This window comes from Scomber japonicus, chromosome 22, assembly GCF_027409825.1.
Source record: "Scomber japonicus isolate fScoJap1 chromosome 22, fScoJap1.pri, whole genome shotgun sequence".
Taxonomy (NCBI): Eukaryota; Metazoa; Chordata; class Actinopteri; order Scombriformes; family Scombridae; genus Scomber; species Scomber japonicus.
The window spans coordinates 14,969,483-15,230,122 of record NC_070599.1 but is presented as its reverse complement, the minus strand read 5'-3'; the positions used below and the strand labels follow the sequence as shown (position 1 = coordinate 15,230,122).

Here is a 260,640-nt window from a genome sequence, read left to right as displayed (position 1 = left end):
TGCGGTGAGGAATGTAAATTAATGTGACAGAACAGATATTAACAGACGTCCACTAATAACGTCAACTGATATTATCAGGCAGAGCACAGTATTCAAAAACTCTTTTCCATTCCAGATGCCTCACTTGTCTCCCCCTGAATTACAGCTATTCTCTCCATCCACTGTCTTCCCTCCATTGCCCCTTCCCTGTGGCTTCTCTATATGCTGTCACACATGGCCTCCTCCAGGCCATTACACTTTGTTTTGTGTCATGCCCGTGGATGCCGGGGCGAGTGGTGTACGGATGATTTCAATCCATCTCAGGAACCCCATTCCTCCTCTATCCTTCCCTCTGTCTCTCTGTCAGACAGACACATCTTCTGTTTATCTCTATCTCCCCCTCAGTGCTCCATTCTCCACCTGCGCAGTGTACCAGTGCTGATAGATGTAAAGTGAAATTGCTAACTTACTTTCCTCCACCTCTTTTTTTGCACAGAGCTCGACTAAAACATGCGATATGTATCTGTAGCTTGTCTTGAGAATGAAAAACATGTTAATGAAAGGTGTAAACGCAAGCAGAGCACTGCATCTAGGGGTGGCATTGGATCCTTGCCACGGCCACATTTACACCTGGTATTAAAATGTGATCTGAATCCAGACAGCACCTGATCAACAGGTCTTTGCACCTGGTATTAATAAGCATTTTAAATATTATCATTATCTCAATCCTGCCTGCATCGTGCAATGCAATGGAACCACCTCCAATGTGGTCTAGCTGATGCATTTGCATCCCGATCAATCTGTGTGCATTTACACCTTGCATTAACATGTGTTTTTCTCCATCCAGTTAGGGTATCCACATAGTGATTACATGTTAATGTGAGAAAATAAATGAGATAAATAAGCCGATAGATGGTAAACAAACTGCATCTATTCCTGCTATTTCAAGAGAGGCTGTTAAAAAGCTGACGAACACTTCTTTGGCAAAGAAAATATATGTTGAGCCAACACAGCAGCACCTATTCCTTTGACCTGGGGTGAAAAGTTTGCAAGTTCCCTCACAAAATGGGAAGATTTTACAGTTTATCATAATAGGGCAAAAGTCTGCCATCGGATGTCACTATCCAGTTTAACACCTCTTGTCAATTCAGGTCTAAATGGAGTCTAAAAGATTCAGAGTCTTGTTCGTGTAGCTGATATTTCTCATGGCAAAAGGTCATGACGTTAGGGTGTGACGCGTACAGATAAAGGAGCCTTGAATAGGAACTTGCTCACCTGCCGTCGCTGGGTAATGTTGTTAAATAATGAACAAGCTTGTGACTAATGAATGACTCATGAATCTTCTCTTTGGAGGAACCTCATGACCATTTGTCAGCACAATTCCACATTTTCTCTGTATCTTTCTCCTGCTTCTGTCATTGCACCCTGGCTGCTTTCAGCTGCATGTGTTAGCCATCTCCCGAGGGCTTTAACTTTACTCCTCTCCTCTTCTCTCAGCACCCTGCCTACTCCCCTTTCTGCCTCTCCCCTGTCTCAGGAATCAGACACAGGTTTGCCACTGCTGAGGAAGCAACCGTGGTAATCCTCGGGCTCAACTTCAAAAAGAGCCTCTAAAGACTACACTCTCTATGGTTCTGGCAACTCAGCCTGCTACCTCTGCTCGGGGAGGGTGAGGAGGGGGGGGGGGGGAGCACGCCTCCCCTCTCACCTGCCTGTTTCTCTTCTTCCCACATACTTTACTTCACTCAAGTTGCTTCTTTATCAGCACTAAATGTTCCTCAGCTCAACTCCTCAACTCCCTCGCAACAAATGCTCTCTTTCTCCCCTCCCTGCCCTTAACATATCTCTGCAAGGCAGGGAAGAGCAGGAGAGAAATGAAAACTGAAAGCAGGAATGAAATAATAGGATGGAGGGTGGAGTGGAGGACAATGTAAAGGAGAGGGATAGTGGAGAAAAAGACAGCTGGTGAATGGAGGAAAGAAAGAGAAAGAAGATGGAGAGTTCCCCGTTCTCCACTCTGTCTCAGAGGGGTAGCTGGCACATTGTCAGCAGATCTTTACAGCAGCTCTGCTATGCAGAAACAGCAGTAGAGCAAAGGAGAAGATGGAGCTGCTTACCGCTGAAGTGGCTGTAAGCCATGGGCATAACCATACATTCTCAATAGTGAAAAACCACCAATCCTTCCCCACCTAATACACAGTAGGAAAAATATGTCACTTGTTATTGCCTATTTATTTACAATTTAATTTAATTTGTTAAGGAAAAGATAAGTGCATGACCTCCCTCCCAGTAGTATATTTGGTCCCCATGGTTAGCTCAAAACGATTTAGCATGTTGTTGCTATAATGTTCACTTGAAGGTGAACAAATGGAAGACGTAATGTTGCCTACAAATTGGAGAAAGCAGGACCGCCAGGCAGACATAAAAGGTATTGTTCACACAGTAACTAATTATATACGTAAACTGGTGATGTTATCTTAGTAGATAAGGCAACAGCTAATATTACTACTGTATACTGATTCAGTGTATCAAGTAACAAAGTCATCAAGGTGAGTTATTGTTCCTGTGGTAATTTTGTTTTATTCAACCTTTAATTAACTAGGTATTTAGCTCATTGAGATCGAGGAGGGCAGCAGTACACACCATAATATAAATCACAATTTAAAAACAGCATACAAAACATGTAAAAGAAGAAAGCAGCAATGAGAAGTAGACAATAAATTCCATCAGACAACAAAGAACAAATCGACTTTAAGAAAAAACCTAGGGGACGGCTTTCATTTGGACCCCCTTAATGTCTCTACCATGGTTACACGCTTGCAGCAAGCATTCAATCCTTCCTGATTACAGATTAAGCTTCCACCTTTTGGGTGGTGTGTGCGTGCTTGCAGGCGACTGTGTGAGTGCATAAAGAATTAGGAATTAGCAGTGCAATTTAAAATGAACGTCATAAAACAACATGAGGACATAGTTAGTCACAAAATCCACTATTAATTAAATTCACTGAACTTCCATATATTGGCCTCAGCCTTTGTGGCAACTTTCTGACTTGTGACACCTTAAAATATAGTCCACTTGTGACAACTTTACTTGAGTGCAAAGTAGCAAGTGGAAGCGGAAAGATGTAAATTCATTCAGGGCAGCATGAATTGAGGTGAAAACATGTCCGTACAAGACGAAAATGATGAGTCAAAGATGTGTGCTTATCCCAAGTCTGCCACTGCAGAGGGGGAAAAAGATAAGTGGCGGGGGGGGGAATAGAGAAATTGGAGTCCCAGTAGAGTTCTGAGACCAGCCAGAGTCTAAGCGGGCACATAAACACAGCTACTCCACGAACACATAGTTGGCGCTTACGTTGCCAACTGGCTACAGCTAAATCTGTACAGTTGGTATATTGGCTGTATGGGAAGAATAAACACGGACTGTAGAAATACTCCAGCTCTCAAAAGTCTTCTTGTTTGTGAATATAACAGGATTAAGCACGCAGATGAAAGTTGGACTCTTAAGGTACCTTAAATCTAATGAACCCTTCTTTGGAGTAAACAGAACTTTGATTTGTTTAGAGGAAAACTACACAAGGTACTTTTAACAAATAATCTAATACTGTAGATAGTCAAAAATAGACTTACAGATAGGTAACAGGAAAGTAGTCAGGGCAGGCAATGGGGCATGAGAGGTAGATCAGTGGTTCCACACCGCAGCACTGTACTGAAGGAATGAAATTTCAAACCCCTGTATACTGAGTACTGTATAGGGAAAGAATAAATATAAAATTCTCCCTTGCAAACACAAGTAGCCTACTATATTTCAAACTAAAACAGGTAGAAGGATGCTGGAATGAGGGAATGTGGCTTAAACGTGATGGTAACTCTGGTAACATTTAACATCTGGCAGAGGATTGGTGTCAGTGGGCAGGTATGAATACTTGGTGGTTGATTAGGGGGAAATAAGTCAGGTGTGTTGTGTGTTGAGTGTGGCAATTGGGTAACTGGAAAGGCAGGAAAGTCCATCTGGTGGACAGGTGGAGAATAGCAGGGAGAGAAAAGTTTCATAGTAATGCAGGGGAGTGTGGGTAATGGGGGTAAAGCACAGAGAGTGAGAGAGAATACCCTTGTGGTACCCTTGAATTTAGAGACTATATTTGGTAAGACCATCCAGTACACACAAACACATCAGAACAATGTCATCATCTTGCAACACACTGGGAAAAAAAGGTTCCACCCCAGCACATCCACTCACCTGGTCAATTGCTGTGTGAAGTCAGTGTGTAGGAAAGAAATTGACATAGCATCCTTAATCCCCAGGCATGGAAATATGTGGGCAAGGTGTTTCAGATGCTGTTCAACCATCCAGCAAGCACCTTAGTGAAGCATACTGAGACCTGCTGAGAGACATACTGAGAATATTGCACCACCTGCCATATTCAGCTGGTGTCTCTTTTAATTCTTATGTTCATAATGGAAAAAAAATCTGCGGTATTCCCAAATAGTGTGATCACAAAAATGTCTGTCCATAGAGAGTACAATAATAAACACTGTAAATCATGAACTGAATAAAAAGGTGTCTGCTAAGTTCATCACCCACTGCACATATTCACTGTTCATTTCTGAGAAGCTACAAAAGCCCCCTGATCTCTGACATGTGATAGGTAATTTACTCTAAATCCTTCTATACTGCACAGGCATCTTGTTACTTCTTGTTATTTTATGCTGTTTTCTCATTCTATGTGCTAATTGTTTTGGATTTTACCCAGAGGTGCTGTTCTGCTTCGCCCGACTGCCATAAGTGCAACCCCACCCTTTCCCCCATTTCACAATCACCCATTGCCTACATGTCATTAACTAAATCTGTCCCCATAGATGGCATGCTCCAACAATATAAGATATGAATTATTTATATCACTACACTCATCTTGCTTGCCTCTCTAAATAAAAAAGCCATGAATTAAGTTGTTTCATTTTCCTGATGCCACAAAGCAGAGAGAGAGCCCCCTCTGAGTAGTCAGGTAGGTGTTTCTGCTCTCATTGTGAGACGGCAGCAACTTTAGAGGCGGAAGGACTAAGACAGGCGCTACTTAAACATTTAAAATGGAGGAGGCCCACTTCAAAGGAATGGCCTCGCACAATCAGTGTAGCCCTTTCCTTTTCAATTAGCACACAGTCTGCCAGGCTGGCACGCTCACCTAAGGGCTGGGCTAAGGCCGTGAAATATTGATGGCCCCTTCTCGGGAGTGAGTGGAACGCTTTGTGCTTCATTCCCCTGGGTAAATTTATGTGTTTAAGATTTTTGACGGCAGACAGCCGAGTGGGTGAAATGTTTGTGTAATCCGAGTGGGCGTGCAGTAACGCACTAGTTGTGGATTGCACGGAATTCAATCAAAAAACGCCTTAGCAAATACTAGTCTATTCTAACTCAGCAGCACATTAATCTTTTACGACCACAAACACAACAAATAGTTCTTTGTTCAAATGAACCCCATGTCTTTCTATCGTTCTTCCTGGGCCTGAGAGTGATGCTTACTTATTATCTTCAGTGCTTTACAAATCCATCTCCAGCATTTCACCTTTGGCTGCAGTAGTAAACTCCAAGAGGGCAACTTTTGCAGGAATCAAAGTCTTTTGCGTGTAACTCGTAAACAAGACCTCATTATTTTCAACTGTGTGATCCTGCATCATCAGAGATGTAGAGCAGACATCTGCATTTGTAATTACACCAGTTCATGTGTTCAATAAATTAATACCACTTATAGTCTGAAAGCGATAAACCTTAGCACTTCCATAAAACTTAAAAACCTTGCAACCTTTATCTTGATTTTAGTAAGGAGACAAAGTGTATTAGTTTGGGGTTATGTTTTCAGGCTTTGTAATTCATTTTCCAAGATGATGTGCTCTGTGGTTTATTCTGTTATTCATTAACAAATGAGTAAAGCTGGGTGTTTATTCATCTAGATGACAACCGTGGAGCTTTTTCAAAGTTTGGAGGCTTAAAGGAGAAGTAGGATGTAAATTAATTACCCAGAAAGAATCTCATGTATTTTAAACTACTAGAAATGAAAAATATTTTGGCAAAACTATTTCTAACTTGCATCATGTCTCAAACTTCTCTCAATCCATTAGACTAAAAACAGATATCTTAACACATCCAGACCAAGGATGTCCCAAATAGACAAGGTGTGAACTTTGACATGCAGGACAGAACGTAAAGACATTGTCTCCTGGTGTACCAATGTGGGAAGCTGAAGAGAGAGAGAGAGCGAGAGGAGCAGATTGGATTTAATATTAGCAAGGGCTCAGGTGAGTAGAAGGGTTATATACTTAGTCATACGATGACATGGGCCCTAATGGGGCAGAGAAGTGATGCACTGATATCCTTAATTGATGGATTAGAAGCATATAATTCCCTGCAGAGAGGGGATGATCAAGACAACGGAGGAGAGGATGAGAGAGCTCGAGTAAGCAGAAGGAGTGAGAGCTTGAACATGACCTGAGTGGTTAATTGAAAAGGGAAATTCCCAGAATATTTTATTTAAATTAGGTTGGAGGAACAAATGAAGAGGAGAACAGGAGAGAGGGGGGGGGTAGAGGATAACAGTTTGGAACATAGATATATTGAGGAGAACTGGATTCCTCTTGTTGCCCCCTTTATTCCTATGAAAGTTACTCACTGAGTGCATGCATAGAAAAGGGCTTTGGCTTCCTTGCACTTCCAGATTTTTGTGGCTTTTTGTGTGTCTAAAAAATGTGGTTTGTGTTTAACAGCCACTATTATTCCAGTAGTTCTACACCACAACAAAATTGCCTTACAGCCTGAGTTTAGAAAGACAAACAAGCACCTAACAAGAAACTGTCAACAAACAGTGATGAAATTAAAGTTAATAGCACTGTTAATGACTTTAAAGCAAATCAGTAGCTCAAGAGAGGTGGTTTGTCGTGAATGAATGGCCATGTTGATGGATGATGGATGGGGTAAAGCAATAAAGAGAGGGCCTGGGAGCGGATAAACACCAGCACACCATTTATACATCAAGAGTGAAAGGTAGATCCACAGCAGAGACGTGGATGGATGGGTGGAGGAGAGAGGAGAGACCTCTAGAGGAAAGCAGCAGATCCCTGTCTAAAACTCCCCTTTCATCTGGCCCACACAGTGCCAGATCAATCCAAACGCCCGCCCATCATTAAGCATCAAAGGCTGGTAGGAGGAGGATCCTGTCTGCACACAACTAATCCCCTTTAAATGTGCCTTCTCAAGGAACAAAGCCACCATTACATCCACAATGCATTTCTGGATGATCTACACTTTTCAGATGATGCTCAATGATCATCAAAGCAAGCGACATGGCAGAAAAGTTACAAAGGAAGACTTTGATATTCAGACATTATTTCCATGGCGACCACCTGGTAACTGAGGATAAGTGGTGGCTTCTTTCAACACATTTGTTTCCTCTAAAAGCCCACAACTGGGCAGTGGTAGTGGTGGACTAAAAGTTAGAGAAGCAAGCTTGTCACCAGATAGTTGTTGGATCAGTGCTAGAATGAGCAAGATCATTTTGAGTGGGGAAAGTGAAAAAGAAGAATTGTACCTCTCTCATTAACACCACTGAGGCGCCCTTGAGCAACTACTCCAGTGGAGGTGTTCAATAGCCGACAAATCAGACTGTGGTTGTACTGGGCAGCTTCCAGGAGTGAATATGTGTAACTGTGTAAATGTGATCAGGGTATTCTTTCAAAAGAGGGAATTCCTCTTCCCTGAAACGTCCCTGAATAAATAAAGATTTTTAAAAAGTAAGCATCTCCCAAGAGACAAGTGCCTTTGTATGTGTGTCTTCATTTTCAGCCCAGAACTCGTGGTTCACATTGATAAATGTTCTGACTTCAACCTAGGGGACATGTAAAACAAAGGTCAGCTGCATTCACTGCAAGTAAAATCATTTCCATCGCAGCAGATGACAAATGGAGTAGGTTTCTTACTTTATTGTCAAGAGATTCTGCTCTTCCCTTCAGTCCTTTCACTCTTTTTTTCTGAACTGTGTGTGTGTCTCTTACTGTTCTTCCCTGAAATCCATGAATAAATAATTCAAGCCACAGATTTTTCATTTTACGACTGAATATGATATTTATCCCTTACCCAATCTTGCCACCCACCCACCTCTCTTGGAGGAGCACATAAAACTGTCTCTCCACCTGAGTCTCAAACAAGACTTTGTAAAAGCCCTCAACACTTTTTTCTTCTCTCACCGCTCCAGGATGATCTCCTCAGCCCCAAATTGTTACCTCAGTGTCACTTGACTTGCTTTGTTTTCTTTAAGTATCCATCCTCTATTCCCCTCCTTCTCATCCCACCCTCTCATTCCTCCATTGCCCTTCTCTTTGCATCGTGCTGTGAATCTGAGACAGTGACAAACTCCGACAAGAAAGCGAGTGATCTTGATACCTCTCTGCATCTCAATAATGGAGCAACTTGATATGAAAGCCTTGTTATCAGGGCCCTCTTGGCTCACTGCATGTTGCATCCCATCCGTCAACAGGGAAACAGAGGGAAAGAAGTGGGGAGACACAGGGGGGTGCAGGAGGAGGGGAGGGGGCAATGGTTTGGTTATCCCAGCAATGGGATTAATGGATATGTGGGGTTTAAATTGGTTCCCGATGACAGCAGAGGCCTCATCGTGTTTCTATTAGTTATCGGCAGGTATCCCCCCATTACTCAGTCTCTTTCTCTCTGTCTCTCCCATCCTTTACTTTCTCTCCCTCTCCCTGTAGCTGCAATTTATTCCTCAACCTCTTACCATTTCTGTCTGAACCCCCCACACATCAATCTTCTCCCCCTCTTCTTCACTCTTTGAATCCAATACTCCAGACAGCATGATGTCCAAATTAAAGAATGTGATGGAATCCAATGAAAGTGCACAGCCTGGTGCAGTAAGTCAACTGTATAAATGGACTAAATGTGCATTTTCAATGTTTGATAACTGAATGGGCTATGCTTTTGAAGAGTCAGGGAAAATATAATAGGGCAGTGGTTCCCAACCTATTTCGTCTGACATAACCCACATTCCTATCGGATGAGAGCAGGAACTTCTTCATTGACACTACCCTTCACATTCCAAATTTGTTAGTTTCAATTGATTTTAAAGTAAATTCAGTAACAGAAAAGTGGATATTGATACAATTGTTTAGGCATTTGAACTTTCAATATTTAGGTTGGATGAATCAACTCAGCATTATAGGCTACTACAACCACTTGGAGTAAAGCTGAACGTTTCAACAATGTCTCCATTAGCTATTTCAACTGTTTATATATTCATTTTAGCTAACTAATCTCTTTATCAGTTATATTTAGCTGATTCAACACATACTTTTCAGCTAACTATTTGCCTATCCTACTTTAGCTAATTAGCCTACTTACTTTTTAGCTAACAACTAGCTAGCTAAAATATTTAAACTCTTCATCAGTTATTTTACCTATTTCAGTTCTTTATCATTATTACTTTTAGCTATCTACCAATTTCAACTTTTTATTCACACCTTTTAGTTGAACATTTTTGCTGCTTTTAGCCAAGTAATTAGCTCATTTATCTGCTCACTTGCTAATACCTTTTCCATGTGCTCTTGGCAACTGTCCTTCTGGTTGCAATTCACAATTGTTTATATATTCATGTTAGCTAACTAATCTCTTCATCAGTTATATTTAGCTGTTTCAACAAATAATTTTTAGCTAACTACTTGCCTATCCATTACTTTAGCTAATTACTTACTTTTTAGCTAACAACTCTTTATTGGTTACCTATAGCTAAATATTTAAACTCTTCATCAGTTATTTTACCTATTTCAATTCTTTATCATTATTACTTTTAGCTAACTATCAATTTCAACTTTTTATTCACACCTTTTAGTTGAACATTTGTGCTGCTTTTAGCCAAGTAATTAGCTCACTTATCTGCTCACTTGCTAATACTTTTTCCATGTGCTCTTGGCAACTGTACTCCTGGTTGGAAATCACAGTAGTCTACTAGGGTATAGCCTAAAGTAAATGGCTTCCACAACAACTGTATAGACACACACTATCAGGTGCAGCACAATGTTATTCAATTTAATTTTTTTTACTAAAGCTAGTCTAACAGTTCTAAGAGTTTTTGCTTTATCTTTTAGCAAAAGGGACTTTGTTAGAGATGTTTATTCACTCTGGTTTAAAAGGCTTATTCATCTGAAAGGCTTGTGGCAGCAGATGGGCACGGAAGGAAGAAACACCATTTTCAAAAAACTCCCCGCAACAGCCTAATTACTTCTCACTCTTGTCACTGTCAGTGTTTTACATTGAGAGAAATGGAGGAAGAGGCTTTCACATGGTAAAACCAAACTCCATTTAAGGGGAAAATAAAGGCCGAAATACAGCCATTTTGCTGTAGAGACTTGGCTCTCAGTCACAGAGACAGCAAACTATAAGGCATCCTTAGTCTTCATGGTGGGCCTGTGCGGATGAGCTCACTCCTGCTTTTGTGTGTGCTTTTCTTTATGTCCCACATCCTCTCCATTGCAAAAGTCCCCTGTAGGTCTCTTATCCCTTGCGAATCCTATCAGTTCCAAAACACACACGGGGTATTGCGATGAATTTGGAAGTGGTTGATTCAATTTGCTGGTTTTGAGGCAAATAATGTAGAGTACGGCATTCAGGCATCCATGTGGATTGACAAACATCTGCTGCTGATGAAAAAGATACCCAAAAGCTTGAGGAAATATGGAGAAAAAGTTACCTGTTGTGAGTAATTTACCACTGTCGGTTACAATGTTGACTTCCAAGACAAATAGCTTCATTTTGAGGAATAAAAATCATACATTTATATAAATTATAGAGATATTTATGAAAGTCATTTACGGTAAAATGATACTTTAACTTCCCTTAGGATATTCTGCTCGAGTAAAAACTAAATCAGACTCACAGGGTTCCTATCTGACAACAGTGAATTCCTAGAAACAATGTGTGTCATATCTTCATTGAAGAGTGTTTGCAGGCTTTCAGGACTGCGCCACAGTTTGACATGTAATAGAGCTGAGTGTATGGCAGTGGAAGCCAATGTTTGCTCTTTGTGATGTGTGTCTTGTTGTGGGAATGGGGTGAGCTGCATCTTTACACATGGCTTCCCCTCAGTGAAGGCGAAATGAAGGGGAGCCCTCGGGGCAAACACAAAGACAGGAGGATGTGGAAGAGTGTTAGATGAGCATAAACACACACACACACATACACACACACACACACACACACACACACACACACACACACACACACAAACAATGAGAATTTGAGGAACTGACAAATTCTCATACACACCCAGATGCAAAATTATGAACTCCCTCAGCCCCAGTGAATGGGTAGCTAACCTGGTTGTGTCAGCACCATGGACAGCAACCTCCCCTTGATATACTGTATGTGTGTATTTTTTTAAACCTGAATTAATCTTTCAGTATCAGAGTGTACTTTGGGGGGGAACTCATTCATCTTACCAACAACTATTATGCAAATTACAACCAGGAATATGAGACATGTAACAGGAATCAGGACATCTTCTACAATCATTTTTTTTAATGCAGAGTTGCAGAGTATACTGTAATTTAGATAATTTCATTGTATGTTTAGGTGTGCATTTTCGATCAAAAATTAAAATATATATACATTATAATTAGCCATGTATTAGAATTACAGTATTAAATACACAACTGCTCTGCATTTGGATGCCCAATCACAAAAAGCAATTAACAACTTTAAGTTTATGATACTAACGCAGTTGCAAAGGCCAATGACTTTAACGCATCATTAAATCTCCAAATTAAAAAATAAAGAAAAAAGATTTTACTATTAAAGTAACAGATGGAATGACACTCATATACAGTGTATACATAAAAGTGGCCTGACATAAGCATTTAAGCGACTTTGGGCCATTTCTCCATTTGTGTAACCTGCCATTTTAGAGAAAGAACACAGACTATATCAGACATAGATCCCTTCCTTTGTTATCTATTATCAGCAGAAAGTTGCCAGTAAATTATCCAAACTTTCTCCCACAGCAAACAGCATAAAATGTATTTTATCATCTCCATCATTATTTTTGTTTGTGGATTTATTTCTCTCTGTCACCCCTTCATCCCCCTCTGCTGATGATTTGCTGCGATTTCAAGAGACAAAACATGGAAATTGCACCGAGGGGATCAGGAATTTACTTCTTGATAACATCTGTTACTAACTATTCCGCTCAGCATGCAGAATCGGTTGCCCCTGTAGACCCGTTTTCCCCCTTTATCTTATTTATTTAGAGAAAGGCTTATATTGTCTCATACACCACAAGGTGCACCTAGGAACCTCTGTGCATGGCTAAACGGGAACTTTTATAGCCGTCCCTACCCAGAATGGCAATTAGCTGCGGTAGACTGGGGAAAAACACAGAGCAGAGTTGGTATGCAGAGAGCTCTGCAAAGTTAATGGACTTTTAAATCGACACTGTGCGCCAAATTCCCTCATTAATGCCATCTCTGGTCCCTGCCTACGCGACTGTTTGATTTCAAAGGTCAACTCTCAAATATCAACATAGGAACGGTAAATAGAGTACAATTTTATGATGCATGCTCTGTGTGTTGAAAGTATGTGATTTAAAAGAGTGGCAAAGTGGAGAGGCACCTATTGATATGTTTTTATTTTCTATTTAATTTATCTTACTTTCTGCAGGGCATGCACACGAGTCACCAGCACTGTAATGTTCACATGTGAAGGGTCCACACACACACTTTCAATTTATTTGACTACTACAAAAGTAAGAAGCCAAGTGCCTTGCATAAAGGCATGTCTATGGTATGTGATGTCATCACTTTTTCACATCCCCTCGCCAGATTCTTCTACTGTAGCTGATTTAAGGAACTACATTGAGTTGTCCCAACCCCTAACCTTTAATAACTAGCAAGACTCAAACTACAACATATAGACTCATACAAAAGTAATCCCCCTCAGTCATCACTAATGACCCACTAGAAGTGTGTGGCAGTGAATTTATCTGCAGAGACTCTGCCCTCTACCTGTATATTCTTACTCTCTTATTATTTTGCTGTATTCAGGACATATTTGGGCATCAACTTTTGGTCAGTGGGTGAGTAGACTCCAGCCAATAACTGCACGCAGTGTGTGACGTCAAGATAAGTAGTTAGCGACCAGGTTATGTCTCTCTCTTAGTCTCTCTCCTCTGCTCCACATCTTTGTGTCATGGAGATGGGTTAGTGACCAATATTAAATGGGATTTAAAATCTTGTTAGTTTACATCATCATTCAATTTTTGATTAAGTCATGTACTGACCATGCCCGATAGTTCCTTTACAATCTAAATGTGTCATATACTGGGGTTAACATTGGTTCTGAAAGTTAGACCTTGCAGTTACTGGGAGTAAAATTGAGTAGCAATTTACCTCTATATAAGAACTAGTTTGTATGGTCCATTTTCATTCCATAAAGGGTAAATCTCCACTTATTAATATTCAAATTATAACTACATTAAGATTTAACTAAATGTCTTCTTCAATGCAAAATGATGTTCATTTTGTAAATCATGGCCGATAGATGATAAAGCAGGGTACACTTTAGAGTGTGGCTAACTTGAAATCCAAAAGTTGCTACCACAGCATATAGGTGTTTTTTCGGTTCATGAAAGTTAACTGTAACATTTTGGTCACCTAAAAACGTCTTGCTCAGTGTTTGATCGTATTAAAGAACCCACTATGGAGTCAGAAGTTCTGTATTTTCGGTAAGTACCTTTGTTTTAATGTTATTTTGTTTTCGAAGCCTGTTTTTCACTAGCAAAAATTAGCATTGGCATTATCACAGTAACCATAAACTGTACATGCGCTGAGCTAACCAAGCTAGCAGCTAGCATTAGGGTCAGCCCCACCCTCTCGTCCAAATACGGTAAATCTGGCTCCAAAAATCGGTAAATCTGGCTCCAAAAATCCAAGATGGCGCAAGTGCAAACTCAAGGCTTCAATACAGGAGACCACAAACCAGTATATGACATCACAGCTATGTTTATTATTTTTTTTACAGTCAATGTTCTGACCACAGTAACTTAGAATTTAAAAGTTAAGATTGAGACTTAATTGTGACTTGCACATGTGTGACTTACTCCCATCTCTGGGACTTGTATACTGCTCAAGGTCTGTTCTACTGATGCTATAGTAAAAATCTTTATGTTCCACCTGATGTAAAGGGCTGTGAGTTTTGACCCCATAACGTTGATGGACCAGGGAGCAAATAATGCCAGTGGCCATAGTAGCTAGACAAAGACATGTTTAGTATAATAGAAACACCCCATAATTTTGGTGAGTGCACATAAAAAATCCACACAGACACAGATCCATTAATCTGTCAGAGTGAAGATATGCTATGAAAACATACCTCGGCATTGATTGCACTGATGTAGCTGGAGGTGCAGAGGGACACAAGAACAGAGTTAACAGAGCAAAAAGAATAAGAAATGGAGGAAGAGAGGGAGAAAAAAGACAGAAATTAAACATGGCCTCCAGCAAGCAGACTGTATCTGTCTATTTTAATTTGCTTTCCTAATTATCTGATTACTGCCTGTGCCCGTGGATTCATTCCCTTCTCTAAATATAGGCCAAAATTGTGCCAAAGCTCTGCTCACAAATTCTCTTTGATTGTTTGGTTGTGACAACCTTCTACACAGCAAAGAGCCCCCCCCCTCCTCAATAAAAAATGGGTTTCTCCAAGATGTTTTTTTAAAGCGTTTGTTAATATGCCTGGAAGGCTGAAGAGTTTTTATCTCCTGTCCCACTTGAAAAAAGCCCTCATCAGACTTTCCAGATGTTTCCCTCTGCCCTTCCATTCATTTGCTTTGTTGTCAACAAAACAGCAAAAGTTTTGTCTCATTAATTATTGTTTACTCTCCGCCTTTGTGGTGATGTGTCTCAAATGCCATGTTTGGTGTCCATAATAGGGGTTGTGTTGTGCATTCATCTCGGATGCGGGGACGTTAACATGGAGAGAAAGTTAAGTAAAAGAATGGAGATGGAGGGAGGAGGGTGAAGTGTCAGGGTGTGGTGAGAGAAGGAAATAAGGAGAGACATAAAAAGAAAAAAGGGGGATATTAGGGATGCAACCTGCTGGTTATCGGGTTTAGGGTGACAGGGTGAGTGTGTAAGTGGCAGCTGTGAATACTTGTCAAAGGAAATTTGGGTCAACACACAGCCATCTCCCTGAGACATCACTGTGTCCATGAAAGGGAAATCCACACAGCTTAGATTATACGTTATGTGTCACATTCCTCTAAATGTTTGCCCTCGCTTATTGATTTCCTGCTCCTCACGCTTGATTGATAAGCGGCGCACATTCATCTATTAGTTTTGCTCCTCCGAAGCAACTACTCAAGATGAAAGGGACAGAACGCTTTTTTGCGCCGAGAGTCTGCATGTGTGTGCGTGTGTATGTGTGTGTGTGTCTGTCTGTGTGCTCGGAGGCAGCTGTCTGTCTACCATTGTCTAGACAGAATCATGTGCCTGCATACTGAGAGAGGAGGTGACATGCTGAAAGCTGCCTGTGTTGATAATTCTCACCGACACTCATTTGCTGCGACAGAGACCTAAAAGTTAGTTGCAGCAGAACTTTAAAAAAAAGAAGGAAAAAAAAAAGAAAGTGGTTCAGGGATTTAAAGTGAAGATCAGCTTTTCAGCATAAAACATTCAACAAACATAACAGCAACGAGTTAAGGGGATTATGATTATAAGGCTCGCAAGTATTCAATACAATACTATCAACTGTATGCATACCCTACTGTGTCTTCTTTGGATGTTTTCCACCATGCAAGGCAGAACTGAAGTCATAAACTGCTCATTATTGACTGTATATAAAAACCAGATACAGTAGAAAAACACTTTCAATGTTTCTACATAAAAAGTCTGGCACACTTTTTTCTGCTGCAACTTCTCAATCCTCCACATCTGCTCTTCCATCTTTAATGGAATCACCACACACATCATCCCCAATCAGCCCCCATAATGCCTTGCTGTCTGTGTGCCCTCTGGTTATGGCTGTGCCACGCTATAATGGTTCCCCCCCTTATCTGACACACAGTTATGCAAATATTAGGTTCCACCCGAATATCTGGTGACAGGAGTTTCTCTCGCTCTCTCCCTTTTCCCCTGATTATGCAGCGATATGCAGGCTCGCTAGGCCTGGAATAGACTACTCGCGTATAATCATGATTAGTCATATCTCGTGTTCACAGCGATGTAAAACCCATAACTGCCTGGTCTTTATTGTCGACATGCGTGTTTCCATTTGTGTGTGAGATATACTGATGGACAGTCGCAGACAGACAGAAAAACTCTTTCATGCCACATGGTTCAGACATTGAACAAAACATGTTTTGTAAAGATGACTGATTGTAAAGAAAAAGCTCAACAGGCAGTCAAACATTTCTTCATTCACCAGCTGATGAACCTCTCACCCAGAGAGCTTAGATCACATTCAGGTAAAGTGATGAAAATTAAAGACACTGAACCAGAGCAGCACACTCAAACCCACACAGTCAGACCTGCAAATATAGATTGCTATGGTGAGGGAAAACTAATTATCAGTCTTAACCTGTGGCTCAGTAGACTTAACACAGCAAGCACAGTGTTTCAGCACAGTGACATGTCATAAAGACTGACAGAAATCCACATGAAAATTGAAGACATTGCCCCCAAAAAGAAAAATCACCTGCAGCCAGCCTGACAGAAGTGACATCAATTATGACTAGATATAGCAACTGTAAATTACCATGATATAAGTGCATACTCCAATATATGTATACAGTTTCACAATGCATAGACATTACTGTTCACGTCAAGGGAATGCCAGTAATGACCTGCTTTGGCTTCTATTATGAACAAAGAACATGCCGAACACCTCCATCACCCAGTCTTGAACTATAATTGAATGACACTTATTAATAATGAACAAGAAAATGTGAGCAAAAAGGAGTAATGATAGCTGGTCAGCTAACGAGCACTGTAGTGTTAAACACAAGCTGCTTTAGCTCTGAGTGTAGCAGGAAGAGTGAAATACAAGTAAAACCCATAGACTGTATAAAAGAAATGGACGGAACATCCGTGACGTCACCCATTGGTTTGTGGACTGCTGCTCAATAGTTTCGAATCTGGGCAGCGCCATCTTGAACATTTCAGGTGCATGCTGGGAAAAATAAAAACACGGATTCTACTTATAAGGGCATGAGGTAGGGCAATGGGCAGAGCGAGAAGGTTGCGATAGGTTGCGAGGGCTGGATATCGAGCACATAGGGCAATCAACCTGTCAATCATGACATAGCCACGCCCCAATGCATACCCTGCTTTATCGTCAAATATAAAATCAGGGAGGCCAAAATTTCATAAATGAACATCATACTGCATTGAAGAAGGCTTTAAACTAGCGATTGAGACCATAAACACATTTTGAAAACGTTTACTGAGGTTAGAAATCAAGTGAGAAGTTGGTGAATTCTCCATTGACTTGTATAGGGACAGAAGTCCTTTTGACACCAAAACGGTCGCCCCCTGGTGGCCTTTTGATAGAATGCAGCTCTAAGTTACTTCCGCGTTGGCCTCATTTCAGAGGACCAGAACTCCCAGCCTGGTAAAAACATATAAAGGTGACTTTTGCTAAACGTACTATATGATTAAGGTTAATAAAAAACTCATCTTGTGAAAATAGAATTTCAGAATTTATAACGTGATCCAATTTCAAGTATTCGAGGTGGTACAATGCTTCTGCTTAGTAGATGACTCTAATAATGGGCAACACTTAAAGCAAGCATCAGTTTTGATGTGGTTGTCATCATGAGAATACATTGATGAATGTGCCAGAAAACAGTGAGCTAAAATATGCAGTTAGTTGATTATTCTTTGTGGTTTCATCACTACAGGCAACCCCTTACACATTGCTGTCAGTTACTTAATGCAGATTTCTGCCAGGTGTGTCTGGGGGCATGTATAATCTCAATTTTCTTTAAGATGCAAAGGATAGTGTAATTATATTGTAACCAAGCCTCCCAATTTAAACATTGCTATTTGTTCTAAAACACCATACAAAACAAAAATCTCTCTCTTGCTCCCTCTCCCCTCCCAAAAAAAGAGATGAATCTCACTCAATTGAGCCTCCCTCTCTTACAGTCAAGATGGGGCCAAACAAAATCTCATATCAGGCATGGAATTAATCTGCAGATGCTCCAATCAAGATGAGACCAAACATTCCAATGGATGTCTTATGTTTATATATAATAATAATATGTTTTTGAGCCACAGCGAAGGCCAAAATGTGTCCTGCAGCAGCCTTAACCTCGCCAGAAATATCTTCTTCTCCAGTTGTTGATCATTTGCTGCCTCTACTAGTCAGTTAAGAGAAGTAAGGAGACAGCATTCAACAGAGTTATAAAAAATTGTTTTTTTGCCAATTGTGAATCACTGCATAAGAACACCTTGAGCATCTTCTGAGAAGCAATAAATAAAAGTGGTTCGGTGAAGTCATCTGAGTTTGACAGAAATATACAGTTTCAGCCACTTAGATTGGAACATTAGGAGGCAGGCACAAGAGCTTAATGCTGAGATCAACAAGGAAACAGCACTTAGGTGATCAAGATTGTTCTCGTTCTTTTTAACCTTTTAAAATAAGCAATATGTGTTTAGTTGCTGCCTTCCTGTAACTGGATTTAAATGGTCTGGTAATGTGCTCATGTGACTTTAGTTGGTTAGGTAAAGTGCTGATATGGCTTGATATGGGAAGGTAATGGTGCCATGCGGGGCTGACGACAGCTAGACTAGAGTAGGTAGGGGAGGAGTACGTGAGAAGTAAAATAACAAGCTTCCTTTCTCTCTCTTACACACACACACACACACACACACTGGCCCTGCTCTCTCTCTTTCTCTCTCTCTCTCACACACACACGGAATCCATCTCCCCGAGGGGTAGTGATCTGTGACTCCTCAATGTTCTGCGCACATCTGAAATGACAGTACACACAACACGGCAAGCGCTCCAGTCTGGGTTCCACATGATCACCCACAGCAGTACTGTACAGCAAACAAGATACAACTGCGCTGTGTACAGACAAGGAAACAGGCCAGGACTTCCACTGAATCCAGCCGTGTCAGACTGGGCCACACACAGTATGCACAAATACATTTAGGAGGTTTGTCATAGCCTGCTTTGGATAAACATGCATAAACTTTCGCCTCAAAGAGCAATAAAATGCTCGTTACAAAGATTATTCATATATTAGTTTACTTCTTTTCAAACCACGTTCACGGCTCCACCTGAACTCTGCAGGATCCTTTTGACCGATATATGACCCTGTTACTATGAATAAATTGGAAAAACAGACTTAGTTAAGTAAGTAGAGAATTGGGACAGCTACAGACATACACGCTGGTAGGTATACTGCAAGTATCTAATGATCAAGGGGATTCATTTAAAAGAAAAGAATTGTATATCATATTATTTTGGAGAATGCAATAAATATATCAGTAGTATTTGGATGTCGGATGAAACAGTAATTTATGTCAGGCATTTTATTTATCAGAGAAAATCAGTGTTATCCAAGGATTCTGACGTTAAGATCAATTTTTCATGGATCACATCTTTGGCTTGGATTTGATGGTAAGCATAAATTTGTGTCAGAATGTTTTTATAAATGAGTCCCCGTGATACTCATTACAATGTAAGAGAAACAGTGTGATGTGAGAATGCTAAAAAAAGGGTGCACATTTTACTCTCCATTCTTGCTGATTATACAGGAAGCTGTGTGGGGGGGGGGATATTATTCTCCACAGATACGATCAAGTGTTTTATGAAACATGTGTTCTGTCTGCGGTTTCCAATGTGTGTCCCAGATGTAAATGTGTACATTTATATCTCTATCATTCAAAACCTGAGACATTTTCTTTACCCCCCCCACCCCCTCCCGCTTATTATCAGCACAGGAAGGAGCCGACTGGATTCAATTTGAGGAGAGGTAGTGGATCATGAAGGCATTTCACCATTCTGGAACAAATTTGATATCCGTCTGGAAGTCAGGACCCAGAACGGTGTTGTCAGAAAAAGTAAAATGTTGCTTTATTTGCCATTCCAACTTCAATTTCATATTTCATATCATTGCTCAAACTTTTTCTCTGATTCTCATTTTTTCTTATATTTTTTTGGCTTCATAAAGGTCTTACCTCCATTTCGCCACTTACCACTAAATCCTCATGGATCTACTAAAATTCCATCTTATGAAACTCACAGCAATTACAGTTACAGAGGATCTTACAGCAGATTTACAGTGAAAGAAAAGAGCAAACGCAATACTTCTCTGTTGATATTTCATTGTTTTTTTTTTTCACTGCAGCTTCACTGGGTATCATTGCTTCTGTGAGCTGAACAGCACATGGATGAAACTGAATAATATTGACAGGGGTCTGTTTCATCTCGGTCATCAATAACGGAATTGTGTTAGTCGATGTCCGGCTTGCATGCTGATAATAATTGCTGCCATTGCATGTGCTGCTGCAATAAAGACAATATTGAATTTCCCCCACACGTTTTTCCGAATTGATTTTTTCCCCCCATATCCAGAAGTGAAGGAAATTAAATAAAAAACCCAATTTTTTTCACCAGAAGTTGGCTCATTTCTTTGTTTAATCCATTTACCCAGCTTTAGCTGCAAAGATGACTTTCCTTTTTCTTATCCAGACTTTTCCCTCTTCACTTTTTTCTCCATTTTTACGAGGAAGCAACTATAACATGGCAGCATTATAATTTATAGTCTCTCTCAGTTGTGCAGTTTTGCCAAAGCTCTTTTGTTAAAAAGCCAAAAAAATGAAAACATAAGAAGCTACCTTTGACCTGTGGGTTGTCTAAACAATGTGAGGTGCTTACTGGGCACATTATTCAACAATTGCAATGGTGTGATTACAGGCTACAACTTGGAATGAAAAGAAAAAAAGTAAAAAAAAGAAAGGCCTAACCCTTTCTCTACAGGACATGCCTTTGTTCTTTTATTCCACTGATATTTTCCTCCAAGACTTTTTTTTTTTTGCTCTGCCATTTACCTCCTTCTGTAGACCTCTAAGTTAACTGTATGTTCTCTTGTGCAGCTTTTCCTTCCTACTCCATGACAATCATATCACATATTAAAGGGCCAAATTGATGTTTTGGGAAATACATGGACACACCATTTCTGTCTGGTTGAGTGTTAGCTGAGAAGATCAATAGCTACCACAATGATGTCTGTTAAATAAAAGCCTACCATAAAGGCTGGAAACTGAACTGGCTGTGTCCAAAGGCAACAAACTCTGGCTACCAGCACATGTAAAGCTTGTTTAATCTGTACAAAACAGTACAAAAGAAAAGGTGTAAAAAAAATATGTGTGACTGCTGCTTCAAAAACCACTGTGTAAAAACAGATGAAGTGACTTCCTGGAGTCACTGTGCTCAGCCAAGAATCAGCATGTTATCCCCTTAAAATACACTCATTGTGGTTTTTGAATTTCTTTTTCAATTAGTAAGCTTTAGAGGTGCTGGTAGATGGATTTTTTTTAGCTTTGAGCAGAGGCCAACTAGCTGTTTCACCATGTGTTGAGTCTTTACATTAAGCTAAATTAACTAGCTAGTAGTTTTAGCTTCATGGATAGCATATATAGAGTGGTTTACTGCTTTGCAAAACAAGGTGAAACCACTCTATATACGCTATCCATGAAGCTAAAGCTAGTAACTAGTTAATTTAGCTTAATGGAAAGACTCAACACATGGAGAAACAGCTAGTTGGGCTCTGCTCAAAGCTAACAAAATCCATCTACCAATTTCCCAACATGTCAAAAATATTCCTTTAAAAACTTGATTTGCTTTTATGGTCGAACTGTGTGGCTATTTTTTTTTTTCTGTTTGTATCCAATATCTTCCTTTTTAAATCACCCCTTTTACGTGCCTGCCTGCATTCTTTCTGTCAAAGTTTGTGGAAGGAATGGGTGGCAGGAGTTGAAGTGAAGCATCAGGTTGGCACAATGCCTGGGAAACAGCAAGAGGGAAACAGAGTAGCACAAAAAAAATGGAGTGAGAAGAGAGGACGACGAGTGAAAAATGTGGTAGCGGTGAAGGTGCCGGGGGAGTCCTCTCATGCAAAATGAAAGCATAACAACAGGACAGAAAGAGAGGAAAGAAAGAAAGAGCGAGTGAGTGAGATGTGTTAAACTGCAGGAGTTTGTGTGGGAGTGATGGGAGACCCCGCGGGGGCCCGAGGTAATCTGCAGGTTTTGCGCGCTAGCTCTCCAGGACCTCGCAGGTGTGCTGCTGCGGAGATGTCACAATTGTTGTTTTTTTTATCACACACACACTCTCGGATGAGCTCACAAAGATGTACAGACACACAGAGTAGAAGCACTTGGGAAGAAAGTTTCACACCAGACTGTGGCCCTGCGGTCAGCTCCTCATGCTGTCATATTAAAATTTACCTATTTCAATAAAGAGGAGCAACAAAAGCCTTTTTTTATTCATTTTCCTCCGTTCCCTACTCTGCTCCTCACGTCCATTTTTTGTCTCTGGCTGTGTTGGCTCGCAATATTAATGAAATATCATTGTAGCTATGTGGTAAGCAGAGACCTGTAAACACCATCTCTCATTAAGATAAAGAATACAGTACAGGCAGAATGCAGCAGCCAAATGTCCTTGGCTGGCTGTCTTCATGCAGGTTAGACTATTTCATCAGACACTGCTGTGTGAACTGTCTGTCTGTCTGTGTTTTTGTTTATCCCCATAGTCACACACATTTCACTTGCAATGCCTGACAAACTTAGACAGAAAAGACTAAAATTTTTATATAGATTCCTGCACCATGATGGCTCCCTCTTCCACTCTTTCTCTTGTCTCTTTCCATTGCTCTGAGAGGGATGAAAAAACAATGAGATTTAATCATCCCATTCTCCTTTTGCAAACAATTAGATTATGGCTTTGTTTTCTTTCAATTTGATAAGGGAATCTGACACCATTCTTCCCCGCAATCCGCAGTCATACATTATGGAGACGACGGAGCGTGCTTCTGTTAATAGGAATTGACAGGAGCTACTGCAGAAATAACAAGAGCAGACTTCTCCGGAGTCTCAGGCCCCACCCAAAACACTGCACTTACACAGACACAGACATACACATACATACACACCACCATCAACGCACAACAGCACTGGGACATCCACAAGACATCCTCATCAATTATGAAGGAGCTCTGAGTACCATCCATTACACCCAATCAGCTGGAGAAATCACTGTTTTACCACCATTAGCTTTCCTCTATTCATTAGGAAATTGCATGCACATGCACACACAGACACAAATCTGCACACACATGCAGACAATGCGCCCGATAAGCCAGGATGAATATGGAGGAACTAAACAGTTCTCAGAATGCAAAAGAAACCAGTTCCGGTCCCTAGTTTATTCATGACCTGAATAGCATGCCTGCACAAACAAGCCCCGACTAATGTTAATTAAGCAGAAAAGAGGCTCGTTAGAGAGGGAGAGAAAGAGAATGGATTAATCCAAGGACAGCTAGAAGGAAACGTTCGATTGGAGTTAGACACTGGCACATGCGTCAAAGAAAAGGCAAAGCTTGAAGAAACAAAGAGCTGAAATCGGACAACAGGAGGATTTTGTTTTAATAAACCATGATGAGGGCAGCCAGATGAAACACACTAGTTTCACTACTGTAAATTTACTGTAACCCAAAGCTCCACAAGCTAGGTCTCTGGAGGGCTAAAAGGTGTCACAAGACAAATCTGAAAGGATGGGCTAGAAGCATTTACATAAAAAACATGTCTTCCACTATAGGTACCATTTTAGGGCTCTAAAAATAATTTCAACAAAACAATTTTAACTGGTTAACCTGCTCGAGACATGTTGATATAGCATTGTTTCAAAGAGAGACTATGTAACATTAGGTGAATTATAACCCCTGTGGCTAAGGTACATGGAATTGGCCCTCATTTATGCTTTTTAGTTAACGTTAGCTATCACTACAGGACCAAATATGTTTATAACAGCCCTGAGTGTACTGAATTGAATCATGTTGCATTTCTTTAGTTATGATTCAAGTATTCAGTTGTAAAAGGAAGATTGTGTGACTTTTTCTTTCAAAAGTTATTATTAGTGATTATAGTCTTGCTTTAAGAAATAAGAAGTGAAATGGGAACCACCACAATAAAGCTAACACGACAGCAAGAGGAGATCAGTTTGGTGGTCTGAAGACATGAGCTCTGGCTATTACCATTTTCCACTATCTAATCCAATTCCCTCCGAGACATCCTCATCAGATACTCGCTTGTAACTTGGTTAGGAAAATGGACGATCAATTAAAGAGGTGAGATCGACCTGAAGGTACAGCATCAATGAGGGAACAAAGATGAAAAGATAGTCGACAGAGTTCATTCTGCCGCTGTTCTCAGAGCAAAATTGAAGGTCCGTCCACAGGTGTGCATCAACTCCTCTGGCGAGCTGTCGAGCTGCATTTTTGATGCGGCTGCATTGTGCTTCATTATGCATGCCATATTGAACCAAACCAATAGGTAATCAAGGTGAATCAAATATTCATTGGGACACATTTCGCTGGAGGGCATAGACCAACCCCAGTCAGAGCAACAGGGACACATGAAAACCAACAAATCTTGTCAGTGTATGGAAAACCTGAAGATTTAGTTTAGGCTGGAGAACATGTTCTAAGAGGGCAATAGGCTCAGCAGGTATAGAAACCCACAATACACCACAGTGCAAATTCAAGTGATTTTAAGAATTTATAACTGTGCTCAAAAGTCAAAAGAAAAAGAATCATTTTCTATAACTACCTTTTCATCTGAGATACTGTTGTGCTCATACCCATTTTTTCTTTTTACCAACTCTATGCATCTCCTAGCAACAGTGAATATAACATTTTGAGTTGCTCTGTGTTATGCTAGTTTCTGACAATGGGGCTGCTGTGAAGTCAGGTGTGCTTTCTTTTTCCAAAGAAAGATCTGTAATACAGATGTCTACCGGTCAGAAGGAAAATGTCTTTCTGCTTAATGAGTCTGTGGTGGGTTGGAAAAAAAACCCCCAAAACACACAGCTGATGTCTATGAGCTGGAACAACTCTATCATCACTGCCTTTCTTTTCACCCGTCCCTTTTGTCTGTTTTCCTCTCAAAACTATGTCTCACTAGAGCACTTGCCCCTTACCCTTGGTCTATCTCGATCTCTTTTATATCCTGTAGTGGGAAATCAACTGCATGCACGTAAACACGAGCCACACACTCACAGACACAGGTGCATGCACGAAAACACACTATTTTGCAGCACCAATGGGGCTGAAAGAAACTTCTATCAGCGCTGCTTTGTCTTTCAGGTGATAATTAGCACTCATTGTTGTTGTTCTGCTAATCAGAAATCTCACACACCAATGAGGGTCATTATCTCGACATCAGGAAAAAAAAGGCCAGCCCGGCGCAGAGAAGATGCAGAGAGATGTGTGTATCTGTGTGTGTGTATGTGTGTGTGTGTGTGTGTGTGTTATGATATGCATTATGATAGAGTTCTCAGCCTTATCAAATAAAATGGGGAGATTGGATCTTTTTCAATCATTTGCATATAGACAGGCTTAATATCAATTATGAGATTGGATTCTGTGATTGTTTCATTCTCTGGCTAATTGCACCTTCAGACTTATTTCAGACACATTACTCGGAAATAGCTTTGAGCCTAGCTACAGTTTGAAGGCAAAAAAACAAAAAGAAAATGTTCTGAAAATGGTGTAGTTCAAAGGTTTAATCAAGGTTTAATACACTCAGAAATGCATTTAAAAGTGGAAAAGAAATTCAGATCCTTCCATCAGCCAAAATGAATAAGCTTATTTTAAGTAATAAACTGCAGTTTCAAATCATTTATTTTTTTAGAATTGAAATAAGAGGCTGGTTTTATAGCTTTTCTGCATTACAGTGTCTAAAAGCAACGACCCCAACTACATTATAAAATACATTTTGCTGAGTTGTGTACTTACATTATCCCAAATGATTCCACTATTTTAATCAAGGTAAAGGTGTATTTCATTTGGTCTCCTGTCAATAGTGTCATATAGCTACTGTTTATATGTGTTGTGGTCATAAATTCACTTTTTATCCAGTTTTAATCCACAATTTTACAATACACTATATCTTATACACATAATCATATACAAATTCTACACAGTGGATAAAATTACTATATAAAGTGGCAGGAATCTACAGGTTCACTCTGCACTTTAGAATGTTACAACATTTTTCAACTATTTTGTTTTTTCAGCCCACATGAGTTCATCATTTCCTCACCACTCTCATCAATCTAAATTTAGATGTGGTAGACGAAAAACATGAAACCTAGCTGATGGACATAATGGAGCACTAAGCAATGAGAGTTAGATATTTTGGAGTTGGTGAAGATGAGACCAGACCCAAAAGGGGATGAATATGGACATATATTTATCCATTTGCTAGAAGCACAACTCCAAATTTGGTACTCCATGTCTGCTTAGTACTGTCACCAATTATCCAAAAATCAATACTTACTGCTTCAATCCTGCATTACTAGATTTTTTGAAACTACTTCAGTGCAGCAGAACAAGCTGTAAACACCACACAAACATGGCGAGGGGGAATATCCAGGTCTTTAGCTGCTAACTATGCTATGTTCACCATGCTACTTATTGCTAGCTTTGTCATGCTGGTACTGGACAGGTAGAGAGGATGAGTTAGATCAGGGGTGTCAAACATGAGGCCCGTGGGCCAGAACCGGCCCGCCGAGGAGTCCAATCCGGCCCACTTTCCTTCCTGTGTTCTTTTCCTTCCTTCTTTCCTTCTCTCCATCCATCTTTCCTTCCATCTTTCCTTCCTCCCTTTCTTCCCTCTGACTTCCTTCTGTCCTTCCTCCCTTTCTTCCATCCTGCCTTCATTCTGTCCGTCCTTCCTTCCTTCCCGTCTTCCCTCCTCCATTTCTTCCTTCCTTCCTTCCTTCCTTCATTCATTCTGTCCGTCATTCCTTCCTTCCATCTTTCCTTCCTGTCTTCTTTTCATTCCTTCCTTCCATCTTTTTAATGATCCGGCCCACATGAAATCAAATTGCGTTGTATGTGGCCCTTGATTGAAAAGGAGTTTGACACCTCTGAGTTAGATGATATTTTTAGTCATGTCACAACTTTCACATTACATAAGTAATAAAAAAATAAAAAAATATCTTTATTGTTGTTTACCACTGATAAGTGTAAGCATTCTCATTTAAAATCCAAAATATAGCTTACAGGCATCTATCTGTTCTGCGCTGGTCTTCATGTGGACTCACTGATACCACCTAATTACTTCACTGAAATAATAATGAGATATCAGAACTCTGTGATTGGTGGCTTAGTGTGTATATAGACAGTATGTCAAACATTAAAAACACCAAACATCAGCCAAGGACACCTAAACTTCAGAGGACGACTGCTCTGCCACTCTGCAGAGACTCTATGTATCTTTAACAAGCAAATGTTTAAACCATTTCCTGTTTGCAACTTCTGTACCCCCCTCTGTTGATCGCCTAATTTAGACCAAACAATCTTGAGATGAAGGTTACTGTGGATGGAATGGCATTCTAGATTAGAAGAGGATAAATAAATAATGGACTCAGAATGAGGCAACAAATTATGCTAGTCTTCCCAATTCAAATCAATGGTGTCCAATCTATATCTGCGTCCTTGGGATAGTGTGGTTTGAAGAGCTTGGGGGCATGATGGTGCACAACAAATTGCTGACTGTCTTGTGTGTGGTGTGCTGCTGGTCACTCCTGGGAGCTGGCCGCCTGATTTAATAGGGTGGTCAAGGTCCCACACATGAACAGAAAGCCAATACAAGGAATCTGGACACGGGGGTTAGGAGATCATCGGGCATTATCCCTTTTCGTTCTAATGCACTTTCTTTTCTGGTAAAAAAAAAAAAAAAAAAAAAGAAGCTTGCTGTGTCCATTAGTCACATTTTTCTCACTCATTTCCTTCTACCTTTTTCTCCTGCTTACATCTTCCCATTCCTGTGCTTGCTCCCTCGGTAGTGAGATACGGTAGCCTGTTAGACGGCAGTATGCAGGGGTCGACTGGGCCTCGCTTCTCATTCCACCTCTGGAGTACATTACTAAATGGAAATGACCGCGTGGTTCGCAGGTCCACCCTGATCAGCTCACAGCTCTTTCGCTCTCTCTTTCTCTCTCTGGCTGTCTCAAACCGTCTGTTTTTCTTGAGGTGCTGAACCCTCACCGAGTCCCAAAGAACCTCATACACAGCTTGTCAGCCTCTGGTTGTTTGAATCCACCAGCTGTGGTTGTATCAATATTAGAATCATTCTCCTGTACTGCAGTGCACAATGTTCACAGCGGAGACACTCTAGACAGCTCTATGTGTGTGTGATGAGATTTGGTGTTGGACTTCTTTAAAGTTCTCTTTGCAAGAGAAAGATTTCTCTTTTTTTTTTAATGGTTAAAAGTAATATAGCAGAGGCAAAGATATCCTAACTTTTGGAATCAGATTGATGTATTGTTAAGTCAGCTGCTCCAACCGCTACCTGCTCCTTTGTCAAATAAAAATTTCATAGATGGTATTGGATACTTGTTGATTGGTTCGGATAACGATCTCCAAAAAAAAAATCTAATAATATAAGATATAGCTAGACATTTTCCACTTTATTGCTATAAAATAAGAACTTTGATACCGCTGTCATGCCAGCACAGTTAACATGAAGATACTGCCAGCAACAGGTTAGCTTAGCTCAGAACAAAAGCTAGAAACTGGGGGACACAGCTAGCCGGAATCTATCCTAAGGTAACAAATCTGCCTACCAGCTCCTCTAAAACTCATTAATTCGCACCTTATATTTAAACCACATAAAAAACAAAAGTAGTATGGAGAGTTATTATTATAGAGTGTTTTTTGGCTGTGCACAATAACATCCTGGAGTCTTGTTACCTGTAAGGTTGCCAGGCAACCAGAGACAGGCATGAGAGTAGCATCAATCTTCTCATCAAACTTTTGGCAAGAAAGCAGATTTTCCAAAATGTCACAAAAATTTAACACCGTGATTACTAGGCTTTGAAATAAGTACCCCTTTTGATATCTTTTTTTTTAGTGCTGCAGCTTTCTGAAAAGATTTATGCCTTGCTTCTTTATATTCTCACTCTGTAAGACTGCAGCCACAAGTGATGTGTTATCACTTTATTTCCATGAGCAGGAACAGTGTGGGGACTGTGTGTGTTCATGTGTGTGTTTGGTGCACTGAATTAGTCAGCACTATGCCTACAGTCATATGCTAAACAGTTGTCAATGTGAATATGCTTCAGTTACAGAACACTTAAGTGACCACCTAAACAAATAGTGTTATCACTGTGGTGACATCCTCCATCCTCCAACATTCCTACATTTCCAATCATGGAAAAAAAGCAAGATCTACAGCTTTATTCTTTCACATGTTTAATTGGAATGTTTAACATTCCCTTCTTTATTAGCTCTGCAGTCACTTCCTCCCTCCCTCAACCAGGGGGGAAAAACTGATTGAGGTTTTTAAAGACTCAATCCCAGTTGAATTGCAATTGCAGAGGCTTTTAATTAGATAAAGCTTGGCTGGTTTGAACATATACTTTACAGTCGTGTCAGGCTAAAAGGGTCCATGTGTCGTAAATATCACCCGAGACATTAATAGAATTGAGATTAGAGGGTAGAATGTGTGGATCAGCGCAAAAAGGCAGCCAGCAGTGGGACGACTTCATGCAGAGAGCTATTTATAGCTGCTAAAATGGACGGCTCCATTAATATAAGGCTTACCCTTTCTGGAAATGTAAATCATGAGGGCCATGGCTCGATGTGCATGTTATACAGCTGCAGTATGTCAGAGTTAACAGTACTGCTTCTCTGATTTACAGTGGCCTGGGATAAAGCGAAGGAGATTGCTTCATTTTTTTTGCACCATCTTCATGGACAGCTGGTGTGTTTTAAGTTAATATGATATCTTTAGTTTTCCTTCCTACCACTAAAAAATAGCAAGCGTCGAAGATTTTAATTGAAAGTCTGTTTCCGAAAGGCGGTGTGAGGACGAGTTACGGCTTCTCGGCAGACTAGAATGTAGATGTCTAAAGTGGTATTAGAGCCATGTTGAGACCTGTCACTCATCTTGCTCCCTTTCATTTCTGCCCTTGATGTTTGTATTATTCACAGACAAGAGACAAAGTGAACAAACATGAGAAACGGAGGAGAGTGAGGGAGATGGGTGAGATCAGATCACAGCCTCAGTGGACACATCCACAAGGCCAAGAGCTGATCAATAACCTCCACATTTCAAAACTGCATCGGATTAAGCCCAATATGCCTTGTTTTTAAAAACCACAGGCTTCAGGTTTAATTGGGAGGCATCTCACGTTGAATCAGAAGGCTCATGTCTGTTCTTTTGAAATAACTTGTCATTTTCTCTCTCTTTCTCAAGCATATCATCTAGCTCCTTTTCTCTCTAATCCCCCCTCTGCTCCCTCTCTCTCGCTGTCATCACTGACTGTGCGAAATCTGCAGGTACTCTGCTGTACACCTCTGCATGCATGTACTGTAGGACTGGGAGCACACAGCTAAACCAGCGGTGGATGAAACATTTTGACATGTTATTTACCATGAGGAAAAAAAACCAAAAACAATCTTTCAATAGTAAAACTCTCCTAGTGTATATAAAGGGTCATACCCATTTTTCAAACTCCTTAACTTAATGTATTCATCCAGATGTGTGTTGTAAAGTTTTAGAGTTTAACTTCAAGGTAGCTCACTGGTTTCTATTTATTTCTGTGCAGTACATCAATTTGCTGCTCCTTGAAAACTTTGAGCTTAAGTTATTCGTTCCATCACAGTGAACATCAAGTCCGGGGCTGCAATGTTTAATTAATGGGCTGAAAATTAATCTTGTGTTTTTTGAACTTTCCTGAATGAAGATTAATTGTTTTTGTTTTTTTTATTTTGAGAAAAAAAAAGTTCAAAATTCTCTGATTTCACCTTCTTGGATGATTTAGACCTCTGTTGGTTGGGACAAAGCAAGACAGTTTTTGGATGTCACCTCACCTTTGACTTTGGGATACAGTGACCAAAATTTTCGATATTTCACAGACTTACCAACTTTTTGAGTAAAAAAAAAAAGATAGACTTATCAATAATGAAAATAATCATTAGCTGCAGCCCTAATCAAGTCTGCATTAAATGTGGTCAAAGTTAAATTATTGCTGCCTAGTGCATCATTTAAGTGTAGTTTGATTCAAAAAGTCTAGTGGAGTGCCTCTTGATTATAATGTAACATTAATGAGTACCTTGATTGTAATGTGTCAGATTCCACAACACAAGCAACTTTCAAGAGTGCTACTTCAGTTTCATATTATACAGAAATTGTACGGAAGCCAGCAGATGTCTGGATAGGGATAGTATGGCTGCGTTTGCTTCCACCATGAAAAAAAAATCAATTAATTATTAAAAAAAAAAAAAAAATCATTTCATCAAGACAAACTTTTCTTGTTTATGTAAGATGTTAAGTTGGTATTGGTTGGTACAATTTGATTTCCCCTACCAGTTGCGTCCTTCGGTCAACCAACAGTTGCGGTCGTGTGTGAGGTGAGAGGGCCTGACTGAAAGTGCAGACAAACATTTCAAACCTCCTGGGTGTGCAGGTGAATGTGGTCCACTTCCTGTTCCTGTTCCTGATTATTTTGGTATTTTGGCTCTGGGGTCGCCCTCTGCAGGTTTGGAGGGATAGGGTTCTTTTTCTTCTCAGTTGACACAACAGTATGACAGGAAACTTACATATTCCGTTAAAGCAAGAAAAAGATCCACAACTTTTGCAATATAACAATGTAAAGAGGTATGTCAATTCAGTATCTATAGCAATCACAAGAAAAGTTGATCTTTATAACATGAAACTCTCTTATGATGTGTGAAAAGGATTTTGTGATAACAATGAGAATATTTCATTTGGAGAAATAATGTTATGCCATATAACAACATAAAGTGATATGTATATATTCAGGTTATTTGTAAAAATTAAATAATTTGTTATTTAGTAACAAGAAAATATCTCAAAATGCAGAATAAAAATATCTTCTTATAATGAGAAAAAAATGTATCGTATGCATAAATAGAAATATCTTCTGGTAATAATGGCAGCAATAAACCTCCATAGAACAGTATAATAAATGCATACAAGTTTCTAAAACATAGTAGCATAGTTTACAAAAATGCTTAATTGAGATGTGAAGTTTAAGTGATTTGTAGATGATGTATGAAAACATGAAAAAGCTAGAAAAGTACTAGAAGTACTCATTATTTCAAAGAGCTGCATTATTAACACATGTGCAATAAAATAAGTGAAATGTAGAAGAGCAGAAATAGATAATATACAATAGTTGGTAGGGTGACAGGGTCAACGTTGAACTTAATGTTCATGACTTTGCAGGGATTTTACTCTTACACCATATGGTGACCTTGGTCCACTATAGGCCTCAGAGGGATGGCAGAAAATGCTGTGGGTTATTTAGACCTTGAGGACAACAGAGGTGAATATACATACAGTACAGATGGTATGCCAACAGTGCTGGTAAATCAAAGAAATGTAAAAAAAGTAGTTTTGTGCAGTGTTTCAAAGAAATGTTATCATCACTACTCTCAAGTGAGTAATGATGCTATTCTAAAATGAAATATATGTTTAATGCTGAACAAATGATTCTTGATTCAAAAGCATATATATATTATCACACATAAGAACCAATAGGCTATTGCAGACTGTATGTTTGCTGCCAATGAAAGCAAGGCTCCTTGGACTGAAATTGACTCTCAATAGACCAATTATGTAGGAGTGTATTCATTTCTACTATTGCAATGAACACAGTATTATAATTAATACAGGCGAGAGAGGAAAACACATATTTGCACAGTGCAAACAAAGCCCTCATAAGCAATGCTCAGACCATGAATGCACAAATATGGCAGCTCTATGATTAGAATAAAAGGACGTGAAACAAAGGACAAGCAGCTGGTGTATGCGGCCTAATGAAAATACAGTGTTAATATGAATTTTTCATGGAGGAACCTGTGTGACAATTGCCTACGTGTGCATTTTTCCGACTGCTATACATTATTCAACAAGAGAGCAAGACTTCAGTCGATGAGTTTATTCTTACATTTTACACAAGAAAAGAAGCAGAGTTTGATGAAATCTATGAATAAAATGATGATATAATTATATATAAATAAGTTAAAGATGGAAGATGGAGTCTGTTTCACATTGAAATGGAGAACAGAGATTAAGTTGATCTTTTCAATCCTGCAGATTCGTTTATATAGCACAACAGAGTGTAGAGATGGAACTCAGTCCAATGGAATATAAAATCCCCCAAATACTGAACAAATTTACCAGGTAAGAAAAGCCTGTAAAAAACTGTATTACTGTATGTAAGAGAGCAGATGTTTAAATAGACATAAAATACAAATAAAGATCCTCTAGTCTTGTAGAAATCCAATCATGATGCATAATAAACTTGAATGCAATGACTGTAATTATCATTAAACAACATCACATGTACTTTTCTCCCATATTATTTTAATACCTATATTTCAGGTGTAATTATCTTTAGTTGTTTTGTATTTTGTTATAAAAATATTTAAAAAAAAACAAACAAAAACAATTTCCCTAAAAAAAAATTTTCTTTATGTGCATCTCCCTTTCTGCTACACACACACACACACACACACACACTAACACCTGCCATCTCCATTGTTCCCACCAACTGCCTTTCTGTGTGAAACACAGGAAAGGTAATTTTTAGCCAGAGTTATTGGCAGGGATAGAAATGTTCAATTTGCACTGCACAAGAGATAAAGGGCAAAGCAGTACACCGTTTTTCTCCTAAATGTATCAGGTTTTCAGTGCAATTCAGTAATACATTCTGCATCAACTATGTTATGCTAGCTTGGTTAGAAGGGAGTTAAAGCTACATTTTTTGGAAGAGAACAACTGGCATGGCCATTTTTCATAGGCACCCCTTGACCTCTCAAATCAAGATATCTGACAAAAGACATGCAGTTTTTTTATCATACAGTATAAATGATGATTTTTTTATTCTAAAAATGGTGTCTGGAAATATTTCTGCATACTGGGGTCACTAAAATCTTGGAACTGCATAAATTAGATAACTAATGAGCCCAATTGTATTCATATGTGATGTTAGTCCCCCATACTAGCCATTTCATGAGATTTCAAAGACCCTTTTGTCCCCCCACAGAAATGGTTCTATGGTAAGGCCTGCTTCAAAATGAGCAGGACTGAAGTGTCTGAACTGGATATTTGATGGCGTTTCTACAGCAGACATTCTATTCGTCTTGCTGATATATTTCATCTAATATCAAACATCTTGTTATACATAGTTTGTGCTGAACAAGATTCAGATTGGGTATGAGACAGCAGAAGAATGATATGTTTGGTGAAAAGTTGTTTTTTTGTAATAACCTTGAAAATAATCTATTTCAGAGGATCTGATGACACCTGGGGTAACTTTACAACCACATCAAGTCCTTTATAAAAAAACACAATTGTATCTAATGTCAATAGATACTGTATCTATAGAAACATAAACAGCATACATACTAGCTGTACACAGTATATATATATATATATATATATATATATATATATATATATATATATTCTATACTCATATTTACAGGTCTTGCTGTTAGTATACAGGAAAGCAACATACTTTACCATTTTATACTTACAAGAAATGATGTAATACTTGCACCGTTCAACATCAATCAAACTGAGAACACCACTACTAACAATTTTTGTTTTCTGAGGTATCCTGGAGCTGTTTCACCACCAACCACAATTACTTTGAATTTTTTGCAGCTGTGAGCAGATCATCCATTTCCTTTGTGTGTTGTGGGAGAATAGCGCTCGTCAACAGCAAATATTACAGCTTTTTTTTTTGTATGTGTGCTGACTGTTTTGAGTGTGCTTTATTGTGTTATTTTCTAGTATGAGCACAATACAGAGTGAAAGCTTGATTAGATTTGTAGTCTTGATTTAGGGCATAGCTTAAAATAAAACATTTGAATCCAAACCTTTGGGGAGTCTTATGTGGTTCATTTGTGTTCATTTTCAATGTTAAACACACAAATAATTTTTCTCAAAAATACTGAATGTGAAACTGCAACATGCACCATATGCCACTTTTAAGATGGGTTGAATTGTGTTTAATGTATTCATACAAACAATAAAAAATAAAACATTCAATGGCAGCCAGTGCAAAATTGAAAGTGATGTGCCACAGAACGCTTAAAAATAACCCTGCTAGTAGCTCTACAGGTAAAAGGTTACAATTTTAACAGCTATACTAATATAACATAATAATTACAAATAAATAAATTACATGAGATTGTCCACCTCTGCCAGCTGATATGGTATCTTTATTGTATGTTTATGAGAACAGGAGAGTCATATGAGCCATTATTAAACCAGACTTTTGAATTTGAGATACATTTTCTTTGTATTCTTGCCTGTCTAAAATGTTATAATTAAAAGAGTGTTGAACATAGCTCCCTTTAACTTTCTTTTCAAAGTGACTGGAAATATAAAAGCATAAAGCAAGCAAGTTTGGAGTATTTCTTGATGCTTCTGAAGCTTGACAGCCAAACATATTTTTATAATGTTCTAGGGGTTTTAGAAGAGCGGTATATAAATCATTTTTGTAGTGCTTGGGTCAGCGCCATGTCCAGCTGAGGCCTGCATGACCTCCGATGTCTCCTGCACCTGTTCTCCACATTCCCCTTGTGCATCGGTATCTCTTTATATATGCAAGTTCAAAGGCAGTCTTCGGACTATGATCCCTCCTCATGAAAGCATTGCACATAGACTCCATCTTTTTATCTCAGTCTCCACATCTTTTCAACATTGTAATGTCTTTGTCATCGTTCAGACAGACAGTTGTATGTCTCTTTCTCCTTTATTCTCCTCCTGTCAGTCATTGTTCTTGGTGATGCGGCCAGTTTTATTCAGCACTGTGTTTAGTTCATTCAACAGATTAGAAGGCATCAGACTCTCCCCGCCCACAATGGGTCTCCTGCCTGTGGGCTTGATGCCACTTTGAGGAGGAACAGGCAAAGGCATGGGCTGTAAGTGTCTGGATGGGGTGGATGGGGACGGAGATGGGAGGAGTTGAGGCTGGCCAGTATCCATAGAAGGTTTTCTGAGTGGGACTTCGGGGGCCTTGACCATGTCGTTGTGCCTCGGGCAGTTGGCTGCGTTGTTTGTCTTTTGGTGAAGACCGGCATCCTTCACGGTCCTTGGGTTGACATCTCCGTGAGAAGTTCTTCTGTCTGTCAGCTGTGGGGAGAAATGGTAGATGAAGATGAATTGTAGTAGATTTTCAACACTACACTACAAACCAAAGGGGTCAACTGCATTTTTCATATAAGGAGAATTGACTCATATGTGCATACCTTACTACTATTCAGTACACACACAGCAGAAAAACTCCCCACTTAAAGAATGTCAATGCAAATCAGATTTTATGCTAACACAATAATAACATGCGTACAATCACAATGCTAACATGCTGATATTTAGCAGATAAGGTTTACCGTGTTAGCCAACATCTGCTAATTAGCAAAGTACAGTTGCAATTGATGGGCATGTCATTAGCCTTGCAGTTTCTGATCATAATCCAAAGTTTTCAGTAAATAAATCTTGACCTGATGATGTTGCTGAATGAAGTTAACGATAACCAAAATTATTACTATTAATCCTGAGGGAGAATGCCAGTATACAATTTTATGGCAGCCCCATCCAATTGTTGTTGAGATGTTTCAGTCTGGATGAAAATGGTGGATTGGCCAATTGACCGACATCGCTGTCTCTAGAGCCAAGCTGCTAGTGACGCTAAACATTGTTCACATCAATCTCAACTTGGTGATAATAAGTGATTTATTACATTTAAATAGATTTCAATTCATTTACAATCGTCTTATTCCTGTTTTAGAGATGCTAGTGCAATGTGAACGTAAGTCAAAGGATCAATGATGGCAGTTACTAAGATGACGGCCATGTGGAAAATAGACAGCATTATTTTTGAACTGAATACAATGCCTGCTCCTGCCTTTGCATATTTATGACAAAACACACACATTTTAAAAACGGACAGGTGGAAAATACTGTAAGAAGTATTAAAAAAAGTACATGATTCTCACCTGTTTGCTAGAATTGTGATTTTGCGTTGGAAGTGCCCCACCTTCGCTCACAGCTCTGTGAGCAGCTTCTTTTGGCTTTACACTCTTTGAACAGAGGTCAGAACCATACTGAAGACACACAGCCAACAACAGAAATTAGAAGTAAGATACAGTAATGAAAAAATACTATCTGTGACTGTTGGGTTAGGGGTTAGGGGTTAGGGGTTAGGGTTAGGTCTATTCACATCACACACATCCATATGGACATGCATACAGATACACACAACATGAATTATACATTTTGTTTTGAATCTTCTAGTATCTGTGACTGTTGGGTTAGGGTTAGGGGTTAGGGTTAGGGTTAGGGGTTAGGGCTATTCAATGTGGACAACAAAGCTTGATTGCGTTTATTTTGTAGTAGTACAGATTTTGGGTAATACACATAAACACACATCTGTATACTCATATGGACATGCATATAGATACACACAACATGAATTATACATTTTTTTTTCGAATCTTGTGTTTTCTCCTTTTTTTCTTTATCATGAAGTTTTATTTATCATGAAAATACTGGAGTTGGTATCACCGTACAGAATATATATGTTGGCTAATTGCTGTTTTTGGCCAGAATAACACAGTCAGGGAGAGTCAGAAGGTGACGATGGTACACTCCATCACAGAACCCCAACTGTGTTCTGATCTCCGGCTAAACTTTCTCTTTAACAATGTCTCCTTTCATATCACTGTGACCCCCAGACATACAGAACTGTCTTCTCTTTAACAATTCCTTATTTCATCACTGCTAGGACCCATCCTTGAACCTTTACACCCTCCTCAAACCCCTCCAACGCTCACCACCACCATCCTTTCCACCTTCCTTCAAAATGAGGTCCTCCATTACTAGTTGCTATGGAAACTATTGGAGCACAATGCTCGCTAACATGTAATAGAAAGGGAATCAAGAACACTGAAGGGCTCTCTGTCTACTTTCTCATCTACACTTTCTCTCTGCCCTTCCCACAAGTCCTGTGTCCTTCCCACAAGCCCCTGTGTTGGAAGCTGACAATCCTGATATTTAACGGATTTGGGAGGAGAATCCTAATATTTTTAGCCGGCTCCAGTCTGCTATAGATTTAGTCGTTGCAGAGCTAAGAGCTTCTCCAAAGAGCAGGGAAAAGTCACTGAGCCCACTGAAATAAACACCTTGAAACACTTAGAAACAACAGACAAAAATTGGATTCCCCTTTAGATCAATCTCTCCCTGACAGTGTTGCCCTTTTTACTTGCTAACCCAAACTAAAGCACTAAAAGGCTTTTACAGTAAGCACCTGTGATAAACAACACTTTGCTGCAGACCGGTTCCCATAAAGGAAGCTGAGCAGAGGGCTAATACTAATGAAATGTGCTGAGCATACAATACAGAGCTGTGAAAACTCAAAGCCCTGGTTAGATCTTTAGGTTAAGGATGATTGTGATGTTACATGTTATGAGTCATGTACTCAGAAAAGAGGAGAAAAGAGATGTATGTTCTCAGTCTAATGACACACACGAGGACAGCAGCAGCAATGAATATGAGGGTAACAAAAAAACACAAAAATATGACACATCCGTAGCTGTTCTCTTCGTGTGTCCCCCCTCTTGCATTATTTATGTCATATGTGCTGTGTCAGCGACTGACAGCGACAACACTTAGCTGTATCTGGGGGCTAAGTACCACAATGTGATTGTTACAGTCGCCTTGACCTTATTCTCACAGCTTTTCCACATAAAATGATTTATGTTATTGCTGAGTGACCTCGAAAACTTCACAGTTCCTCCCCTGTTTATGTTTTTCATCTGACTAACAGCACAATGGAAACAGATGATTGGTGTAAATATGATTCATCATATCTCCATGTTCAAAGAACGTGAATTGTAAAAGATGATTTATTGCGGCTGTAATCGAATGTATGTGTCATCCAAATAAACATTTGCAATGTGTTTGCTACATTTGGTATTTTTTGGTTATTGGATATTTTTGGTTTGCAACACAGTAAAGGGATAAGAACACTTTTTCCTGTCCTCTCAAAGTCACTGCATGTTTGAGCTTCTATTTATGAAACTCCTTCATTAAGCTTTTGCATGAGTGAGCTCCTCATTCCTTCTAACATCTCTGTTGCACGTCACATTACCTTCATCCTGATGATGTCCGTCACCCAGCTGACCTGCGCCTCCCTCCTCTCGCAGCTGAAATGCCTGAGGAGGGAAAGCACATCATTGTAACACCAGTCACTGATTTCCAGCTCGTTATTTTCACACTCATTTTAACCAGGTGACTGGATTCTGCGATCCACAGTCTTTGGACACATTTTCATCTGAGGGCACAGTTCAAGCTAATGTGCATTGATCGCTGTAAATAGACTTGATGATAGGCGGGCCAGCTGCTCTGATTATACAAAGCTGCATGGTTGAAGCATCACTTTACAGCAGTGATTAGTGTTCTAAGTAACAATCTAGCATGACGGTTTTAATAATACCTTTCACCTCTTCAGGTTTGTACAGTACACTGTTTGGTTTTGAGTTATTTCTGGCGTCTGCTAAAGTGATGACATATTGTACTGTACTACATGTAGTATAGTGTAGCACTGAAACACTATGAACACTAAAAATTTTATTTTTCAATTTTAACATTGAAAAACGTCCCTGTTAACCTGAACGTAAGCGCCAGAGACCACCCAAGTTATTACGGTTCACCGCAAGGAGAAGGTGAATATCTGGAGCAACTTAATAGCAATGTGTCCAAAAGTATTTAAGATACTTCACTCTGACTTGGTAATCTAAAGTTGATGGTTTAACTGCATTCTAAAAGCTGTCATGATAATACATCCAATATTGAATATAGTTGAGTCAAAAAACAGAGGGCACCCGCATCCTCTTGTGCCTCGAAATTTAGCTGAATGATGTCCAAATTGAAATATTTCCATTCTTTTTTTATGAATATCTGATTTAGCTTACAGTTATATCAGACCGGATAAGATTAGTGGCCATTTTGTTAAACTGGAAGGCCGCTCTTTATTTATGACAGCAGATAATGGGTGAGCAGGAAGCTACAAATGCATAAGCCAGACAAAAACACTGTGTATTATTAAACTTCCAAAACACTTGACCAGACAGCAGCCTCTCACCATGTGACTGCACTGATGCTCCTACTACTATTCATTATGAAGTGCTTTAAGTTTTTTAACTTGCTGCCACTTGATTCTTTTATTTAGAGATATTTTAAATGGGAAGAGTAAAAGTCACAATCATCAATTATTGAATTGGGAGAACTTCTACAGTACGTAGCACTCACCATTGTTGTTTATCAGTGTAGATCGTGAAGCCCCAGCTGTTCAAACGAAAAAGACACGGGTCAGATTTGCCCCACCCATCCAACATCATTTGAAGACAGAGGTTATAAACATGTTTTTGTCAAAGCACACGTGGAATTTTAAAGTACGCAACTCTGGAACTTGGTGAGACCGTATTGTTAAAGATAGCAGCAGGTCAAAGCCCTTTTCATTAAAATGCAAAGAGGAGGAGAAAAAAAAAGTTCACTACAACTGCTAAGGTGCTAAACAGTGGAATTAATTATGTTAATCAGTGCAGTTGCGGCCCACATGTTTATGCATGGGCAGACCTCAATATGCTCTGGGCCAAAGTGTACAATAAAGCGAGCACATGCTGCTCACCTATAAGCCTTAAAGTACATTTTGTTGAAAGAGATGCAAGAGATACTGAATCTGTAAAAATGTAGTCTGGGAAGTGGAGAGAATTTATGAACAGAGCCTGCTATATGTAAATGATCCCATGTGAATCTGGCTAATTGTATGATACTACAATATAAATACAGGTAGCCTCTTCCCACACTCCAAGACATGTATACATACTTATTGTATATATGCATGTGTGTGTGTGTGTGTGTGTGTGTGTGTGTGGTTGTGTAAATGAACCCACGCAGAGACAGTATAAGGTGAAAAGACCACCTTCCTGGAGAATACACCTTACGTGAAACCCCACACAGTTGTGGCTAAGCTGGAGCAGAGAAGTGGGGGAAGAACAAAGCGAAAGAGGGGGCAGAGATAGAGAACTTGCAGCCTGGAGCACCACTCCTGTGAGTTGAGGCAGTCGATCCAACCCCGCAGTAGGCCGCTCACAGATAGACCTCTGCCTAATGAGGTACTGGAGCGCTGCCTCTCCTAACCCTCTGACTATGACTCTCTCCATTCTCCTCAGCACTCTCTCTCTCTTTATTTCTTTTATTTACCATATCACCTCTTCCCAAAGCCCACTCAATAGTATATCTATGATAGCACGCTACATCCTTCTTTCCTTCTGTCCTTCTGTCCCTCTTTCCTCTCTCTCTCTCTCTTCATCTCCTACTCTCCCTTTTCTCTTATCCAATTTTTCTCACCTGAAGGACTGCGTTATGCAGACAATCGCTTGCTGGACTCATTTTTCACGCTTCCCCAGACTCGAATTCTGACATGAGGAAAATTATGAGGAATTATAATTGGGTAATTTGAAATATAGGGTTTGGCTTCTAAAAAATTTCCTCTTTGTTTGACCAGCAATAGCTGCCTCCGCTTTGGCATGTGTCATAAATTATAATAATAGAAGATCATTAAAATAAAACAGTGGCAGCAATGTTTCCTATGCGAGCAAGCGGAGTTTGATAATTTGTATTTGTTAAAATGCAATTACATTTAATCAATTTCATTACAGTGAAAAATAAGATGGGGTCAGCAGTGGCTTTTGGTATCCCTGTGGTGTTGCAAAACTTTGAGAGAAGAGGAAGGGCAATATATCTTTAGGGACAATATACATAAACTGTTGCGCATATGCACACAATTAAGGGAAAGTACATTCAAAAAGACAGTGGCAATGCTAAATAATCACTAGTTCATCTTAATAACGGAGAGAGGTTGAGTTCTCCTAAGAATGTGCAGTAGCTGATTTGGTACTAATGAATCACATTGTGTTTGACCGCTGGAAAAATTACAGGAAAAAAAAAAATGGCTTTGCTTAATGCAATATTTAATGTGCCACAAAATAGGCTAGGAGGGAGAGGGAAATTTACACAAATGATCAGTGAAAGTGACATCATCGTTATGGACTGACTGAGGCCACTGCTCCGGTGATTTAACGTCTTGGGGGAGAGGCAGGTGTGAAATTTGTGGCGCTGTTGTTTTATTGGCGGCACGTAGAGGGAGAGAGATACCTGACAAGTTTGGAGCTTCCTGTCGTAAATATTTCAGTAATATGACAATGAAAGCCACTTTAGTGATGGAAACAAAGTATATGGCAGGGAATTAATGACAGCACTTTGCAGGAACTCAAAACAAATAATAAAAAAAAAATATCATATAAGAAAAAAATCATATAAATCAAAAAAATCATATACTTTCATATTCTTTTATAGTTTAGAGCTGAAAAGAGACTCAAATATGTATTTTACCTTTTTTTTGAATATTATGATTTTACTAGGGGTGTGACGATCAGCTCACGAGACGAGATGAGACACGATATTGGGGTCACGAGATCAAGACGAAACAAGACTTTAACTCTATTTTTAAAACTTCAATGAGGAAATAAATGAAAAGATTAAATTGAAATGTTTGAACTAATCATCTTGTAATGTATCACTTTAGTTCTACTTTCTAAATATATAATTATCATATGCAGTATGCAGCACTGTAAAAGGTTTCCCCATATAGATATTTTATAGATTTTGGTATTTATGGAAATAACAACTATAAATACAAAAGTTAGATACAATCACAAATACTAAAAAGTAAATTATAAAGAGTAGAAAGAATTCTAATATATAAATATAAATTAAATAAAGTATCCAATTATCAAATTATATCATATTGCTGATAAAAAAAAACACAGAAATAAAAGTAAATTGCACAATTCCTGTAAGTAGAACAACATATAAACTGTGTTATAATTTGGTAGTGTGACTCATTTTACTTTTGGCATCATTAGGCTTCCATAGCTGACCGATCGTCTTTTTTTTTTTTTTTTGGTGCGCCCCTTTAATTATAGCTTCGCGAGACAAAATTCACTTGGACGAGAAATATCGTCACGTTTCCGTCTCGCGAGATCTCGTCACACCCCTAGATTTGACTGATTCTATGTATTTTATTCATAATAAGTAAAGAACAAACATAAATCTCCCTGACTGATTTTGATGATTCATATATATTCTACATTGCATGTGAGTGCAGTTTACCCGAGTGGAGGTTTGAGCTTTTTCTTCAGACCAAAGTAACATTTTGCAGACTTGAGTTGGATCACTTTCTCTGCTTTAGCGCTCTGCAAAACACAACAACAACAACAACAACAAGATTTATATTTAACAGCAATAAATGAATGAAGGAATGAATGAAAAAAAGAAAAAAGAAGTAAGAATCGCATTAAATGAAACTGAACTAAAACAAAAATAAATTGCCAACAAACTCTCTCTGTGCCATTTCCCAGCATCGCAACCCGACAATCAATTTGAAATCATTACAAGAAAATCTCTTCTTCCAAGCAACAAAGAACAAAGAACAAGAGAAGAACAAAGCAAATAAAAATCAAAGTTAGAAGCTTTGCCTCTGACACCTACACATCACCACCACCACCACCACCACCACCACCACCCATTCCCCTGTTTCATCAAACATAATTTACGCTAAATACAGACCTGGCAATAATTGTACAGGCCAAAGAACATCAATTAAATTTCACTAACACTTCCAATTTCCGTTTGCATTTATAGTAATTAGCCATATTCTTGTGCAACCTGGTATTAAGGCAACCGTACAGTGAAAGCATCACCCCCCCCCCACCCTCCTCCTCCTCCTCCTACCCCTCTCCAGACACACATACACAGACACACAAGCATCCCTCACTGTTTTCTCTCAACCCCCCCCCCCCCCCCCCCGCCCCCCACCCTCCCAGTGCCAGAATTACTGCACCTCCATCAATTATTAACACTTCTTCACACTCCTTTATGAATCCCATGTTTCAACTGCAGAAATGTGCTGAGAAGAAAAAACCCCTCCAGGGAACTCGGGCCTGCTGGTCCTCTCTCTGAAGCACACACAATGTTTTCTTCCTTTTTTTCTTTTTTCCTTTTCTCACAAGATAGTGGGAAGTCCGCTGCCGTGACCGTGTTTTATTTTTCTTCCTTAATTCGAAGATTTGGAACCGTGAGACGGACATGTCGCCGGGGAAATGAAGCCGAGTGAGTTTGGGCGGAGTTCAGTTGCAGCTTTTCCTTTTCACAATGTTTTTTTTTTTTTTTTTTTGTGTTTTCTTAAACAGTTGGACCCTACCCCTTTCTAACCTTTTCAATTCTCTAGGCGACACTTTCTGTTTCAATGCAACAACTCACGATGGCTCAAAGATGTGTTTACTGTACAATAGATGTGGTAGAAGATAAATCTGGAAAATAAAAGTGTACTTACTTTGATATCTCTGTAGAGCAGCAGCTTCTCCGCACGCAGCACAACATATTTGTCCTGGAATTTGTGCCCTGACAGCAGTTTGCTGGATCCATCGCTGAACTTCAGATACTCGCCTTTTATAAACTGCTTTTGGTCTGTTGTGAGACAGAGCGAAATTGATTAAATACTGTAGAAGCATTCTCTTTCAGCCCAATGGAAAAAAGTCTATGAAAAAGTGCTGCAAAGGATTAACATTTTCATACTTTATCAATAGAGTTATTTATCAGGCAAAACCGTACACCAAAACATTCACTGATTTCAGCTTCAACATGAGGATTTGCTGCTTTTATCTGAGTTAAATCATCGCAAATTCAAACATCACATCAGTGTCTTTTCAGGTTTTATCTCTTCAACTACAAATGATGTATAACTAATAATTTTCCTGACTATTTTTGACTGCCTGCTATACAGCTTTTAGATTTGTGGATGTGCTTTTCCTGCAGCTACAGGCACTTTTTAGTTTCCGTTCACATCTGTGCAGTCTGAACATAAAATAGCACACTCTGGCTTGAGTTGCGTAATCCATCACAGAAAGCATCAAATCTGCACTTATTTATATCAGAGTTATATTATCACTGTGTGTGATGTTGTTAAAGGGGATTTACGTAACTTGAGGCTAAGTTGGTTTGAAGTGGGAAAAGGAAAAAAAACTGAGGTTGTGGAGTGACTGTAGCCTGTGCCACCCCTCTGCTAGAGGCTTGTGTTTAGAGACTACATTAGCTGCTACTAGCATAACCATACCTGAACTCTCAAGCAGTTGAGTTGCATTGCTGCTAATGTACTGTAGATGCCAGGTTTTTTGGCTAAACCAAAAATCCATGGAATAAAAAAAGACTTCATCTCTAGTTCTGCTGCATTGATTTTGTTACTTTAAAATAAAAACTGAGCCATTGTGAGTCTGACAATGTTACAGAAGTTCAGTGCCAAATCAATGAGTATTCTTTTAAAGCACATATTGATACGAATAAGTCAACCAGTAATGTTGCTCAGACACAAAATCATTTTGACCTGTAATGGATTACACAACTAAAAGCAAGTTTAGAGAGTCTACTAGTTGGTTTTTATGCTCTACAGTGAAGAAAATCAATGGATGCCTGGTACAAAAAAGTACTTGAAGTTTCTAAAATTGAACGGCGTAGCTTGCAAAATCTGTAGCTGGAATATATGATCCACTGGTGTGACCCTTAAATATTTTGGGTTTTGGACAATTGGTTGCACAAAACTACTCATTTTAACCCTCCTGTTGTCCTTGAGTCAAGAAAGGAAGGAAGGGAGAGAGGAAAGAAGGAAAGGAGGGAGGAAGGGAAGAAAGGAAAGGAAAGGAAAGGGAAGGAAAGGAAAGAAGGAAGGAAAGGAGGAAGGAAGGAAAAAGGAAGGAAGGAGAGAGGGAGGAAGGAAGGAAGGAAGGAAGGGACGAAAGGAGGGAGGAAGGTGGGAAAGGAAAGAAGGTAGGAGGGAAGGAGGGAGGAAGGGAAGAAAGGAAAGAAGGAAGGAAAGGAGGAAGGAAGGAGGGAGGAGGAAGGAAGGAAGGAAGGGAAGAAAGGAGGGAGGAAGGTGGGAAAGGAAAGAAGGTAGGAGGGAAGGAAAGAAGAGGGAGGAAATGAAATGAAGGGAGGAAGATGGAAGGAAAGGAGGGAGGAAGGAAGGGAGGAAAGGAAAGGAAAGAAGGAAGGAAGGAAAGGAGAGAGAAAGGAAATAAGGAAGGAAGGAAGGAAGGAAGGAAGGAAGGGAGGAAAGGAGGTAGGAAGGTGGGAAAGGAAAGAAGGTAGGAGGGAAGGAGGGAGGAAGGGAAGAAAGGAAAGAAGGAAGGAAAGGAGGAAGGGAGGAGGAAGGAAGGAAGGAAGGAAGGAAGGAAGGGAGGAAAGGAGGGAGGAAGGTGGGAAAGGAAAGAAGGTAGGAGGGAAGGAAAGAAGAGGGAGGAAATGAAATGAAGGGAGGAATGATGGAAGGAAAGGAGGGAGGAAGGAAGGGAGGAAAGGAAAGGGAAGAAGGAAGGGAGGAAGGAAGGAAAGGAGAGAGAAAGGAAAGGAGGAAGGAAGGAAAGGAGAGAGAAAGGAAAGAAGGAAGGAAGGAAGGACGGAGGAAAGAAGGAGGGAGGGAGAAAGGAAGGAAGGAAGGAAGGAAAGGACGGAGGAAGGAGGGAAGGAAAGAAGGAGGGAAGAAAGGGGGATGGAGGAAGTACAGAGGGAAGGAATGAAGGGAGGAAAGAAGAATAAGACGGGAGGACGACACAAGGGTTAAGAAGTTACCTCGGCTCTGGGAAGGGGCTTCTTTCTTTTCTTTTATTTTTACTGTGTTCTGATATTTCATTGACTAAACAGATAAATCGATCATGGAAATAATTATGAGATGCAACTGTTCTATCAGTAATGAAAGATTTTACAGTAACAGTACATTGGTAAAAAAAAACAAAACAGAAAAGAGAACATATTAATGGGCTTGTGCCACCGTTTGCGTACTGCACCTCTCCCATCAGCCTCTCTTCCTGCCCCTTTAAACTTCTTTAAGACAAGAAAAGCAGCGCGAGGACAGTCCAGCTCACTCCACTCCAGCACCTGCTCAAGTATCTTCTCACTGTGGTGCAACGGTCGCTCTGTTAAAAAAAGAAAAACCGAATCATCACAGGGTACATCTGAGGGCAACGGTTAAACAGAAACTTCCAGTCTTACATGAACTCTAAATGCTTAAAACACAATCATTATGGTGTTTTTTCTCCCAGTTTTTCAAATTATCTAAAGCATATCAGGACATGATTATAAAAACACACTCATGTGCAAAATAGACCTATTATCTCTCCCTAATTGGTGAACAGGGTACATGCTATCAGCCAAAAAAAAAAAAAAAAAAAAGATAATTTGTGTACCACCGCCCCTGCTCTGATGCCTCCATCTTTACACTCCTCAGTTTTTCATAACCGAAGGAGGTAAAAAGAGCCACAATGGCATAACTTATTCATAACAGTGGGCTTATCTTCTCTCTGGAATCTCTGCAGACCCAGGCCATGGAATTAGTTCCTCATTTCCCCAAAAATATTAGCTCCCCTTTTCTGCCTATTGTCCTCGATAACAGTGTTTATCTGTAGCTATCCTCCAAAATGGCTAATTAACACACTTTATGGTTTTATGAGCAAAACCTGTCACGCTGCCGCCTTCAAAATAGCTTGACTGTTTACTCTTCCACAGACATATTGTCTTGGCATGGAAAATATGCTGAACCGTCAGCAAATATATTCAGTATTCAACACACCTTCATTTTTAGAAGAGGACGGCGTGTCCTCTGTAACTTTGTGAGGAGGAAAACAAACATAAGAGTGCAGTGTAAACTCTCAGTGAACTGATGAAAAAGTGCACAGGGACCGCCAGCTAAGCAACTTGGCGATAAAGCTCAACTTTGACTTCCTCTTGACCGACGCTTCCGCTCGTGATCAAATGAGGCTGTGCGAGGCATGAGGTGCCATCAATGCATATTAATGGAGGACGAGGTGGGTCAGCTCCCTAGGTCGAGCATGCGAGGAAGATGAAGGTAATTTGTGACATATGATGGTAAAAATGATTAATTAATGTGCATATCATCAAACCCGATGATGCTTGGCTAATTTCTCAGTGTGGCATCCATGTTCACAGACACTGGTTCATTAGAGAGATAGCATACTCTTCTAATCATGAGGTCCTTAGATGAGAGGAAGTGTGATCTTTGAATATGCCCTGAATCAGAACAGTGATGTGACGCATCAATCACTAATTGGATATACTGTGCATGAGAAAAGTTTAGAGCGAAGACTTTGACTGCAATGACATGTTTGATTTGACAGTAGTGTTTGCTTTGATTCTGACAAATGAAACAGTAGTTGGTCCAAAGCCTGATCCGATAAGGTGATATCACATTTTGCTCCGGAATCCTTTAAACTGATTTAAAGATAACAGACTGATCAGACAACAGGTGTCTATCAAGCCATCAGCTAATGGGAAGAAAAAGAAAAATCTCCATTTCCAATCTGTGCAGGATTGCAGTTAATAGTTGTCAGTAATTCAGGTAAAGAGTGGAGTGAGACTTCTATACTATTAAAGAGAACATTGATTTGATTGCGGGCAAAACATATTGATATTATGACAAAGCTGCAATTAAAAATGGAAAAAGCAATCATTTTCATGAAAGCCAGTAAACAGAAACTTCATCATGTTTATCAGGCCTTTGTGAATCTAGCTCTAGAATCCATCTACCTAACCCTTTAAATGAAAGAATAAATGACTACTTAAAGAAAAAGCTGGACTGAAGGTTGCTGTTGAAGCTCTTTAGCTGGCTTCCACAAAGGGGTAATAAGTAAATAGGCTTTTTGTGTCAGCTTGAACTATCTGAGGTTAAGACTAACATGTTACCTTGCACAAATAATCCAGATATTGATTCAATGGCATCACATCACAGGGAAGCTCAGTGGGTTTAAGTATGAGGAGCCACCTGTTCACTATGTAAGGTATGAATATACTGCTCTAACTAAAGAAAGACTTAACCGAAGTGTAATTATGCTTTAGCTGTAATAAGAAGATATTGGAATGAAACAAAAGGACAAAAAGGGTAAAATCATTTAGGATGAGCATTTTGTTCAATGGAATGTTTCCAAAGGATCATTTTGTAGATTAGTGTGTTGATGTCGAATGGAGTCATGGTGAACTTATTCTTGAAAAGCTTGGCAACAGCTATGAATCAATCTATTTTTGGGTGTGACCCTTTAAAATGAAGTAATTTATTCTTGTATATATGACTATAATTTGCAAGCAGTAAAACCAAAGACTGATGTTCCCATCTTTGATTGTTAATTCAAATGGTTTTCAGAGAGGCATGATGAGGTAAAGCTAATTATCTAGTATTGGAGAAATGCCAGCAAAAATAAACAGAATTCGCTTAGAAGAAATATCTTCTTTTTCATCTTTTTGATCTTGTTAATCCTCTTGGTACCTCGAAGAATTATCTTGCAAGCTCTTGAGCGGTCACGACCTCTTAAGTTGGGTCTTTAGGCCAACTTGCACTACAAATGAAAATAAGCTCAGCTCTTCATCACGTTGACTGTGACTGGTAGAGATAATCGTACCTCACTGTTTAAAATGCAAGTGTTTTCAGAATGCTTAGGGCACTGAATGAGAGCCATGAGGTGACTGGAAAATCTGACATACCTAGTTCTCCATTCTCGATGACTTCAAAGGCAGTCCACAAGTCCTCAGTGTTAAAGGTGATGTTCTTCATACTCAGCGCACTTTCTGCTAGCTCCATAGACCGCATGCTGGGAGAGATCTACCACAAACACAGCAAACAGTCAAACAAAGTGAGCTCATCCTGCATATATAAAAAGCTCTCTGGATCAATAACAATATGCCTTCAACCGTTTCTCCCTTTTGAAAATCCATTCAATATGTAACATGTAACATTTATTGTACTGAGATCTGACTGGCAGCCATGTACACTGATTAAATGCTTCTTCATGGAGTTATTAGCTGTACCTGAACATGATCGAATAAAGCAAACGTGGCTACCTGGCTCCACAGAGAGAAAGTGGAGTATTAGAGTCAAACTGTGCTGCTGAGCGCTCCTCTTTAACCCCATCCCTATTCTACCACTGCTGACAACCTGTGAAAGGAGTCTGTAACCTACAGTGGCCTGCATGCCTTGTAAAATGCAATTACTCACACAATTAAATCAGACGTTTCTTTGATTAGTTCACTTTTGATTTATTTCAGTAGCAGTAATCCCATCAGGTTAAACCACGAATGTCTCGGCCCTATTCTATCAACCTCCCCACCTCTCATTCTACACACTACCATCCCTCATTCTTTCTCTTGCTTCACCTGACTCCCCCCCCTCCCATGCACTCTCTCTCTCCTTCTTCCCTCTTATTTCACCTCACCACCTAAGGATATATGAGAAAGCAGGCCACATGCAAACTGAAAGTACATATTACACACCCACACACACACACACACAGGCGCACGCTTAAACCTTGATTAAACAGCAGTTCTCGGGCTCTTTCTTTTCCAGGTACACCTCGAAGATCAAGTCCCCAGCTGGAGAGAACTACGGAGGGAGAGAGAAACGAAGAAGAAAAAAAAATAGAGTGAGAGAGAGAGAGAGAGAGATCAGTTGAATTACAAAAACAATACAGCTGGATTAATTGGCTTTTCTTCTAAATTCCTGCTCCACTGTGGCATGAATCTAAATGGAGAAAAGTGAAAGAAACGGTTAGAGGATTTGTGGAAACCAAAGGTCGTTTTTGGAGCTGGAGGCAAACTAAACCCAGTAGTATTAATGGAATGCAAAAAAAAACCTGGCTAAATAAAAAGAACATGCGTGAGACAAACGCATTGCAAAGGTGGAGGCGCCAGGGTGCATGCTTCACCTACACTAAAACGGAAATGATCTCTTCAGGTGTTAACTTAAAGTGTGCTGTCAGTTTAAAAATGTTTTGAAGATGCACCTAGAAAAATGTTCAGGGGTTATTATGGAAATGGAAAAATACTTAAAGCAGCGTGCCAGAATGAACCCAACAGAGATGCCAAGAGACATGAGAGATATGGGTTCACTGTAACAGTCTTCTCTCAATCTTCTATTAATAAAAAGCATGCCACACTGTAGCAAAGGAAATATCTTTTTTTCTTTATTTTTCACTAAAACCTTGAGAAACTGTTCCTTTTCTATAAGTCAAATGTTGGATTTTTCAGCTTTTTTTCCGCCTTGGTTTGTACATTCTTTTCAGAAAGGTACATAAGGCTAATTAATGTACACAAACATAACCATGTTTATTTTGGTTTAATGCTACAAGAGTTCCTTAAGGAAGAAAAATGACAAAAACCCCCTACTGTGTCAGCATTCCTCTGTGACGTACAAATGGAAATGTACAATATCTATATTTCAAAGCTATCAAGAAACCAATGCTCAGGTTTGAGTGAATATGAGGACAGGCGTTGATTAATGGCAGTAAAAATAAAAAAAATAATAAAAAGTTTGCCATTTGGGATTTTTCACCTGGTAGGAGAGAGATGGGGGAAGGATATAATTTGAGTGAAATTAAAAAGAAGACTTTATTTAGACTTTGTGGCTGACATTCAAGAGGTCAAATTCCAAGATATATTGGTCTTGTCAGTATAAATCATGACACCTTCCTCCAACCGCTGGTGTTAATCCTCACTGCATCCAATTAAAAACGGATTCTATTAGTGTGAAAATCCAGAGAAGTTAGGAGAATCTGTGACAATGCGTCTTTTTTCTAAAGAGACAGGGTCATAGTAAAGGCACCAAATCCAGATTTCTGGCAGTCTGAGTGGAGTGGTAATCCATTTCTAGAAAAAGTGAGCACGAAAAGGTTTCTTTTCCTTTGGCTATCTGGAAATTATAGTTACTTTCCCCTTGTCATTTTAATGTGCGGGTGCCTGAGGTCCATTATTGACTTGAGCTGAGAGAACTATCGCATGGTAAGAAGAAGGAAGCCACTTCTGACTCCCTTGGCCCTAAAATGACATACTGTAGAAATTACAGTCATTGAAAGCAATGGAGTGAAAGCTGTAATTGTGAAAATGTCACACACGGATATGGGGCCATGTTGGTTTGCTCAGTACACTTTTCCTCCATACTTTTCATTGTTATGTGATGGGAGGACGACTGCAGGCATACTTTACAAACAGCATGTGTTGAGTGAAAAAGAAAGACAGGAAATAAAGATGTTGACCACTTGCAGTAGAAAAGCAACAAGGAAGTCTTAGGGCAAGGCACAGGTAGCCGTGTATCTGGAAAAATGGATACATTTTCATGCGTTTGTGCCTTTCATCCACACGAAAACTCAGTTTTAGGTCACTGAAAACGATTATTTCTGAAAACTCCAGCCAAAGTGGAGATTTTGCACGTTTACAGGGGAAAACAGTTTGTAGCGACTACTTTTCTGTAAGGCCGCTGAGAGACTTAGTAGGCTCTTATCTGTGACACGTCCACAAAATCATATTGAAGTGACGTTTTTAGTGCAGTTTATTTGAATGAAAAAATCAAAAAGGACTGACAAGCAGCTGTTCCACAAACATATAAAAACCCTGATGTGATCCGACTGTAAGAATAAAGTGATGAAAGACGATGGTGATGATGATGACGATGACGATGGTGACGGTCAACAGAAAATATCGGAGCTCTACTAACTCCCTTTGTCCGCCGCCACCCAGGTGAACAGGTAAAATAAGGAGAAACCACATCCATGTGTCAATCAATGCATGTGACGCAATACGTGCAGTTGAAGCACATATAAACATAATCAAAACATATTTTGGCTCCTACACAGTTCATCACAGTTTGTGACAGAAAATGCATTGATGTCAGGTATGCGACCTTTGTTTAGGCTTTATGCAGGTTTGTGTAGATGAAAACTTTACTGAAAACAATCTGGTGTGTACGATGTTATTAATGAAAACGGAAGGGAAATATTTGTTTTTATAAATACCCGGCTACGTGTGTACATGCCCTTAGGCACACCAAACACAACATTTTTTTTTTTTTTTGCTAGGCAACCACAGATTCATCTGTCCAAGCCTAAGCATTAAACTCACTCCATGCCTGCTGTTTTCTGATCCGGTCATGGAAACTGTTAAGGGTAAAGTCATATAGCTCTAGCCAGGTATCCAGCAACGGCCACTGCTGGCTAAATTTGTCTCACACCTGTCTGGTTATCTCCACTTGTTGTCATCACCACCACAGACAGGCTGTCTCTCATTCCATCCAAATGGACAACATGAAAAAAAATGCAAATAATGCCAGGTGCTCTTTGGCTCTGAGTTGATTTTTTTTCAATCTCACTGAAAACAATTACAAAAAGCCGCCCCTAGCTGCTAAAAAGTGCTTTGTTTGATTGAGGTTGATGGGGAGATTTTTCAGCAATGAGTAAAAAAAACAGTAAGGTTTTATTTGAAATGAAGACATTTTTAATCTTCACCAAAGTCATACTCTGCTCATACTTGCTCTGGCTGTAAATGGAAGTATTGATTTTAAAGTGCCACTTCTAACTTACAAGGCATAACATCGCCTTGCACCTACCGATTTACTCAGTCCCTGAGTCTAAATGGTAAATTGACTGAATTTATATGGTGTCTTTCTAGTCTTACGACCACTCAAAGCATTTTACAATACATACCAACATTCACCCATACACACACCTTAATACACTGATGGCACCCACAGCCATGCAAGGTGCCGACCGGGAGTTTTTTTCTTATGCTCATTCACACACACTCTCACACACACCAATGGCACAGCCTTCAGAGTTTAGTATCTTGCCCACGGACACTTCGACAGGCAGACTGAAGGAGCCGGGAATCAAACCGCCGATCTTCCGACTAGTGGACAACCCACTTCACCTCAGAGCCACAGTCTCCCCAATCAATGCTATCAACTTGCAGGATGCAGGCCTGCTGCTTATCATTCTGTGTCTTTAAAAGGAAACAGATCAGATCAAAATCTTCACCTGCAATGTCAAAAACACACATCTTTTCTTAGTATTCAAGTGTGCGCACAAGAGTTTTTATTCAGCAAAGCCCACATCCTATACCCCTTTAACTTTCCTCTTTGTTTGGTAAGGTTTATACCAGGGGTGTCAAACATGCGGCCCGTGGGCCAGAACCGGCCCGCCGAGGAGTGCCATCCGGCCCACTTTCCTTTCTGTGTTCTTTTCTTTCCTTCCTTCTGTCCTTCCTCCCTACCTTCCTTTTTTCCTTTATTCGTTCCTTTGCTCCTTCTGTCCTTCCTTCCTCCCTACCTTCCTTTTTTTCATTCCTTCCATCTGTCCTTCGTTCCTTTCTTCGTTCCTTTCTTCCTTCCATCTGTCCTCCCTCCCTTTCTTCCTTCTGTTCTTCCTTCCTTCCTTTCCTTTCTTCCTTCCTCTGTTTCTTCCATCTATCCTTACTTCCTTCTGTCTATCCTTCCTACCTTTCTTCCCTCTTTCCTTTTGTCTGTCTTTCCTTCCTTCCCTTTTTATTTCCTTCCTTCCTTCCCTCCATCTCTTTAATGATCCGGCCCACATGAGATCAAATTGGTCTGTATGTGACCCTTGAATGAAAATGAGTTTGACTCCCCTGGTTTATACTGTAGGGTGAATAGTTATCTTCAACTTTTTGTTTTTAACCAAACCAGTAGCATTTGTTAGTAAGTTGTTTGTGTTTAGTGCTAATTAGAAAATGTTAGCAGGCCAAAGCAGACAGAAGTTTAACTAATTTTGCCCAGTGACAGAAGTGACACTACTGCCAAGAGAAATAGCTTCAACATTCCTGAGTTTGAGGAGTAATTCATTTCTATGAGACAAAATGTGATGTGCCTCTTTTCCCTTCACCTGGATGTTTGGGCCACACTGTGCAGAATGATGTATGTGCAGAGTTTGACACTAGGAGGCTGTTTTCACATTCATCTCCTGAAGGGGGTAAAGTATCTCTGCACTGAAAATCAGAGTTTAAGCTGTTCACCTAAGAGTATGATATATGATGCAGAAACTTGAAACCTCCAGTACTCATACACTAAGAAATTGATTTTTGAGTTAAGTATAGGAGACGTCTTGTGTCTAGCAACTAATCTTTTGTAATTGGGAGTAAATGTCATTTGAAGAATTTTAATATAAAAACATGCTAGACAAATTATGGCATTTTATATTATACTTTATATAGTATAGAGGAATAAAAGGTTAATGATATACTGTAGCTTTTTACATGACAGCTTAATATAAACCTGAGCCATATACACTATGAATAAACTGTGCTTCTACAGTACAGTACAGTACATAACCATCTACTTTACAATCTGTGTAGACACATTTCTTCAGGTTGAGAGCTGTAACAAAGCAGCTGCATGAAAATAAATATATAAGAAATGTTTCAGGTTTTAACTTTTAACGTTTGACTTCCATTTCCAAATAAGTGATATAAAAGACTGGGTTCATTGTTCTGTAGCTCATGGTCTCCACAATGGAGCATTGAGTAAAATGTTAAACTATGAAAAAAAAAAGTAAGTTCCAAGTAAAAAAGAGATGATTAATGCAGCATTTAAATGTCTTTACGCATTTAAAAAACACTGCATAACTTTTCTAAATTTTAAATCATCCCTGAAATAAGCTTACCCATTATCTCAATGCAGAAATCTTATACATGCTGGCTTGTAATTACACTAAATTGACTGTCCTTAATGAAAAAAATAATAACTTTCATGTTTTTCTGACATATTTTTTCTGAGGTAACACCCTACAATTCAAGTCGATAACCAAAATGTTATCCCAATTTTCACCTCCGACAGCTTTATAATAGCACTAGCTTTCCACTGAGTAACCCACATGCCCCACAGTAGCGGACGTGTTCTGAAAACCTACGGAGAAGGTGGAAGGAAGGGGGGGAAAGAGCACAGAGAAGTGGGCATAAACAACTTATTTCAGATTTCAACAACAACAGCAGCATGCGATTACATTTTTTTTTCTTTTTTCACAGTTATCTGAACCAAATGTTTTTCTCTCGGCTGAGGTATCCAGGCATAAAGTACCTGCCGTAAAGGTTAACAGGAACAAAGCCCTTTTCCTCACCCGCCTGCTCCTGCCTCCTCCGCTTTCCCCTTATCCCCTTCCCCACCCTTATTTTCAGCTAGAAAAACAGGAAACCTGCTCAAATGAATCCCTGATTTGAGAGACCCTGACGCATGCGGGTAAAATCAATACACACACACGCAGACAAAGAAACATAACACCCGTTGGGGATTTCCATTTGGGTTCTGCAGCTTGACTTACTGTGGTGTCCTTTTTGTCGTTCCAGCGTGTGATGAAACTATTCTCTCTCTCCATCTGTTGCACCTGGTCTTCATTGACCTGTTGGAAATACACACACACACACACACACACACACACACAAACACACAAACACACCTCGGTTCATACTCACTTGTAGAGAAACTTTTCAACTGCACTACTTTGTGAAAAAAAACATGAGGTTGCTTCATTGAACCATTTTGAATAGATATTAATTTCAGCACTTAAATATAAATCATGGCTGACTAGATAAACCCCCCTCCCAAAAAAAAAGGTCATACGCAAAGTGTAGAACTGGGTCGTTCTGCTAACACTTCTAAAACTAATTTCCAAGAAGGAAGTTGGCTGTGAATGTTTGACACAGCTCAGCACCAAGTGAATACTCCTTTTCTTTCACAAAAGCTCTGGGTGGGAAATTACATTTTTTATTCCAACTTTTTTTTTTTTTTCCTTTTTTTTTTTTAAACAGCATTATCATTTTCAGAGAACAATTTGCTTTGTTAGAGTTATACGAATGGCAGAGAAGATTGCGGGGGGAAAAAGAAAAACTCACAAACGCACGCTCATCGTGTGTGTGTTTAGGCCTGATAATGGGCCCCGTCAACGCCATCCAGCACAGAACTGCCGCTTTAATTAGTGAGACGCCTCACTCGTTTTATGTCACAGCGTGTGTATTCACTGCTATTGGGCTCATGATTGGTTGAGCTTAATGGCTATTTGTCATGCGAATGATGGCGTCCCTAACCGATTTGGAGTTAATGCTCCTCCTTTAACGTCAGAACAAGAGGGATCCAGGCGTTCCGCTGGGAATTAAGCAGTCGCTCGGTGCTGCGTATCCCATAAGCCAGGCTGCTCTCCAAGGGTAACACTGATCCCACACCCCTGCTCATCCGCACATCAGCAAAGTCAAGCCTATTGTGGAGATTTGGCAACAACAGTTCTGCTTCACAGATGGCTGAAGTAACAGAGTGTGAATGAAGTCATGCCTGCAGCTTGGTTTAGATGTGGAATATGTGGATGTTTTTTTTTTTTAACGATCATTGATTATTGGTGAGAGTGATTCTTAATCCAGTACAGCTACAGTACATGAGCCACACCTGAGCTGTAGTTGCTATCTAACTAGGATACATGATAAACACATCTGACAGTGACAAAGTGGAGCAGAGTCACAGAGCTGTAAAATTAGTGGTGGTAAACACAGCTGGGAAAGAGTTTATAGAACAATATGTATATTTATCAATTATGGATGGTCATGGTGCAATATACATAATGTATACAATGCATAATTTATTAAGAAGCACACCATCGGTCACTTGTTTTCACTTTATTTAGTAATAAAATTTTGTTCAGCAAACCTTTACCAGTAAAATTCATTTGCAATTCAAAAAGTAAATCTTTTAAAAGTGCACCCGAGCAATTTTATACATACATCATTAAGAGTATTATTCAGCCTGCGAAAAAGTTGTTTGTCTTCTATTACTGCTCGGTCATTGGGGAAAAATATGATTTTTTTATTTTTTTTCATTGACGTTATATTTTTATGCCATCAAAATGGCTCCTCATATATGGGACAAAGTCATTAACCTGGCTTGTTTTTGGCTGAAGCGAAAGATGTCCATTGTTATTTTTTTGTTCTAGATGACCTGTTTTTAAATCTCTGGGTTTTCTAAGGATGTGTGCACAGTCCACATTTTTCTGGTTTGTCATGAGTGGTAAACATGTAGGATTTAATGTAGGCAGGTTGAATAAATGTCTATTCTATAGTCATATTTCTACTAATTATGTAAAGTGTCCATGTAATAAAAACCTAATGGAAGACCCTCATCATGTAACCATGTTGGGTTCAGCCCTTTGTGAACCTCCTCACTGTCTCTCAATGACATCCTCTCCATTATCAACGGATTCAAAAGTAAAAATAAATAAGCAAAAAAGAAAAAGAACATGTTTGACTCACACTGAATAGCGTAATGTAGTTGTTGATGAGGTCATGGACCACGCTAATTTCCTGTGGAGTTTGTCCTCCAGTCTGGAACAGGCAGGAGGAGAATACGGAGGCCAGTTTTTCACTCGGCATCTGGTTGAGGTGGGAACACTGCTGAATCCTGAATCATAGGGAGAAACATATTTAGAAATGTGCCTGCACACACTCACAGGCTCACACACACAACAGTTCTTACCATATAGTACATTAACACAAAATGATAATGTTTCATGTAAATTAACTTCTCTTACACATTCGGATCACAATGTACTTGATGGCTAGACACAGGCTGTCTGCAGAAATCAGAACAGCTCTTGAATGCTCACTCCCTCCTACATTCTGTGATTAATGGCTGCTGATGCCTGCTTGGCCTTTCCTTTGTTTTAGATTAGATTAGATTCAGCTTAATTGTCACACCTTCCAGCGGGTAGCCCTGTTGTAATGGAGATGCAAATCCCTGCCATGATGAAGAAAACGATTACATTTAAGCTCCAATAACAGATTTTCAAACCAATTAATAGCTATTAATCTCTTACATTCAAATACATCATCAATATGTCGAAGATAATCAGCTGACTTGTCAAACTCATTCACATCATAGCCCAAAAGAACACAGTTAAAACAGAGTGAGTGGTTAGAAGCTTCAATAGACTGATTTCTCTGACTTCCTGTATATTCTTTGAAGGGTCTTTACTGAAGCTTTCCGTCACTTCCTCCTCCTGCTGCCGCCTGATGCCGTTCACCTTCCAGGCTCAACTCAGCTCATCTCAAACAAACTTTTGTAATGGCTCCATGAACCAGAAAGAGTAGCGACCTCATGAGTGTCTACATTGAAACAGTTTAACCAGCACATATTTGGGATCATTTTGGCTCAAAAGTTTGAATTTCATCCATTTAATAATGACCTAAGCTTAAAATGCTAAGGTAAGCATTACTTGGCAGCAACAATCAGTTCTGCCACATAATGCATGCACCATTTAACTCTCAGTAATGACACTTCAAATCAAAGTTTGATAGGACATACTTTACTTGATCCACTTAGAGTGAATTTGACACCCCTGATTCATTTTTCAGCACTTAAAAACCTCATTTTAATATAACTGAAAATCCTATGTTTAAAAACACATTGACAAAGAACACTGAAGAGTCCCCTCTAAGAAATATTGAAAATTGAGGATTATTGTTATTGATTTCCTTAAACTGTGTGGTAGATAATTCTAAACTGTTTTGGTAGAGAGATAGAGACTGCCCCTGTACTGCTCACATGTGCCACCTGGTGGTTGTTGGTGCATACTGCAGCCACTCCTGGATAAATCACTGCGGTATTACCCGTAATCACGCCAATTGAAACGAGTGACATCTGTATCTCACTTCTCTCTCAGTCTCGAATGCCAACACATACTTTACACGCAGACACAAAAACACACACATACACTCACACACAGAAATGTTGGGCCTCAGTCCAAAATTCAGCAAAGGGCCAATTAAGTCTTCTCCAAACAATCTACATCATTAACATAATGCAGCTAAATCACAACTATCCACTACAGGTTTCTGAGGGAATGTTGTGTAATGTGAGCATCAGTGAATGAGACATCCAGACAGCAAAGTGTATCTTAATGCAACTAGAGTGGGGAGAACAAACAGGTTTGCAGTGTGAGGTAGCTGCAGGGCAGGAACCACGCTGTGAAGCTAGCTTAGTCTCTTTGGCTCTGCACCTTGGTTATACAACGTGTACATGTGTATGTGTGTGTGTGTATTCCCACATCATGTAGAACAGTGTGTTAGTGTTTCATTTACTATCAGGCAAGTGTTCACAAAACATCCTAAGGCTAAAAAGCTTCTAACTGGTCAACTCCTAAATACAAGGGCCCTACTATAACTTAAGGACTCCCACATTTCTGATCTAAGTGTAATTCAAAAATTCAAAATGCTTAGTGCTCAAAGCAGCTCCTAAGTCTAAGAGAAGTCAATCCAGAGTACTCCTAAGACACCCAGACCAGCTCATGATCTGTCAGATTCTGCAGGTAATGAGCCTCTTTGCATCAGTATGATGATATGAATAATACAACAATGATGAACATTTAAAAGCACATTTTGATGGCAGGTGAGTTAATAAGCTCACCAACAACAACACAAATGACAGCTTGAACAACTCTCCAATACATGGGACACTGGACTAGAAAAAATACACTTTGCAGTACCCATGACCTTGAAATATCTCTGCTTTTTGTGATAATTAATACTGAAAGGAAAACTGTGCTCTTCTATAACTATACCTATACCAGAATCATCAATCATGAAAGTGCTTGTGTTTAATATCAGTTTTAATTTTATTTAGTATTTTCTTTCATTTATAATTCAATTGAATATATTTTATTAATTAAAAAGAAAAAGATTTTGCTGAATATTATTTTATCAAATTAAATCCAGTCTAGTTCCTTTTCACGCTTTTATGCATTGATGAATATTTTATTTCACATTCACTACCACAGGCTGGTCTACTGTCAGCCAATAGCTGGAGACATTCAGACAAATGATGTCATGCATAGCAATGGCGTCAATCCCACTTCCTCTCTTAACACAGGACTTCTCTCAGTCCCCTCAGTAAGAAGTTGAGCTCAGCTGCTTTGTGATGAGCTCTTAAGACAGCTTGTGCCTTGTAATGAACACATTTATGAAGCATAAAAAATAGCAGCACAGAAACATGTGTTGTGGACATCAGCTGTGTGTGCGCTAATTGCCAGTTAGTTTTAATAATGAGCTACTCGGTCTGTCTTACTTGGAAAATGCCAACAAACAGGTACAACCAGCATGAGATTGATTCACCATTTTCAGCCCAAGGACACTGTTCCTTAAGTGGCCACGACAGCCTTTTACTCCCAGCTTGTAATCTGAAAGATCCACTCCACAGTATGTCTAACTAAATCTGAAATAGGATGTCCGACATTCCACATTTAACAATGAGTGCTGTTTTGTTATCATCATTGTCCTGTTTTGATACTTTTTAGTGGTTTTGACCAATTTTTCATTTGGGATAATAAAGTTTACCTCGACATTGACCTTGACTAGTACAAGCTGTATGTGCTCTAAGTGCACAAGTGTGTTTGTGTGTGTGTGTGTGTGTGTGTGTGTGTACCTGTAAAGATGCTGGAGCAAAGCATCGAGGGTTGATCGGTTTATCCTGGGCAAACTCTCGATGAAAGCAGAATACTTTTTCACTCTCTGCTTCTCTTCCCTCTCATCTACAAAACCGCACAGATGAGAGAAATGCTTTCAAATAATTATAATAATAAAGATAAAAAGTATAAATTAGAGCAATAGCATGACACATAAATGAGATAAAGGTAATGCTATACTTTCTTGTAATAGTTCTTCTAATATATATCCCACTGTTCAACTTCAGCATATTTTTGTTCATCATGCCACTCCAACAGACTTCCCCATCTCCACCCTCCAGACCCCTCACGTACCCAGAGCTGACACCCAGTACGGATAGAGCTCCTTGGTCAGCAGTGCATCTTCTGCTTGGGATAAAAAGCTCTTCAGGGTGCCTGTGACATCCTCCAAATGGTGCTCCTTCTCTCTCAGCTTGACGTTACGAGCATCGCGAGTGAACTCCTCCAGAAGGAGAGCCACTCGGCCAGAGTCTCCCACCCTCTGGTAGACCCCCTCTTGGCACAAGCCTGGGTGCAAAGACAGAAGGAAGGAATGATAGAGAGATGAATAAATAAAGGGAAAAGACTTTTACCAAGATTGAAGACATTGAAATAGTTCAGTTCATTATTTTTTTTCCTTTTGTTGAATAGTCACGGTCTGATGATGAATAGCCTCTGAGGCGCAGTGTCTGCAACTGCAAATTGCAGAAAATAGATTTCTATATAACTCGATACAATTATAGGGCAATAACTAACCTCGTGGACACTTTTAGTTGTGGGATTTAACAACATTATATAAGCACATTTGAATCTAAATTGCAGGTAGAACAAATTTGTCGGTGCAAGGTATATTAACCTTCTATACACTTTACAGTTCCAGTCAGAGTTAACTTTCATGCCAGTCCCTCATTACATTGCATACTAATAATAATGATACTGGAGAAGTTCCCATTTACATTTCTGAGGCAAAAGGCCTTTTTTAATATAGATTTTGAGTGTGTGTGTGTTTGAGTGTGTATGTTTTACAAATAACTTTGGACAGAGGAATCCCGCAGTGCAGAGAAAAATTGGACAGCATTTGTTACAGCTCTAAAAATATGGTGAAAACAGAGATATTATAATGTCACAGCATCATGCTCAACAACATTAGAACACATGAAATTCTGATCACGGCTCAGCATGCCGCATGAATCAGCTCCTCAAGGGGAAATCATAATAATAGTCATGCAGAACTTTTGTTTTTTTTTAAACTTTTCTCTCCCATAAATGCAATGCGACTCACCGTACTGAGTGACAAAAGCGATGCAGCTGTCGACTATGATAGGCACACCGTTTTTCGTCAGCTGCTGGTTGCCGAGCGCCCTTCCGTCTGTGCCTGCGGCCAGCGTGATGGCGGAGTGCCACAGCGCAAAGTCCATCTTGTTGAAGCCGTGGATGTAAACTGTTCTATTAAGAAGAGGAAAAAAAAGGTAATTATTAACGAAGCACGCTTTGATATAATCTCCAGTAACGATATTCATATATTTCAAGACCCGAAGTTGTTCACAGTATTTGGAAAAGCACGGCTAAGTCATTAAATAAACAACCAACAAGATTAAAAGGAATCCAAAAGCGCTTCTACAGAACATACATCTATAAACAACCACCGTTTTCCCGCGAGGTTTGATCAAAAACACACAAACGAAGAGCAATTAACGTAGTAAGCACAAAGTCTTGTTGCATTACTCTAAAAGGAAGCTTGAAACTGTGGGCTTTTGTGAGGTGCCATCTCGTCTCTCCTCTCTAACACAAGCAGGCAGTCTAGCGAGGCCTTAATTATCTCGGATGGTTATGGAAGGTAAAGTGCACTTGGACAAACAAGACAAAAAAGGAGAACCAAAGCTAACAATGCTGCATAATGCATAGTGTTGCTGTATCGCAAATAAGCTAACCAATTAGCAAACCTTTCTCACAAAGACTGACATACCTTCCACCCTCCACCATCAGAAGAACTTGGATCTTCTCCTCGCCCTCAGTATGTGTGGAGACAGCTGGAGGGGGGAAAAAAGGGCAATAAGTTATATAAAATGCAGCCTTCCAAACTGTTTACATTCAAAGAGCAATACGTTTAGCGCTAATGCAATATAATATGTTGGGAACGGTTTATATTTGGCATTTGCAGTTGTTCAATCGCTGTCAAAAAGCACGAGCACTTAGAAGCTTTTGCCATGAAGTGTGGATGTCTGTGCATTCATTACCTGTCACTGAAAGGTCTCAGTTCTTCTTAAGTATTCATTTTCTATACAGGGCGATCACGGCAAATAATACATTTTTACAATACGTCTAGACATATCTGAGTAGTCTTTTCAAAATGTACAGACATACAATAGGAAGAAAAAGTGAGGCCACCGTGCAACAACAGTAAAATGCCAAATGCTTCCCATCGGAGTTAACAGCATTTTCTTGTTCAAATGAGAAACATGGATTCAGTTTTTGTGTCACTGGCTTACAAAGGAGAGAGAAGTGGGGCGTAAACACAGGTATCAATGGTCATCAAGGTTTACACACGGCTGGTTTAAATGCAACCAAAATAAAAGTGAGTTTGTATTTCACACATGGTGCTGGTAGTCTTCATCTTATACAATCAGACTTTTTGAAATAGAAGTGCAAAGATTCAGAGAAACTGGGCTAAGGAAAAAAAAAGCTCTGCAGTAATCTCTTCTGTGGGTTCAAATGACCAAATTGGATCGTGACATCACAGAAAACAGAAAAAAGTATGAAAAAAAATGTAAAAAGACCCTGCAGCTGCAAATATCACAGCAACATCTGGCACTTTTATTGTCATCAAGTTTCTTTTGGTTGTGCTTAAATAATGGATATATACTGTAGAAGAAGGAAAACAGAGAAGAAGCGTGACTTCATTTACACAAACAGCTGATTTTAGGAGCGAGCTAACTAGCTACCCCTCACTACTACAGTACCGCTCATTTAACTCTCAGAAGAGAACAAATCAGCAGAATTCTCAAAACTATGGAACTCAGATCATTTGAGTAATGCAGAGGTGTCAAACTCATTTTCATTCAAAGGCCACATACAGCGCAATTTGATCTGATGTGGGCTGGACCACTAAAAAGATGGAAGAAAGGAGGGAAGAAAAAAAAGGAAGGAAGGAAGGAACGAACGAAAAGGAGACAGGAAAGAAAGATGGAAGGAAGGAGGGAAGAAAAAAAGGAAGGAAGGAATGAAAAGGAGACAGGAAAGAAAGATGGAAGGAAGGAGGGAAGGAAGAAAGATATGATGGATGGACAGAATGAAGGAAGGAAGGGTTAGAAATGGATGGCAGGAAGGATAAAAGGTACAAAAAGAAGACAGGAAGAAAAGAAAGGGAGGAAGGAAATATCGAAGGAAGGACAGATGAAAGGACAGAGGGAAGGAAGGAGGGATGAAAGGAAGGAAGGAAGGAAGAAAGGAAAAAAGGAAGGAAGGAAGGAGGGATGAAAGAAAGGAAGGAAGGAAGGAAGGAAGGAAAGTGGGCCAGATTGGACCCCTCGGCAGGCCGGTTCTGGCCCACGGGCCGCATGTTCGACATCCCTGGAGTAATGTTAAGAAATAGTGTCTGTGGAAGATATTTTCTATTTACTGAATTGATATGTCGTAATCATCACAAAAGAACAACTCTTTCCTCTTGCAAATACCACAATCTCTGTATCTGCTTCATGTAATTAAAATTGATTTTGTGTGTGGAAGAAGCCTGGTAAAACTATCGAAATATTACACGTTCTTTTTTAGTCCAACAAAATCTCCTTTGTTCGACTCCTAACAGGAGATTGTCTCCTTTGTATGAGCTTTTGTATGTTGAGCTAAACAGCTAAAACAATTAATCCCCCAAAAGTCTCTCTTAACAACATAATCTTTTTTTTTTTTTCCTTTCTTAAGCTTTTGATTTTCTTTGGCAGATTTTCAAGGGCGCAATATTTCATTCTGATCCAAACTACAAGAAAAGAAAGAAAGAAGGAGAACTTTAGAGATTGATATTGACTTGAGAGAGGTTTGTTAACAGTGTTATCAGGTAAAATGCAAAAGCACTTATCATCACAGCAATCCTCTTTTATCCTTCTCGCAGCTCAGTAGGAAATTTTTTATTACTTAATATGTTTGTGTGATAAGGAACTAAGTCTGCGGCCTTGTTTCCTCTATAATTTGTACTGGGCATCCTGTACAAAGAGATTTCCGTGCTGTTTCTTCCTTTGAAAATCATTGCCAGTGCATATTTTCAGTGGGGAACATTAAGGGGGATTATTACAAAAGGATTTGCAGCCATTTTTAGGTGCTAAACAGACAAATTGTTTTTTTTCTTCTTACTGTATTGCTGGTGTAAATGAATGTTGCATCACTGAAGATTGTGTGTTTTGTCTTCAGCAGTGTGCATTTTAATGCGGTTCTTTAGAGGTCTAACATATGGCCGCCACACCTGATTACCACATACGCACACTGGCCACTACAGCAGAGTTAACTGTGTCTGAAACTTAACATCTGGGAATAAAAATGAGTGAAGGAGCTTGTTAAGTAGGCCCTGGTATTTTCTGTTTACCGCAATGTCTTTTCACATAAGGCCAACTCTAGCTGGAGTCCAACTGTCAAATAAAGATAAAAATACCCCAACAATACCCCCCAGTTTGTAACATTCAGACTAGTACTGCAACACTTGATTGGTTTTATTAACTTAAAGGTACTTGAAATGTTTACTGTGTGGCTGTAGACTTTTGCAGTACTGAAGGAAGGATAATCTTTGTACCATATTTTCCGTGCTATAAGGCGCACCTAAAAGCCTTCAATTTTCTCAAAAACTGACAGTGCGCCTTACAATCCGGTGCGCATTGCATATGGTTATTACGGTAATACGGCTTCTCTACCCTCTCCGCTGCCCTCTCCTCTGGCTTCTCTGCCCTCTCCGCCGGCCTCTCTGCCTCCTCCGCTGGCCTCTCTGTCTTTTCTTTGCTCAGTATTAACCAACGTTTCATTTTGAACAATCAGCAAAAAATCATCAATGAGCTAGTTCAGAGAAAATCTACTGGTCCGCTTTGTGATGTTAATAGCTAATAGCTTCTATTCTGTGCGCCTTATAATGCGGTGCGCCCTATATATTAAAAAAATTATAAAATAGGCCATTCGTTGAAGGTGCGCCTTATAATTCAGTGCGCCTTATAGTGCGGAAAATACGGTATATACTTTTTGAGAAACAGGTGTGGTTACTTAGTTTACTTTAAGTAACTTCCAGATGAAAATGAATCATCAGCTTGCTATGATTGCAGTATTGTAAAAAAAAAAAAAATGAACAGAAAAAAAATCTCATTCTGCCTTTAAATGAACCTCAGTGTAGACACTGAAGTTTGACTTCATTTGACTACTAAATATGCTGGACTGCAGTCTTGTGCTGATGCCTATCTTAATTTTTAGATGATTGAGCAGAGCAATGGGATTAACATTTTTTCTCTATTTATCTACTGCCTTAAGAGAAATCTGCTGAGAAAATTGCAGTGAATGAGTTCATAGTTAATGTGCTTATCTTGTTTGAAAACCTTTCATTTCAGAAAGTTCTGGGTGGGAAGGCTGATTTGTGAAATGTGACAGGTTAATGATTATCCAACTGTATCTGACATTTTCCCCTCATTTTACTTGGGCGCTAGTTATTTGTGAGGCAGACGTCTTGACACAAGACATCACAAAAAGATCAATCCTCTCTCAACTACACAGCTGAGCCCCCAGGAAGCCATTTTGAAAGGGAGTGCACTCCCGTTCTTCAGGGGTATGAGTTTTTCCTCTTTATTATATTTATTTATTTATATAGCACTTTATAATAAAAAAAAACAAAGTTACAAAGTGCCAGGAGAAATGAATACGGAAAAATGATAAAAATCAAAAAAAAAAAAAGTTTGAACACTAAGCTTAAGACAGTAAAACATAATCCAAATATAGAACAAATAACAGGAAAAGCAAAAGATAAGCCTTCATCTTACAATAAGAAAACCTTTCAGTAAGTTTTGAGAAGTGATTTAGAAAATAACTCGGCCAGCTTGAGGTTAAAAAAAAAAAAAAAAAAAAAAAAGTAACAAACTGCTTGCAATGTGCTCCTGATGCAGTTTGAAGTGCAGCATATTTGAAGCATGTAGCAAATTTTAATTGAAAAGTGTATTTATTTAATCCCTCGCTGCTACACAGGGGCACCTTTCATGTGGCGGTGTCACTGTAGAGAAAATAACAGTTAATCCCATGTCACAGACTGTGATTCCTAAAGGGATCCATTCACTGCTCCAGAACCTACCATCCCCCCCGACAAAACACAGTCCCTTCTGGCGCTGACGGCTCCCCAGCTGTGACAAATATGGTTGGAGAAAGCCGGGGAATAAAAAATGAACACCAGCCGCTGTTCTTTATCCCGCCCCAGGTGAGAAGATGGGGCGGCACTTTGCGCGATTTGATCCACGTCGGGCTGTAAATGGATTAAAAAGATCCATTGATTTTACCCTCCTTCTGTTCGCACATCACACTGGCGCAATCGATTGAAATATTCCAAATTCTTTATCATCTGCCGAGTGTGTGTGTGAACTTCTGAGCCTTCAGCCTGTACTGCCAGCTTCCCTGCACAGACTGTCCTATAAAAATAACTGCTTCATGTTAGTGGGCAGTGGATATATACTGTAGTATCATCATACTGTGAATACTTCAGATTTTTGTAATGATGAAAGCAAACAACTGTCACATGATAATTTCAATTTCATACTGGATTTTGTGTTGAATTTGAGCCATATTTTAATTGATGTTTCCTTGAAGATGAGTAACAATGATCTTTATTGACCTCATATTAGTAGAACATCTTCTCGCATTCTGGCTTGTGGCGCCTTGTCACGCTCCTGCAGGCTTGTCAAAGCGTGGTCTAATGAACGAGAAAGCTACAGTAGCCAATTAGAGCGGAGAGCCAACAGGGGTGTGTAATGGTGTGAAAAGCTGAAAATGTCTTCTGACACTGGCCACTGTGTAGTTATAAAAAAAAATCTGATTTATTGCCTATTCAAAACTCCACTTAAGCTATTTAGCAAGAGACTGATAGCTGAAAAAAAAGTTGAGTCTGAGAAAGCTATGCTGATGATGTTGTCTGGGTATAACTGACATTTTTTTTACAAACTTGGGAACAAGGAGTTTGGAAGATTTATGCAAGGCAGAGAGGGTCATATTAAACAAAATTACTAATTGCATGATGGGAAATGTAGTGTTTCTAGAGCATACACCACTAACAATCTTACTCCCTGCACTAAAAGTCACAGATGGAGTTTATAACCTGTTATCAAGATTAGGAGGAGATAATATGTAACCAAGCTTCCGGAAACATCTATTTAAAACTTTGCTGTCCCATTCTTGGTCTTACTAGGCACTTTTAAATAGCCATAAATAAATAAATACATAATACATATAAGCAGCAAGCTTACTGAGCTCATGCAGTTGTTTGAGTTGAAGAACTTCCTCTTCTCCTGCCTCTTCTCCTGGGCTGAAGTGTAGAGCAGAGCCTTCCAGAGCGAACCAGCCCAGTCTCCAGTGGTACAGGTCGTGGCCTTCTTTGTAGTGGAGTCTGCCAATCAGCTCGCTGTCTCTCTGCACCAATCCCTCCACTTTAGATGGGACGAAGCACTGTGAGTCAGGCACATAAACAAAAAAACAAAAAAACAAAAAAAAAAAGAGTTAAGATTAAAACTTTCGCAACTAACTGTGAAACTTTTTACCGTGGATCGTCACCTCAAAACCAACTAAAAACACAGAACAGGTACTGATTTCTTCTTGAAAGGAGAAACCTTTGCTCAATTTCTGGTCTCTGGCTGAATTATTTTCCAAGTACATTTCCCTCCCTCCTGCTCTGCTCTGGCTGGCCATTGATCTGTGATTCAAATTGAAATACGGAGGTGTGAAAAGCCTATGGTACAGATGGAGAGACATATGGGCTAATGCGGCTATACCTCCCACTATCTCTGACTGGGTCGACTGGGATTAAAGAGATAAAAAAAGGGAATAGGCGACATATTTATGTAAGGTGTTATTACAAGATCCTGTCAGCATGTGGAGGAAGAGATAGCAAGACCACTTGTCTTACTGAAAGAAGCACAGGCTGCACAGGTCTCACTGAGAACAATGTGAGCCACTGTGTGTGTGTCTGTGTGTGTGTGTGTGTGTGTGTTTTGCAAAGTAGCATAACGAATGAAAAAGTACAATATAGATCTGCTGCAGTTCCAAGGCACGCATTCACACAAGTTCCTTCTTTGTAACTTTAAGTGAAAGACAAACTTATAAAAAAGGGAGGCAATGGAAATAAATGTGTGTTTTTGTGTGTGTGCACTGTATGCAAAGTGTGTCACCTTTGTTAGAGCATGGATCCAGTCGTGCTGCGTTTCCTGCGTTTCAGCTCCGACAATCAGTACTCGCTCTGTCTGCAGGTAGAGCTCCACTGTAAACACAGCCCTGCCAGAGACACACAGCTTACTGTTAAATATCTGGTATGTTGTTGGGGGGGGGGGCTCCTCACAGGCATACACACACATAAAGAAAACTGGCAAAATGATGTACAAACTATGTATACATTCAATTAAAAACATACTCTCGGGTTGAGCATAGCTCAGCGGGTAGCGCACCCACCCCATGTATTGAGGCTACAGTCCTCGCTGTAGGTGACCCCGGTTCGAACCCCGCACCGAGTCTTATCCTGCATGTCATTCCCCTCTCTCTGCCTCCTGTTTCCTGTCTATCTCTACTAGCCTGTCCATTAAAGGCAAAAGCCCAAAACATATACTTAAAAAAAAACATTCTCTCAAGCTCTCAATGACCTCCCATTCACAATGGTGGCCTGCAAGTAACCAACCAAATAAGCCATACAACAAAAAGTGTCAAAAGTGTCAAATCAACAATCCTATACCAAACATAGATATAACACAATACAAAAGAATTACACAATACAAAAAACATGAGACAAGAAAAAGAAAGTAAAATAAGTACATGCACAGGGAGAAAGCAGTCACACTTAAGAAGAACAAGGGCATTCAGTACATAAAACATTCAAGAAAATATTTTCTAAGGATAAAAATGTGTCCTGATGCTTATTTCATCTATGAGGAGCATAATAAGCAAAAGCAGTTCTTCCCATATCTGTGTTAATATATGGGATATCCAAGGTGATGCACTCCTGTGAATGAGTACAGTATCCCATATATATTTCTAAGTCTTAAAAGTGATGATACATAAAATAGTGGCTTATTTAGGATGGCTTGATAAATAATAACAGGAGTGTTGTTCCCATCAAGTGATAAGTGATGTCCACCCTGGCTTCTCATACAGGATACAATGATGGGTTTTAAAACTGTCACCTGTAATAAATCTCAGAGAACTGAGATACGCAGCATTAAGGGGGCAGCTGAATGCACGTAAATCACATCTGCATAGTCACCCACATAAAAATGTTGCCTTCACAATCTGTAATCTACTGCTTAAAAGAGAGGCACTCCTTACTTCTAAAAAAGAAAGCTAATTTAAATTTTTAGCATTTAGTTAGTTCCTCAACATAAGTTTTCAAAAGGGTTAGGTGTAAGGGTTCGGGGTAGGGTTATATTTTTAAGATCATTTTTTTCATCTACCCAGATATCAAGGTGTTTAACCCTCCTGTCGTCCTCCCGGGTCAAATTGACCCCATCTCTTTTGACTGTTCTTCCTTGCTTCCTTCCCTCCTTCCTCCTTTCCTCTCTCCTTACTCCTTTCCTTCCATCCTTCCTTCCTCCTTTCCTTCCACCCTTCTCTCCTAAATTCCTTCCTCTTTTCGTCCTTACTCCTTTCCTTCCTTCCTTCCTTCCTTCCTTCCTTCCTCCCTCCCTTCCTTCCTTCCTTCCTCCTTTCCTTCCTTCCTCCTGTCTTCCTTCCTCCTGTCTTCCTTCCTTCCTTCCTTCCTTCCTTCCTTCCTTCTCTCCTTCCTCTTTTCCTTCCTTCTATCCTTCCTTGACCTGAGGACAACAGGAGGGTTATAGAATGGGACATTTAACATTAATTTGAGCCCCTGGTATTGAACTAATAGTAAAACTTTGGGATCTGGTGAAGACCACGTTATTAGTCTTGTCTGGTCAAATAACCAAAATTCTGCACTTAGACAGAGCTTTGTCAATAGAAGGCACCAATGAGTAAATGATTGTGTCATCAGCATAATAATGAATAGAGCTGTTACTAACCAATGAACCCAGGTTATTTATATGTGATGTAAACAGGATAGGACCAAGTACTGAGTCCTGTGACATCCCTTTTGTAACTTCAAGTCAACCTGATTGATGATTGATGACCATCTACAACTATTGCTTCTCTTCTGCCAGTAAGATAATTGTGAAACCAGTTTCATACATTTGTGTCAAAACCAATTGATGTAATTCTATCCAAAAAGAAAAGTATGATCCACTGTGTCAAATGCTTTTGACAAATTAATGAGCAGGGAAAATACAACACTCCTTATTCAGACAACAAATGATATCATATACGATGTGACATGCTGCTGTCATAGTGTTGTGTTATGTCCAGATCTGAAATCAGACTGATGGGGGGTTTAAAAATGCAGCAGTCAACTTAAATAGACAGATTTGATTTTTGATGACCTTTTTATACAATTTTCACTAAACATGACAGTTTGGAGATTGGGCTGTAGTTATTTGGATTGTTGGATGTCACTGCCTTTATGGGTTAGAGCAGGGGTGTCAAACATGCGGCCCGTGGGCCAGAACCGGCCCACCAAGAGGTCCAATCCGGCCCAGTTTCATTCTTCCTCTTTTCCTTCCTTCCGTCTGTCCTTCCTACCTTTCTTCCTCCCTTCCCCCTGTCTACTTTTCCTTCCTTCCTTCCTTCCTTCCGGTCTTCTCTTCCTTCCATCTGTCTTCTCTTCCCTTCTTTCCTTCCATCTGTCTTCTCTTCCCTTCCTCCCTTCCTTCCGGTCTTCTCTTCTCTTCCCTTCCTTCCTTCCTTCCATCTGTCTTCTCTTCCCTTCCTTCCTTCCTTCCGGTCTTCTCTTCTCTTCTCTTCCTTCCATCTGTCTTCCCTCCCTTCCTTCCTTCCTTCCTCCCTTCTATCCTTCTTTCTTACCTTCCCTCCAGTCTTCTCTTCCTTCTTAACCCTCTTTTCCTTGTTTCCTTCCATCTTTTTAATGATCCGGCTCACATGAGATCAAATTGGTCTGTATGTGGCCCTTGAATGAAAATGAGTTTGACACCCCTGGGTTAGAGGATAATACAAATCAGCTTCCAACTGTGAAAATAATGTGTCATCTAACTATATATAAACTGTAAAATATGTAAAATGTCAATGTGTAATCTAAGCCATTTTTTCCATTCATCAAAGCCACTGTTTTTTCAAGTTAGAACAGTAGTCATATGAACATTGAAACAGATTTTGCCTGCTATAATTATTCCTCCTGTTCATAATGACCACTAGAGGAGTCTCACCAAATAAGCTTTATAAGGGACAAAATCCACTATTGCAGAGACGGAGGGCTGTGGATGTTGTGCCCCATCACTTACATTGGAAGTGAATTATGAAGGGAGCTCTTGATGGCCAGCAGGAGGAAAAATTATAGCAAGAAAAAAACATCTGTCAGTGTTCATTTGGGCATATGACTGTTATTTTAGGAGAGACCTGAAACACTGTGAACCTATCTTTTAATTTACTGATTACCAAGCTGAATATTGACTAGCCTGAGCTCTGCTGTAGCTGATTGTCTGCATAATCCAAGTTTCCACAGAACAAATTAAAACAATAGTTCACATGTTGACCATATTGAATAAATCACTCATTCTAATAGAAAGGGCACAGTTACACCAATCAGATGGATTAAAATAGCATTTTCGACTTTTCAGATGCCACAATCACTATTTAAGTAATGATTACATATTGACAAACTGCACATGAAATGAATTCAAAATATTACAACCGAGCTCATTTTCTCTTCCTTCTTTCTTTCTTTCTTGAGGCTGAGACTTCAGTCATCCATTTATTTTTATCAGATGTCAGCGTTTTGTTGCCTAGGGTAACACAACATTTTAGACAATTACCAAGACAATTAATTTCTTGCACATCCATTTTTAAACTGATGAGTAGTAGGCTATGATATAGAGTATATAAAACTGATTACTTTACTTTTTTTTTGTTGAGTGGAAAGGATGCCTTGAATTTTTCATTACATCAGTCAGTGAGATTTCAATCAAGATTCCTGCTCCACTTCAAAGCACAGGTTTTATTAAGTTCACCAGTTTTCTTAATAAATGTTAAATAGAACACCATAGTAATTATGTTTTTTTGGGTTGGTTTTTTTTAACGCTATGATTGAAAAAAATATATTTTCCAATTTATGTGAAGCAACACTTTTTTATTGATGTACTGCGGCTTTGCTTACAGATTTGACCTTGAAATTATCAAGCAGCAAGCATTTCAAACAATGTGTGTCAGTCAATCAGTAAGGGTTGAATCCCCTTTCTGACTTACAAAATACATTATCTTTCAAAAAAAAGAAGAAAAGGAGTATATGCATGTACTCTGGCACTCATTCATCCACACACATTTGCAGGCAAAACCGAAGCTGTCGGAAGCAAAAATGCAGCTATTAATCTTTCTCCTTCTGTCGTCTCTGCCTCTAACCTGCCCGCTCTCTCCCTTTCTCTCACTCTCTCTCTATTTCTGCCATGGTGCAGAGGTCAGAGTATCACTAACTTAATGGCTTGAACACACTGCCAAGTGGTAGCTCCTTTTCCAATGGCACGCCACAGCAAGGGAGGCTCTAAATGCTACAGCGATGGGTGTTTAAGTTGGCGTGTCACAGGGGTCACGGCAGCACTGAGTCGCTCTCTTCTCACATGTGTCAGGGGAACAGGCGAGACACGGGTGTTTGTGTGCCCTCGTGTGACCCCGCACCCTCCCCTCCTCCCCCCTCTACCTCCTTTGCCCTCCTCCTCCTCGTCCTCCTTGCAGGCAGGTGTGCAGGCGCTTGTTAGAGGAGGTCCCAGAGGGAGAGCAAGGGAGGAAGCGGTAGAGGGGCGCAGAGATGCGCCAGCCAAATGGTATCGTAAAGAAAGGACAGGAGGAGAAGATAGAGGGATAAGAGATGAACTCTACTTCATGAGCATCCCTGAGGGAGGGAGTGGCTGGGGAGGGAAAATAAGAAAGACAGAGAAAGAGACAGAGAGAGAGAGGGGGGGGGTGGTAGTTGTTGAAATAATGATGTGCAGAGAAACTTGAGATAAGAGAGAGAACATATGGCCATGATGACATAGAATAGGACACTTTCTTGTACTGTGTGCCGGCAATATTAAATGGTTTGTGTCTCCCTTGAAAAAAAAGTTTTAGATGTAATAGATTCTTTAGATTTGTCTTGTCTTCCTCCTTCTTTTCTGCTTTCTTGTTTGCTTTCACCTACCAGCTTTTCTACGTGACTGGTTAGTGATCTAACTTTTCCTTTAATACTACAGCAATTTTGAACCACTTTTAGTCTACTAATGATGTATTTGATTTATTTCTGAGTATCTGAACTGATGGTAACTCACTACAGGCTCCGTAGTGAGAGAGCATGTAGGTTTTTCCGACGTGTGCATTAGTTGAATTAGATTTCATGCTGTAATTGTATTAATCCCCAAATGAAAAATTGCCCATGACAAATACAGTGACACAAGAGAAACAAGTCAGACAGCCACATCAGTCAATCAAGACAACATAATATGACAGACATGCTTCCATATTCTAAGAGGACTTAGGTGTAGCCCAGGAGCACACTAGCCACAAATTAAAAAGCAACTTAAATATAAATAATCAGTAAATAAATCAAACGGTTGATCGTAAGTGATGCACCTAAAAATTAACTCAATAAACTGGCAATTTTTATTTTTGTTTGACTTCAAGTTCAGTCTTTTATTTTATCCTGCAACACTGCAACCACGGCAACACTTTTCCTGTTTGAAGACTTTGTCATAAACATGCACAGATGCAAAAAAAAAGAAACCAGACTTTCATCAGCAGAAATCTTACTGTTGTTAACTTGATTCCTCTTAATCTTTCCCCCCACCAAGTAAAATAGTTCTTGTTTGTCAGGTGTTTAATTAATCTGATCGCTGCCAACAGCTGACAGTAACCAGGTTAATTCGGGGCATATAAAAAAGACACTGTCTGCTGTCTGTTACCAGGCACTGCCGAAAGTGTCTTTTTTCTGATCGCAGCCTGAAGTAATACAAAGAGAAAAAAACAATGGGTAAGCTGCTGAATGAGTCTGTGATTGTTTATTTATACCATCTTTAATTAAAACTAACATTGTTGATATGAACAAAATATAACCTCAATGGATTTGATAGAAACTTAAACAAAGACAAATTGTTTAATTATTTGAGATAAGATTGATAATTTAATAAATAAATTCATTTTTATAACAGTGTATACTTAATTAAATGTGTTGGAGGAGTAGTTTTTTAATACATTTGGCACAGATTACACTTTCCCTGTGGTTTAAACATGGATAAGAATACCTGCATTTATTTCTGTATTCTTTTAGTTTATCTTTTTGGTTTTTCTGTGCTCTGAGAAAGTCTTAATTCCCAAGCCCTCAAATATACAGTATATACACATACACACCCACCTTAGTGGTAAAGTTAGCACCTAAGCCCTACTAAAAGTCTTTAAAAACTCTCTGCTATTTTTGTTGGTGTGTGTGTGTGTGTGTGTGTGAGAATGGCAGTGAGAAAGAGTGTGACGGAGAAAGTGAAATGGTGCAAAAAAAAAAAAAAAGAGAGCTGAAGAGCCAGAGATGAAAAACAGGAAAAGAGCAGAAAGGGTTTGTTTCCAACGTTTTTAGTTGAATTTGAAGGTCAGAATTGATTTGAAATATTCTTGTCGAAACAGGCAGATGAGTTAAAAGAAAATGTCCCTGAAAAACCTCAACTTATCACGAGCCAACATACCCCCCTTTTGCATTAATTCTTGTGGAGAGTGGGGTTTGTAATATTCATACAACTTTTAGCAGACGTATGTGTCGGGTCGGCGCTATAATTCACAGTGTCCTCTGCCATGGTAAAATTATCCCAATGCTGTGTTTAATGGAAACGACACCTACGGCCTCCTGTAGCGCTGCGATAGGCTGCTGGTGGGAGTGTGTCATCTACATATGTTAATATTCATGAGCGGCAAACAGTCAAGAGGTGAGGCGTCCCCGCTCTCTCTACGCACAGGCATGCTGGGAACAGTGAAAGTTGCATAAGTGAGAAGGAGTGATGCAGAGTTAAGCGTATGGCTATTATGATGGCAGAGTATTAGCGACAGAGAAATAATAGCCTTTCTGGGCCGACGCCATGACCTATAACTAGGATGTTAGTTAAAAATGCCGCACTTCATTGTGGTGTGGTAGAGTCTGTGCACACACCCTATTATCAATGTAACCTGTCATGACTGTGTATAAGCTCAGCTCGTTAGAAAAGGTCATAGATTTAGCTGGCCAGATGTGTTTTCTAATAGTTATATAAATAACATTTACAAATAAAAGCAATGTTCCCTCTTCATAACATCTGCTGCTGTCATTAAAGACCTGGCGTATGCTTTAATCATAAGCCATTATCAGCCTCCATGTACCGGGATGATAAACTGGAGCGCACACACATGAACACACACACACACACACACACACACAGGCCGATCCAGTGGGATCGAAGAGAGGGTGAACAGGAACGGATCGAGACATCTGTTTCCTATTGTGTGTTTGTTACACTTCCAGGAGAAATAAAGAAAAAGAAGTTTGTTGTCACAGCAACTTTTTAATAACTGAATCATAATCTGACGTAGGAGCGAGGGTGTTTTGGGGCCGGTGGGGGTGCCTCTGTAAAGTCGAACGGAGGCAGGGCAGTTAAAGCTGAGCCGTTTCCCTGCATCTCTGCCAAACTAAACACGAAATATAGCACTCATAAAGCCCTGATAGGTTCTGTTAAACTGAATAATGTTCAAGTTAAGATTATGCTAATGAGACATTTGACAAGGAAGAAAATCAACACAGCGACGTCTGCGTTTACATGCTTATGTATGTGTGCAGTTATGTCCTTCGTTGAAGCTCTGTAATATATGAATTACATATATTGAATCTGTGTGTGTATGTGTGCGCACTCTGAGCAGTGAACAATGTTATACAGTTAACAATGACATATAAATTATGATGTAGCTGAGGAGATGCAAATAAGGCATTCAAATGGGTTGGAGTGTACAGTGTGCTGTATGTATCTGGCAGGGTGTGTATGAGGGTGAATGTAAATGCTGAGTGTGAAAGTTAATGAATGTCCTACAACCTGGCTGAACTGCTGCAAATGTGGATTTATGTGTAAATTAACACTTAATGGTGCAGGTTTAAAAGTAATGTTACATTTTAGATACTAATATTAATATTTTAACAACAGTACTATGTCTAATGTTTGTGATTTCCAAGGTTTAACTTCGATTCTATAGTAGATTTGATCTTAAATAATAATAATTAATAATGTAATTGCATTGCACCTTTGATATTACAACATTACAACAAAAGAAATTGCATGCACCAATAGCTTCATATAGACAAATACATAAAATGAACATAAAATCATGTAAATGTTCACAAGATGGAAAATAAAACCCACTTGATAATAAGAGAAAAATATGATAAAATAAAGTAAGAATAGAATACACAGACTGCGTACTTCACCTCATAAGCGGAAACTCACAATCTATAAATTGGTGCCTCAGTCTCTGAAGACATAAGCATAACAGAGCCTCCCTTTTTCTCGTGGACACATACTCACCACCGGTTTTGATTAACTGAAATCTTTCAAACTTGAGCTGAGCATATTTTCAAAACTCTTTAACTCAAGGTTCTAAAAAGAAAGGTTTTCTGAATTGACCTCATTAGTTGAGGTTTTAGTCGTAAGAGCTTTTCATCAGAGAATAAAATATGTGTATGCAAGTGTGGTTATGTGTGTTCATACCCTGCTCCAGTCATTGTCTCAGTGTTGCTGGCTGCCAGGCTGACCACCTCAGTGACATCCACCCTGCCGATGGGTGTCGGGTTTCGCTCGCTCTCATAGTAACTCAGGTAGCCGCCTTCCAACGTACACCAACGTCGTGCCATTTCTGAAACATACACACACATAATCATGTAGTCACAAAAACAGACTAATGAATGTACTATAAGTGAGACCATATTCACACATTTTGTGTTACTAGTATTTTTTCTGATCTGGTTCCCCGCATTGGAAGGATGAAAACAAACCAAAAGAAACTACACTAAACAAAACTAAAAGTAAGACAAGAAAGTAACCATGTAAAATCCCAATAACACCTGTTTATAAATCTGCGTCAGTGTTTTCAGACATGTGAGGAGCTGCTGGTAAGATGAGACCAGCCGGTCATCTCGAAGCAGCAGCCCGAGTCCTGCATCATCATCATTCCAGGGAGAAAATGATCTGATGAACTGATCTGTGCAGCTCTTTGGTAATTTACCGCTGGCTCTAATGTCTATGTAGTATTTTGACATATGATATAATTCCTTTTGGCAGATAAATGTTGGTCTCACAGATGAAGTCGAACAATTGTAGCTGCCACATTAGTTTGTCTGAATGTAAAGTGAAGCCTCATGTTTTTACTGAACAGTGCTGTCTCTGGGGTACATTGTCAATAAATATAAATGTATTAAAATGAACAGTCCATATTAAATGTTGTGAGCGTCCTCTCTCGAACTTGCCAAGTCCTCAATACACCTACCTGACTGTGACAAAATAATCACAGCTCAAACATAACCTCGTTGACAGAGAAATGCAGTAAATTATGTTATTCAACTATAATAAAAATCCAAACTGTCATGTAGCTTAATACAATTAATAGGGATTTAATATAGACTGATCTGTTCATTTGAATACATTTATATTTATAGAAATGCAGTTATATCTGTGCATAAAGAGCCCTAGATTAAGTAAGATTTGATTTTCTCTGTAACTAACATTTATCTTCTAAAAGGTATTATACATCAAAATGCTATGGAAACATTATAGCCAGCGGTAAATTACCAAAGAGTAGCTGGTCTGACTTGGTAAAACATTTTACAAACAGGCATTATTTGGATAAATTGACTACATTTTGGGATTCTACATGGTTACTTTCTTGCCTGAAAAAAAATCTTAATAAAGTCACATATTAACAGTTCCTGAGCAAATCTCCACCATGATGCCATCATCCTTGGAAATCTTAGTCTTGGTATCTTAGTAAGGCATACTGGAAGCTAGGGCCTACATTAGCCCTCTTTTCAGCTACTTTAAAGATATCATTACATGACTGCAGAACAGGACCAAAACATCTCTTCTTGAAGTGTTTTCTTATTGTCTTACTTTTGTATTTAATTGAAATGCAAGATTCAAGACAACAAAATGACACACAGAAACATTGACTTACTGTTAGCTTACATGAGCTAAGATTAGCAACCAAAAGCTAATAGCCATACCAGAACAACTATTTCAGTCTATTAAACTGACCAAAAGTATGTTTTATTGCTTATAAATTTTACTTTGCATTTGTAGTAGTTCTTCCAAGAGTTACAAAGTCCCACACTTAGTAACATGTATTTCAATATTAGTACTTGACAATGTTTCATTTTGGAAAGTGATCTGATGCTATCTTGATACAATGTGTAGCTGCCTATCTTATGCCTCCAGAACACACTAATACATCTAGTGTTTCTTTTGGGCTACAACTGTACTGTACTGTACTGATAAAATGCATCAAATTGGCTACTGTTTTTAGAGTCGGAAAAAGAGATTAATTAAACCCTGCAATGTTAATGATTAGTTTGTGAACAATTAGCACCACTCCAAACACTATTAAACACAACAAATGACTCTCTAAAAGCTAAGACAGCACTACCAAGAAATCGTTTAAATGTTTGGAGATAAGGTACTCTGTGCATTCACATGGAGATGTGACAGTAACATAGGCCTCTCTCATCCACTTTTCATCTTGTTAAAGGTGCATTACTTTTATTCAAAGAAAATCAGCAGCCAAGATACAAGACTAGAAATACCACCTCGCAGTTTTATTTCTTCACCAACCGATCAAGTTGCATTTTATATCCATATCTGTCCAGACTGATAATAATACTTGTAGTGAGGGCTTTAAAGGAATTTAATAATAGGTATTAAGTGTATTTTCTGGTGAAGTAGAAGTTATCATAAAATATATAATTCCAGTGAATAATTTCCAGTGAGAAACATGCTGTCTTCACTTTGAGACTGTTTGGATATAAAATGTCATCTCAAAATCATTTTATCCTTTTTTGAATTTTTTCCCTCCAGGCATTTTTGAGATATCACATTCAGCAGAGAATGGGGTGGACATATGGTCACAGTGATCTTGACCCTTAACCTCTGACCAAAATCTAACGAGTTCATATGTGAGTTCATGTGGACAATTGTGCCAAATTCCCTAAAGGCATTTCTGAGATATAGTGTTCAATACAATGGGACAGGCAGATGGACTACCAGAAAACATCAATCCTCCTATGACCAATACATACTGTACGCTCCAAAGATGAATGACTATGGCCTTTATTTCCAAATCAAATGGAACAAGCAATAACCAATATCTCACTGATGAAAGTCAAAAGATTTGGTTTGTGTCCAAATCTTTTGGCCTTCAACCAGAGGGCCTATGTGAGGGGACATTCCCTCATACTTGTGTCTATTAAAGGACAACTAAGTCAACCATACTGTATTTGTGAGGGTACAAAGACACTCTCAAAGGGAGTAAAGAGAGTTAAGAGACTCCAAGTACCAAGCAGATTTCAATCAACAAACATGATCCCAATGGAAAAACTGGAAAACACACAACATTGTCTTTCATGACTGTCTGACTGTGCGATTTACATAGCCAATGAGCATGAAGTTCATGAAAACATACCTAATTTTGGATTTTCAGTCACCGTGCCATCTGCTTTTTTTGTTCCGCAACAAACACAAACACAAACAGCCCACCACCCCACCCACCCCCTGTCGCTTGCGACTCCAAAGTTTCCACTGTATTCATCTCATGAATATGCTAATTGTGCATTCCTCTGCCAACTGTGTGTGATGTTTCTGAAGGAACAGATATAGTTCCAATAAAAAAAGGAAGTGTCTACAACTGGCTGTTAAAAGAAAAAGGATGTGATAAGCATTGGAAAGGAGGATGTCAGTTTTGCTCTATTCACCCTTGCACTGCCTCTCTGTACGCCTCTTTCTGACTTTCCCTTTGTCTTTTCCTCTTTCTGTGTCAAAATAAACAATTTGGACACGATTCAGTAAACAGCTTTAAAACTGCAAAATGAGTAATATCTACTTGCTTACTGTGGCATTTAAAAAAAATACTGTTCCTCTGACCCCACTTTTCTTCGAGAAAAAAATTAGTCCAGCAGCTGAAGAATCACCATCTCTATCAGAAACCAACCATGTGTGTGTGTGTGTGTGTGTGTGTGTGTGGGAGAGAGAGAGTATCTGACAGGATGCACTGTTGTCTTGGTGACAGAAAAGACCGTAATGCACTTCACTTCCGCGCCAGTGTGTCCCTGGATTGCTATGGTTTTGCAGAAAATGTCACGTCCATCATTTTTCCCACCAGAGGATAGTTATGCACTTGTTTGGCTGTAATTTTGCCATCTTTCCCTCTGTCCTTCCTCTAAAAGGGTAATAACTGGATGGTTTCATTTGTAATATCTGAAACCCTCGCGCAATCATCTTCTTAAGAGGCACACTTGATTTCCTAACTGGAGTCAATTGCTATCATAAGCTGCCAAGAAGCTGTAATGCCATTATCTAGACATTTTGCGTAATAATGGTTCCTGCGGTTGCAGAGGTTATTAAAGAGTTTAAGTTATATGTGAACTGATGCAATGGCGAGTACAAACAGGTATTGTCTAGGGCAGCGATTCCTGCTGAAAGGGCAAAGAAGACAATAAAACACATTTCTGCAGCACGTAATTACTTGTGTTCTATATACTGTATGTTCCTTTAATCTATGCTTGACATTGAGCGATTTGGTCAAAAATGTTGTGATACTTGATTTTGTCCATATTACCCAGCACTACCCTTCAGGTTTCTTCTATTTTTTTCTTGTTAAATAGGTTTTTGGGAGGGTTTTTTTTGCTAATCTGAAGACTAAGGACAGATGATGTTGTCTTACTGTCCATATTTTAAAGCCCCTAGAGGCAATTTGTGATTTGTGATGTTGGGCTATGTAAATAAAGCTGACTTGACTTGACTTGACATGTTGGTAAGAGTGGCAACCAGATCTTGACCACATCTGACAAAATAGTTTATCAGCATTGTAGAAAGCTGTGAAAAAGACACTTAAAAAATCCTGATGTGAATACAGGAAGGAAATGACTGTAGGATGATGGGTCCAGACAGGGTGGACACACAAATTGGCCCGATGCCAGATCAATCAGTTTCTGAAGAATTACTCTAAAAATGGTTAGCGCGTTAACAAGGTGAAGAAGCAGAGGTTTTGAATCGTGAATAAATAAGTGAAGGCAGGAGTGACTATGATAGCAAAAATGTGATGTTTTACTTGGTGGGTCTAAAAGTTAAAGATCTCAAACCAGGCAAAATGTTGGATGCCATTTCAGCATCATCATCACTCCAAAGAGTAGAGTGAAATTGCTGCAATGAGTATAACTAAGCTGAATGTGAGTGTAATTCAGCTACTTTGGAATCTGTGGCACCAGTTACTTCCTGCTACAGTAATGGATGCCTCTAGATCCCTTTAACACATTCCACCAGGAAACTGGCTTTATCCAAAACCTGCACAGTACCGAATCGCAAGCTTCCGTCTTCCTTCTTTGTTTGTGGTTCAGCATTTCCTTAGCGGGTGGGATACCACTAGCTTCTACACAAGCAACGGCGCAATGGGTGGAACAATAGTGCTTGATTTACAATCAAGCAGCTGCGTCTATTGCCAGCTGTTCCCCACACACAGCAATGGCCCCCATGGCCCAGCCGTTCTCTACGGGAGTCCGCAACCAGTCGCCAGAGACAATGCAAGCGGAAGCCAACCGTGGGACATGCCTCCACCAGCTAAATTGGGCCAATTAGTTAGTACGCCAAGAGTGTTTTGAGCATAACATTTTCCAGAAGAAGAAAGACCTCTAAATCTACAATGTGGAATCTCTCTCTCTCTCTTTTTCAGCTTTTTTTCTCACCTCCTCTCTCACTTGGAGCATTTAGCAAATTTCACAAATTGCCTAAGTATGCCAGATGAGCAGGTTGATTAGACTAATCAAGTCATCAGTGTGCCCATTAAACCTTCATATTGTTCATCAGCTGAATAGACCAAGTTATAGAATTAACATTTTTACTCAAAAGTTTTGACTCTGACTGTGTCTCCAGCTTTATTTTTTAACTAAACTGCTCCAGATTTACTCGCAATCCCCCTACAATTTTTATCGACATTGCACAGACACCTATTTCAGTATGCATCGAAACAGCAGGCCGTGCCCCATTCTACTGAATCACCCTCCTCCCTCCCTCTATGACTCTCCCACCTCTCCCCCTTCTGCCAATCTTCTGCCTATCTCACCATCAGGCTAAAATATCTGTGATGAAGACATCTGCTGGACAGCTTGTCAGGGGGGCTGGAAATGGAAATTGAGAAACTGAATAGATCTGAACGATCTGTCTGTGCCAGAATTATAGCTCACTTCATTACAGGAAGGAATGGACAGATATGGCATAGATAAAGAAAAAACACATATCTGCCATGTATTTCTTGCCTAAGCAACAGTACTACTCACCCATAGGGAAGCAAAGCCACAGTACTATGAATGAATGAAGAGCATATTGAGTTAAGACAAACTGTTTAAATAGGCTTTGTGTACTTCTCATAAAATATAAAACGGAATAACATAAATGTGTCTACTTAGAAATTCAAATCATTTAACATTCTTTGAAAACTATGTTTTAAAGTAAACCATAAACAAGATTTGGTTTACCATCACAAACATGACCCCTGCTTTGTAGCAGCAAGTAATTGAACTGTTCCTATGGATTTAGATTTGTGTTCTCAATTAAAGTGTTAACATAATTCTACTTCTCTTTCTGTATCTCTCTCCTCTCTCGGTGCCCCCTCCCTCTTCTCTCTCTGGCGGTTGTGAGTTACTGTTGCAGGCAAAAACAGAACACTGCTGATGAGGAAAAGACAAAACTAATCAGAAATTAGGGGTGCCATTTCCTTGCTGCCACTCACCATTTCAGACAGTAACTGCCTACTGTCTCTCTTTTCCTCCCGAGACTCGCACAAGCACAGACACACAGAGATGCACGCAGAGCATGTACACACTCTTTAATGTGAGAGTAGCATGAGTCACTCGTCTGCTTGTTTAAGGGGGGAGACTTCATTTACGCTGGAATCAACCTCGTATACCGGATATGGAGCAGAGCTCAACAGAACAGCAAAAAAGCAAATAAATTGGTTCTACGCTGGGGAATAAACCAGTTCAACCTTGATTTCAGCACAAACAAAACAACAAGGAATGTTGTTTTTCTAATCCAAATCTATATTCCCAGTGGCATCTTCAATGAACACACTGTTGCTAAATGCTAAGCGGCGCAGTGTTTTATTTCATTATGGTGGACAGGCATGATGATCCCCCTTGCCATCTCTGACAAGACCATTACCAAAATTGTGTGCCAAATTCATTCATGTAATACTCCAAATGTTGCTCCCATCAGTGAAAGCACAAAAGCCTATTGGAGTTGTCTACAAAAAAAAAAAAAAAAAAAAGCTCAAGTTTAAGATGCAATGGCAGAGTGCTTTTATTAAGCCCTGAGCACAGCCTATGAATTATTAAGAGCTTGGGTGTATCTATAGACCATCAAACCATTAGCTTGGGAACGAGAGGCATCCTGGAGTACATTCAAAAATACCTCATCCCTCCGTGCTCTCAAAGTCCTGACAGCACTTCCTTGTGATTGAAGAAGTTGGAATGCATTGAGTTTTAAACCCAACCCCTCTGAATTTTTCAACAGCTGCAGCTACAGTTGAAGCACCATTAAGGCACAAAAGCCAAACTTGTACGGCTTTCCATAATAGATGAAATAACAAGGTATTTATTGGTCAAAATAATACGAGCACTTATCTATGGCGAGACAACTTTGGAATAGTGGTCTCTGTGAGTGGTATAAAATGCACAACAGTGGCTAAAATGGGACTCGACAAAATGGAAACCTGTAGTGTCACTCCATCTCGAGACAGAACTCTCTGCAGGTAAGATAACTGAACATAAATTGTCTCACCCATGGGCTTGTATAAGGCAGCATTTTTAAAAACAAATGGTGCTCCTTTTTTGAAAGTACACAACACAAGGAATCACAAAGTAAAGACAAATTCTCATTCAAAGTTAACCAAATGCTACTCAAAAATGGTGACAAATATTTACCACACACCTCAACTCTATGAAGCATTTTAGCATCTTTCAACTCATACGTTTAGTTTTATCTTTTTTTTTTTTGGTTTGCACTCTCATCGGCATAGTTTTTTCATAGCTTTACTGTATGTTATGCTAAGCTAGCAACTCGTTGGTGAACATAGTAAAGTGCTTGGAAGCAAAACTGCCAGATATTTCCCCTTGAAGTTGGTGAAAACAAAACAAAAGTGCTAACAAGCAGAGTCAATGTTGGCCTTTTTAATTCAGGTGGTCAGAAACACTACATTAAATGAATAATAATGTTGCTCTGCATCTGCGTCTTTATTGCTACCACCTAGTTTACAATATGTAAGTTTCATGTTTGTGGTTCGTTTCTTGGCCCAAAACATTCAGGTTTAATATAATTCCAGTTTATTAAGACTCGTCTTACTTTCTTAGTCTTGGCTATCATTGTATCGGTCAGTCAGTTTTAGACAAAAGGGTGAGCCAGTTTTATCTGTAAAACACAATAGGTGTACTTTATATTTTATGTGTAATTCAAGTTGTTCAGATAATCATTTGACTGTTGTGTTTCTTAACCCATCAGACTTTGTTGTAGCAATGTCAACTATCTCAGTTTCAGCTAATACTTTGGTGAGTGCAATATCAGCTTAACTGATAACGATGATGGCCAAAAGTCCAAATTGTAAAAAGCTGCTAGCCATTAACATGACAAATGAAATGAAAATGATTTCCATCTGTACAAATAATGAAAATTTCAAGAGACATAGGTACAAATTTCCTTCCATCTGGTCTGAAGGGGCAATTTCCCAGACCTCAGCCCTGTTCATTAGCTAGCATGTACAACCACCAATGAGAGCAGTGTGTGCGAATGTGTGTGGGGGTGATGGAAATGGAGATGGATGTCTTGGTTGAGTTGCGGGAGATTCAGCTTATTCAACTGGCAGGTAGCTGCAAGCTGTCACCCCCACCTGCATACTGTCTTTTTCTCCCACGTTTCTCCCCTATCCCCCATACAACTCCTCCACCTTCCCAATAACCCCCCTTCCCCTGGGGTGGCATCCAAAGCCGGTTCCTTCTCCTAATTACCCATGGGCCCCACAAACGCTCCAGCTGTTTGGAGAAGTGGGACCATTCCAGAGCAGGAGGTGCAGCAACAGCAGCTGAGGAGTTGGATGTGAAATGGAGCCTGATTAAAAGTTTTAAACTGCCTTAGAAAACAAAAGCAGGAGATGTTTTGGAGGTAGCATCAGGGATAGATTTAGAAAGGAAGTGTACCAAAATAATGTAATAATCATTTTTTTAACTTGGCCCTAATTTACTCTCATAGTGCATTCACTGCTGGAAACTTCCTTCTCTCTGACATCAACTCCCAGAGGAGCGATGCAGAATGCATTTGAAAGACAGATTCATTGATCGTTTTGACTGGACTGTTTGGTGTACGGATTAAACGATTGGCAGTTTGACAACTGACAGACTGACACTGATTGATCGATCAGCACTTAACTGGAGCAGACCTCTGACAAACACGCAGTTTAAATTGCTTACAAATGGATTGATGGATTGATTGGCCTTGCCGGGGGGTTTGCAAAACGACAGTTACACTCACCATCTCTTCCGCGGCGGTCCAACGTCATCTTGGCAGGGCCAGAGGAGATATAGAGGAAGCCATCCATGAAGAGTGAAGTGTCGGACAGGGAGGCGTTCTCTGACCACTGCTCTAGTATAGGAAAATCTGCAAGGGGAAAAGACACAGTCGATGAGCAAGTGAACAGTTGTCCCCTTATAATGTAGCAGTAGAAAAGAAATGTTCTGTTTCATTTCTACTGTCCTTGACCCTTAGTGAATCCAAGCATAAGATAAATGTAGAACCTCTTTACACTGCTTTCAGAAAGTATTCAGATCTAGACATGGGCCGGTATGAGATTCTGGTGGTATGATAATCATAAGAAAAAATATCAGGGTTTCACGGTATGGCGGTATTGCGATTACAGCTCTAAAAGGAAAAAAATAAAGACAGACATGTTAATTTAACCTGAATCTGTAATGACAGTGTGAGGGGTTGTGATACTCTACGCTGCAGCTGCACCACCTGAGGGATTTCTGACCAGCACTTTCTGTCTTTGACCAGACAAAAAACAGCTCATACCTTAGGAACGGTATGACAGGAAATTTGGCGGTTTCGGTTATCGTGGCTTTTTCAAATTGCGGTATACCTTGAACACGGTTATCATCACATGCCTATTCAGATCCCTTCTGTTTTTCAATTTTTGCTGCTGCCCTAACTAACATTCTTTAAAATATTTTTTTTCTCTCAACATTCAACACTCAATACCCCAAAATGACAAAGTGAAAACAGAATTTTTAGGATTTTTTGCAAGTATATCAAAAAGGAAAAACTGAAATACCACACTGACATTAGTATTCAGACCCTTTAATTAGTACTTGTGATTAAAGCCTCAAGTCTTGTTGGGTATATAGATGTGTAAATATGCATAGTCTACTAATTTTTACAAGTTTGTCGTATCAACTTAAAAGGTGTTAATATGTCAGTGTTGGAGACGGTTTTTTACTAATAAAATAAGTTAATGTTAAATTGCAAAGTTTAGTGTGTGGGGAACAGCTGGTCTAAGAACCTCAATGACTCATAGTTCATCATAAAATTTGAAGAAAAAAAAAGCTCAGTCTGATTTAACAATGATCCCACAATCTGCAGCTTTATTGCTGTATCACAGTAGGAACAGCATGCTTAGTCTAGATATTATCTGTCAAGATGTCCAGCTTCCATCATGCAATTGTTGGAAAAAATTGGTTTGGATTTGGAATGTGGGAACATGTTCAGATTAAGATACTACTAATCCCAGATGCGATTCCATCTTTCTATCCCTTCCCATTCTTACAGAGATCGTCCTTCAACCTGAAAACATGGAGTCATTGCTCAAAGTTCCACACTGTTAAAGTTTCCTAAAGCAAGACTGAAGCCCCACCAGCTCTATGATTGCAGGCAACAATGCAGAAGCACAGTTGTGATCTATTTTTCCACTTGCAGCATAAAAAGGTAAAAAATAAAGAAGTATCTTTATTTTTATAGCAGCTTTTTGCTTCAGTGCTTCAGTGAAGAAATAAAGCATAAACAAACATACAAACATAGAACAGAGTAAAAACTAAATTAAATAGAAAATTTTAAAAAATACACCAAGGCAAATTTAAATAAATGGGTCTTGAGTTGCTTTTTAAAGGTGTCAATAGAGTCCACAGAAATCCAAAGGGAGAGAGTTCTAAATTTTAGGAGTCACAACTTCAAAAGAACAGTCTCCTTTAGTTTTAAGCCTAGATCGAGGAACAAACAGCTAACCATGAAACCCTAAAACAGGATTATACAAACTGGTATTTTTTTAGTCATGACTTTGTCGCACGGTCATTCTCTTGCAAAGTCAAAGATAAGGTGTTCTAAGATTATTTCAACCCTTCATGTACTGTATCTGTTAAAAATGACCAGAGTATTATGCTCTGTCCTCCCTTCATCTTTGTCCATTTAAATAAGGAGCCTTGCTCACTTTTCCTCCATCCCCCTTTTTCTTACAAACTCCCTCGACTCATCCTTTCTTGGTCACTTTAAGAGCTCCCCACATTCCACCTTATCGTTCCCAAATTCAATTAGCTTCAATTCTGGGGTTCAATTTTCTGCCAGAGCCTTGGCAATATCTTTGAGATTTTATCTTCACTACCTCCAGCTCTCTCATCAAGCAAGGTAAAATAACTTTAATTGAAATTGAAGCGACATTTCCACCCATTACTGGCACCACTGACGCCTCATCTCAGTCCCACATATCATTCCACAGAGAAAAACAATCAGTTAATTTAACAAGACAGCTTTATAATATTTTGACTGGACTCATTGTGTCAAACTAATTAATTGTGTTCATAGACACATTAATAATTTTTGTATGACTGTATAGTATTACTGATACAAAAAAAAATGGATGGGTTTAAATGGAATGTTGTTTGGAGCCCAACCTTACAAAATCATTTCTGACATGAAAGTAAAGCCCGTTATGGATTATTTCAAATCTCCTGCTGACTTCTTGTGTATGTCTTGTGAGTTAAAGCTTACTTGACTATGTGTATTTATATTTTTTTATGGTGGTTATATTCATTATTTATTTACCTGTTGGGATATAGGAGTTTGTGTTGTGGGTTGAGGGGTGTAACTGAAAGTTGACAAGAAATATTTGCATTTCTGTTGTAATTGAACTCTTCACGACTGAATTTAAAGAATGTATCTATTAGTAAGTAAAGAAATAACAATCCAAGTTGAAGTTACAGCAGAAAAACATCCTCTGGTCAAGTAAAAACTCAAAAACTCAGCTAATATGCTAATATAAATACTAATACTGGTAATAATAATAATAATATGTTAATTTTCTAAAATATTCTCAGGGCCTTCCAAGAATGAGTCCAAACTAGATCTTATGACCTGACCTCTATGGCAGGGGTGTCAAACATGCGGCCCGTGGGCCAGAACCGGCCTGCCGAGGGGTGCGATCCGGCCCACTTTCCTTCCTTCCTTTCTTCCTTCTGTCCTTCCTTCCATCTGTCCTTCCTCCCTACCTTCCCTTTATCCTTTTTTCATTCATTCCATCTGTCCTTCCTACCTTCCTTTTTTCCTTTCTTCGTTCCTTTCTTCCTTCCATCTGTCCTTCCTACCTTCCTTTTTTCCTTTCTTCCTTCCATCTGTCCTTCCTACCTTCATTTTTTCCTTTCTTCCTTCCATCTGTCCTTCCTTCCTTCTGTCCTTCCTGCCATCTGTTTGTCCTTCCTACCTTTCTTCCCTCTTTCCTTTTGTCTATCTTTCCTTCCTTCCCTTCTTATTTCCTTCCTTCCTTCCCTCCATCTATTTAATGATCCAGCCCACATCAGATCAAATTGGTCTGTATGTGGCCCTTGAATGAATATGAGTTTGACACCCCTGCTCTATGGAGTTGAAGGTATAACTAGAACTGTCCACACATGTGTTTCTCTAACCAATGCTGTGGTAAGTTGCTATTGCAATTTTGTCATCAATGATACAACCGCAAAAGTTACCAAGTGGTAGCAAGATGGATCAAAGTATAGTATCTGCAGTGTTGGGTGTCTCGTAACATATCCATCACCACGTCTGTGCCATCTTGAAAATTATCAGTGTTGGCAGGTTGGTGTGTTCATTTTGTCATTTTTCATTTTTTCAATCCCATATTTAAAATGTTGTTTAAACAGTGCCAAAAATGTTTTCTTTGACAGTGTCTGTTTGCCACAAGCTGACATCAAACGGAAAATTATTCTATCATCTCCAAAGTTTTACAACTTTTTCGGAGTCCAGTGATGAAGACAGAACTTGAAGAAATAACTTCTACTACATGGTTTCTGGTAACTTGCATATTACTATTTTTAAGGGATACATTATGTTTTTCTTATAAAATTGACCTTTATCTCAATTATTGAGAAAATAACTAAAGGACAGTGGACTTCCAACATGGTTATTATAAATGAGGACCGTAACAAAATGAAAACAACCCAGCAACCCATTGGCAGTTTAGCTACAGCTACTCAAATCATGAACAAGATCTGGCATGACATGCATTTTTAGGCCCTGTAGCCATTTCTAACAAGCGCAGTATATTTTTGATGTGATCCCATGGATGCAGAGCCAATCAGGAAGAGGGTGACATATAGCCTGGGTGATGTTAGTTAGCAGCATCTGTAATTTTTCTATGAGTGTAACACAGAGAATGTGTCTGCCAATAGCAGCAACATAAATACATGGAACCTGACAAAGAATTTAATCAGCAAACTTCAGGGAGACGACACACAACATTTTCCAACCACTCAGGTTAGGAGAATGTAAATAAGCCAGTGGCTTGATGCTGTATCAGTTGTAACAAGGCTCTCTCTTTGAGCCTTCTAAATAGTCCCTCTGGGCCTCTAAAGCTGGACTCTGTTAAGATGGGACTGTGATGTCTGTGGGGGCGGCAGTTGAGAAGTCTGGCCTGTGCTGATTGGCTCAGTCCCCAGTGAAGGGAGGTGACATGACAGAGTGCTCAATTAGCCATCTGGTCGCCCACGGCAACGGTCACAAAGTGGTCCCCGACAAGCAGTGGACAGTGGGGTAATCAGAGGGGCTCGCTTACACACACATATACACACACACACACACACACATATACACACACACACACACACACGCACACGCGCACACACACACACACACACACACACACACACACACACACACACACACACACACACAGGGAAAGTGGCCCACATTGTAAATGCTACCATAATTGGCTACATGACCATATGCAATGCAAGCATACAGTAGATACATTGACAAGTCTGCTGGTGGTGATGGAAAATATAAGAGGTCAGAAAACTACATTTCCAAGTGTAAAAATTATACACTGATTCCCATGATTATAGAAAGTAAACTACTTTCTATTATCCCCCCCCCCACACACACACTTTATCCACTAACACTTCTCTTCAAAATTAAAACCATCCACATACAGACACTCCACCATGGGAAAGCCCTTTTATTTTCCCAAACTCTCTGTGACCTGTTGCCCCTCTAAAAGTCCTGAGTACAGTTCATGTATTGGCTGAAAAAATGTCAACAGGCACCGAAATTAACTGTCAGTACTTTGCAATCTGGCTAACTACAGCCTGGAATGGGGACTCAAGAGAAAACAGGGCCTCTGATGTAGTGTCTGTGTATATGTGTGTGTGGTGGTTTTGGTCTGTTTATTATCCACATACATACAGGCTGCTGGTTGCATTTTAACAGATTAATTACTAACAAAATTTGCTGTGGAAACTATGAAGATAGGTGGCTACACATGACCTTTTCAAAACAAGCTAATTTGACATGCTAAATATCAGATTTACACTAATTTAAATCACATATTATTGAAATTGAAGTTCTGAATCAAATGTTACCAAGCAATGCATACTGTATATCTACCTGTAGTTAGTTTGAGATAAAGCCATTAAGTGTGTCAAAATGAGCCTCCATGCATTTCTATGGGGTTTATGTGATTAACTGATGACCTCTGTTCCTTTTTGAGGTGTCTCAACCACTAACACACACATACACACAGACACACACACATACACAGAGCAAGCAAATAAAGTCCAAAGCCAGATGCTTCCTAAATATCTTTGGTCTTTGTATTGCAGGTGTATTTTTATACATTTGGTTTGTTGCATTTGGCCACTGTCAGATTTGCTGGCAGGAGCAGGGGAAGGGGTGTTGTGGTTGAGATATGGCTAATTCCTGAAAAAAAAAATCACTGTTCAGGAGGTGATTGAATTGGTAAGACCAGTTGACACTGAGAGGGCAGACATTTTTACAGAGCCTCCACACTGTGAGAGTGGTGACAGTACAGAGGACAGTGAAGATGAGGAGATGGGTGGAAGTCTGGACAACTTGTCAGGTCATCAGTAAAATGTTGTCGCAGATATGATCCTTTACAAAAAAGAGACAAGTTTTGTCTAAGGCAGATTGAAAAATTAGCACCAGCCACCAGCTAAATGCTGGTATAATATGAAAGTGGCTGGTAGATGTCAGACACAAAATAATGATTTATTATTGGGTGGCTGGTGAATTACAACATTTATCTGTCTGGGGCTGGTAGATGTTCACATTTTAAAGAGTTAATTTCCCACCCTGGTCGAAGAAAGGCAAGAAAGGGCTTCAACCCCCAGATAAGGCGCTGCCACCAAGCAATGAATTATTGTGTACTGCTGTGGATGATTAAATTGCTATACAACTGCATGATTCAAAGTTTTGAAGTTAAATAGTCTTCATAATTATAATTTGCATGAATTGTTGTTTGTCAAATACTGTTTTTGAAAAAACTGAATTGTGAAATATTTTATGCATTACATTTAAATGCATGTCTTTTGTATTCTAGTGTTAGATATTTTTCAATGCAGTTGAATACAGATCCCTAGGTGTGTGTGTGTATGTGTGCACGCAAGTGTGTTAGAACCCTCCAGGAGGACCATTACATACGACTGATGGTGTGTGTGTGTGTGTGTGTGTGTGTGTGTGTGAGTGTGTGAGAGAGTGTGAGAGAGAGAGAGAGAGAGAGAGAGAGAGAGAGAGAGAGAGAGAGAGAGAGAGAGATTGAGTTGGGTTGAAAAAGTAACATTTAAAACAGACATTTTATTCATATTGAAAATCCTATAGGACTACTATATTAAATGTGTCTTATGTCTGCACATCAATACTAGACCAAGAAAAAGCAACAGATCATCATTTTGCTTTTTGAATCTCTGTATTATAAGAGTCCAGACAATGTGTGTATAAAAAAATATGAAGCTCTGCAATTCCTAACCAACAGTTCTAAAGGTTTCACAGAAAATTAAAAAAAAGAAACTGCTTGTGACTTTTGACTGAAAAAAGGATGTTAAGAAAAACTGTAGCCTCATACTTTGATGTGAACATTTTCAATGGATTTGTGTTTAGCTCAGCTAGTACTTCAAGTACTGTAATTCAGATGTGGATATTAATGAGTCGAGTGTGTCGCAAGCTTCCGAGATTCATGGTGAGCAAATGTTCAATGACAAGTTGTGTTTATTGATTCATGTGTCTTTTTTAGCATTTCAGAGTTGTTCAGTATCAAAGCAGTCAGGTCTTTGATTGGTTGACCTCATCTTTAAAAAAAAGTCCTTGAAGAGAAGTGTAAGATTTGACTAATAAATGTGTATTATATGTATGTATCTAACAAGTGTGTGACAGTACATTGGCAGGTAAGCCAAGCAGCAGGCTAATATCTTGCACCTGAATCATTTAAGAACCAATTACCAACTTGTCTTTCTGGTTGGACAAGGACAAGTGGCACAAGTACACAATGCAACAAGACTGGCAGACTTCTCTCGTGTGTTAATACGTCTGTAGAGTCCACTTAAGCCACAGATATCATCAATATATCTGTTAAAATGGAAAGCAAGATGTGAAAAGTGGGACACGTTTTTGGGATTCAGAATGCTCATCTCAGTGCCAAGAGAACTGTTCACTTACAGATGTGTTTCTCTAACCAATAGGTCAACCTGCCACGGTCAATTGTCACTGCAATTTATTGTCAATAATAAAGCCCAAAAAGTACAAAGTAGTAGGAACACAGATCAAAATACAGTTTGCACAGTATTTGATGTCTGGTAGCATAATCATCACCATGTAAGTGATTTGCTGTGCCAAACAGAGCATCTTGAAAAATATCAACATTGGCAGTGTGTGTTCATTTTGTCATTTTTCATTTTTTTTAAATCCTATTTTTAAATTTTGTTTTTTTAACAGTGCCAAAAAAAACTTTATTTGACAGTCTGTTTTTGCACATGTTGACGTCAAAGGCAAAATCAATTGAAAATGTTCTGTTACTGAAACTTTTTTTGACCTTTACTGTATGTACTGCATATTTTTGATTGTTAATTTCTATTTGTATGGCATATGTGGTCTCCTGACTGTAACATGTGGGAATACCCTGGTCATAAATGATAGAGGTGCCTAATACAAGAAACAAGCACAATGGAAGACATTGACTATAAGGGATTGAGCCATCATTGAAGCTGCCCACGGGGGGTTTTGAAGATGCGAAGAGATGCTGCTTTAGACGCTGCCATTGGCTTCTTTTTTTTTATGGAACCCGGGATGGGGATATGCAAATGAACATGCTCTTACAGTATCCCAGGGTGTTTTGGGGGCGAGCAGGTGTAGGTGGGAGAACGAGGTCCATTGAGGCCCACACATGCTCGCACTCACAGATACGCGGCGAGAAGGAGCTAATGAAGTGGCAATGCTCTGCCATCAGGACACAGTGGATGCCCTGATGCTAGTGGGAATGGAGCTACAAATGAGCCGCTGTGGAGGGAAGGGACGGTGCAAAAGTTCAGGAAGGAATAGGCTGACAGCTTTGTTTTGATACAGTATATCCAAGGGAAATGGAAGGTTCCTACTGTATTTTTATTTTCACAGACTATGAGCACGATTCACTCTGTGAAGAGACAAAGTCACAAAGTTTTCTGCCCACTTAGAGCGACTCCAATTTAGACTTCAGTTGTTAAAAGTGTGAGTTGTTCAGGGTTACTTCTTACCAGTCCACCACCATGGAAATTTAGGAAAGAACCGTGTTAGTTAATATCTAGTTCCTGGTTTGCTGGGAGAAACAAGCATGTAGTCACCATGATAGCTTGAAAGCAGATACCACTGGAAGCAAATTAAAAACTTAAATCTGTCCTAATGTTACCATGTATGTGTCCAACCAGACTGAGGTCTTTAAAGCTCTAGGACAACTCAGAACTTTGTGTTGTCCTCGATATTGGCTGCTACTGCTACAGTGTGTGGCTCCCTTTTATTCTTCTCTCTATCTTCCTTCTGTCTCCACCACGCTACACAGTAGGGATGGTGTCATATGGGTATTGAATTGTTCTCGGTTTCTGCCAGACATAACACTGAGCACAACAACTGAAAAAGTTCAATTTCTGTTTAATCAAATTTTTCACAAGTCTTTCTGCAAGCTCAGGGGAGCCACGTGCGCAAAAAAACAATGCCGACGCCACTTTCCACAGCTTTGTGTGATGTGACAACGTGTCCAGCAGTAGGAAAATGTCAAAGAGGGAATTTAGACAGTATTTTGTATGGAGCCTTAATCTTTTCAGCATGCCATAATTGTCTGCTAGTTCACTGTAGTTTCGCAAATTACATTTTTAGATATGTGCATTCATTTTTTTTCTTTCTACAAACAGCTTTTTTAAGCACGAGAAAAAAAGCATAGTGCTCTAAGAATGGTAATGTTGCTCAGTGGGTTGGTCGGTTTAAAGCACTGTGTGGGATCCACATTTACTCTTGAATAAAGGTTTTTCTATATTGTCACATACTCGATCAAACTTACCTGGACAAACACTCTTATGCTTCACGATGTACTGTGAGACATAATACAATACAGTATGATATAGTGAATGGTTTACAAGGACATAGGACTTAATGGCTGTGCATGTTGATACAATACAGTTGTCTTAACAGGGCAATGTTACCTATTCATGAGGATAATAATAATTGGCAGTTATTTCCAAACCAGGCTGAACAGAATTACCCTTGTTGAGACATTTATAAACCTAATAATCTGCAAAAATCACATAAGCTGTGTATTACACAAACATAACAGACACTGTGTTGATATGCACAACACTGAGCAAAACTCTAAATTATTGATGTCTACAATATCCGCATATGGCAGGTACTGTGTGGTTGAGTTAAGATTATGGTAAAGAAAAAGTTTAGTTTGTGGCATTGAAACTTTGGTTAAAATATGGCTTAGGTTAGGCATCAAATACATGGCTCCTGTTATGAAAAGTTGGTGGTTAAGGTTGAAAATTTAGAGTCAACTCGGGGCTCCAGGAGTACCTCCTACATTTGTACTGAGCATCAATATTGAACATAACTCATACAGTATATTGCAGAATTTTCCAATGCATAAATATATAAAAGTAATACCTAGAGATACTGGGCTAGTATTTAAAGATCTAACAAATATTGGCTGCATGTTTTCAGTGCACATGCAGTATAAAGATATTTTTTCTTAAATGAAAGCAAGGCATCATTAATGTGACATTTGACCTTAAATTAACATTATGTTCCACTTATGAGAGTATCTTCCTGCTGACCACTGACATACACAGTCTCAACTTGCTGAACTGACTATAGTCCCTGAGGCAAGATCTCCACTGCAGCCACTGTAAATCTGTCAGAGTGGCATTTGGATGTTTGGTAACCTTCCTGACTGAGGTCCTTTCTTGCCTGCAGTGATTGGTAAGTTTAGTTGGACATCTACCTCTACAGGAAGAGTCTGTTTAGGTCCATATTTGTGCGTTTGTTAATGACAGCTTCCAGACACATAATACAAACTGTCTGTATGCTCCACATTACAAATGGACAATACTGCACGTGTGAATGTGAATGTGTTCTGTCCATCTGTGTGTCTGTGTGTCTTTTAGCACGATTCCAGGTAATGGCCATCACTACGGCGACCAGGTGACCTATGCTAGCAATTAAGAGTCCCTAACAGGCTCGGTGCCAGCGAGTTTGCACAGATGCAGCACATACATTATGTAAAATACAGTCCCTGAGAAAGTCTCCCCCCGGCCCCCAGCCAACGGCCTCTCTCGCTCCTTTAATCTAATACATTCGTATCATCGGCCCTGTGTGGAACCAGACAAACAAAACACACGCGTCATGAGGAAGCCGCTCGACACAGCACATCTGTGCCGTCCCTCCTATGCCGGGAACATGAGGTGGATAATACAAAGGAGAGTCTGGGGAAAGTAAAAGAGAGAGGGGGAGAGAGAGGAGAAAAGAAAAATATAGAGAAAGAGAGAGAGAGACGGAGAGTTTCAACTTGCTGGCTTCAAATTTGTGGGTTTTTCTTCCTTCATTTCCTATTCATGGCAGTGGGGGGAAAAAAAATACTCCCACTGTGCTTTTAAGCGTGGCAGCACAGCAGTTTTAAACATGATTGGCTTGTTAAAGTATAAAGACAATGGCCTGAATATATGTGGCGCCGACGGTTGTAAAAGTCCAACTCACACACCTTGTTTAAAGGCCTTTTCACAGATTTACGTGAGCGTGTGACCAGGAGAATATGGGAATAATTCTGTTTCACAGCCACTTACTGTGGTCCAGTACCTCACCGTGGTAAAGGTTTCTGGAAAGGTTTCATATATTCTAATGAGAACTCTTTTCCTCTTCATTATTTAATGAATTACTATCGATGTGAAAAAATATACACTCAGAAGCTCCATGCAATACTCGGTATCCAGAGAGTTTGGAGAATGGTATCTGTTTTTATAGGTTTAGGACTGACAAATCCACTGTGGGTAAACAATAATGCTTCTATATCACAGTTTATGGCAATGTTAGCTGTTCTGTCTCACTCTTTATGAAGAAGTTTATGCTCCAGCAACTATAGGCAAACCCATTTCCAGATTTAGAGTTAGATTCCCCAAACTTACTTAGATCACAACATCTTTGACATACATTTTCAGCAGGCAGTGATGCTGATTTTTTGCCTGGGTCATGTTGCTTCAGTCTTTCATAAATATGTATACAGTAATCAAGTTTTAGCCAACTTAGATCCAGTCTTTCAGATTTTGAGTGGTAAATTTGGCACCATTATCATTGTAAATACCAGGTAAGAATTGAAAGCTTGTCAGGCATAGCAAAAGTAACTAAGTGGGGGCAAACACACTTGCTTACCAGATAGTTTGTTCTGGTGCAGGAACTCCATCTGCAGCTTCTGTCCAGCACGTTGTGCCAAGAGATACGGGGTGGAGCAGGTCGGATCCCCAGTGGCACACATAACATCTGCCCCGCTGAACACCAGCTCCATGGTCTGCAGCACGCCAGGCAACACCACAGCTGCACACAATGCCTATACACACAAAGAAACAAGAGCACATGAAGTGTTTCTCTGTGCAGTGCCTTCTATTTGCTTATTCTGGGTCCCTTAAGGTTTCGACACCATTTCAAACTTTCAATAATGCATATTTAAGATCAAACTCGTGTTGGCACTTTTGTACATCAGATTCTTGTGGCAATTCAGGAAGTCCACCTTTCACTTACCATTTCCTGTTGTGATAGGAATACATGCAGTCAGGGCTCATTACATTTCCAAGTAGCTTTCTAATTAATACCTTTAACAATTCCACATCCCAGACAATTAACCAGCAAAAATTCCTGGAATTACAAGGAGGAGCGTAGGAGGAGCAGCTTGCTGTTGCTCTGTGTGTCTGTGTGTGCATGCCAGGTTGATAGAGAACAAAGGGTCTATAAAGCGGCATCAGAAAACCATATAAAGTGTAGAATTGAGTTCCGCCTGCTGATCTCAAAAGAGAAGTTAAAATAAGATCAAACTCTAATACTCCCTGTGGGAATCATTAAATCTCTAATCCCCATGAAAAAGGAATATAGCAAATAAGAGCAGGACAAATGGGCCATATTAAATATAATGAAACTAGCAATTTCCAAGAAAAGAAGTGTGGGATTAAAGGCTTGAAATATAGTGAACGGAGAACAATAACAACAGTAGAGTATACTGAGGCATTGAAAATATTCCAAATGTGCAAAATGTATACAACATAAAACTTATGAATAATAAAATATACCACAGATATAATAAGTTAAAGAAATGAAGGGTATGGATAGTCCTATACTGCATACAACCTTATCAATTTTAATATTAAAAGATCATTGCAATTTGTCAATTTAGAAAAGCTTTAGGTAAAAAAACATTGGTGCCCACAATCATACGGTATATTAAAATACACAAACATAATATCATATTTAAAAAGTGACTAACACGCTTCACACTAATTAAAAGATGGAATAATGTCTACTAAATTCCAACTTTGTACAAATGAAAAAACTACCAACACTTACAACTTACATTTTAAAAGTTAATATTGGGGAACTTGTTAGAGACAGATGGTCAAAGAATGATTAAAACTGACACAGCAAAGTCAAGCCTTGATGACTTTTAATATGAGCCAAGCTTAAAAACTGCTGGACCCCACAATTTGCGTAATGCAACTCTTTCGTCAGTCTTTCCTGCCCGTCGAATGCCCTTATCTTTCAAACTTCATGCCCCAGTTTATAACAAAGTTCTCTCTTAGATATTTGAAGTCTCATACCTTACTCAAGATATTTTCTTACAAGTTAGAAAGTTCCCTACAGAGTCATAGAAGACATTACTCAACTGTTTTCAGCCTTGGCTTTTGATTTGCAAGGAGCATTTTTAAATATGTTCACCTCAAGTTTGGAAACTTTAACCATGTAGATATCCAACATCGTAACAGTATAAAAATAACAGAAAAAAATATCAAAAAACAACAACAAAGAAGATTAAAAAGATGGAAGTAAAATGCCAGATGTGGAGCCAGAGGTGACCATATTTGGACGAGAGGGTGAAGCTGACACTAGTGCTAGCTGCTAGCTTAGTAAGCATGGTGCATTTACAGTCTATGGTTAACTGTGATAATGATAATGCTAATGCTAATTTTTTCTAGCAAAAACACAGCTTAAACCATTACACCAAACTGAACAGCCAAATCCTTCGAGAGTATTTTAGTTCAACCAAGCACTGTATAGTATTTTAAGCAACCAAAATGTTACAATTAACTTCTGTGAACTTAGAACACACTGTGAAATAGCAGCAGCTACGGTTATGCTCTGTGAATCGGAGGTTACGCCATGGCTACATTATGAAATCAACTGGTCACTGTGGTAGCAATTTCTCAATCACAAGGTAGCCACATTCTAAAGCATACCCTGCTTCATCGACTGTTTTACTTTAAACTCATTAGGAAACTGTGTACTGAGGTAATAAATCAAGTGAGAATTAAGGTCATTTTCTCAAAGACTTTTATACAATCTGACTTCTTTTTGCAATCGGGTCGCCCCCTGCTGGCCATTAGAGAGAATGCAGGTTTAAGGCAATACAGGAATTGGCTTCACTTTTCAGACTGGGTGTTACCCTGTTGGTATTTGCACAAAAAACTAATTTAGTAGAAGGAAAAGCAGCCTGGGATGGTTGAAACAGGCAAATAGCACCACTACATCAGACTGTGACAGGCTGAAACGGTAACCATAGATAACACACCTCAAATACTTCTTAAATATCTCCACAATGGAAGAATGACCCTAAAAATGAAGACCAAGACACATGGGAGAAGAGATTCTTCACCTCTTGTGGAAATTTCTGACTTTTGTTTCTTGTGCTTTAGCTTTGACTGCAATACAGACTGAATGTTCTAGAGGCCAGTATCAAGTGGCCATTAGAGGAGCTGCTATTTAAGGCACCTCTGCACTGGCATCAGCATTCAGTCACGGTGGCTTGCACTTGGCCTCCAGGGCCTGTCAAAAGAAACTTTTGGTTCAATAAATTCATGATGTTGGATGACTCCTTTAAGAGGAGCAGAAAACTTATATATGTAGTGTCTAGCCATGCAGACATGCTTTGTTAAAATCATTTACCTGATTCATTCTGTAAGCCAGCTAAGAGAGGAGAGACAAAAGAGACAGAAGAATACAGTCTGACTGAGGAAAATATTTTCTGTCTCCGTTTGTCTCTTTCTATCAGTCCAGTCAATTGATGTGACACTACACGATGACCCACAACAAAGCAGATCAACGGAGGAGTCGAGTGGCAAATGGAGGAATTTTTACGAGCAACCTCTCCTTTCATCTGACTCAGACCGAGTCAGTAAGCTGCATCGATCTGCCACAAACAAGCAAGATCCATCTGAAAGTGAGGTGCGGTGAGACTGCGCATATACACACAGGCAAAGCACACACAACAACTACCTGTCTACATAAACAGCCCACCCACACAAAGGACCTGGACTGGGATAAAGATGTTAAAGCACCTGGATTCATTTATTTCCATTTATGGTTGCATGGGTCCATTTTTAATCAACAGAAAAACATCAGAATAAAATGTATAGAAAGGACAGTGTTAATTTATCCATTTAATTCCCCTCATTCACACTAATGTACACATACACACACACACAAGATGGGGTCAGATTATGGCAAAATAGTCCCATGCAAGCTGGCCTTATTCTGTATCGTCCCTGGAAATGACCTTCCATGTCATAGCAATTACTGCAGCCACGAGAGGGTTGGTGTATATGTGTGCGCGGCATGTCTGTGTGTGTGTGTGTGTGTGTGTGTGTGTGTGTGTGTGTGTGTGTGTGTGTGTGTGTGTGTGTGTTTGAATGAGAGTAATGATATAAGAAGGTCCTTTGACACCCCACTCTCTAGGTCATGTGGCCTGCGGAGACTCTGTGGAGGTCACTGGGATATGAGCTTCTAATGGGGAACATGGGACTAAGAAAGAACGGGATAGAAAGAGGACATGAAACGAAGAAGCATCTTAACAGAATAAGCACAAATGGATGAGATTAAGTAGACTTATTGGCGCAGTCACATATAAATCACTTCACTACCTTTTTTTATTTTTATTTCATTACTTCAATTGACACTTTAAAACGGTGATTTACTGTATGTGTTGAAGGAGTTTCATGACCCCTGGGTCCATAAAAACCTGTTAAAATGCCATTGCATGATTTCAAAAATGCATGAATGTCAATGAGGAAATTGCTCATATTATTGCCTTTGTTCTGGAGAGGACTCCCAGAGGAATAGGTTTTATATAGCTTTTTTCTTTTTCGTACTTATGTTACAGTAAGTAACTGTGACACAGAACTGGAACAACTTGTCCAATGAGATTAGACTCAGTGTCCTTGTTTATGTTAAAAATAACAATTTTTTTGTATTTTTTAAATACATTGCTCATGATTTATTGCTTTATGTGAAGATCTCGGCAAGTGTTTTGAAGAGTGTTTATTATTTTAGCAGGCATACGCACAATATGTCGAGTCATGGTGTGTATAATGGCTCTACGACACATTGATCCCTCTCAAATCTGTTGAGCCCATTTATAAAGGCAGACTCGACAGAGAGAAAGCAAACACTGCCTGCCACTTCCACTCCTCCTCTTCTCTCTTACTTCCTCGCTTCCTCTCATGCACGTACGCACACAGGCACACACACACAGACGTACACACTCTTTTCTCTGGCCAGACCGTTTTAGGCAAGCACCCCCATGCATTTCTATGTCTGTCACACTTCTTTTCCTATACCACCCTGCAAAAAACTACCGCTATAACAGCAAATTCACACATCTCTAGTGGAGCAGCACACATGTTCACACGCATGTACACGCCACACACTCCCACACACACACACACACACACACACACTCGCAAGACAGCAAAGCCGCAATAAAACCAACCCAAGCGTTTCTGTTGTGGATCCTAATCCACTTTTCCACTTAGCTAGCTGGTATATCTCTTCCTTACTTTCCCCTCTCATTCCCTCTTTCTCTCTACATCTCCATTCCCCTCTCCTTCCTCCTCCCTTTTCTAGTCAAGAAAACAATACAAAGGGGGCTGATCTGCGTAACTGCTGACGCAGGTGGAAACATAGCTGTTTGGAGGCTCAGTGCAGCATGCATTTAAGACTCTCTTTTTAGAGGCAGCCAAAAACACAGGCATTTTTTTTGCCGCAGCAATAAAATCCAACCACAAACTGGCAAAAAAGGCTGTAGCGCCAGCCTGCTTACACTTGAGATCGATAAGACTTTGGCATCATCAGACTTATAGTGCAGTTTTAGTGACTGTCAAAAGGTCAGGGAGATATGGGCTTTTTCTGGTTCAGTGGATTTAGCTAATGGAGTACGCTATGTACCATGTTTCTTGGAAGTACAGATGAAGCCATTGTAGGTTCCCACTTATAATTGCATGCTTGGTGAACTTCTGCTGCACTTTGCTCCCTCCATAACTGAAAATTAGTTGGGTAACTGGAGACAGAATTACACATTCAGTGTCTAGAAATGGAGACATGTTTTACTTGAACAATGAGCAAGGCATAACACTGCTGAAATCAAATCAGATTCTCCAGTCATGACAGTGTTGTGCTAGTTGCTAGTAGCTTGATAGTCAAGGTAACAGATCTAACAACACATTTACTAAGGACATGCAGTAGTTTAAGCCTTCAATACACAGTCAGACATCATCTCCCAGTTGCTGGTCTGACAGAAGATGTTTTGAGATTTCCAATCAGGTATGAACTTGATGGTCACATTGGATGAATTCAATGTATTCTTGATCTGAAATTCTATGAAACTGCCAAGTACAAAGTATTGCCCCTGAAGTTGAAAACAGACTTTGAATCTGTTATATTAAAAACAAAATTAATAGCTGTGCTCAGTCAGCTTTATATCAGAAAAAAGGAACTTAATATCTCATATAATATGATTCCTACAACACCCATTTCTATTCCAGTGCTTTGGCTTCTGAGCATGAGATATGATCATGTACTGTGTACCTGATTGAGTTCTTCCAAATCCAGAAAACCTTTGAGGACCTTCCGGTACTTCCTCTCCCTGTACTTCCTGCGGACAAACGTGGCACGCTGTTCCGCCGAAGCCCCGCTGTAGAGCTCCTCCTCCAAGGGAAGATTAGCAGCCCAAAAACTGTTAGCATTCTTGTTTCCCACCTCCAGGAAGAGCTGAGGGGTTAAGGAACATCCAAAGGGAACAAATACAGGTGAGAATCATTTGTAGCTCTGTTGATAGGGTTTAAAATGAACATCTGTAAAGCCATAAAGCAACATATGGTCTGTCTTGGCAATAGCACTTGTTGATTGTGTTTTTAAATGAACAGGTAAGAAGACAAAACAGCTGAGGCAAAATATTCCAAAACTAGAAATCATTCTGGGTTGATGACAACATTCTTAGATAATGAACAATATAAACAGTTATATATAGGTTTAGATCTTTTTTGTTTGTTTGTTTGCATGTGAGAAAATTAACTGGAACCCTGGCTTAAAGTAATGACAGAACATGTGTTTGTTTTGTTGTGTGTTTGTTGGTTGGTAGGAGTTGAATGGAGATCAGGGAGATCAGGGTCCACATTTAAAAAGTCTAGGAGCACACTGCTATTTGGCCCAAAACCCCGTATTTCGTCCTTTCAGGGTGAGGAGTAAAAGAATGTCATCAACTTCCTAACTTAGGAAATAACTCCTATCTAAGCTGATATTTAGGATGGTTCCAAAGGTGTCTTAACCTATTAGGAATCGGCAGGGGATAGCTCTGGAGGAGAGTGTATTAAAATACTAGCAGAAAAATGTTTTGACTGGCTTTGTACAGGATGCAAAAGTGAGCACATACTCTTTCCACAAAACCAAGGTCATTGCAAGACCTTATAGCAACAGGAAACTTTCATTTCATGTGTTCCTGTTCCTTGAAATCTTCACTTTTGAATCTATATTTAAAAGATATGATCATGTTGTTACCATGTAAGCCAGTTACCTGTTACTTGCCTATATTCCTACATGCATAAAGCTGACACATCATAAATGGTGCTAATTCCTGCATTTCCATTTCTTGATATGTCAAACCCTAACTGTCAGAGAATTACAACATGTCATTATGTTGTCAACGTAACAGCTGAAAGTGTTGTAAGACATCACTCTCTTCTAGGAAATAGAAAGTCAAGATTCCTCTGTGAGTCTGAGACACTCATTAAATAAGGGCTTATGTGGTTTTCCTTATAAATGAAATAAGGCAGAGTTGCGTGTGTATATAATGTACCTCTACTAGCTCATTGCTCCAGATACTGCTGTCCAACTTCAAGCTCCTCACTTTGGAAATGCTTGGGCCAAGGGAGCGGTGCTGACCTGGCACACGGGAGGACACAGACATTGAAATGAGTGCACATATGTATACCAATTAGATTTATTCAAAAATGAATGGCTGCCAGGCTTTTGGTTCCTGAAAAGTTCACATGAAAAAAAAACAACAAGAAGAAAATACCAAATTAAGATGTACATATATGCACACAAACTCACACCAAATGTTAGTGATGGAATAAACAATAAACAGGCATTTACAAGACGGAGAAACAGAGCATGACTGCAAGCTCATTCTCTCACTCACAACAGACATATTTAGTCCCCTCAGCACTCCTAATTGGAAATGAAAGCACAGAACGAGGGCCATTAATTGCTAATGAATCATGAGTAATTCATTGTGTTTGTTGGTCGGCCTGTTTATTTGGGTGAACGAGAGGCTTCTGGGGTTGCTTATGGCCAAAGACAGAGCACACATGAATAATACATTAGACCGAAACACGCTGTATGTGTGAATGTGAATTATTGTCCTGTGTGTAACGGCGGGTAATTTTAGATTTAGATTTGGCATGATCTCATTACTGTCTTCTGTGCTCAAGTAGAGCAGCTGTGGGGGAAAATGTGGGGCCGTGAGCTGTGAAAGGCCGCCTTGACACAGATTGTTGAATTATTCCGTCACCTAAGATATGAAAAAGAAAAACTTAGCAGGAAGTCATTTCTGATAACTAGTGATCATGGTTACTCTACTCTATTCACTCTACTTACTTTGGGTATACTAGCTTAGACAGGGCAGAACATCACCTTAAAATTAAAGTCCAAGTTTAAGTGATCCTTGTTTTATATACATTATAAAATCGGTGTGAAAGCATACTTCACAAGCTGCTTGAGGTGTTGAAACACCAGGAGAAATTAACTGACAGGTCTTATTGCTCCCAGATCAAATTTTGAATCTGTGATGCTAGGCCACATCCTACTGTGGTCAGGCCTGATGTGATCAAATGGTGCATACATTACAGACTCCTGCTTTCCTGCCATAATAATTCTGTGCCAATATTCTTCTCTCCTGGAGGTAAAACAGAAAACTGCAGTAATATAATGTTCAGCAGCTGCAGTCATGTCAGCAATATACTGTAGGTGGGAGCTACAATAGAAGGGATTCCCTGGCACTGAGCTACATTTTTTAATAAGGTTATTTTGAATAGATTTTATAGGAAAGATTCTCATAAAAAAGTGTGAAGTGTTGGGGCGCATTAGTGAGGTGTTTTCATCCTTGGTACACCTGATCCCAAAAAGTCACCATAAAATGACAGCAGTGATCACGAATGAGTGCAACTTGACAAATAAAAGGCCAAAGAGCAAAAATGTGTGGCTTTATTTCTCGTGAAAAGTATTTCACTCTGGGTGCCTGCTGCTGCAGTGCTACAGCCACGCTCCATCCACTGAGCCATAACAGCACCACAGGGCCATTTTCACTTTCGCAAGGGTAATGAAGCTGAAAAAAAAGAACTGTGCATGCGCATCAGGTTACATGGTGAGATCCTCACATATAAATAGCCTGTTGTAAATGTCTTCATCTTCCCTGTCGAACAAAAGAACAACAACACAAAAGGGCATTCTCATCACAGCATCAAAAAAGAGAGAAGAAAAAAAAAAAAGAGCCCAACCCGACGAGGATTTCACTCCCCAATTAAAAACTTACCCAGTGACTCCAGCGACAGTTCATGGAGCACTTTTACAACCTTCCTTATACTTGTGTGGCATTTTCGCTCAATGGCGAGTCCAAAGGAATGAAACAAAGCCAAGCAATGAGCAGTGTATTTTTGTGTTACCATGGGAACTGTTGCCAGTGTCTACATCCTGGTTTAAAGACTTTATTGCAAATATGTGTGTGGAAAAAAAATGTCATCCCCTCCACAGTCTTTGAAGTAATGTCATTTCCTCTAGTTGTTGGGAGAAAGGGCAAAGAGGGGAAAACAAAATAAAGTGTGTAGGAAGAGGGACAATTTCAGTTACTAGGGATGTAAGATTACTGAGGAATGTTGGTTGGAGTAGTTTAGGAGCCAGGATACGAGCTGTCTTACATCAACAATCAGGAGTAGGAATAGCTCTCCTCAAAATAAGTAGAAACAGTCTTTAATGCTGCACTAATCAATATTTTTATATTAGTAATGGTTCAAATGACTGAGTGTAATGTGAGAGGGTCACTCAGCAATAAACTCACACATAATTATCTCCCTCAACTATATGGAGAGTTTTAGCGTTTTTCAGGGTGTTGTTTTGGTTTTAACTAGGGCTGTCAGCGTTAACGCATTAATCGCGATTAGATTAATGCAATCCATAACGCGTTAATTTTTTTTAATCGCATTTTAATTTTGTAAGCCTTTTTGTCCCTTCTACTCACCCGTAGACGGCTCCTCTAGCTGTAGCGCTATGCTTTGAAGTGGCCTCCTGCAGTAACCCTACCGCGGCGATGGAAAGTAAGAGAGCTACTGGACTTTTGAACGGCTTGTTTAACTTTAAAAAACTTCCAGACGGTTCAGTTGACAAGTCAAAAGTAAAATGCAACCTGTGTCAAACAGAGTACGTCGAGTTTGAGTTAGCACCTCCACGCTAAACACCCAGGTGCAGCCAAGCGAGCCTCAGCTCCACCAATGTACCATTTTGGAGTGTGGGAGTCGCAGCAGAGCCGTGATTGATTCCCAGTTAAGACACTCTGGTAAGAAATGCTTTACATTATGGGCTTAAAACTGCCTTGAAAAGTAAAATAACAGGATTTTAAACATGCAATTTAAAACGTGATTAATCGTGATTAACTATGGAAATTCTGCGATTAATCTCGATCAAAAAAAATAATCGTTTGACAGCCCTAGTTTTAACACCAAATTCACCATTCTCACCATATTCAGTACAATCATTTAAACTGATTTCCTTCAGATTCCTTTTGATCTGGTGAAAAATACTACAGTTTCAGTAAACAAGGTCCTCTTGTGACAACGGCAGCTCAGAACATGGGTGCCTATTTGTATTTTCTCCTTATTTTTTCTTCACTTTCAATTAGAAGCATTCTCACCTAGGCTTTTGGATGAGATTCACCTCATTTTAATATTTAAAGTAAACACAGATTGTTTTTTTGAAAATAAGTTAAAAAATAAACATGATTAGCTCTAACAGTCCTTAAAGCCTTTGCAAACAAAGACAAAATATTACAGTATGAAAGTGCTTCACATTAGAGAGTGAAGCTACAGACTATTAAAATTCATTCTGTCTTGCCACGAAAAAGAGGAAAGCCAATCTGGGATCATTTTTACCATTAGCCTTCTCATTACTTCTTTCCTCTTCCTCTTGTTCAGCGTTTCTCTTTATTGTCCATGACATGAGAGCACTAATTAAAAGCGTGAGCCAGCCATTGGTATTCCAAATGGACCACCGCCTAATTTAAGGAGAGCATAGTGTGAGGACAGCTTCCTCGTTGCAGATATTCAACCCTCTCTCTCTCTCCCGGCGTGTCGACAAAATGTAATATTAAACACCTCTGCAAATGAAATCATTTAAGGGTGTTTGAAAAGGGATGTTGGATATCTGATGCGTACCAATTACATGGGCTTTGCAGAGGTGAGGTGAAGAATCGCATTAAAACTTGTGACTCTCAGGCCTGGAGAAAGAGAAGAGATAAAGGGGGGGAAGCAGGAATGTATTGGAGCATGCAAGAGAAAAAGAAAATAAAAACTTACACACCAAGCAGATATCCCTCCACATCAAGCATGGCTGCTGCTTCCCTATAATCATGTTTAGCGGGTCAAGAAGCAGTTTGGGATCCCCCAAGTTCTCACCCGTGGCCTAATCTTTGTTGTCATTTCATCTGAGCCATCCAGCATTGCCAAATAGATTAGAGAGAGCCCAGAGGCCAGACGCCAACTCCCATAAGTGGCTTATCACCTGAGCTCTTATTCCAAAAGGGCCTCTGGGTCAGAGTACATACTCACACAGGCACAAACATCTACTAGGCCACACGTACAGGTGGAAAATTGAATCAAAAACATGCATGCTCTTTTACTTCAGCATGTCTTTGAGCGGTCGTCATAACTTTTTTCTTTCAGCATGGCTTTTTTTCCTCCCTTTATCTAAATAAATACCTCAGCTTCACTCTATCTGCTCGTCTCTGCTTGTGCTGTACTATCCCTCCTTGCAAAATGAAACTGATCCGCAGAGCAAATTGTGCTGAATTTGTTTGTGTCTTGTTGTGCAGTGGTTTATTAAAGAAAAGCACCCATTGCATTTCTTATGGATGCAATGGGTGGAAACCATAATGCGAAGCAGGAAAAGCGGCATGAAATGTTCGATTTGCGCCAGCGGTAACTTGATGAGGATATTAAGCAGTCAACAAACTGGAAAAGAAGATTAATATCTGAACGTATGAACAAAAGAGTTTCAGTTAGAAGTACTGAGTCATAGTGATTGGACGGCCGTGGTCAGAGCAACACAAGAGCATGGCTCACTAAGCCCCGGCTCTGAGCACCCTGAGGAAATATATGTGTTTACAGCTCGGCACTGTGCTATTAAAGCAGACTAATGCTAAACGTGGCTTGAGACACCAATTCCAAACCTTTTTGACTCCTACTTGTGATCCCACATTACAGATTTTACATGTTTATGAGCCATGAGCTATTCAACCAAGACATGATGTTCTCCACTCACGTTGCTTCATTGCAGTATTTCTGAAGAGACAGAATTCTCTGGTGTAAAAAAAAATGTAAGAAATAAGATAACATATATAGAAAAACACAATTATCTGCAGAATTAACGCTTTTCTTCCATTTTCACATCTTGCATATCATACATTGACCCCTCAAATTAACCTAGTGACATGCATCCGACCTCCTGGTTGGAAGCTGCTGCTATAAGAAGTATCATATAAAAGTGTTTTGACATGCTGTTCGCTTCCATCCACACAACACTGCATGTGGGCGTGTGGGTACTTGTGGGGGGTGGTTTATCTGAATGTACTGTACTGTATGTAAGAGTATGATGTTTATCAGTACAGTAGGGCAGCAGGAGTAAAGCAGTATGTCATATGTTCCTTACCTGCACACTTCTTGCAGATGACCACACCCAGATTGACAGATGCCCACTCCGGCTGCGGGGCACGACAGTCGGCGCAGCTCCTGTTGGCCTCGTTGAACCAGATCTTCTCCGCCACTTCATAGTCGGAGAGTGTCTCAGCAATCGATTCTTGGACCGCTTCAATCCACTCCTCCTTCTCCCGTTCCGACTCGGCCGTGAAGCTGCAACAATTGATTTTTTTTTTTTTTTTTTTTTTGCACCCCCCCAAAAACACATGCCTCACTGTTATTGATTTGATTTGAGAGAGCAATTAAACAGCATAGTATCACGTGGTAGGGTTACAGAGGTGTGCAGTATTTGAAGTATTTTTTTTTCTTTTTTTGGAGGTGGGGGGAGGTTGGGTTGCTGAGTCTGTATGTGTGATTGCAATAGATTTGGTGAAATTGATAGGGGGGTGTGGAGGGGGGGGGGGGGGGGGGGTGACGCGGCAGGTAAATCAATCTGCCTCACCTTGCACCGCTAAAATCTATAAAGTGCTAATGCAGGATATTTTTTCAGGAAATAATGTCTATGTTAGACTCAGGAAAGTTGTAAAATGGAGATCGAAAAATACTATAAACATAACCCATTTACAGCTTCAATATACATTTAAAAAATCATGCTTAACACTCTTGTTCCATCAGGACTCGCATCAAGAACTCTGTCAATTTGAAAGTGAGAAAAAGGAAAATAATCTAGGTGATTCTTCTATGAACATGGGTTGCAGCTGTAGCCTTAAAGGTTTCATTCACTACATGTCTAAAACTTTGCCCTGAGAAGGTAATTTCTCCATTTTAAATCAGATTATAAGGTAGATAACAAGAATAATTTGCAAGCAAATATCATTAATAGTAACAATTCACTTCAGCAGTACATTGTGCGACACTATAAGGCTACAAGTAATGGACACAACTGTCCAGTTAAGCCAAATCTTAATAGAAATCTTTAGGCTGCAGCACACAATCAGTGCATATACATAAATATAAGAAACCAGATTTCATGCACTGTAGTAACCTGGTTATTTCAAATATCTGTATACATGCAGCAGGTTAGTAATGAGATTTATCTCCCACCAAGAAAACTTAATTTGTAAGCATTACATGCTTTGGCTCTGTGGTGAAAGAAAGCTCCTCCTCACTCCCTCAAAGTAGTGGAAACCGACTTATTTGAAAAAAAAACTACTTTGTATGTGTTTCAGTTTTTGTCAGAATCTGGTTGGAATTATTTTCAAGAGGATGCATCATTACATGGAATGATCTTTCTCTGGCTCCACAGCAAAACTGATTCAGATTTGATTTACTATGGTATAGGCTGAAACATAAAACATACAAACATAAAACAAAAACAACAGTACAATGGACTGAACAAACGACCAGAATAGATCTTTAGCACGTTCAAGTCTCTTAAAGAGAGGCAGAACATTACTCAATAATGCACGTAGTTAATTTATCTGCAATAATACATTTAAATATAAATGGATAGTTTGCAAAGTATGTTGGAAGGTACAAAGATTAAAGCAAGACAAGATTTGTGAGCCTGAAAAGTTGTCCATGAGGAAATTTTTAAAATGAATTGAATTAAGAATTATATGTTTAAAACTGCTCAATGCCTGAGAACTTTAACCCCTGCAGGTATTCCTTTCTATTCTCAACAATGCTTTTGTTTTTACATTCAAACAAAGCATGATATTCACCCCACAGACAGGTGTAATTAAATAAATTACAAAGCCTTTTATTCTTTTGCAGACCTTTTCTACCTTCCTGTTTCTTTAGGAATTCTGCTACTAGAAACTTAGACATTACAAACGGCATGGTCTTATCGTCTGTTTTCATAAGATAGGTACTTTTCAAAGTTAAAGTTGGATGTGGCTCAGGACGTACAGCAGGTCATTCACTATTTGGAAGATCAGTGTTTTGATCTCACGCTCCTCTAGTCCACATGTCAAAGTGTACTTGGGCAAGATACTGAACTCCAAATTGCTCCTGATGGCTGTGCCAGCTGTGTGTGAGTGTGTGTGTGTGTGTGTATGTGTGTGTGTGTGTGTGTGTGTGTGTGTGTGTGTGTGTGAATGACTGTTAGATTAGTTCCTGATGAGCAGGTTGACACCTTGCATGGCAGCCCCTGCCATCAGTGTATTAGTCTGTGTGTGAATGACATGTATTGTAAAGCACTTTCAGTGGTCGGTATACTAGAAAAGCATGGTATAAATACAGTCTGTATAAATGCAGTCCATCAAAGTAGTCTTTAAATTCACAATATAAATCAAATAATGACATACTCTGGAGCTCATAGTCTCTGGAGAATATAGTTATACATGTTCACAATGTCATTAAATCATCTACAGTAACATTGATACCTGCTTTCTGCAATTTAAACCAGTGTGCATCTCTCTATACTCTAATAAATATTTAACTATAATCAATGAAAGAAGACAACAGGCTCTTTTCTTTAAAGACAACAGCCTAAGTTTAAGTGCAAATATATCAACTGTGTAGTGCCCTTTTGGAAAACCTGCCTGTTTTTTCATAACTTGTACAACTTCACATTCAGTATATTAATAAAAAGCTTGCCAAAACAACTCTAAATTGTAATACTGTACTCTGATAGTTATTACAATCCTCAATAACCCATTCCTCTTATAGATGGGAACAATAAAACCAGTAATTCAATTTTTAGGGATTATCCTGGAGCTCAGGATCGTGTTGAACAATTTCATATAAATAGGTACGAAGATGCAAGGCTCACTGAAGTTTCCTCCTCTGTCAGCATCAGCATTTAGTGCTCCAGTAGCAAATATATAATCACTACTGACCTCCTCTGTTAACTCATCCCTCTGGGATTCAATATCCACCAGGCTTTTGAAGTGCTCATAGGAGTCTTTCAACTGGACAGGACATTCTTTATCCCTATTATTGTCAGCCAACATGTCCCAGTAGCTTTGGATTTTTACTTTCATTTTCCTAAGCTCACTGTTTCTTTCTATGAGCTCTCCATAATCAGTTCCGTTTTATACTCTTTACTTTTAGTCCTTATGCTTTCCCCATTTTCCACACTTTTACATTTTTTAAATATTATTTGCTTGATACGCCTGTCTTATCTACATTCAAAATTAAATCAGACTGTTTTCTTCACATGCACAGTCTTATTCCTTAGTAACTCTTCCACAATTAATCATGATCCACTGACATGAATTATATAATAGATTACCACAATTACATAACTCTATATTTTCTATTATACTCCTCTCTTTTCTCCTTGTGTCATTTACCAATTTCTCTCTATGTTTTATAACAGAACCTTGTGTGCAGTCTGATGAAACACTCAACTTTATAGCTCCCACCACACACCACCAGTTCAATAATGCAGTGCTTATATGTGAGCAGGGAATCAAAATCATGCACTTTTTTCCTGTGCCTAATATGAAGAAGGAACCTATGATAGTCAATCATTTTTTTAGCTGCGAAAACACTGATGGATTTTAAATCTACATTTAAAACTTTTATGTTCTGCACTGCCTATTCTGCTACATAATGAACTTTTAGTGCACTACCTTTTTTTAATTCTATTTTTTTCTGTGTTTTTATCACTCTGCAACGCTCTTTAAATTGTTACTGTACATTTTCACTCCTTAAATCCTATATCTTTACTTTTATTGTATCTTTTATTCTCCTGTAAAGTACTTTGAATCGCCTATTTAAATGAAATGTGCTTCATACAGTAAATAAAGCTGCCTTACCAAGCCTACATCAGGTCACCGTGCCAAGTATGGCTCATACACTCATGGATCTTAAAAAGAACAGAACGTTGGATGTATAACTTGTACAGGTGAGAATAAGCCAAAAAAACATTCACTACAACTCCAGGAACAGATGTTGATACATATGTTAAAGGACCATTTCATGAAAGCTGAGGCCAGGCCCCAGTGGACATTCAAGCGTGATATGCAGGTAGAGACCATACTTTTGCAAATAGGTTCACTATTGAGCTTGCACCATCGTCCTACTAGGGTGTTTTTTATGATTCTGCCATGGTTACCAATAGGCTTTCACTGGAGCCATATTGTAGCCTTATAGGAGGATGGTGCAAGATGGTCTTTGCATGTGAATTAATTTTACTTGAATTGTCCTTTAATTCTTTTTTAGATCAATTAAGTGGGGAATAGTCTCCAGATTGAGAAGGAGTTGGTGTATCCGCATCATTGATGACTGACAGACACAGCTCCATTCAGGCTTACTTTAGAGTGAAGAGAACGGACATTTTATCGTACATAAAATTAAAGTTATTTGAGATACTGTGAATTTCGCAGTGGTTGCGCATGTATGTGTGTGTGCAAGAGAGAGAGCGAAGAGGTTGAGACTGCAGCGTGGACTGCTCACACGCACCACCTGGTGGCTGTTGGTGCAGACTGCAGCAAGAGGTGGTTACAATTGTCTCCTTGTGCTCCTCTGCCTCACTCACTGCTGCTATAATACCACAGCTCAGCACCATTAACACTGTAGCAGTTGCACCAAGTGAAAGCAGAGTCATGATTTCATTACTTACATTTGAAAAAATTAAATACTTGATACCTTGGGCAAAGGACAGGACTGCCAGACATGTTCTGGACGGCTGCCTCATCACAGTCAGGTAATGACATGGTTGCCAAGTGGACCCCCGTGGTCCAGAACTTTCTTGTCTATAGAGCTATAAGTTCCCACTTGTCTGCACCCACCCCTCACTAGCGAGGAGGCAAGGGAATGGCATTCACAAGATCATGGTTAGCTGTAGGTGCACTCCATTTGGGGCGTTCCAACTTTTTCAACCTACTGTAGGCTATTAGGACACATACAGTTTCTTTTCAAAAAGCCTACAATGATGCAGCTCCTGCCAGTAAACACACCTAAATAACTACATGTGCAATATCTGCCAAACACAAATGTATAAGCTATAAAATATGAGTGCAAATAAAGTGTGGTGCTTCATATCCATGACACTGTGTCCTTGTTGATGAATATGTAAATATGTCTGTCAAATTAACTTCCTTTATCAGCTGTGAGCACACAAACAGGACTCGCATCACTCATCTCAAATAACTGATTTACAAAACCCCTATAAATGTATTACTAATTTAATGGAAATGTGTTGTCCTTGATGGACATCTTGTAGAAAAGGTTATTTTCCATTTCTTTTTTGATTATAAAGCAGGTCTGGGTGCTGTACAAATACTGTGGGTATTTTCAGTCCGCAAGGAAATGTACACAGTCCATACTAAGAAACTGTGCCTTTAAACAACCTGTTTGGACTTCATAAACACGCAGACTACATCAACAGCCTCCTAGAGCTGCTGTTCAAGGATGTCCTGATGGCACCTGGGATGTATACCAAGACCTCCACTACACTGCAATAGAGAAAAAAAAATGTGCTCATCTTTCACAAGGCATAAAGGCATGTGAAAAGCTCTCCAGTATCATCTTGTGGAAAAGCCTTCTGAAGAATATCAGAGCGGAAAGTATCAAACCTCTTCTACTGAAGCCTTGTCATGATGTTATGTGCCATGAATCTAGTGTACCCCTTCACTGGAATGTTTTGCAGTTATACAAGTGTGTTTTATTTTGTTTGATCACATTTATAGTTAGATTTATGTTAAAAGAATATGTGACCTTACTCAACTTCAATTAGATACGTCAATGGGATTTCGGTTTCAGACTCGTTTTCATTACCATCGATTACAATGAGAATGCTGACAAGCCCCAGGCAACTCATGCAGAAGGAAGTCTTTGCTTTCAGATTAGCTACATTGAGTGCAAGAGAGATTACTACAGTGTTAAGGTCTTAAAAGACAAGCCTACCTGCCGCGAGTCAGCTAATTTTATACAAAATACAACATCCATGCGATTTAGGTCTAATTGTAGAATAAAATATCTCTGGATTATCATCAACACACGGACTACATCAACAACCTCCTACAGCTGCTGCTCAAGGACGTCCTGATGGCAACTGGGAAGTACCACAACCTCCAGCATACACCCCCCCTCAGTTTTAGACCCCAGACAAGGATGATACAATGATGCGTGAATACATGATGTGCTTTGCTACAAGAACATTAAAAGGACAGTGAGTATGACAATGTGGTATTCATCATGTTTTTTGAAGCATTTATGATGTGTTCATGATGAATTTTAAAATCATATTGCATAACTGACACATTTCAAAGTCATACAGTCCAACAATTGAAAGTGGTGATCTACATAATTGAGTTACGCAATATCTAATTGGGTGAGGGACCCACAGAATGCCTTGGGAGCTTAAGAAGGCTGTGGATCATAACCAGTAACAGGAAGGGAATTTCCTCTACGTCTTATAGTGATGAGAAGCAAAGTTGATTTCGGCAACATGAGAAGTATGGTGGGGGCTCAGTCTAAATATAACGTCATTTGGTTATTTTATGGTTGAGTGTTAAGTGTGAGATAAAAGCTAATCCTACATGACTGTGAGCAAGTCGACAAATGACATGGGTGTAACGTTCAGGTGTCTGCAATTTTGGGTATGATAGTGTATTATGAAGGTGCAGTTTTAAATTATATCAAACCAGGTGCATTTGAACACAGAATTCAGGGTCTTCCATGCCTTGATCAGGTTACTGTGACTTTCACATGATGGAAAACTGTGTTGAATACACATTTAAAAACAGGTACATTCAGTACTTCTAAGACTGAATGTCCATTACAGTCTAATGAGAAGTTATGAAGATACCTTGCAGGGATAGATGACACAACTTTCTGAGGGAGATGATTGTAGTTGCATGTTATGAGTAACTTAAAGTTAGCTAAACTTTATATAAATGTAACTTAAGTAACTTAAGTCAGCACAAGCAAGAGAGAAGAAGATGGATAGCAAGAATGACAGAGATGGACAGAGATATAAAGTTTAGAGGAAAGAGAGTTAGGAGAAAAAGAAACACTTAAAAAGCAGAAATGGGACCACTGGTATCCATGGCAACCTGGCGACCGGTGTAAAGTAAGACTGAAGATGAGGGGGAAGGAGATGAGGGGGAAGGAGATGGGGAGAGGAGGGGGGTTGTGTTTCGCTCAGGGCAGAGGATGTGCACTAGCCCAGCTTCGCCCAAGCAACCTAGCAGAGATCGATAGGTTGATTGGGTTCAGCCAGTCTGTGCCCACTGGTCTCTGCCCTGGGCCCGTCTAAAGAGATGACTGCTCATATCGTCTGGTGAACTACAACACAGCCAAAGTCACAGAGGAACTAAGAGGGGCAGGAGGCAGCGTAGTATAAAGACGTTCCCAAGGTGCAGACAGAGCTTTGGATATGAAGTGAAGGTTGGTCTCAGAAGATGACGCAAAATAAACTACAGTTTTCCAGACTACAGGTGGTGAAGAGCAGAAAAAGAAAAAAGTAATAAGTAATGAAAAAGAAAACTTTAATGAAACACCTACATCAAAGGAGAACATTCACAGTCCTTTAAAATGACTGAAAAAAATCCAAGAGGTGAAGTAAAAGTAAAATTACTATGTTGTACATCCTCATAATCATTTTTACCCTGATTATGGGTTAGGGTTAGTCATGGCTAAGCTGTTTACATGCAGCATTGTTCACTGTTACTACAAATTTATGGCAATATTGTATTTGTTGAAATATGTCAATCACCCTCACAATCACAGGCTTCAGGCTTAGACTATCATCTCCCTTCCTGCCACAAACTACAATCATAGTTGTTATTCTTGTGTTATTCTACACTGCTCCTGTGTAATTATCTGCAATGTTACCAATGTTAACTATTGAGCAGGATATTCCATTCCTCTAATTATTTTCCTTCTATTTTTAGGTTGCAGAAATTTTTTTTTTTAAAGTTTCAGTTTGCATTGACCCTCATGATCTTACATTGACACACAGGTCCAGAGATGGAAATCTTCAGGATCAGGGTTCCAGGGTATCAGTCCCCAATCATGAAAATGTATTTTATAATACATGTACTGTATACAGTTAAATCAGGTAATTCAATTTTGATGTGCAGTGGCTTGACATTCTTTGAAAAAACTTTTTTCAGTTAAACTAAGCACATTAAATCTTAAATTTACTCCAACTGGTGTCCTTTCTTGTGATTGATGTTTTAGTCCTTTATGTCCCACTACCCCACATACAGTCCAACATGTGAGTGAGGAAATGTAATTCTTTTTCATGAATGATGAATGTGCATATGGCTCCTTTCTGCATGCATGCATAATGTATATAATGGTAAAAGAGTCATATATAAATTGCTCATAATGTTAAAAAAATAAATAATAGGGGCAGTCAATTATTATAAGCTGAAGAGCATTATTATTTCATTTAAAATGTAGGTGACATGACAACTAGTCAGTCCCAAATGCATTGAAATGAGGGCTATATGTAGATAATAAATATGGTTGCTAACCAAAAGGTTTCTTGTGCAAGCCAGGTTCTCTGAGTAGTTATCTCTCCAGCCGACGTATTCCCTTTATATATGAAGCCAAAAAGCTGGTATTTCCACTCAGAGAACCTTGATTACACACGTCACCATTCGTCCGTTCTTTATAGTCAAATTTAAAAAAATTTAAACATATCTAAAAATGGGACTCAAGACTTCGAAAGCCAGTCACTACCACCTTCAAATATGTTAAATTATGCATTGCAACAGCCAAAAATAACAATAAATTAGTTATTCTGAGCCAAAGTCAAGAAAGGAGGTTCCATCAGTCACAATCACCATAAAAATATCCAAGATGTTGAGATAAGATTAAAACACTCTGAGGTAAAACTGGCAGATATTTCACGAAGATAAATCAATCAAGCATTTTATCTAAAGTGGGATTTAGCCTACTTAACATGGCATTTAAGAGTGCATGAGCAGGTAAAAGGTGAGTGAGGAAATAGAGAAGTGTATACAGTTACTATGGTGACTGAGCCCGAAAACGCCTTAAGGCTCAACGTAAACTGGAAGTATTGAATTAGAGCAGGTATTATATTACAGTGCTACACCATAGCTATATATAGTAGTTTTACAGGAACATCTGTTCAAATACATAATAATCTAGATTTTATTTGTCTAACTGCTGCACGACAAAAAGGTTGGATTTGGTTTTATCTGCTTTCCCACTATCCGTAAACGTGGAATGTTCAATAGTCAGAGAGTCAGAAGTGATGTACAACTGATCAGATAATGAGAAAAAAAATTAAAATCATTGAATTCAAATTAAGAACTGATGGTACAGTATACTATTTTTATTATTTTACCATGCTTGTGTACAAGTCAGTTGTCTAAACATCAACTCTATGGAGCCTATTAGCGACTTTTAGCTAATTGTTTTGGTTTTACACAACTAATGTACAATATACTATTTTGGTTCAGTCTCACACCTCTCATCAGTGTAAAGTCCAGATGCAGCATGTGAATATTAGACTTGTGTTCACCAGGTGGCCTCCAGGTGACTCCAATGTTGCTCCGTGTTCATTAACACCTTTGTCATATCAAATTAGCAAGGTGATAATGTGTCAGTGTGATTATAGCTTATTCTGCTGCCCCCAAGAGACAAAAAAAAGGAAATTAAAGCATTCATTTCAGCCTCATCAATTTTAAAACCAAGCCATAAGCAGTGTTATGAATGAGGTCATTGAGTGTAATAAATATCCCATATTAAAGCACACATGGCCTATTAACCATGCTTCTAATGCAATGTGATGCAGTGACAGGGATGTCAATAAAGGCAGAAATGAGGAGGCTAAACAAAAAAAAAGAAAATGCTATAAAAGGGAAGTCAGCGAGGCAGAGATTTTTTGATTTCATATTTCAAGTTTAACCTATCCACCTCTGAGACTTGTGAGTGGATTTGAAGGCAATGGTTGTGTTTGTATTTCTCAAAGCACTGAAAAATAAAAATTGAAAACAGCAACATGTCCCTCCATAAACAATGCCTGCCACACTCAGGATAATTCAAAGCTGTGAAGACTTTTCATTAGAAAATATTTTTTGTCAAAAGGTTAAAAAAAAAAAGTGAAAACTGTCCACACTTTTCGATTCATGCCAGACAAATACCCGACAAACGAGACAAATATGAAATTCCTGCAATATGCCCTTGAGCTAGGCGTTTATCTGTAGCTTTACTTCAGAGGAAGTGCTTTCTGATCAAGAGCAAAAAAATAAAGTTTTTCTTTTCTGCAAACTTGAGTGTCTTTGCCTGGTAACATCTCCTCACCTCTCAGCCTAATTGTCATTCTCTCAACTCATAAAAGTCTGCTATTGTATCTACCACAGCGGACTCAACGCTCTGTCCATTTAATGGCAGCAAAACAATGAAAAAGCCAAAGTGAGTCTCCACAGCTTAAAGTGATTAGATGAGTTTCTCACTAATCCCCACCTTGAGCAGGTAGGAGAACGCTCCCAGGGCTACCAATCGATTTGATCCACACACACAGACACTGACAAACACAGACACAAACACACACATACACACATACACACACACACACACACAAACACACAATAAAACCCTTTCAGCAATTACCTCATCAAAACAATTCGGGAGACCTGAGCTCATTCTAATTCTGCCTTTTTTTTTTTTTGGTTCCACACAAAATGGCAATTACGTCCAGCGTATTAACGAAGCTGCCAAACGATGGGACCATTAAGGGAGCTGACACAAACAGATCGATCGGACATACAACAGACAGGTAGAGAAAAGGGGGAGGGGGAGAGGAATCTTTAAACAAGGCAACGGGCAAAAAAAGGAAGGGGTAAAAAAAACAAAAAAAAACGAAGAGAAATAGTGAACAAGCACACGTAAACAAACATGCCGTGCTTTGTCCAGGCAGCTGTGACAGTTGTATTCTAAATGGGCCATTACAGCACAAACAAGCAGTGTGCTCATTGATTGTAGGGCCTCAGGGACTAGAATCACCTCAAAGGCTTTGTGTCCTACTAAGGCACAGATACTGTAAAAAAAAAACAAAAAAAAAAACAAGTCCAATAGGAGATTTCATTAAAAAAATCCTGATCGATAATTAGTGATTTTTGTAGCATGTCACATGAATTCTCCAATGCCTAATAAGTCTGTGATGTGTATGGTGGGTGCACTGTTTTGTCAAAGAGATTTGACATAAGAACATAGTGTGCTACTAATATGCAGTCAAAAAGAACTAAACAGAAGATCCTCTATCTCTCATTAGAGGTGAGTCTTTACTTTTTGACATAGTTGCTCATTTGTTTTTGCAGCTTATGTCTCAAAGTGAAACCGGTTCGATATTTTGTATTAATGTGTGCTTCTATACCAAAAAGTAAATACAACTGGTGATCAAACAAAGAAAGTGAATTCTATTTAAAACGTATTTACTGTATAATTAATTAAGTAAACATAAAGTCATATAGACTAAAAGGTTAATGATTGATTGGGCAGTTTTGGTGACTGTCATCCAGTGAGTCTGTATATTAGTATTTTTAGTCAAGACTGCAACTGGACTGAATATGTCATAAATAGTGGCATGGTGGTTGTTTAGTCCACACCAGATTTTGATTGACAGCTTTCACACCAGCCTAACCGGACCAAACTGACAAAAATACCAGACCACGGGGTTGAGCATAGCTCAGCGGGTAGAGCGCCCGCCCCATGTGTTGAGGCTATAGTCCTCGTTGCAGGTAATCCCGGTTCGCATCCCGAGCCGAGCGGTTTTATCCTGCGTGTCATTCCCCCTCTCTCTGCCTCCTGTTTCCTGTCCATCTCCACTGTCCTCTACATTAAAGGCAAAAAAGCCCGAAAAAATATACTTTAAAAAAAAAATAAAAAATACCAGACCACACTGAAAACAGGTTAACCTGTGTGGATGAGTTGTTAAACTTGTTGCATTTTCCTGCAGTTCTTTTCCACACAGAAAAAACTCAAGCAAAACAAAAATGCAGCCGCTAAAAGCTACTTGAGAATGTTCGCCTCGAGTACGCCAAGTAGTTGGATCGAATCAAGGTCAGATAACATTCCCACCACAAACAAACTGCTCCAGAGTTTATTTGGGACCAGACTGAGATAACTTCCTCAAAAGGGTCTCAGTGCGGTGCTCAGATCAGTCCAAAATCGAACTAGAGTTTGATTCAGCTGAACTAAAAAAGAAAGGTTCGAAAATGCCCTAAAGGTACTTTCACACCTAACCCGATCCATTATGGGTGCTTTCGAGGGACTGCCTAAAAAGTACGCCTCCGTCCACGTCTACACAACGTTGGTGCAGGGGTGTTTTTTTTGTTGAAAACTGAACTACCACAGGTTTTTATGACAGAGGATGTGCTACTCGAAAGCTAAATAACTAAAAAATATGCTTAAAATAATGAGCAGAGCAACATTTTTTTTTTTCGTCGATAATTTGCTCTTTCGTTTCTCATTTTAGTTTCCGTATTTTACTTTACACTTGATAATGGTTAAATATTTGCACAATATTTGCATTTACTGGAATAAAAATAGTAAAGAAAGAATTGCAGATAAATAGGCAGCAGATACAACAAACTAATTAATACACATAAATATTTTCTATATGACTACATCTCATTGAAATGCATTTTAAGGCTTTGGAAAACATCTAGGTGTGGATTAACTTTCCAACTCTCAAGAAAAACTATGGTTATGAAAGAAAAGAGAAAAAAAGGCCAATCTGATATGACTATGAATATTCTTTCAAGTATCATAAATTCCAATCGCACTATGAGGCTCTTAATACCACACATGTACAAGAGCAGATTAACCAAAATGCTTGCCCTAACCTTTTAGCTGTGAATTGGATGCTTTATGAGATATGATTATTGAGATAAAATACAGTGTAGCAAAAGGTTTAGTGTGTGTGAAGGGCATTTCTCCAAAACTATATGGTAATGTGTGAAATTTGTTTTTAAAGAGAATAAGAATGAAGACATCCTACTGCTTCCTACAGTAAGATTTTAAACAAATGTGGGGGTGTACTTACAATGTCAACCTACTGAATACATCATTCTGAGGGACATGTATTCATGAAGAGGTTCCTTCACTTAACATTCATCTTTAGATGATGAAAAAAGCAATAAGAAAGACAGTGTGTGTAATGTGAGAGCTGTGAGATCAAACAGACAGGATGCACTTCTCTCTCACACACACAAACACACACATAAATAAAAAGACCCATCATACATCACACACACACACACACACACACACGCACACACACACACTGTAGCACGAACAGCTCTTTGTTGTGGGAGAGAGGGGCAAGACTAAACACACTAACACAAAAGTGTATGTGCGTGCGTATGCAAATATACACACGTCACACATAGCACAGATGCATATTTACCAGAAGTTTTTGAAAGGTGTGATGATTTCAAAACCCCTGCGGTCCACCTCCCTAATATTGGCAGCAGTCAGTTCCACTTCAGCAATGGCCAGGCCAGCTTTATAGTCCTGAAAAACACAAATAAAGACATGGAGAGCTATACATTTAATAAAAAATAACTGTGAAGTTATAGTGCAGCCACTAAAAAAACATGAACAATAGCATCTTTTTCTTCTCACTACCCACAGCACATAAAGTTAATTGTTCTGCATTTTGCCAAAGTAAAGCTTTTCTTGCAAAGAATTAAACAATTCTCTTCAAGCATGGAGTTATAGTCATGAGGGCCAGCTTTTTTGTAAAAACTTGACGCTTGCTCGAACCACACAGGCTGTTAGCTAGTACAGTTGTAGCACATACAGTAGCTTCTTGTAAAACCAAAACTTTCCTCAAAATGTCCGTTTGTGTGCTTTTTTTTTTACTTTGGAGTGAGGCTTAGCTAGCTAAACTCATCACCTCTCTGTTCCTCCATACTTAGCATAGTATGAAAGTAGTCTCAATCTTCACATCTAACTTTTGGCAAGAAAGCACATAAACATATTAGGCATAAAACCTGGAAGCTAGAAGAAACAGCTTACTTGGCTTCCTCTTTTTTTGTGTTTTTGGCTTGGTTTTCTCCAACCCTGGAAACAGTTATTGCATAAAACTTCTCGTGAAACCAAACATTCTGTTTGTGTGCAAATTAAACTAATAAAATGCAATGTATAAAGCTAGCCACTGCTATTATAACTTTATTTTTACTTTTGAGTGAGGCTAACTGTTGCCTTAGCTAGTTAAGCTAATTGCCTCCATGCTCCAGCATCCTTAGCGTAGCATGAAAGTGGTCTCAAGCATCACAGTTTACTTTTGGCAAAGTCATAGTAAGTTGCAAATAAGCAAATAAAAATATTAGCCAAATAATCAAACTATTCTTTTTTAACTAAAAGGTAAGACAAAACATTAACTGTTGCACCATGCTGTAGCAGATACTGAAGCATTTTTACTTAAACACTAAAACACTTTTTTACTCACTTTATTATTCTGACTCTGTTCTAGGTTTGGATTGGCTTTAAATGTATGCTGCTGTGTCTTGTTTTGATTGGAATACTTGGCCGTGTTGGAAAATAGGCTTTTACCTTACCATCCTTCTTCATATTTAAACCATTTCCATCAGTTACAATCTACAGTAAATGTACCTGACTAAAAGAATGAGACTATAGATAGAAGCAAGTAAAATGAATCTTCCATTACTTCCATTACCATTTCTTCTCATAGTTTCTGGACTTACTCTTAGGGACAGTCTAATGAAAAACTGCTTCTTACTGCTAAAATGTTCCAGTTAAGTGTCCCTTGAATCCAAGGTATTCCAGACAACTGGAATGAGACCCTAGGACTAACAAGGAACAGGGATTATGTATATCCCAACTAGCCTGGGTATGACTTGGGATCCCTCTGGATGAGCTGGAGGAGGTAGCTAGGGAGAAGGGCATCTGAGCAGCTAACACTAGGACCTAAACTCAGATAAATGGCAGCAAAAATATCACATGAATTGAGCTATAGGCTGGTTCCATTCTTCTCATTTGAAAAATAAAGTGTTTTTAGAGTCCTTCAATAAACAACAAGCACTAAGGGAGACCCACAATCACTGCAGGGACATTCTCAGTCTCTGCTGCCCTGTTTTGTTTTTTTGGAAATGGCACTGGATATAGAGTTAGACGTGTGAGAGAGGTCCGCTGAAAATAGTTTGTGACAGACCAATAACACACCGAACAGTCATCAGCTTTTTCCCCGCATCTCACCAATGACGTACAAATCGGGTGTGTGCAAGTGTTAAAGAGAAAACAGAAAGGGAGGCTATATGTGTGTGTCTGCATTGTGTGTGTGTGTGTGTGTGTGTTTGTCAGGTCTGTGTATGTGTCGGGTCTGTGCGTGACGCGTGCATGTGTGCAAATGTTAAAGAGAAACAGAAGGGGAGGCTATATGTGTGTGTATGCATTGTGTGTGTATGTGTGTGTGTGTGTGTGTGTGTTCGTGCGTGCGTGCGTGCATGCGTGCATCAGCAAAGCTCTGCGGAAAGGCAAAGGTGCATCTAGGGAATCCAAACAAACCCAAGCTTTCAGTCTACATGTTTTCTGAGGCCCATTTCAGAAATAGGGGTTAGATGCAGAGGCACCGTTTTCATAAGCTCCAGCGTAACTCTGCATCACACTGCGCCCCTCCCTTCTTCACTTCACCCTCAACACTCACAGCAGTTTAGACCATTTTCTATAGCCTAGAGCTCTGAGCTGAGAGAGAGAAACAGACAAGAAGAGAGAAGAAAAGCACCTACACCCACACACATATAGGCACAACATCACAAAAAAAAGCATTACAATACACACTTTATTCCATCACTGAGGTGTACAGAGAAAGCCAAAAAATGTGAGTCAAAAGATGGGGGATAGAAAGACAGTGAGAACAAAAAAGGAAGGGGAAGGAGGGAGAGAGTATAAGTGAAAGAAAGGTCTTGGCAATCCTCACTGAGAGTGGGTGAGACGGGCAAGGGGTCAGCTGAGCAGTTGACAGAAAGGAGTATGCGTACGTGTGTGTAGACGAAGCCAGAACAAAACAGGACCTGGGCCAATACTCCTCAACAGCGAAATTAACATGCTGCCTTAGCAAGTGCTAAATGCTGCCCAGGCTCTGCCAGCTATGAGGCATGTGTGTTTCTGTGCTAACTGTTCACCAGCAAAACCATTTACACTAATTACACCAAACAAAGCGAGGGAAGTGAATCGACACCGTCTTTGTTGATGAGGCGCTTTTTGGGAATACATGGCCCAGCAGCGCAAAGGAGAGTGTGTATGAGTGCGTGTTTGTGTGCAGAATTAATCAAATAATTAACTACAAATTTCTCAGTGTAGCTAAGTTTTGCTCAAAGAGGAAGTCACGTATTTATTTGCTGGATTTTCCAATGTAATCTTTCAGTATTCTGTGGGCTGGTTCAATCGGGTCTAATGTTGTCAAAAATCGTCATTTGACAATCATTAGCCCCAATTCCGCTACTTCAAACAAATTTAGAAGACTGTGGTGAAATACTCATGCAATTTATTATCTTTCCCTAGCAGTTCTGCTCAATGATACTGAAAAGTCTGACAGAGCGAGTGGCACAGAAACATAGCGATAGGCTAGTGTGGAGAACTCTAAGGTCCAATGAAGCGTTATGAGTAATTAAGACACTCTGAGCTCAGAAGAGAAGAAGAAATAGAAAGATAAGGAAAAGGAAAGGAGCGAGACACCGTGAGTGATACAAGTGAATTCAATGTACGGCCAGGTCCTAATTGAGCTAAAAGTTTTGATGTGAGGGCTCAGGCAGCCGCAGAATCTTGCCTTTCTATCCTATCAATTATAACCACATACAGTCATTGCTCTTTTAAGTTTAGTATGTTCTGAGGTTTGAAGACACATGACGCGATAATGAGAGCACAGGGGTGACGGAGTTTAAACCAACCTCATTCAAAGCTTATTTTCCCCAACCATTCAGTTCGGCCGAGTATCTTAAGGCAACAGACGGCTGTAATCCAAACACTAAAGGACAAATGGTTTACATGTATTGCCGGAAATTGCTGTTTCACACTGGGTGGATATATGGGAGTGGAAGGCATCTGTATGTGCACATACATGCATCAGCATCCTCAACTATTGTATGTGCATACACGTGTGCAAGTGTGATGAGAGGGCAAAGCAGTTGCCTACTGTATACCTAATGACCCTCATCCCTCTCAGGCAGCCAATTAGAGCGCTGGGTGTTAGCAGACGTCCAGCCCTCGCCACTCGTTACCTACCCAACATGTGCCGTGGCCTCCTGCCCTCTCCAATTAATTCACCAAGGATGGAGGGAAGGAGGGATGGAGAGACAGAGGCATGGAAAGGCATTAGAGGTAAAAATAACTCACCCAATTACAACAGCCAAGGGGTAGGTGGCAATAATGGCGCTTATAGGGAGAGAGGGGAGAAGGCCTTTAGGCGAATGTCTAAACGCATGCGTGATTTTATGGCTACTTCGTTTTTTTTCCACATACTGGTAGCATTGGGTATCATTTGAGTTTTATCGATTCAGATTTTGTTGATCAATTTTGGTTCTTATCAATTCCAGTATAGTAAAAAAAAAAGAGATCAAATGTTTAAATTAATATATATAGTTATACTTCTTGTCTTTACACTGACTTTTCAATGAAATTAGCCCAATTCAAAGTCTTTTTAACTGAATATTTACAAAGTCAATTCAAACAATATACATTTTTTATCAACAGTCACCACATATTGTACATTTTTTGTGGATGCTGTGGTATCTGCAGACTTCTATTAAAGAGGACTGAAAAAGGTAGCAGTAGAATGCCTCTTGTCGTCCGCATTCCAGTGTTTAACCACCTCAAGGTTTGTCATTCTATAAAGCATTGCCACTGCAAAACTGAATAAGCTTATCTGTCTGAGGAACACTGAAAAAAACTAGGGCTATAGAAAAACATTGCGCCAGTTTTTCCATACTGATCTGTCCTAGCAATGAAACACAAAAAGCACAAAATAGATAACTATTGATTGCTGTAGGCTCCACTTGAAATACAAGAAGCAACCAAATAATGAAATACTTAAGCAATGGCTCCAAAAATGTGTATGAGAAATAAGGATAAAATGCTATAACTAAAGTGTATTCAATGCACAACATCTAGCTGCAACCATATAAAAAAAACTCAATACATAAAAACAGAGGGTATGTTAGAGATGTATGCAACCATTCATTTAACAGGTCTTTTTTTTTAAATCGGCATATCAGCCTTTTCTTTAGAATAAGTGATCTTTTGGGGCAAATAGTGTCTCCATCAGTAGAGATAATTATCTCACAAGGGGCTGAGGAGGCCTGCATGCACAAATACGAAAAGGTCATCTCTGATAGCAAAGTTTATGTGGTCCTTTTGTTCCAACCCTGGGCAGCTGGGTCATCATCAGATGTCAGTGTTGGTGGCATTTCTGGGTACATCTTCAGCTCTCTGTCAGCTCTTTGGTAAGATTTTCATCTTTAGGTCTTCTTCAGCAAAGTTCTCACAGTGGAGACATTATATCCCATTTGCAAGGAGGTGACTGCCCCTTCTCTTCCTTGCTTTCCTTTCCTTCTTTCTCATTCTCTCTTCGTTGTTTTTATTCTCCTCCTCTGACTGCATTGTTACCTTATCTTCTCCACAGTCATGCTCTGTTGGCTGCTCACATGCAGTCAGCTTTCCTACTATCAATTTGTCCTTGACCTGGTCCCAGACAGTACTGTCCTCCACATTGTGCTTGAAATGTGACATTGCAAGGCATGAGATTTATATAGTTACTTGCCATTGTGTCTTAAATTTAAGACCTGTGAAATGACATAATGCACTACTAAGAATTCTCAAAACTTCTTAAGTTTGACATTTCCACCTTATACTAGGCAGGAATCAGTTGATTGGTATCACTATCTCCGGGCGGAGGAGTATACTTTGGATTGCGGGCCATGGTCACCTCAGTGCAAATAAAGATTCAACATAACTAACTGTTACTATACAAGTGGCCTACCATCATTTTTTACCATTTTTTTCAATAATTTTGTTTTTACTTTGCCTACCTACAGAAGAGCTGAGCACAGGCCCACTTTAAATATTCTAGCCAGGCATCCAATTATAATTTCTTTCAAAGCTTTCCAACCCCTTATTGTGTGAATCAGTCACTCCACAGTGGCGAGCTGCTCTAAGAGAAGCCACACAAGTAGAGGTGGCCTCTACTTCTATCTCCAATTCCATGTCCACTCAACCACTTAAGCTGCTTTAAAAGCATGCAGGGTAAGACCATCTAGCGAGGGGGTAGGTGAGTTTAAAACAGCACATGCTCAATGGAGACAAAAGACTTTTGATTATTTTAAAGCATTGAGACAGAGAGGCCAAGAAGAGTGAGAAGCTATGGATGATTAGAGGATTGAAAATAGAGGTGGAGAAGACAAATAATTAATTTATTATACAGACAAAAGGCAGAAATAGAAAGTGGCACAACAAGCAATACATACACTTATATTGGGGCCTAAACAAAAAGCTATTTAATGTTGAGGGTGTTAGACAAAAACTAAAATATATACTATGAAAATATTTCTTGGACTGAAGTAAGGAGATGTTTTAACCTCAACAATTTTGGACTGAGTGAAATATCTCACCTTAATTACATTCAGGATTTCTGAATTTTCGTCTGGCTTTACAACCAGGTAAAATTTTGACTTTGGCTGGTACTGTATGTTGGTTTAAGCCCAAATACTTACATAATTCACAACATTCCCATCAGCAACAGCTGGACTTTGAGTTTTGTTGTGATGAGAAAATGTTTGCATGCTAACACCCTACAACTAAGATAATGAATATTATCTCTGCTAATAATATTAAAAGCACGTTAAAATGGGAATTTTGACTGTGTTGGCATGGTGATATTAGCATTTAGCTCAGATCATCAATGCGTCTAACTAGAACCTCTCAGCGCAGAAAAAATTAGCAACTAGATAATAAATACCAAAAACATTTAAAGAGTTGGTGGGGCAGGTAGGAAGAAAACTGTTTCAGAAGAATGCTAACACTGCTCTATGTCTGCTGGATGTGTCAATAGACGACTGTTAGCTACAGCAACATATTTGCAACATCAGCAATGCTATGGTCCAAAAAAAGTGCAATGGACACATCACAACGCATAATAAGAGGAGGTCCTTGGTTTAGACAGACACATTGTTATGTCACAAATTCTGCAAAACAGCCTTGCAGTCTTAGGATGATGTTAACTGCTACAAAGAAGATCTTGAGAAGAGCGAATGAGAAGCAGTTTTAATTAAAGCAGAGATTAATTAAATCCTCAGCCTTGCTGTTATTATATACATAGATTACCTTTTCCACCAGTGAAGGCTTTACTGTATGTGCAGCTTTTCTTAAATAGGAATTAAAGCAAGAGGAAGATATGTGGCAAGCATTTTTTTTGTTTCAGCCAATTGTAAACCAAGATTTCAAACCTGGGTTCATCTAACTTAGTGGAAACTACATTTCATACAAGATGACACCAAGAAAAATGATTCATCCAAAAAATAAGAATCAATCAATCCCTCAGCTACCAGAGCGAACACAAACTAGAGGGCACTTGTGATGTATGAGATGATAAGACTTTAACAAGTTGCTTTGGTTGTACCACTCTGCCTATGCAGCCCATGGCAGGAAGAGTAAATGTGTAAGTGTGTGTGTGTCAGGCGTGAAGAACCAGGCGACACACTTTGCGCAGTGTCTGACTTTCTTTACCTTGGTGTTTAAATGACCTTAAACACAGCTCCATCACAGAGCTTACGGCCCGTGAGAAATGGGGTAGGGGTGGTGAAGGAGGAGCTGGGAGGATGATGTTTCCAATAGCTCGTTCATCATGTTAGATTAAATACTGCACTCCACTGAACTTGAACGGGGCAACGGTCTACCTCCCTCCCTGCGCTCTTGCTCTCCATCACTCTCTCTCTTTCTTACAAACCACCAACGCTCGTTTCTCACTCATGCGACCTCTGCACTGAAAGTGCTCCCTCCATTCTCAAATTCGTTGTACTCTGAGCAATGACAATAAAGGAATTCTATTCTATTATATCCCTTTCACTTCATCGTTCTTCTTCTATCTCTTTGTTTGTGTCTCTTGTCTTTCACTCGCCGTCGCCTTTCTCTTTCTGTGAAATGCACTGCCGCTGCTGCTGCATTTATGCCGGGGATTTAGCTTGTAAGCTGAAATAATACAATTAATTTGTTCTCTCTGATTCTCTCTTTCCCTCCGTTTGTCCCGCTGTCTCAGATCAAGGAAGTGGAAATGTGCTGACATGCAGTGATACCCAAAAGAGAATTCTAGCAAAGATGTTTGTTCACGCTAATGAAGAAAATAATGAAAGGCAAACAACAAAACTACAAGAGCGAGTGAAACGAAATGAGAGCCAAGGGGGGATGGAAATGAGCTGAATGCCTGTAGCATTATCAAATATGCACACAAATATGTGTGAGGCACTTTAAGAAATAGTATCACTGCTACCAGGAATCGTTCCATCTTAGATAGGATATCTTTCTGCCGGGACAGGAGTAGGTGGGGAGTACAGTCACTCTATGTGAGCTGGGACTATCAGGGGTTTAATTGGATGACATCAAACAAGAAAGACTCATGATAAACCTATCTCTGCTTTATTCCATGGCTAAGAGAAGATGCAAGCTCACTTTCTCAAAAAGAGTGCAGGGTATTTATACTCAAAGTATACAAAAATACCAAATAGGCTACTTAAAGACTACGCTAAGCCTTTGGGGCCTTAGGCCATGTGAAAAGAGCACCCCATATTACTTCTGCATGATTCATGAATGCTGATACTTTAACAGTGTGTTTGAGGGGGACAAGAGTTTATGAGTCATCTAGCCCTAAACCTAACTACACAGTACAGCAAATTAGTTTAGCTTAGCATGATAATCTGATAGCTTTATTCTGTCTTTTTTAGTTTTAAGATCCCATGAAACAGAGGTTAGAGCATCTTTTGTACTGTGACGTATGTCCGAGTGAAATGGAGTGTTTGAGTGGTGTACAGTCCAAAGAGGGATTTAAATCAAAACCTTTGCATTTGATTGGGCCGCTAAAAAATGGCAGGAAGTGAGAAAAACAGACCTGCAGAGGACTGTTGGCTACACACATACACCTCCCTCACCCGTTGTTAGAACAGGAGGAGGGTGAGGGAGAGACAAATGGATTAAACCTCAGCCACATATTGTTTTTGTTAGCTATTACAAACTACAAATGGTGAAGTGTGGTTTTATATGATGGGTGTGGCAAGCTACTCACACAAAGGATGAACGTTTGTAAGGACCCTTGAGTGTAGGATGAGTCACAGACATGAGAGTGATATCCATCTTCCCTCATCTACCTCTTGGCAAGAATGTGACCCATACATCCCATGCTAGGGACTAAAAGTCCCTAATATGGGATGTTTCAACCCCTGCTGCTTTGATTTAGATTCTTTCAGGGTTTTGTATCTGTCAATCAAAAGTCTGCAATACTAGAGAAGCATTTTAAAGGCTTATAAATGATCATCAGAAATAAAGATATACAGATATACAAATGTCCATCTTCCAAACACTACAAACAAGTACTACATTACCCAGGAGAATTAGACTTTTTCCCTGCTTGCTGGTTGCCATCTAACACAAATTAAGCAGGTACAGTCCAGAAAAAGTCCAGTTCATCAGAATATCATATGTATCAGAATATATTCAGGACTTCAGTTGTAGAAAATAAAAAATAATGACTGACAGTCCAAGAAATTAATCAATGTATAGCTATTAAGTGAGACCACTGAGTAAATTTAGTCAAATCCTATTTTTATAAATGCTTAATTAAAGTCTTGAATCAATTGGTAAGTGCTGTTTTTAACTGAAGGGGGAAAAAATAAGCTAATATAAAAATCTTAATTAAAAAAATACATTGAAAAAAGCTTTATAAAAAAAAGAAAACAATAAAAGAGCAAATTTTAGTCACTCTCAAAACAAGCCAGCTCTCTCTTCCTATAATATATTCAGTCATTAATGTGATAACTTGCGTGCAAATTTCGGAGATGCGGTAATGATGAGTTTGAACAAATGGAAAATGCCACCGTTTTTAAAGGGTCAGACAAACAGCTTTAACAGGGGCTTTAACACCCCCCCCCCTCCTAGCCTCCAGTTCAGTCAGAGAAATACTGGTTTAATTATGTTGTCCTGACAATATTGTGAACCTTAAAAAATGGTGTCAGTAAAGTCACCTTTGAATAGTATCAACTTCTTTTTGAATAAACCATTTTTTGTCATCTCTCTCTCTCTCTCTCCCTCCCTCTCCCTCTCTCCCTCTCTCCCTCTCTCTCTCTCTCTCTCTCCCTCTCTCTCTCTCTCTCTGTTCTACACTAAGTATTTGCATAAAGATGCGACTGGACGCGGTGCTGCAGTTGGAGGATCCTTGCATACTAATAACATTGTGACACCTGTCTGCTTCTGACAGCTCACATTCACTCAGGTGAAACTGCAGTAGCACATTCACAAGCAGAGATTTCAGCTAGCGTCCACACAAAAAAAAACTGCATGCTGACAGCCATCGATAGTTGCCACACCCGCCTATGGACAGATGGTCAATACTTAACTTTATGAATTTCAGCCGACAACACACAAGTCTTAGTGCAACTCTCTTTTGTCTCTTCACATCACTCTCCTTTGTTGTCTGGCTTTAAAAGTTTTTGTAGATTGTAGACACTGCATTGCAAAATTGTCAGTCAAACCGAATTGGACTGCAGTGAAAAACAAAGCAGACTTATTATTTAAGAGAATAATAAGAAGTATTACACTTTTGCATATGCAAGTTACAATCTGTCACTGGCAACAAACCTTCCCTTTGCTGTATATCTATCCTTCACAGTTTTGTCATCCTGTCAATCATGCTTGTTACAGTCTCTGAAGACTAATGTTATAGCTACAAACTGCCTGAAAAGTTGATGCTCAAGCTCAGAAATAAACTTAAACATCATTATTTTTTGTAAAAACAAAGCACAGAACACTAATATAGATTTCCATTGTGAATCTATTAGTGTGTATTACAAATTCACAATAACAAAATTAAAACAGAAATATGGCATGGGAAAAAAATATATATTTTTAGAGATCTAAAAGTCAAAAGATCTCTCAACCTCTGTTTTTTACAACTCAAAATTTGGCGCTACATGAAAGGCATCTTTACTCCGAAATAAGTCACAAAAGAGTGGCAATGATCTAACTATGAGGACACTTTGATGCCTGTAAGAGGATTTTGTAAAGGAATTATGGGTGAAGCAAAGAGGCACCTGGGCAACCACAAGTGCATTTTGATGGTTGTGATGTGATAAAAATGCTTGAAAGTGACCCAATTGGGTGCAGCCAAATTGCATAAAACACCTAAAAAAAGGGCAATTTGCTGCTAAGAGCAAACAGGGGAAATGCAATCGCTAATGCTGTTCGGTGGCCTGACTCGAAAGGTGGTCCACTTGGGAGACAAGCAAATGTTTTTGTCTGCTTAATGAGTGAAAGGAGCTAATTTGATTTGGTCATTATTGAATATCATCCCAGTTCCATCTTGGACCACTAACTATACATAAACTACACATGCTCTTTTTCCCCCCAACCTATTCGACCATAATTCTCTGCAGCCCAGTCATTGTATGTCAATGTTCTGGTCAATAAAGTTGCAAAAGTTAGTTGGCAACACCCAGTAGTTCCTGTGTGCCAACATGTGCTTTTACCCACTGAAAATAGAGCACAGTATATCTCAGGGAACCCTCCAGCATTTTCATACATGTATATTTACTTTCTGCATTACACATTCACGAACACCTCAGTCTCTGTCACATACATCTCCATCTCTGTCTCATCTGCTTCAAATAGGCTGTGATTATTATCTTCCTTTTTCAAACAGGAAGCTGTCATCCTGTAGAGAGGAAGTCCCAGCGGTGTTGGAAGTACCTGTTCTGTTTTGCAGAGCCTGACTTTACTCCCCGCCAGGGACACCAGTACTCTGCCTTTGTAACCGCGGAGCTCCAACAAGCCTCGCTTGTTTGTTGAGGACGGGCGGGGGAGGCTGTCGGAGCGCTTCTGGGAGCTGCAGGCGGGGGGGCGCATGGCCGTCTGAAGAGTTTCCATCCACTCCTGGCGCTCCCCTGTGGACACGTGCATGAGTGAGAGACAGAAACTGAGAAAAAGAGGCAGAGATGGTGCAGATGGATAGTGTGTGAGTGTGTGAAAGACAGTGAAAGCAAGAAGGGGAAAAAAATCAAGAGGAGCCAGAAACAGAGAGCTAGACAAAGAAAGATCAGGGCATCTTAGAGCCTTTGAATCATATATAGTGTTAATTCATCATTTTTTGCATCCCCTCTGTGGGCTCCACTGGCTCATTGGCTGCTAGCCCTCTACTGCATACTGATATAGAAAATTCAAGTATAAAAGAAATGTAATTGAAACACAGGATGAGCCACAATTGGTGAAAATTAACTTTGCCCCTGGAAAAGAAATGCACTGCAAAGCTTAAAAGTGCAAAGTCTAGCATTAGAATTATAGATAGCTGCTTCTCTGAGATTTTCAAGCCCCAAGCAAGATGTGGACTAGGGCAACTTGAGTCAAAGACGGCACCTTATTAAAGTATATAATTAAAAAAATATATAGCTTTTAATGAGACACAGCCACAGTTCTGGGAATCTGCTAATGTGTCTCAATCTGGAAAACAATGTATCAAAGATACAGGTGTGAATATATTTTACAGAGCAGTTTATTTCTATTGGAAGGAGTAACACTTTGATTTCTTCTTCTTTGGTGGTTATAACAACCAACTGTTACGGTTAGTTACGGTTGCTAGGCCTGTAGCTTTCCATTCTCACACAGGCACATGGTATATAAACAGTTTACATTGAATACTGGCACATTTACTACTTGAAATCATTATTATTATTATTGTTATTTTGACTATTGAATCTTAATTTCAGACGATTTTGTCAGCTGAAATGACGAGCATCGCTAGCATATTCAATCATTAATAGATAATTAAGCTAACATTAGCTACACAAATTGGTTGAAACACTGTGTCCTGCTGATTTTTACATTTTTCAGGCTGGCTAACTTTAAAACAAGAACCCTGTAATGCACTTGGTGACTACATAAATGATATTGTGCTAAAAGATTCAGGCTAAAGCATTCTTTTTCTAATTCAGTATAGAGCTAGTCGTACACAGTGTTTCAACCAATTTGTGTAGCTAATGTTAGCTTAATTATCTATTAATTGATTGAATATGCTAGCGATGCTCGTCATTTCAGCTGACAAAATCAAGTAAAAAACATCTAACTGCAATTTAATTCTGACCATGTTTCACACCTTCACTCGCACAGTTGTTCATATTTTAGAAGCATATGTTTTTTATTTAAACAAACCTAAACATCACCAGAGAAAAGACTTTTGTGGACAAACCAATGTCTTGGAAAATGCAACAATGTCACAGTTAATAAACTATTGTTTTATGTAGTACTAATGTATTATGTAGTGTAGTGGTAGCCTTTTTTATGTAACCTTATGTAACCCCACAAATTAATTGTATATAATTTTATTTAGCCTTTATTTAGCCAGGAGAGTTCCATAGAGATACAAGATCTCTTTTTCTTGGTAAAAACGTCAGCATAAGTACTTTCACAACAATTTCAATTTATAGAACTCATACAATACATAGGGCTTAACAAGAGAAAGAGAAAAAGAAGAGAAACATACAGACCATACCATTGATAATACAATAACACAATTCACCTCAAGACAAGGTTATAGAGAACAGCAATGTGTTTCCTTCAGGGCACTTTGTGAAAGACCTTTAAAAAGGTATTCAACGAAGGGAGTATTTTGCAGCTCATTCCATGCCCAAGGTGATTAAAAGGAGAAAGCAGTTTTACCAAGCTCTGAGTGTACCCTGGGGATATTTAAAAGAATATGATTAGAGATCTAGTGCTATAGTTCCTGGTATGATAGGATAAAAGGCTGGAGATATAAGTGAGTAGTTTACCTAACAGTATCTTGACAATAAATAGCTACATGTATTATACTCCTCTGGTATAGAAAGGACCATCAGAAAGATTCATATAAATTACCAGGGTGAGTACATGAGCCTGCAGCGTGATATGCAAGGTCCAGTAGGAATTAAGTTATATGCATGTAAATCATATAACCATAAGCCAATACAGATACAAATGAGATGTGCAGAGTTTTCTTTCTGGCTTCAAAACACACATATTACATCTGAAACAGTGTGTTGAGTTAATGGTCAGGTAATGATTTGCTTAACTGAGCTGGACCAGTATATTAACTCAGACTGGGTTCGGGTTAGGCTATGAGTTTCAATTACCTTTTAAAAGAACATGGTATTTAATAAAGTAGATAACTGTATGATTACTCAAGTCCCAAAAACTTCATCAGTGCTGTCACTGTGCGCAAATATTGCTCACAAGTCATTGTAAGGCTCACTGTCCTCGGACTCTGTGTCAGTCCCAGAGTCAAACAAAGCATCATCCTCTGTTCCATCCAGTGGAATAACAACAAAGCTAGTGAATCTTTTAGGCTTCAGATCTGTGCTCATACTGTGTGTCTCTGCCACAGCTCAATAAAACCTGCTCATCTGTGCATATCATGCTTCAACATCTGCTGATATCTCGAACTATTGTCCCGAAACACTTCTGACCAACACACTGCCTTGAATCTGTCTGGTTTTGTTTTGTATTTTTCCATACAAAATACAGCATTAACGAGTCATCTACTGTATATATATTCTCATTTGCTGACAACACAGCTGGAGCGCTGTTTATAGGTAATACTTGTGGAAGCTCACGTCATTATCTTTATAGTTATAGTTATCGTCCTTAGTGTGGACAGCCTTTTACAGAACTACAATCATATCCAGCTATCCAGGACCTCTCTCTGTATTTTAGATAGATGTTTTTTAAATAGAGCTTCATGGTGCTAAAGAACTGGTTATATCATTAGTAACTAGTCTAACCACTGTTATAGTTACATGGCCTGATCTAAAGCCTACCTCAAATTCACTGAGGAGATTGTTATCAGATTAAAAACTATTAAAATTGTTCATTTAAGAGATTCCATGGCTAGTTTCCAATATGCTAACTTGTGGCCTCGGAAGTAGTACTACGTTACTACTGTAGTTGGTACTGTAAGCTAGTTATGGTTTATGCCTGGTTATGAATGTTTAAATGTGTTTGGGCAATCTCTGTTGAGGGGGAAGGATTTTACAACTTCTCTGCAACTGGAACCTCAAAAACTCTGTCCTTGAGCAGGACACTGAATCTCTGACTTATTTTAAATCACCATGGATTACACACAGCACAGCTAAATGGCTCAAAATGGAGTGCAAAGCATCCTTTTCCAACCAGGTCTACATTCAAACGATGTATACTCAAAAGGCCTCTCAGATATTTTCCTCTACAACTTTTCAAACAGACATAAAAGAAGACATGAAGCCGGCTCTCTAAAGCCCATTCCCTTACCGCTCTAGACATTGTACTATCAAAGCCTGCAAAGTGGAAACACAAGAGATACCAAAGGCTTGTAAACACACAAGCACACACACACATCATAGGTCTACAACAGCACCCAACTGTTCAATACAAGACAGAAAAAAAAATCGGATATGAAAACGAAGCCATCACTTAGGACGGACCTGCGATATTTGCGAAAAAGCTATAAAAATATCTCATGTACTTATTTCTAACAAGGAAAAAAAAGTTTTTTGATAAGTAAATGCACTTCTATTCAAAACTTGACTGGCTATCAACTCATCATCCAAAACAAAAAACAACAACCGACAGACTGACAGAGACGTGTCTGAAATATTCAAAGTGACAGAATGATGGCGTCAGAACAACAGAGAGAATGTGTGCATGTGATACCACAGCAGGGTATCACATGCCCTTTTTCAGGAAATGTATTTTTGGATACCAATCATTGCGCGGGGGGCTGATCACACCTCCTCTTATGTATGGTGAGTAAATAATCTTTACTCGGTGTAGTCACGCCTGCTTCATTTTAATTATCCATTATGCTTGTATTGTGCCAAACAAGTCATCATCATCATCACCTAAGAAGTAAATCCAATCCAACGACAACTCAGTCCACTCACTGGTTAAGAAGAACATTTTTAGACATCTTACTACCTGGATGACTGAGATTAATCTACATAGAATTATCATAACCAATACATTTGAACGCAGGTCATATGTTACACAAATTCTTTAGAGATAAGCAATTATCAGTGTCAAATCTTGACTTAGACAAAGTGGCTTTAAAAAAAGGCAAAATGGGAAATGAAACACCTTCTAACAAGCCAGAGGGCTGTTACAGTATGTTATGATTACTTCCAGCTGCAGATGCTTGTGGTGGTGGTTAAAGACAGAAACTGGCTTAATAATGTGTTTGTGGCAAATGGGGAAATTATAGGTTTTCAAACACCAAAGCAGAGCTGCAACGATTTGATAATCGATTTGTCAGTCACCAGAAAATTAACCTGATAATTCATTAATCATCAGTAATGACAAAATGACAAAAAATGATCTGGTTTCAGCTGCTCTAATGTGAGGATTTTCTGCCTCTCTCTGTTGTATATCATTATAAACTGAATATCTTTGGGGTTTGGGTTGTTGGTTGGCTAAAAGGATACATATGATGACATCACATAAGACATAAGGAAAATATAATGGATATTTTTCAGTATTTGCTGATCTCAGAAAAATTTAATTTACCGCAGGTGCTTGTTAATTGGTGTCATATCGTTTCTAGTGTTGGTGCCATCTCTCTATTTATATCTGTTCGGGTCAACCACATTTCGGGTCCTGCCTAATTATCCTCAGGTCTATTTGGATGAGATCTGACTGTCCACAGGTGTTGAAAATTAATTTATGAATTTTCAAGAAATCTGAAATTTCAAAAAGAACCAAGTCGTCATAAATCGGTTCACATTAAAAATGAATGCCGACTGAGCTCGCATTACCTTTCAGAGTGACCTGCCGTTGTGTCCTCAACAGACTCTCCCTCTGTTGAGTGACAGAGGAGGGTGGCGTTCTCAATGACATGTCAATCATTTTGCAGCTGCTGTCAACCTGACATTGTCTTAAATTGACCTTAATTAGCTTTTTTCACTGTGACTTCCTGACCCTCCTGTAGCCTTTTGCAGACGTGTGCCTCTTTTTAACCTTGCATGTGCATATCTACCAGCATTTCCACTTCTGAAGAAAAGCTCCTCCTCCCCGGGCTATTTCTACACACTTTATCCCCACCCTGAACCCCCCAAAAACTGTATCCGCTTCCTGGTCGTGATTTTGACTCTGCTGGTCTGGCTACCTACCAGATTCTTATGAATTCACAAAGAACTAGCATCAATAATGAATCTCCCTACTCAATTATTGACTCCTCTTTACATCACTAGGCTTTACTGTTCCGTTCCCACCATGCTTTCTGAGTTCCATTACCTGTCCTGTGCTCACTTATTTGCCTGTTCACTTATTCAGGGCCTTTCCTTTCTCCCTCTACTCTCCCCTCTTCGCCCAAGCTGTCAATCTGAACCCAGGAGGGCGGGATGGAGCGAGGGAAGAGGTGGGAGGATTGCAAGAAACTTGAGAGAAATAGTGTACACAGTGGCACGCACCCCCGCCTGTGTGTTACAGTAGCATGTGTACATCCGAACGTCTCTCGCATATGTTTGAGTATATGTTTTTATTCATTTATCTCGCACATGAAACCTCCAGCAGAGCTTGCCAAATTATCACTTGTTAAGAGACTTGTTACACTGTATGTAAAGCTATGTATTTGAAAGACTATTCCCACTTTCAATGAGGAGAGACGGGGAGAGTGGAAGATAATCCTCATTGAAAGTGGATGAGATGAGAGCCGGGTCCACTCTGTGCTCAACAGAGATCTTACAGAACGCCCACACGGTCTCCATCAACAGGAATAAAATACAGAAAGAGAGAAAAAAATACATAGAGCAGAGGGATTGTGGCTGTTTGCTTTGTTTCCTCTCCTTTCAATTATGGTCATGCCAGCATACACAGAATTCAATCTTTATTATATAAAATGTTTACTACAGACTGTTTTATGGGGATTAAATACTTCAGCTTGATTGATATGATTTATTATATATATATAATGCCATGCTTATCAATATGTTCATGTTATTTTACTAATTGAAAACATGAGGGAAATCATATTGAAAAATGTCTATGTGCTCTCATCTTCATGGAGCAATTTAGCATTTCAGCTCATTGTTTTACTCATTCTCACGGCTCTCATCAGTGTTGTTTAATGGCAACAAACTGGTGAACATATTGTAGTAAAGCATTTAGCAGTTAAAGAGCCTGAGATATTGTTCTCTGGAAATTCTACAGAACAAAACAGAGCTAAAAAGGAGGGAGGATATTGGATTGAATGGGAAATGTAATGAAAAAAACAAAACAGAAATAATGTGAAGTGAAGTACATCTTGTATAAACAGCTTTAACACCGTTGTATGTCCTCCTGGGTTTTTGTTTCTGCCATCATCCTCTCTCTGGTCTTTTAAGTGTTCTTATCCTCTAACATCTCTCTAAATCTCTTACCTGTCATCGCAAACAAATACAACATGTGTTATGAGCGGGGGTTGTAGAAAGGCTATCGCTGAAGCATTGAATACAAATCAACTTTTTTTCTTTTTCACAATAAATCCCATCTTCTCTGTTGTAACGTGTTTGTTTGCATCCCATCCACACCTCTCCAACACTCTCCCCCTATCTGTCCTGACTGCTTTCCATCACTCTCTTCTGTGTCTCTTCCTGCCAAACTCTGCTTCCCTCTTGCCCACCCCCCACCCCACCCACATGCTGCCACTACTCTCCACATCACTCCCTCCCTCCGTCCTTCCTTCCTCCTCCCTTGCTCTCTTTTCTTTTCCTCACTCCATCTCTGCCTGCCTGCCTGCCTGCCTGCCTGCCTTCCTTCCTCCTTCCATCTATACTCTCTCAAGCTGACAGTACCTGAGGGAAGAGGCCACCTGCGGACCAAGTGGAGAATCAGCCGACAGCTGTGTGCACACTCTCTCCGGTGGCCTTCAATTATTCACTCACTTCTCCCCCCCCTCCTTCTCCCTCTCTCCATCTTCACTCTGCCCTTTTCATCTCCCCCTGCCGTCTCTGCCTTTACCTCTCTGTTGCTTTTTCGCACCGAGATTTCATGTCTGCTTCTCGCGTTCCACCAATGTCTGTTATTCCCTCATTTAATCCCTTCCTTCCCTCGTTGCACCCATCCCAGTCTTCTCCTTCTTCTTCTGTCCCTCCTCGATGCCTTTAACACTCTCACAGGCACGTCTGACCATCACTCCATCATTTCCTCCCCTCTCTCACCCTTACTGCATCAGCCGAGCAGCTCCTTAACTCCACTTCACTAACCTACTCCTTCTCTTTCCCTCTGTCTCCTCATGTCTCCCTCTTTCTCGTGTGTTTCCCCAAAGATTGATGACTCTCCTCTACAAGGCGAGTGGGCCTGTTTAAAGATGCATGAGGTGATGAGGCCAAGTTTTCTCCTTCTCTTTCCCTTTCCGTCTCTCTCCGCCCGTCCCTTTCTTCTGACGACGGAGCCACCTCTGCGAGAGGCTTCCCACAGATCCCAGCGAGTTACAGGCCGCCTCCGAATCAGACAGCCTCCTCCAAACCCCCCCGCCCCCCAGCTCTTGTCAGGATGGCTGAGTGTGACGTATGACGATCAGCTAGCAGACAGTGTGATAAATGATGCCGCTGAGCAACCGCGACTCATAAACGGACAAAAAAAGCTGGCAGTCATCGATATGATGATGCACTGAATCAACAGGGAGAGAGATCACTGATGCTCAGTACTCAGTGTGGTGAAGAAAAAAAAAAAGATGAAAAAAGTTTGAAGGGCAAGCTGTTGGCTTTATTGCTTTTCTATAAACCTGAGGTGAAGTGAGATTGTATGAAAGAGACATTCAATTCATTCCATGTTAATATTTTAGCTCATAATAAAGAATTCAAATAACATTTTTCCAACTCACAATATACAATAGTTATTATGCTGCATGGCATCACAAATGAGGCTGCTGATCCACACACAAGCATGAAATGAGGCTTTCATTTAGCGTATAAAGAGGCCGATGAACTGTTACATGTATTCGACCTCAAATGTTACATACATAAATAATTTGCTAATAACATTTAAGAGATAACAGCTTTTTGGGGTGCCCCTGTGGCTTTGGGGTTAAGTGGCTGACCAAGAACAGCAATGGCCCCAATTCATGTCCAGCAGGGGACATGAATTGGTTGCATATCTTTCTCCCTTGTTTCTTGTCATCTCTCTACTGGCGCGATATAATAAAAAGCATAAAATGCCTAAAACATAATTTTAAAAATACAGGAGATTAAAGGTTTTCCCCTTTTTTTATAATGAAGTAGAGGTATTATATAATAAAGAGAGCTGTTAAAAGTAATTGAAAGTGCAACTGACCAAAACAAGTAGTACACATGGGGATAGTCACTGCTGTAGAAAAAGATGTTGTTGTGAATATTCAACACTAACTTCTGAAAATGTGGCTAAAAACAAAAGTAATAATAGATAAAGTATATTTTAAATCCGCTACATGTGTATTTTTTTGTGTATTCTACAAATACAGTTCCATATTAGTAACAACTGGATATAAACTTTGCCATCTTTCTTTCTCCTCAAAAATGTACTCAAGTTGACTGTTTCTAAAATGTATTTTCATCTATTTCCTTATTAGTCCTTAAAGTTGCACTAATCATTACTTTTATGTTACAATGGTAAATGGTAAAAATGACTACATGTAATTCGAAAGTCAACCTTAGGTGTTGACTCTATTGATGAATCCACAGAGAATTACTGTATTACATGACAATGCAGTTTTCCCCAGCTCTCCGCAGCATTTTAGTGTCTTTCAGCTCATTCTTTCGATTTTACAACTTGTGATTTTACTGTTTTAAATAACCCTGTTTACAGCAAGAGGCAGCTTTTTTCACCAGAGAGCTCTGATAAACCAACAGCACACTACCTGCCCAGCACCAAAAGGCAACTACATTAGCAACTACATTAACATAGTGGAGCCTTTAGCTGCTAGACAACCTGATATTTCCTTTAGGAGTTGGTGAACAACAAAACAGATCAAGAGGAGAACGGGTAAAGAGAATAATGAGTGAATATTGGACCTAGTAGTGGAAACAACTTCAAGTGAATGCTAATGCTGTTCCATCAATAAGCAACTGACTGATAATATCTTTGTAATATCAACAATACAAGGTGATAATATGTTAGTTTTGTGCTTGCAGCTTGTTGTGGTTTCCCATAAGATATTAATCCAGGTTTAAACATCAAATTAGTTTTACTTTTGTACTATCATGGCATGAACTGGCATTTGTTTCATTTTCAACCTCAGATGGCACAGTGTTTCTTTATTTTAATAATTACATGAGAGACTTTGATATGAATGGCCAAGGGTGAATAGGTGAACTAAGTATAATCAGAGCACTTCTAAGACTGTGTAGACCACTGAGATTGTAAAATCAGCTCCAGCACTTGACTGTCAAGTGCCTTCAAGACTGATTCAAACGTTTCTTGTTCAGACTTATAATACAATACATCTGGAATTTGACATCTTTCTGGTCTCTAGCTTGATTATACAACTAGACAACATGGCACAACATCTTGAGTATTGTTTGTACTTGAGCATTGAGCATAAAAACAGCCAGTTTAACCCATCAAGAGTGATAAGTGGATGCTCAATACAGATAATGAGTAGGTCAAATATTGATAATTCTATTTCTAGCTCAGAAGATGTCAATTTGTCAATAACTCTGACTGAAGTCTCAATGATCTGCTCAATGATCATCTTTCAGTTCTACAATCTTCTTAAATATCGACATCATATAACACAATGAGACAAATTTTCACAAAGCCTTAACCATGCAAAACTAAATGTCTGTGATCTCAGTCGTTCAAAGGAATCAGAGGGTGGCCGTCATCTGACCCCAGAAATGAACCCTCGATTAGTGAATCAGCAGTTTGACCTGAGCTGCCTAATAGACTGCGATCAAGCAGGCAGGAGGTAAAGCGCGGAAAGTGTCTCTTTCCCCTCTCATTAAGGCCGACACAGACAAAGCTTCCAGCTGAAATACGATAAGCAGAGACAACTCTTACTCCATTTTGTCTGACAAGGGAGAATAAGAGACACTGAAGGAAGGACTATTAAAAAGGACAGTTCCTGTGAGATTCAAGTTTTGCTCTTTTTTTTTACATACTCTATCACTTTAGACTGACTTAATAATGTAGCTTCAGGCAGGGATATGAAGTCATTACTTCCACTGAGACCTCCCTGAACATATTTATCAAGCTTTTACTAGAAAATAAAGGGGGGAGGGGAGGGCCAGTTTAGATTGCTTAAATTCAAAGTGTTTTTGCTTTTTACCTGAGAGTGAAGATCAATATCAGTCTCACATCTGTGTGGTGAGTACTAAGCTGGAGTCAGGGCATGTTTAGCCTTGCTTAGCATAAAGACAGTGAAAACAGCTGAGGCTGTTACAGTGAAAAATATCTACAGTATGTGAACAACTCTCAATCTCTCTACTGTAAAACGGCAAAAGTTTGTGTTTATTTTTCCAGCTTTGAATGAAATACAGATTAACTGTTTTAGTTCACTCTTCCTGTGCTAAGCTAGGCTAACTGTGTCCTAACTCCAGCTCTGTACTCAATGTACTCAACAATGGTACTGAGTGGATTTGCTACTTTTTGACTGAGCCAAGCTATCTGTTTCCCACTGTTGCCAGTCTTTGTGCTTAGCTAAGCTATCAGGCTGGTGATGGTACCTTCATATTTATTGTACAAACATAACAGTGGTATCTATCATCTCATCTCATTCAGGGAAAGAAGGCAAATAAGCAAATTTCCCAAAATGTGCAACTTTCTCTTTCAACAGGGGTAGCCTACAGTGCAATATGAAAACCGCAATGAAGGAGTAATCGAAAGGGCAGAGAGAGAACTACATGTATAGAGAACTAGAAACAGGAAGAGAGAAAGGAGTAAGACGAAAGATCACCGCAGAGGCATTTAGAGAGAGTGAGGTAAGAACACAAAAGAGACAAACAGAAAGGGAAGGGTGAGAGGAAAAGGACAGAAGGAGGCGGAGATGCAGGGGAGAGCAAGAGAGAAAAACAAGACTAGACAGGGAATCAGACAGGCACAGTAAGAGAGGCAGACTGACAAGCAGAAAGAAGAGAAAGAAGCAAAGTGAGGAGCTTATGGATGACTGATAAATACAGATGAGGGAGAGAGAAACAAAAAAGTATTGGATTTTATTAAAGCAAAGGATGCACTTCTTGTACCTTCTCTTTCAGCCCGGAAAATGAACGTCCGAAGGCAGGTGACTACCTCAAACTTATTGTCACCCAATCCCCGCACCTGTCTGATGCCGCTGGCCAGGATCATACCTTTGGAGTACATCTCCTAAACAGAGACACAGATAAACAGAAAATACAGAAAATAGGTTCATAAACACAAGCAGACAGTCAAATAGCATCATGCAAGCTAATATTGTTATTGAATTGATTATCATTTTGTATTATCTGTATCTTGTAGACCCATAATTACTTGACATGAGTGTGTCAACACATTGTTTGCATCAATAGATGTGTAGTTTGTATTGTATTAACGTCAGCTAGGATAGCGTTCAATTTGAAACACCACTGACAGGCATCCTCATCAAACCAGAGCCATTACCCATCAATACAGCATCACATTTATTTGCAGAAATAGCCTTCCTGTTACCTTTCAAGCAATAACTTTGATAGATGGCACAGAGCTCTTGGACGAGAAGCATTACAATCATATCAGGTAGCTTTATTTTCATAAAACTGACCATAACTGACTTGAAATTGTCTGAAAAGTGAACCCAAATTGCAATAAAGAAGCACAAACAAAAATAACACACATAGCATTGTCATCTGGGTGTAAGGAGTTATCATAAAACAAATCTACAAGCCGAAAACAAACTTCTCAAGTGTTTAAAAAGAGACATGCTTGCTGTATTGGGGATTTGGGTAAAGCACAGGATGTGCTTGTTGGGGTAATGTGGGATTTGACTGTGTGTATTGTTTCATTACTCCCACTTTTTCCCCCAGCAACTCTTGTGAAGGCATCCAAATAAAGAGGATGTTGCACTAGAGGCTTCATGACCCTTTTTACAGTCTCCCTTGACAATGGCAATTAAAGTACTGGGTCAATGTCAGTGTGGAAAAAAAAGAGAAATAGATGGCAAAGAAAAAACAAATCAATCCTCAATATTATCATTTACAAAGAAGCAAAGACAGAATGGAACTGCCAACAAATCAGTATTCAGAGCATTATGTGACAAGTACGGCAAGCAAATGTCCTTAAAGTAGTTGGAAAAAGGCAAGAACATCTCAGATTATAATGTTTTTGTAATAAAGTGAACTGAGGGACAGTAAATCACACATATAACCTTTAGAGAGGGCCATTGACAGCAACCCTGATTATAGTACATATAAAAGCACACAAAAGTTACTGTATCAACAGATTATACAACAAACAGGCCAAAGACATCGACATAAGAGACCACAGCAATACAAAAACTCATGCATGCACACTACTCTATGTCAGTCAGACGAGATTTTAAATTGATTAAAAAGGATTAGCTCGTCTTATTTTACAAACTTGCAGATTGTTCCACTATTGAAAATCTTTAAAAGTTTTCCAATCTCAGTACTAACATCAGGATTTAAAGGGAGCAAGTAGTCTTGGGACCAAGTGCAGTGTGGCAGTGATCTATAGTTAAAAAGACATGTGAGATACCCGTGAAGTTTGCCAAGAAGTGTTTTCGTAAATAAATAGAATGCAGCTCCGTTCTCCTCTAATTGCCAACGACGGCCACCCAACTTTTTTCATAAAGAATATAACTATGCGTTCTAAAGCCATCACCAGTTATGAACCTAAGGGCAGAATGATAAACTGCATCCAAAGTTTTAGGAGTAGAAGCAGGAGAGTGCATATAAATTACATCGCCATAGTCCATAACAGCTAAAAAGGTTGACTGAACAATTTGCTTTCTGCAATTCTGCGTAGTACATGCCTTATTTCTATAAAAGAATGCCAGCGTTGCTTTTAAGGGGCTTAGCCAGTTCATTAATGTGTTTTTTGAAGCACAGCTTGTCATCAAGGTATTTATAGAAGGACACTCTTATAAATATGCAACTTGTTAGTCAATTTCAGGAAAATTGACTAACAGGTCCACTGAAGTTACGCTTCTGTAGTGGCATGAAAATCACTGGATTATGAAAAAGGAAAAAAGAAGACCCGTTGCAGACATTGCATTATTCATGTCGATAATGTCATTATTTTTGCAAAGTACGAAGAAAAAAAGACATGTCGCTCTTCATACAGGCTCAACCTGAATTTTGATTCTCTACAGTCCTGCGCACAACATAATGGCTTGTGGTGATTGCCATGCACAACGCCACGCTCCTTTGCTCTACTGTAGCGCCGCTGTCACATCCTGCAAAGACACAAGAGTGCGGCGTAAGCGAAGGACGGATGAACGGAAGAAGAAAAGGAAGTGAACTTCTGACTCCCTCTCGCCATTCTTAATTAAGCCACTGACCTTGCCATCCACAAGAGCCTATTTCTAGAGCCCATACAGCCAAAAATACCAGCCAGCACAGTCAGTTAGGGAAGGGGGGGTGGTGGTACAGGGAGGAGGGAAAGATGGAGAGAGTGTGAAATGAAAAAAAAAAGAAAGAGAGAAATTGGGTTTGTGTGAAAGGCCAAGGAGAGGACTTGAAAGAATGAAACGGAAAGACTGTGGAAGGATACAATGAGCGGGGGATGGGGGAGGGTAGGGGGGGGGGTAAAAAAAACAGAGGATGAAGCAACTGTGAAAATTCATAATCTAGAAGAGAAAGAGATGTGGCTGGTGGGTGCATAGCAGAAGAGGAGGGAGGGATGGAGGGAGGGAGGGGGAAAAAAAGGAGGCGTGTGGGAAAGAGAGACATCATGTAGAAATGAAGATGCCTATGAGGGTCAGGGAGGGGTCCTTCTCATATTAAAGCAGGATGTTAACAATGGCAAGAAGTGGCTCAACCTAATTACTGACAGCCAGCCAGTGTATTTCTCTCCCCAGGAGTTTCACACCAATATCTCCCTCTTTGTCTCTAAATTTAGATGGAAGTTAAAGGAAGGTGAGGAAAGGAGAAACAAAGTGTGTGTGTGTGTGTGTGTGTGTGTGTGTGTGTGTGTGTGTGTGTGTGTGTGTGTGTGTATGTGTGGATGTCTAGATGAATTAGCTTGGTGGCTGATAATTATACCCCAGTATGGGTTAACAGTAATTAATTGTTTTAATTCTAGTTTTGGGGTCATGAAGGAGAGAGTTGTTTAATTGCGACTTGTGCATCTGTAAATACTCTGACAGCGGAGTCGGCGGGGAGTATGAAAAGAAGCGGTCAGCATTAAAGGCGGCAGATTCAGACACAACACTACACGTCGCAGCCGCCTACACACTAACACACACACTAACACACACACACACACACAATGTTTATAGACTGATCTCAAGAGGACGGACTGCCAAGGAAGCAATGAGGCCTAACTATCTCTCTTTCTCCAATAACAGACACACCTGACTCAACTCCCTCTGCCAAAGATCTCCTCTACAGTACACTTATTCCCCTCGCTCTGACCTCCTCCCTCCCACTCTCAACTCCCTCACTCCCCACATCCTCTCGTTCTAGCTATCTCTCCCGCTCATTTTACCCTCCCAACATTTGTCAACCTGTGTCATTTTGTGGGGCGTGTCACTTTTTGTTTGTGTGTGTGTGTGTAAACTGCCTAACTGTCTCTCTTCTTTAAAAAAAAACAACAAAAAAGAGTAAACTTCAGGAAACAATTAAGGCAAAGCAATGGAGCTAAAGCCTACAATAATGGAGGCACTGTGTGGAGAAAGCAGGGAGGAGGGTAAAGAGGGTGGAAGGAGATTTTACCACCAGCAAGGAGTTAAGGCTGTGGCATTTCTAAAGCGTCTCATTTTCAGTGGAGGTATGAGGACACCAGGTGGTCGTAGTGAGGAACTGCACCTGATAACAAAATGCTTATGGGCAACAATGAATGCCTGATCAGTGTTTTACCAATTGAGGTGCCTTAAAAACGATCTCTCCGAGGCAAAGAGACCCCCCCCCCCCCCCCTTTTAGAGTAACTCCAACATGTCCTCGGCACCTCTCAAGTCAACCGCAAGTCTCTGAATGCTGAACATTAAAATGGCCTTTTCCAACATTTCTTTTCAAAATTTTTTGTTGACAGAGGGAGATTTTTACAGCATTTTTTTTTTTAGCTATGACTCATTTGTTTCATTGCATAGGCCTTTAAATTAAATATTAAACAGTGTGTAGTCATGTGAGGCCAGCTTATCGGAGTCTCATTTATTTTTTATTGTTGCAGAATTTATCAAGGTCAAAAAAAGCGCTTTCAGGTCTTAAGGGAGTCAAGTCTCACAGAATTCAACTCCAAGCCCTCATTTTTGTTCCATTTTTGGTGCCAGGTTGAAAATTTATAGCTGGATTCATCACTTGTTTTTTTGTAATTTTAGCCAGCGGTCAGACAAGCTGTACAAGTTGATATAGCTAACATGTTAGCAAACTCGGACTCATTTACACACACAGCACACACTGAACGACATTAGCATTCTTTTGGAGTCTTGTTTGTGTCCAGCTGAAAAACGTAAATCCAATATTCAGTCTCTTTTCAAGTAGCTTTGCTCTACACAAACTTCAGAGGGAAACATCTGGCTCTTCAGCGGCTTAAGTGCTACTCTGCTTACTAGTTAGCCGCTTTGTCAGCCTGTGGTGACTCATGGTTTTTACAGATTCCTGCTGTGGCTGAAAGTAATGCTGAAGATAACAGCATGAGTGAACTAAAAATAATAAAGTTATGGGCTGTAAAACCAAAACAGTGAGCTGAAAGGTGCTATAAAAATGAGCTGTCACATGATAATTCTCTGTGGGTTCATCACTATGAATGACCCTTCATATGACATATAAGCATTTTATCTATTGTTAATATAGAAATATTGGTCAGAGCAGCTTTTTTGTGTAGGGGGGGGGCGGGGAGGGGGCTTCTAGGGAACACTTCAAATTTAAAGTTGTAAATGTAGCCATGAGTTGGCCCAGAGGTGAATTTGAATTATTGATTATTTTCTTAAATGTCTCTCTATATTACATTAATGTGATCATATTGCTTGATCACAAACTACAAATATCTACCTCTATTAGAATAAACTTTTTTTTTAATTAAAAAAAGTCTTGGATATTGAAATATGTTCAGACCAATGCGTGCATATGAAAGGAAACATTTTAAATTCATGAAACTATGAAAAGTTAATGAAACCAACCATGAATCAAGGAGATGAAAAGCCTCTATGTATTCTTTTGAACAACAGCTACAGTAAGTGTCAGCAGAGGCATCTTGGGAAGAGTAAGCAGAGGAGCTTTTCAGGCTTGGCAAGAGAGAGATCTGCAGCATCAGACAGTCAGACAGACAATCAGGCAGACTGACACACTGAAAGACTGATCCTCGATCCTAAAACCTCATCACCCCCTTGGCCTCCTATCCAGCCTCATTCCCCTCCTCCTCCATCATCTCATCCCTTCATCCCTCGCAGCCATCCTCCTCACTTCCTCCTCTCACTACCCTGAAGCCAGGCTTTGGACTGTTTTCACAAGCACTCACACACACACACACACCAACGCAGACACACACGACACCACATCAGGACCCAGAAGACTATACATCTCAGGCCCAAAGCGTTCTCCCAAGTCAATCCCGGTGTTGACGAAATCAGGAGAAAGGGGTGATTGATGAGACGGATCGGATACGAGCACTGCAGTGAGGGAGAAGTGAGACTGAGGATCTCGCTACTCTCCCACGCCACCTTCGCTACCCCGATGATGACATCACCGCGGCCAGAGACCTTCAAGCAGCGACTGTGATTAAGTGCGATTAGTTCTGTCTGGGGCTGACAGATCCCAGAGGATTTCAAACTACAAGCGAGTTTTATTTTTTTATTTTTTTCTGGGTGTGAAAGTTTGAAAAAAGAGAACAAGCATGGGAATGTTTCAGTGTGTGGGTATTTTTGTTTTTGTGTACAGGAACACACCATGACATCAAACCATGCCCGTGTCTGTCCAAACTAAATCCCAGTGCACACTACAAAACTTATGCTACCACTTGTTTGTCCAAAATCCTTTTTTTTTAAAGATCTGAGAAAAAAATCCAGAATCACAGATGGGAGATAAACAGTATCCAACACACACACACACACACACAAACACACACATATCAGAATATGGTCACTTTTGAGGACATTACATTGACTTACATTCATAACCTGGATATCTACCATGACCTGAATCATCACCACTACTTGCTTAAACCCTGCTTAAACCTAACGCTTACCCTAACCATAACCACTAACCCAAAAATCAGCTTTTTTGGGTTAAATTTATTGTCCCCATTTAGACAACCCTCCACAGTTAACTGGTCCTAAGTCTGAAATTTGTCCCCAAAAGTGGCCTATGACAGACCATAAATGCACACTCAATGACTTGATGTGTGTTTTTATTGAATCCTACAATCGTTCACATAAGTCTGAGATGTCTACAACTGGAATTATATCATAATTAGCTGAAATTAACAGTCAATTAATCAATCCATAGAAAATGTATCATTACCTCTTTTGATAATGAGTTTCAGTCATTTCTCTAGTTTCATTTTCAAATGTGTTCATGTGCTATCTAACTGAATTAGAGCTGAAAGTTTTAGTTAGTTTATCGATTAGTCAATCAAAAGAAAATGAATCGGCAACACTTCCTTGTATGATATCCTGTTAATATCTTTGTCTTTGCGATGATGACTTCTCCCTACCACTGACTGCACTTCATTCTTGCACATATACCACACGCACATACACTTTTATTACATTATTTATTTTATTGTGCATTTTATTCGATTTTTCAGTCTTATTCTATGTATATTTATTCAGCCTCTTTCTCAGCTGAATTTCCCCGAGGATCAATAAAGTCATATCTTTTCATGGGCTGTTGGAATTTGTGATGGACATTTTTCACTATTTTATGACTATTTTATAGACTAAACAATTGATCAATAATGAAAATATTTATCTTGGGCTTTAGGAAATTGTGATGGGTATTTTTTACAAATTTCAATTAATCATGAAAGAATTCGACAAACTAATCAACAATGACAATAAATCAGCCCTATTAGTAGCATAGTTTTTGTACCCTAATGTCACCCTGAGAACAATGTGGTCTTGTAGTGTGAGCAGTGCAGCAATCTTAGGAACTCTGTACTAGCTATAAAAGCACACACATACATGTGTCCGCACTGTGAGGGAAAGCAAACCACGAGTCATATTTCAATTTCTGACATAAAGTGGTGCTGAGAGACTTCCCGTCTGTCCATGCAATCTTCTCCTACCCTCGCGCTCACCCTGTGGAGGTGGCACTGTGCAGCAAGCAGGGTGGTGCTGGGCCTCAGCTGGCCGCACAAAGCAGGGATGACAGAGAGATTGTGAGCGACCTCGCCGTTCACCCGAAACATGATGAAGCCCTATGCTTTCTCAGAGGGGAGAGTCACATTGGTAGTATGACTTTAAAAAAGTCCAAACATCTCTCTCTCTATCCCTCTCTCTCTCTCTCTCTCTCTCTCTCTCTCTCTCTCTCTCATACACACACACGCAAACTTTCATCTTTCCCTGCCGACAGTGACACGGTGTATAAAGTGCTGACTCGCTGGCCTCCCTGCCTAATCCCACTCCGCCGGCGACGGAGCGTGTCCTGATAAATAAAGCAACAAATGCAATGGAAAGAGAAAACGAGGGGAAAAAGAGAGCGAGCGAGCACAGAGGGCTATAATTAGTAAGTGATTAACGAGCAGGCATCAGACAGGTCCCACATCATTGATTGTGATGTTGTGCAATGCTGCTGCAGCGAAAACGAGCTGGCCCTGGGAGGGGGGTGGGGGGGTGCCGAGGTCACCGCTCACACAAACAAACGCACGCACTGAAATGTGTTTGTTCTCAGTGCGAGTTATATCCAACGGTCATTAGCAAGAACACGAAGGTGAATCACAATATGTCGGATAGGTTATGACCTCTTGAGACTCACTCGAGAAGAGTGAATACACTAGTTAAAAGTTGTTTTGAGGTGTGTTTGCAAATTCCTCATGTACTAGTCATGTATGCTTAACGTTAAACCAATTTTCAAATACATGAAGAACAATTTGACACCTTTGATGCAGCTAAAGGTTTATATATATTTCTGTTTGGTATGAAAACTCAACACTACCTTATTGTGTCAAACTGTACTATGCAGTACTGACCAAAATCAAACCTTGATGATTGACATTCAACAGTAACATTTCAATAAAAGGATACAGTACACTAGTATTGCACTAGCATTGGAACAGTGTGAAGTACTAGTGCAACATTGTTTCACTGTCCTTTTCAAGCTGTAGCAATTTTAATGGTCTTAATAACAGTTTTATTTTTTTTAAGTATGAATGATTGTAAGGTATATATATTTTAAGTATGTGCTCTGTGTAAGAATTTTTGGGAGATAAATGTGCTGAATACTGAATATGCTATGTTTTAGTCTTTCTTGTCAATCTTGAATTGGCACAGAGCTCATTCATACTCAGTCTCCACCTTCAGCTAATTAACCAGAAACATTTTGGCTGATTAGCTGATTTTCATTTAAATCTGCAGCAATGACCACTTCTAAATATGGAATCAATACAAAAAGGTTGTGGAAAAAATAACACTGTCCGGACTACGCAGGTGGAGGTCAAAATGTTGTCATGTATGCATCTTTCTTAAGTTTTGGCTTTTTCAACCCTCAATACTCTACTCCAACCCCACCCTTCTCTACCTCTTTTTGATGAGGAGGTAGGAAATGCTGAGTGAAATTTCAAAACTCAGCTCAAAGGAGAGTGACGAAAGGAACAGGGAGGCAAAGAAAAGGATAAAAAAATAACTCACGAAGGGACAAAAACTTTTGTCATCAGGAACCTCAGCAAACTGAGATTTCTGTAAACTTACTGGGCAGAGTTTAAAAGATGATGATTTGATAACAGATTTAAGAGATACATAAAGTGACTCAATTGACTATTCTAGCTAAATGTGATTCTAAACTATAAGAAATACTGAAATATAGAATATGAAGTTTCTTTATATTTAAATGTTAAGAATTAAATAAAAATAAAGAGTTTGGTGCAAAAATAAATCAATATTTTAGTTTGAAGCAGATGAAACTAGAGTTGAAAAACAGTATTAAACTTAAAAACACAAATAGACATATAATAATATATAATATACAGTATACAATCAGAAAAAGATAAAAAAAGGACACCGTGTTCATTCTATTAAATTTGGAAGAACTATGAACTAAGCTCATTAAATTCATAAAAAGAATGATGATGATGCAGTTTTCTATGAAAATATGAAAAGAGAAGTTAAAGTTATTAGAGATTGCATAGCAACTGCATGGAAGTAAATAGAAACTGACACTGCAATTGTGAACACCATTTTGAGAACTAGCCCATTATATAGCCTGTCCTACTTTCACTTCACGTATTGGAGTGATAGAAGATGAGGTTGTACAGACCATCAAACAATTAAATGATGGGAAAAGGTCCAGACAGCCCACTGAGTTTTATCAGCTGTTTGTTGATGATGTCATGAATATGCTCACTTCAATGTATAATCAAGGTCTGACTCTGCACAGTGGCTGTATGAGGGACTCTTTTACAGTATGAAGCTGTTTTTTGCTTACTGTATAAAAAAGGTGATGAATCTAATATATAGATATTATAGACATCTTATTAACATTAATACTCACCATAAAATATTTGATAAAATAATTATGAATTCATATATTTTAGCCATCAGCCCCCCTAAACAAATTAACAAAGACAAACATTTTACTGGAACACATTTAGGCCATGTGCGCAAAGTTACTGCTATTGTTTATGCTTACAATATCAATCAACTATAAAAACTTAAATTATGATAGCACAGAGGTGATTAAAGTAGAGTTGTACATTAGCTGATATCTGCAGAAACACTTCCTGTTATGTAACGACAAAACAGCATTAAATTATTTGCTGTCATGATGATGAGACGCAGCAGTGTTACAGACCACAGAAAGTTTGAGATCAACTGAAACGGTTTGAAGTAAATTTTAATCTATGTTATCAATCTGTCATGTATTGTATTAAAGAAGATAAACTGCTAAACAACCAGAACGGATACAATTAATTATAAGCATTGTGCATTTAAAAAGTTGCAAAACAAAGATGCGTCATGGTAACACAGCAGACTGTAATCGACACAGTGTTCAAACAAGTACTTGCTGACCTTCATCGGAGAAGTATAGATGAATCTCAGTGCCTTCCATGGACTTTATACAAGATCATTGTACTCTAAGCACTTTATAAATGTCTGCACTTTAACACTTTTGGATTTTACTGTTTAAAATATTTGCAAATTTTGTAGTGAAATTCAATAAAAACGCAATGAGGGGGAGAAATGCTGAGGGAGTCAAAAAAGAGAGGAGAGTCTTCCCTCTCCCTCCCCTTTCCCGAGGAACTGGTCAGGTGCCAACATCAATGTACTTTACTGTATGGCTGGGCGGGCACAGAGAGTGCTGGCCTGTCATGCATGGCGTAATGTCGCTCCGTCCTTGCCCTCATTCTTTACCCTGCCAAGCTAATGATGATGATGATGACAATAAGAACGAGGAGGAGGAGAAAAAGAAGAGAACACTTAGAACTTGGCTCACCCTTTCGTGGTATAGTTTGCTGCAACGGTCTTTGCTAGTGTGAATGTGGTTTCTGAGGGTGTTGTCAGCAGGGTTGTGTAGACATGTGCACACAAAAGGTTTTAAGCTTTAGCAGCCATTACAGTGAGTGCATATTACACTTACTTTGTCATTGTTGTAGTAGGCCAGACTCTCGCCATCAAATCTCACCCACCTCCTTTGAAAAACACACTTCCTGCAAAGAAAGGTGAAAGGGTGAGGTGAAAATATGCTTCTTTGCACTTCCAAATTCAATCCATCTGGCTCATTCAACCAAACTAAGCCAGTTTTCGAGTGAAATGAGCCAAAAGGAAAGAAAATCCCAAACAGTAAGCCAGTCCCTAAATATGCTCTGAACAGGTACTCATATTTCATCAAGACTGCCATTGATTCATTAATGTCAAGAGTTGTATCAACAGCTGTCAATTAGCATAATCAAAACAAATGGCCACTTTCAGTTTGAATATTCAACAGCCCAAGGGCAGTTTGCCAAACCTATGCAAATCAGGTGTTGAAGGAGAATATAAAAAGGAAGTAAATGATTGATAGTTCTGCCTTTGAGCAACAGTGAAATACGAAGCTCCAATAGACAGTGGAGAGAAAATGCCCTGTCGTTTTGCCAGAAAAAGCCCAACTAAGCGGAAGTGGACTTATTGTACATATCAATACTACAAGGCTGTCTTCCACTTCCTATCTGTTGGATTGTGCTATGCATTATGAATAGATCTGCTTAAGGCTTCTGTATCTAATACCATTTATCAGTTTTAATTGCACAATGAAAAGGGCCTGCAAAATAACAGTGTTGCTGGCTGGAATGGCCCAGCAACACCTCAACCACTGCTTGGTTGGTGGTTGAGGTGTTGCTGGGCCATTCCAGCCAGCAACACTTTGTACCACGTATATATTTAAGATAAAATGATTCACACAAAAACGTAGTGAAAACAGACCTAGATTTATTTTAACAGGAAATGGACATGCATTAACCAGCAATCTAGTGAAAATGCAGAGCTGCAGAGCTGGGAATCTGACTGCCAACAGCTCTACTGCAGAGGATTTCATGCAGATCTATGTATCATTACATCACATAAAGAATTCCTAATGTCTGATCATCTGAACTGAATCCCAAATGTAATCTAATGTGTCTAATAGCATTTATAAGCTTGAGAAGTATTGTAACCTACCCTTGAGGCGACAGTTTGTCCAGCCAACCCACTTTGAGCACCTGGTGTTTAGGAGCTCCGTAGAAGCATGCATATGGGGAAATATCAGGCAGTGCATTTCTGCCCGTTATCCCCAGAGCATCTGCAGGCGCTGAGTAGAGGTCACATTCCACCATGATCAAGGAGCTGCCCTGAGAGATGGTGCCAGGGGCCGCTGCGCTAACAGCAAGAGCGTCAGAGGTTACTGTGCAACTTTGGTCAAAACTGCCTCGCGGCAAAATGCTGACACACTCGTCCACTGTCGAATATTCGTCTTTGTAGTGGTCTGGAGGAGCTGCAGCAGGAGGAGACTCTTTTTCCTTGGAATCTTTCTGTTTGAGAATCTTTTTTCTAAATGGGGCACATATGACATTATGTGTTAGGTGACAATATGTTCATCTACTTATGTACAATTTGTGAATTCAAAGCAACTATAACTGATATTTTAACCATAAACATGCATGCAATAAGAATGAGTAACGTGAAAGGCATCGCTGGTAGTGATGAATCCTAACTACCCAACTCTCCATTTCTGGCCACGGAAGGAAGAGAAAAAGCTTTAAAAACCTGCTGTACACTACCTGCTAAGCATGATATAGCTAATAGCCACAGTTAGCCACTAGCTAGTGGAGCATTTAGCAGCTAACTGACCTTTTATGTAGAAAATATAATACAATTGCCAATACTGACTGCTCAGTTTAGATTTTTATTTGTGGCCTTAAAGGAAAATGCACTTATTTGCTTTTGAGAGTTCTGAAAAGATACCCCTTTCATGTCTGTGAGCTTATTATGCAGCTAAAGACAGCAGACTATTAACCTAGCTTAGCCTAGAGACAGCAACAACAAAAATTAAACAAGTAAGATATACCCTAACATGTTCACTAGTGAGCTTAAACTGGAGATAAAATATAAATACATTTGTACATAAATTGGAGAAGTGCATTTAAAAAAATATTGACAACCTCCTTTCAGAAGGCCTACTTCTGTATATAACTGGAGCAGGATATAATTGGTCAAAAAGATGTGGCCACATATTTGCATCAGAATATTCAATACCAGACCATTTTAAAACATCACACCAGTTTGCAAAGATGCATGAAAGCAGATTATATCACATTGTGCTTTGAGTGGTGGCTGCAACCACTATTTTCAGGACTGCATTTGCTTAACCATGTGATGTACTAAAACATGATATGATTCTATCGTGGTTTACATATGTTGATCCTGAGACTTATTAACCATAGAAACATCGGGTCAGTAGTTCTCTTTCTGAACATCTGAACCTCTGTTTTACATCAGCATACCGTACCTCAGTTTTTTCTGTTTTATCTTGTCCTTAAAACCCTTCTGTAACACTTCTTTACCTCCTTGGTCCTATAGAACATAGAAGAGATTAGCATCAGATGAAAAGAAAGTGTCCATGTTTCAGTTAGACAATGTTATCTTGTTGGTGCACTAAGCTATGTTAACTTTAGTGGCTAGGTGACATTTCTATTAACCTCAGGGGGCAAACTGAAACAGGCACATTTTACACTCTGCTATGTGTGACAACATTTACACAGAGGGAAGTTTAGTGTGTAGATTGTGGCTGCAACACTGCTGATAGTGTTAAAGATCTGAGAAATGTCTGTTCCTCTTTGGCAAGCTGCTATTCACTGTCCACGAGTGGAAGTGTATAGCCTACTGTCTTACCGGAACACTTTCTCGTCTGTTGTACAGGAACGTTTCTCCATAGGGAGCAATAGGCGTCAAGGTTCTTTGAAGTGGAGCTAAAAAGGACACACAGAGACAACACAACAGTGGTTTTGTCACGGCATTGAAAGTTGCAGAATACAGTGTGAAGGCCTCAACATGGTGAATGAAAGTAAGGAGCTTAACAGAATTGTTCCAGTTGAATTTTAAACCCATCAGATGTTATAGTGCCCTTTGATTAAACCAACTCATTGATCTGAATAAATGTGCCAACCCTTGATCCATGCAAGCCAGTAAACCAATTAAATTTTGTTTTAGCATGCCTATCTCTCTGCCTCTGCCTCTTCCCTGCCCAACTGGGAGTATGATCCTCCTCAGTCTGTATCAAACAGCCTGAGTGTCTGCCAAGGCCATTTCTCTGACTTTGCTCTTACAGGGACCGTGGTCTGTGGTCGGTGCAGGCAAAGGAAGAAGAAGAGAGGAGAGATGCTGGCCAGACACTATTAGTCTGGAGACCCGAGGCCACCCTGCGTGGGCCACTGCCTGTCACTGTGAAAAATGACACCCCCCTCTCCTGAGGATGGTGAGGGCCAGAAGACGCCGCCACGGGCTAGACACACACATAGACACTGACGAGAAACAGAAATGCACTTAGAAAGTGGCGTATGAAGATCGAAACACCCTCAGACACATAAAGATGCCTTGAGACAAACACAGACATGAAAGGATGAACAGTCAAATAAGCGCAAACAAGGCATAGACACAAACTCACATCCATACAGACGTAAATGTACTCCTTCTTAAAGCTTTACAGACACCAATTCGCAGATCCAAACAATGTGGACCATTACAGAGGGGAGCAAAGGGCATGTACTGGGCTTGGTAAGCTTTATGAAGGGGTCAGTTTACTTGATGATAGAATCCATTCCAACACAGCGGCCCTCTCTATGGACATGCTTGGTGGGCACACAGCAACCATCAATCATCATCTATCAGCCGACCTTCAGGCCACTAGTGATTCTCTTCGAGGGCCGCCGGACGCTACTGTACTCAATTCCTGTCTGATTCTTTTTATTGTTCCCTCACTGGCCCGGGTCTTGGGATTTTGTCTTTGTTTCTCTCAGTCTACCATTCTGCTTCTTTATCTGCTCCTGACCAGACTCTCTCAAGTCGCAGTCTGGGAAGCCATCAGCTCAGAGTTAGTGAGGAGATTGATTTTGTTCTGAATGAAGTCTCGCCTCTTTTAAGTGAGGGAGTTACACGTCACTTTGTTATTACTGCTTGTCTGTGTCACTCCGACACTAAGCATGGAGGGAGGAAACAACCCGCCATCTGAATTTAAATTAATCACCAAACAGATTAGCATGTTAGTCATGAGTTGTGAATTCCCCTGGGGAACTGGGGGGAAATATGCCAACTGAGCCATCAAGAGGTGAGATGGATAGAAAGCTCTGGAAAGTCTCTGTAAATTGACCTTGAGTTAAAAATGATTTGTTTGGGCAAGACAATATCCCCAGGAAGCCAATAGACCATATACATTTTAAAATACTATAAAAAAGTAAAGTAAAAGTAAAATCCCCATCAGTGTGCTAATTAGCAAATGTTATATTTTAAATAAAATGCTGCTACATTAATTAACTGAAAACATTAACAGATCATTTTGTTTGTTTTGTCTGACCAATAGTCCATAACCCAAAACTTTAAAATACTGATATAAAAATCTCACAAGATGAAATAGTAAAATACTAAAGAGTGTCAATAAAAATCCAGGAAAATTCTGGTGTACAGGAGATACAAAATTCAAATGGATTATTATTTTTGGTGTGCTTCAGTTTGCTACTTTGTCTTCAAAGCCTGCTAAAGAAAAAAGCCTCAAGTCAGCCTCCAATAGCAAGTTTCGATTGTTTCGACTTTTGAGTGAAACAGTCATTCTGTGCAACTACACTGGATACTTTTAAAGTTTTGGATCTCATCTAGGAATAAACCCTCCAAATATGCTTTGGTAAAATGATATGTCAAACAATGCCTTGCTAGACCTTGCTGTGAAGTGAGATTTAGCTTGCTAGTCAAGCTGCCTGTTCCCTGCTCTGGGACTGCCTTGGCTCCCTTTCTTTGTCCATATCGCAGCCTGTTTTGCATCCATGTCCTCTTCTTGCCTCCCAACCCACTTCACTTGCCTTCCTCTCTTCTTCCCTCTACTCCCTCTCTTGTTCCACACAGAGAGAAAGTTGGAAAACAAGGCCTGCCAAGAGACTGCTCCAGTGAAGGTACACAGAAAAAGGAGTAAAAGGAGTGAAGGTGAAGCCAAAAAAGAGACGTGAGGGGAGTTTAAGTGTAGAAATCTGTTGATACACTCGCTGTAGATAACAAGAGGAGGGAACATCACAATGTGGTCAGATATGGTCCCAATAAGACATATTCACAGGATTTACAACACAAATTCATGCACATTGTCATCACACATATACCTCAGCACATACAGTAAAGCAGCTCACGTACTACCTTGCCAAATGGGACATATGGGTCTGCTACGTCCAGTCAATACAGCCAGGGAAGAAGACAAACTCAGAACATATTTGTTCTGGTTGTACTACAATCCTTTGTGTTGTTAGCAAAGTTAAATAACTTCTAAAAAGGCGGGCGACAGGAAAACACACTAGCGTCTCGCTGAGGGACAAGATGTGAGAGAGCATATTCCCTGTGAGATGTATGCTTGAATCAGGGGCGACGCCGTTTCCCACGATACCTCCACCCCACCCACACAATACCATCATCTCCTCTCCCTTCTTTCATCCGGGCAAACAACAGGCACTGCTGACTCTACTGCCAAATGAAATATTCATGGCAAAGATGAAGCGGATGCAGCTGAAAGACTGTGTGTACCTTTCTGTATGCCGTTTGCACCGGTGGGACCTTCGAAGCCGGTTAGGTGTTCAGGGCTGGTTGTTTGTGCTGGTGGTGCGCTCCTGAGGAGGAAGAAAAATCAGTGGATTAGAACCACCAATGCAGTGCATGAAAAACTACAGTCGGTAGCAACATACAAACATAAAGGCCTTCCGAATAGAGATGTGAAACTCTGAAGTTAGTTTCCCAGTTCAGAAGTTCAAAATTATAGGCAAGGGCATTAGGATTGTTACTGTACATCGAATATAAAGTTGAATGTGAAATTAAAGGTTACAGGTTCTCTATAAGTTTAAATCTGAAAGTAAAGAAAGTCAGTCCTGTTTTCCTGTTCAAATCTAGTATTATCCTGGGGCACTCCACTTTGTTCTTCTACTTGTATCAAAAAAGCAAATCAATTCTGAGAAGTACCAAGTTATGCTTAAACTTAGAAAACTTGTTTAGACCTTGAATATTTCATATTGGGAAATATGCTTATTCTTTTTTGCTAAAAAGATTGATTCAAATCTAATTTCTTTATGGTAAAAATGAAGCTACAGCTAGAAGATGCTTAGCTTAGCTCAACACAAAGACTGGAAGAGGGGCAAAACAGCAGCTTCGCTCGTTCCTAGGGCTGGGTGTCGGTACTCAATACCTTTAAGGTATCTTCTGAAATAAATCAATACCAAGTAGTATTAAAACGTCTCCCATCAAAAAATACCTGCAATAGATTATTTTTGCACTCAGAGCTAGATAATTGGACTATTTGTATAGACTTGCTCATAGTAAATCAATGCAAATGTTCTTCAATTTAATGCGATGGGTATCAAATAAAGCACTCAATTGGTATCTGTATCATTTTATGGTACTTGGGTTGGTTACCTGTGTCATCATTTTTTAAACAGTACCCAGCCCTACCCTGTCCATAGCTTTTGGTTTTACGCCAATCTGTTTCTTGACCACAACTAGTAATTTCCTGGAGACTCCGGCCAAGAAATAGTCTGCCCCATAATTCCCTGTAAATTGTTGTTTCTACACTATGGCACAAACAGGAGATAGAAAGCTTTAGAGGTGGCGGTAGGTGAATTTTGTTACCCACAGACTGAGCCAAGCTCACCATCTCCCTTCCAGTAGCATTATATTTACTGCAAATACATCATAGAAGTATTAATCTTGGCGTCCAACTCTCAGCATTAAAACAAATAAACATATTTCTCACATTTTCTATTGCTTTAACTTTAAGCTCCATACCTGTCCAGAAATGGTGGCACGGCATGGTTTGGGATCTCAGGGACGGGCCTGTGTCTCAGCCGGTAGGAACGAGTGGGCCGTGGACCTTTACGACCCTTAAAACTTGCCTGCAACTCATAGATGGAGTTTTCCACCATCTCGCCTTGAAAACCTGTTTGGTCTTCACTCAGGGTTGGGTCGGTAATAGACGGCAAAGGCTCCTCTGAGGAAACCTCCCAGTCTGAGGGGATTTCAGAAATGTTGATAGACTCACTGCTACTGCTGCTGCTGGAGGACAACACAGAGGAAAGCACTCTGGTATGTTGGGAAGTGGACTTTTGAATGTTTTGAAGATTACGTGGGGCCGGTAGAGGCGGGCGGACATATCTGCTCTCTGGGATGTCCTCAATTTCTGATCCCAGTCCTGCTCCTGGAGGCAAAGTCTGACACCCTTCCAAATCGCACTCATTCTTGTCCTTTGACTGAGGGTTCGGACATGAAGTCCCCCTCTTTTTATCGTACATGAAAACACGTCTTGGGTATAGCACAGGTTTCCTCCGACCCCTTCGGTTCTCTTGCCCTCCCTCTTCATCTTCCTCTCCCCCACTCTGCTGCTTCACACCAAGTGCTTCCAAACTGCGGAGGATGCGTCTACGATGGCCTGTTGGAAACACTCTGAGCTCCAAGAGGCGTTCATCTGTGAGGTCTTTGCAGTCTCCCAGAATGTGGTAGCCTTTCTGCTGCAAACATAGGGTGTACTGGGACAGGCGGAGGGTGCATAGCCAGTCCTCAATCTCCTGGCTGGGCTCTGGAGGCTCCAACATGATGCTCTAGTCTTGCATCTGCCACATCAGGAAGAAGCTGATGAGTGTAGGAAACTGGTCCAGCTTTGAACTGTTAACACAGAGAGAGCAGATATTAATAACTATCTGACAGTCTGCAGGTGAAGAATTTAGAAGTTGAATATCTACTTTAAATATCACTTTGATGACTTTGATCAACTTTGGCTGTTAAAGCATGACATCATTAAAGGAATAGTCTGACTTCATGGGAAATTCTTCATTATTAATTATAAATTATTTATGAAATGATTTTCTTTCTTGCCCAGAGTAGATGAGAGGATCAATACAACCATCACATCTGTATATTAAAAAGTTAGCGTCAGCCTAAAGATTGTTGGCTTAGCTTAGCATAAAAACAAGAAGCAGAACTTCTAACTTCTAAAGCGTACTACTGAATATGGTATGCCTAGTATATTTAACACGTACAAAAATACCAAGCTGTGCACTGAGCGGGAAATATAATAATGTATTCATTAAACAAACTAAATATTATTAATTTGAGAAATGTTAGGGGTGCTGATATGTAGATTTTATATTAAGATAACATCTCCTGGCTGGACCTTCATATATGAGAGTAGAATAAATCATCTCATCGAACAAGAAAGCAAATTAGAGAATTTCCGAAAATGTGAAATTATTCCTTTAACTTTACTGTAAAAATATATATATTTGCACTACATTCAACCAGGTAAAAAAAAACTGCCAGCCAGTATAACCAGACCAAAATTTGCAACACTCCTGGATGAAATAGCAGGAAACAGCTATGAGGAAACAGTATACCACCCCCATAGTCAGGTTTTAGTTACTTTCCTTTATGTCTGACATTTGAATTAAACAACACACAAAATGAATTCCTACAGAAAGGCACATAATTGACCCCGTTTTCCTTTTTTTGCAGCACTTACCACAGTACACTTCAGAAATCCAAGCTTTGCATTGCAGCTCACTGCCTGACAACATATAATAACCTTGTGTTGAACATCTGTTTCCTGATGCTTTCACGCCATCTTTTCATAGTCAAGCACCAATGAATAGTGTTGCAGAAATGTGCTCTCCCTCCCTCTCTCCTCCTATCTATCTACCTCTCACTCACACCCACAGGAAGGCACATCATCACAACATCTTGTCATGTCCACTTCTCTTCTTTACAAGCCTATAGTACACAGGGCACATGAAGTGTTACTTCTGCTTTCAAGTAAACAAACTCTTGCAGCATGCGCATGTGTATATATTTGATTGCTTTATTATGTAAGCAGTTCACAGAATAAACAAGAACAGAAACTGACCGTTATATACAACATATTTTTAACATGAACCCTGCATTAAATTGTATAGCATATCTTTCTCTGAAACATTGCTGTACTAAAATAATGATTGTTGTGCATAAAACTGAAGCATCATGCACAAAGGTCATCATTGTGTTCATTTGTGTTCAGGGACCTTTGAAGTCTTGAGCACACACATTACAGCTGTTGCTGGAAGCAACATTGATTTATTTTTAGCATTGAGGATGCAGGTACAAAATGTCAGTGCTAGTAATAAAATATCTATGGAGTATCAGACTAGCCCAGCAGTGTGCTGCAGCATTAACATGCAGGAACCTGTATTGGCTCACAGCCATTACAGGCACACGCCAATGCTTGCTGGCACATTTGACCTGGCTTGCGCCACTTCTCAGCCTTTTAGTGTTTATACACCCACTCACACAACTGCACATAAACACAAAACTACACACTATGGAGCCCGCAAATACAGAAAACATTATTATGGGCTGGATAGAGGAGTTATGATCCACAGCTACTGCCCGCTGTCAAAACCCACAGTGTGTGTAGATCAATAGCAAAGAGCTAAAAGAGAACTTCACAAGATAAACAGCTTGAACATGCCAGGCAGGCATGAGAATATAATATGGAACACTTTGTCTGTAGATGTGAAGAATCAAAAGGAGGCAACAAACACACAAATAATACACAAACACACTATTCACTGGCATACAATTGGACAACTGATCAAAGCACTCAAGTTATTGTTTCCTCATGTCTGATATGTCTGGAAGCCAGCACAGAAGTGTGTGTCTGTGCTACACCCAGCCTAGCGGCCTTCTACAATAACACAGGTATACAGGCTATGGTTACCCAGTGTAAGGAGTGAGTCACAGCATGCACGCCCATGCCTGCATAGCAACACACACCTACCTCATACTTCTGCACATCCCACCCTGCCAGCTAACTTTGAACAAAGTCCAACTAGTGTCCCCTTCCTGGTTTGAAGAAGAAAAAAGAAAGTAGCCTACCTGTGTATGCAAGGGCAACTGGAAATACCACTGAACCGTGCTTCCACTTTTAAACGTGTGAACTGCAACCACAAGAATGTCAGAAGAGTGGACTAAATATAGTCTAAGTCTTATAAAGTCACTCCACAAATTATGTTGTTGTCCAATGTGTTGACAATGGTATGGCAGTGCACGTGTGAGGTGTGCTAATATGTGTTTACAATCACTTACAAAAAAAAAAAGAAAGTGGGGGGAAAAAAAGGTATTTCACAACTATGACTATAATGAAACAGATGCCATAAAAGTCTGACTGACGCAGCTTCCTTCACTTTCTTATAACAGCTTAATTTGCCGAGAAATGATACAAATCACCATTTAAAACACCTGTATTAACTTCTAAATATGACGTGTGAAAAAATGACTGGTTTATCTGCCTCGTGCCCACTTAACTCGGCTTTTGATAAATAAATGACGTAACACGTTAGCGAGCGTCCTCGCTGGAGGTTAGCGGCGCTTACCTGCGGGTTAAAGACAGTAGGGGACCTCGGGCATCATCCTCACACCGCTGCCGGGTCCACTTTCTGTCATATTTTGCCGCTCAGAGACTCCGCTGGCTGCCTCAAGTCCCCAACTCGTCTGTTTCCGTTCCCTTTCTGGTGAAGCACTGAGAGTTACTGAGACTACTCCACGCCCATTTCAGCACACAGCCAGAAGTTTAGACTGAGTGGTTCACTTCAACTTCATTTCTACTCGCAGTACAGCATAATAAACACTACAGGTTGTAAAAGTTTTAATGATCTGGTTGGCTTCATTGCAAGTTAGGTTTGAATAGTGTTGCTTTGTACTCTCACAGTGCCAGTTTTCACGATTTAAAAAGAAGAAGAAGAAAAAAAGTGTGTTTGTAGAGGTGCACTTGTGATGTGTTTCCTGGGAACACTTGCATGTCCCAGCTTGATCCTGAACTTCCAAGATACTCATTCAGCTGAGGCAGGAATGCAGTGGGCTCCCTGGCATACTTGATGAAATGAGCCCTGGGGAATAAGAACACATTTTATTTCATTTTATCCATTCCAATCATTACTTGTTTAACCCTCATCCTACTGTTGACTGGGGTCCCCAAGAATAAACTATTGTAAGAAATAAGTAACTAATGTCAACCCTGAAACGTAATGTAATTTTAAAAAATGATTATTTGAGGACATTTACGGTTAATTTGCATATTGTGTAAAGTGGAAATGTAGTTCCCCCGGGGACCTCAATACATTGGTGTTAAAAAGCCCTAATTAAAACACAATGATATGAAGTCATTAGGAACATTGATTGACAAAGTCATGAACACTTGGGATGATAGAATAAAGCATCTATGATATATAACGGAAATTACACCTTTGGGGGTCTTTGAGAACTCCTGTCAGTAGGATTAAAGTTTTAATTAAAAATAACATGGGACTGTAGCATGCAGTATAACATTGAAATGTATGGGACTGCTGATTAGTAGTCAGGGTTTGTGCTCCAGATCCACAGATATACATAGTGTAACATTATACGTTGGTGACAGAAAGAAACTGACAGACTAACCACAGTTAGTACATGAACATATATAGGCTATAATAGGCTATATTGTTTTATGAGATTTGATTTAGTGAAACACTACTACAACTACTACTATTGCTACTGCTACTGATTATTATAATGATAGATTCAAACTAAATACATATCAAATAAATAAGAGAAGACCATACAAAAGAATACAAAAACTAAGGAAAAATTACTTTAGGACATTTACAGAAAGGCTGGTGCAAGAAAAAGGGGGGTGTAACTGTTAGTGGTTTCAACATGTTTTCAACAATTTCCTAAAAATAGCTTTTCTGTAACTGTTCATTCTTCGAATAATGTCATTAGGGGAAATCCACTCATTTCATCTTCATTTTTCTTTCAAAGAAAGACTCTAATGTAAAACACAGTCAGTTAAATTGCAGAGAATGTAATTGTTAAGGTTAAGGTCAAGATGCCAGTTAACTACTAAGGAGAAAGACAGACAGACAGACAGACAGACAGACAGACAGATGTGAGGGTTAAGGTTAAAAAATAAACCATTACCAACATCTAAAGTGAACAGATGCATGAAAAATGGAGTTTTATTAAATATTATTAGTATTAATAGTAGGTAGTATAAATTAACTCATTAGTGTAGCATGTATAAATGTAAGAAATGTACATGATTGCTAATTATAAAAAATAACTGAGCACAATGTGCAGAATCAGCCACATGATGGAGACACAGCACTGCAGCTTCAAGGCTGCTGTGACTATGATATCAGAATTAAAACAGACCCTTTTCACAGGAGACATTTTGACATTTCATAAGCGCAGCACATGTGTAAATGATCAAATTAATGATGACTGAATGTGTGTAAGTGCTTCAGTTTCAATGTCATGTTGTCACACTGTCATGGCTTAAGGGACACATTGTCAATGTTATAGTTAAACTTGTTGTGGTTGTTCTGAAATGGCTGAAAATGTTTTCTGGGAAAAAGGACAAGATGTTCAACCAAAGTGTTTCACTACCAACTCCACAATCCATCATAAAAGCAACTTTTCTCATCTTTGATGAATCAAGTGTTCTGTGACTCATCACTGAATAACAGCCAGCTGTGTTCTTGAAAGACTCAGGAGTGGTTAAAGTTGAAGAGCTGATGTCTTCCCCCATGCAGACAGCCGTAAAATGACTGACAGAAAGAATAGAGGAGAAGGATGAGACGTCTGGAGGACAGCACTTTGTCTTTTTCTGTAAGGCTCCTCTTTTGTCCCTCCCTGCCACGCCTCCAGGGGTCGCCTTGGCAACATGTTTTACTGCTGGCAGCCATATAAATACAGCATTGGCTCCTGTAAACTAGGATAGTGGTGCGCAGTAACACTTGATACCAAGGACACGGTGAAGAATTCTAAAAAAAAAAAAGGAGGCAGACAGGGGAATGGAGTGCAGTTTGAATTAATATTTGACATTATTCACCAAATGTTTGTAGAAGGAGTAAATACCTTTTGCCATATACAATAGGGACTGAAAAGGGGACTGTAAACAAGCCAGAATAGACACTTCTGACCCTGATCTGATTACATTTTTCAGCTCAGCATGGATAATCATCTACACCTGAGTAAACAGATAGATGAGTGTCCTCATGGAGAAACGAGGGAAGACAGTCTCCTCAACATGTTGACTGATACTATCCGGGGGCTTGAAGCTGTCACATTCTCCACAGATCATTATAATGGACCAGTGGGTGGAAGGAGATGCATAGGAGAGGAGACAGAGACAGAGATTGAAGAAGGGATGCACAGTCCAGCAGAGACAGTGACAGAGAGTGAAGGGATGGAGAGAGGAAAGAGTGCTGATGAAGAACAGCAGGAGAAAGAGTGCAAGAAGAAAGCTCTGGGAGTGCTGAGGGAGGTGAGTGTTTTTCATTCAAACAGAGTGACAGCATGGAGAGAAGCTCTCAGAGACTGTGCCTGCATCCTCAACAAAACTCCACCAGGGGGTGCCAATCAGCAACACCAGACTACAACAGGTATAGTAGCAGTAGGAGGAGTTCATCTGTCTAATAAATGTCTTTCTCTGCCTTGCTTTGAAGCTCAAATGAACTAGAACATTTAGGAAAATTATAAGGATCTACATTCTGAGTTGTTTAGGTTCAAAGTCTTGACATCCTTGTTAGCAAAACTGATATACAGTGTAGTTTGCTTTTCTTTTTCAAAATAACAGACACCCGCCATGTACTATAAATAGATCAAATCAATTTTTTTTAAATGGGGTTGTCATGATCAGGTGATTTTAAGATAGCTTTCTAACTCTGAGAAATCTTTTTTTTTGCTTAGGATTTCAAGGTTGTATCAGTCGAGGCCTCAAGGAAACATGACAGATTAGTCTTGGTCGTTTTACTACACAACATTAATGTGTGAACTACTTGAAGGAGTTATGGCTCACAATATTTGGGCACAGTCAATAATTTAGCTACTTGTCTTGATGGTTTTCTTAATAAAATGAGCTTGCAACAAAAATATTGTAGTTGAAACCATTGAATAAATTGAAGTGTCTTTTTTATGGGATAATTAAGCAGTTCAATAAGTTTAACTGTGAGTAGGAAAAGGAAATTAAGTGTCAGTTAAGAGTAAAATACTGAAAGTAGTACAATCAGTGGAAGTTGAAGTGTAAGCATTTGTATTGTTGCTAAGACTTAGTTAAGAAGATTGATACCACCTTCATCTGAGAATGGTATCAAATGTGTTATCTAAGTCTCGGCAGTGTCAGATTACATGCTGAAAGTAAAAGAACAGAAGTTGAAAAAAAAGGACCTTGAATGATTTTATGACTATTTAAAATTCTATTTGTAAAGCAAGTTTGCCAAGTAAAAGTATTATTTTATAGTTGTTTATATGTTCTCTATGTCTGTTTGGTTCAGATAATGCAGAAAGTAAAGACATGCTTTGCTCAGATTCCTTCAGTAATACATTTTGGAGTATTGGGGAGGACCTAGAGAACATTCTGGACAAACTGAACATAGTCATAACCAAGCTGGATGCAGAAATCCTCAAAATATGTTCAGAAGAGACTCTGGATGTAGCGCCTCAGGAAAGCAAAGATCCAGAAGGTGACAAAAATGACGAATGCGGCTCAGGGCATGAACAGGGGTTTGAAGATGGAGGTGATCAAAGCCTGACAAGGCTTTCACCAGACACTGACCTGACATCAGCTATAAACTTTGAAAGTCTTGCCTGCAATGATGGAGCAAATAGTGGGCATGGGCAAGAGGTCAAAGGTCAAGAGAGTGATAACGTTTTGGTAGAGACTCACGCCGATTTCCTGGAGAAGACAAAGAAAAACACAAAGAGGACAGATGACAAGTGCAAAGAGGAGACAAACAATGAATGGATCACAGTTGGGTAAGTTGACTAAAATTACCCTTTTGGTCTCCTTAACCTCTTAAAATAATATTGTCAATAATATATATTATATAGGTCTACCAGTGTTCTAATCCAGAAATACTTTTTAATTGAATGTGTTTGAAAGTATTTTCAGCAATTGCCCCCATCCCCCCAAAAAGTCAGCCCGAGAGCCTGAACATGATTTGATTCTGTCCCTTCATTTCTCCTGCTCACTGATGCAGAAGTAAACTCTCTGCACGATTTATCACAAGGTGCATGCGTTTTGACCCCCTAGCCTCCAAGAAACCGGAGATTTCTAACAGCCATCATTCTCAAGTCAACGCTCACATTTTTCAAACAGCCAAACAAATTTGGAAAATTCTGATTGAATGAAGAGGCCGAGTCTGGGAGAAGCTGATATGGAAATGTGCACACTGCAGCATTTCAGATATTCTTAAGATAGTCTCACTTGTTGAAACTTGTGCACAAATATAGTATATACTGTATGTTTATATATGGTTTGAAATTATTTCTAGGCTCGCTGGCCACTTTGAGGATGACCAATCAGATGTACAAGACGCATGCTTTATCCGAGCACCTATGAGTGTCACTGAAGTCCTGAGGTGTGATGTAGCTGACAACTTGAGCTGCCTGATGGTGACCGGCTCTGAGGAGCTAGTCAGCAGAGTGGTCAGGGTCAAGGTTCAAAATGGTGCCAGCGTCCACTTCCCCGTGACTGTGGTTGTGCCCTTTTGCACACGTTACCGTGGCAGCTACAGGGATGTCGCCGTCAAGGTAGTGGATGGGGCGAGGAGGGCGAGCTACATCACTCCTGTGACAACAGAGGGCACATATGGAGGGCAGAGGGTAAAGTTCTCCATTACTTACATACATTCATTTGATTTATAAACACATTTATTCATATTTTAAAGGGACAGAAACCATTAACTATATAACATTTTCATTTAAAATATGTATGCATTTTCTTAGGTGTCTTATTTTATTTATATAACCTTTATTTAACTAGGAAGTCTCCTCAGATACATTATGTTTTCAACAAGAAAGACTTGATCAAAATGTCACTGTTGAATAATTAATACATAGTCACATAAAATATTGACACATAGCACAATAACATAGGATCTGAGAGGCCTAATGGAAAGAGTTTGACTATTAAAAACAGTTACATTACTCAAAAGTCAGGTTTTAAGCGTGGGGTTTAAATGTCGAACATGATCCAGTTTTTTTAAATGAAATGTGTTAGTTCATTATTTATAAGACTAATGCATGCATGTGCAGGATGTCACCATAATCCAAAACAGGCAACAATATGGACTGAATGTTTTTCTTGTTGCACAGGGAAAGCATTTATGATAACTGACATGAACACCTATGATTTATTTAAGGTTATGAAAGTGAGTTTGAAAGTTTAGTTTCATCCAGTCAAATTTCAGTACATTTGAATGAAGAGACTTTTTCTAAAACAGTTAAATATATTGTTCATAGAGTAATATTATCTATATTTTACAATGAATTGGCGTGGTTTCTTGAGAAGTGTTTATAAATGAGTCATTTCATTTGTGCTTTCGTTTTTTCCTCAGGGCTCATTTGCAGAGGTGAAGGTGTACTTCCTGGGCCTGTTTGCAGTCATTTCCTGTCTGAAAAGAGACAGTTACACAGTTCCCAGTCGGGGTTTGTCACATAAACTACCTATGGATCCTCGCATCTGCCTTAACTACCTCCCAGGATCTTTCACTACTCCTGTAATGGTACAGTCCATGGTAGGAGAAGATGATTTGATCACTTCCAGTTTTAATTATCTTGTATTCAAACATTGCTAAGCAGTAATCACAGGGTTTTGTGGGGGTAAAACATCTTTGTAAATTTGAGATCAGCCATTTGAAAAATAACTAATCATTTCCAACAAATGATAAAATAAGACAGACAGATAAAAACAAATCCATGTTAAGGGAAAAAGATGTGAAGGAGAAACAGGTAGACTGTTTAAAATTCACAGGCTTGAGTTTTCACAGATGTTTGCTGCCACTATTGCCAGCTGCTGCCAATACTTGAATTGACTTCTGAGTCCAATCATCTGTGAACTAACTTCACCACAGCAGTTTGTTGCTTGATCACACGCCAAAAACCAACAGCTCCCACTCCACTTTACTGCATGCTGTCAGCAAAACAGAAATGTGGAAAAATGTATTTTCATATCAATGTCCAAATGCTGCCTAAATAATACAGAACAGATGTTTCCTCGTCTGCCTCAGATCCAGCCGGTAGATGCTGTCCTCCTGGCTGCAGTCAAGTCCAGAAGTGATTCCTATCAATCAGTGGTGTCTACTAGCCCGCTGCTCTACCTCACCCACCCGTCCTCACAACCACTTAAAAGACCCCTCACACTCACCCTTCCCTGTCCACCAAACCCTGAGAAGAAGAGGGACACCAGAGGACAAAGGAAGGAGACAGAGCATCACCACACCTGGCCTGTCAGTGCTGCTGCATTGTGGGATCCATCTTCTTCCCGAAGGTAAGATGAAGCCTCTTCATGCTTGTCTTAATTTCATTGAAAGGAAAGTGATGATAAGACAGAGCATCTGTGGCTATATTTAAGAGACTACAACTATGACAGTGGTGGAATTTAACTCATTCAAATATATTTTATGTTTGAACTATGTTTTTGTTGCATATTTATGTCAAAGAGGATTTTTTTTTACTATGTAACTAAGTTGCTTGATCTTGAATATTGAATTATGTACATTTACACCTGTGCTGTACTGCAGGGGACTTGTATTCCATTTTCTGTTATAATTTAGTTTTTTTTTTTCATTTTTTCGTCAGTCAAGAAAATATATTTTATCAAGTCATTTTAGTCTAGAAAAACAATACAACATAATAAAAAGTCTGATACTTTTTGATAAGGATATTCTGTTTTTAATATTTTTTGTCAGGATGCTGGGCTCTTCTGTGCAGTCCTCTAAAGATATGTCCACTGAGCTGCTGATTGTTCTGGGCTCAAGTGACAAACAGTGGAGCGTCCTGGAGAAAGTCACCATCAGGAATCAGCAGAATGGACTGGTGTCCTTTGAGCTGACAGAAATGTTTGACAGGTTTGCGACAGAATGTTTTCTCCTTTTAAAAGTAAAAAAAAATGTGCATCTTCAAATTACTGATCAGAATATTTGACAAGAGAATTGAGAATTAACAGGTTCAGCTTTGACACGGTCCACTAAATGTGACATAGTGACTTCAAAGGAGACAGAAAATAGAATAAAAATGATGCATAGTGGGAAAAAAATCTATCAAGAAAACCACTGCAGGGAGGAAGAGGGGAAATGTAAAATGTGGTTTTCTGATCTTGTTAGAAGCCTTGCTGCAGAGTTCTGGACCAGTTTGACGCTGGAGGTCAAAACATTAAGAGTTACAGTCATTTAGACTAGTGGATATCAAAGGCTGGATACTTTGCTGCAGGCCAAAGGGAGAGAGAGAGAGGGAGAGAGAGAGAGAGTTATTTCCACTTTGTAAAGATTTATTGTCATTCAACTGCAGAAGTTTGTAAGCCATCCAACATTTATTGTCCTCAAGACAGTTTCTGACTCTCCAATGGAGCTTAAAAAAAGCCAAACTGTTCGATATTGGTAAAAGATACTCTATAAGTAATAAGAAGGACAAAATTTAAATGTGTCAAATTTAGATTTTTACTCAATGTAGGTGTTGCTGCAGTTTCCATCCCAAACAGATCACAGAGTAAATCACAATATGAGGCAGAAACATCCAAAATAGGATTACAGACAGCGCAGACAACCCCAGGGTCAAATATGTAGGGTACCGCTCATTTGTAGCATTACTTGAGTCTGATCCTGAGCTCATTTGTCCAGTTTGTCCACTCACTAGCAGTAAAATCTGAAAAAAATAAAAACATGTAGTATAGTATTAAAAGAAGACCTTAAACAATACACTACACCAGGGGTGTCAAACTCATTTTCATTCAAGGGCCACATACAGTACAGACCAATTTGATCTCATGTGGGCCAGATTGTTAAAAAGATGGAGGGAAGGAAGGAAGAAAGGAAGGAAGTAAGGAAAGACAGACAAAAGGAAAGAGGGAAGAAAGGTAGGAAAGAGAGACAGAAGGACTGATGGAAGAAATGAACGAATGAACGAAGAAAGAAAAACAGGAAGGTAGGAAGGACAGATAGCAGGAGGGAAGGAAAGAAGGAAGGAAAAAAGGAAGGTAGGAAGGACAGATGGAAGGAATGGAAAAAAGGAAGGTAGGGAGGAAGGACAGAAGGAAGGAAAGAAGGAAGGACAGATGGAAGAAATGGAGGGAGGAAGGATGAAAGGGAGGAAGGACAGATGGAAGGAAGAAAGGAATGAAGGAAAGAAGAAAGGAAAAAAGGATGGTAGGAAGGAAGGAGAGAAGGAAGGAAGGAAAAGAACACAAAGGAAAGTGGGCCGGATTGCACCCCTCGGCGGGCTGGTTCTGGCCCATGGGCCGCATGTTTGACACCCCTGCACTACACATACATGAGTTGTGCTGTAATGCCAAAGCCTCTTACTACATCTCCTCGTGCCTGTGCCTCCCTGCTGAAGTTGACCAGCCACTGTAGCTGATTGGAAGGATTGTAGGTTTTCAGCTCGCCGCCATTATTTCTCATGCATAGCGTGAGAATGGGCACCTGGCTCGTTCCGCAAAGGAGGATGTAATAAATCCTATACCTGACCACAGGACAGTAAAATGCTCTTAGGCGTCACCGATTAAAAGAAGTGAAACCAAAGCGGTTTCTATTTGATGGTGTACCTTTTTGATGAGATGCAGTTAGCAGTCTGTAGGAGAGTTTGTTTCTCAGGGGCCTCGGGAAACAGTAACAATCTTGTGAAAACATGACATCCTCGCCATGTTGTTGTCATATCAAAGAGACTGTTAACACTGAAACACATGCAGAATACAGTGAACTATAGTTGATGCATAGAGGGATGCAATTAATTGAATTAGATTTAACACCTCTCAGTGAAGTACAGCCTCTTCAGTTTCCTTTTTGCTACAGACTTAGCCTGCAGGATACAGAACAAAACATTTTCAAAACAGCAATTATGTTTGTTTTAGATGAATTCAATTTTACAGTATTTTTGTGCTTTCTGATGCAGATTAGAGTAATTCAATTTTTAGAACATTTTGAGTCAAACATGCTTTTAAAGGTTCCTCACCACATGGATTTGGTATCTGAGGCCCATGAGCCTGATTAGTGTGTTTGACAGTCGTTGTAGGTTAGCAGGGCTCTGTGCTGTCCTCACAGCCACATCGACACAACAACTACCAGCAGTCACGGTCATCAGGAGTCCCCCAACCACGTATAGAAAGTGGAAAACATTCCCGCTTGTGATATACAGAAAGAAGAGAAAATTAGAGAATGAAGACTTGTATATTTGAAGACAACTGTTCTTTTTTTACTCACTTGCGGACAGTTAACTCTGGTGGAAATCTTAACATGAGGAGATTTGATGAGAGACCCTGCAGGAACAACTCTAGCTCTTAATCTGCAAAAGTAGAAAACATGTTTATGTGACCGCAATTTGACAGTATGACATTTTTTATACAGTATATACTTGTGTTTTGCGTAGAATAAGACAACTATTTCATTCACTTTTTGTTTTTTAGGTCATTTTCCAACATAACCTTGATGAAGCTGGGGTTAGGAGTACTTCCCATATAGTTTTCCTAACAGCTCAGTTAAATTCTTAATGTGGTGCAGTTTATGAGAGCATATTTCAACACCTTCATCATCTCATGGAAATCACACTTCTTTGGGAAAAACATTCATCATCTTTATCACAAAATAACTATTAGTTCAAGGCATAAAAAACATAAAGTACTGTTAATTAAAATTCAAGTAATGAACATTGGAGATTTTTATTTTACTTACCACTTATCAAAATGCTCCGCCACTCCGGGGGTTTTGATGCTTACGAGTACATGCCTTTTAAATTATGTTCAAGTCTAAAGGATAGTGAGATAAGAAATGAAATGCAGAATGCTACAACTAATAACAAGACTTATAGCCAGCTTTTCTTTACGTAAGGGATTTAAGAAAAGGCAGTATGGCTAAAGGGGGATGTAAATGCCATGAATTCCAGGCTTTAACATTTCTGTGTCAGAACATAAGCACAGGTTACGAATGTGAAGTAGTCTCTAGAGAAGTAATAGACAAAGACAAAAAAGCTTAGCTTAGCTTTCTGATATCACCACTGGTTTAGAAAATGTAATTACTATGTTTAAATTGTGAACTGTTCCTTTAATAAGGATGAATTCTCCTTATTTCCATCTTGCAATTCACTTCTACTTTCTTATCTAAAACAGCTCCAGTGGGGAATAATATATATAGTACAGTAGGTAATAGTTCTTTATTCTGCTTTAGTCTGTATTCAGGCCCATAATAATCCCCTCTTCCTCTCTGTTCAGCAACTATCTAAAGCTCTTCTCTCAGCCCTTCATTTTTCCTCTCTCACTCCTCTCCTCAGGCTATTGGTAGTCCGTCTCCTCTCCCCCCTGCAGCCTTGCCATCTCACTTCCCTGGCACAGGAGCTGGAGGAGTCAGTCTGCTGCCACGCCGTCACCGTCGTCCTCTGGCGCCGACAAGATGAGCCCCATGCTGTCTTGGTGGCCGCCCTGCCCAGCAGAGACCTCAGCTGGGAGATGTCCAAACTGCAGGCGGAGGGCTACAGCGACCTTCTGGAAACCTCATCAGAGATCTGCATGCGTGAAGGAGACCAGCTTCTCATTTGTTTTAGTGGAAACATCACTGCAACAGGTAAAGTGTGAGATTGAATTATTGAAAAGGCTCCATATTAAGCTCCATATTAAGGCCACATACAGACACAATGAATACATTTTATACATATACATCTTTTTACATACCAGTATGAATGACAAGAAATGAGACAGAAATGTAACAAAGGTCCTCAGTTGTATTCAAACGAGGGATCCCATGCGTATATAGCCTATGTATTCATTAACATTGCTTATTTACTTCAATCTCTAGAACTACATGGCGAGTTTTGACAGTGCTCCTTTAACTGAAACATTCACTTCTCTGTCACTTCTCTGTCACACTTTTTCACCAACCTTGACACAACACCCTGAAAATCCAAGCAACCAAACAATAAACAAGTGAGCAAGGTTTTGTTTGTTTGTTTGTTGTCTCCCCACTGTTTCCTGCTGCTGTGGTCGAAACTGAAATTGGTCTGCATTTGAAGCTACTGCATGTGAAACTGAGTCAGTGCTAGGTCATTTAACACTTACATATTGTTCCTATTCTACATCCACACAGTATGGTCTGGGTCAGTTTTTACCCAGTCTAAGAATACCCTTATAAAATGAGTCCGCAAAATCAATAGTCAATCTGACTGATCAATAAATGGATGATTAAATGTTTCAGAGAGCAGAGAGAGTGTATTTTTTAGGTTTTACACTACTCATGTTTGGCAACCTGGCAAAAGATACACAGACATGGCATGTCCAGTTTCAAGATTCTCTAAAACAATTTTCCTTGATTTGACCCATTCTGGTGAATCAAAAAGCCATATCAACAGATATGAGTCAAATTTGGCCCATAACAGCCTCAACGGACAACATTCGGGGGTATATGTACAGCTGTTAAACGTTAAAATTGGTCAAATTTGATCTGAACAGTAAGTAAGGGTTAATCATAGACATTGGGCCCCATTTAACAATCTATAGCGCTTGGCGTGAAGTGCGTGGCGCAAGTGCCTTTTGGGTGTATCGAAATCCACTTTTGCTATTTTAACAGCAGGAAAATGGTCATTGTGCCAGGCGCATGGTCTAAAAGGGATGGACTTAAGTGTCTGCATGCTGCACCTGCCTATATAGGAGTATATTAATGATGCAGCCCTTAAATAACAGTGACATATGCACAAGTGACTTTAGACCTGGTTTTTCTTGGTCAGTAGCGCAATAGCTTTCCTCTGCCTCAAAATAGCAACGCGCCAATACTGGTGCAAGTGCATTTTCTATTTAGACAACGTGGGCGCAGAACGAGGAAATGACAACTGCGCGGGTCCTATTGTATGCAAGGTTTGCTACTGTTACTGAGCATATGCTTCTGCTGCTGAACCTGTACCCTGGCCTCCACATGAAGGGAAGGAAGCAAAAAAGATAAATGGCATTTTTTTTTTAAAGAACTTCCTCCTCCAGTTTATCTTTTGGCAGGTTCCTCTTACAATTTACATAAACTAAGAATAGTGGTTGTACACAGCAACAGCACAAAAAGTAATAAAACTGTTGCTATTTTGTTCTTTGTTTTTTTTGTTTTTTTTTTAAACCAGCCCATGCTCAAAAACAGGTTTATCTTCCTCCTGTGTGTCTCCACATAACTGGATGCCACATACCTTATAATAGATAGAGTAAATGAATTATGATGTTTTGACAGGGAGCCACCAGAAAGCTTGTTGGTTCTCAGGTGTGTTTGCTCTACTATCATCCTTTTTATGTTATTGATGGACTCACAAAATGGTTTGTTGTATAGACCAAAAAAAAAACTAACTTGTTGAATACATTACCACCAGCTTTATGATTGAATATCATTTTACAGTTATTCTTAATTGCTAAGATTATACTCCATTTCCCAAAACTCTCAACATAAATAAAAAACTGCACGCTCATCTTCATAAACTGCCATGTCATAACCAAACTCTCCATACAAAACCATGTAATCTTCAATATAAAACAACATTTGCCTTCAGACATCACACAAAAGCCATCAAATGCAAATACACTTGAAAATAACCATTACACACTGGTTAGATCAATCAATTCAAAACACTACTGTAAAATCTGTTACTGCAATGAAAAACAGTGCTTATGTGCTCCAGTTGTGATATTTTGACTGAATGATATTGAATGCCAGTGCCTTCTAAAGGAACACAAGTGAAAATAGTAGAATAGTGTTTGTAGTTTTAGGAAATGAGTCTGCCTTTTGGTAGATGATGTCATGGTTTGGGATGTTTAGTTAATAGGCCCAGTTACAGTATAGTCGGTATGTCATTGAGAAAAACTGTAATTACAAGCACTTTCAAGTCATATTCACAAAAATACTGACAAAGAAAAAGTCTTTTTTTAAATATCTACTAATACAACTAATCACAATATTATGAATATTCATGTTTTTAAATAGGAACTCAAACCAACCAACCAGTCCTAAGCCAGCGCATCACCTTTCACAGCCAACGGAAGAATCACCTCTTCTTTCATCTGACTGAAGTGGATCCGTTTGGCAACTACAGCTCCCCTCACTACAAGGGCACGGCCATATTTTTCAAGGTCACCAGAAGTCAGCTTGAGTGGCTAGGTGACGTAGCTGTTCCAATGGACACGAAACTTCTGGGGGATCCCGTCTGTAAGCTGTCTCTGACTTTACCCAAGGTGCCTTATACTTCAGAGTAGAAGCACTCACATCATATTCTGACTCACACAATAAAAGGAGCACTCTGACATTTCACTATGTGTCATTTCAGAAAGTGAGAAGCATTAATCGGCCCATTGTGGCGAGAGTTAAGTTGTGTGAGGAAACAGGTAAGTGACATGTTGGAGTCTAATGTCTCTTTTTTATATCTTCACGTACTTTACTGTCAAAGTAATCCTTTAGTATGAATTCAGATCTATGTCAAAGAAGTTTGTGTAGCTTTTGCTCCCTTGTTGTCAGTTCTTATATTCAATTCTCTGTTGAAAAGGTAAAAGCATTGTATTCACCTCACTAGAAAATGAACCTTCACCAACATCCTTTTGTCTCTTTCCTTTGCAGATTCCCTGTCAGACTCTCTTCTTCTATGGCTGTCCGGAAAGCTTTCGGAGGAAGAAATAGCTCTGCTGGTGCTCTCCCTACGACTTCGACGCAGCGCCACCCAGCTGGTGAAGCTCCGGGCTGGGGACAGCCTGTCTGCCCAGGCCTTCCATGTCTTGGCCATGTGGAGGAGGGGGCTGCCTGCTGCCTCACACCAACCCAAGGCCTCTCAGCTGGCCCACTGCTTGGCCAAGAGCGGCAGGCCTGATCTGGCCAGAGAGCTGCTGCTACGACAGGCTGAAACCACCACACAGGGCTTTCAGAAATAAGGATTCTTGAAAAATAGAATTCACACTATTTTTTAATCAGTCAGGGTCAGAGTATGTGTGTCTGCCATAAAAGCTGCTGGCAGTGTTTTGTTTGAGCCACAAGGGGTCAGCATTGGACTGTGGTATTCTGTATTCTGTCTCTTCTAACCATGGGTCAATTCACTGTGTTGAAAATAATTAATTATATATTAACATTTACTTTGACAGATTTAAAGCAAAAGTAGCTGCAAATCATTAGATTGAGAGAGACTGAGAGAGACATTCAGACAATCAAGGGCAAGCATTCACACTGAATCTGAATTTAAGGGGTAAAAACGGAACAAATTAAGGGCAAAATTGAAGGTTGGTTTTTATGTTTCTTTTTTTCATAGTCTTCTAGAAACTATATATTTAGTGTAACCACTTGTAATTAATATCTACCTCACATTATATGCAATAATGTTTTAACAATCTGGATCCACAGACACACACACACACACACACACACACACACACACACACACACACACACACACACACACACACACACACACACACACACACACACACACACACACACACACACACACACACCAGTTGTCTTTTATGTCAAATAAATATATAAATAAAAATTGTTGAGATACTGTACTGTAGTTATACGCATGACTGGTTTTCATGTATGTAGTGTAGCTGATAACCAAATGCACACTTACAAATGTGTTTTCTGAGGTTATTGTCACATTCAAAATCTGGAAATTTTGCAATCATCAATCTCTGACAGTGCCTCCACACTCTCACTTTATTTTGCAGTTCATCTCCACAGACAGGTGGGTGATTTACAAGACCAGTCAGCCATCTCTTTTCTTTGCATAAACAATCGCTGACACTGAGCTGTGACCTCTTTTCTGCTCTGTGACATCGAATCTTTAAGACTTGACAGCATCTGTTAATGGTAACTGATTGGAGTACAGATGTATTACTGAACAAGCCCACCGGGCCCAGGTACAGAGGCCAAAGGACTTAATTTTGCATTAATCAATAACAGAGCTCCAAAAGTCCTACTGAAATACTGAAGAAATAGCCTAAACATTCACTTTGCAGATGTCACAAAAAAGAATGATACCTTTTAAGTGAGTGTTTATCCCCTCAGTTTATCTAGGGGCTGAGTACTCCATGCAATATTTGTCTGAATTTGGCTCCTCAGTCATATAGCATAGGCCTGCAGACCAATCTACAACTTCATGGACATACAGTGGATTCTTTTTCCAGGACAGGGTGGAATATTTGAGGTGCTGAGAGTGCTGCTCTTTGAAAAGTTTGGACACACCTTCCCATTCACATCAATGAGAAAGTGTGTCCAAACTTTTGACTGGTACTGTACATTGATTTATTTTGTTATTATTTGTATTTTTTGTTTTTTTGTGGTGTTTCAGTTGACTGTATGGTGGTTTGAATATGTTTTAGTGTTACGTTCTAAATGAACATAGAAAACCATTTTGAATAATGTATAGGGGGCTACATTGCAAAACTCAAGGGGTTACCCTATGTATTACAAATATGATATTGTTAAGCCTATTGCCTTTTTTTCAAGCTTGTGTGGGCTATAAATGTCTGTTTCCATTAGATTACTGATAGACTGGTTGTGGCACAACACTCAAGTTGAGTGGACCAAAGAGGAGTTAAAGTGTTCCACAATCAACGTGCATGTTATCCAGCTTCTGTAAGGGACAGTGGGATTGTTGGAAAGACTCGAGTCTTAACAAATGAGCAGTTCACATGCTGATTGCCCAATGACCAAGTGGTTGATAGAGAGTGGATTACACACAATTGTGCACAATTGGAGAAGTTGGTGATGGCATTCATGGCCAAGTTTTGAGATACTTCATCATGATTTCATGCAAGTAGCACTATTTTGCAGCAAAGTGATAAAGCACTTGCTACTGCAGTTAGGATACTTGAATCATTGTGATTTTGTGTCTGCAGAGAGACCTTTTTGACAGTTTTGATAGGGCCATACTGAGTGTACCTGGAGTCAGCTAGACTTACAGGCATGACAGCCATTGCAGAGAGGGACGCAAGACCTTTTCTGACGATAGTGATAGTATACTGAGCTTGAGGGAAGACACAAGTGTCACGTAGCGACATTCAGTGTTATCGTCGCCATGCCTACTCACAGCCTTGGAAACTGTCTGGAGGCCTATACAGTTTGTTCAGTGTGCTTTTTATGTGCAAAATCTAAAGTCCAATGCCTCAGTAATTGAGAAGGCCAAAGTTCTGGCATCTGCATACACATCTGACCTAGATGACAGTTTAGACGAGAAACGAATTCAGCTCAGATCATTTATTAAGCCTGAAGATGATATAAGCCCAAAAGGGGTCCTCTGAATAATTGTAGATCGTGGCTTGCAATCTGTGTTTCCAAATGTTTATGTCGTACTGCAGCTTTTTCTGACTCTGCCCCTCAGTAATTGCAAAGGGGAGCGGTCATTCCCTTGCCTGTCCAGGATTAAAAATGAATTGAGGACTAAGATGATACAAAAATACCTCAAGGCACTTTCTCCCATGGCAATTGAGGCCAAACTGACCAATACATTGGACTTTGAAAAAATGTGTTGTATAAGGTAGGACTATTTTATGATTCATTTAGGCTCTTTCTGTGTTTGTTATATGTGATGTGTCTTTACATGTAAGTGCCCAGTGGCCTGTTGTCTCATAATCTGCCAATGGATTGGATTTTTTTATTTTATCTCTCAGCATACCATTATACTATATGTATACTACTAGGTACATTTTCTGTCTATATATATTGTATGGATTTTAGAATAAATATACTTCAAACTCCACTACATATCTTAATGCTTGCTAATTCTGGGGGGGGGGGGGAATAACTAAAATCCCTGGGTTTGAACATTTATTTTGACCTTGGAAACAGTAGTTGAGAAAACAATGAATCCACAAGGTCCAGCTAATAGGAGCTTATAGAAAAAGTTCAGAATTTTGAGTGTTAGATACAGATTTATATACAGTAGTACCACTATCTAAATTGGAGCAAGGTCAGTAGAAAGATTAAATATTAAACCAGCAACAGCAGCATTCAGTTAGCTTAGCATGACGGTTGTAAACAAGGGGAAACAACTAGACTGTCTCTGTCAGAAAATAATAAAAATCCACTTACACTAAATCCACTGGTCTCTTTCAAATGTTAAAATTGTACATAGAGTACAAAAAAAAAAGGTTACAAAAGGCAACATCAAAATACTTCATGCATTTTGGAACATACATAAACAAACAGAAAAAACAGGATACTCTTTTTGCACAATGAGTGTGTTTACTTTTGATGATTAAAGCATATTTTGATGATAATACTGACTAATACCACTTTTCCACCGAGCTGGAGCTGGTGCTGGTTTGGAGCCAGAGCCTGACTAAGCACCGGTTCTTTGCTTTTCCACCACCAAATCTCCAGCCCGGAGCCTCAGAACGGGTGCTGGTCTAAAGCAAGAAAAAAATGTTGCTGCCTCTCACTGGTGAATCATGGAAGTGCTTCAAAGGCGCACGCTGGCTACGTTATACAGTGACGTAATCGCGTGGCTCCTTGCCGGTTGCAAAGCAACAGGTTCGTAAGAGGTGCTTGGATTAGCACCAACTGAGCACTGGCTCTAGCACTAGCTCCGAACCAGCACTGGCTCCAGCTCGGTGGAAAAGGGGTATAATAGGCTGTTCTTTTCCCTTTACTTGAATAACACTTTGATTCTGTATTTTTACTTATTTAAACTATGGTATTTCTACTTTTACTTCAGTAAAGGATCCAAGTGCTTCCTCTACCTCTGTATGCTAAGCTTACCAGCTGCTGGCTGTACATTGCTTGCCATTTAACTATCCCTTAAAAAAGATGATAATCAAAAGCACCAGAACAGCTACTAAATACACTTTGTGGTTAAACTGCTTTCTTAACTGCTGTCATCAAGGTCAAGGATGAACTTTGACCTTTGGCTTTTACTTCAACACAAATGAGATTTCTTTAAAGTGCTCTGAAAAAATGGAAATTTAAACAGCTATAATTCCATGACAAGTGGGCAGCCTATCTGCTGATGAAGATCATGTGAGCTACTAAACAGACCCTGTAGTCAGATTGTTTTCCCCTCTATTATGTACAGTCCAAAAATAAAACAGTCAGCTGAAATTGGTTATATTGTGCTACTGTAAGCCAGCAGAAGTGCGCTCTGTCTTTTTAATGACATTCACTGGGGTTTTTCTTTTACATCTGTCGTCAGCGCCTCAAACTCCAGCTGTGTGACATTCTGCAGGCCCTGAGCTGAAGCAGGGGGGTAATGATAGATGCCATGTGTCCAGGTGGGGGGTAGGAGACTCCCCATGGAGACAGAGGAGACCACCCAGTGCTGCAAATAGAGGGGACGGTTAATGAAGTATGAAATGGTAACAGGTGGATCTGATGGATTAAACAGGATGATCGCTCCTGCTCCTTCTCTGTCACTCGCTGACAGAAACTGTCTCCTACATTCATTAACCTTTTCTCTTCCCTTCATATCCTGCTGCTCTGCTATTGTTCCTCAGCTCCACACTTATGTCAGAGTATTGTGCTCATATTTCTCTTTTTAAAATTTGTACACTATTTCTTTGTCTTCTCACTATTATCTCCCCACTTCTCTCTCTCTTCTTCCCCCTTTCGGTGTGATTCTAAAGAATACATGTGGCATCACGAGTAGGATAGTTTTGTGCCTGGAGTGTATATGTGCCAGGGGGGGGGTATCATTAGTCTCTGGCACAGGGCCATCAAACACACACACACACACACACACACACACACACACACACACACACACACACACACACACACACACACACACACACACACACACACACACACACACACACACACACACACACACACACACACACAGAGGGCCTTGGTAGAGGTAAATGTCACAGAGGGGGCTCCCACAGTGCCAGGAAATCGTTTCCTCTCTCATTTTATCTCCCTTCTCTCTCCCTCTACATTATTGAAAAGGCCACGCAGCAAGGCACTCCAGGAGGCTGCCCGTCGTCCAGTGGGGGAGGATACAGAGGGCTGATGAGGTGAAGAATTCCCACCGAGGGCCAGCATAAAGAGATTCTGATTAAAACCTCATCTGTTTCATCACCCATTTCATCACTATCCTCCTTATTCTGATTTTTTTGGGGTGTTTTGTGTTTGTTTTTTTTGTAGAAATCCTTGCTACCTTGATCAGTTACTGCTCTCACACTTTTAACTGTCAAGGTAAAACAAGTGTGCTGTGATTGAGATGCAGAAGCAGTCATGAATGAGCACATGTACTGTCACAACTCAGCCTGAGAATGATCACAACTGGGGGGGGGGGAATGCACGCTTCTTCTCTTTCACACTTGCACTTGTTTTATTTTCTGTAAATTGGCTTTTTGCATAAAAGTGACAGAACTGGAAGGACACATTAGTTATGCAACCTCTCTGTTAGCTGTAAGGTTGGTTTAATTACTCAGGCTCTCGTTTACACATTTAGACAATCATACACGCTATACTTCTTCAGAGTAATTTAGATCTAAGCAGAATCTTCATAAACATTCAATATAAAGATGCTGAAAAGGAACGCCGATCTCATGCATATTAAATACATACATGTATGTAGGGTTAGGGTTAGGGTTAGGGTTAGGTTTAAAAGACGTTATTGAGTAGCTAAAGCATTATGGTGATGCAGATAGATGGGCTGTTTGAGCGTTTGTGGTACTGTGCAGAAAAAAGCAATGTCAGATTTTTCTTCAGAACTTTTGTTCACAATCAGCTGAACCATCATTTAAAATAAACATCATATGTGAAGAAGCTGGTCCCAAGTTTTGTGCAAGGTTTAGGTAGTGTTGAGTGAAGTTAGCTTAGTAAACAAACAGATTTTTTTCTGAGACTGATTGAAAACTGTTCATGCAGCAGTGCGGCACAAAGGAGCTGGAATGGTCTGGTCATTGGAGCTTAAATTGAAGTTATAAAGGAAAGTCTGTGGCCCAAAATCCTAGAGGAGAGTCTAGCTTTGTGTCTGATATGTTGTGTTCTTTTTCTGATACATGAAAAGCCTAAATTTACATTCTTCTTATCATGACTCATGATTTTAAAGTGCACCACACGTACACAATTACACAAATGGAATTCCTATAACATCTCTTTGTCCTTGTGGACCATTTTCAGATCGAATTAAATTGGTATTGTTTACTCTGGAAATCCTGCAAGATTGTGTGAGATGTTGTGAGACGGAGCTGGAGGGAAAAAAAAGGTGAGAAAAGGATGGGATGACGGTGAGAAATGGAGGGAGCGGCGGCAGGGGTGAAGAGGTGTTGGAGGAGTGATGGAAGACTGAATAAACAAAGGAGAGGGGATGAGAGGAGGAGGAGAACCCATGAGAAGGTGTGACATGATGGGAGAGGGTAAAAACGTGAGAGAGAGGAGGTGTAGCAACAGTGTGTCTACTGGTGTGTGAAACCAGCCTGACATCTGGTGTGTGTGTGTGTGTGTGTTTGTGTTTGTGCAAGCGTGATTGGGGAGAGTCATGGAGACTGGCTCGATATTTCCTTCACATACACACATACACATAACATACAAAGCACAAACACTTTCAGGGTAAAAAGGTCAAAAAGAGTGCATTGCTCAGACTCCCATGACATCTATATTTCACACATACAGAGCGCTGTACATGCATCCTAACATAAGCAGCACTTACTGTATATGACCCTAAAACTACATATTTGAAACTCCAGACTCCCTACGAGCAGCTACTGTACAACACATAATAATTAAAGTCAGTTTCTAACCAAAACTCACTTTAAAAATTACCCATTTTTATCATCATTCCTACTGTACTCAATAAAGCAAGTAATTTTGTTCCGTCACACTACATTTCCAATGTCTGTGATGGCTTTAAGCTAATGCACCCTGCAGCTCCAGACACTTGCATTTAATTTGGGAGCAAAATTGATGTAACTGTCAGGCAGCCTGATAAAAATATGACATTTATTAAATAGATTACAGTAATTCCTGCATTTCCTTACCTTACCTGCTCAAAAAAGCTAAATAAATGTTTACATTGTTAAAAACTATGGATGGACACTCAAGATGGCAACTTGTCTGGACTTCAAGCCAGACTCTAAAGGTGTGTTCAGACAGAACGTGAAGCAGATTTGCTTTTTCACCTGCTTTTTTTTGTTTTTTCACCTTCAACTTTACGTTTGTTTGTGTTCAATTCAGAATTCACCAGAAATGTTCTCCTGTATTTCCATCCAGTCTCTCTACCTTCCCCTGTCATTGCTGTACATTTACTAAAGCAGATTCATAAAGCCCTGGGATACAGGCATGTTGTTCACTCAAGTTTAAACATCAATTTGCACCTACAGTCATGAAAAGACATTATCATGTATATTGTGTTGCTATTTTGATATCTTTTCTGTGTGTAGTTCACACACTAATAGAACCAGCATCAGTCTTTTCATTTTCCTCCTGGCCTGAGGCCATTCTCACTAGGCATAACCATCGTTTAAAGAATATACACTACGACACAATCTCACATACTTACCAAGGTCATCATCAAGGACCTTACCTAGTTTAACATAAAGTTCATCATCTCCTACATAATCATTTGCACCATCACTTTTTTATGAAAAGCAAAATGTCACTGCTAAGATTTGCAACAGTTTGTTCATTAATCGTGTGTGCACATATAAGAACATGTCAAAGGACAAAGAACGTGGTGGGTTCATCATTAGAATATACACGTACACATTACACATAGTTATTTGACAGATTGTCTACACGTGAATCCCTTTTAAGAGAAGATGAAATCTCTCGGTTGCAGCAAGGAGAAGATGAATTTGAGAAGTCGATTGGCATGACAATGAAGACATTTCTCTGTAACTCACGCTCTTCTTAATGCCCTCTGATCTCTCATCTTCATGTCTCTGCCTCTGCGTCTACCATCACTTCCACCTGTCCATCATTGACTGATGTCCTGGTTATGTCCCCTGAGACATAGCAGGAGATTCTGCACTCTAAGAGAGAGGAGTCATTGAGTCTCATACATGGTCTTTTCACTCTTTTGAAAGAATTTTCTCTCTCTGTATGCTTATCATTCCACTAGACACTTGATAAAAACTAAATCCTTCAAAACTGGATGAAATGGAGGAAGCTGTCACCCTCAATGCAGGAATTTTCCTCAAAACAAAAACAAGATTCAAACTTCAGTGCTACAGTGGGTGACAGATGATGTTTTTCACAGTGTGGAGGCCTCATCTCCCCTTGACTCTCGATCACTTTTTACTCTCCCCCACGTTCCTCTTACAACCAGCTGTCTTCATTCCTTTTTAATTCCACTGTTCCTCATTAGATGGACACACTGCAAATAACCTTGCAGTCAAGGGGTCTCATTTCCTTCTACACGTGGCCAGTTGAGCAGGGAGTATGTGGAAAAATTCTGGATTGTAGACCTGTCAGTAAAGACATTCACTCAACAGCAGGATCTCTGTTACTGTGAAGCTGACCCCAGTGGCATAGTACACACTATGATGCACATATGACAGGAGAGAAAAGAGAATGAAAATAATAAAAAATGACAACACTATCGCACTGCGACACAAACATGCCACGCTTCTTCCAGACAGACAATGATTCACTGCTTTTCCATTGTTTCCCCCAAACCACTGGAGGCAATAATGTGGCTTCCTAGGTCACAGAGCAATATATCTAAACATCAACATGGGTTTGACTGTGTTTAGATATTCACATGACATTGAACGAAATGGGACTGCAGTGTTTGTATACAGTATATGAGTAATATTTATGCATCTGGTCAATTTAAGCTGTTGGTTACTATACTCTGTGGCAAACTGAAGCGTTATGCAGCTAATAATATTTTAACACCATGCAGCAGTCCTTTCAAAATCCCTGGGTTCACTCTGCTGAGGGCACTGATTTTGTGTAGCCATTTACATTACATGAGCATCTTGTTAGTCTCCCCGCTGTAAGCCAACCATCTGTCTGGTTGGCTGACCTCTCCCTGGCCTCTGATCTTTAGCCCTTGGTCAGCACTCAGCACAGCGGTTGTAAAGAAAGACTAGACTAAGACTAGCCTGCAAATATTTCCAGTGAGTGTGGCTGATGGACACATGGCCATGACTTGGCGGTATCTACTACTCGCTCTGGAGTTGTTATGTCTGCTGTGGTGTTTCTTTTACAGAAGGCTAAGGCTTCAAGGCTCAGCAGGTAGGACTGTGAAATGTCTGACTTTTCAGGTTTCAGTATAGAAGAGGTGAGCATAATGTTAAAGCCAAGAAGTACCAAAAGTATAAAAACACCACATATTTCTATTTAATAGATGACTTAAGGGTTTGTCACACTAGAGTTTATCATAATAAGACTTTGGAGTAGAATTCAGTCAAGATAGGAAGAAAAATCAAGAAAAGTATCAAAAGGAAGCCCTCTTCTATGACAGACATCAAATAGCTGCTGTTGAAGATGCAGATGTAGCAATGAGAGAATCACAATATAGAGAAACAGAATGACAGTAGATCAAATTCAAACATACAATATAGGCTATAATCTTCATCTTATATCTGAGAAATAAAGTCCATTTCTTTTTCCTTCAGGATGATGTTTGAGCTTCACTGTACAATGTGATGCCAGTGCAGGGTTTGACACTTGAAGGATATTTTCACATTCATCTGCTAAAAAGCGTAAAGTTTATCTGTGCTCACAGGAAATCAAGAGTTTAAAGTGTGTACTTGTGAGCATGATTTGTGACATAAGTAGTTTGGATCCACTGTGCAATTAATATCAGTATTGAAGTCTCCAGAGCTCATATACTAAGAATGGAATTTTTAGTGATATAGGAAGCATTTTGTGTCTAGTAGGAAAACTTATAAAAATATTGATGTGTTCAGAGATTCAGGATTTGTGTGAGGGAGAATCAGGAAATGTCATTGTAAGGATTTTTAGGTGAGTAATTGAACTTGTTTGTGGAAAAACAATATCAGATTCAAATTATTGGTCAAAGCAGAGTTTTTTTGATATGGTCAAAGATATCTGGAGGGAGTGGGAGCTAGGCGGTCATTAGCTTAGCTTTACATAAATACTTACAGCAAGGGGGAAACAGACAGCCCTATACAGTACCAGCACAACCAAAGTTCACTAAGTAACATGCAGTATATGTCTGTTTAATTAAGACTTGAACAAAAATAGCATTCCATGTTTTAACTAGGAAGTTTTTGCCCGCTTCCAGATAAGCTAAGCTAATTTCCCCTAGCAACGTACATACAGTAGCGCAAAGACATGAAAGTGGTATTGAACTTCTCATTTCTTGCAAATATTATGTGTAATCAGGTCAACTCTGATGCTAGCCTTTCTTGCTACAACTTGCTAGCAAAGAATAAAAGTGTTTTATGTAGCTTAAATTGCTTAATTGCTTGATCATTTCCTTTTTCCCTCTTAAATGCTTTGAAAAAGAAATGAAAATTATGCCTAACTACTGTATAATGGTTATGATAGTAGTCTGCTACTGACTCACTTTATGAGGTAGCTAATTGATGTACTCTGTTACTTGGTGTGTTTGTGCTCTTGGTGTGTGTAAACTGATGTGAGTGTGTGTATGTGTGTGTGTGTGTGTGTGTGTGTGTGAAACTAAATGCCACAGTTGAGATGTTAAGCTCCAGGCTTAACGTCTCAATTGGCCCATTGTGCAGCAAGCATAGTAGTAGTACCAGGAGAACGACAGTAAATATTCACATCATAATCATCTTAATGAGCGGTGGCATCAGAGCAATTTGGAAGTGCTGTAAGGTCTCTCCCTACTCCTGTCTGATTATCCAACACTTTTCACTTTTTCCAGATAGTTTTTTTTTGTGTGTGTGTGTGTGTGTGTGTGTGTGTGAATGTGTGTGTCTACAACATTTCTATGACATATCCCTAAGGTGTCATATATCGTCTCACAAGAGTCTCAAAGCAGGTGTAGCCTACAGATCTCTAAATTTGTAAAAACAAGAGTGAAAGTACCCATAGACACATACTTAAAACCAGCAATCTACAAACAAATACACACATTGATCTGATGATCATGACTAAACTGGAAAAGATCGCAAGGTCAAAGCTACTATATCATCATAATCCTAAACCTCTGTGTGTTTATATGTGCATATGTATACATGCTTTACATCGTCGAGTAATGGATTTAATTAATTTCCCAATTTAGATAGACATCATTCCCATGTCTGAGAATCCCAAATTAATAATAAAATATTCACATCTATCATTCACTGACTGATTCATCACCAGGGATCCTGTAATGAAATGAGTTTGCTTTTCTTCGTCACAGCATGTTGGGATTCGAAGGGCTTCCTTCACCAAATTTGCAACATGCAAACTGTGATTTGTTACTTGAGATCATTTCCTCTCCTAATAATTTTGACACCTTTTCACCAATCAAACCATACATGAACATGTTAGAGCCCTGCACGACTTGCATATTTACGGCACTTTTTAGAAAGACACTCATTTTGTCAGTAGCAGTTATTATACAAAGAAACAGCTGAATTCTCAATACAAGACAAAAAGAAAGAACATTGTTAAATCATAATCAACAATCCTCAAAGTCCTCACAGTTTACAGGCTTCTTGGTTGAACTTTAACCTCCTGTGCCTACTGAAGTTTTGTGTGACCACAGTTTTCCTGTGCAATGAGGGACTATTGTTGAACTGCACACCTGATCTCCTGAATGATGAGATTCTTGCCATGTCCCACTTATGCCAGTGTTTCAAGATTTCAACAGTTAACTCGGCCAATACAACATTATCATAATTGATAGATCAAGGTTTAATTGAACTGGATTACACCTGCCACAGTAGTGAGAAGCCCCTTAGAAAGCGATATATCAACAGATTTACAAAATGTATTCCTAGACTATTTACCTATGTGATCTTTTGGTCTATAAAACATCAGAAAACAGCAGAGAAAAAAATCCAATCTGATACATCTAAATAGCTTTTTTGGTTCATCCAACACTGGAAAACCCATTCATATTTTACTCAACTGTTACATAAGACAAAGAAGAGCAGCACATCTTTATGTCGGAGATACTAGAAGTAAGAAATATTTTGCAAATTACACCAAAATTGTTGCCAATTAATTTGCTGTGAATCGACGAAGCATTTCTAAATCCAAATTATTGTACAGACAGCAATACAGGAAACTTCTATGAAGCTTTAAACATGGAATCACTTTTAGTTTAATTGGGTTTTTTAGCTTTACAATGTCCTGTCATAGTAGTTTCTGAACAAGCGCCTGATATACCTAGAAAATGAACCCAGGAACCTTTGGAAATGTCCCCATTATGGCTCACTATTGTACTCAGTAACCTCAGAATATCTCAATTAAATTCTCTTTCACTGTCCAAGTATCTCTCGGCCGTGCATGGAGCTGCTCCAAAAAGTGTCTCCTATTATTTCCCTTCAGCGTGTTTGAGCATCATGAAAATAAAGTATAGAGAACCAAAGACGGTAGCTGATGGTGATTAAATGCGAAAATACTTTATCTGCGGATTCAGTCTCACAGCTGTGAAACCATAAATAGTCCAGACAGTGAAAGAGTTAAAGGCATTTCCTCCTGAAGTCAGCCAGACGGATGATCAAGTTAACGGGCTTGATTGAGAAAAGTCATGTCTGCTTAGTGTCTCCTATAAGCACAGACATATGTTCCTTCATTTGCAAATTGGCAGTGGTTTAGCATCCTCAGTGTGCCTACAGAACATGTAGCACGGGGGGGGGGGGGGGGGGGGGGGGGGTGGTTAGTATGTTTGCTCATGTGCACTGAACAGCACACTTGCAAATTTTGCTTTCATAATCACACAGACTTTGTGTGCGAGTGTCTATACTTATGCATATTTGAGTGTGATCTGAGGCTTGTTCAGAGTTGTGTGTACTAGAGATGGATAAAGAAGGAAATAGGAAATATCTGTTTCTGTGTGTGTGTGTGTGTGTGTGTGTGTGTGTGTGTGTGTGCTCGTGTTCTGGCAGCACTGTTTGGCATTTCTCAAACAGCTGTCAGCTTCAGCCAAAGTGTTTCAGCTGACTGATCCTTAAACTGGGCCAATAAGTTCCCACACAAAAAAAAAAGCCACATTCACTGCATGTGGACACTTTGCTGCATCTTGCCATCCATTACTCTCTTTAACCATCACTCCTCTCCACACAGTTTTGTATCTTACTATCTTTTTCCTCTCAATCTGTATTTTGCTTGGAAGCATTTCTTGTCAAACTTAATGTAAAGCCAAAATTAAATAAAGAATTGTCTCATGCTCATGTCTCTGCCGTTTGTTTGTGTCCATGTGAAACTGGACTCTGTAGGAATGAGCTGTGTGTGTGCGTGTGTGTGTGTGTACGCTGGAGGCGAGAAGCATGGCAGAGCTGAACCTTACAGCATCTCCTCTGGTACCACCCACTGCCCTCCAGCTACACCACCCCCCCACCCCCCCACCCCCCCAAGGACGGCCAGCCCATTAGAGTAATTAACTAGAGAGGGGGTTGATGGGATGGAGGGAAAGAGAGAAAAGAAAGAAAGAGGGTTGGGATAGAGAGAAGGAGGCATAAGAGATAGAGAAAGTGGTTTCAAGTGAGAGAGGATAGAGACATTTGGGAGAGAGGGAGGGAAGAAGAGGAGAGAGAGGGGGGGGGTGGTCTTTTTCTGCCGAGGCAGCAAGTGGGTGGGGGCCGTTGCCTTCCTGCCTGCCGTTAATCCCTGAGTGACTTTCACTGCGTACAGTAAGCAGTGCGGCGCAGGCCAGAGCCCCCACAAATTAATCTAGCAAAGAGCTTGGGATGTGGCCGCGCTGAACCCCCGGCTTTACAACCACCCACCCCTCCCCACCCTTGCTAAAAGACTTGGAAGAAAGGGAGGAGGAAGAGAGAGGAACTGAGAGACAAATGGTTGGGGGAGAAAAAGAGAGGGAGGGGGGGAGAGAGAGAGAGAAAGAGAGAGAGAGAGAGATAAGCTGCTGCTATATTGTCCAGTGAGAGGAGGAAAAATGTGGAGGATAGAAGGCAAAGGGGACAAAATGAGCAGAGGAGGGAATGACAGGAGGTGGTGAGTAAGGAAAGGGGTGGGGGTGGGGGTGGGGGGGTAGAAGAGGGTAAAAGAGGAGATAAGGAAGGCAGTGTACTATTTAAAGCACAGCAAAAGGATGACCGTGTGCCCTCGCTCCAGTGACATCACTCAGACATGATGATGTCATCAACTGTAAGGTGCTTTTCTGCCACTTCATCATATCATTTTCCTCCAGCGTAAAAGCCAAACATCATCGCAAAGCAAATGCGGACGTTGCATTTTTTTAGTGAATTTGCTTCATGATCTTTGTGAAATATATATATAAGGAAGAGTTCAACATTTTGGAATATTGAATAAGATCATTTATTTTAGCCTAGCTTAGCAGGCAGGTGGAAACTATCCACAACTCTAAAGCTGATTTATTTACAAGATGTATGTAAAAATGACAAAATTATGTGATATTAGGTTTTAGAGCTATTCTCCTTTTTGTTATTTTTGGTAAACTTGGGCAAACTTCAAATTCATACAATAATTCTGTAGTTATCAAGCTCACCTTCACTTTCATCTTTTTTGTTGTATTGCATTTTTGTATAGTGTTGTGGGTTTTTACAACTGTATTGTTTTTCTTTGTGGACCCCAGGAAGAGTAGCTATTGCCCAGCACAATTGCTAATGGAGATCCTAATAAATAAACAGATACACTAACATACACACAGACATCAGACTGACTCTATTTACACAAAGTCTTGAATCGCTCCACTAAAGTGTAAGCTATTCCTCTGTGGAACATTGGTCCTTACATGCAGCACCAGCTCCTCTAGTCAAAATGATGCAGGAGTGGAAGCTCTCCAAAGGGTGTGTCAAATTTTTAAATGACTAAATGGAAGATTTTAATCTGTTGTTTAGGGAATGTTGCCAACCGGGACGATCTGTTGTGGGAAAATCTGAAGGTTGCATCTTCTGAGCAAAGACACAGCGGTTGCAGTGCTTTTGTAGCGGCATCATCTCACTATAGAGAGGGCGGGTGGTGCTGTCTGAGATGGAGTTTAGTTTAATCCTCATCCTCTCTCCGCTGCTGCTGCTGCCTCCAGGGTGTCCAGGCAGAACCAGCCCAGTTTATCCCCCTCTTCACCATTTTGTTTATCCCACCTGCAGCTCCAATTTTAGTGCTGTCTTGCCATTGCCGCGACTAATTGATTGAGACCTCACTGATGGGGATGAGGATCGCGACGCAAGAACAGCTTTTCACCATCTATCCTCTCGTTAATTTCCTTCTCTCTTCATGCTCTTTTTCCCTCCACTTCTGTCACCAATAATTCTCTCACAGTCACATTCGCTCCCATTGCCAGCCACAGGTTTTTTGTCTCCAATCCCTCCAATCAGCTCATATATCTTTATCAGTGGCAGCTGCTAGTCTTCCTTAGGGGGAGCACAATAACCAAGCACCATATTGTTACGGCCAACCCAGGAACGATGATGAATGATGATAATACTAAACAATCTCCCCAATATCCTCTTTCATTTAGTAAGCTGCCCCTTAGGCCAACAGACGCTTATTGAGCTCTGTACTACAGCGTTTAGCCTCAGGGCCCCCACACGCTTCGCCCACAGTAGGCTTGATTGACCTGATACCTCATGAGGATGCCAGGCAGCTCTCTCATTTGCGACTGCTGCTCGTTTAAGCCTGTGCTGATTGCTGAGGCCGAGAGCCGGTGGGGTGAGCGAGGGGGCGGTATCTGTTTTATCGGACTATGAGAGTAAATGTGGGAGAGCTATGAGCCGGATGGTGAGCAAAACAGTTAAAAAAAAAAAAAAAAAAAAAATCACACTGACAAATTACGCGCCCCACATCTCAACTTCAAACCCCGGCACAAACACAACCGCCTGTAGGCTCATGTTGTCAAGTGTCAATCTGTGCACATGAAAGGGATAGACAGACCCAGAGTGAGGAGTGCACTGACTGAAAACATCTTTTATTACCGCTTTTATCCAGAAAAACATATTTCTATATATTTTATTCTATATAAGAATCACATTTCTCATTAGTACAAATTCAGGTAAAAATGTCTGGACTACAGTCAAAGCATAGTTGCTGTGCAGATCTCAAAATGACTGATAGAATCTAAAAATAGATGAATGTCATTTGATGATCTAGGAGTGGGAGGCATGAAAGTTGTTCTGAAGATGTTTTGTTTTTTTATGACCATGACCTTTTGGTTTGTTTTCATTTTCCTTTATTGTTCTCTGAGACTAGGAAGAGGACAAAAAAAGGCTGTCAGATGTCTCCACCGTTCCACAGATTTACATTTTGAATAGGTGGAAAACATGGGCTGATTAAACAGATAAACAAAATACCCAAGGACAAAAGGAAAATATTTACATATTGCCCTAAATTAATGTGTAATTCTCTGTTTGTGTATGCTTTATCTCCAGGACTGCTGGGTCAGAACAGGTTACAACAGAATAAAAAAGTGAATAAATGTTTGCTTTCCATGTACTTTAAACATAATTAAACATCATCTGACAGCCTAGAAAACTGAACTGTACAATAAAATCAGTAACTAAAATGATAACAGTGATAACAACATGTGATTTTATTGTAATTTTGCTCATGGGGTCGACTGTTATCTGTGTCCGCTTATTCAGTTTCTCGCTGAGGGCTTGATGAAAAGATTGATACCACTTGTCAGTTCGAAAAATTTGATGCTGCCAAACAGTGAAAAGAAATGGAAACAGCTAATTTGGGTTTGCTTAAAGGTAATCTCCATAAAAGAATATCTGCATATGAATGCAGAAGCTGCAGGCAAGGGACAAGATGTTGGGATCGGAAGTGTTCTGGTTTCAGACTGATAGCCGATGGGCTCCATGATTGGCCCAAAGATAACAAAGTCCACCTACTGTCTTTGGCTCATATCATATGTTAAAATCAAACCCAAAACTCAATTTATCTCTGAGAGGTTTGGGAATTGAGCATGTGAGACAAAATGACTTGGCATTACATTAGATAGTCATCTATCTTGGTCCGCTCATACTGAGAACTGGTAAGAAATAGTAAGGGGGCTATTTCACCTGCCTCTGCTGTGTATGTTATCCAGGCTTTGGTGATATCCAAACTATCCGGCCGTGTGGTCCAGTGTAGCTAAAAAGGATGTAGGGGAACTACAAATAGCCCTAAATTAAAGATTACATCTTACCCTTTGGTGCAGAAGCAAGTCCAATATTTTAAAAATGCATGAGCCTTTCATGGCTAATGATAGAATATAGATTGTCAGCTTCAAGAATATTTGTTTAAAGAAAAAACCAACTGCTTCTATAAACATATACATTACACTAGTAACAGACATAGTTAAACCACCAGGCATGACGTGATGGGTCGATTCAAAATGCCCACACCTAAAACAAATGCAATGAGGAGAACAATGATGAGAAATTACAGGTGAAATTAACTTTTTTTTAAAAATAAAAATACATTTTACAAACTTGATGAATAATTGAATAATCTGTTGTCGTAAATGTATATTGTTAATCATTTTCTTTGTGTGTATACTGTTGTATATGTTCTGTATGGACCCCAGGAAGAATAGCTATTACTATTTGTAATAGCTAATGGGAATCCTAAAAAAGTAAACTAAATTAAACTTCCAGCACTTCTCAAGCTCATTAATTAATGTATTATTTCTCATTTAATTCATACAAAAACATTAGTGTAAAAACAACACATTGTAGTTTTACTGACATTACATGCTACAACTATTTCTTTGCTAGGTGCAGTATACGACAACTGCAAGTCATTGCTCCAGGTCAAGGAACTGTTTGGGCACATTGCTTCCTACAAAATGGTCCCATAAAACTTGAAGTTTTCAAAATCTAGTTTTTGGTACAAATTCAATAAACAAGGCTAATTAGGGAGCTTTAGCGGTGCAAGGCATATTTTGTTACCTTTAGGCTAAGCTAAGCTAGCGTTTTCCCCTATTTTGAGTTATTTTTGCTAAGCTAACAGCTGTAACCATACAGTCATGACAGTGGTATCAATCTTCTCATCTAACTCTGCAAAAGAGCCAATAATTCTGTTTACAAAAATGTTTATTATCTATTGCTTAAAATTTAGAAGAAACAGTCATTGTGTAGGGAACTACATGGTCACAAGTGGTGTCAAAATAGGACATGTGTTTTTCTATCATATTTGCACTCAACATTTGACCTAATTTGAGGCAATTTCTAACTCATGTGGTCCTCCAGCTATTAGGAAGGATCATTTACAGGTATTGCCTTTAACAACCTGAAAGACAATTGCAAATACCAAGATTCAGAGTCAGTTTTGACACCTGCCGATGGCATTGTACAGTAGAGTGACATGACACAATAACTATGGACCAGGTGTCAACAGTTTCACAACAGTTTCCCACAGCGAGCACTCAACACTAATTACACATGAAAATTGCCTCCACAGAACTGGCCACTACTGATACAACAAGCTTCCTGTGTGACCGAGTCGAAATATTGTTAAATTTGCTTGAGTGGTAGCCAATCAAGAACTGAGGAACTAGTCAGAAATATATTGAAATATTTAACAACTGTTTTCAGGAACTAGGAAAGTGCTGGGTGAGGAAGCTGGATAGATGTGGAGAAGAAACAAAAGAAAAGAAAGAAACCCTAGATGTCTTTGTGTGCTCTAATTGGCTCCTCTGGCTTTCACCTTCACAGGTCGAATCTGTGCAGAGACAGAGTATAGTGGTATGGATGGCTGAGGCCAAAAGGTGATATTGTACTCTGTATGCTCTGTGCCTGTGTGTCTGTTCATATCTGTGGTCTGTCTGTGTGAAAAAACGAGCATGAGTGCATGCACATGTGTGATATTTTTTTATTTAACTCCGCTCTTGGCTTTCGCAGTTGAGAGAAAAAAAAAGTGCGTACAGGAGGAAAACAAAACAAATGGAAGCGAGAGGAAGGAAAAGAGCTCCGTAATTTGCTGGCTGCTTTACTAATTGAGCTACCACAGCACTTCTCAAGAGGCTGGTTGGCTAGGAGATTGGATGGATTGATACGGATGCACACTCGCATACACACACACACACACACACGCACAGGCAAACAGAGAAAAGAGACGCAGCTACGCACACACAGATAGGAAATGCCTCAGACAAGCTTTCATCTGTTGTTTTCTTCGACAAATTCGATTAAGTTCTGCACAGGCAAAACAGAAGAGATGGTGGCCTGCCCTTAAAAGCTTTGAGAAAGCCAGCACTGCCTCACCGAGTGCTGTTTTATTAGTCCACAAGGATGCATCTCAATGAGATTTGACTCGCTGTCAGAGATACATTTATTTCATATGTTTGACAGGTTTTTCTGTGCAATTCAAATGAAGACTATTTTACACACAACACCCCTACATCAAAAGGACCTTGAGGCACAAAAAAAATGACTTCAAAAAGGTTACAATACGCACTCAGCTTCTATAGCATTCTTCCTATCTCCAGCTTCTGCTGCTTTAACACTGTGGTAGTGTGCAGGAATTAGTCAAATATTTAAACCACAAAAATGAGCATGAGAGAGAGGGAGAGCAAGAGAGACCTCAAGCTTTACGCAAGCAAATAAATCTCTGTATTGTTGTTATTAATCCTGTGTCAAACAGGAAAGCTCCAACGTCATCTGGAGAAGCAAATAGGCGCTTTCCATCGCAGCTTTGCATCTCAATGTGGACGATCCCTCCCCACACACACACACAGTGCTCCTCAGATTAGCACATCATTTAGGATTTTTAATGACACTCTCAGATGCTACCATACTTTTTTTTTAAAGATGACGAAGCACGCATTTTATTTTTTGCTGTATAGAATAGCGTGGGTCTACCCATAAGCTGATGCTTTAATACTGTAAATGTGAATGAAACTGAACTCCTTATGCATGCCATTCTCTAAAGTTTAAGCAAAAGAGAAGTTAAAGTTAGTAAAACCTCTCTATGGAACAAAAAACACATTATGCTTTGACTAGACAATGAGAGGAATTGTCAGAATTGGGGTTTTTTTAATCATTAGGTTACACATTATTGGGCTAATTTAGCTTTTAGCTGCTTGCATCAATAACCTAGGATGCTAACACTGCAATACAAAAGCCTAGACCTGTGAGTAAGCTGCTTTTTGTATGATGACTTAGCAAACATTGTATCCTTTCCATATTGAGAAGGTCCACATAAATGTCTGCCATTCTGTACTATTTCTCCTCTACATTTCTCCTAACAGCCATTAGCCAAATAATCAAAATCCCTTCAGCGTTAAGTTATTATTACAAATTCTTGGTTTTATTTAGCTTTTAGCCGCTAGCATTGCTATCCCAGGATGCTAATTAACACTGGACATAAAAGCCCAGTTGGAACACTGAGAAATCAAGCTCCCACACATTTGCAGAGCTTAATCTCTGACTTAATTCCTCCAATTGAACAAATTGCTTGGCCAATGGCTTCGTATATGAGCAGATTAGCAAACAGTCAATGAGGCATTGCACTATTAGCCACAACAATGTGCTATGTGTTGCATGATTGGAGAACATTAAGTTGACTAGAAAACAGTTTAAGAAGTAATTACAACTACTGGGCAGCAATTCGTCTCTGAATTAGCTGAATTGAAATTGAGCTTGTCAAACATTCAATAACAGTCAGTACAATGAAATATTGCAGCCAGAAAAAACAACTGAGTGGACCTTAATTAACGTCTCCACGTGATTATCCCAGTTCGTCAATGGCCAGTACCCTCTTTTTGCCTCCATTGTACATTATTACATTTTGCCCAAACTGATGGTGGTGCAGGAGGTTGATGGCATGAACACAGAAAAACAAGCACTACTGTGGTTATTGCCAATAGCTTTTTATTAATCACTTAAAGTACAACACACCATTACCTTTCCCCTCTGGGCTGTGAATGACATTTAATATTGTTCTGAGCATCATTTGGGGAAAATAATGTGAGTTTAACCAAGCCCATGGGGCCTTCTCAGACTATATTTGTGATGACAGCTCGGCCTCAAGGCTCACAGTGGAAGCATTTCCCCAGAGGATGCTGGCAAACAGGAATGCTAACAAGCTAGGCCAAGTGATGGTGCCCCAAAATGTACTGTTCTGTTCACTAAATCAGGCTCTCACTAAATCATTATTTTAAAAACATGACAATGTAAAAAGAAAACTAGGATTATTATTCATAATTTTTTCGGCCTGGTTTGGCATGACAGGAATGTATCCCAGCAGTCCACGCATGTCTCTTACATGCATGCCTGTGGTTAAGACGTCCATTGCTTGAATTCACAAAGAGGCATAATTAGTGAGCTGTGCAGTGCCTTGTTCTCCCTCTGAACTGTGTGTGTTTTCTCCAGCAGCACAAACAAGGACCATCTAATCATAGTCTCCTGTTGCCATGATGGGTGCACTGCATCTAGAGAGGAAGTGCCTTTAAGCAATTAACAAGTGTAAACAAGTCAGATTGGCACATGTCAGAGGTAGCACCCTGTAGTGTGGCAGCTGTACCAAGGGACTGAAATCTCTGACAGAGTGGGGGTGTTGTTGAAACGGTCATGTGCATGTGTGTATATGAATCTGTTTATAGTCATTTGCATGTTGTTGTTTTCCCAAAAGTGAGAGTTTGGAAAAAAAGTGACATCTCATACGAAATCATATTGAATTCAAACATATGGCTGTACTTTCATTAGATCAAAGCTTTTTTTCCCCAATGTCTTACAGTAGAGAAACAGACTGGAATCATCAAGTGACAAATCCTGAAGCTGCTTCACTGACAGTAAGTAACTCCCAGGACAATATGACAGCACCCACTGTGATTTTATAGGAATTGAGACGTAGTTTCACAGCTGGAAGACCAACATTCAAATTAATCTGGATGGAATTTCTCAAACAAAAACTAACAAACTAACAAACAAAAACTACGCTAGTAACAAATTTCATGTCAGTGGACTCGCTGTAGATGAAGCTATCCATTCAAATCTTGATGCGCTAGTTTCTAGGTTAGAAATAGACTTGTCTCTGTAGATATTGATTTTACTGTCCAAAATCACTGGAAAAGCATAATGTAAATTCTGTTTAAGGGTAGATTGCTTCTTTGGGAGCAATGCTGACATGTAAGCTGAAAAAGCAATGAAAAGAGCACACGCACACATTTGGCATTACAACAAGTTCTAGAGTCTATCATGAATATAAGGAGCATTATACATAAAGTTGGCAACGTCATGCACCATGTTGGGTTTTACGTGTACTGTATGCGGTTCGGGTGTGAAAAACATTCACCAACCAAATGTCAAAACAGGTCAAAGTCACTCAATGCCCTCCAAAAAGATCCATATTAGCATTTTCTGATCTGCCACCTCTATGATTACGTCTAGACTGATCTACTAACTGCTTGGTCGAGGTTAGGTTAGGTTAAAATTGGGGAAAGATTGTGGTCATGACTTTCAGAAACCATTGTTGACTGTTGTTCATTTTAGAAATTTCACAATTTTTTTTCCCACGATCCAGCTTTTCATCATTCTTTCATCACCGCACATGCGATATCTGAGCAACAGGATTCCTATTAAAATTGCATAACTTTCCTTTCCGGATGGAAGAAATTTGTAAAGATGGCTGCCGTAACGAACCCTTGGGAGCCATTAGGGGCTTGTGTTCAAAGTCAAAGTGATTAAAGGATGCTTTGTTGGACACATAAAAGGGAAAGGGAGGGAGAGATTTTCTCCTTCTGTCCTGCTCATCAACAACACGCTGTCTTCTGAGCTCCCTGTGTCCCTCATTTAGCGGCAGGCTGTTTGGATTCATGTTTGAAGCGCCACTGTCAGCTAATGGCTGATTGATTCATTACAGTCATCAAGTTGATGCAGCTAATGGACGTTTAAACATCAGCATCAAAACAGTTCTCTTTCTCTCTCTCTATAATGACTGGCTTTTAACCCTGCTTACAAGTGTGACTATATGGAATAGTTATAAATATAGTTTTCCTTTCAACATGGTTAGACAACACATTGTACAAAGTAGTTCTTTTCAAGTATCCCCCCACCATAAGGCCTGTAAGTACAGTAGGTGGTCCAAGTACTGTAGCTCTAATGCTGAGTTTAATTCATTTCCATCCATACATCAGTTTTCCAGGCTTTTAGACTTCGTAAAGTTATCTTTTTGTAAATGGACTGTACTTATAGCACTTTTCTAGTCTTTTTGACCACTCAAAGTGCTTTTACACCACATCACATTCACCCATTCACTCATATTCAGGGGCTAACAATGCAGTGTGTCAACCTGCTCATCAGATGGAGACTAACCTTTAACACACATTCACACACCGTTGGCGCAACCATCTGGAGCAATTCAGGGTTACCCAAGGACACATTGACAAGTGGACTGGAGGAACAGGGAATCAAGATGCCAATCTTCCGATTGGTAGAAGACAGCTTTAACTTCTGAGCCACAGACACTCAGATCTTTTGTTGCAATAATTGCAAAGTAAACAAGAGAAATGCAGTGTTCACATGACAAAGTAATTCAGCAGGAATGTACGCTTCCATATATGTGATTGGTCAATGGATTGCTGTATGCTAGGGCTGCATTTTTTTCATGCAGAGGTACTGTCAGTCTGAACATGGTCTAAAGTTACCCACATGTCATTCTCCTCAGCAGGGCCTTCCATTTCCTCCTGGGGGACTCCAAGATATCTGATTTCCAACAAGTTGGACGTGCCTGGAACACCTCCAAAGGGAGACATCCAGGAGGCGGAGGCATCCTAACCAGATTTCCAAATCACCTCGGCTGGCTCCTTTTTTGATGTGATGGCTCCAAGCTGCCTGCAAATGTCTGATCACCCTATTTCGAAGGCTGAGCCCAGGAAAAACAGAAGAGGAAACTAATTTTGGACGTTTTTTTTCTCCCGTACACAAAGCTTGTGATGGTTCAAGTGTAGATCAACTTATAAATACTTCACCACAATGGTCCGGTACAGCGCTCGCATTACTGTTGATACCTCAACAGACCACCTCGTCAACCTTGCACTCGACCTTACCTTCACAAGAGCACAAGAGATACTTGAACCCCTTCACTTGGGCAGGATCTCACTCCCTAATGTCCTTGGACATACAAGCATCACTCTAGTTCCACAGGAGCATTCACAATGACAAATTCTACAATCAAAGCAAGGATTCATCACATCCTTTCTTGTCAATGGTAGTGTGAAAAGAGGTTTTTTTTTTAGAAATACAGATGTAAGCAGATTGAGACCAAAAAAAATGTGATGGGATGCCAGTTGGTCTGACATATTGCGCCAAATGGAAGCTGTACATATTCTGTCTCTGCTCAGTAAGCAGAGATGAAGTGGAGAGCTCTGCTGGGCTAATTTAGAGCCCAGTTGGGTCCCTCACCCACACATATCCACTTAATATCCCCAAGTTGATAATCTCCCTTCCTCGTCTTCAAGGGGAAACCATGCAATCTTCTGACTGAGTGGATATGTGTGATTAGCTGTGTTAAATGTGTATGGTAACTGCACATGGGAGCATATATATATATATACATACATACAGTACTCTATATATCCCTGTGAGAGTATGTATGTAATTTTGACAGTGAGCATGTGTGTATGTGTACTATAGAGGAAAGTCACATGGCAGTATTTCAGTGAGAGCGTCTGCTGATGTATCAGCTTTGCCAAAGAATCCCCAGTGATCAAGTCCAATTCAGCAGCCCTGCCCTAATAAGCCCTGCACATGAAGGCTTTTCTCCCTTTTTCTCTCCGCCTCACTCCCTCGCTCTCATCCTTCCTCCTGCTTTTCCTTTGACTGCCACCCATTAGCCAACCCAGACCACACAATAGAACTCAATCACATCTGGCAATTTAAATTAGCCCTATTTTCTCTATTTCATGCACTTCAAACACCTTTCAACAGAATAGTCCCCATGCTTCCGTTGCACCCAGATTATTTGGCACCCATCTATCTGTGCGCAGGTGTGTGTGTGTGTGTGTGTGTGTGTGTGTGTGTGTGTGTGTGCGTGCGTGCGTGTGTTATTATCTCTGGATGCTACTCTGAACATAAGAATGGGAACAAAGAAACTGGAGCCAAGCAATGACAGGGCCACACTCATTAGGCTTTCTAAAGATATTATAACAAAATTCCAGCACCGTTCTGTCTAGAGCAATTAGTTTTTGCATATTCACTGTATGCGTCAGTGATGACAGTGGTGTGCATATACATGAAGACAGAATGAATTAGACAGGCTGTCAATTAGAAAATCCCTTGCCACCTCTTTCATTGCTCATTCCTTTTGACTGGCTGGCAAGCGGAAGCGGGCTGAAACGCACACATAGATGCACACTCACACCAAAGCCTAATTAAGAGATAAACACCATGTTGATGCATTTTTCTGAGGTAAAAGAATCATGTGTGATTGTTTGTGTATGAAATTAACTGTCATGCAGGCTGCTTGGGTCCATGTCCCAGCATGCATTTAGGTTGCATGAGATAGGTTCTCTGGCAGCAGTGCTGTGAGATAAACACATTAGTTGTAACTAGCTGCCTGCAGAGGGAAAGAGAGAGAAAAGGATTCAATAATAAAGCAAGTCTCTGTGTCATTCTACTGTGTGTGTATTACTGTTCACAAAAGCACATAATACACAAACACACATAATCTGCACATAATCATATACCTTAATGTTGCATATGATAATTAAACCTTATCCTTATCTCTTTCTTTCATTTACTCACAAGCACGCACACACACATACACACACCTTCACAAGGCCTTTCTTAAGAGAAAGCTTGGCAGACAGCTGAGAGCCTTGGACCTCACTGTGACTGATTGGGAGAGTATACGACTCTGAAGGCAGTGACGCCTCTAACCCAGGGACAAATAAATCACCATGGTGAAGAGAAAGAGAAGCAGGGGAATAAGATAAAGAAGTCTCACTGTGAGGAACAACACTGCTCTGTGTGCCAAAGAAATCAATTAGACTAATGTGCTGTACACATTAAAGGCTGCTTTGACATATAAAACGCTATATAACAGGCGTACTGTCGCTGTATACATTCTACATACTGTACATGTGCAGAATAGCTTTTATAAAATAGCTCTTTTACTGCATATCCTCCTTAAGTGTGACATCAGCTGGTGAATTTACATAATTGGCATACAGATTAAATATCTGCATATTGTATGTTTCATATCTAATCATAATCCATAACTTGAGCCATTTCATCCATTAACACATGGTATCACCATAACTGAGGCCCACGGGCAAACCTTTTTTGCTAGTTCCCTATAGACCCTCACTATACATGGTAATACCCAAGAATCAATCAGTCAATTGACAAAAAAAATGAATGGCATCTATAGACAGTTTTGAAGTCATTATTTAAATATAAATGCTTTAAAGTTTACTGGTACCCGCTTCTTGAATATGAATATTTGCTAGTTGACCCAGTTTCCCATGATACAGTAGTACTACAAATTCAACATCTTTGGGCATTTTACTGTTAGTCAACAAAGCAAGTAATTTGAATATGTTAACTTGGGCTTCAGGGAATCACAATCAGCATTGAGGTGAACTTTACATCGCACTCCTTGTGGTGGGTCATCACTCTCACTGGGCCAGACAAAGCCACAGTTAGCTCACTTTGAACTAGGTAATAGAAACCCAACCATTTATGGTGTTAGCTAATGTGAGCAAATTTACGGTAGATTTTCCTGCTAAATAATTTAATTCACTGGTTCCATCTTGGATCTGGTCCGCAGTTAGCAAAATACCTGGATTCACGAAGCTTAGATGCTCATACATTTGTTTGCATTTTAACTTCTTATTGGAAATTTTTATCTCCACACATGTTTTTTTATGGGCAAAAAAAGCAATGTAGGCAACAAAACCTGGGCTTTCAATGGTTGAATGACAGTAAAAGTACAAATAAATAGTGGTTCTATAGTCCGAGAAGATCCAATAATAAACCTTTTCTGTTAACTGGTTTGTCCCTGATAGCAGGTTTGAATCTTGTGTCCTTAATGTTGATGGTGCAGCCATTTCTTTTTGTGCATGAATTGAATAACAGATCACAAATTGTGAAAGATGTAAACACTGATTCAGCAAATGTGACATTTTGAAGACATGAAAATTATAAGCATTTATATGTATTTAAAGCAATTTGTGCATAAATAAAACTAAAGTCATTCAATTCCTCTACCTGCCCCCACTTTCCCTTACATGTTCTCCCTCTTCCCTCTCTGTTGGGTTTCTTTTAACCCGTGTGTTCCTCCCACTCTCCTTTTTTTTCCTCTATCTGCCTTTTCATCTCATTTGGTCAGTCAATCAATAATTTGTCTACATTTCCCACAGCCTATTCATGTGTCAAAGAAGCAGGGTCCTGTCTTGAAATACACTGCCTAAAATAATCCAGGCCTCCCACTCATCCGCCGCCAATCAACTTAGCAAGTGGCTGCTGCTATAGGCTAATTAGTTTGGTTGCAAACAGTACTGTAAGGCAGGGATGAGTGAGTGTTGGGGTGTTCACTAATTCACTTGTTTTTCAGGATTTAAGATAACTCTTCATTTTATCTTGTGGTTTTACTGTGATGTACTGGTTTGTGAATTTACCCGACATGTTGTTTACAATGTTGGTTACAGCTAATGAGCCTACTGATGGCTAATTACATTTGTGTTTATTTTAGGATGGAGGCAGTGTTGTCTTTCATCAAATAACCCCTCTTACCTCACTTTCTTCACGCACACATACACGAGCTATTGTTTTACCTTCCCAGGCACTTTTTTTTTTTGCTTATTTTGTGACGTGTGCGTTGATTAAGCAGCGCGCTGAGCAGCTGGGGAGCGGCAGCGTTCGGGAGTGATAAAATCCCTTCAGGTGGAACCCTGTCAACACCTGCCATCTCCGCTCTGCTCTCAGCAGTTGCAGGCAGGCACCAGGCTGGGGCGGAGAGAGGAACAGCAAGCACAGCAGTACAACGCAACAGCACTTCTACCGTCTGGTGCACCCTGGACAGCTGAGTACCAAGGACAGGTCAAGCGTGTTGTGAGGTGTGCATTCTCAACTGAGAAAAAAGGATGAAGTAAGGGGAGGATGTGTGTGCATCAATTGGGTCTTAACTTCTCCTAGATTTTCTGAAGAGCAGATGTTTTTCCATTCTTCATAAGGCCAAACATTTCCATCTGAATCAGACATTTTGGATTTCTGGACCCTGGTTGATGCTTTTAGCTCCAAGGCCTCACACGTCTTCCTCCTTCACAACTCCTTTCCTTCAGCCCTCTATTTGGAGAGCAAGTCATTTCCTGTCTTCTTTCTGGGGCTCCTTTGTGGCAGCTACCCCCCACCCAACAACTCTCCTCTTCAATAAATGATTTCTCCCCGACAAACACTAACAGCTGCATATATATGGATCCAAATGAGCCTAGGCGAGTTTTTTTTATGGCTCTTTATGATATATTAATATTTATGCCCCTGCCAACCAAGATAACGATAGCGTTTGAATTTAGCGCTTGCAATTAACAAGTTCCAGCTGCTGCTCTTGGGGTTTGTGTGTGTGTGTGTGTGTGTGTGTGTGTGTGTGTGTGTGTGTGTGTGTGTGCATGTGCATAAGTGCTCAAATGAGAGAGCATGAAGAGGGGGAGTTAAATGTTCCATTTAAATGTTATGTCACGAACTAAAGGGCAGATTGAATCAATCTTGTTGAAGCACAATTAGAATTTTCCGACCAGCCCTGTTACAAACATGATGCTACTTTTCTCTCTCACACATGCCAGAGACAAGTACCTCAGCGAATGGAAAAGATAACAACTCCTTCATATAGGTTCATGATCACTCTATTAATATTATGTTATCAAGAAACAGCCAACTGATGGTTGGATTGAGTCAAATGCAGTTTCAATAATCGTTCATCTTAGGAATTTATTGCCCCCACCTTTTTCCATATTCCAATTTCCCTTCCTCTAATATAACAATTATGCTCAGTAAATTCATTGGAGAAATCTAAAAATAGATATGCAATTAAATAATAGTGTTATTTATATTCTGCTGTCATGAGCCAAGAGCATACCCTGCTTGATGTCATGGGGCTTTCCTCATAGCTCTTATGTATATGTGTGTGTGTGTGTGTGTGTGTGTGTGTGTGTGTGTACGCATACACTGTGACATCTAGTTGAATAGTCTTAGTCATCCCTGCCAGACATGGGGGGGACAAAAAGGACGGCGCATGACAGCAGCCTTGACTCACTCCCACATATCTACTCAGCGGCAACTTGGAACATACAGACATGAGTGATGACATTGGTGGTGGCAGGGCAGTGGGGCGGACAAATCTTCCACCTATTTGTGTGTGTATATATGTGTTATAAAATGGTGTGTGAATAGTGCCTTAAATGCATCCAAGACATTCCTAAGATATATTTTACTGTGTTTATAGTGCAGCCTCACAGAGACTGTGGACTCTTAAGAGTGGTGATTCCTTGTATACTAACTGCAGTATATATTAGTATTATACTGTATTCACATATTATGTAGTATGGAATTGGGAGACAGTTTTTGTCTAAATACTAACAAGATTACAACCCTATGGTGAATGTCTGTTTAGGTTGAGACACAAAAACAACTAGGTTAGGTTGAAATAAAGGTCATGGTTTGGGTTAAAATGATTGCTTCGCTTCTTTTGTCGTCATGGTTACAATAATATCCTTGTGGACAAGCTCAGGGCCGATCATGGTCATGGATTTTAGTTGGAAATGGCAAATGAATGCAACCCAGGTTAACAATTCAGTGTTTTGTTGGCCCATCTATCTATCCTGACCTCCTGATTTTATTTCTATATATTATCATCAGATTTCATAAATGACTGTCAGTTTTTCTTAGAAGGGCAGCCTCAAAATTTCATAGCAATGTTTCCAAAGTTGTTGAGACATTTTTAAACAAAACTAAATGTCAACGTCCTGGTGATACCAATTTGAATGAATAATCTGGGTACCATGAATATCTGTACAGACTTATGTTACAATCCCTCCAAAAGTTTTGACCTGCTGGTGACCTCATGAAACACAGTATGCATCACCCTCTGGAGAACATAAATGGCTGTAAAAAATAAAATAACTGAATGGCAATCCATTCAGCAGCGGAGACCACACCAGCAGACTAGAACCATGCCACTAGAATAACTAAAAAAAAAAAATCTTATATTTTCATTCTATTTTTGCTTCATTTCTTTATTTTCCTCCCCTGTCCTCTGTGAATAAGCACTGGAGATGTGAAATAAATGTCCCTCAGAGCGGTGCACGGACAAGATCGACGGATCGATACTGACAGGTTAGACAGATAGAAGGCAGGCAGGTAAATCCATCCCAAAGGACAGACAGTCAGAACACAGATGGACAGACCAACAAGGCATGAATCCTGCTATGACTCATATTATTACCATAATCAATTCTAAACCTCTTTTTAAGCCAAACACAAAAGCCAATAGATATCTATGAGAATGCCTTAAAGTAATTTTTTTGGTGGCAGCTCTAATAACAACGTATAAAGCCATTTCTGGTCACACACATAAAAAGAGTTTGATGGACAGTCACATGCTTTGTAACCTTCGATTTCTTGCTGAATTCTGCCTGACTGGCTTTTACAGCACTAATAAGGTATCCAGTGTTCTCCAGAGCCAGATCTTGACGTATCTTTGTGATTGCCGGGCTATTCTTTATAAATACCTGAGCATAATAAGAGCTTGGGCTGCAGGCGAGTAAAGACATCCAGTCAGCTGGTGAAGACAATTGTAGTTGGTTGGGCATAGCTGCTCATTAGTGAACTGGTCTGGTTATCCTTCCTGACAAGTCGGAGATGTCTAACCTCGCCCTAGCAAAACATAATTTCACACATTTCTCAACCAGTCAAGCACAGCGCAGAGCTATGGGAGCCACTGAAAGCCATGAATATTTCATTAAAAAATCCCTGTGACTATTGCATTATTATTTCCATGTATTTTAGGAGTATTCTGGTATGTCTGGGAAATAAGCAAAGTGATCCATGAACAAAAGAATCTTGAAGTCTTTATGAAAAAGAAATTGCAAGACTGATCAGCAAGTTGACTTGAGTTGATACAGACGTCCAATGGAATATGCCAAAGCTAAAAAAAAGTGAGACATGCAAGGGGAATAATACAGAAAATGCCCATTTCCTCTGTGTCATCCCCATCCTCCCACAGCATCCTCACACCTGCTTCTCCACTTTCTCACATTTTCTCCAGCCGTCAGCTTGCATCACGCCAACAGTGATATGCAGATACATGTGAGAAGGCCACCGTAACACAGACAAAAAAAAAATGGAACAGCTGGTGTTTGGGTAAACAGTTCTTACCATCATGCCAAATGAGGTGGAATATGTAAGGGTTTGACTTTTGCAGGTTGAGGACCAAGCAGTGAGTTCAAAAGTCACATAATAGTAAGTGTTTTTACTTAAGTAAGGTCTTAGCCAGGAACTCTGGGTCCTATTTATTGGATTTTTTTACTGCATTTTGGCACTCCAGCTGCTCTGGGGACAACACTGGCCTTCTGTACTTATATTCTGTAGAATATACAGAGCAGGGAAAAACACCCTAAACTGGAAAGGTGATGCTTTTGTCACTTGCAGTCGCACATTTACAGGGTTGTAAAAGGCTCTCCTCTTTGATGGAATACTCAAAAAACCTCAGCAGCAATGAGGATTCCTCTTTAAAATGTAATCCCCCTTTAACAAACATATGGACATTAAATCATGTTTAATCAACAATACCAAACAATGTAGCACATAGAGAAGAGATTGGACTGGTGTTTTTCAAGGAAGACATGTCGAGGTGTCATTGTCAGGAAAAGCACAGGTGTAAATATATTAAAATTGATAGCTGAAAAAGGGCTGCTGCACTATACACCTGCATTAATGAAAAGCTGATGCCAGTCAGTTGATGCAAGTGTAACTTCTGTCTTCAGACTGATCTAATACTCTGTTCCATCATCTGAATTCATTCAAGTGAAGTCATGGAACAAGAAAAATGGTGTATTTAATGACTGTGGTAATTAGTTAAAGGTAAGTTTAAGTTTTCATTAGTTCACTTCATGAGACAAGATGCTACTTTGCTGAAGGTTGAACTTAAAGAAACTCCACCTGTGATGATGATGATATTTTCTAAAATAGTGGATATCTTTGACAAGCCTCAGAAGTTTGAACAAAATACAGTGGAGTGACATTGCTCGTGAAATTGAAGAACTGTAGTTTGACAGCACGTTATCTGGAAGAAGAAAAGTTTTGAAAGACATCTGTAGAAACTCTCCAGAGGGAGTTCATTGCCTGGTGGTGGGAGAAGACCTATTGATGGGTACATTTCTCACGCTCAGTCAGAGTAGGCCTCAACAGACAACTCATTATTTATTTTTTATTCAGAGGCCAGAGATAAAATTGCTGCCGGTCTGACACTGATGTATGAGCATCCCATTCAGGGCAAAATCTACTCTGCTGATCCTCTGAAACTCAGCCCAAGCTAATAGGCAAAAATCTAATCGAAAGTGATTAAAAACTAAAGGAATAAAACCAGAGGGGAAAAAACCCCACACTAGCCTTTCCTATGTCAGGAAAGGATGGGTGACGATGAAAATGCAGCAGATTTCACTCTCATTTGCTAATTGAGGAGATAAGGTAAATCATTCTCAGAGTCAGTGGAATAAACGGCCCTTTAAAAATCAATGGAAGTTACAAAGCGCCTGTTCGTATGGTTTGAGTCCTGGGAGGAGTGAATCAGCACCTCTTTGAGACAATTCTCATCCTGCGGTTTGCTCTGCTTTGCCTCTAGCTTTATAAGATTGAACATTTTAATTGTGAAGGTTAATAACAAATCTGCAAGGAAGCAGAGGGACTTACGGAGCTTAAGTTGGCAACCATGTCCCGTCAGTGCCAGCAGCAGTGTATGACTTACCATACCACTTTGCCCATATAAATTTCTAAAACCTGAACCTTTGAGAGCTTATAAAAAAGTAAAATATACATCCATTATGACTACAGTCTGACCACTAACTATGCTAGCCTCATACAGCAGCTGATTTTGACTTATTGCAGATCTACTGGTGATAGTATATATCATTCAGGCAATGAATAACAAGACATTACAGTACATATGTTAAAACAAAAATGTTTGCATTAATAACAATGATTAGTCAATATATCACTGCCAGATTGTTAAAGGCTCAAATATTAATGTCAGTATCAGCCTCAACTTCAAAAACACAATATCAGTTAAGCTAGCAAGGACCCCAGGAAGAGTAGCTGTTGCCTGGGTAACAGCTAATGGGGATCCAAATAAACTAAACTAAACCTCCATTTTAGCCATAACTGTCTCATTGGAGTCCTTTTACATTGAAGTGAAAACTGCACGGTGTCTTTTTATCTTTTCTCGTTCAAAAATAACATCTTTTTGCATTTGCTACTACTTCTTGAGCATACAGAACAACTAAATAAAAAATTAGCGACATCCTTAGACTAAAGTGTTGCATGTACAAGTGGGTCTAAAAAAAATTTGGCCTCATTCATATGTTAAATCATGACAGTTAAGATGGAAAAAACTAATTATTGGACAACTTAACACAATCATATTGCAGTTTTGGTTTTATACTGTGCATTGTCAATATAGTTCTACATCCATTATACCGTATATGGGTTTAGTTACTGTGAATGCAAAGCCAGATATAGTGGCATATTCAGAAAAAATACAAGTTTTCCAGTTGTATTTACAACTAGAAGGTTGGCATGAACATTATTTACAAGGCCACTGTGGTAGCTTCAATTTAGCATGAATGTGACAGATGCAATTAACTACAATAGCTACAGGGGATTTCCATGCTTTTTGTTTGCCCAAGTCAACATTATTTTCACTGGGGTCTGAGTTTCCCCTGTGTCTACAAAAGATTGATGAATTAGAGTCATAAAGGACAAATATGTGAGAATAACACGCAGCTTGGTTCACAAATGCAAGAATTTAAAAAGTGGAAGGACAAGCTAAGAACAAAATAGGGTTTCAATAGGACATTTTTTTAAAATAATTGCTGAATGCTTGTCAGTTCTACAATGCCATGCTGTTCTCAAAAGAAATCTTTGTTGTTTTCACTCTTGGTTTCTAAACAGTCAATAGAAAATCCCAATCTAATGTTCTAGTCAAAAGGTCCTTGGTGTGATTGTATTGGAGAGGAGGACAGGAAACCCTTAATGAGAGAGTGGGAGGAAGGCTTCTGAGATCATTTAATCATTGTTCCTTATACATCCACTTATCATGCCACAGCGAAACTAGCCATAATGGCTCGGCTTCGCAAGGCAGGATATTATTTCATACATAGGGGAATTAAATGAATGCATGGCAGAGTTCAGTCTCTGGGAGAAAAATAATGGGAATCCGCTCAGCTTAAAATATGGGATTTGTTAATGAATGGAAGCAGTTAATTTAAAGCTTGACTCTGAGAATTGTCACACAAAAAATCTGGAAATGAAAAGGGGGGTTGGAGGGGTTGCAGTGAAAGGATGTAATATGAAAGAGAAAGAGAAGAGAAAACACTATTTTTGCGATAAACACTATTTATTTTTGTCTGTATTACAAACACTGACCATCACGACTGATGCTACCATGAAATGTCATGAATGCATACACAACAGTTGTCAGACTCTCCCCAGTGAAGGGTTTAGATGAAGGTCACCCGTTGTTTCTCTAGCACTGTCATTATCTGACAGGGAGGGAGAGATAAGAGGTCGCTGATAATAAATGTTCTGCCATGATTGGAAATAATCTTGACAAGAGCCTCTCCTACAGTCCAGAAAAGTCTGTCAATGAAACAGGATTGAGTATGACATGTTTTTGTCTGTGCAGGCCTCATACAATATGGACACGACACAATTTCAAATGAATCTGCGAGTGGCCTGGTCGATGAGGGATGATTTATGCAAGCGTGTTAACCGCTGATGCTTCTTGCTGGGCATTACACTCTGAGGCAACCTTTACCTCACCGTCAAGAAATGAAAGGGGGTGATGTGTGGCTGTTTCCACTTTTGAAAATGCTTTGAAGGCAGTCAAGTTAGGAGAGACATACTGTCTTTTTTTCAACACACAAGCTACTACAGTGCTGTTCTTAAGAAGTCAGGAGGGTCACCAAGGTCAGTAGGGTTCATCCACTGGGGGGCATGAATGTCTGTAAAAAAAAAAAATCTACAATAATACATTAACAGTTTCAGTCTGGACCAAAGTGGAGAACCAACCAACACTGCCATCCCTAGAGCCACACTGTAAATGGCTGTAAAGGGTTACAATTCCAGCACTGAACTGAACCATTAATCTGAACTACTGAAAGTCAGCACTTTAACCTCAGTCATTGTTTCATTTTAAAACCAATTATTCTTGAATACAAAGTAAAATCAATAAAAAAAAAATGTGTCAAGGTCCAAATACTTAGAGGCTAGAATGTACATTGTGGTCTTGTTCATTTTTTTTAAAACACATGAACCATTTTGAAGTTTAAATATCTGTTTTAGTGGACTGTTTGTGATTCAGGGAAATGGCCGTTAAGAATAAACTGTTGTTCCCATTATACAGCATGCATCATTGTCTACATTTGTCTTGTTAGGCGTGGATTGTAAATTTAACGTGATGCATTGTTTGTGTGCTTTGCATTCCAGTTACCCTGGGAGCACATTTTGTCAGGCACTCACATACAGCATAAAGAAATAATAATAGGCATAAATATCTGCAGCCAGTTTATACAACCACCTCATTATCAGTCATATACAAGTCCTGTTTATGAGCTTTTTACCAACAGATACAGGGAAAAGGGGTACTACAATATGCTTCACATAAGCTTAAACATATTTTGGTGTAATATATACGTTTGCAAATCAAAAATGGTATAACATAGTAGGTATCACTTGCAGCATCACACCAGTGCAACATATTCTGTAAATGGTCTATTGTGTGAGGCTACCACAACTTTTTATATTGTACAACATGTCTGGAGGGGACTTTTAACCTATATTTTTAACTACCAACTTAGTAGACCACTTTTTATTGACCTAAGTGGAGCAACACCTATTAAATTCCATCATATTTACAGAAATGCTGACTCAGCAATGCATTAAAAGCTGTGTTCCAATACCATACTTCCCACTGTACTATATTGTATTACTTTATATTCACATTTATAAAATTAAGAATATGCAAAAGAATAAGTATGCATGCAACATATGCTTTATCTTGTATTATCTTATTATACTCCAATGGACACCACTGTCCTATACTGTACCATATAAGAAAGAGAGATAATGTATGGTATATTCTGTATATAGTATGTAGTATGGAATTTGGAGATTTGTCCTTACACAGTCCATGAGTCATTATTTGATATCAAACCTGCATCGTCTTATCACAGGAAAATCTGTACAATGAAGCCTTTATCAACAGCAATGTGACGGCAAGACAAGCTTTCGGGAAAAAAGTGCTTACGAAGAGTGAGATGTGACACACTAATCAAGATTACGTAGAGCTTGCCAGTCATTTCTAAAGTTCATCTGTCTTGTGTGAAGTTCAGGTCACACTTGCGCATCTTCTATTAAATCAATTTAGGTGGAATTATTTTGGTCTGGAGGGCAACTGCAAGAGAGGTCAATCTGTTTTCTCTTAAATGGAAGAGCTCAATCAATACTTTTTTTTATCTCATTGTGGCATGGACAGGTTAAGACATGCATAAAGACTCAAGCATGGTGCAACAATATGCCTTACTGGTGTATAAAAAAGTGAATAACCAAGTTTAAGAAACGTGAGAAAAGCTTTAGCTGCCTTGGAGGTCTTGTGCACCAGAGCGAGAGAGAAAAAAGAGAACCGGGGCCAAAACTCAACAGCTATGAGTTGGAGGAGATGTGCTGGCAGTGTAGTCACCTTGGTGGTCTTTATATGTCCTCCGGGGACAATTCTGTTGAAAAACAAAAAGGGGCATGCGAGCTGAGCTGGCACTGCCCTGGCTTCACAGATGCTCACCTTTGTCCGTCCTCCTTTTTGCAGGCTGCTAAGATGATTTGCTGATGAGCAGCAGCTGTGCTGAATTGCACACAGGTGTGGGTCATTAGAGGTGATTATCAAGGCCTACTCACTACCAGTGGCATTATGTCTTTGAGACAATAAAACTTGACAAGAAAGAGATTTTTTACAATATGAGATTAGCTTCAGTGTTTTAGGAGAAGTGATCAATTAAGGCACATTAAGGCATAATTCCTTTTTAAGTCCACCAACGTGAATCTGTAACTGAAAGCATTTAGTTCGCCTCCACCAACCAAATCTCCTGATTGTGGTGACTCCATTAGAAAACTATTTCTCATAAACGTTGGTGTGACCGATCCTTGATGCGATATATTGTTCTTGAATTGTCATTAAACCTGTGGTAATTGATTTTTGGTCACTTGGGAGCACACAATTGGTGGAACACTCTATAAACACAACATTGACATCCTGTATCATCACCATCAACTCTGGCTATTGCGAATTGGTGTATTGCAGTTTGTTAGATTTCTCATGGTTTATCAGAGCTTGCTTGCTGAAAACGATACTGATGAGCACTCTGAGATTGAACCATGACAGAAGACACTTTGCTGGAAAAGACTGTAAAGCTGTGGAGATTTTAGGGGAACTGCAAAATCAGATGACAATTCTTTCTTTCACAAGTGACACCTTTAACATTATACATTTTTAACCCATTTTGCAGCTTTAAGGTTATTAATTGTTGTTTTAATTTCAATCATAGATTCATGGTATACTTCAGTTACATGATGTTTGTAAATCTCCTTTAAAACTATGACAAAAGCCAAACTATAGACAGTTTGGAATAATTGAAAAGCCACTCACATATTCTTATATTAATTATATGAATACATAGATATTTGTTTTTGTGCATCAATAAGGATTTTAGTATCTAATATAATATATATTACACTATATATATATATAGTCTCCATATATTTATAATTAGATTTCTCATATATTATTTAAAGATACTCATCCAATTAGCAGGGGGAAGTAATACCAGCAGGGGGGCTTGAGGAGAGGCAATATTATGGATCCAACTGCTTTTCTTTGAAAGACCAAATCTGCCTCTTATTGGCTTACCCTGATATTGATACCCTAAATTAAACCAATCTCACTGATCATGCCTAAACCTAACCAAGGCAACCAACAAAAGCAAAAAGTACTTCTGCCATTCAGATGCAGATTAGCAGCTGTGTCTTGCCAGGAACAGCAATTGGATCCAAAATATGACTGAGGAGGGAGGTCTGAGGTGCTGCAACCTTCTTGCTCACTCGTGTTGTCGCTGGCCTTGGTGCTGAACCTGCACTGCCGTCAGCGTCTGCTGGTAAACTACTGACAACCTCATAGGGCCTGATTTACTAAGATCCCAAATAAAGGGTACTAAATTGCGTGCGCAGTGCAATAGATTGGGCGTTTCGTTTGTGTGCGTTTTGAGGTGATCTACTAAGAATAACTGTGTAAATGAAAACAGGTGCAACAGGGTGCAGACAGCAGTATGTAAATGAGGGTTTTGCGTGTCTTAATGGAGAGTTTGGACGAGCAGAAAGCTGCAAGCGCAAAATGAAAAAGACATACGGGAGATTATTTGTGACAAAGTCAATGCTGTTAGTAAAACCAAAAATATTCCACTCCAAAAATATTAACACGGGTGGAAAAACTCCATCCTGTGCGTATTCTGTCATTGTGCCTCCTTCTCCTCCTCTATACAGTGACAAAAGCCATCTGAGCACAGTTAGCAGCCGGTTAATACCTACCCTTCAAAGGTATTATGTATAGACGCAGTTAGCTTCAGAAAAATTACCTTCAGGTTTGGTAAATCGCAATGTGTGTGCTAAATAACATATTTGCATTTTCTCCTCCCTGTATTTTGCACACTGGGGTTGAAACTTCCCATATTACATATTCATTATGGCAAACTTACTAAATGGACAGCGCATGCTATCTTGCATATTTGAAATACGCTAACCTCAGTGCGCTGCGTTAGTAGATCAGCATGCATATGTTGATGTCAAGTTTGCGTTCACGTTTTTACACACACACACAGCTTAATACTAAACTGTGAGCAGCGCTTTGCATGTACGTAAAGTGAGTCTAAGTGGGAAAGCAGCATTATCAAGTGCATATAAAATGAATTTCCAGGATGACCAGTCCTGTTCCCCTGGCTCTAACAAGGTAACTCTCAGAAACTTCTGTAGAATCAGCCTCAGTGTACACACATGCATACTGGACCACACCTCATTAAACAGACAGAGACATGACACACAGCATTTCAGACACTTAACTTTTATGTAAACAGTCAGCATACTGGAAAGCACATAATCTGTTCATGTACTTAAATGTGTGCAAATGTTTTGTTTTAAACATGAGCACACTCACACGCCGTTTCATACGTTACTTTAAATCCAATTAAAATGTGTGATCCAGGAGACAGTTTTTACCAATGTGCACACTCAAACCACAGCGCAACCAGCTGGAGTTTGTCAACGCTCTTCGTCGAGCATTAATGTGTTTCTCGCTCTCCTGCTCTGCACGTCAGAGGATTACAGTCTCATTTGGAGTTGGCATTTTCCTCGTGTGCCACTGTCAGGGGACTGCGTGTCTAAGCCTTACTGCAATAAAATGCTAATCTTTTAACATTTTTTTTTCTTTTCACATTTCAGTTTTAAAATGTTTTTTTTTCCCCCCACACTGTCCTACAGTACTTGGGTGAGATAATTCCTCCTCTTTGAGATGCAGAAACAAGAAGGGTCAATTTATTAATCTGGAATCTTTCGAAAATAAGAAGATCTTTCGAAAAAATTGGATGAATTGAAATGTATAAAATTACTTTTTACCAGACATATTTTCTGGCAGTGCAGTTTTCTTCAGTTGCAAGACACACAGCATAAAAACCTTCCTTTCCTTCCTTCCTTCCTGTCAACTTGAATGCACTAATCTCTCCTCTCTAGTTTCCCTCTCTCGCCTCTTTTTCACACTCACATTTATTATCGAGTCTTTGATGTCTGACTATTCTTGCTGCTGTTTAAAAAAAAAATGGAACTTACAGACCAAATGTCTGCAAATGTGGGAAAATAGAGAGAATGAAACACTGCAAAAGGTCTGAGCTGGCCAACTCATGATCATTCATCCACCCTTTAAGATGTTTTATTAGCAAACACACATACATACATACATACATACATACATACACCACCACTCTTCTGAACAAGTGGTACAGAGCAAATGAGAGCAAAGCGATGCATTGATGGAAGCGTTGAGCTGACAGAAGGGAGGGGAAGGAGATGGGGGTGAAAGGTGTGAAAGATGAAAGGCAAAATGTGGAAAGAAAAGAGACGAGGTGACATATTAACACAGAGCAAACGAGCATTTGCAACATTTTTAAGCTGTATTTTACTCTGTGTGGCTGCTGTCGCTTTCAAACACGCTCATTCCTTCTTTCATCATCTCATTCTTTAATGCTCCTTCCACTTATCAGCAATCCTTCCATCTCTCCCTTTCTGTTCCCTCCCTCCCTATGCCAACGTTGCTGCCTAGTCATTGGGATTCATTCGTTTGGCCTGACAGCTTGGGCAGATACAGCACTTAGTCCTTATTGAGGAGGTAATTCATCTTTAATTCTACCAACCGCTGTTGCAAGTTAGTACTGCCTAAGTGTCTGCACAATACCATCACACATAAGTAGACTTTCTGCACAGATAAGGAAGAATTACACATTAAATGAATTCCTACATTTCCAAATGCAATACAAAAGACCACTAATACTATGTTTTACATTGATTTTCACATTTACATTATCTCTGCACACCAAAACACATTCACACATGCTTGCTCATCCAATTAAGATCTTCCTTTTTAAATATGATTGGGGTTGTTTATAAAAGGGGTACGAGATTAATTCATAATTCATAATGTTTTAATAATTAACCTATTTTGCTGTGGAGGGAGTCTACTGTCAATGACTACAATATTAGACTCCAAAAAATGAACAATGACCTAAAAAATTGCATACATTTTTAATTTACAGTTAAGGGATGTGACAAATTGGTACAGTATGGCTAGTGTCTGATCAATGGTGGCATTTGCTGCTAAAAGACAACACACTAAGTTGTTCAATTTCCCCATGCTCCAAATGTAGCAACAATTAAATGCTGAGAGGTGCACTAAAAAAACAAAAACAAACAAGTAACATAATCTGGAAGTACTGATGGCTCCAACTATTCCTTGTTGTTTTGTTAAATCATACCAAGGAGCAGTTCAGAGTGACTTGTTCAAATACTGCAATTACATGGAAACAGCACAACATATTATCCAAGTTTACAACTGATCTAAACAATCATTGGTTACCACAATAATCAGTGCACCTACACAGATCCGTCCATCTATATTCTGCAATTTATCCATGACCAGCTCACAGTGGCTTCAGACAGAGTATGGAAACCAGACATTCTTCTCCTTGGCAACAACCTCCAGCTCCTCCTAGGGCATCCAAAGGCATTCCCAGGCCAGAAGAAATATGTAATCCCTCAAGCGTGTTCTGGGTCAGCCCCGGGGTCTCTTACCAGTTGGACGTGCCCAGAACACATCCAAGAGGCATCAGCAATCTTAGCCAGGTGTCCAAACCACCTCAGCTGGCTGCTTTTAAAACAAAGGAGGAGCAGCTCTACTTTAAGCACAAGTGAATATTCAAAGAAGTAGTTAGTGAACAGCTAACATGCTAGCAAACCAGGAACTTGTTAGCACTCATCAAATCTGCTCTCTGATCTATTTTCATCTCTGGAGAGAAAAGAAACTGTCTGAGCATATAAACTGGTTGACTGACAATTAGCAAGCTCACAATAGCAGTTGCTAACGGGATAATAAGCTCACGCAGTTTAATCAAGAGACATATTTGACATCAAGTCCTGTTTAATAACTGTCTAAAATCATGTTTCTTTTGTACATTAAAGAGGTGACAAACAACGAAGGGGCTCCCGAGCTCTTAATTCCCTAAAGTTGCTGAAAGTTTAGCTAACAGAAGAGAAAATTCATACCAATTTACTTCTACTCCGTGAGCAAATTAATTTTTTCCACACAATTGAACCAACCATTTTAAATGCTGGTGCAACTTTACGGCAGGTTACCCCTTTACCATATTTTTAGTACAGACTTTTTAGGGTCCTCACATATTTTCAAACCTAGTTGTGCCCCCTTTAATCTTGATAAAAGATCTTTAATAACACAATAAGTGAAAACAGGTGTGTGGGTATTTAATATGCAGTAATTAAAAATAATGAGTTACTACTGTAGTCAGAGAGCTAACGGCTAGCATCTTTACTCCTACTTACTCCCACCAGTTTTGTTGTCAGCATTGTATAGCCTATCATGTTAAAAGTGTGATATTTCTTGCTCTCAGCAAGTTATAATATTAATGTTTTAGCCCACACACACACACACACACACACACACACACACACACACACACACAAATACTCCAAATTCAGAATGATGTGTATGAGTGTAGTTTTCACACACACTCAAAGCTAGCAACATATAATCTATGCTAATATGTTCTATCCATAGAAGACTAGCAAGTGTTTTATGCCATTTGCAAACAATGCAAGACTCCATGTTGGTTAATACACACAAACATAAATCGCCATGGCGAGACAGAATGGGCTGCACTGAATCCCCAGGCCTCCTCATCGAAATACAACAAGACAAAGTCCTCGCCTCACAAACACACATACAGCCCATACACACACACACACACACACACATTAGCCCCACAGAAAAAAAGAGGGATTCCCCAGACACACAATCACAGGCAAACATGTGCATACAAAAGCACACATACATCCGCTGCATGAGCAGACATTTACACACAGCCGCATGCTTACACACACACACACACACACACACACACACACAAATATGACCACAGCATGCAAGCATCCGAGGAGATTTATTAACAGGACTGGACAGGAGGGAAGAAATCTGCCTTGCTAAAGGGCCTAATGACCTCATCTGTGGCCAGCAGCCGACATGACTGATAACGTCCAAGAACGCACACTCGCACACACACATCGCCAGTGGCTTGTCCTTTCCTGCCCTCTCTAACACTGTTCTCACTATGTTGTAGGGATTTAATTTTACACCATGCTACATTGCACCCTGATTAGCAGTGAGCTGTACCTTCCTTGGATTAACAAAAAAAAAGAAAGAAAGAAAGTGAGAAGTGCGTACGCTGTCTGTTTCAATACTCTGAGCTGGGACTGGTGCACTAGGGCTCCATTTTTCTTCAAATAGCTGAAATACACTGCAACATCACAGACAACAAATAAACCTAAAATACACTGCAACATCACAGACACACACACACACACGCTTTTGTCTGTTTCTCTTTTCATTTTTCTCAGCACTGCACAAATCTAAACCGAACCACCTTAGCTCCACAAGACAAAGACAGACAGGGATAGAGAGAGATGGAGACGTAAGAGATGGATCAAAAGATGTATTGAGATTTTCAGAGAGAGATGAAAAACAGATCATTGTTCTTCCGACTGGTGTTTCATTTTGACCTGTTCTCTCGTACTCTCTGGATTTCTTTCTCTTTCTTTCATTCTTCCTTTAACACTGACTGGCTGGATCCTGTGTTGTGTTATGAGGCGCGTGTGTGCGTGTGTGTGTGTGTGTGTGAGAAAGTGTGCTTGCAAGCATTTGTTTGCATGACATAAACCCTTGTGACAGGTCTGAGCATAGCCGACTGATGATGATACCAGCTGCACACACGCACACACACACACACACACACACACACACACCCTTTTAAAAAGCCTCCTGTCTTCCCCCTTCATCTCTTTTTCCCCCCTCTCATTTAAGCCCAGGGTTTTCTCCTGCTTCTCTTTCAACTATTTTTTTTCTCCACTGCGCTGCATTTGTCAAGGCTTTCACCATTTTCCATTCTCAGACCGGGTTCGGCTAGTTACCTTTTAGATACTGTAGATACAGTAGACAAGTTGTGTGGGTTTTTGTGCAAGCCTTCTTCTTGCAACACCATTAAATAGGCCAGATAACCGAGATACAGTATGTGCTCTGCCTACCTGCCTCCAAGGCCGTTATTGTGTGTGTGTGTGTGTGTGTGTGTGTGTGTGTGTGTGTGTGTGTGTGTGTGTGTGTGTGTGTGTGTGTGTGTGTGTGTGTGTGTGTGTGAGACACCCGTTAAAGTGGATTTTCTACTAATACCCTACAACTTACTTCAACCCACCCTCTGGCTATTTTATTTTCTCTCCAATTTCTTGTGTTGTGGTGTACCAGCACACTGTCCAGCCCCATGCTGTTTCCTGGATATTTCTCATTTGTTTTTTTTGTTTTTTCCTTTTCATTTCTTGCGTCTGATCCATTAGCAGCCCCATAGTGTAAAGCTCCACCAGCTCAGCTCTCCAGGATTGGCTGGAAGAGATATCCATTTCTAGATGTAAATAAATCTGTTACTTCCCTGACAGCACAATTCATTAGCTCTCGCAGCAATCTGCCTGTTCAGGCAGAGTGCTTTGACGCAGCGGCAAGTGTGTGTGCAGCAAAAGAGAGAGGGTGGGGAGGGTGGTGGTGGTGGTGGTGGGGGTGTTGGGAAAATGTGTCAGCTTGCTCTTTGGAGATTTGGGTGTGATTACAGCAGGGAAATACTTTCAGAGGGGGGTTAACAGTGAGTAACTGCAGTATTGCCCATTCTGTTACCTCATCGCAGGCTGTGTTTGCTTTATTATTAATTGAGCGAAGTGATTTTTTTTTTGACTGAGATGTTTTTGGTGGAGACTATGTAACAACTCAGTTTGAAACATACTGTATTGTGTGTTTACTTGCATTGTACAGGACATACATTTCATAACACAGCAAATCCAAGACTTCTGTAACACCTGTAAACTCTGCAGTTGTTGCAAAAAGGAGGTCAAGGTGGATGCTTAGTCTTGCAGAGCAGCTGGGTTTTGTCCCCAAAGACTAGTAGGGCCAACAAGTCATCCAAATTTTCCTTCGAAATTGGTAACAAATCACTGTGAGTTGTCTGATCTGACACTACAGTGGTTAAGGTTTGGTTATTTTTAGATAAAATAATGACTTAACTACTTTGTTAAGATTAAGGAACTATCATGACCATGGCCAAAGCTCCCAATGGATAAGAGTCCAGTTCTATGGCTGCTATAGAGGGCTTGACACTTCTGCCTAAATGTGTTGTTTATTGGCTCTGACTATAAAACACTGGGTTGGGGTTGAGGTTAAGTGCTTTATGTTGTCAGAACAAAATCATTAAAAAGTTGATCTTGCTTTAGAGTTCAGTTTGAACATTGTGTGTAGGTAGTGGACAGGATACGTGATGGTCATAAAAAACATGGCCCAATAGGCTTCATTCAAAATGTACTACTGTAGCTAAGGCAGTGAGTGTATAAGAAGTTGCCATGCCTAGCAAAAGGCGAGAGACAATAATTGCATGCATACAAATGTTGTTTTCTTTATAAATTAAGTTATATTTAAATTGAAGTGGAAGAATAAAGTCACTGCTCTTTTACTCTGGATTCTGGGTGAGTTAATTTAATCCACATCCACCTGAGAGGTCACCTTAATTTTAGTCTGATGTTTTAGTCACAGGCACTAAAAGCTGTAAGGAAATTGAACTTTTGTCAGCTGTATTTATTTGTAACTGTCTCTTTATTTACAGAACCACCATAATGAAATTTCATACTTGTTCCCCAAATGCCACACTGAGGAAAATTATTACTCAAGCATTTAAGTGTATCACAAGGTTATGTCATATTAAAGTAAAGAATGATTTTACTTCTATTCTATGAACTGGAGTGGTGTTGAGTCCCTTACCCTCAATGGGATACTGAACTGTAATTATAGTATAGCCTTGTAATGCTTACATACACTATTCTTATATTGATTCCCAAACACTACACTTGCATTTTAATATATTTGACTGTTATGATTATGTCTCCCAAGCTTATTTAGTCTTCTCTGTCTGCTTTCTTTATCTCTGATCGGTGAGTTGAAACCACCAAGTGAGAACACGTCCACCCTGATAAAATCCACTTTGTCACCATTTCCCTTGGAGAATCCAAACACCTTATCAATGCCGACACGTTACCGGAGAGCTACCTGATGTTTTACAAAGAAGCCGAAAAGAGTCTGAAGGAAATAGAAAAAATGGTGTTTGGTGAGGAAGATATGCTGCTACAGTATGAGTGATGTTTAATGACTTTTTTATTACATTCAGGTGACTGGCTCCCTATGACACCATGAAGAACAATTTGCTAATTTACTTTCTTGATATATGAAACTCAGTCCCACTGGTAGTTTTACAGAAAATATGACATTTGTGTGACATTTAAGAAAATACACTTATTCACTTCCTTGGCAAGAACTAGACTACAGGATTGTGTGGTATCAATCGTCTCATCTTAAACAGGCATATATCCCAAAATGTCCAACTGTTGCTTTATGAGTGAATTAATTCCCTCTGAAACAGTTTTTGTCATCTTATATTCACTTCTCTCAATAAAACCTGACAGCTGCACACTGCCAAGCAGCCAGTGCCTCGCTGATTTCTTTTGGTCACATACAGCAGTTCAGAGAAATGGCAAAACTCATTCATAAAAATCTGGGAAAAAAACAGATGCCACAGTTCTGAATGCTCCAATTGCTACTGTAGCCAATAGTATCTCTGCTAACAACATTTGCAGGTCACACTGTGAGTGACAGCCAGCTCAAGCTTTCAAAAGTGAGACTGAAGCTTTCACTGAGCTGATAGCAGCAGAGACAATTTGTCCTGAGAATCATTGCTGACACACCATTCTTCTAATTCCATGAATGCTCACAATTTTCGACTGGGGTTCACACTGTGGTGCTTATTTGCCAACAACACTGCTAATAATTAATAGCTCATAATAAAAGTGCAATCGCAGTGCTATTTATTTAACAGTGGTCTTGTCTGAGCCCAGATTCTAACTGTGGATGCAATTAAGGACAGGGATTTATTGTTTTCAGCTTTGAAGGAGATTTTATACAACGCTTTTTCATTAGCATGATGTCATCTAATTTTGAATGAGCTCCTCATTGCAAATGTCAAGGTTGTGTGAGTCACAAAACTTGTCTAGTAAGTTAACTGTCCTGCTGAATTTACTTTGAAATCGACCTCCTGAATCATCTGATTAAACTTGCTATTCTAATGTGTTTTCACTGCAACAGAATACAATTATGACCCAGACCTATAAACTTGCTTTTTGCTAACAAAGATCACGTCACTTATTGTACATATGCTGCATACTTTAATGGATGAAGGTTGGAGATGTTTTGAATAGGGTCGAGATCAAGGGGATAAACCTGGGGTCAAATGGGAATTGATAATGGGTGTTACGAGTTAAAGGTCATGGTGAGAAATCATATCGTACAGTAGCTCATCAGGTTTTAGCACCTTGTGTGGTCCTCAGAGTGCCAGAAGCCCTGATCTGAGATGCTTGGTGATTTTTCCTAAAGAAATTTACATCAGCTGAATCATTCAGTTATTGAAAATGAAACATTTGATTTGGGTTTTGCAGCATGTCAGTGTGTATATTAGCGCTATGCCTATAGTGGTCTTTATAGATTACAATCCATTAAGCTTTCTCAGCTCTCTATAGTATCCTAACCAGAGGCTCTGCTGCTCCAGTCTTATAGCTTTTCTATTCATCACATAAAGAGCCGAGAGAGCCGAGACAATGTAATGGCGGATGCATTGTCTCCCTGGGAATAGTGTCCTAATGTGTATTTATTTGCACTCTGTTTTGTCCCATCCAGGTCTTTGAATAAGTGGAGCTAAGTACTAACTGGGAACACCTGGCCAGTGTCCCAGAACTTACTTAAAGGTCCAGTGTGTATAATTTAGTGGCATCTAGCAGTGAGGTTGCTCATTACAACCAACTGAATACCCTCCCCTTCAAAGTGTGAAGGAGAACCTTGAGTGGAGTGACTGCATCCATTTTGGGCTACTGAAACATGGCAGTGTAACATGGTGGGCTCCAAGGTAGGGGTCTTGTTTGTTTTGCATTACCCTTTTGGCTTTCTTTCACACTAACACCGCACATTAGTCATCACATTCATACACTTTCAAACATCATTGACACTGATTTTCACACTTCATTGCATTAACTTTTGTTACTTAATACATTTATGATTAATATTGCAAAGTTTGGTGTGTGGCTCTCTCTTTTTGTTGTGGCCGACAAGCCAGGCATAACAGCAGCATTGCTTGTGTGAAAATACAAAGCCACACACAGAAAACCCCTGAGAAGGTGTATGTGCACTTTCCACGGTGTTACATAATAAATGGCAAAGGAGCAAGGCAGCACAAAAGAAAGAGGGAGACTATTGTGGGGTGTGTGTGAGTGTGTGTGTGTGTGTGTGTGTGTGTGTGTTGCAGTAGAAGGAGGGACAGAGAGAAAACTAATTAGCACAGCACTTTAAGCATCACGGGCCACAGACTGCTGCAAGTGGGGACTGCCACAGACAATCCCAGTCAATTTTCCCACTCAGCGGAGAGAGCTGAGGCATGCTCTGACATTGTGTTTTATCTCAGCGGGCCTCTTCACTCATGTCAAGAGCTGGAGAGAAGAGAGAGAAGGAGAGGGAGGCAAGGTTGTTGGTCAGAGAGTGAAAAAAGATGAGGAATTAAGAAGAGAGAGAGAGAGAGAGAGAGAGAGAGAGAGAGAGAGAGAGAGAGAGAGAGAGAGAGAGAGAGAGAGAGAGAGAGCAAAATAGAGTAGCAATGGAAACTAAGGAGTAAAATCCAGAAGAAATAAAGACATAAGTAGAGAGGGAGGTAAAGACAGCGCTGCAGCATGTGAACAGCTGCATGGAGAAGAAATGTTGTGCTTTAATGTGCCTCAAAAGAAAGGCTGTGTCTCCAAAATATTGGCTGACAATATGTCACTGCATCTAATCAGGGTTTGACTCCCAACAGGACTACAGTGTGTTTTTGATAAATACTGTACTGAAACTCCTGAATATATGTAGACAACTACCAAAAGTTTATTTTTGAATAAATCCAGTGCACCACCCAATATGAAAACAGTAGTGGAATGAAAGCTCTGTCCTGTAAGTGCCCATATGGCTCCTGTGTATGCACTCGTAGCTAATCTGAATAAATCATTGTATGAGGCAGCTTTTGCACTTTAAAAACAGCTCTATTTTTACCCTCTGCCTACCATTCACATAGATGCACAATACACATCTATCTCTTCACACGCTATAGTGTGCATCAGAAAGTGTCGGTCCACTGGAAGTCTCCATGAATTTCTTACGTGGAATGTCACCATGTTGGATTTGTTCTGGAAAGAAAAAAAAAACGCTCGGCAAGGAATGTCACAGTGTTAGAAGATTAAATGTTGTCAAGAATTGTGTACATGTATCTTCCCCCTACCTTCTTTGTGGTCAGTATTTAGAGTTAAGAAAAAAATAGAATGGAGGAATGAAGTAGAAGGAAATTAAGTATTAGGAAAATGCACCTATGTATTTGTATGCAAATAACAAAACATATTTTGGTGATCTTTTTAATTGAAAAAATGTAAACACAATCTGTCAAGGAAATAAAAAAAAATATTGTGGGATGTGAAAAAAGTGTGGGAACCTTTTACACCTCAGATTCCTTTTACAAGGTCTCAGACCTTAATCATCTCATTAGGTGTGAGGCATGTCAACAGCTTTACAAATACTTTGACTTTTCAAACCTTGTGTGGCCACTTAGCAACCATTGGTTCCTCTTGGCAGTTAGAGTAAGACTTAAAAGTTCAAAGTTATTGATGCCCACAATGCAGGAGTAGGCTAAAAGGAGATTGTCATGTTACGGTTTCAACAGTGTGAAATATAATTAAGAGATGGCAGTTTAGGGGAATTGTGGAGCTCAAGATGAGATCTAGAAGACCAAGAAAATTCTCAGAGAAACCTGCTCATATGCTGGTCAGAAAGGCAATAAAATCCCCCATTTGACTATAAAAAACCTGTAGGAACATTTAAAAGACTCAGGAGTGGTGCACCGTTCCACTGTGAAGTGATGCTTACACAAAGAAGGCCTTCATAGAAGAGCCACTATAAAAAGAAACCTTATCTGCATCCTCATCATAACATCCAGCATCAGAAGTATGCAATAGAACATCTACACAAGCCTGATTAGTTTTGGAAACAAGTGCAGTACACTGATGAAGTTAAAGTAGAACCCTACAATCATTTCATGAAAAGAACACCTTGCCTGCTGTTAAGCATGGGGGAAGATCAATCATGCTTTGGGTTTGTGTTACAGCCAGTGGCTGCACATCCTGCTAAATACCAGCAAATTTTGGAAACAAACATCACACGTCTGTAAAAAAACTGAAGCTGAAAAGAGGATGGCTTTTCCAACAGGATCATGATCCTAAACATACCTCAAAATCCACCATGGACTACCTCAAGGGACGCACACTGAAGGTTTTGGCATGGCCCTCACAGTCCCTTGACTTAAATATAATTGAAAATCTGTGGGTGGCTCTTAAAAGAGCTGTGCATGCAAGACGGCCCAAGAATATTATAGAACTAGAAGCCTTTTCCAAGGATGAATGGGAGAAAATCCAAAAAAAACAAGAACTGAAAGACTTTTTTCTGGCTCCAAAAAGTGTTTGCAAGCTGTGATATCTGCCAGAGGGGCTGTTAATAAGTACTGACTATATAGGGTGCTCAAACTTTTGCACATACCACAATGATCTTTTTTTAATTCATTTATTTATTTACTTTTGTTCAATTTATGACATAAAATATCTATGCATTCATGCTTACTGAAAATATTGTGCCCAACACTTATAAAATAAAAATAAAATGTATTCATTGTGTAACAATCTCTTTCATGGACTATATCTCACTGTGCATGCTCCTCTGCCTTTCTCTTATTTCCAGACTCTAATCGCCACACACACCTTGTTCAATCATCACTCAGTCTTTCCCTGCCATTCTCCATGTCAGAGCGAGCACAATAAATTATAATACAGAAGGAGTCTTGGAGACTTAAACAAAAACAACAGTGCTTTCTCAGTTTTTCCCACCCTCTCTTTCACACACAAATAGAAGCACAATCTGTGGGAATTCATTAGCCAGCCACTGATTTATGCCTCACTGTTGTCAGCGTATAATTAGCAGTTGAGGATTGTTTATGATGGTTTTGCAAGTGGAGTGGAAAGTGTGCAGCGAGGAGTGTGGTCCAAGGTCAGGACAGGCTTAGGGAAGAAAGAAAAGAAGGACGGCAAGGGAGAAGGATTGAAGCAGAAAGAAACTAAGAGGCAGTTAAAAAAAGAAGGCACATTTACATCCGAGCTTGAGTTCACGACGAGAAAACAGCGTTTATTCATGTCAACGTGAGAAATCACACAATAAAATGTATTTTCTCATTAACACAAAAATATATTTTGTAAAAGCTTGTTATGCTGAGAACAAGAGATAATTATATTGTACACTCAAAGAAACAACACAAGTAGTAATTATCCTCCCTGGTCTCATATAAGATCCTGTTATGTGTACTAAGTTGCATAAAGTTAAAAGACATCAGAAGATACACCAAGCGGCAACACACCAATTAAAAAAATTATTTTACAAATATTTGTATTATTCCTACAAAAACCTCTTTTGGCTATATGAAGTCTAATTTGTTTATCAGGGTGAAAATCCTGAAAAACCTGAAATTATGTTAAGCAACAAGCTTAACATAGCATAGACTAGAAACAGCAAATAGTTAAAGCACTTAAATGGGACAAATTATGCACATTTACATGTCTAAACTTTTAATCTGGGGCTCTACTAGAATATCTTTACATGCCTCACAGTTCATGTAACTCATACTAGCTCTTGATGCAGCCCTTCAGTTCAGCCTCTGCCTGAAAGAGACCGTTTTAGCTCCTGTTTCTTTAAGACCCACCCCCCTCCCCAATGAGGCCACTCTGATTGGCCAGCTCTTTGGAAGCTTTTCTTCAGCAGACTTGTGCCAGCTCTGTTGGCTACATCAATAAACCGTGTGACAAACTATAGTGGTAGGATTTTACTACTTTTTCCTGTTCTTGACTCAAACCATACCAAAAAGCTCAGCAACAAAGGCTAACTTCGACTTGTGGAACTTTGGTCATTTTTAATAAAGACATACAACATCTAGGGCTGTCAGCGTTAACGCGTTAATCGCGATTAGATTCATGCAATCCATAACATGTTATTTTTTCTTAATCACATTTTAATTGCGCAAGCCTTTTTGTCCCTTCTACTCACCCGTAGACGGCTCCTTTAGCTGTAGCTTTGAAGCAGCTCCCTGCAGTAAACCTACCGCGGTGATGGAAAGAAAGAGAGCTACTGGACTTTTGAACGGCTTGTTTAACTTTAAAAAACTTTGAGACGGTTCAGTTGACAAGTCAAAAGTAAAATACAACCTGTGTCAAACGGAGTATGTCGAGTTTGAGTTAGCACCTCCACGCTAAACACCCAGATGCAGCCAAGCGAACCTCAGCTCCACCAAAGAGTGTGGGAGTCACAGCAGAGCCGTGATGGATTCCCAGTTAAGACACTCTGGTAAGAAATGCTTTACATTATGGGCTTAAAACTGCCGTGAAATGTAAAATAACAACATTTTAAACATGCAATTCAAAACGCGATTAATCGTGATTAACTATGGAAATTCTGCGATTAATCTCAATTTAAAAAATTTATCGTTTGACAGCCCTAACAACATCATAACAAAATATCACAAAAGCATAATGATGTCTATGTACAAATTACACAAACAAGATAAAAGTTAATATGTGAGCTAAACAGGTGCTAGTGGGTGAATTTTTTAATTAGATGCTTATGCTGCTTCCACTCTTTATGCCAAGCTTCTTTTAACCATGGCTTGGCATGTCAGAAAATGTTAATATGGCTCTGTTTTTCTTTTTTTTTAATGACCATGAGATGACAAATTTTTCTCATTTAGCTTGGAAGACTTCTTGGATTGTTTTTACATTTTGGGCCCCAATTTGTACGTATTTCAAAAATGCCTTCAGAGAAACTGTGTCCTCACTGTACTGTTGCATAATATTATCTAATGTCATTTTGAATGGAACTGCCCTTCCTCAAATTCTCTAATTAACTGTGATTACATTATACATCAGATTGGAGCGGTTTATTGACTATGTAGTCATGGAAAGGATTGGCTAGCGGCCTGTCCAATACTGCTATAGGCTACCATGTTTGGAGGAGAAAGGTCAGTGGATTGATATTTGTCCGTCTTGAGCATTATTTTTGTGCATGAGCATATACAAGTACACACACACACACACATTTACAACACACTCCTGGGACACAGAGCCAACAGCCATCATTATCCCTTTCTGTCCCTTTAACTTGTGCACACAAACACACCTCCACACACACACACACACACACAGAGCGCAGAAAATCAAAAGGCATGTTCATCTCAGAAGGAGGCTGAATCAGTGTCTCATCTGATCTGAGGTCAGTCGGCCTCCCTTCAGCAAAACATGTCTCACAGTGTGTGCGTTTTATGTGTGTGTGTGTGTGTGTGTTTTATGTGTGTGTGTGTGCGTGTGTGTCAGTGTGTCAAATCAATACCCAGTTACAGACATCTCAGCCCCACCCTGCCTCAGGCCCTAGGCTCCGGGGAATACACAGACACACACACACACACACACACAAAAAGAAAAAAAAAGATTCAGAGCTTTTAACCACCACATATGAGTCTATCTGTGCATCTCACGCCTAGAGAGAACACAGAGATAGAAAGCTAGGGAATGGCGAGGCGGATGTGGACAGTAACCCCATGAGAAAGTCGTCAAATCATGTGACCAGAAACACAACAGAGAGAAGAGAGAGAAAAAAAAGGAAGGAGCCAGAGATTTAAAACGACAGATAAGGAATCAGAGCTACAAGGACAAAGAGAAAGCACAAAGACAAAATATGCAGACTGCAGAAAAAATAAAGACCCAGCAAAAAATGTGAATTGATGGCCTTTGATTTTTTGTCCTTTCTACTGCCGTAGCATAAATGACAATGTGTCATACAAGCACAGCTGTGATTTTCCAAATCCCCCTTCTCAGCATTGTGACAGCACGGAGGTGAGCCTCTTCTTGCTGTTGGAGTTCCCTATAGCTGACAGCAGTTTTCCTCTCCTCTATTTGTGCATTTTACAGGATTCTTTTATTGGCAGCTTTCTGAAAGTGTGGAGTTAGTACAAGATGAAGGAAGAGGAAAAGAATTCCTTCAGGCGTTAGCAGTGCTCTGAACGTCTTGCTAAGGTGTAAATTGAAATGAAAATGTGATTTGACTTTGATTAAAAACTTCTACATTTAATATGTCGTATCGTGTTCAACCTTGCCCCGTTTAGCTTCAGTGTTTCCCACAGAGAACTTGAACTTTCTTTCTTTAAAAGGCTTTTTTAGTTTAAAGAAATAAATCAGTGGAAAAAAGGCTTATTCATTTTATTTTTCAGAGTAGTAGTAGATGAGAAGATTGATACCACTGCAGTTTGTATGGTAAAAATAAGGCTAGCACAAAGATTGAAACAGCTAGCTAACATTTACCTACCAGCACCTCAAAAGCTCACTGAGTAACATATTATATCTTGTTTGTTTAGCCGTTTACAGTCTTATGCTAAGCTAATGCATCTCCTGGCTGTAGCTACATCAACAGTTTTATGTATTTGTTCTGAAATCATACCAGATCAATCAACCAGAGGAAATCATATTAGCAGATTACCATGATAGTTTGGCTAACCCAGTTGGTAACTCTTAATTAGTGAGCTTTAGAGGTACAAGTAGGCTGTTACCTTTTGACAGAGCAAGGTTAGTTTTTTTCCTGTTACTATGCACAATTAAAAGGGATAGTTCGGGGTTTTTTGACATGAAGTTGTATGTCATCCTCACCATCAGTGTTGTGCATCAATATTGACTTTTCTGGCCCACTTTTGGTGTTGAAGAAAGTAGTTCTGGTTAGTTTGCTGGGGTCACAAAGACAAAGCATTTTGCTTCAAAAAACAATAAGCATTCAAAAGAGTAATATATTTGCATCACAAAATCGTTCGTCCGTAAAAAAGTCACAACCTCACAATCACCTGGCACTATTTTCCCTCCCTGCGTGCTGCCGCCTGTTGACAGCTGCGCACCTTTCCATCGGCTGTTTCACGGTGTGTACATGCTGGGATGGTAAACGTAAATATGTTTGACTATGAAACGAGCAATGAGGACATTCCTTCTACCACAGAGCCAAAAGGATACCTTTATGAACCTGAATATACAGATACCGAGCTTCGTCAGAAGGACTTAGAACGGGCAGAGAGAGAGGACAGAGAAAGAGAAGCTGTGATGAGAGTGAGCGATAAATGGTGGTGCACTTGTTCAAAGTGTCAATTAATGCTGACGGAGGTGGAGAGCTACTGCTGTCATCAGCGTACCAGCTTCTGTCTGCATCACAAACCACCAAGACTTTCCCGCAATCCTCAATGCTGGTGTCTTGCAGACCAGTTTAGTTTCAATGTTCAAGCCTATGGCAAGAAGCCAAAGTTGCCTAATAGCAATGTCCATGACAGGAAAGAGGTGAATATATACGGCGAATCAGACTGATTTTTGTTGCTGCAGCCTGGATAATCACAAATCCGTACCATTGTTAATATATATTCTTGTCTAATAATATATTTACCTCTCTCTAGTTCTCACGTTAACTCTATCGCATATCCGAGCATGTAAACACTATGAAACAGCTGATGGAAAAGTGCGCAGCTGACAACAGGCGACAGTGTGCAGTGATACGAAGGGAGGGAAAATAGTGCCAGGTGATTGTGAGGTCTGACTTTTTCTTTAAGGGACAACGATTTTGTGATGCAAATGTATTACTCTTTTGAACGCATATTGTCTTTTGAAGCAAAACGCTTTATCTTTGTGACCCCAGCAAACTAGCCGGAACTACTTTTTTCAACACCAAAAGCGGGCCAGAACTCTGCTCACAGGACGCAATAGGGGAATAGTCACTGATGATTCACAACACTGATGGTGAGGATGTCAACAACTTCATGTCAAAAAACCTGAACTATCCCTTTAAGCTAGCCAGCTGTAGCTTCATATTTATTGGAAAAATGATTAGTATCAATGTTTTTATCTAACGTGACAATAAGGTCGACAACTGTATTTCCCAAATGTGTATAAATGAAGGTAGCCTATACATTTATCTAAGCATGCATAATGCACATGTCAACATCTTAACATTCAAAATCAGCACTTTCTGTTCATGTTCGATTCATTTGAGAGGAAACAAATGAGCTCCTAAATGACTATTGATTGGATTTCCCTTTATCCTCCCCCTCTGGAACAATCTGAAGACATGAAAAGGCATCTCAGAAATTTCATTCATCAACAAACACCTTTGATTCCACCCATGCGCAGCATAGCCTCACCTAATCAAAACGCAAACCACAGATGGATGAAGAGAAATAGATTAGAAAGTCAGTTTCTTTGACGCTCCGCTCAGAATTTATTGATTGCCTTCCCTTTCTGTCCCCCCCCCTGTTTCTTTCCTTCTCTCTCTCTTCTGAGTTTTGTGAAACTGCTGTAATCACCGGCAATTTGCAGGGTGCCTCGCAGCTGGACTCTTGCCCGTTGCTGACAGAGTATACGAGCATGTTGGTGTGTAAGGATACAGTATGTGTGTGTATGTGTGTGATGCAAGGTGGGCATAAAAATTATTTTCTGCATGTGTGTGTTGAAAAATGGTCTATTTTAGGTCCGGGGAGGGACAGGCAGAGATTTTTATAGACTGTTGATTACCTGGGGGGGTCCCTTGACTTAAATTGAGTTGGGGGCCAGACACACACGTGGATACATTTTCAGCACATACACCTTTAGCTCTGTGGGCTTTGATTCTCTATACTTAGATCAGGTTTCAGTACTATACAATCATTGCATTAGTTCATTTTCAAAGTATTTGTGTGAATCAACAAATTTTCATTTTGATGATTTACAAATTCTAAAGAACTGGTCGCAATTGTGCAAAGATGTTGTGTAATTGCAGCTAAATGTACTTGAACAATTAAAACAGTATAAAAGGCCCCCTCATGTTAGTAGAAACATTATGAATCTTTACATGTGTATGTGAGAAACCTACCCTCAAATGCTTCTATCTCTATCTACCAAGTTCACTACTATTAATACATAATACATAATATAGTCCATTACTATTCAATCTGTACTGAAATGCACTTTGGCCTTGAGTGTTATTGACCTGAGAAGTTTTTATTGTATGAATCAAGATGATTTAAACCTTTCAGACTACCAATGAGTATCACAGATTTCACTCTGAACTGTCCCACATTAAGAAATGCACATAATTTGAGAGGATTTGGCACAATAAGGAACACTTTATATTTCCTGTTTCTTCACCAAGACTGATATTTGCATTCCCTTTTTTGATATCATTAGTAAACACCTTGGGGATTTCAGAATGGCATTGGGTGCAGGCATAATGTGGCTTCATATCAAAATATATTGCATAAGTGCCAATTGCAGAAATTGTCCGACTTTATTATAATTCACCCTACATTATAAATCACATTATACAAAGGGAGCATGTGTTCAGCATTTTTGGGAAATATGCTTATTTGCTTTCTTGCTGATGACAGGTTGATACCTGTGTGGTAAAACAAGGCTATAGCCAGTAGCCATATAGCTAAGCTTAGCTTAGCATAAAGACTTGAAACAGGGGTTAAAAGCTAGCCTGGCTCTGTCCATATAACTTGAAGGGTCGGGTCAAACATTAATAAAAACTCACACACAGCCTCAGACTATTTTGATATTAATAGTTAATATAGATGTAAATTCTTCTGATGAGACAAAAACCGCTAATTTGTTGCATCATACATCATACCGACTTTGCTTTAGGCGTTTATTGGAAATGCTTAAAATTATGTTGATAAAAATAAATGCTGTAAGTGTTATATGGTTGAGCAGAAAAACTTCACCTAAGCTTTTGAATATGAATATTAAAATATATAAAAAATATATTGGCATGAGCCCATGTGTTTGTAAGATGTGCTGTTTTACTCAATTCCAATTGTGCCTATTCAACATCAGTGATGCAGTTGTCTGATTTTGTCTATTTTAAAAACACAAATACTGAAAGAATTATGTCTTCACTTCTAAAAGCAGTACCTTCAAAAATGACCCGAGCACACTTGAGAGAAAAAGTGGGTGCTGCCGTTTGATTTCCCGTGCCCTTCAAGACCACAGCTGTCAGCGGCGAGACTTTCAAAATGTCTCTTTCCTACAGCAGCTGGAAAATATGCTGACATTAGATGAGAGAGGAAAAGTCCTAACACATTTTATATGAGACTGAGGCCTGAATTACTGCTGTCTCCACCCTGTTGTACCTGTTTTCATTTATGCAGTTATTCTTAGTAGCAGAACCGGCAGAACGCACGCAAATGAAACATGCAATCTGTATCACTGCACACGCAATCTAGTACCCTTTATTTGGGATCTTAGTACATCAGGCCCTGAGAGTATGGCTGGCTGGAATGAAAAGTACATTGAATTTCTTGCTTTGCTATATCCATTTCCTTGCACAAATTGGGAATGAAATTGACAAGAAATTCTATATTGTGGCATGTAATATCATGTAATTACATAATGATCATTGAGAGACAATGGATTATTATGCTTTTTATTGTCACGGATGTTGTTAGGAACACTGCCAAACATGATTGCTTCCTATTAATTTTCAACTCGGTTTGTATAATGTAATAGCCATAAGTGGAGAGGTTTGTTTCCCTTTGGGTGTATCGTTCTATTATCATTTTCATTATACATTAAAGAGCAGTAGAAAATCATATTATCATCGTGAGTCACTCGATGTTTTATTGATATTTTGATGTTGGTTATTACATTAAATGTAGGGTTGTTTAATAGAGGAGAAATAGCTGACAGAGTTCACAGAGTTCATTCATACACACCCTCTACTCAGACACTAAGAGGACAGCTTGTCGCTATTTGCAATAGACTTGTAGTAGCTATAATTAGGAAACAAGGAGTTGTGACATAATGGCGAAGGACCACACAATCCTCTGAAGGACAAAGAAAAGAATGGCCAAGAAAATGTGACTTTCATAAGCCCCAAAGCCAATAAAAAAGAAGATAATCCTCATTTTCTGAGCGTTTATTTTTTTTTACTACAATGGACAATCGAATCCCTGGCCAGTTATCACGTTTTCACCTAGGGTAAGTCACCACTTGCTCAGTCCCATGAGGAGCAGAGGGGTGAATTGGGAAGGGTAGAAAAGCAAGGACAAACATACAGTAGCAGCTATTGGAAACCCAAATCTTCAATAATAACAAAGAACAACAAAAAACACACACATGCATCCTTTTCATCTTTCACACATCATCCCAATGATGCTCTATGCGGTCACCCTGAAACTAGCTTTTTCACACCCTCTAATGGTTTTTCCCCCAGATAGGGAAAGGACAAACTGTAATAGTGCCCCCCCCCCCCCAAAGTCAATGAAGAAATGAAATATTGAAATATTATAATTGCCTGGGGCGTGTTGGTCATTCAGACAAGCTACAGCAAAATACCTCTGGGAGATTGTACGATATCCATCACACATCACAGAGAGAAACTATACTCTTGCTTTTTTGGTGTGTATTTGCATTTTCAAATCACTGGTCACCATCACGTACCTGCATTCTGGAGCCCTTAAGTCTGCACTTAAAGCACTCCACATGGCCCCAGCCGGATGCTTTTTAGAGAGCTGATGGCAGGCTGGCCACAATTTTTCTGCCACTTCACTTAGTGTAAAGTGAGACTGCTTTTTACATCATACATCTGTTATCCATTGGCATTCACTGAACTGAATGCGAGTTGACATTGGTCTTACTTTAGTGATGCATTTTTTAGATAAAGAGCTGCTTCTGTTGCTATGTCATCTCACACTTATATTTTTCATTCATTTGTTTTCCTGTTAGGGATGTGACATTGAACCCAAAGGGGATGCCATAATTAAAAGGGAAAGATTTACAGACTTCAAAGTCATAGCTGTAACACAACTGGTTCCAAATTTCTTGGAAGGTGGATGCATCTTCTCACATCTGCATGATGTTTTGATGAATGTCTAATCATTCATTGGTTTATTTAAAAAGGGACATAACATGCTTTTTTTGTGATTTTCTGTCATATATAATGTCTATGTTAAACATCAAGCTTCAAAACATGAGGTAGTGGGCTTGTTGGGAGTTATGGCCTGAAAGAGACTAAATAGTTAAAATAGACTGTTTTAGATAGAGGCTGAACTAAGGGGCTGCATAAATGAGCCAGCATAATATAAATAAAGAGTTTTTAAAAATGTAAATCATGCAAACATATTCGAGTAAAGCCCCAGAATATAAATGTAGACCTAGAATATGTGCATGATACTTGCCCTTTAAATGTCCTGCATCCGTATGGGCTTTCAAGACGCTAGACAGCAGCAGCAACCAAGATAATCACAAAGCAAATCGCAGTAAACAGGTGCCCATTAAAAAAAAACAAAAAAACTGTTTACATAACTGAAATGGCCAATTATGGAGAACAAATGTAAAATGAATTATTTCAAAAGAATGTATTTATTCTAGATTGTTTTGCCCAGATGTAAGCACTGTGAGTACACCCTGATTGGTGGGGTTATAATGACTGTCTCCCCATATCAATATGCTGTGAAGATATACTTCGCAAGTCTTGAGCCTCAGATAAAGGCTTCTATCAGATACCGGAAACCTCACTGCACACACGCACACACACACACACACGCACACTCTTCCTTTTTTTTATCACAAAGCTATTTTTAGATGCCCACAGATCTTCATTTAGTATCAACCAGAAGAGTCTCAAGGAGGAGCCATTTTTACACAAGATGGTTTCTAGAGCCAAATGAATAATTTCGAAGCAGTCTGGTAACATGAGAGGGATCCGTTTCTAATTTTAGGGCATTTAATACAACCTGTGAGTGCAAATTGATCTTTAAATAGAATAATATCAAGCTCAATTGGAAAATAGATAATATTGTTGCTCATACATCATGATGCTAAAGGCTCGAGTACATACATGCAGCCACACTCTCTAATCAGCTGAATTGTCTGATAGTCCCATCAATCAGAACATACAGACTGATGTTCGTTGAGGCTGTACTTTCACTTCACCGTGTGTGTGTGTGTGTGTGTGTGTGTATGTGTTTTTTTTTCTTAACTGTGTCTGTGTAGGAGTGTCTCCAAGAGTGACAGGGTTCTCAACACAGCACAACGTTTAATAGAGGAAAAGCGAGGAGAGCTCATGACAGGTTGCAGCGGTCATGGTTTATTTGACAGGAGCTCCCCTCACAACCCCATCAAATGACTGAGTGCCAGGACTGACGGCTGACATCACGGCAGAATCTAAGAAAACGGTCTAGCATAGACACCAACGTTGCCATTTCAGCAGGTTCAGCCAGGTCAGCTGAGCCGCCGATGGTCAGGGTACATGTTGCTGAAAAGGCATGAAACTTGTTTGTCCAGGAAATATAACGTAAAGGTCTTCTGCAGAATTTATTTACCGTTCTTTCTGTGTTGGGTGATGTTACAGGGGGAATAATGAAAAACACTTCTTTTTAAGGTTTGAGTTGCATTAGCCAAGATGCACTTCCTTACCTACCTATAAAAGCCGTTGAAAGACAAAATTGTTGTTATTCAGACATAGCATTGGTTGAAGATTTGATGGGGAGGCTTTCTGAGCCTTGTATAGGCTCTGTGACCTTCATAACTCTTTGGAGATGTATTGTAAACAAACACAGTTATGTTCACATTTAGTATTTATCCCAAAAAATATATATTGTGTGTATCTTTGATGTCTAACATTTTTTAAACAATTTCATACCTGTATTGTTTACATGAAGCTTAAAACATTTGTGTATGTACACGTGCATCCGAATGAAAGAGCTAGAAAAGCAGGAGATGTAAATTAAATTGGTGCCCACTCATCAAAACTTAATGCTCCACAACTCTGAAGGGTACTTTTAATGTAGTTCACCTTTTTTGTATAACTGTGAGTTTGAGTTGCTGGTCAAAACCAGGCAGGGAGCTCCGGTCCTCTTAAATGAAGCCAACATGGAAGTAACTTAGAACTGCATCAAAAGGCCACCAGGGGGCGACTGTTTTGGTGTCAAAAGGACTTCCGTCTCAATACAAGGCAATGGAGAATTCACCAACTTCTCACTTGATTTTCGTTTCAACATCAGTAAAGGTTTTCAAAATGAGTCTCAATCGCTAGTTTAAAGCCTTCTTCAATGTAGTATGATGTTCATTTGTGAAATTTTGGCCTCCCTGATTTTATATTTGACGATAAAGCAGGGTATGCATTAGGGCGTGGCTACACCGTGATTGACAGGTTGATTGCCCAATGTCCTCGAGATCCAGCCCTCGCAACCATAGCAACCTCCCCGCTCCGCCTCATACCCATATAAGTAGAATCTGTGTTTTTTTAATTTTTCCCAGCATACACCTGAAATTTTCAAGATGGCGCTGCCTAGATTCGAAACTATTGGCTTCCGAGCAGCAGTCCACAAACCAATGGGTGACATCACGGATATTACGTCCATTTCTTTTATACAGTCTATGTGTAGTTCAGATAAGAGAGTGCAAATCACAGAAAACAACAGAAAACACAGAAAACAACAACAACAATAACAACAACAACAACAACAACAACAACAACGTGATACATTCTTTGCACATTACCTCTGAGACAGTGTCCATTATTGTGATTTAGAAAAAGAGAAATTGGAGTTTTCGCTAATGACTAAACCACAGAGAGCAGTAATAATTCATACACTCCCAAGGCACAGGAAGAAGTTGCAATTGCAATAATGAAGATATGAATTTATGCAAGACATTCACGCATCAGTCATAAATGAAAATTAGTTTCACAGTATCAATATTAATACGTTTTGAGTAAACAGTATGCGCATGACACAGTGGTGTGTCTACATTTTGCTTTTTAATACTAGTTATTATATTGTGCTCCATTTACTTTGTTAGCCATGTATTAATGATGCACAATCTGCAAAAAAATGATAATAATAATAATAATAATAATGATTTCAAAAAAAGTGTGCTGATATCTGTTTTTACATTAAAATGTTTCCATAAACACTGAATATAATAAGACAAAAGGGACTAATTAATTATAACATACTGCACTGCACAATATATAGCCATCACCTACTGCAGTTTGTTTATGGTCCTGTATAGCTCGATGGAATCAGGCTCATTTGGTTGCTCATATACTGAAGCATTCTGCATGCTGCATGTACTATAGGGTTTATAATTAGATAATTTAAGATGACAATGGATGCCAATGTATTTCTTTGTTTAATGTATCCATTGGCCAAATCATCTTACACTACGATGCATGTACATGTAGAAAAGCATAGTCAAATGTGGTAATGTGTGTGTGCTTCAATGATTTCAGCCCAGAGTAGAGAGGCCAGCTGAAGATACGTTAAGCAACTCGCTATTGAATTTGAATATTTAACCAGCTTCCATTAAAACACTGATTAATTTGAGGGCACTCCAGAAGTTACCGGAGCATGAAAGATAAAATGAGGTGAGAGGGACAGCAGGACAGAAGGAAAGAGAGTGTGTATGTGTGTGCGTGCCAGCATGTGTGCATTTCTCTTGGGTTTCCAGTATAAACATCCACCTCATTGGGACCAGTTGTCCTCATGGGGATCAAAGCCCAATCCTAATCAGGCAAAATGTAATTTCTGAAGTCCTGATTAATGGTCAATGCAGTGTTCTAACAAGGATGCAGGTGTTCTAACAACATGCAGGTGACATGGGTTATCATTTGCTATGTCCTGTATCCCCTTTGTTGCTGTTGCTGAACCTGTCAGACTTTTCATTCTCGCATGGCACATATAGCACATGCAGCAGTTTACAATAATAATAAAGGCAGAAATTGAAATTCATAGTATTTTTTCAGTGATCCTTGATTTCAGACAAGGTAGACTAATGTATGGCAACACGTGTCAATTTGTATCTAAAATGACAGCTGACAAGCAGATTTTTATCAGCTGTAGCTGCCTAAACTAACTAAAATCCAGTTTAGTTAAAAACACCATCCCCGGCTGACTTTTTAATCTTCCCAGCTGACTCCATTTAGTCAAGGACCTTATAAAAGTGACTTCAATTTGTGCACGTCTGTAGTTTACAACATTCAGGCATATTTTTTACTCCATTCCTCACACTTTCACTTTTTTAAACACATTTTCTAAAGGCTAAAAAAAAAGTACCACCCTCCAAGCTCTTCTCAAGAACCACAAAGGTACAGCAGCTTTCAACATAATGGTGTATGGAGAGACCCCCTGAGGTGTACAAAGAATGCCTAAAGAGAGCACCACAAACACTAAGAGATGCTGGACTAATGCTTGTTGAGGAATACTGAAAATTGAGACAAACACAGCTCAGTCACCACAGCTTAAATGTGTAATGGCATGGTACATTATTTGGGATGTTATTTGCCCAACCTTGCAGACATCACACGCCCACAGAGCAGGAACAGGCTTTCACAAAAGTCAAACAGCTGTTGGCAGAAGCACTCATACTACTGTAGCTTTTTATTATGTCAGTAAACCAACAATTGTAAGCTGTGGGTTGGGAGATGTTCTCCTTCAGGACCACAATGAACAACTACATCGGGCTGCCTACTGTGTTCTCTCCCTGACAGATGCAAAAAAAAAAAAAAGAAATCTATATATAACACAGACTGAAAAGAAGTGTTTGGCTGTGGTCTGGGTATGTGAGAATGTGAGAAGTTCTCAAAATGCCTGTACAATAACTTCACTATCCAAACAGACCACAAGCTATCAGCCCCATTCTACAAGGTTAAGGACATTGACACGGTGCCACTTTGTTGTCAACGATTACCCCTGAGAATGATGGAATTCAATGCAAAAGCTGAGTATATTTTTCCCTGGAAAACTGCTCGTAGTAGCTGACACACTCTCAAAGACACCCTTCTGCTGTGCTACACCTCGAGACAATTGAACTGACATACTGGCCCTGGAGGAAGACACACGAACAGCATGGCTAATGTCAAGTTCACATCTAGATGAGGTTGAAGAGCACACAAAGGATGACCTAAAGCTACAGATGGTGATGCATTTTGTGAGTAATGCCTGGTCAAAATATGCATCCAAACTGCCAGGCAGCATCAAGTCATACTATACAGTAAAAGATTCTCACTTAACATGCCGCAACCTGCTTCTCTATGGCCACAGAATTGCCATTCTCAAATGCCTGAGGCCAAAGATAGTGGAATAGCACAACTGTCACATGAGCATTTTGAAATGTCGCAAGTGTGCCAAACAGAACATCTGCTGGCCAAGCATTGACATAGTCCTGCTAACTTTGCCAAATGGCAACACTTGCTCAAAACAGAGAGTAGTTCATGACAACCCCTCTACCAAATAGACCCTGGGAGAGAATGGCTGCTGATATCTGTGAAGTACCTTGTGGTAGACATTTCCAGACATATTCAGCTTGCCTACTACCAGACATAACAAGTATCACAGTGAGGTCTCGCCTCATTACCATCTTTGCATGGTGAGGTTGCCCCACTATCCTGGTGACCAATAATGGGCCACAATTCTGTGAGCATCAGTTTCAGTGCTTTGCAGATACTTATGACTTTTATCAGACATCAACAAGCCCACATTCCCCCAGTCAAATGGTGCAGCTGAAAGAACTGTGGTAAGAACCCTAAACCTTAACACATTTTGAAACAGAAGGATCCCTCACTTGTCCTTCTCAGCTATAGAGCTATCCCCATCCAGGCAGCAGGTTATAGTCCAGTTTAATTGATACTAGGCCATGAGATACAGATTCCCATTCCCACAACTGAAGACAAGCTTATTCCCCAGTGCCACGGCTATCTATAAACACCACTACAATAGATGTCACTCAGGCCGCCCGTTGCCTGAGTGACAACCAGGAAGGACGGACTACAACTGCCACTGTTCTGCACATATACAACAACCCCAAGGTCCTACCTCATTTGCACCAATGATGGCATTCTTCACAGAAACAGATGGCAACGTGCATCTACCGACCCTGCAACTTCCTCAACCTGAGCTTGAGGAGGAGGATGAAACAGACATGGTAACAAGGTGGAAACAGACAGTGGTCAACAACAACACAGACACCAGCTGCTGTCACCACATCAGTAAGCAGAGTAGGTAAACTGCTATCTCAGTCTCACAAAAGACTTAGTAATTGGTGAATAGATTGGTAATGAGGCATAATAATCCTCAGCATCTATGTAGGTAGCAGTAGCATACCCAAAAAAAAAAAAAAACACTGAAAGAATATAAAATGTTCACAATCAAAACAGCAAATATGTTGGTTCGGTCCTGTTCAATAACCTGTTACAGAAGACTTCATCAGTTATACAGTATGTATATTATTTATTTGCATTATTTTACATTGTCTAAATTTGATTTATTTTTCTAAATGCATCTCTAGTTGCTCAAAAGAGGAAGGGTGTAATGTGGTTATAGAGAGAGTGAGTTAGAGTGGTTAGAAACTGAAGTGTGGTCTGCGGGCGGTGTGAGCAGGCATAACAACAGCAGTAGTGTACACAGCAGCAGCAGCAATATACCCCCAATATGTCCCCAACATCATTCCTATTAAAGCTTGAAGAAAAAATGAGAATACTCGCAAAGACTTGTCATTAAACATTACAGTTCATGTGACACTTTACTGTCACGTTCTCTTCTCCATCAAATTATCTGTCACCCTGTCTGATGAAGCGAGGATCCTTCTCATCAGGAAGGGGGGGAGGGGTGACTACTGATAGAGGTAAGAAATCCCTGGTGAAGGCAGTAGAGAAAACCCTGCTACCCAAGAAGAAAAGCTTGATTGTGTGATAACTGCAACCCCAGTGTGAGTTGCTGTTATGTTGTCAACACCCTTACAGACACTCATGGTCAGACATATTTTTCATCTGAATTTGTAGCAAGGATACCAAGTAGGTTGGGCTTTTCTTCCAAATGAAAAATGTTGTTTTTCTTCTAACCATTGTTTTTCAAGGTTAGACTGAATACTCGCAATATTCACATAGTTACCAAGTCTCTACAAAGCCCAACCACAGAGAGCGGCAATGTAAAAGCAGCTGCCTTTGCATTGCTCAAGGGTGCATTTACGATACGTTGATTATTCACTTCCTCCCACACAGGTTTCATACATATTCTCTGTTCAGTAGAATGAGCACCATTCAAGTCACACAAGCTCTCCTGACCTTTAAAGCTTCCACTGCAGCCATTTAAAAGCAATGCAAGCTTTGAAATGCAAGCCACAACCTGCCCTCACACCACCTGCCAATCATATGGTGCATTACAACAGACAGATGTTCATTTAGCCAATTGGTTGGCTAGTGGCATGTACAGATGTTACCTATGCCCAGGAGATGCTTTGAGTGGCACGTCCAGATGTTGGAAAACACTTGAAAAGCAAATCAATTGGAGACACAAAAACACACACACACACACACACACACACAGTTGCAAATAGGCAAGTGTAAATGCACACATGAGGATGGAGAGTAATATTATTAGATTATATGTAATAAAACAGACATTTAAATATTAGTTACAGAAAATATGTAGGAGAAGCAGAACCACTTGGAAGATATTTTGAGAGACAAATGCTGTTAAACAGTTGACCACTTACCTTTTCTACAACATACTGTAATCAGATTGCATCATTACATGTATCCCTTTGCATTACATTAGTGTCATTAGTCAACACTAATATTAATATAAACTAACCCAGCTAATCCATACAGATGCACAAAATAATCCCATGACACCACACACACGCGTACACACAATAGCTTCTCTTAGGAGAGATACCTGAGGCGCCATGCCTTTCTCCACAGAAGACACGTTGTCATGGCAACGGGCTGAAGCGGCAGCTAATGGCCTTCTTATCAATTCAATCCAAATGACTCTCAGGCAAAACAACGGCTGACTCCTCAACCTGTCGTACTACGCCGGCAGAGGCAAATGTGGCTCAATTGTCCGTCTTTGAGTCCTTGAGATTTACACAAATGTGGTCTAAAGAGAGTGAAAACACACACGCACATACATACACACGCACACACACACACACACAGCAATTGCAAAAAACAAATTTATGTGTAGAATCCACGATGTCACTGTGCAATACAATAAACGTGTTCATATGAATGCTGTTTATACACACATAAACACACTCCATCATGTTGGCAGGTTCATAAGGAGATTTCACTTTCATCTCCATCTTTACTGGACAGACACACACATACACACACACACACACACACACACACACACACACACACACACACACACACAACTTTGTCCCTGTGGAATCCATCTTCATTTGCTGTGTTTGAGAACAGCCCTGAGATTCAACTCTGCTCTCTTCCATAACTCATCCTTATGTCTCCAGATGCTCCTCGCTGGTCTTAGCTGTTTGACATCCGGTGAAGTTCATCAGTGTGCAAATAGGATATTTGAGTGCAAACAAATGTGTGCTGACTTCTCCAGCTCAGTATGGTGGCAAATACGTTGATGTTGTGCAAAGTGAGCATTTTAAAAAATATTAGTATGGGACGCATAAAAAAAAGTGTATGTAGGTTTTATTTGGAATGCAATTATTCATATCTTTATTCATTGTCATCTAAAGTATAGTTTTGTGTGTGTGTGATGGAGAAAAAAGGTTGTGTGTGTTTTGCTTGGGGCGGGGGTATTTGCTTATGTCTGTCTGAGTACACACAGGCAGGTGTGCTGAGCGTGATTAATACTTGACAGACAAAGCAGAGAAATTAGATCAGACAGACAATTAAAATTTCATTTTTCAAGTTGTGTACCGGTATGCTTTTTTTTTTTTTTTGCAAATGGTACCAACGGCAGAATATACAATGTAAATGCATTAATATAAAGCACATTAGGCAAGTGTTGAATGATGTAGGACAATTATGTAATATTTAACATTCTGAGCTAATATAAAAAAGAGAATGGAAGCTCAGATGTATTTATATATAATTCAACATACTGGGGCTAACAGTTCAGAAGGCCTATGATTTGCTGGGGGATTTGGCAAGCTATGCTAAGCTAAGCTAAAGCTAGACTGGGCTGCACTAAGCCGGCTGGTAATAAGAGATTTGGTAGAGAGTAATCTGTCGGCGTGCCAAACTGGTGATATCCTGCGGGAGCTCATTAGCTTAGCATTCTGCCTCAGTGGGCCTGCCTTGAATGAATGGAAGCACAAAGACAGAAAGAAGCACTCGACGTGCCGCCTCCCATGATTCATTCTTTTGCCCGTTTTCAAGGCTTTTTCTGTCCTTCCCCTCCTTTGCTTTCCCATTTTACTCACTTGCTGGCTGCAGATTTCTTTTTTTTCTTTTTTTAAACGTGACGTCTCTACATCACTTCCCTCTCAAAATGTTCCATTCACTTTTCAGAGCCTCACTTTCAGATTCATCAGGCATAATTCTAAAGTCAGGGAATAAGCCAAGCAGCCTTTTTCAAAAGCTCCCAACCTGGCTCTCCACCAAAGAGATTCTCCTCTGACTGAAACTGCCTCACTCAACTTTCCTTCACTTTTTGTTTCACTTTAATGGCAACTCAAACAAGGGGAAAGAAAAAGTTTAACCTGGCTTAACGGTTTTCTCCTTTTTGTCAAAGCTTTTGTGCACCATCTGTTTCTCCATTACAATTAGCCTTCTCTGCCTGACAGCCAGTGAGACGTTCTACATCTCCATTGTGCAGCAGTGGAGCTACATCTCCCCTGCCCTGCTACAAAAGACAGGTGAGCCAACAGTCAAGGATTCCCATTAATAGAAGTGTTGAGGTGAAAGCCAGTTTCTCACTAGAAATGCTGTGCCTCCATGGTGGACTTTGACAGCAATGAGTCAGGCTTACCTGTGCAATCTGATATATGGACTTTAAACCTGCAGTGCAGAACTTTTACATGTAAATAAATGTTACATTAAAGGCCTTGCCATACAACTTCACACAATACTGATTAATCCTAGCACCACCAGGTAAAGCTGTCCGTATTCCACAATATACAGAGTTTTTAAATCCAGTGTCAGTGTTGATATTCCCATGCTGACTCTAGACACTTCCTTCAGTCGAGTGGTTACCTTACGGTTAGCCCTCTGCTAACTTGAATGGGGATAAAATAGTTTAATTGGGTGGTGACCTAATGGATCATATTCTGGTAGGGAGTCATTTGGCGGAGATTGTGAACACTGAAAACAATGTATCCACCATATTACAACCACAACAGTAGCAATAAAGTAAGCTACAGGAGACAAAAGTAATGCGCTGCAGCTTTAATTAGAGACTTTTTAATTGAGATGACACCTGTGTGAGTTGGATTATTAAAACGGGATTGCCTGTGCTGTCTTAATGATAAGTAATTTACACTGTGTGGAAATAAAGCCTCATTCCTTCATCTGGAGCCAATCAGGTGCTCTTTATGACATGTGGATTGTTCAAAGAGGTTCCAAAAGAATATTTCATGTTCATGTGTGCATGCATGCAGAAAAAGCCTGTACTGTATGCACTCGTGTCGGCAGCGCGGCAAATAAAAACGCTTTCTCTGAGTGACACCACGAGGGAAAAGAAAAGAAACAAGAGAGACAGTTGTGAAAAATTTAAACGCATGGAAATATCGGTTTTATGAGTTCTTCTGTACACCCCCATTATTTAGTAGTTCTTGGAGTGGAGTGTAACCGATCAAAGCCTCCACTGTTGGGAATTTTTAGTGTTCCAGGAACGAAAGTTGTCACTGCATCCCTCTCATCAAAAAAAAAAAGAAAAAAAGCTTTTGATCATTTACAATCACAGGATGGCATGCATTATTCTTTGCCACACACACACACACACACACTCTACTACATCAGGCAGCTGGATTATTAATCAAGAGATTTGCCATTTGTGAGTCACTTTTACGTGCACCATGGGGAAATGGCTAGGCAATTTGTTCACAAGCACACAAATGCACAAACTACACACAGATGCTAAGCTTTCTTTCCATGCCTATGAGTTTTCAGTCAATTAAATGCAACCATTTTACAACATAGTATACATTACATAACCTGACTTTGGTGGCTAAATGTACACTTAAAGCCCTTCCTTCACTAAGGTTTTATGTGTATCCGAAGGTAACGTATGAATTACAGAACAGTACAGAGGCGACTAAATCCGATGAACAGAACCAGCCGGGATCAGCAGGAGGAGGACCGGGGATCAGAGCCCAATCCTCTCTGACATACTTCACAAGCATCTATGCTATACTGCTGAAGCTGCTGCTTGTTACATGCACCGAGAAGAGGGGAAAATTTGTCGAAGCTTTGTGAAGGGGGGTGGGGGGCAGAGGAGATGAGAACAGGCAGAAGCAAAGGAAAAAGAAGGGGAAGACTTCCTGCCAGATTTGAACATGAGCCGAGTTACAGTGGAGGGACATGCACCCTAGAGGCGAGGATATCTTTGAAGTGCTGCTACATCAAAGCACACCCCCTTTCATACTCATTTTTAATCTTTCTCTATCCCCTACAGTCATCATTTCTTCTGTTTACCGTTCTCCCTCAGTAAATGAAGAGTGTGATTGACATACGGACAGAAGGCTTTGTCAACCTGGGGCGACCAGAAAGCTACAGACCTGACCCCTAAAGCTTTAGGTACTCACACACTGTCATTTGTACAAAAATGAACGTCTATGACTTTTATTTTACACGTTTTTATTTTAAAATGTTTCCATAAAGTTTTTAAGGGTGGTTTAGCTAATGTTTCTATTGTTTACCCTTCTATTTTTTATTATTATTATTTTGACAATGAGATTCACATTTATGATTTTGAGTGAAATGATGAAAAAAGGATGCAATTCCAACATGGTAGTATTTAGCTCCAAAAGACAGCAAAGCAAAACATTTATGAAAAAAAATGGTAAGAGAATGCACGTGTGTGTTTGTTTTAATACTTTGAGGATACATACAACACCATTTGATGATGCACACTGAACAAAACTGCCTTTTGTGGTCGACTACAGCATGCATATCTGCTCTATAAATCACTTGTCTTGTGTTCTCCTTTGGGGAAAAGAATTCATCAACCAAAAGACCAAAATTATATTTTAAATCACTTTTATAAAAGGTGCCCAGTAATTTTACATTATTTTGATTTATTATCCTTCTATCATCTGCTTACATTGCTGTATTTAAGACCTTATAATACAGTAAATAAAATCTTGAATAAAGTAATAATGTAGGCAGAGCAGACGGTCACACTGAGCCTGATAGCATCCTGTTACAAAACACAAGAGCCACAGAATCTGAACAATAATCCACAATAGTTTTCCTGCTAAAGTCTCCTTCTTTTCTAACTTCCAGACATAAACACCTTGCACTTGTTCTGCACCTTAGCTTGTTGAGCCACCAAACAAACATTCACCTGGGAAAAGTGCTCCGTTAGCATCAGTTACCAGGCTAGTTAGCTAATAAGCTGCTCAGCTGCAGCATATTAAACAGCATGTAAACAAACCTGAAAATGTCGCTTTGGATCTGTTACATGCTGGTTTGGTCAACGCTCTTAAAAATCCTTGTCAGCAACACGCTGTCTGTCTATGACTTGCAGCTACAGTTTGATTGACATTAGTTAGCAAGCTACCAGTATTACACCGTGTGGAATGGAGATAAACAAACCTCCTACCACCCCCCACCCTAACCCTGAGACAAAAAGGAACATTTTTAATATTTCCCCAAATACTTTTTTCATTTTAATACTAGGAAACCATTACCAATACATTTAAAATACACGTTAATATTATGGATGGCAAAGAGGGATAATTTTTTTTTTATTATTGTTAGTTTAGTTTATTGTATGGTTTTATCTCAAACAACAACAACAAATAGCCATCAAAATGAATGTCAGAACAACAAAATGTGTTCGAGAGGGAACAGGAGGAATCAGAACATCATAAAATAAAATACAACAAAAAACAAAATAATGATTAAATCTGATTTCAGGTTAACTTTTTTTTAAAAAGTACTATAAAATGTAATCTTTATACAACAAATATAGAAAATTGTAGTTACACATATATTTGGTGCTACAGTAGTAGAATATAGGCTATAGGCTACCTTTTGGTATTTAGCAATTGCAGCTTCAGATGCAGTGAAAAGCCAAACAGAAACATCTGTCCTAGGATATGAAAGGTATTTTATGGACGTGCACCACATTAGAATTTCACACTGAGTGATATAAAAACTTTTTTTTCATAATAAGAATTTGTAGGGACTTAGTGGAAGGCTATCAGCATACTTGAAGCGGGAAATGATATACACTGTGATTCCTGTTATTATGACCTTTGACACTCATTTGAATTCCTGCAGGTTACATATCAATCAGAGGCTTCATCTGTTCCCGGCTCTTCAACCGGTGGATTGTGGAGCAGAAACGTGCACAGGGATGTTTACAGATGGGTAGAAGGAAATTATGATAGGAGCAACACACACACATACACACAAAACTACACACATGACCACATCTATCGCCCCCATGTGATTGACCGTGAGTTGAATTCATATTATCTGATTGCCTCTTAGAGCCATCTCATAAACCAGATTGATCTCTCTCACACACCACCTCTATCACCACATGTCTATCCATCCATCTATCTATCTGGAAAAGAATTGTAATTAAGGAGATTATTCATTTTTAAACCCATAGAATGTTAAATCCAAACTACCTTCCATTATTCCTTGCAACAATTTTTATTTATTTGTGGGGGGAAAAAGGTAGGGTTTATCGTCATGTTTTGTCAAAATTGTGACCCATTTTATTTAACCTCAATTCCCAAGTGGGGACTCAGATCCAAAAGCGAACATACAACTATAAATACTGCTTTTGTATTTTAACTAAATGGCAGCAGCACTAGAAAGAGCCGAAAATAAACTGTTTTACTGGCAGATGAGGAAATGACATGGGGGAGCTCAAGCAGGATGGGACTCAAGTGGCTTTTTCCCCCTCCTTCTCCTCCTTGTTCTTCTGTCTGTTTATTGGTAAAGTGCTATAGCTACCTGTACCCACATACATAGGATGATTTGCAAGCAGCTGTCATACACAGGATGTATAGTGGTGGAGGGATAGCCTCTCAAACACATCAGTGTGGAGGGCTTCTGTTGCCACATCCGTCACGCTACCAGGACAAACATATGGAAGGAGATACTTGTCATTAAAGAAATACATCCACACATCGTTGACATACTGTGTGCGTCATAATTTATACAGCTTACTTTCTTTCAGAGTGAAAGATTCAATCATGTTTTATTTCTCTTGAGCTCAAGCAATGATGGATGATTCACTAGTAAATCGGATTAAATTGGTTTAATGGCAGTACAGTGCACAATATGTATTTAACATGAATAAGCATGAATGTAACACCAGGGATGAGTGACAGGTAGTCCAGGTTTTTTAAAATATACCGTACTCACACAAATGAAAACATAATCTTGAGAAATGGTTCATGAAGAGATTGGATGGTGATGCAAGCCATTTTAAACTTATAATACAATAATAATAATTATAGAGGCGAATCCACAGAGAATTATGTCAAGAATTTTTCTATCTTTGAGCTCATTGCTTTTGTTTTACGGCCCACAACTTTACTGTCTTGATTCAGTCTCACTTTTCTCATCGACTCAATTCAGCTCCAGCAGGCTTTTATCTGAAGAAAAGCCCTAAATACTCATGCTACACTATTAGCACAGCTCCAGTTAGCATCTATCTGCTGAACAAAGTGGAGTATTTAGCAGCTAAAGACCAAAACAGAGCTAAAAGAAGAATGAACATTGAATTTACCTTTGTCAGGTGGCCCTAAAGACAACTCCAAATACATGTGAACGTAGCTCTGTTCCAGCCTCTGCTGGATTAATAGCCAACTGTGTGCTAACATGTTCACTATGACAATGATAATATTTCAAGGGTAACGTTAATATTAGCGATGCCTGCATATTATCTCATCACCATTGTAAAGTTTGAAATGAGTGATTCTAGTAGAAATGGTCTGTTCTGGTCTGCCACTAGTATTTTTATTTTTGCATTCAGGATTGTTTAATCCGTTTGATTTTGATTTCTTTTGTCTGGAGGTTTTTAATTGGTTGTCATGGCTGCAGGTGTCCCTTACAGAAGAGGTTACTAACCTCAAAGAGGACTAACTAGTTACAGTACAAGTTAAAGTTTAAAAAAAGTTAAAAAAGAAACTTCAGTAGTATCTTACAGCTTAATAGTTATCTTTTCATTTATTGTCTATGCAACAGTAGTCTTACAATATCAGATAATCAGAGATCTCTGTCTACCAAAGTCTGGGGATTTTTAAATGCACGGTAATTGCTTGAACGTCTCATACATGTTGTCAAGGACACGCCTTACCGGAAATGATACTCTCCCCGAGTCTCCTCCGTAGCGGGCTGCATATCCCTTCCCCAATGTGAAGGACCCCCCTAAAGACCTTGGATTGAATCTGCAATGCAGGTTTTTTAACTCTCTAATTGTTCCCACCCAATTTTAACAATGAAACCCTGGACATTGTCCTCATATTCTATGAGTGAAGTTTTAAAAGAATGACCTTAGTCTAATAAAACAGTAGCTAGCTTTGTATCCAAGTCACATTCATACAGATTACAGAAAGAGTAGAGCAAATACTGCTGTCCTAGACCATGGACATAATACATTTTCTAAATATTTGGCATTCCCTATGCTCCAAACTGCATAATTTGTTGGCTTTTTATGTCTCTAACATAACTTCTATGGGAGATTTTAGCACCAATAAACCTGGACTTTTTCTTCCTGTCATGCTTACAGCAGCTGACATGACTAATTATCGCCAGATGGAGGGTCATATTTCCTGTGCTGACATCATATTAATCCCATGAGACAAGAACGCAGAGTTAGTAGGCTGCCTGTCATCATTAGATTAATGTGACAATAGGTTATGGCCATGCTGCTGTCATGGTTCTGCTCCGTAGGATCTCCAGTAAGCTGGGAAAAGATCAACCAAAATGCTGGAGAGTTTTGGGTTAATTAGTTTTTTTCTTTCACTTTTCAGGTCCGACAAGCCGTTTTGATTTCGTCAACACGATGGTATGAACATCAGGGGATCAGAACTATCATTTTCAACAAGACTAAATCTTCAAAATCATTAGGCATGTGACAAGATCTGCTCGCTGAACATAACAAAAAGTTGTGTGGCTCCTAATTACTTGTCCTTTTTTTGGCAACGTCCTTTTACTGTATGTGTCTCCATACTAAAAAAGGCACACTTTGCACACGATACCCTACCACTGCATTTGCGTGACTGCTTTTCCCAAAGTAAATGTGCACAAGTCTGAGCCCTTATTGAATATGACGTGTTAAAGCAGCCGTATTCCTGCTGCCATTTTGCACATAAATAATGCATATATGACAAAGGTATTTTAACTCAGTTGTCAAGAGCTGCTGAAGAGGATGTCATTTGGCTATAGGCTGACCTGACAATTGCATCCAGACTTTTCTATAGATTGGTCAATAAGAAAGTACAGTTACAATTGCAGAGGAAACAAGCTGTTCTTTCAAAAATAGTCAAAGCAATTACAGGATTTTTTGGCACTGCTAGTTAAAGAAAACTGGTTAATAAAGGACTGGGCAGAGAGCTTTTTTCTGCACTAGGAGACATGGCCATTACTGTCATGCCTGCACTAGGCAGCCTGACAGTTTAA

At 39.6% G+C, this 260,640-nt stretch overlaps 2 protein-coding genes across 2 annotated transcripts; one reads left to right on the top strand and one right to left on the bottom strand.

The window, feature by feature from the left end:
• Nucleotides 1-35,299: 35,299 nt before the first annotated feature.
• arap2 (ArfGAP with RhoGAP domain, ankyrin repeat and PH domain 2) lies at nt 35,300-169,219 on the bottom strand. Its single transcript, XM_053342881.1, has 33 exons — nt 169,096-169,219; nt 165,485-166,357; nt 164,237-164,319; nt 161,354-161,430; nt 160,971-161,035; nt 159,644-160,012; nt 158,589-158,658; nt 147,908-148,028; nt 136,464-136,657; nt 124,906-125,012; nt 111,577-111,776; nt 106,457-106,542; nt 105,190-105,372; nt 99,499-99,673; nt 87,820-87,945; nt 78,754-78,898; nt 70,120-70,222; nt 69,202-69,400; nt 63,705-63,768; nt 63,021-63,184; nt 62,054-62,266; nt 61,720-61,825; nt 58,554-58,701; nt 56,582-56,659; nt 50,794-50,868; nt 49,974-50,091; nt 47,270-47,398; nt 44,767-44,900; nt 43,545-43,627; nt 40,620-40,655; nt 39,460-39,523; nt 37,307-37,414; nt 35,300-36,443 (listed from the first exon to the last, which is right to left on the bottom strand). Exons 2-33 carry the CDS (start codon nt 166,285-166,287, stop codon nt 36,078-36,080), a joined length of 4,992 nt encoding a protein of 1,663 aa, XP_053198856.1. The 5' UTR covers nt 166,288-166,357; nt 169,096-169,219; the 3' UTR covers nt 35,300-36,077.
• Nucleotides 169,220-171,710: 2,491 nt separating this feature from the next.
• Nucleotides 171,711-183,626, top strand: dthd1 (death domain containing 1). Its single transcript, XM_053343096.1, has 10 exons — nt 171,711-172,143; nt 173,035-173,515; nt 174,034-174,364; nt 175,099-175,278; nt 175,771-175,998; nt 176,423-176,610; nt 180,020-180,309; nt 182,692-182,939; nt 183,032-183,089; nt 183,319-183,626. Exons 1-10 carry the CDS (start codon nt 171,711-171,713, stop codon nt 183,624-183,626), a joined length of 2,745 nt encoding a protein of 914 aa, XP_053199071.1.
• The last annotated feature ends 77,014 nt before the right edge of the window (nt 183,627-260,640 follow it).

What these genes read in the sequence shown, in the direction of transcription:
- arap2 (XM_053342881.1), bottom strand. Translation starts at nt 166,287, where the DNA reads ATGTTGGAGCCTCCAGAGCCCAGCCAGGAGATTGAGGACTGGCTATGC. An exon ending in ACACCTTTCAAAAACTTCTG is followed by an intron (nt 111,777 to 124,905) that starts GTAAATATGCAT and finishes CAATTGTTGCAG; the next exon opens with CTTCACGGCCGAGTCGGAAC. An exon ending in GAGACAATGACTGGAGCAGG is followed by an intron (nt 70,223 to 78,753) that starts GTATGAACACAC and finishes TGTCTCTGGCAG; the next exon opens with GGCTGTGTTTACAGTGGAGC.
- dthd1 (XM_053343096.1), top strand. Translation starts at nt 171,711, where the DNA reads ATGGATAATCATCTACACCTGAGTAAACAGATAGATGAGTGTCCTCAT. An exon ending in CTGTAATGGTACAGTCCATG is followed by an intron (nt 175,279 to 175,770) that starts GTAGGAGAAGAT and finishes CGTCTGCCTCAG; the next exon opens with ATCCAGCCGGTAGATGCTGT. An exon ending in CTGACAGAAATGTTTGACAG is followed by an intron (nt 176,611 to 180,019) that starts GTTTGCGACAGA and finishes TCCTCTCCTCAG; the next exon opens with GCTATTGGTAGTCCGTCTCC.